We start from the raw sequence: 288358 nt of genomic DNA, 5'->3' as shown, positions 1-288358 counted from the left end.
GCTGAAAGCTAGAAAATTGTTGTGTTTATTTACTTTTTAGGGCAGAGACATTCTGGAGAACCTCATTTTTTTTGCTAGGAGTCTTCTATCTGTCCTTCTCTATCAGGTGAGTAAAATAATAAAAATAATAAAAATGTACTTTGCTTTATATCTCACAATACACATTGATTACACCAGTAAAGTTTACAATACAAAATAATCTTTTAGGGCAGTGGTGGGCAGTCTTATTCAGAAAGGGCTGCTGTTTATTCGGGTTTTGGCTGCAAATCCCTAATTATATTACTAATTAGACTGATTGACTGAAGAGTCCTCACACCTGAGTTTGAACAGCTGACCTAAAGGTTATCCTAAAATCCTGCATACACACTGGCCCTTTGCGGATAAGATTGCCCACCCCTGTTTTAGGGGGTCATTAAATCTCAGAAATAACAACAGTTACCTGTGACCTTAGATATTTTTCAGCAAATTCACCTACTGCCTCATCGTTGATCTGTGCCGCGACCTCCATGCAGTTGCAGTGAATACAGTGGCTTGCTTTACGATAAACACGATAAAGCGATGGGACCCTTTCCTTTAAAAAGTAGCGCCCCCTTCTGAGGGATTTAGAATGTGTGCATTTGTCTTATGTCGCACACTGACTTTGTCAGTTTAAATAATATGTTTATTTAAATAACACGTTTTCCAGTTCTGCGTTTCATTTGCAGTTTTTTTTATCCGGACATCCACTGTCTATCTCACGATCTAGATCAATCTGTTAGCTAACTGTTAACTAAGTATTCCACAGTGCCTTTTACTAACCACACAGATGAAACCGACACTGCAGTTATGCAAAGTACTCGGGTATAAGTCTCCATTCAAACTGTATAGGCACAAATCAGAGCTCCGGATCTTAACATGCAGTGAAACTCTAGGAGGTTTTGCCAGAAGTTCGACCCCCCCCCCCGCCCCCGCACGCGCGGTCGACTAGAATTTGTTCTATTTTATAAGCACCAGCCAGAACAGTAACATTTTTAGCAGCAACAAGCAAATTTGATTTTGCTAGTCCTTGATTATTCTTAATTAACATATATTAATGCCGTTTCCTCTTCAAAGTTGCCCAGCTAGCAACAAATTAAGACAAACAAAACGTGAGAGAGCTGAAAATGTTGCAAGAAAAAGAAAAGAAGGGTTTGTTTTTCCTGCAGTGGTGTCAGGAACTAGGTGCTGCCAAGCGCAATCCGTCTTCGCCCGCGGCCCCTGTTTATCATCTGCTTCCTGCTTCGAGCCCCTCTTTGGCGAAATAAACACAGGCGTCCCGACTCGGAGCTAAAGGGTCAAAGAAGTGCCTGCGGGGAGGAGGCCTCGCAGCTTCGGGGGGGGGGGGGGGGGGGACACATGGAACAAAGTTCAAGACGAATTACTGCCTCAGAAAAAAAAAAAAATCACACTTATTGTTTAACTGCTCATGACTTTAGAAGAAACATTTGTATTTATTTGAACTGCAAATATCACCAAAGGTATTAAAATCACAAAGACATTGTCACACCTCCCAGCAATTCTCAGTGAGTCCACCAGAGGGCACCTGTTGGGACACCTTAATTTACTATCTTTTGAGACGGTTCCAAACAGCTGTTTATGTTCTGTTTCCTGGCCCTCAGTGTCACACTGATTTTACCTGTGTCTGCTTCTGTTCCCTATGAATGCTGCCCTTGCCCTATATGGCAGTTTATATGAGCCTATGGACTCTCTTTGCATATTTAGTCACCTTTTTTATTATTGTGTATGTTTTGGTCTCTCCTATCAAGGCATGTTGTGTTTGAACTCTTTTCTAATATAGATTCTCAGTTTTAATGTAGTTTCTTTGGCTGACAGCACTTAAGCCAGAACACAGTTAACTTACCGACTTTCCTTTGTTACCAAAGGTCGTATTGGTGGCTGGCAGTGATGTCATCACTGGTTTAGCGGAAGTAATTAATTGTCATTGTTGACACACCACAGCACAACAACAAATGCATCCTCTGCATTTAACCCATATGTGACATAGCAGGTGGCAGATATTTCAGAACCTTGATCAGGGAACCTCAGTAGTACCTTGCAGATCAGGGATTCGAACCAACAACAATGCAATCACAAGTGTGCTTCCCTAACCATGAGTTGCTCCAAGGCTACAGTCATGTATATGCAGACCAGCTTTGATATGTACCGTACAATGAAAACTCTTAGCTGTTATACATTCAAGGTTCACCAATTGGCCTAAAACATCTTAAAGTGTCAGTCTACTATGACTTATTACTATGTTAGTCTGGACATTGTTTTATCTACAGTGAGATATTTGAAACACAAACCAAATAATCACGAAAATGGTGGGCGGCGACTGAACTTCCCTCTGAATCTCAGTCTGCTTCCGTCTATATTTAGCACACAAAGCCAAAAAGAAATCGGAAGGAGTTACAACAGCAGGAAAAGTACAAACCTGCTGCAATACAGAGACAAAGCCAGACAGAGCAGAAATATGTGACAGAAAGCTTCAGGTACTTCATGTGCAAAGGAATCGTGATTCACAGCTCGCTCCAGATCAGGCACGTCTGATGGGTGCTGCCGGAGAAGATGTGGGGTAGCGAGCGAGTCTCTTACCCAAGATGCTCCTTTGTTTGGCCAGAGTGTTATGTAAGGACACATCATCCAGGATAACTAGCATGGTAAGCCTCCTTTCCTGAACTGCCACTTCCTACAGAAGTCTGTTGGCCTCACCTGTAGTAATGCCACCACCCCAGCATACTGCAGAATAGAGGATTGCATCTGCTGCCTCAGACTGACAAATCTTCAACAGCAGAGTTTAGCACCGTCCTCAGTAGGGGCAGCTAGGTTACTAGTCCACTCTAGCCTGTTCTCCAAGAGCACTCTGGGATTCCTGTAGGTCTCCAGCATCTCCACAACCTCTCAAGCAACCGCGATAGAGGACAGCAGGACCTCAGACCTCCAGAAGTCCATCACATACCTCCTGATGTCGAGAAGCAGCTGCTTCAGTTTTCACCCCTCTATTTTGCCCCCTGTCCATTTCCAGGGACTTTCCACCATGGCGGCGTCATCTGAGAGCTTCTGCAGATTAGACTGCTCAGTTTTATGCTGTGAAAAACCACCAAAATACATTCAGATCGTGCCACAAGTAACAAACAATCCCCAGGACAATTGTCCTGATCACCTTCTCACTCGCGCTGTATTTGGGGCACAGGAATGAGGGCCAAGTGAACCTGGATACATTTCAAAAGGCAAACATTTAAAATATCGGGTTTTAGGTTAATGTGTTAAAGGTCTACCTTGGGACCGGCACGGCCCGCCAGTTAATACATTAAAGAGGATCCAGGATTGGACGTCGCCTACAATGTGCTCCTCTCGTGTTCATTTTTCAAGCGGCATCATTCTTTTATGAAGCCACCAGGTTCTCCATCCATCTTTCCGTCCCGGTGAGTGTTTAATCAGATCCGGAGGTTTCCGGAAGGCTCGGGAGGGCTGGCTGGGGGGTGTGTCATTACACTGGCAGTTTCAAGCAATGGCGAGAATGAAAACTCATTGCTTTTTTTTTTTTAATTCACCGTGTGCTTGAATAAGTCATTGACACCTCCAGAGATTGTCCAGGCTTCCAGGAACATTTGCCTTGTAGCAACGGGCCCTCAGCGGCCACATCCTCTTTTTCATGTTTACGTGAAATTTTACACCCTGGAAATGAGTTCATGTTATGAAATGCGATGTTTAATATTTCACAGTAAAGCAGAGAAGTGACCATGGAGATTAATTATTGTTTGCTCTGCGTCCAGCACGCCTGTTTGAATGCGTACCTTGCTGCTGTAGTGCAGAAAACACCTCTGACCACACAAAATTGCATCTGCTGCACACCTGCAACACCGTGACGATTCTGCAGGACGGCTGAGATTGAGACAGACGAGGCGACATTGCAAGGCGTGAGAGACTCTGAAATGTAATCCAGAAAAATGTTGCTTGTAGAGGGAAAAATTGTTAAGTAAGGGCAGATAAATGCCGCCATTTAAGCAAGTGACAAAATAGAAGTATTTTTTTTTTTTGGAATAAGTCCTTGCCAGGGGAATTACAGCTATTTGCTCCCCCTGACCTCCTCCTAATGAGACAGAGAGGTTCCTCAGGAAGGTCCTAAAGTCAGTGCCGCTCGCAGCTGAGATTACGATCCCTGGCTCAGCCCCCGAGGCCGGGAAAACGCGTCCACGAGCTCGTATAAACACAGAAGCACATGACAGATTTCAGCAACATGGCTGAATTCAGCCTTGCGTGTGGCAGTCTTATTCGTATATTTATAAATCCCGCGCAGAGTCTTTATAGACATCACTTAACGTAAAGTGTTGCCGTGTAATCACCTCAGCACCGGCGTGGAGATGTATACAGGAGCGTTAGACACGCACTGTCAGCAGTGGTCTGTAACGCGGCAACACAGCCCTCAGTCAGGGGAGTGATCCACTCTGTTGCTCCATCTTGTGAACACACCCAGAGCCAGAAACATGCACTTGTGAACACACCCAGAGCCAGTGGTGGGACTCGAACCCACAACCCTTGACTTATGCAATTAGCCAATCCACCACCCATGAGTGAAGCATTTTAACTCAGACTGGCTCAGTAAAGTAATCATTTTAAGCTCCTTCTGAGATGAAAGGGTCCATTAAGCATTTAAAATAATAATAAAATAATAATAAAAATATACATTTCCCCCCAATTAAACTGCGTATTAGATACAGGGGTTACAGGGAAGAGGAATGTCAGAGTTTGCAGTCTTCCATTGGCCCTGGATGATCCTTTCCGACTGAGATGATCCTTTTATTCTGGTGGCGGGGGGGGGGGGGGGGGGTGTGTGCTCTTGGCGGGGGGAGACATGTTATGAATTTGAATGTCTGAGGTCACAGAGCTGCCTGCTGACTGTAACAAACAAAATTAGCATCCTTACAATTAGCCCTTTAACCAGCTGAATGTTTCCCTGGGGCGATTCGGGTTACGGACCTTTGCCAGGCGGCAAATCAGTCACAAATCCATGGGCTTTCACCGTCACGCCACCTGCTGCCCATGTAGGTTAGTGGACGAGGAGGGCGAGGGGTGAAGAAGAAGAGGGAACCTCAGCAGACCAGAGAGAGCCAAGAAGACGGCGACAGACTTATCCATCTGTGAGCTGCCTGTCTGGTCCGGCTTGTTTTAATTTACCATCTTTATTTTCACTCGCTGAGCAAGATTGATGGTGTTCATTGATCGTCTCCCACTAAGTAGTGTTTCTTAATGTATACTATATGTTTCGGCATTTGTTCAATACGACACCCTCATTCTATGTTAATTACACATGCATGACTCCTGCACTTCACCTGAGCCTCATTAGCATTTCAAACTGGCTTCTGTATTTAAATGCCCCCCCCAACACCCACCACCCCTAAGGCCGACCCTGGAGCCCTTACCCCCAACGCAAATCTGTTTTCATGTGTGTCTCCCATTTTGTTCCCACTTTCTGGAAGCGTAAATGCCGGCTTTTGTTTTTGGCGTCCTTCCTGCCGACTTAAGCTCACCCCGGCACCTGTCAACCCCCCCCACCCACCCCCAGTCGGTCTTGGGTTTTGCTCACTGTCCCGCCCGGAGCCGGTCTTATGCACGAATCCTCAAATCCACAAAGTTAGGCTGTCTTGGGGTAACTGTTTACACCCTGAACATACCAATTACAGAAACTCCCACTCCGGGTTTAATGTGAACCAACAGTAAACGATGCTGAAACGAATGTGTCTGGCGAACACTGAGTCTGTGGGTGATTAAATATTATAAATACCCCGGGAATGAGTGAGGGCTGAGAGAAGGGTGAAAAAACGGGCCGATAGTGATTTACAAACAAATTGCAGATAAAAACCCACAAGCTTTTCACTTAGGTGGCAATAGAGATGGGCATCTGTACAGACGACGTCGCTCCGAGCCAACAGGGGCGAGAGCCTGGCGGGGGACGGTGTGATGGAAATGCAGGATGCCGTGACGGTGTTAGACGGTGATGAACGGTTACTCAGGACCAGAATCATCCTTAATTTAGGGGAGATTACCGGAGGTGCTTGCACGCTCCTTTAAACACCTTGACAGCACAGTAAACAAGATCAATAGAGGGCTTGGAAAAAAACTCAGAAAACGTGGCAGAAAATGAATCTTCAGGATGCCTACGAATCCGTCATCTACTGGGTATATTTCGGACGCTGGTGTTAATATAGGAATTCATGGAGATGCTGAGGGGATGTCTGATGCATCATTACTGCCAGTCACTTTCTGCGGTCCTGTGTTTTGCCAGTTTCCTTTTCGCCGGCTGATTCGTTCTGTTGCCCTCATGTCTTCCGCATTGCGTCCGCCGGTTAATGAACGACAGAAGTTTTCAATTAACTTCAGTCGCGAGATGTCTTTTGAGGTTTGTCGGCTAATGCCGCCCGTCTCGGGTCACGGCGCCGGACGCCGTTTCACACGGAATATGAGAGGCGGCTGTTGTTTCCGACGGGGGCATGAGCACAGCGCTGTCAAAAACAATCCCGCGTAAAACCCGGGGGGTTACCCGGCACAAACCTAGCTGCATTATTAACTTCTCTTGGCCTCAAGTACAGCCCTAAAGCACCACAAGGATCAGGAATGTCCAGCCTCTCTGTGTGTAGATACAGGACAAATTTACTCTGCTGCCAGTGGGAGCCAAAGGTCATAGAGGACATAAGTGAAGGATGATATAGAGGCGTCCAAATCCTCGCCTGTTTCCCCCTTATAAACATTTACTTGGAAAACAACCAGTCATCCTGTTCTGATTTTGCGCTCCACTGTACTGTCATTGACTTGTAAATCTCCCGGCAAAATCACCCCGAGACTGACTTCTGCAGACAGCATTTCCTCGGAATGATCCCGATGTTTTATTCAACAGACACTCAGTGTCTTTTAATCTGATTGACCCAGATGCCAGTGTGGCACGTGTGAGCCAATTGGGTTCCAGCCTTGTTACTTATTACCTGTCGAAAGGGAGAGATTTTATCAGGTCGGGGTGAAAGTCCGGTTTCAGTATGCAGTTTGGGAGACAAGGGAAGCGGTTTCTTAAGATTAGGCATCGTTTTTGTAAACTGCCAGTGGCAGTGAATGTGTGGTTGTGTTAAACTATCCTTCAGAGATGACCAGAATCCGGCTCTCACTAATGTCCTCAGCTAAATCAACAAGTTAATGAGCTAAATTAACGCTTTCAGCTAGCTGGACCTCAGAAGTGGGAATTTTGTTCGTATGACAACAAGAGGTTGACTCAATTGCCTAATTTGTTTTAAGTTATTAAAATTTCAAGCATAAAAATAACGGTAATTTTAAGAGCTGCCATACTTCACATAAAACATTATAAATGAAGTTATAGGAGTACTTCATCATAAGGCATTTATAATAGATGACGAGTGCAGATTAAGACGAAATGCTCAAGTAACTTCATAAATTGTCCTGCTAGTTAATAGTACAAGGCATACATTCCAAAACTGCTCCCTAAACCATAACTGAAGTGCAAATTTCCAAAACTCAGTCCATTTTTCTTGTGTTTTTTAGGTGAGACCACCAATGACCTAAAATCAATCTTTATATATGAATCATCATATGGCACAGTAATGGGAACCAAAACTCACTCAGTCCTCATGGAATACAATGAAGAATTTTCGTGTTGAATTTCCAAACAGTCCACAGTAATGGAATTTACTTACAAACTGGTTTGAGTGAGCTTTGGAACTTTGCTGTTCAATCAGTAGCATGAAAAAAGTATTGACTCTAAAAATGAATATGGAAAGTTAATATTAAAACACATAATAAACATCAATGGCCGAAAATTTTCAGTTTGAGGGTGGAACACACCATAATCATATTGGTTGGTCATGTAAACTTGGGCAGATATGTGTGTTTCTGCCAATGGATTTATTATAAATGGCGTCATGTGACCGCAGTGTTAGTCTTTGATAGGCTATCGGATGTTATCTTATCTCAGCAGACTCTTGCTGATGCTGCAGGGAGACCAGACGTCTAATTGAGAGGGATGACAGGGGACAGAAATGTTTCAGCATAAAAATGTAATAGGTCGCTTTTTCCCGTTAAAATTGTAGTTCGGGCACATGCTGGTAATATAAGGTAAGAAAAGATTAGAAAAGCCTTTTAGGAGACTGAATCTCGCATGGACGTGCAGCGGGTCGCTTGGCTGCCAAACTAAACAGTGGATTTAATAAGAACATGGGGCTGGCTGCTGGACTCGCTCTCACAATCGGGAGTTTTATAACAGGCCTGCGGCAGGATGAAACAGCTCGTTAGGATTCTGCTCGGATATCGGACGGAAGCGTGTGAGACAGGCCTCAGGATCTCTCCTCGAACTCCGCCCGTGACGTCCGTCACTTAAAGCGGAGTGGCAATGTTAGGGAAGCTCCCAGCTTTCATTTCCGACATCCCGAGGAAAGTGTTCTCAAAGTGATACTGTGTCCTCAGCGCCCGGACCTCTCCCACAGAGAGTGTGTCCTGCAGTACAAGGACTGACAAGGGCAAGCAAAAAACAAACAGCAGACCAAATATACTCACACAAAAAGCGCTCATCATTGCTACCCTCAGCAACAGACTAAGAGTACTAGCATCATACGTTATGTTTGAAGGTCTAAATTTACACAGGAATTTCACCATGAATGGACTTCAGGCTGCAAGTTTAAAGGGTATCCCCTGTTTCAGTGTGATTTGGGCAAAGTGATTTATTGATTGGTTATTAGCAATAATTACAGAAACACACATACATTCTAAAAAGGACTTAAAAGAGTGGGGGCGGGGCCTATGGTCATCTCAAGGGTCATATGACCACGGTCATCCTTACACTAGCAACAAGGGATAGGATCACACAGCAGTATGTATATACCAGTGTGCTGTGTTTCCGTGGTAACCTCAGAGCAGATCCCCCCCCCCCCTTTGGACACAGCAGGGATGCACACTTGCACCTCTCTTTGCTTGTTCCCGCCGAGACAGAAATTTTTCGGTTGCCAATCAGAAGGTTTTTTCGTTGTCCTGTTCCATCCCACATCCGCCCATCAGAAATCGGGAAGCTGGGCTTCGCGGTGCCGCTGTCACGCGCTTCTGTTCACTGACGTGAGAAAGGACGCTCCAGCGCATAGTAGACGACCCGCTTAGTGTTGGAGACGAGTCGCCGAGTCGCTCCGTCATCACCTGCTCCTCAGACAGACTCCTGCTCCTGCTAAAGTTTCTTGCACCTCCTCCGCTTCCTAAAAACCGGATGGAGATCCAGAGCTCCCATTTGGCTGTTCAGGTATCAGTTTAATTATCCAGATGGTTTTGTCTGTCTGCTAAAGGTTCTCATGCACAGGCATTAGGTGAGCTAATTCCGGATGTGGGGGTCGCTCCGCCCATTGCTCTCCGTGAGGTGCGGGAGACAGATGACAGAAGATCCTGTAAAATGATTTAAGGCCTGCGACCCAGGCCCGCGTCTTCCGAGCCGTTCCCCTCCATGGTCGGCGGCAGAGAGCAAATACGGACTTTAATCCACGCTTATTGAGACGCTCCGCCAGTCTGAAAGCGAAAGTTAATTACGGCTGAACATCTGCGTTTCCGACTCTGCCTGTTTACCCGAGTCATACCGTTTCTTTTTCGAATGCCGGTTGTGTCTCACGTTTTGATTATCCGGTCAGTCGTGGGCGAGCGAGTGAACGTTCGCATCAGCAAATACCAGTAATGGTTATAAGCATGTGTACGCTCAAAATATTTGGAAATAATTTGATGTCAGCTGGTGCCAGAGGCCTTCAGAGATGTACCTACAGTATGGGATTTTGCAGATGACACACATATTGTCCATAATTCGTTCTTTAACTAGGTGTGCTATATTTGGCCTACGGGTCTGATTAAATTAAGCGACGCTTCCGACTTTAGCCTTTATTACTTAGCCGTACTTTGAGTAACGGCGGTTTAATTGACCTGGGTCCTTTGGTGCTATAGTAATGGGTTTAGCGGGTCCCTGTACTGCTTGGGGGAACAGGTCGGATGTAAAGGGTGCTGTATCATTGGCGTCCTGTTGCCACAGGGCAGAATCGGCAAGGCCCAGGTTCCACTGTAGTGGAAAAGAACCACATGGTGCAGAATGTGACATATGTGACGTTGTTAATTGTTATTTACGATGATACCTATGTCCGATAGGTATCATCGTAAATAACAATTAACAACGTCACATATGTCACATTCTGCATCATGTGGTTCTTTTCCACTACAGTGGAACCTGGGCCTTCCAATTCTCATTGGAATTGCTTAAGAATACAATGCTGATAGGATGGTGGTAAAACACAATGCTAATCACACTCCGCACAAGTCGGGTCGCTGTTGATAACTGCGGACGTCGATTTCTGTCCGGGCACTCACTCCCGTCGAACGCTTCCAATTCATTCAGTTAATGGGGGGATAGGTTGAGGAATCCAGCTGAGGAGAGGGAAATATGCTTCGTCTCTTCAGGGCAGTTTGAGCTGCTAGGAACATGACCGGAAAGTCGCAGACTGGAATTTGACCCCTATCTGCCCAGAAAATGCCAGCACGCCACCGTCGGAGTATGAGGCTGGAGGTGCCTCACATCCGGACCGTACCACCTCCGTGGCCGCGGGGGTCCTCGCAGGCAGCATTCCAAGCTTGACTTTCCCCATATTTCTTTTTTTTGTTTTGTAAATTTCGCACTCCGTCACCTGCCAAGAAAATAGGAGCCGGGCGGTGTGTGACTCTGCTTCTCACGGTGTGTACACACCCTCTAAGACGGTGGAGGGCCGGCGTCACGTTAGGGGTCATTCGCAGCCTTAAAAGAAGCGGGGAGCTTACATCACCGGCATTTTCCGGGGGAGAACATATGGAGGAACCATCTTGCAGGCCAGCAGCCTGAGGTACCGGGAGCCTGGAAAGTCTCAGGTCCGTGTCTTGTGGGTCCTGACGGCGTAAATAGGTATTCACCTGCAGTCATTCATTACCGTTACATAAAGAGCAAGGTTGCCTTTTTATCAAGAACGAAATATATACCTTTTTCCAGCATAAAAAGGGTAGGCATGAGATAACCTGAATATGTATAACCCCTTATCTGCTCCCCCGCAGGCGTTTCAAATCGTATACATAGGCTCTGCACTTAGGCCCAACAGGACGGCTATCCAGGGAATTTGCCAGATGACAATTTTTTTTTCTCAGCTACACTTCTGGTGTCTCGCCGCTCTGCCGAAAATTAAAGGCGTGTAATGAGCTGTTTCGCTCCTTTTCATTTTTACGCTTTTTTTCCGGGTTCTGCTACTCGTGCCCATCGCCCTCCTCCACAACAATTTGCCGATATAAACGGAGTAGCTCTGATCGCTAACTTTGATTTAGCGAAAATGGAAACTTCTAAATTACATCCCCGGAAAAACAACAGTTCCCGCTTCGGCTCCAGTTCTGCCTCGACATCCAGGATGTGAAAAAAAAAATCAGAAATAATTGATAAACAGTTAGCTTTGGATTCTCGCTTTTCGGTGGATCTATGCAGGATATTGGCAATAGCACTATAACACCGTCAAATGGGACTTCATGTGCCCTTTGCAAATGATTTCCAAGAATAAATGTTGTATAGATTCTGTTTATTACAGTACAGCTGGGGGTTAAAGCAAGACGGTCGCAAAGACCCCCGCTTCCTCTCTGACTTGCCATAATAAGCATAATAAAAAGCCCCCTCCGCTGCTATTATACAGCACAAACCGTCGCCAACTGGGACCGGGGGCTCTTTGGTGGAGGGGAGCCTGAGGAAGATCCTAATAGCTTTGTAAGACACGGCAGAGCGTCCGGGAGCAAGATGGCAGCAGAGAAAGGAGGTATCCCGAGCGCGGCTTGTAGGGAATTGTCAGGGAAGTAATCCCACCGCGAGGGGTCTTTATGGTATCGTTAGCTGCCCGGACCCATGCTGGTGTGCAGCGCTAGGACATAATAACTCCGGAAAGCTTGTGTCCCACGGCACCGTCTCACCCCCCCCCCACGTGTGGAATCAGCTTTGGGGAAGTAAACAAAACGAACATTGTATTTGTGGACCCTCAACACGACGCAGGCGCCGGTCCCAGCGTGAGAGCTGGACGGTTCCTGGACCACGGGGGACAGGAAGGGTGGCAGCGCCGATTCCTCACCTGCGGCCTGGAATTTTGCCCCCTCGACTCCACACGTTAGCGATGTGGCTAGCAGAAGGCAAGGGGCGCGCTGGCAAAGCCTCCATGCCATGTTGTCATGACTGAGGCAGATCACACCTTATAAATAGTAATAATAATAAGTCTTAATTAGCTGTTTGTGTTATTTAATATTACCTTTTTAATGAGAGGCTGCCCCCAGTGACTGGCTGCTTGCTACAGCAGCTCCCACATCCTCTGTTTGTGGCTGTTTTTATGTATATATAGTACACAGATTCTGTAATGATTTATATACTTTGCTCGGGTCACTTTCCTGCTTTTTCTGGCCGTCAGATTTTTCAGGGACCGGTGAGATGGGGGGGAGAACATTCCGGACTCACATATTTTTCTCTCCCCATGTGCCAAATCTGGAGCTGATGGGGAATGAGCGGGAATGGGAGGGGAGAATGTGCAGTCCTCATCAGGGGCAACGTAAGGTGTCCAACAAATAAAACAGAGGAGCTCTCAGCCCTGACCAGAAGCCATGGCGAGTACAACCACCGTAGTGATGCACGGTGTGAGCCGACACACATCACCATTCCGTGACCCAAATGTGGAGCCGCCCTCTGGGACTGCGGATGTATTACACATCAGGCAAGATTTTCTGTGCCGCTGTTTCAACTGTGCATGCCCCCCCCCCCCACACCAGTAGACGCCGCAGTCACGACAGGCGATACATTCTATGGTGAGCAGATCATCCCCACGCTTTTATTTCTGGAGCCTTTAATCTTGCTTTGCCCTCCTGCCCCTTACCCATAAGGATGGGGTGGAGGTGAATGAAGGAGGCTCCACCAATACACTGGGCTGCCGGGGGGGGGGGGGGTTTGGACCCCTCACTGCCCCTGCCCCTCTCCACAACCTTCACACCTCTCTGTGACGCCCCCACCGAAGACACACTAGGTCTCCAACTTGACCCCACTTTGCAGGCTGTCTGTGTGAGCAGCCAGGTGAGGAGAAAGCTGTACACAGGAAAGCCTGCAGGGGGGGTGGGGGGTACTGTAGGGTTCAGCCCCAGGGTGTGAAGGACCTGCCACCCAGCTCTGTGGGGGCGACAGCACCTGCTCTCTCCCTGCTGGAGCCGGCAGCACTTTCTGTGTGGTCCCCGTGCTACAGAAAAGGGCTGATCCAGCACCCTCAAGATCTTCAGATCTTCAGCCACCTACGGAACTTCTCAGACTCCTCCATCACAGGGCGCCGTGGCAACGGGGACGATCTGAAACACAGGGGTCTAGCTTTCTTTTCTCGTGGTTGCTTTGAGAACAGCCTACAGGAGCTGCTGGTGGAAACGCTGTGTTTAAAGTCAGCAGCAACATTTTTTTCAGCCAATAAACTTATTATAATTATGCAGATTCTGGCTTTACACGGTTAGAAAGCAGCGTCCCTTGCGTGTAATTTTCAAACGCCAATGTTTATGTTATGTAATATCAAACAATGGGTGCGATGAGTCAGTATTTTATGTGTATGCTGAGTACTTCTAGTCCGTAGCTTGACGCTAATTGCGAGCTGAAAACGCCGTCTGTAGTTGCCATGTGGATGGGCACCGTGTGATTTTACAGACCTGCCCTAACAAGGTACGATTAATTTATGCAAATGCAGGCGCATTAAAGAGGCTGTTTTTTCCCAGCTTTAATCTGTCATTAAGGCGATAAGCCGCATGAATCGAAGTCTAGCGTGGGCGTCATTGTTCAGACACCAATCGTGAGGCAGCGTCAGACCCCCCAGCCCTGAAACGGCAGAGACTGGTCTGGCTGAGCTGCCCCCACCCCACGTATGATGTTTTTTCCCAGATGCTATGACCTGTTGGGCAGTCGGATGAGGCTGCCATGGTTACCTGCGGTGAGACTGTAGCTTAGACCCCGGCACCCCCAGGACTTGATCAATTCGCTCCCTGAGCCGGGCTCTTGGGTGCGTAACGGGCTGGTCCACTTACTGTATGCTGGCCGTGCCTATCCCCGGTCAGTGCCGACCAGGCTGTCTACATCGATCGTTTGCCGTTTCCCCCATTTTGTTGACTTCCACGCGCCCAGAAAGCATTCATCGGCAACCGAATGTCACGCTTGTCCTGTGACATCAGCATTCTGTCTCTCTTTGACCCTACTGTGCCGCAATTTGGAGGTTTTGTGAAGCATACTAACTTTATCCCCCCCCCCACCCCACCCCGATCTGTGACTGAGCACCTTTGGACACATCCCTGGATTCCATTAGCGGGATAATAGGGATGTAGCATAGAATTTGGAGCGGAAACGAACGGATTTATTTCTCTGCGACTTGTCTGACAGCGATATTCATCATGTGGCTTCCGGCACACTTCAGACTCTCTCTCGAATTCCTGATCAGCCCCGTCCTGCATCAATCATAAAAAAACGCCAGCAGAGGCACTCAGCTAACAGCACAAGGAAGGGACTCCTTTGATAGGCAGGCAGTATCGATACTGAATAGTATCTCTGCTGCATGAAAGTAATGCGGCGAAATAGATACAAGCAGATTAATCAACTAAATGTAAGAAGAAAAGCTGCTTTTTTTTACTTTTTGGAAACAAAACACAGGTTCGTTATACTTGTCTAATTAAAACAATATCCCCATGAAATGCATGACTGTCTGCAGTTTTGCAGGGAACTTCCCTATGAATGTGTTACAGTAATTCTAAACTGTCACGCCCTGCATTCCTACCCCTTTGTTCTTTCCCTTTGCTAATTTGTCTTACCTCTCATTTCAGCCCTCATATGCCTCACTCCAGCTGCCTCTCGTCCGCTCCCTCATCAGTGATGTATAAGAGTGTCTCCCAGTCCTGTGGTCCCCAGCCCGGTCGTTGACGTCACCCCCGTGCGCACACTCCTGTACTTTCCATTGTTAGCGGTGCCTTTTGTTAGTCCTGTTCAGTTTCCCTAAATAACCCCCTTATTGTTTGCCCTTACTCCTGCTCCTTCCTCCATTGTGTTTTGGAACGTGACACAAGTACTGGCAGCTGCAAGTACTCTGAATTGTACTTGCGTGCCATGAAGTATCTGTGCACACCAAAGCCTTTAAGGAGTTCAGAAGGGGCTCAGACACACATTACCCTACCTATCAGGTTATATGTGTTATTGTTTTCGTAGAGTGTGATATATGTGTACGTTATTGTTCTTGCATCCATCCCACGTAAATAATTTTATAACACATGATCAAAGGCGTGTTTTGAGGCACGGTTTCTGTTCCACGTGGATCTTCTATAAGGCTGCCTTGCACAGGACCAGTCCTGGCAACGGCATGTGGAATGAATGACATTATGTAACCGTGAGCTCTGGAGGACTTAAGACCCACAAGTGAGGAACTTGAAGCACATCATAGGGGTGTGAACATAAAGTTACATCAGCTGACCCATTAACATAAGAACATGAGAAATTCACAAACGAGAGGAGGCCCATCAAGCTAATTTGGGGAGAACTCAACTAATAGCTCAGAGTTGTTAAAATCTTATCTAGCTCTGATTTAAAGGAACCCAGGGTTTTAGCCTGAACTACACTGACAGGAAGACTATTCTATACTCTAACTACACGCTGTGTAAAGAAGTGCTTTCTCAAATCCATTTTAAAATGTTCTCCTGCTAATTTCCACTTATGGCCACAAGTTCTAGTATTTAATTAAACTAATATTGAAAATAGCCATTCGGCTGAACAGCATCCAGACCTATTAGAATCTTATATACCTGGATCATGTCACCCCTTAGTCTCCTCTTCTCGAGGCTAAACAGATTCAGCTCAGCTAACCTCTCCTCATAAGACATTCCTCTAAGACCAGGAATCATTCTTGTAGCCCTACGTTGAACTTTTTCTAAGGCAGCAATGTCCTTTTTTAGGTATGGTGACCAAACCTGCACACAATATTCTAGGTGGGGTCTTACCAAGGAATTATATAACTGTAGCATCACCTCCCTTGACTTAAACTCCACAAACCTAGAGATATAACCCAACATTCTATTGGCCTTTTTTATTGCCTCCCCACATTGGCGAGAGTGGGACATGGAAGCATCAACATACACATCGAGGTCTTTCTCATAATCAGCTACCTTTATTTCAGTGGAACCCATAAAATATCTGTACTTTCTATTTCTGAAAGGTATATAGGAAGCTGGAGGAAGACCTTTGTTTCCAGAATGGTGTAGATGGACCTTGGAGGAGGGCCTCCTTGCTGTGTTGGGTTTGGGCCACGTTTCTTGGCCCTGACAGCCTATAAGAACACGTGCGGAGAGCGCCCCCCACCTGTCAATCGCATCCTTGATCCTGAGGTGCGGGTGTATGGAACTGCGGACATGCCGACGGGGCCGCCCAGGGAGTGGGGGTCTGCATGATGAATATGCTGATGAAAACCTTCTCCCTCTTCCCTCATTTTGCCCCCTCCCTCGTTAGCCATGTGCCCCCCCCCCCCCCCCCAACACACTTGGCTAAACATATTAATTCCAATGTGTAGATTTTCTCACCATTACTTGATCCCCAAAACAAGTTCATTTAAAGTGATTTTATGAAAAATGCTAAGTGCTAGAACAACAGAATTAGCTTCACGTCATGCGAGTTCAGCATCCAGTCGACATCTCAATCAGGGCTGATTAATTAGCAGCTCAGCTGGAATGAAAACGGCTCCGCGGGACCGAGGCTGAACCTCCAACCCCAGGGAGTGTAACAAAACACGCAGCAGCGTCGAGACGGGGGCCTTCTCTCATCACCTCTCCCCAGAGCCTAACAACAGGGCTGCTGAGGCTAACCGAAAGGGTTCTGCTATCGCGGACTCCAGGGTTCTGAACATGGGCCTTTTTCCCGACGTAACCTGTCAGCACTGCTGTCCAACTCAAGCCTTTAGCCCCATGCATTCAAATAACTCTGTCAGAAGGATGCAGATGTCTGGAGTCACCCGACGACTCATTGGCTGGCATGTTTTCAGCACCGTTCTCGCACCTTCCTCTGGCCAGAACCGAAACCGGACCGAATAGTAACAGAACCCCCTTTATGCTGCGGTGGGAGTCCATCTGGAGAAGGTCATCCTTTATTTTTTTGTGGTTTTACACCCTGGGGAGCATCTCCAAACGTTCACGGAGCCCCCTAGGGAGAGAGAGCTCTGCGCCCAAGCAGCGGCACGATAAAATCATTATTGAGTATGAAGGAACGCAGACCGGAACCAGAACAACAGATGAAGGTGATGAGTAGGTCATTTCCAGTATACTTTTTAATGTGTGTACTGGGTTGGAAGTTTATGGGTTTGAGGGATTCACTCTCATCTAAACTCCTTGTGTGTCTCCTTCACATTCAGTTGACTTGGTGCTATGAGTGGTACCTTTAAACAGGCTCTTCCATCGACAAGGAGCATGATTTGACTCCATGGGGCGGAGAAGTGGCCTTCCTTCATTAGGAAGAGTATCTTCAGCTAGTGAAAAGAACTGCACTCTGGCCACATTGCTGAGCCCCTCCAGAGCCCCCAGACTATCCCACAGGTCGACTTTGGGTCCCCGCCGACATTTGATGAGAGAACCTGACCTTCACCGGTGAGTCGGATGACCGTATCCAAGCCCGGCTCTGGAGGTGCCATCTGGATCACTAATATGAGGCTAGATGTTCTGCATGCTTAATCTGAGTCTCAGATTCGCTCATCCTGAACGACTCCAGAGTCACCCCCTCGGCAGATCCCAGATTTTCGCTCCCGTGTTCCACTTTCCGAATACACCTCGTTGACAGCTGAGTCTGTAACATAACCAGGAGCACCAGAATTGGGATTAAATGTATGCCTCAAGGTATCATTATGTCTAATAAGTTTATCGTTAATTGCTACCTTTGGGGACATTTGTTCTTGAATTAATTACTTGGCAGCAGAAATACTTAAGCACTAGATAGGGCATAAATTAAATCACAACAATGAATTCCATGAGGTGGACAATTCAGTTCAGCGTTTAACAAAATAATATATGTCAAATCTATGAATTGTAGATAAGTCACTCATATCAGGCTACAGTATGCTGATTATGATGGGGACAGCTAAATAATAGGTTTATTACTGTAATATCAGGCACAAATGTTTTTCACAAACATGTTTGCCTGTGTTAATGAACAAAACACAAGGTTCATTGAACTCCCCGGCGCTATGACGATGTATCAGTTGTTGTGTCCTTGTACCCATAATTTTCAGACACCCTGGGGTTACCCAGATAGGCTGTTAAAGTCCCCCCCCTGGCGCCGTCTGACGTGACGCTTTTGTCTATATTAGAAATACAGCAAATGGAGACTTGGGGTCGGGGCGTCCATCCTGACTCGAGTCGTATCCTCGTCGGCGTGACTAATCCACGAGATGTTTCGCTCCTCAGTCGCTGGGAATCAGGGACAGCTCTGTAGGGCTGGGGAACTGCCTCCGTTTCCGTCCTTTAAAGCTACTGCTCATCAGGAGCAGTCCAGACGAATTTGTTGCCAAGGAGATGGAAGCTGACGACCTCGCGCACGCAGTAAATTCAAAGCTTTATTAAGATGTTATGATTGCCTGCTATTCTCCTGCCCGTCAGACATGTGGCTCTCACCAAATTACAAACATAATTTTTACTAACAGATACTCCTGACACGGGGAAGAAAACTGTATTACATTTTAAAGCCATTAAAGGTATAAATAAAGTGAACAAATATGCAGAAAAAAATGAGAATGGAGCTAAAAATACAGGGAGGCTGTAATGATAAAGTAACACGAAGTGATTTCTATTTCAGTCCCTGCTTGTGAGTACGGGGGGCACTCGGGGGGGATTCATACTCCAGTAGCTCGGCGTCCGCAGGCATGTCTGTCCTTCAAAGGGCTCGGCCGATGAAGCTATCAGCCACACTCTGGCGTGGTCTGGCGCTGGTGCCCGGCATGGCATCCACATCTCAGAACACCGTCGGACACAAACGTCTTTCGTACATGCAGTTACGTCAGGCGATATTGTCTCCTCAAACAGGCACATTTTAAAATGACTTAATCTATAACTGAATGTGAGTAATGTGTGATGCTTGCTGAAATGAACCAAAGGGCACAGGTTACAGACATGGATGGCAATGTGGTCTCACACCTGTAGGATTGGGGGTTCGAATCCCATCTCCGTCCTGTGAGTCTGGAGTTCACCCTGTGCCATGTGCCTTTCTTACTGTAGTCTGACAACAGATAGTTAGGCTAACTGGTGTATCCAAATGATGTTGCCCCCCAGCCCTAAGATAACTGGTAAAACAATGGATTATCTGTATGCATAGTTAGTTTCCAAAGTCTCATTACTTCATGTTAAAGTAATTACATTTAAATCTGGTGAATGCAACACCTCTCAAAAGACAAATGTATGGATGTATACACACATGCACACAAATATATATATACATGTACATACAATTGAGTGTGTGTGTGTGTGTATACTAGCTTGGCTGTAAGGTCTTTTATTTAATTTAATAAGAACATAATAAAAGAAGAAAAATCAATTCATGAAACCAAACCACTGGAACAAAGGAATTTTAAAAATGATACTAAACAGTGTTTCATTTCATCATTATCAGTATTACAATCCAGGTATAGACGTGTATCCATGGGCTGCAGAGCACCTGATACCAGGGCCGGTGAGTCCGATAGGCGACATCAGCAGCTGCCTGGGGCTCAGGCTTCCAGCGTCAAAGAGTGAAATTGGCCCCTAGATATCCCAGTGTCCTCTGCTGTGCTGGTGCTAAGCAGCCATGTGACGCGGGGAGAGGGGAACAGTGTCAAGGCTGCTGTTAGGTTAAGGGAATACCAGAGCCTGGTACTGAATAACAAGGGGAGTACTGTCACCTGGTACTGAATAACAAGGGGAGTACTGGCACCTGTTACTGAATAACAAAGGAGAGTACCGGTACTGGCACCTGGTACTGAATGGCAAGGGGTGTAAGGGCACCTGGTACTGAATAACAAGTGGAGTACTGGCACCTGGTCCTCAATAACAAAGGGGAGTACTGGCACCTGGTACTGAATAACAATTGGAGTACTGGCACCTGGTCCTCAATAACAAAGGGGAGTACTGGCACCTGGTACTGAATAACAAAGGGGAGTATTGGCACCTGGTACTGAATAACAAGGGGAGTACTGGCACCTGGTACTGAATAACAAGGGGAGTACTGGCACCTGGTACTGAATAACATGGGGAGTAACGGCACCTGGTCCTCAATAACAAAGGGGAGTACTGGCACCTGGTACTGAATAACAAGGGGAGTACTGGCACCTGGTACTGAATAACAAGGGGTGTACTGGCACCTGGTACTGAATAACAATTGGAGTACTGGCACCTGGTCCTCAATAACAAAGGGGAGTATTGGCACCTGGTACTGAATAACAAGGGGTGTACTGGCACCTGGTACTGAATAACATGGGGAGTAACGGCACCTGGTCCTCAATAACAAAGGGGAGTATTGGCACCTGGTACTGAATAACAAGGGGAGTACTGGCACCTGGTACTGAATAACATGGGGAGTAACGGCACCTGGTCCTCAATAACAAAGGGGAGTATTGGCACCTGGTACTGAATAACAATTGGAGTACTGGCACCTGGTCCTCAATAACAAAGGGGAGTATTGGCACCTGGTACTGAATAACAAGGGGAGTACTGGCACCTGGTACTGAATAACAAGGGGTGTACTGGCACCTGGTACTGAATAACAAGGGGAGTACTGGCACCTGGTACTGAATAACAAGGGGTGTACTGGCACCTGGTACTGAATAACAAGGGGAGTACTGGCACCTGGTACTGAATAACAAGGGGAGTACTGGCACCTGGTACTGAATAACATGGGGAGTAACGGCACCTGGTCCTCAATAACAAAGGGGAGTACTGGCACCTGGTACTGAATAACAAGGGGAGTACTGGCACCTGGTACTGAATAACAAGGGGTGTACTGGCACCTGGTACTGAATAACAATTGGAGTACTGGCACCTGGTCCTCAATAACAAAGGGGAGTATTGGCACCTGGTACTGAATAACAAGGGGTGTACTGGCACCTGGTACTGAATAACATGGGGAGTAACGGCACCTGGTCCTCAATAACAAAGGGGAGTATTGGCACCTGGTACTGAATAACAAGGGGAGTACTGGCACCTGGTACTGAATAACATGGGGAGTAACGGCACCTGGTCCTCAATAACAAAGGGGAGTATTGGCACCTGGTACTGAATAACAATTGGAGTACTGGCACCTGGTCCTCAATAACAAAGGGGAGTATTGGCACCTGGTACTGAATAACAAGGGGAGTACTGGCACCTGGTACTGAATAACATGGGGAGTAACGGCACCTGGTCCTCAATAACAAAGGGGAGTATTGGCACCTGGTACTGAATAACAAGGGGAGTACTGGCACCTGGTACTGAATAACATGGGGAGTAACGGCACCTGGTCCTCAATAACAAAGGGGAGTATTGGCACCTGGTACTGAATAACAAGGGGAGTACTGGCACCTGGTACTGAATAACATGGGGAGTAACGGCACCTGGTCCTCAATAACAAGGGGAGTAGTACTGAATAACATGGGGAGTATTGGCACCTGGTCCTCAATAACAAAGGGGAGTACTGGCACCTGGTACTGAATAACATGGGGAGTAACGGCACCTGGTCCTCAATAACATGGGGAGTAACGGCACCTGGTACTGAATAACAAGGGGAGTACTGGCACCTGGTACTGAATAACATGGGGAGTAACGGCACCTGGTACTGAATAACATGGGGAGTACTGGCACCTAGTACTGCATAAAAAGGGGAACACTGGCACTTGTCCCCACTTCAAGCACTGTGTATAGTCATGCTGCAATACCATCATAAGGAAAAAGATTTCATAGTCTATAAAATGCTGGGTTATTTTTCTAGCCTAGCACTGGGCCGAGCCTGTTGTGTAATTTTATTGGGTTATTTTCAGCACCCAGGCCTGACCCAGCATTTGGGTTACTGGTTTGACCCAACTGCAGGGTTATGTTTTTGACCCACTGCTTGGGTAATTCTACTCCTGTTGTCGTGGTAACCATCTTCTCCCGCACAACGCAAAAAATCTTTGCTGTAACCATTTTAGGTCAAGCACCAAACGTCCTTCAAACTGTTCATACAGCATAGATGTAACTGAATATTTTATTATAATATCTATAATACATAATTTTATTATTATTATTATTGTTATTATTATTATCCCTGACAGGATGACAATAAAGTCCAGTCAGTTTCATTGGTTCACTTGATATTCATATTTTGAGACTTAATTCTATCAACGCCAACAAATATTTAGAACAATAATTATTATTTGTCAAGTTATAATATTTTTAAAAATAATATTTTGTATATCCATCAAAGATGGTTTCGATATGTATTTAATAATAACAATTTTGTTTATTGTGTCAAGAATAACACAGCATCATGGTTAAGCTGCCAGTTTAAGCAGGTTTGGCGATTTTTAATCAAGCTTTCTTAAACTGTATATTCAGTAAAGAAATTTTATTTCCACACTGAATATACACTCTAAAAATTCTATTTAATTTCTACTTAAATTCTATTTAATTTCTACTTCTATTAAATTCGGCATAATTTCTATTCTCCCAAAATTTGCGCTGTATAGACCCTAAGTAAACAACGCCTGTTATTATTATTATTATTATTATTATTATTGTTGTTGTTGTTGTTCTTATTTTTTCTCATAAAATTTTACTTATTATTAAGTCTGTATTTTTTGCGTTATTATATAATATTGAACCACTAACAATCTTAATTTCTTTACTCACATCGTGGTGGCAGTCGGCGGGGCTGGGAGGCTCCGGCTTCGGCCGCCAAAAAGCTAAGTACGCTTAGCATTCAGCGTCAACCGTATTGCAATTCACTAGTGAATGGGAAACAAATTATTGCTCGTTTGTTTGTGTGTTTGTTTATGGCGATGACCGCTGGTAAAACAAGGGGAACTGAATCGCAACCATTCTCTTCTAGCCTTCTGGTCTTTGCGCTCTTTGCGATGGCGGGGCCGGTCCTGACGGACTTTCCGTGCCGAGGCTATGCACAGATGCACTCAGCCGCGCCCCGTTCCCCCAAACTGCGGCTGTCAGACCTGAAGCCCCGAACCGAAAGAAAGGCACCGGCCTGCGCCGCACTGCAAATGTGCTCCTTTCTAAGGACGATCGCAAGATTAAGATTAAAATACACCACATCCAGGGGGGCTATGCCGTTTGAAGGGGGAGGGGGCATTATATATCTATGTATGTGTGTGCGTTACATTATATGCAGCTGAGAGATCGTAGGCTATTTGGGATGCAACACTTGTCAGTAGTTTGCCATTGAAGAAGGTCAAGATTTATACCTATTACTATAGCTAACTGAATATATACTTAATATATACTGTGCAGCTATAGCATATATAACAACCCCATGCTTATCTTGGCTGGGGTTAATATTTGTTATATATTGAACAATGTAGATAGTAAGTACATAGATCAAAAATACTCTTTTTTTTAAAAAGCAGCACGCTAATCCTTGGGGGGCTGGGAAAGCACCCCAGGAACCATTTTCCACTTTACTACCCTTCAATACTTGTCTATTAATTCAGAAGAACAGTGGCTTAATTATATACTCAATTATCATGTCACTCACTTTGAAACAAGCAATCAAACAATATCAGGCAAGAGAATGTGGCTCTTAATTGTGGAAGCTTGACTGTAACTTGACACGTCTGTTCTTATTTATACCTTAAGTTGCAAAACCAGTATCAAATTAATTTGATTTGTTTTTTTGTTTAACGTGGAGGGAATGGAGGTAAATGTTTAAGAAGATCCTTCAGTTACACCTGGTGCACAGAGAATACACACTGTGTGACTGAATAGTTCCAGAATTTTTGTAGTATTGGATTGTACTTTTATGGGAATGTTTAATACAAAGAAAAACAATACAGTATAAAAAGATAATAAATAAGATTATAATAAAACAAAATAAAAAAGTTACAAATAATAAAAGTACTGCAAAATAGACAAAAAATGGACAAACCCATAATACACAAAAATAAACTACAAATATTTTACAAAAATTATTTGTGTTTCTACATAAACTTTTTATGCATAAAACCTGCAGGTTACAATAAATATAGAACAGAAGGTCTCTGATGTGTTTTACGTATAGAAGCTAAATCTGTAAATGTCATTAAGACTGAACTCATATTTCATGATTAAAAAATACTCAGACAGTACTAAGGAATTGATTACTGCAGCTTAAATCTGCCACCCTTTAGCCATTAATAACTGGGTGATCAGTTCATATATTGGCATTTTTTTTAAATATATGAATTTCAAATATAGAGGATGTTTAATAATCTCCATGAGCATGAAAATACATTTTTTTGCCATTGCACTAGTTATTTTGTTTGATAAAATTTGGAAAAGAAATTTAGAAGAAACTACATCAAAAAACATTACGTAGAACAATTTATCCTTAATGGTAAATCACCTCCAAACACAAGACCAATATATTCAGAAGGATACACAATATCTACCACAGTGAAACAACTATTAAGAATTTTCTCTAAAACTTTTATAAATCATACCTTTTATAAATGTAATATGAAACTATTATAATACAGATCAGTGGAATTAAACTAGATCCAATTGGGAAATAATCTTAAAGGGCTTATAGATAGGCAATATCTAAGCAAGGCGTATTTGACTCAGTCCAGAGTCCACGGTACATTTTAATGTGGCTATGAAGACTTGCTAGAATGTAAACAGTCGGACACTCAGGACCATCTCAGAAGTCATAACTCAGAACCAGGTCTTAGTGGATAAAGTCAAAATTCGCTGGATTACAGGTTGTTTTTAAAAGTTTCACACTACAGAGGATAGAGATTCTTTATTTAATGCCTTTTCATTGTTATTATTCAAAGACATCGCCTGGGTAGATTTTTATCCCACTTGTTCTAAGCCAGTTTCGTATCTTTGTTTTAAAATGGCAACAGTGCTGAAAACTGTTTTTAAAAAGGTTAATTAACTTGACCATTAGCAACACAAGTGAAATAAAATCTAGATCAGATCAACAGAGAAGTTGCAAAGTTTATGCAAAATCTTCATGTACCCAAACTATGTAGACCAGGAGCATTCAAAGTGAAGGACTTAAACAGTTTTTTTTTTTCTTTCTAAACGAATCACTTTATATCTTTGAGAGGGCTTGCCTCTGTGAAAAAAATACTGTAGATAAAACGTTTAGAAATGTAGTCTTATGGTTTATTTCCCAGGGGCTCCATTATTTGAATGTCACTGAGAACGACATGCAGAGACCTTCTCAAACTTTGTGCCTTTTAAAATACTTTTTTTGTACTGAAGCTGCACGGAGATGGAAGATGATTAATAATGAATCGTGGGGGGGCTGAGTTCATGCTGAGACGGCCTTAATTTTACACAGCCAATACTTATTGCTACATATCCCAACGGTAACCAGAAACTCTAGTGTTTTTTTTTTTTTGGTTTGGAAGCGATGTAATGAAGAACAGACCTTTCCCAGAACAATGAAAGTTTATCTATGCAGTATGTTACTGGGGTGTGACTCTTCAGGGAGTCTCTAGCACGTCTAGAAGTCAATGTCTGGAAAAGACTCAACTCACCTATAAAGACTGTAGCCATGCAAAGACCCCAGCCTTTCAAAGCACTGAGGTCTCCGTCAGAATCCGATCACCCAGCTCTACTTTAACTACACGTTGTTTAAAGCTGCCCGATGTCCTCAGAAGATTACCCCTCTAGGATTACGATGGTGTGAATATCGAGGTCTGAGGTCTAGCTTGCCGGCTTATGGGGCCTGAGGGAATCCTCCCGTGTTGGACTCACCGTGTCATAGACGAGGGCAACCCTGGCGACTTTTATTCTCCAGAATTAATGTGCACCTACTACCAGAGTGCATTACTTAACAAAAAAAAACAGAGAGTTTACACTTATTTTAAGCGTTATTTATTCTGTTCTGCATATTTTTGTCAGAGTAATTCAGTGTACTTAATCCCCTGAGCATTTAGTCTTGCTAGGAACGTAAGCGCTAAGCAGAATCTGGAAAGTCACTAGAGGAATGCTCGCAAACAGGTGGAGATACCTCCCATGGGATGAGGATGGAGTTGGGTGTTAGTGGTGGACATCATTCCAAGGGCAACAGCTCTGAGGAGAGATGCCCCCCCCAAAATTTTCAACCCTTGCTGAAAAATACTGACATTTTTCTTTCATTTTAAAATGTAATCTATCCATCCATCCATCCATCCATCCACTTATCTAGGACAGGTCTGCATGGGGGCCGGGAGCCCATCCCAGGAAACAAGGGTACAAAGCGGGCATCCACACTGGATGGGATGCCAGTCCATGGCAGGGCACGCACACACATGCCGCCTCACACTACAGGCAATTTAGTGACAGCAATTAGCTTATCTGCATGTCTTTGGACTGCGGGAGGACAGCGGAGTACCCGTAGGAAACCCACGCGGTACATCGAGAACATGCAAATCCCGCAGGATTCGAACCCCCAGCCCTGAAGGTGTGCGACACTGTGCCACCCCTCTTAACATAATAAAAAGTAAATTGCCTTCAGTGTGAAAAGTTGGTCTCTGTACACATTCTGATTGCTGTGCGAATAAAATGATGGACTATACATTTCTGAGGCGCTATATAATTTAAGAAAGAAATTATGACTCTCCACCAAAAGAACTCGATTAGGCAAACCCCAAGTGAACAGAACAGAAGCGCCGAATGAGTCCGACCTCGTGCCTACAGCAATAGCTAGAAAGGTATAGTTTTGTCCTTTAAATTTAATTAGGCCTGTGTTTCTGAAGTGCTTCTTGCTTTCGGACCTGTCTGTTTTCAGAGCAGAGAGGGCTAATTTGCATATTGGATCCCATTGGCTGTTCCATATGCTTAATTGGCTAGATAGTTTAATGTTTGAACAATGATGCTGTTGGCAGCTGCCAGTCATGTGACTCCTCATGCACGGAAAATGCCTGGTGCAGAATATGAATAAATCAGTAAACAAAGCTTTATAATTAAACACCTACCAGTATTTCATTTTATTCCTGTCTTTCTTGGGTAATTATATTAATTTACAACAATTGATGCTTTCCTCTGCAAAAAGCTGTTTTTTGATAGTGTTTACAGCTTAAACTTTCTGCTTTAAGACCAGAAACTTCTTCAAGACAAGGTTGCCAGTACAGTTTGAAAATTTTTCGTAAACTTTAATTGCATCAACGGGCCCGACTCGTAGCTAATTTTACTGCGGTCACCACTGATTTGGACACACCTCGTTTTCTCAGCATTTTCAAGCCAAGATGTTTGTCAGCACCTCGATCAGCCAAATACTGGCTTGAAAAGTCTTGTTTCTGTAAGATCTGGCGTAGAAAGTGAAAAATTGGGGGGAGGAAAAAGTTGTAGAAGCCATTTTGGGCATTGTGCTGTCAAGCCCCTCGCACATCACACTCAGACTTAACACAATGTTTAATATTAATAAGCCGTCGACGGAATTCTGTCTACAATTAAAACCTTCTCAAATGCAGAAACATGCCTCCAGAATTATTCAACAAATCTGCTATCTATTACAGTTCATACTTTTGTGGATATTTGGTTGCAGTCATTTTCTGTTCATTTTATAGACAAAACTATAATCTGAATCCCATGAAAAACATAGAAATTTGGATTAATTGCAGATTAATGGTCTCTCTGTGTGCTACTGAAAAGGTCACAGAACATAAATCTGCACTTATGGTCTTTTCAGCTCTGTGTTTTAATTAAATAATCAGGCCCTGAGTTTAGGGAAAGTCTCCCTCCGACAGCTCGCTGACGCCCTGCTGCCTGTGTGTATTCTCAAGTCATGTGTATCTCCTGTGCTTCCGTGTAACAGAATGAAGCCGTTGTATTTAAATGAGTTTCCACCATGCAAACAGCTTGCCCGCTAGATCCCGTATCAGTAGACAGTTAACAAAATCCCCTGCCTGAGTCAAACTGGTTGTACACCTTTACATTTTTTTTTGCATTCTGGTGGAAAAAAGCAGCAGATTGTCGATATGTTGTAGCTCAATGATCTGACTGACATTGAAAACTGGCGGCTTTGGACAGATGCAGAAAAAAAAACACAACTTTTGATTCCCTTGGACAGATTGGAACACCTGGCTGACTTCATTTTACTCTAACACTTACATTTCAACCATGAATCTCAATTTCTGAACGCTGAGAACATCTGCTGATCTATTTGAATGATCCACCTGATCTACCTGCTCATCTACTTGAATATGTACCCATGTCTCTCACTGAAATCTGAGGAATTGCCACCGATGTTGAGATTAGGAGCCATTCTGGTTGGTTTTGCCTTTGCAGATAAAGATATAATCATCGTGCTGGAGTCTGAAGCACTTTCGGAGGAGATGACTGGCTCCAAACCGGGCGATGAACTGCATAAGGGAGACCTTGTCGGGGGGAGGGGGGGGGGCTCCCGTTTCTGAGGAACGCGGGGGACTGTCGGAAAAAAACTCCACAGCTAACGCCAGTCCGGAATTGTAAATCACCAAAGTTCTTGCCCTAGACACATGACCCTCAATATGACGGGTTGGTCTGGCAGTGCCCTAATATGCAAGCAGCTCCGTGCCTGTCACCGCCACCGTCTGTTACCCCATGTGACCGCTGAGGCCGTGACCAGCTGCACTCCACCTCCAAAAGACTGTTTTAATCTTCAAGCGAATTAATATTCCACACCGCCGCTTCCTCTCGTGCATCGGGGGAGGGAAAGCTACTGTTCCAGGGTCACAGTTCGCGGGGGCCTCTCTCACTTCCGCCCTCCGGTGACGGATGTTGCCTCCGCATTGCCCGTAGCCGTCAGGGGAATCCCGGGGGGGTGGTCGTTACCCCCGTTCGGGGACGTGGTGCGTTCTTTAAAACACATTTATGCATCCTGTCAGGTGCCCGTCGGACCTGCCGCCCGGGTACCCCGAATCGAAGCTCGCCCTCGCTGTGAAGAGTAACAGCTTTGGAAGTACAACTACGCCATTGTTTGGGGTAAAGTAGCCCGGGGTCACCTGACTGCGTGGGTCAGCCTCTCAGCAGCCACGTGCCTCTCTGCCCCTTACGAACTCCCCCCGGAAAACCGGGATCTGTTTTTCAAATTGCTGCTAAAAAAATGTGCCTCGTTGACTCAAATGTGATTGATTGATTACCGCTTTTGGGACGGCTCGACGGTATAACGCTTTGAATAAATATGAGCGTTCATTTCAATAATTAAACAAGTGATTGAATGTATAACTCAAGTTCTCTGTTTCTGCATTACTTTTTATAATAAATAAACTAGAAACAGAAATACTTCTGCTCTGTATCCTTTTGACAATGCTGCAATGCATTTATTTCGTATTTGTATCAATTGTATAATCCCCAGCCCACCAACTAGCTACCAAACAGTCTGACTTTCTAAAACAAACTTAACGATATTTTAGACACAAACGGGAGTTATTTTCCCTCCCCTAATTTCACGCTTGTGGTAAAATCACCGCTGTCTGAATCTATTAAGAGACTCCGCACCGAGTATTACAAACCGTCGACAGAATGACGAACAGGCTTGTCAGGAAGTTGTCCATGGAAACAAACACGATATTCTTGCATGAAATTAATGAACTGAGTAGGTTATTTACATCCAGGCATAATAAGCGTGGAATATCCTGTCACTTTTTTTTTAGAAACCTGAGCATGAGGAATGTGCTCGGTTTGTAAGGCGGCTGTAATATCGATGTATCATACATTTCAGGATTTTCCCTAGTGTGTCTTTTCAATCCGTAGGATGGTTTGCAGGTTCATTGCTCCCATCCCAACATAAAATGCTCCGAGATTTTCCCTCCATTCCCTCTGCTCCGATAAGAGCTTGTGAAACATTTTCACCGCAGCCCGGAATTTTAAAATGATCCGTGTGGTGTTTTCATTGGCCCGGTATTCCGATCGCTCCGTGACCTCAGGAAGGCCGAGTCGTCTGTGGAATGTGCTCCGAAGCCGACAGGCTGGGCCGCCTTCCTCGCTGTCAGAGCCTGGACGGGGATTTGCCGCACCGTACGCGGCCCTTTATTCAGGAACGCACAATACAGATTCATTTCTGTATTAATCCCTTCTTATTACAGCAGTAAATAATACTTCGAAGTAGAAGTCCTCCAGTCATGGGGTTAATAAAGGTAAATAATATTTATATTTCTGTATAAACAGCTTTGCAGTGACATCCCATCCAGGGTGTCCATGCCCCGTGCCCTGTGATAGGCTGGCATCCCATCCAGGGTGTCCATGCCCCGTGCCCTGTGATAGGCTGGCATCCCATCCAGGGTGTCCATGCCCCGTGCCCTGTGATAGGCTGGCATCCCATCCAGGGTGTCCATGCCCCGTGCCCTGTGATAGGCTGGCATCCCATCCAGGGTGTCCCTGCCCCGTGCCCTGTGATAGGCTGGCATCCCGTCCAGAGTGTCCATGCCCCGTGCCCTGTGATAGGCTGGCATCCCATCCAGGGTGTCCATGCCCCGTGCCCTGTGATAGGCTGGCATCCTGTCCAGAGTGTCCCTGCCCCGTGCCCTGTGATAGGCTGGCATCCCGTCCAGAGTGTCCCTGCCCCGTGCCCTGTGATAGGCTGGCATCCCGTCCAGAGTGTCCCTGCCCCGTGCCCTGTGATAGGCTGGCATCCCGTCCAGAGTGTCCCTGCCCCGTGCCCTGTGATAGGCTGGCATCCTGTTCAGGGTGTCCCTGCCTTGTGCCCTGTGCATTCTGGGATAGGGTCCAAGCCCCCTGTAACCCCATACCGGATAAGTGTTTACAGTGAATGAATGAATGGTTTGAAAGCTGCTCTTCTTGCAGCCACAAACAGACCAGCTTCGCTCTCACTTACCCCTTGCTGTTTTCTCTAAGAAGCCAGCCTCACCTGTTGACCCCCCCCCACCCGGCTCTCAGTGCCAGATGCCCCCCGTACCCCACTGTGACACTGTGGGCTGAGGTCACTCAAACGCATGGCCTGAGATTTCCCCGCCCTTTTTTTGTATTACCGTTCCCCTCGCACTGATTCAATGGAGGCCTGGCATTTCACTTTGCCGTTATACTCACAGAGCCCTGCTGGGAATTACCGGTAAGCGTAAAGGCCGGTGAGGCCGCGCAGCAGTCGAAAAACCGCCAATCTCTGTGACACGGCTGGGGAGCGGCTAGAATAAATATGGAAAAACGTGGGATTCTCTCAGGGAATTGCAGACATGGGGCAGAAGCCGCATTTGTCCATGGAGCGCTGGGTCTATCCGCGGAGCGCTGTGTCTGTCCGTGAGCACTGTGTCTGTCCGTGGAGCGCTGGGTCTGTCCGCGGAGTGCTGGGTCTGTCCGTGAGCGCTGTGTCTGTCCGTGAGCGCTGTGTCTGTCCGCGGAGTGCTGTGTCTGTCCGTGAGCGCTGTGTCTGTCCGTGAAAGCTGTGTCTGTCCACGGAGCGCTGGGTCTGTCCGCGGAGCGCTGTGTCTGTCCGCGAGCGCTGTGTCTGTCCGCGGAGCGCTGGTTCTGTCCGCGGAGCGCTGGGTCTGTCCGCGAGCGCTGTGTCTGTCTGGCGAGCGCTGTGTCTGTCCGCGGAGCGCTGGGTCTGTCCGCGGAGCGCTGGGTCTGTCTGCGGAGCGCTGTGTCTGTCCGTGAGCGCTGTGTCTGTCCGCGGAGCGCTGGGTCTGTCCGCGAAGCGCTGTGTCTGTCCGCGGAGCGCTGGGTCTGTCCGCGGAGCGCGGTGTCCCTGGAACATTATGTGCATGGATTTGTTTGCTTTTTATTTTTTCCGTAAAAGCACTCAGCGCATTTTCTTTACTGAGGTTACAGCCTTTCTGAAGGCCCCATAATAAATGACACTTTTATTGAGTCGATAGAAACACCAGCGAAAAATGGTGTGTTTAAATAAAATGTAACACGGGTGGGAAAGAAAAAGAGAGAGAAAGGCGATTCCGAGAGCGTATGGCCCCCTTGGACAGTCATTTATCACTCAGATCCTTGTCACCTTGTGTGTTTTTCACTCTATGAAACTCAGGAGAGAGAACAGGGGGGTTTATTTTAGCTCACTGGAGTGTTGTTTTAGGGGCTGGGCAATGAGAGCGCCCCCCCGCACCCTACCTGGGGAAAGAGCCACTTTGTGCCTTTGGAAACCGTTCAGCCAGACTCCTCCGAGTCAAGTCAGACACGCAGTGCCATTCAGGCAGACTACCTGGGATATGCTATTTTTCCAAAGAGAAGAGGGAGACAATCGGACGATTCAGGTTTAATACTTTTAGGAGAAATCCCTTTGAAACCTGGAATAAAATATGTGTATATGTGTATATTTCAACTTTTTCTTAGAGTGATATTTAAAGGTAACCATTAACCTTTCATATTATATACATAGTATTTAAATTAAATAAAATCAAACTTAACTCTGTAAAAGCTTATATTCGCGAGTGGTGAAAAATTAAGAATTTAAATTCTCTCCTTAAAAGCAAAGTAAAATTTGGAGGATAAGGAGGCTGGTGTATTTTTTCTGCTGGTGCAATTTGTTTTATTTTTGCTTGGACTGAATTCTGCTACACAAACGATCCCCGACTGACATCCATGGTGTTAAACCACAATGCTTCATTTCTGCCAGCTTTATTTGTTTAAATTCGAAATGTGTGTTTTTTTTTTTTTGCTCTTAAAGCGGTAAAGGACCCTGTTCCCGCCTGATGAGTGTTATTCTCTCACAAAGAGCTGCTCTGTTTCCAGAGTGACTCTTTTCTTCAGACAATTTAAATGTTCTCGCTGTTTGCCGATCACCTTGACCTCTGCGCACGCCAGAGTTTCTTGGATAAAGAAGCCGGTTAGTGGAGGGATGGACTTGTGATGCGCTCCGCCGTGCTGTGGATTTGCAGACATTAATCTCCTCTGTCCTTCCCTATCTGCCTTCATAACATCTGCGGCTGTAAATAAATCGATAATCCACAGAGGTCTGAGATCTGAGATCAGGGACTCTCAAGTCTGGGCTGCGAACCAGCAACCATCCTCCTCGCTGCACTTTTTTCAGGGTGTTTCCGGGGAGGAACTCAGGCTTCTCAGTCCACCATTTGTGCCCATTACCGTGCTCCCGATTCCCTGAACCGTAACGCCTCCTGACAGGAAAACAAACCCTCTGAATCCAACAAACACATTTTCCCAAAATACTTTGTGGGGGGAAATCTCACTTCTGCAAGGGAATAACATTTTTCACGAAATATTTTATATATTATATCTGCAAACGAAAAATTGCACTGTGTCAAATTCTGAGCTGATAATGTAAGGCAGGGAGAGGCAGAAAAACCTTTATTGGCTGGTGGTTAGGGGTCCAGCCGCTACGAGTCCCCCCCCCGTCAGGTGACCAGGTTCACTGCACATATTTCCCAGGCCCAGTACAAAATTACTTCAACTATCCCCTCCACTCCCCCTGCCAATCCAGCGAACTCCCCCTGTACACAGAGCGGGCACACCGGCCCGCTGTCGCCCGGCGAACTCCCCCTGTACACAGAGCGGCACACCGGCCCGCTGTCGCCCAACGAGCTCCCCCTGTACACAGAGCGGGCACACTGGCCAGCGAGCTCCCACCCAGACTGCTGAAATCCTGCCTTAAATTACAAACCTTTACAAACCGTCTCCATAAAACCACCAAGTGACTCTGCAGGGAAACTCCACCGTTGCTGTTTTGGTATCCCCGTATAAAAACACCTAGAGTATTTTCTATGCCTAGAGTTCTGCCAGTCACAGTAAAAACAACAGCCACACGACCAGCACATACACAACCACTTGAGATATTCATGTACAAAACAAACACACGGTACAGAATTTTTTTCAAGCTGAGTGCTTTACCATAAGCCTTACGCAGAACTCTCTGGTAAACCTCGCAGTCTCATAACATGAGGTAAATGCCAAATGGACAATATTTATGGTGTGTAGTTTAACAATGTGCATTTTCTGTCATGGGGTCCCTATTAAGAAGTCAAGTTTCGAGGATGAAGAACTTTCAAAACAGCTGGGAGGATGGACTTCACTGGCTTTTTGTTTTGCAATGTCAAACAAAGCCTGGATTAACTACCTTCATGCATTTTTTTCTCTACAAAAGTAAAAATTATTACACGGAGAGCCTTTTTAAAAGCTCTGTTTCCTGTCTCCCTTTTTATTTCCAAAGTGAACAGAACAGTCTGCTTCTCCTCCCGGTTCCCCAACCACCCACGGCGTCACCGGAACCGCCGGAATGTGCCTGTGAACCCCAAACGTACGGGTGGCTGCGGATTTCGGCACGCGGTGGGTGGACCAAACACGAGTACGTCAGCCCCGCCCCGACTGGACAATGCGTATGGGCAGCAAAGCCGAGGCCGACATATTTCTAAAATCCAAAGATCCAGATTCAGACTAGTTCATTTTCCCGCATGCCATTTTAGCCATATAAGGAAGGCCGTTGTGGGAGAACACAGGACGTGAAAGAGTCCCTGTTGCCACGGCGATATCGCGGCCGACATGTCTGATTACCGAGGTTGTCTTGGCATCTCTCGCGCTTCACAAACCCAAATAGCCCTCAGTGACAGATTAATCAAGCTGATCTTGAGACACAGAGCTGCAATGAACTCGTAGCGCTCTCCAGCTGCTAACTAGAGGAGGAGACCATGTGCTTGGCCAATAAAAACTATTTCCTTTCCAACGGGTAACATTTAGAATCTGGAATTTCATACGAATTTCTGTAAGGGAGACTGAGAGTGTCGTGGTAAACGCACTCGCAAATAAAAGCAAAGTCTTACACAAAACCTCAAAACCGGAACCCTGTAAACAATAAATGATGGAAAAAAAACACACATTGCATTTTGTAATTTAAAAACTTGCTCTGAATAAAGAGCTTGTAGCCACCCACAAGAAACAACAACCTTTTTGTGAAGTTTCTCTAAATTTCAAGTCTGAGGGATGTTGTTAACATTCTGTGAGCTGAGTGCGACGTTTGCGTCGGGGTGCACTGTGGGCTGGGTGGGCGTGGACCCCGTCATGTTAATCCTTAGCCAAGGCCACTCATTGGCTGGACGCCGTGCGGAGATTACAGCATGAACACCTAAGGAGAAACGTGGGAGAAGGGACACGCCATCCGGTCACGGGGAGGTTTTGTGTTTCGGGGTTTGAGGGCACTTTCATAGACAATGCTGACATTATGGTGAAGCAGCTGCTGGTCATTATTATCCACCAGAATATTTAATATTGATATTTCCCCTAACCATGGTCATCGAAAGGTGCCTTTCATGCAAGTACAGAATCCAGCAAAACAGAGCAACAAAACAAGACAGATATCAGCAAAATAATCTATTTTCATCATATAATTATCATACGGATAGTATCTTGGAGACAAAGGAAGTCGGCGAGACTGCAGGACAAGACTCCTGATGATTCGTGATGGAAGAGGGGAGCAGACAGGATGCTGGTGGTTTGATGGCAGGAGATAACTCTGCCCCTGGTCCTTCTCAAAGCCTCAGAATAGCTATAAATACCCTTCAAGATGAATTTTGTCTCAGATGATACAAGAAACATATGAGCATTAAAATCCACACAATAGAAACAAGTTAAAATACGTGATAGAAATCTTCCTTATTACCATTTTGCCTGAGAGATTCCTTAAATACCCACAACCCCCGAGCAGGATATGCAGCTGCGAAATGGGTGTAGAATCGTCACGTGGTTTATAAGCAGAGACAGGAAGGGAGCTCTGGTCAGAGACGCAGTAACCTAGATGGTACTTTATTCAGGCAGCAGAGCAGTATTTTGGAGGTCGTGGCTTTTAAGCTGTATTTTTAGCTCCAGCGTATTATAAATAACCCGGTATTCCGAGATGTTTGCAGTTCATCGCCAGTGTGTCTTATCACCCCTGTGTTTACGTCACGCCCATTGATGGTTATATGAGGCCATCTGCTGTCACACAAATGAGGGCCGCGATTCCTCCAGCAGCCCCAGCTGCACAGCTTTGGGCCGGATTTGGACAGATTCGTCCTTTTTGCTTACGTGATATTTTTTTTGTTTGTTTTTTCGTTTTCCCCCTTGTCTCACGTGTACTCTGAGAAAACGAGAGAGCAAGGGAACAATGTTACGCCGAAAAAAGGCTGCGTGAAGTAGAGCTCATTGGCATGCGAGGGCCACTCAGAGGAGTTAAGCAGAAGGAGACCAGGCTGGACTCGATGGGAATGTTTTGTCTTTTCATAGGCCTCGCCTGACAGCCGAATTCATTTACACCTCACAAAGACGCACGGCGGTTCTGGAGTCTCCGCCACGCCGGGGGCTATGGTGCCGGCTGCGGTACCGCGCCGCGTCTGAAGTGTGGCTCCAGCGGACGGAGAGGACTTCCAGGGCAGGGAAAACGGCAATCCTGCGGAAGACTGACGGCTTAATAACCGCATCAACGGAGCGTCGCATCAGTCTCGCACAGGCCGAACACAAGCGCTGCAGCGAAAGATGATTTCAGTCATTTTCAGTTTTCTATCACTTTCCTGTCCTCCGTGACAGACCTCCTCCGAGTCTCGTCCTTGTCGCTGTTTTTTTTTTTCTGGACCACTTTACGGAAATGCTGATCTGTGATTGGATGGGCACTCAGCCAATTACAACCACCTGACAAATCAGAGGGGCCAGCATTTGCTGTTACCCTGACAGGATTAAATGGTGCTTCTTTTGGTGAAGCGATGGCAGATATTAAACTCTGCTGAATGTTAGTAACCAGCCCCAGCATTAGAAGGGTAAATGCAGAGGTTTGTTTGAGTGGAGCATTTTTAACAGGATTTGAACAGTAAATTGCATACAATATGCTCAAAATGAGCATGGAAAAGCGTGTCATTCACCTTAGTGGCCTTGAGAGTTTCGATTAGCATAGTCCATGGTGCCTTAGAAGTGTCAGTCCAAACAGGAGAGGTTGGAAAACTTGCACCACACGGGTCATTATTTATCGTTTTAGCAGGGAATTAAGACTTTAAGTGTAAATTAGTGCAATATCTCAGATGCTGCCCCATAGCCCCTCCTCTATGTCTGGTTATGTTAGACGGATATTCTGCAGCATGGGGGGGGGGGGCAAGATAAGCCAATTTACTGCTGGGTTGCTGCTGTGGCACTGTATCTCTGTCTGGACTGTGCGCCAAGTAATGGCCCGGTTCAGTAATGGGACAGAGTGCCTTTAGAGACTCGGCCCGGCGAATGAATCACGGAAAGTCTAGTTACTCGCCGAGATCACGGGCGGGGGGAGCCCCCCCTGGCTGGCTCAGCGTAATGGTCACCCAAACCGCCTGATTGACAATAAAAGCCCTTTCATCTCAGGCGTACCCTGATCCCCACAGTCCCTGTAAAAGTGAAATGAGTTCTCAGCTGACCTGCCACGCTAAATTGCCGCAATTGAAAATAAATTAATTTGTTGTTCTATCCGACGCTTCTGAAAGGTTCTTGCGTTTCCCGGCGCGGAGCTGGATCGGCAATCACCTGGATATGAACCCGAGCTTCCGATGACTGATTTATTGGCTTGTCGGCTCCGGGTTTGGAATCCTTTGGAATCCAGGAGCCACTGACACTCCGGTGCTCAGCTACCAGAATATTCTCACCGGAGAACCATCATCCATTGCACTAAACCTTGGCATGTGCATGGTCACCGCTACAGTATCACTGAACCGGCATGATCAGAATGTGTTAGAAAAGCAGTATATAGTATAATGCTTTTTTTTGGGGGGGGGGGGGAGAGTAAACACAACAATAATGAAACACTTAAATTGTGTTCTTTTGATGAAAGAGGGGGGGGGGGAATTATACTAGAACATTTACTAATTGGTATAATCAGTAACTGAATATTGCAAAATATTTTATGATCTGAATTTCACAACAGGAGTCTGTGAGTCTAATTGTATAATATTTCCTTATTGCGTGCTCACGTGCACGAGTATCTAAGAAACGCAGGACGACATGAGGAACTAAGCATGCTAAGAAGCAGTATGGATATCAGCCCACATCCTTTGTGCGTGTCGTTCTGGGAGCAAGAGGTTTTGGAAATGAATACCCTGCGTTACAGCACTAACTGGTGTGAAAACAATAACTATACCACACGGCGTTAAAGAAATATAGCTAGCCTTAGGAGTTTCCCTTGGGTGTTACAGTCAGAACAATTATTAAGCTATTTGTGCGTCGTCTGGCCGTAGTAATGTAGTTTAATCTGTCAGGAGGCTTTATTTGAGGTGCCGAAAAGCACAACTGGCTTTACGTCCTCGGCATGCAGGAATACACGCTTCCCGGGAGGAAACGTTTGCAGCCTGCATTTTCCAGCACGCCGGGACTTCTGCGCCCTAATGGGGCAAATTGCCCTCGGATCTCAGGGAAACAAAAGAGCTCTTCAGAGGTTTCGGTCCAAGGCTGGATAAATAATAGCCAAGGTGCATTCTGGTTGATCTGCAGAGCATCAGACGGCAGCTTGGCTGTGTAGCCGACGCTGGCTTCCACCGCTCACTAAACAAAAAGCAAAAAAAGAAAACCGAGGGCTTTGAAAAAAAGCAAAGGGTGATCTCTCATGCCTCTGTTAGGAACTTGTATGCTTGTACTGCTCATGTTAAACTGCAGTAGGAGTGAGGGCCTGTCATATAACAACATGGTGTTTTAACGAAGCAATATCAGTGTCCACCATGGAACTTGCTTTTTTAACCGCGGGAAGGCTGCCCTTTTAGTGCGATAATCGCCACACAGAGGTTTGAAGAAATTTCCCACAAGCCTTTGCGTCACAGAGAATGCCCCAGGCCCGCCTTGGGCTGCTCTCACGTGACCCATAACCCTTGGAGCAGAACTAGAAACATGTCATCTGCTCGTAGCTCATTTGTTTACCTAACTGCTCATGTAGCGGCGCCTAATAAAGGCCGTTCTGTCGTTGTTTATCGTATCAGCTGCAGTGCCTATGGTATCGCAGTTTGCACATCTGCTTACACGATTCCCCCAGTTGCCCTTGTATAATTACTCTTTACTAGGTTGCATCTGTTTCTTGGTGCCTCCTGATCTGTGGAATCATGGGATATTTATCCCCGATCTAACGACACACTTTTTCATTTCCTCCTTCCGACAACCTCGTAAATACATGCACGACATATGTTACACTTATACACCTAGATGATATGGTCACAGGATTTGAATTTTCCCAAATATTAATCTACCTTTATGCAGGGTAATATATACACATTTTAAATTATACACATATTTCAATTAGTATTAGCTTTCAACTCAAGTCACGTGGCTAACAGCGGGATATTTTAAATATATTCACAGGTTTAGTACCTTTTTTAATGTGCTGCGCTTATTTATGCATGAAATTATATATCATCACAGAAACTTCAGTTAGGCTTTTATTAAAATTTTACCCCGTGTGATTTAAAAAGAGCCCGGCAATGACAGGGAGCGCGATCGCGTCCCTGAAGGTCGTTCGTCCTCTGCGGCCCGTCGACCGAGTGTAGCGTGAAGCCGGGCGCTTTCGACGCGTTGCCGCTGTTGGCGCTGGATGCGAGGCGCACGATCGCGCTGCCGCTCCGCTATCCGCAGTTTCCAGAGTCCCTGTAATCAGCTCAATGGATAATCAGTTACAAGTAAGTAATCTGTAACCCGTTGTCTTTGTGTCCTAATATAATTGGACAGCAATCAGAAGTAATCTTAATAATTTAAAAACACGGGAATTAAATCTCTGACTATAAAAAGAAAAACATTATATTCTGTTCTAAATATTTGCGGTGCTGTACGTAAACAATAGTAGAATGATTCAGAAAAATGCTTTAAAATCTAATACATAATATTTAAATGCACAGATAAGATTTATGCATTTGACTAATGCAGCCTGCAAGATGGATAATGGTAGAAATATACATTATATAAAAGGATAGGTTTAGAAGTTCAAAACAGGGTGGTCCAATAAAGTAGTCTAACAGCACGAGCCTGAATCGGTTTAACTGTGCAGTCTGTGCTCTTAATATTGGGGTCTGATTGCAGGAGATTAACTACACCAATTTCCTTTCAGGAAAAAATAGAGCAGGTTTTTATTTTATATTTTTTATCAAGCAAAGTAATTTCTCTGTCGAAAGTCCCGCAGTAGCAGTTTCCGGAAGGGCAGCGGAGACGTGAAAGCGCTTGTGAGGTTCTGACCCGGCCCCTTATCGGCGGGATGTGATCAAGCTTACAGGTGTCAGTAGCCGGGGGGGGCGGGGGTGACTTCTGCCAAATGGGGAGAAGAACAAAATTCATAAGGCTGCGGGGCGCGTGAGGTCGCCGGGGAGTGCATGCGACGTGGCGCGAGGTGACCGTATTGCCGCGCCCTTATCACAGAGACACCTCTCCCTTCTGGTGCCATGGGACCGGAAAACCAACTTCGAACGGGGGGGATTATTTATAGAAACACGGTCCGGCGTAATCCATCAAACGGCCTGCCCTCAGGAGCAGCCCGGAACATTCCTCCTCACGTACCGATACGTCTCCCACCAGCGCCGGGACAAGAATCTGCGGACGATTTAAGAGTTTCAACTGGAAACAATCAGCCAGACGTCGGTGACGGCCGAGGTGAGGCCTTCCCACAAGGGAGGGGGATCGCGGCCCCCAGGCGTAGGCCCCACTACAATTAGTCATGTTGTTGACAAGCTGTGTAACGGAGAGCGCTTGTGAGGTCACGGCGCAGGGAGGTTGGGGACTGCAGGCCTCCCTCCCCACCTGGACCCTCACCCAACCACTTCCAGCCCTGCTTAAAGGAAACATATTTCACTTCTCGCGGGCTTGCCGCCAGCCATGTGATGACTAAATCTGCGGTCCGAGAGAGACGCCCTCCCTGCCTCTCCGAACCCCTTTCCAAGTCAAATAGTTCTCTACGATATATGGTCGTATACTAATTCATATCGTGATCTCACCTCGAAGAGCTGCTTCACCGCCCCGCACGCACATAAAGAACAGATCTATAAATGCTAATTTAAGAAAACAGCCCTGCCGATAACACAGGAAGTGGAGCTACACAAGCGATCCTTCATTTTCTCGTCTAGAGCCCCCGCCGAAGTAAAAACAGACCTTATCTTCAGCGTCTTCCTCAGGTCGGCCTTATCTGCCTCAGATTTACTCAACCTTGAAAGGGTTGATAAGCCTTATTAACGTACCCCTGTAATTCAATAAACACTCGTGGATCCCGCAACGGGACCGGGGAGCCGGATTTGAGTTGCGCGGATAATCAGACGCTTAACGTTATCGGAAAAGCGGGAGCGTGTCCTCGTTGTGGAGGGAAGCGATCTTTAACGCAAACACTCGCCGATATTTCAGGGAATATTAAAATACACCGCCGGGCTGGGAGACGGGGGCTTGCCGTCGGGGTGGGACAGAGGCAGCGGGTGCCAGAGTTTAATCAAACCTTTCAATCAAACTTTAATCAAACTTTATTGGAAAAAAAACTCCTGAACATAAAAACAATGTTCTGGCCAAAACTGTGTGAAAATAAAGGCTCCAAACTTTGCAAAAAAAGAGAAAGCAAAGCCCCTCAGGTGCGAGCCGGCCTGCCTTCATCCATCTCCCATTTCCCCCAGTGCCTTTCTCACATCCACCCAGTAGACCCATCAGAAACCCTAAAAAGACAATTAAGCCAATCATAGCTGGATGTGTTTCAATTACTGGAGACTCTGAGGGTGTGGGGCAGGAGGCTGATCGCCGGGGGGGCACAAGAGGTCACCTACAACGAGGCCCATGGCATTTCTGTGTCTCCCCCAGGCTCACGTTGCGATGAAATTAATTCTTTTCAGAAAGAAAGTGGGCGGCAGGTTTACAGTGCAGTTTAGATTAAAGAATGACGAATCCTGGACGCTTCTCAGCACAATGAAGGTTAAATTCACTGCCTGAAAATAAAACTCCATTTAAATAAAGCATGGTTCTTCCTCGGAACACAAACCTCGTCATGAAAACGAAACAGTCATTTCTTTTCAAGTGTGCCGGCTTTGAGCGGGATCTCAAGATCACAGACTTTTTTTGCTCGGAATTGTGACAACAACCCCCGCATTTGGAAGCACCTGAGATCGGCTTCTGAGCAGCGGCTAGGGACGGCCTGCTGCTTCGCCTCGATCCTGGTCAAGGGGTCACATCGGCTCCCCTTTGAAAGCAGCCGCCCTTCCCTGATGACGATAAGGACCTCTGACAGCCGGCACTGGCGAAAGATGATGGGACTGACCTCACAGCACTGAAGTACATTTTCAAAGATGACACCTACCCCAAGTCTCTCACTTCCAGCGGTCTAGGAGCTCAAATGTGTTTGTCAGGCCGTGGTGGGGGAGGGTTTCCTTAATGGCTTATCCAGGACGGGGATGTGATGAGCCTGGAGCCCATCCCAGGAAGCACATGGGAACCTAGACAGGATGCCAGAACGTTATAGGGTACACTCCCAGTCTTGCGTTAAGGACAAATTAATCTGGCCGTATACGTATTTTGGCAATATGAAGTTGTATGACATATAATCACCATGGCGCAGCGCCTGTGCATGATCCCCAAGGCAAACTTTTTCGTTTGTCCTGATCCCACCCACTGCCCATGATTGGTTGACATAAATGTGACGCCGTGGCCTTTTAAAAGAGCTGTCACTTTCTTTTATTAAAATGACTCACTCACACGCCACAATACTTTTATTGGCAATCCGTATGTGGGTCTGCCGCATCGGATACATTCTGCGCTCTCTCTAGGGCTGTGACGTGACACGGAACGAACGAGGTGGCAGCGTTGTTTCACGTGTGCGACAGACTGTCCTCCTCGACGTGTTCGATGTCGTTTTGCCCGGTTGTCATTTCAAGAGTACGGTCACCTTTAGACGCACCGAATCGCTTGACTAAGTAATCTATACAAACACGGGGAGACCATGCAATTTCACACACACAGAGCTCAGAGCGGGAATCGAGCATCAGCCCTGGAGGTACGAGGCTGCAGACCCACCGAGGCGTTGTGGTTCCAGAAGCTTGGATGATTGATGCCGAGAAGCCTAGCTGCTCCTGTCCCAGGACCCCGGTTTTCCCCTGCCTGCAATTTGCTAGCCAGGGCAGCCTCCCACGCTGGAGGACGTGACTGGGGATGTAGGCGGCTGTCTGGGTGATATAGGGTTCAGGAAATCGTGGCCTTCCTCGGCGTACAGCACTAGCGACGCAGCCTTTCCTGAAACGACGCTCAATGGACGCCCACTGAGAAGAGGGCTTCTACCTTTGAACGAAACAGCTGTTTCAAGACGGATCTCCGTCTCCAGACTCTCTGTCAAATCTCCAGGGGTTTAGCGACAGTGTGAAGACGAGTGTAATGGTGCGTTCGATTATTTCTCTCCAAGTCGGAACTCGGATGAAAACGTCACGATACCTCACGAAAAACATCACTTCCCGTCGGAAACACGCCCCTTTTATGACGTTGAAGTCGGATAAGATTTTGTTGCCCGAGTTGCCCTTGTGACGTAATTTCAACATGGCGACTTGGTTTGTTTGTAGTTTATTTACTGTTCGAAAAAAGAATATCGCTATGAATGTACTAAAATATTTTATAAAGCTTTTAATGTGGTTTGACTAGTTCGTGTTTCTTGTTTGTCTCTCGGAAAAATCTAAATTTCTCCATTTTCTTCATTTGGAAAACTCCAAATCTGCTAAAATATAAAGCAACAACACACAGTAACGTGTTCATGGAGGCAGCCATGTTTGTTCCGAGATGTGGGTAGCTCGAACGGGAGATTGTCGGACGTGATGTCACTCAACTCGGAATTTCCGAGTTCCGAGAGAAAAACGAACGCACCATAAATTTGCGGGCGACTCTCTGGGAGCGGCTAGGAACGTGAGGAGCGCGGCGTCATGTGACGTCTTCGGCGAAGGCGGCGCGCGGGCGGAGGGGGCGACGTCACTGCAGACGTCGGACTGCACTCGTGCATCGCTACACGTCCGTCTTCGATAACTGCCAATCAGCTGCAAGATCGCGGTGAGCCTGCAGCCCAAAACAGGAAACCTACAGAGCAAAGCTGGGGACACACTATTCTTATTATCTTTAAACAATGGACCTACTCATTCAAAAATAAAGCTTGATTCCAAATGTTATAAATTATTTGCAATATCCTGCAATAATGCAGACGTACAGAAACACTCACTGCCGTATAAGCGTCTTCAGACCCCAGGAACAGGGACCAGTCTGTTCTCAGAAATCAAAAAACTGCTGCGTGTGCATTTTTTAAGGATTTAATATTTATTCAGCACAAACGCTCAGGCTGAAGGCTTCCGAGGCCAAGATGAGACAATAAGTATCAAAAATATAAAGGTGGGGGGGGGGGAACTGAAGTATGTTAATTTGGGCTCAACGTTTGATGGATGCACGTTTGACAGCAATTACAGGCCTGTCTTCTCGGGTAAGCCTAGCAGCCTTGCACACACCGGCTTGCTGAGATTTCCTGCCTGTTATTCTTAGCAGAAATGCCTGAACTCTCTCAAGCTGCACGGGGAATCGCTCACGTACAGCACTCTTCAAGTCTTCCCCCGGATTCTCTGTAGGATTTTCCAGTCAGAACTTTGAGTGAACCGCTCAAGGACATTCCCTTCGTTATTCTTAAGCCACCGCGGAGCCGCTTACTCTTTGCGTCTCCAGTCTCCATCCTACTTAATGGTGAATCCTCTCACGAGTTTCCATCAACGCCGAATGGGCTTTTCTTGGAGAGTCCACTCGGCCCATTTGTTTTCCGGTTCTGGAAAGGCCACTCCGATTCCTGCTGAGAGCAGGCATAGCCGTCGCAGGACTTGGGCAGCAGCACGCCGGACCTCCAATACACGGTTGTCGGGGTGATGTGCTGAGCCAAACGTAACTTGGCACCTAGACCCCAGAAATCTTGACCGCCCGAAATACCACATTTCTTCCGGTTTCCCAGACAATGTGCTGCAGGCCACTTTGACACTGGCTCTCTTGGTCAAGTATTTTGGAACTTTCCGTCTGAGCGCCCTCTTGTCTCAGCCAACGAACATGGTCATTAGCTAATGTGGTCCAGCCAGGTGGTGGTGATCTGACAAAGGTTCTATCTGGGGGGCTCCTGAGGAGAACATGTTCAGTGGGATATTTAAAAGGTTAAACATTTTTTCCAAAGTGCTCTTTTGATCCGTAATTGTTGCGGTTTGCCTTGATTCGCTTTGCAAGCTCCTTACTTTTCTCTGTTCGGTCTTCTTGAAATTCACCACCTGTCCGAGGAACTCTACAAAAACACGATTTCACCTCGATAATAAACCATAACCACCCACAGACCAGGATATAAGATTTTTAATGGGGTCATTTTGTGCATATAGTTTAATTTCGGTCATGCACACTCACGCAGTCATTCATTTTCACTTTTTTTTTTACACGAGTGTCTCTCTTCTTGTTTGGTTTCTTCCTGTGAATGTGTTGTAGGCTGTGTATATAACAAACATTAATTTGTACTTCGAAGTGTCATGATTTCAAGCTGTAAAGCAGCAAAACAAAACTGTGACCAACTGTGACTTGTTAAGTTCTCGTGGCGTCTGAACGGAGCTGGCATCGGCCGGCTCTGGGGGGAGGTAGATTTAAGCCGAAAACATTTTATTTTATTTATTTATATATATATATTTTGCACTGCTGTTGCATAAGCGTTTCCCGGGGATGTGTCAGATGCCTGTGAGTCGCTGGTGGCCCACTCCGAGGAATGTTCAGCTGGTGACGGCACTCTCCTGTGTCGACATTGTGGCTCACGGTGCGGCAGACTGATGACTGACGGCCAGGTCGGAGATACGGCTTGTACACTTCCTGCTACGTGCGGCAGCCATGTGGACAGCGGAGAAGAAACTGGCAACTGCTGAATCGTTAGAGGCGTGAAACACAACAGACGCAAAAAACAAAGGAACAAGACATCCCCTAAGCGACCGTTCTGATGCCGTACGTGCAGGCAATTTGACTTAAGTTTCATTAAATGCATGGAAATGCAATTGCAGTGTAAACGTTGTGATTATTTGGATTAGTAAACAACCGGCCGTTTACGTTAATTGCGCTTTTACTGGCTGATTCGCGGGCGCTTGCACGTCACAGGAGCGAAGCGGCAGAGCGCAGAGATTGCACTGCTGTGGGTGATTAATGAATATGTAAATCGGGACGTTTAAACTAGATGCGGTGACTTGCGGTACGGGCTATAAATAATCTAAATGTAAAGTCTCAACCCAAATGTGTCTCACAAGTAAGAGCCATTATATATGTGTAACTTGGCAGGTTGCGGGGCAGAGGTCTACCACAAGGTGGGGGGCAGTGAGGATAAAACAAACAACTGCATCACCGAAACTGAAATCTAACGAGAAATCTGGGACCAGTGCCCTTTAAAGAAATGCAAACTCAAAATAGTACAAACTACCTGGGAACCCTCTAAGCACAAAGAGACCATTAATGCGAGAATCCTATCCCTGGGGATCATACCTACAACTCCCTGAGTGAGCCAGCCTCCGCCCAGCTGACTGTATTTAAACCCTAACGAGGTGCTCAATCCAATCAGGGTCAGCCGGGATTTATTACTGGAGGTTCTCATTGGCTTGGAGCTGGCCGTGAAGATGCGAGAGGTCACCCGAACCCCCGCCACCTCCTGCAGGCTCCAACGACATATATATTTATATATATATACAAAAAAAGCCTTCACAAACATTTGCATAGGCACACTTAAACAATCAATCAACTAGGGGTGAAACTGAACCTTTGTCCCAATTTAGTATAAGCTTTGTGCAAATTTTTAAAAAGCCGGAAGTTTTAACGTGACCAAAAATCTGCCGATAAACCCTTTAAAGTGTCCGTAAGTGGATTATTTCAGCGGAAGGAGCCTTACCAATAGCTGAGATTTGAGTTCTTCATTTAATATGAAAACCTGTCCAAAGCCATTGGTAAATTGCTGAAGTAGCTATTCCATATTGCATCACCTGAAGTCATCATACACTGGACTGGAAACAAAATGAATCATGAAAGGTGGTATTGAGACATTCAAATATGCAAATGACAGCCTTCTTAAATGAATGGATCCTCAATTAAATCATCTCTTCTGTGACATAATTACCTTGAGAGTATTGAATGCTAACATTGCTTCTGTTGATCTTGAATCTGTGTCCCCTTTGATCTGTTTATTAAATGCCATCCTTTTGTTTAGAGCGATTGCTCTTCATGCTATAGATTTTTCTGCCCTTAAAAGGGACGCCAGATTACAGCAGTCAACGGAGGGGCTTTCGAATCATAATCGGTGACTCTAAACGTCCGTCATACTGACCTTCTCCGGAGCAGCCTATGTGTGTTATTAATTAAAGGGTACATCAGACTGTTGGTGTCACGGGGCAGAATGTGGAGCCATTCAGAGCACGATCCAGCGAACGGGCCCCTAATTAGCCGTGTGCCTTCGTCCTCTGAAAGCAGTGACCATCTCCAAGGGTGACATACGCCAGGGATTGTCCCGGGGGCACGTTTTCTGTGTAAGCCTCTATATATTTCGTAGCATGTAGCTCTTCAGTTCCTAGTTTTACTCCTAGAGTGGGACGTTTGCTTCGGTTAACTGTCGCTAGCCGGAGCACATGGTTAAACTTACCTTCACAAGACTACAGACTGGCCTACTAATCGGCTTCACCGAGCTTCATCCTGTCATCGCCTGATACGACGAGGTCTCTGGTGCATCGGCTTGAACACAAGAAGCACGCTCGTGCGAGGGCCTGCCCGTGTTTGCTCCTGTGCGGAAAGTGTATTTTTCTGTGATGGCAAAACCTATAATAATGTAACAGATTGACAGCCATTGACCTGCTGCTCCTACAAAACTAGCTGTATGGTTGGATAACCTGTTATTGAACCTGGCAGATGGGTTTATATTTATTCTTTGGTTTTGAGTGTATAAAAGAATTTCAGATATGCAGTATGCGGCCTCTTTTCTGTCTGTTAATTGTTTTTAAAAGTTTACTAAACACTCACACTATACAATGGTGGAAGATGAAACCTATTCTGTGCACGTTCTCTCTCCAGTGCTTCATTCCGAGTTAAATATTTTGACTCGTGTTCTTCAGACCACGACTGCGAGTACCTTTGACCCAGATAATTCGCCACAAGCGCTGGAACAGAAGCTGACGGAGAACAGGAATGAATAAAATTATTACGGAGACGGCCAGAGCCCGGTAGCCTGTTTCCCAAGCAGAGGATTTAGTCCGACTGCAACACAGCTGAGAAAATCTCCAGGCCCAGACGAGGGCTGAATGAGATCTCAGCTGCGAGATGCCAGGGGCGGCAGGGCCTGTGGCAGACGGAGCCGTGGAGGTGACCGGCGTTCTGAGACTCCGTTCCAGCTGAAGCACTGCTTCTTTCGGTTTCCGTTATGTACTGTTCACTGTGGATTGGCCGGGGAGGAAGGCAGACTGACAGTAGTCCTGAGTACTGCTAAAGATCTCCGAGACGGTACTGACTGCATAAAGAGCAGGAATCCCTTGTGTATCGCACGCTGGCACTTCCGAGTCAAAATTTATTTCTGAAGTGCTTTTGCGAGGAGCCGATTCGAGACTAATGACTTTCCTTAGCTGATTCTGAAGGCAGCTAATGGACTGTGTGCTGGATATGAACTACGCAGCACTTAAGAGACTGAGGTTAAACACTACCTCAGACAGCTGGCTTGGTTTCACGTGCTGCAGTCATATCAGTACAGAGGATGCCATCCGGGGAATGAAGGTTATTACAGGTTGACGGCCAGGACACTGTGAAGATGCCCATCCCAACGTAGCATATGAAGTCTTAACAGAAGTTTTAGTAAACAAATGTTCACAAGGAAGTTGGACAGACAAGGAAAAATGCTGTCTTCTGCTCGTGAGCTCGAGACCTGTGACTCCCTGAAATGTTCTAGATTCAGTCCTATTGTGTTTTGGCCAAACTCTAAGTGCTGAGGACTTTGAGGATAGTATACAGCAGGAATGTTCCCATTTGGATCTGTATTTGAATCATTGTCCATCCAAAGCCCTTGACCACCGTATCTCAGGTTGAATAGATGTGGAGGGAGATGTTCAAGGCTACAAAACAGGTCAGCTGTTTTGAGGCAGGATCACACCAAGGCTCTTAGTATCCATTATTATGGGCTATGTTACATTACGTGCAGCGTTTATGAAATATGTCTGAGTACAGATCGGTTTTCAATGGGAATCCACAATCGTGTTCTGGAGGACAATGTGGGCTTTGTTCCAGCCGAGCAATTAAACTCAAATTATGTGTAATTTTGGCCAGGATGTGTTTTTCTGCAACAGTTCAAATATTTTTATTGTCAATAGTTTTAATCGTTTAATAACAGTGATTCATGTATAAGTAAATCTGTCTGAAAAGCTTAGCTGATTGTAATACCTAGTAGAGTAATTAAAAAAAACCATTAGCGGATAAGCGGGTATTGATGGCAGATGGATGGACTAATCAGTATTGTTTGATGGGAATAACCTGCTGCTTTCTCCCTTAATTTCTGGATTAGATTTTGTTTTATTTAAGTCTCAAAAAAAGAAAATACATCAGTAATCAGAAGACTACTGTGGTCCAGGATGACGAAATGATCACCTATAAATCGACATATATGACTATATGTGTTCAAAGGTCCAGGTGAGGTATCTAAGATATACCTCTGTGTTTGACACTTGGATTTTTTCCCCCAAATCTTACTAAATTGCAACCCTAACAAACCCTGGTGGACTAATGTCTCCAGAGAATGATGGGAGAGATGAAGTTGTAAGAAATAAGCTGTAATGAACTGAGTTGCTGTTTCATCAAGGGCTTCCACAGACCCGACCATGGCTGGCCTCGTCCCTCCAGGTGTGACAGCTGCTGTTATACTGGAGATTGACTGAGGGAAGGGGTCCTCCGGCAACAAATGATGGAAAGAGCATGACAACCTAGAATGTTCTGCCGATCCCTATCTCCACCTGAGAGGTCCGGCACGGCTGTTGGCAGGTTGTCAGGATTCTGCCTCCCCTTGGACACCTTCAGTAACCTGGGTCCAGAAGTTCAGAAGTGAGACCCATCATGATTCATCAGATGTGAATTTGGCCGACCCATGCAAGTGGTCAGAAAGGACGTTTCTTCTTTTCTTCAGCCAGTCACCCAGCAAGCCGAGGTTACCTGCTGTGTTTCAGCTCAACACCTAATTAAAGCCAATGGTATAGCACTGATTCTCAAACAGCTACATAACCAATATCTTCTTTGTACATGTTATTGGAAAGTACATGGGGCGTCTGACATGATGGCTCTAAAATGCATAAACATTTTCCAGGACAAACAAATCCTTTTCATGTTTACAAAGTAAAATTATCCATCCATCCATCCATCCATCCATATTCCAAATACTTCCCTCCATCCATATTCCAAATACTTCGAAGGCTTCCAAATACCAGAATAGTTTATAAAATTTACTGATTTTAAAAGAAAATTAGATGGAAAAAAAACATTGAAAATCAATTCTGGGCTGACACCTGTTCAGCTAGTTTTCAATGCAGTTTGAAAGCAGTTGAGAGTTTTGTTTTGAGAGAGCATCTGCCAAATCGTATTCTGCTTTGACGATTCGATCTGCGGGTGTGAAACCTCGGCCCATGCAGACTTGCTTTTCTTCACTTGAATTCTTCTGAGTGACTGGATGTCAGTGGAGAAGGGTTTCCATTGAATGTCCTCGTAAACATCTCCTCGAGCCTTTCCGGCATGCTGGAGGCTGGCCCGATTTGAGGTCTTACTGCTATTTTGAGTAATTTTATTGGCATAATATGTCAGCTTTATGGCTAATGGATCACAGTTCCTGGGTAGCGCTGTACAGCTGGCTCATGCGGGCACGTTTTCAGGCATATTTAGGGGTTATAAATCAAACCTACGCACTGGCAAAATATTCAGGCCCACTCACATCTTAATAAATCATGCGCTCGCATTTTTAGGAATCCATCACATGCGACTTCGTATGAATTCACAAAACATCTGAGCCACTGACTTGACTTTTAGAAAACACCTGTTTTTTTTTTTGCTTTTTTTACATTTGCATTAATCTAATGGAAGTTTTTGTTGAAAGCGACGAACACTTGAGTGAGTAGGTTCAGCCAGTCCCTGGAGCAGTTGGGGTTAAGGGCCTTGCTCAGAGGCTCAACAGCGAAGAGACGACCTTTTAATCAGTCTTACGAGCAGAGCCACACACTGGCCTCAAATCAAAGCCCTTTTTGCACAGAGATATCGTGGAGAAAAATCGATTATAGGGCAATCTGTCCTCAGAAATAAAATATCACTCAAAGAGGCCTTATAGGCAGGTGAGCCGATACACCGCCTTATTCACCAGCGGTATTACGCTTAGGCTTTCCGATGCGCCGATCTACCAGAAGTACGAAGCGTCCGACCTCCGCTTACGGAACGGGCGTGGCGTAATCCATGACGGCAGACTAGACCGTGCCTTTGCAAAAATCGATTTCGTCTGATAAGTATGAGAGGCAGGACTGTGTTCAGCTGATGGATCGCAGGCTGCGGTGGGCGGCGTCCTCACTGCGCTGGGATGGTAGGAGGACCTTCCAGTAGCGACGCGTCTCTGTCCCTCAGACCGTGTCCCCAGTCTGTGGGTCACCCGGAGAGGGAGGCACAGCAGAATGAGTGAATCCAGCCCTAAAGGCAGCTACAGTGCACCCCCCCCCCCCCCCCCATTGTATCTAATGCTCTCATATTATAATATAAATATTTTAAATGACTTTACCTCAGGCCTTTAAAAATGGAGCTTCATAAAAAGAAACGCAAGAAATAATGACAATAATAAAAAAGTCTCAGATATAAACTGTCCATTAAACACAAATATATATCTATATTAATTACACTCCTCAAAATAGTCAGTCTTCACATGAGTGTGGAGTTTGACACTTTAAAATACATTATATGGACAAAAGTACTGGGACACACCTTTTAATTGCTGAATTCAGGTCTTTCATTCAGGCCCATAGCCATAGGTGTATAAAATCAAGCACTTAGCCATGCAGTCAGGTTTACAAGCATTTGTGAAAGAATGACTCATTCTGAAGAGCTCAGTGAACTCAACAGTGGCACTGTCATAGAATTCCACCTTTGCAATAAGTGAAATTTCTTCTCTGCTAGATATTCCACAGTCAACTCTAAGTGGTTTTATTGGAAAGTGGCATTTAGGACCAACAGAAACTCAGCCATGAAGTGACAGACCATGTAAAGTGACAGAGCTGGGTCGCCGAGTGCTGAGGCTCGTACTCGGTAAGTCACCAAATGCGTTCGAGTTCCAAACTTCCTCTGGCATTAACACCAGCACAAAAACTGCGGCGGGAGCTTCATGGAATGGGCTTCCATGGCCGAGCAGCTGCATTCAAACCTCACTTCACCAAGTGCAGTGCCAAGCGTCAGATGGAATGCTGTAAAACACACCGCCACTGGACTCTGGAGCAGTGGAAATGTGTCCTGTAGAGTGATGAATCACGCTTCTCTGTCTGGCAGTCTGATGGACGAGTCTGGGTTTGGCAGATGCCAGGAGAACATTACATATCTGACTGCATTGTGCCAACTGTAAAGTTTGGTGGAGGAGGGATAATGGTGTGTGGTTGTTTTTTAAAGTTTACCTCCACTGCTTATGTATGAGCGCTGTATATGTTTGCCGAGACAATCATAATTATTTTCATCCTTGTTTAAATTCCTCATAGACGGGTTTGTGAGAAATTTATGTTTAAATCCTTTTTTGTTTTATAAATATCCCAATATTTATTACAACAAAACGCACTGCAATACTTGAAAATTTTCCAATACCGTGCTGTCCTAGTATATTATACAAAATTTCTTGTTGTACTAAGACATTTTGGACAATTCTAAGCTTCCAACTTTGTGGGAATCGTTTGGGGAAGGACCTTTTCTTTCACAGCATGACTGTGCCCCAGTGCACACAGCAAGGTCCATAAAGACACGGTTGTGTGAGTTTGGTGTGGAAGAACTTGACTGGCCTGCATGACCTCAACCTCATCAAACACCTTCGGAATGAGACTGTGAGCCAGGCCTTCACATCCAACATTTGTGCCTGACCTCACAAATGCTCTTCTGGATGAATGGACAAAAATTCCCACAGACACACTCCAAAATCTTGTGGAAATCCTTCCCAGAAGAGTGGCAGCTGTTATAGCTGCACAGGGGGGACCAGCTCCATCTTGGTACCTATGGATTTAGAATGAGACTTCATAAAAGTTCCTGTGGGTGTAATGGCCAGGTGTCCCAATACTTTTGTCCATATAGTGTAGCTTGCTCCAGAGTTAGCCATAGTCAGATCTGTTTTGTAATGGGTACCAAGAATAGCATTACTACTTTTTTCAGTTTAATTTGGGGGGGTGTAATCATTACTCTTGTACCTTACACCTTTAATTACTTGTTAAATACACCAGTGCATGTTAGACTGGTTGGACCCGGCACCTTGGCCCCTTCGCAGGCATGGCGACCTGCTGTTCAGGTCCAACACCCCCTGCAGAGGAAGAGAAACGTAGCCGATTCAGGTCACCTGACCCTGGCCTGTTTTTGGCACAGTTTGACTAACGAAATTCTTTTGTTGGGACAACATTAGTTATATGAAATTAAATTAACTACCTGCCAATTCTAGACAAAGATGAGGCAAATATCACAGAACTGAACTAAAGAGTATTTTAAACTAATATTTTAACATTCCGGTAATATTTAGGTATATAAAATGGAATAGAACATTGTTTCTTAATGAAACTTGACATCTCATTTTAGGTATAAAACTTATTCAATCAACGATTTCTTCTAACGTTGGGCGAGTCTGCAACCTTTGGGCTACAAGTCTGCATCCTTAACCACTATGCACCCTGCTGGCCATCGTGGGATATTATATTTTTAAGTCTGCAGGATAAGCGGCGGTCGGTTGTTACAGCACAGGCTGCGGTTGCACCAAAGAGCTTCATGTCTGCTTCATCTACTTCTCAGTCCCTCTCCACCACGCTCCACGATTCTGTCTACCACACGACGCCCACACAGTGCAGCAAAACGCAGTCGTATACTCCGTAGTTAAGTTCCCCAGACTGCAGCTTTCCTTGACAACACCGACATGGTTTGTCAACACATCTGGGACAGCGTGGAAAAAGTTAAAAACATATGTACACATGCACAGCAACCTTTCCATGTAGGTGCCAGCAAGCTTGAGCACTCACTAACATTTTGCTGGACAAATACCATCATCAGCAGGGAAATATCTGTTGATTGGAACGGAAAGAGGAGAACTGAACCTCGTTAACTCTCTCGCCATCATTCTCCAGCACCCGCGTCTCTGGACTCCAAGTGCAGCTTTTGGAGCCGGCACTGAGTCGACAGTCATCTCCGCATCTCTCAGTTCTCAGTCTCCGGTGGCAAACAAGCATCATCCCCATGTTCAGCTTTTATACTAATTTCACATCCAGCTTTCCTGCTGTTAACCAACCTGCTTAGCATCTGTCATCTCAGACTCATTCCTCCTCCCCTTTTAATTTGCGGATCCTTCAGCCCAGTTGTCTCAAAACAGTGAAAAATCAACTAATTATATCACGAGTGGATGGATCGTGCGAGGGATGTGCTCTTTACTTATTCATGAACACGAACCCGTGTGGAATTATCCCAAATGTCCCCGACTCTGTCTGACATGTAAATAATCGGTATCATCTAGTAATTACGCTGTCAGCCAATGTCTAATTAACTGTCCCCTTATTGTGCCACGCGTCCTGTTGTTGATAGTCGCGAGATGAATCGTGTCCGTACGTGTGGCAGTTCTGTGCCTGTGACACCCCGGCAGGTTCGACTCGAGGAACAAAAACATGCATATCAATCAACAGTGTTGTGACATTTTCAGTTGTGCAAAAAGAAAAGATGAACATCTCTTCAGGGAGAATTTAACCAACAGAGGACCGACGTGATGCCATTGCCCATCAGAAAATATTGCGTAAATAAGTCTGATATTACTTTGCTGTATATCTGCTCTCCTCGAGTACGGTGGTGCAGAAGACTTAAAATAACACATCCTGATTAGCATGTAATTGCTAACGCCCCAGGATTGGAGGCTCGCTATCTAAAATAATTACTTAAATACGGCAATTAACCAGCGAGTACTCCTACACCTCTCTCTTTTATCGATCAGGGCACGGCTTTCTTCTCTGCATTTTCTCTTAAAGCAGCTGACCTCTGCAGAGTGGCCCGTTTACCCGTCTGCACTGTAAAGGTCACCCGCAGAAACGTCACCACACCGTCATCCTACCCTACAGGCTCCCAGGCTACTCTTCCTACATACCGATGAGGACGCAAACAGATCCATCCCGTAATTGCTCACGTTCTGTCAACACAAATACCCGACAGTCTTCGCTGGAACCCTTCTGAGAAAAAGACATTAATAAGGGAAAACAAACACAAAATGTCAGGTTTTAAATAATAAACAAAGTCCATTGGATGTCATAGCTAAAGGGAAGGTCACAAGTCAAAAGGTAGAGGTTTGTGTTCAGTAACGAGTAGAACCCAACCCTGGGCACAGGTTACAGTGCTCAGTTACTGTTAAGTCACCCTGAAACACAATCTGGCTGTTCAATAAGTATATAAATGTCAAAAAAGGACCTACTTATATTGCTGAAAATTATTGTACTTATAGATTTTAAAAAAAAAATCAACATTACTTTGTTTACCAAGAGGCACAAATTAATCAGAATTAAACACAAATTAATCAAGGTTTTAGCCTGCTAAGATAAACTTTGATGTTGACTCTAAAATCCATAAAAGAAACAAACAATTCTTCGTTTGGCACATATCAGTGTACTTTGCTCAACTCACAGCAGGCCAAGCCACTCTTGGAGTTCTCCTTTGTCTGGAAAAGGAGTCCTCTGACCTGACTGGAATGCCAATGGAGCTCGGTGACACATGGCCTGCCCCTGTTAACAGAACTTTGAAGATCTCATCAGCGCCATGCAGGTTCCTCACCGCTCGGTCCCAAGGCTCTCGCTGTCACCGGCCGTCCTCCTCCGGAGCTCTCTCTCTCTCTCTCTCTGCCCGGATCCCCAGCAGCGGACACTGTACCTAATAACCGACAGATTCTCTCCGGCCTTCCGCTTCAGATGGCGCTCCAGCCCTCAGAGCTGCACTTCTCATGTTTCCGTACCTCTGGGCAGTCGGCCGCCGATTATAAATTCAGCCTCAGTCAATCTCTCAAGTGCTTCCTCCGGTCCTCGAAATCCACAAGGGGCACAGATGTTTTTGGGTAAACTTCCTTTGTGCTCGGACAACGAAACACAGCTTGTGGTGCTGATTAATTGTGTCACTTCTACAAAGTGCTTAGATTTCACAGGATCTGTTACTCATTACTTCATAACTGACCACCCCGAGTGTAATCTGGAAGAACAAACTAAAATATCTGAGGCATTTAATAAAGACACAAATTCAAAACATAGATACAAGCAAACTAGACTCCATCACCAATATCTTCACCAATATCTAGCCGTATCACAGCCCCACTTATTAGGCATGACGCCTCCCGCAACTACTATTGTATAAAAGTTGATGGACTGCTACTCAGTTCACAATCTCTATATCAAACATTTATTATAAATAATAGAAATTTCATACATCCCCCTGCATTTTTTATTCTGATAGTAGCCAAAACTTCACCCTGGTTTGGGAACTCACCAGCACATTTTTCTTTATAAATATTTTACATTTTCATAGTGCCCCTGGCCCGACATTTTTGTCGGGGGTGGGGGGGGGGGGGTCTCCCAATTACATTTTACATTATGATTGTGCGCCAGCTTTTCTCTGGCCTGCTAGCTGTGCTGTGCATACTCATATGAACATGTAAAATTTAACAATTTTAAATAATGAAGTGCAAATAGTATTTAAAAAATGAACGAACACAGTGCCAAATACAGTGTTTTTATTTGGCATGGGAACAATGTGGTTTTCATTGTAACTTCACTGCTATTTTATGAATGTGGGGGGATTTTCATTGCCATCAAACAATAGTTATTATGTGAACGTTGCAGAATATGGTTCATTTTTCATGTTTTTTTTTTTGGATATTCCTGCTCCCCCCCGCTAAACTTTTCCTTACTGCAGAAGATACCCCCTGTCCCCCATTAAACACAGAACCAGTCTGAATGTGTTTGGGAATGGTGAAGTGTACTGCACATAGATTTTAATGAAAATTTAACATTTTATACTAAGTGTGCTGTTTCTTTTTTTCTCAAGACAGAGGTTTTGGCCTCCCAGGAACTACAGGCCTGTAAAAGTTTGCTTAATATCGCCGCAGCAATTTTAAAATTATAGTTTTTCAGTCAGCTAAACCCTAAAAAAGGCCTGGAATAGCAGCCTTCCCCAACGATGCCCGAAGTAAAGCCCAGCTGGCTCAGCCAGTCATCTGCACTTTTATTGGTACTAAAGTTCTGCTTGCTTTGATTGGCTGGAATTTTCAAGTACCCTGCTGATTATTGGCTGGGAGACTTTATTCGGTTTCATTTAGGCTCTGTGTCCTCTGTGTGTACTTATGCCTTTCATGATATATTTCTTTTTATTAAAGGTATCCCCCAAAACAGGTGCAAATAGCCTGGAAATGACAAAAAAAAACCATAATCCCTGCCCTCATTGTTGTTACCAAAGTCATGGTAATGGCTTATTGCCTGTAAATCAGTGTCTATAATTTTAAAACATGCGGTGCCCCCCGCAGGGCTAAAACTGCCCCTCCTGTAATCCACTCTCTCCTTTACTTACACGTATTGCCATGTTTATGGTTTTCCTCAGGTCTGCAAAGTAATTACCTTTTTTTTCTGAGCTGATAAAGAGCTGAAATTAAATCATGCTATGCTCCTATGTACTTTTACGGAAAACGGTGCTTCACAGGTGACTAATTACGTGTGTTTACCAGGCCGCGATGCTGCGCGCCTGTGCTTTCCTCCCGTCAAACACGCCAAGCTTCGTAAACAGCGAACAAATGACCTGTTAGCGCCGCTGACCCGTCCAAAGGGCAGGCGCTCGCAACGCCGGGCAGCTCACTCGACGAGTGCGGTCTCTGTCGCTGAGCGTAAACACAGGTGGTGCAGGCCGTCAACACTGGATGCAGTGTAACGATGGGACAGTGTAAGTAACGGCTGCTTCTGCTTCACCCTGGATGGGATGCCAGTGCATCGCAGGGCCCAAACACTGCTAATGAAAAGGGACCTACGTATACAGCTCTGAGAAAAATTAAGAGACCACAGCAAAAATTTCAGTGTCATTCAATTTTCAGTTTATGGGTGTGTGTCTGTGTAAAATAAACATTTTTTTGTAAACTCCAACTTGGCTCTTCCCTGCTTCTTCAGTCCCGCTTAAAGGAGCCTGATACGAACTGTCCTAGCAGTGCACTTCACACCACTCAATGTTTCCCATTCTTTTTGAAGGTCGCTTGAGGTTATCCTCCGATTTATGAGGCACTGTCAGATAAGTTACCGGTCATCTCTGGTATTAGAAAGTCACTTCCGCTCCCTGTCTGGCTGGTTTCTGGTTGTTCCCAGCATTTCCTGCTTCACCTTGTTCTTGTGTACTGCTGTCTTAGAAACCTCTAGCCTAGAAGCAGTCTGTCTCACTTTGTAGCCTTCTGCCACCAGAACCAGCATTAAACCAGGATTTAACAACGCAGATTATTAAAAAAACACAGAGTGGTCTCAGTTTTTTCCAGAGCTGTATGTTCACACTGGCTACCCTTCAGTACACAGAATAAACTATGATGGATGCAGCAGTTTATGTAATTAGCTATTGAAAATGTTATAAATCGTCATTTTAATTTGTGACAAAACATGGTTTAACATATCACTTTGAACGACTTTAAATAAATAATACTAATGCTAATTTAAATATCACTTAACTTTTTATCTTAAATGTCATTATGGTTGGAAGCTGTAACATAAAATGGAGAATGGATGGATGGTGCCCTGAAGTAACTCGCCGTTAAGGAAATGTTCAAAAGGAATGACACATCATAAAGCATCCCTCGAAAATGCCTTTTTCAATGTCGTTACCTTTGTGTTTTACATCAGCTAAAACTTCATTATATTTTTGAGATCGCCCAGTATTTCCATGGTCAAGGTTGTATTCATTTGTTAAGATAGACTCCTGGCTCTTAATGACTCACAATAAAGATTCCATTAGGAGGTAAACGTCTAACTATAGAGGGACAGCTACAGTGTACCAGAACGGCGGAGGATTTTAATTATAATATAAAGGAAACGTAACATTCTCACAACGCTATTACGGAGTTATATTACTACTAACCTTGTTACTGTGACATTAAGTTGCCATCAAAATGAATGTTTTTCCGACATTTCCCTAACGGCTTTAGTTAACACTGTTATTTTTGTATTTTTTTACCTAATGATCACAATGGCATAATTATCATGCAGTAGTAACACGCACAACAAAATTAAACAATAAACAATAGGGATTGTTCTGATTTCTCACCTGGAAAATGGGATTAAAGCAATATTTGGCTTAGGGGTGAGGACTGTTTTAGGGAAACAGCTGGTCTCGTGGGCTTTCTCTTAAAGTATAATGAAAGCAATATTGGTTCTGTCGGTTTCTGTCTGATCGCCATGGACTCGGTTGCATTAAATTGGTGTCAGCGGTTGTGCGCGTCGGTTCCGTACCCTTGTGCGCGCTTGTCGCTGCACTGCGCGGCTCGCCCCGGTCCCTGAGTCCGCCAGTCCCCGGGGAGCCCGCGAAACCTCCGTGGGGATTATTTCGATGTATACAGAAAGGTGAAAAGTTCCTTTGGTACTGTATCTACTGAGAGCTCGTCTGATCGTCAGAATGGTAAGAGGACACGCATGGGCGCCTGCAGCTGTACGCCTGTACTCACCGTGCGTGTCCTTGGCATTTAGGACTTATTACAGGTTTTTTTTGTCTTCATTACTTTTGCAACAAAAACATAAAAAGAGGACATAGGCTGCATAATGGGAAAACATGAATCACGATTTTTTTTCCCATTCAGAATCAAGATCACGATTTTCTATCATGATTCTTGAGCAATACATTTCACTCTATTATTATTTTGCTTTATACATTGTCTTCATGAAGGTGGAACAAACAATATGTAGAAATGCATGACATACAGATATTGTCCGCCAATATTTAAACAATAATTTAAACAATATTCTAAGTCAGCAGTACCAGAGCTCAAGACGCAGCAACTGAATTAACGGAGGTGATTACATTGGACGATCAGCCATTTTCCATAATCCGGGAGGAGGCGTTTTGTCTGAAGAAATGATTAAACCTGGCCCATAGATCAATCGTTCATTTTCTGTAGAATAAAAAACTATGTAACGTCATTATTTTAATATGTACCGGCAAGCTTGGCAACTTGTACAACCTTCGGCGAAATTTGACAAAAATATATTGCTTATCGGTATCAGTAAAAATGTCTGGTGTGCCACTAACAATATGATCGTCACTTATACGGGACTGTACATCCACTTCGCAGAACAGAAAGGGCACACTCCTGCTTTTTCCACATTTCCAGTTGTAAGAAATGCTAAAATAAACATAATCTGCACTTTGCTGTAACACTTGTTTTTCTGCCCCCCCCCCTCCTGTCTCGTGGCGTAACGCAGTCCTGTCAGTGTATATGTTCTTGTGTGTAGCGGAGGGGGGGTCAGTGCCCTTTGATAAAATACTGCAGGTGCCCCTGAGGATATGGGCCTCACCAGCAAAGGGAAGTACCACCAAAAAAATGTCATATCTGATCTAATTCCCTATTTTCTGCACAGGTGGACATTTTTTGGCTGTTAGATCATTTAGAAACCAGCAGTATGTTTTTTTTTTTTTTTTTGTGAAATTCCTCGATCACCTGTCCTATCACAGAGGAATATCCCCTGTCTGGGATTCAGATGGAAAGCAGAGAACACCTCGCACCCAGCTGTACCGTCACGGTCGGAGAGGTGACGGTCAGCGGGAGTCTCGACTTCGATAAACTGGACATCGTACCGTGTTTGTGGTAATATATCTAAACCAGTGTTTCCCAATCTGGTCCTCGGGGACGACAGACAGTCCAAGTTTTTGCCCCACCGAACTCCCTACCAGACAGTCGACATTTTCACTCCCCGGGGAGCTGGGAGGGAGCAAAAACGTGCTGTGCACCCCCAAGGACCGAATTGAGAAACACTGTTCGAAACCAAAGAGGTTAGACATTCAGCATGCCAGTCACTTCAGAGTCTGGTAGGGCACAAACTCAGCAGATTATATAGGGAAACATGACCACAGGGCTGTGTCCTCGAGCAGGAAAAGGGGGGATTTTGAAACTGTTTGACCATAAGACATAGATATAAAGCCACAGAACTGACTTTTCGTGAATAGAATCCAAGATGCAGTACAGATGGAGAGGCATTCAGGTCTAGAGAAAGCACATAAATGCTCATTAATTAGCCGTTAGTCATGTCTCCGATTAAGCCATGACATTTAGCATCCGCCCCTCCACGTCACGGCACTCTTTCTCCGCTGAAGCCTTTCCAGCATGTCGCAGCTATAAGTAATGACCTCTGTCGCGTTGGAGAGAAGCGCTCTCAGTCAGGGAATTTCCTGAAAAAGGAGGGACACGAATCCCCAAGAGGCAAATTCCTGGGAACATTACACTCCGGCACTGGGTAATTCAGGCTAAGAGGTAACAATTAGCATTAGCGATGTTGCTAATGAAGTAAAAGGGGTTTAGTCGACAGTCTGCTTCAGAGGGTTGTATCCGCTATAAAACATATGGGTTTCGTCATTGTTTTGGCTACCAGGCAGCCAAATTCATATTTTCAGGCTGGTGCCTGAGAGCATTTCCACGGAGTACTTCCCTCAAAGCCGTCCACGATACGCTCAGAGCTTCTACATGTTTTCTAGCGTATTGATTTTCCGCTGGTGTTTCCTGCCTGACCTATAAATCAGGGATCAGAACCGCGGGGTACCGGCGGACCGAAGACGTGTGATATTTGGCGCTCGTGGAGCCCGCGGCAAGCGGAGGGGAGAGACAGAGACCGTCGAGGGCGACAATGAAAGGCCTATTACATTTCAGAAAACTCTCTTTTATACTCCAGAAAGAAAGTATTGCGCAAATTTAAACTGTACTCGGCCATTCTGTACACCGCAGACCGAATGGAACAAAATAAAACTTTTCGCACCGGGAGGTAACTTAAACTTAGTAAGTTCAGAGACCATGAGAGTAATATTACAGACAGCAGACTCCTAAATAACTAGCTGATTAGTTAGAAAACAATCTCAGGACACAGGGGTTAATGCAGCGCGGAGACGGGCGGGCGCAGCACGAGACACGCACGAGCTCAGACCTTCGCCTCGGTTCCAGTGCCATTTCAAACTTTTAAATTTAAAGCCGTAAATCAAACTTTAAAACGAAGAAAAAGTGATCTCAGAAAATGAAAAAAAAAAAAAGTAATCTCGCCAGCTGTTACATGGCTGAAAAAATGTTTGGTGTGGAGGAGGTGTGGTGGTGGGGGGGGGCTAATGAGAATGAAGAGATTGGACAGCGGGTGACCATAGGGAGAGGGGCAAGCAGCCACCCCGCATTAACGGAAAATTAGGCGGGCAATTCACAGGATGCCTGCGTCCGGCGAATGAAATTTCCGCATAGATTTTGCAATTACGTTTCACAACCGACTTGCTGTGTTATGTCCATTAGTGACCAAAGAGCACCCGGCTCAAACTAAGGCAAACAGACACGGGGTCAGACCTTATTACCCAGGTCATTCGTAAGCCTGTTGTCTTTGCACACATGCTTTGTTTGTGTGGGAATTAAGGTGAATACTAATATTTTGTTAAATTTGTCAAACAAAAAGGAGAGTGATTCACATACGCACACATCCCCCCCCCCACGCACACATACCTATTGTATTGTTACAGAGTGACGATATTACAAGAAAATGTACTGGTTTTTATTCCGCTCGCCAGTCGGAAAGCGATTGCGCTGACATTTATCGTCTTTGGTGCTTCGATTTAGAGGGGCCTTCGCACTCTCAGCTTGTGGGCAGAGAGATGGTGAAAGGAGAAGCTGCCCCCAGAAGTCTCCCCCCTTCCCCCCGGGGGTCGAGCACAATGGTTTGAAAAGACCGCCGATGCGAAGCCTTACAGGCGAGAATGCTGACAGCCATGTCCTGGGGTTAGGGTGACATTCAGCCGCTGGCGGGGGCTGGCTGCTCCCATAGAGCGCATGCAGGGGGGAGAACGTCACCGGGAATTACTTAATGGATGCCGGTGCAGTGTGCCTGAGCACAATTCAATTTATTAGGAAAAAGCTGCCCCTGGTTAAGGGATTAAATATTTACTCATTTTGGCGAGACGACTCGTGTAAAATCTCGATTTTCTGAAAAGGGCTCCCTGTTTAAAATTAAAATGTACTAGAAATATTAATTAACAAAACTTTCCTCAATCTCCCCTTATTTAGGGACGCTCATGGCATGAGCGCAAGTACACCCCCCCCCGATCAGGTGTGTGTGAGGTCATTCACCCACTCCTTTCCCTTCCTAGCCCTGTAGGCATCTGTCCCCCCTCCCCTGCCTGCAGGACGGAGGTCGATTCACCTTATCAGGTCCTGCTCGCCTCAGACAGCTAATGTGACACAGCCAGGATTACACCACGGCCTTCCGGGCCCGACACACCTTCCCGTCATGAGCGCGCCATCAGAGACGCATTCTTAACACCCCATAATCTGACCTCGACGCCGTGCCAACATTTTGAAGGCCATCTGCACTCCCTTGCTACTCCAACCCCTCCCACGGGTCAGACCGACCCGCCGTGCCACTGATGAAGAGGACAGGTCCCTAGCAGATGCAATATGCAATATCTAAAAACCCCTCATGCATTCTGCTCATTTATGCACATTAAAAGGCATGGTTACACTTCACTTGAGGGGGCACAAATAATATAGTATTACTATAGAATTACTTATATATTAATTAACCACAAACAAAGTCTTACTTACATTCTGATCTCATGTTTGTTCATCATTAATGAATTGTGATGCATCTTTTATCCCAAGTTGTTACTATATTTGTTACTATATCTAGTAATTCTGAAAACCTTTGTGAGCTACTGAAGGAACTACTGAAGGAACAAATCATGAATAACATGTTCAAATCTGACCTCATGTTTGTTCATCATTAATGAATCGTGATGCATCTTTTATCTCAAGTAATTACTATATTTGTTCATGATTTGCACTTCAGTGGTAACTGAGTTGCTACTAAGTATTTCTGCCCTCTCAAGTAAAGTGTTACCAAAAGCATTAATAACAAAACAAATGAAGAAGGTTCCACCCTCGTGGGCGGAATGCAAAGCCTCTTTTCTGTCCCGGTCCGTTACATCCATACTCCATAAACGATCCTGACGCAGAGTAATCAGTGTTTGTTCTGGTAATTTCCAGGCCGGGGCTCACTTAACATGCAGCATCGTGCCGGGATGAAGAGCCGAAAGCCGGAAGCTTCTACGCTAATCGGCGCGGCCTGGAGAACAAGCCGCTCTCCCGGGCTGCACATGCGGGCGGCTTGTTTATCGAAGCTTTGCAGTGCGCCGTCGCGTAAGCTGCGAACAGCTAGCACTGCAGATATCCGTACGGTCAACTCGTGATTCGTCACACCGCTACTACCGAAACAGACCAACACATCGCTCCATCATCACCTACTGCTGCAGCTTGCATTGTCTGAATTAAACGCAAAGAATGGTACATTTAAACATTTGAGCGTGATTAATTAGCAGTATAAATTACTCTACAGCCATTGGCTGAGGCAAACATGAAAATATTGATATAAATTCTGAACAAATTGGAATAACGATTGAACAGTTTGTGTCTTGGGATGCTGGCTCGGGAAAAATTATTTGTAAGGTCTATTTTCTTTCATTGCCTCTACAGGAAGCCAATTCTCTTTTGTATAAAAAGATTACCCTTAATCCTTAGCGTAGACTGCACATTTATCATTTGATTTTTTTATGGGTGATTTTAAATGTATATTGAGCCAATCTCTGACTTATTTAAATTGCAGGTTTCTTCATTAGATAATATTCCAGTTTTAATGATTTTTTTTTCCAATCCCGTCAGATCCCACATCCCGAGAGATTATTATGTTCCTCTATGAAAACTGTCATTTATATTCTATAATTGACTATTTTCATCTTGATGACGGTATTCTTCCTTCATTTATTCCTGAGTTATACCAGGTATTATTTCTGACATGCTTCTGCAATAACGAATCCATTTTCAACAGAATGTGCCATTTAAGTATACAAGAATCCCTTCTATTCGCCATCAGCTTGGTAATTGTCTTTGTGATATTGAAAACTTGTTATGAGTCTCTACATCCTTATTTTTTTTTGCTACGGCGAAAGGCTCCTGCATCTCAAACTCTTGGGAAGTGCAGAGGCCGTGTGCAGATGCCAGGTGTATTTCGCAGCAGCCGAGATAAGGTCTGCTTGTTTTTTGTACCAATAATCATTACTTGCCTGAGTCTACTTCAAATCAGAGACGACACATTTAGCCACAGACTCAAAGTGCTTTTACATTTTTTTGTGTTTGCACAACTGGATTTTCCATCGGATGGAATATGAAGATCTGGACCAAACCCTAGGACTCACCTGGGCTGTGATGCCTTCCTGGGTATTTTACCACTATGCAAGTCCCTTTGTAATAAGCACCAAGGGGCTTAGCTTACATTTGAAATGTTAATATAAATGCTCAGGCAAGAAAAACTTGTGATTGCATTTAATATGACATGTAATTACAATTTATCTACATAGCAGATGCTTTTATCCAAAGTGACATACAGTTAAAAGTAAATTCTTATCTCTGGTCTTTGGAGAAACTGGGGGTTAAGGGTCTTGCTGAAGGGCTCAATGGTGACATTACTCCTCCTATCCTGGGATTTGAACTAGTGACCTTCCGATTACAGGCACCTACCCGTTGAGTACCACACCGCTCCTGGTGTTGGTCATGCCTCTAGAGACTTGGTGTGATATTATTATTAACAAAATAATGCCCAGTAAAGTCCAGTTTTTTAATGAAGGACACTGATTTTGTGAAAAAACCATTCAGAAAATAACATCCGCAGTACTTAAAGGGCAAGAAAACCTGTGTACTTCAGAGCCTGGACAGTCCACGGGGCACGTCACACCAGTCACAGAACCCCACGCAGGCAAAATGAAGGGATGTCAAAACACATGTGTTAAAAAACCCCCACGTGGCATGAAAAGGCCCGTGATGGATGCATGCCTGGAAGGGAGGGGGGGGGGGCTATCACCTGACAGATATGGCCTTGCGCTCACTTGAAAGCGGCTGAAAGGTTTCCTGCCTGACAGATTTGGCAGAGAGCAGGTAAAAAAAAAATCGCTCACCGAGACGGGAATGTTGAACAGCTGTGAATGAAGCAGCTTGACGACTGTAACTCTTAACTATCGGACACTTTCTGCTGAAAGCTTTTCAAACGGAGGGGCATCTCAGGCCCCGGGGGTTGGGAGAGGCGTTTATATGGATACCGTACAGCACCGCAGGTACCTTTTAGGGGGGTGGAATGCGATCTCAGCTGCATGCTCTGTAGGGATGCAACGGCCATATGTGTGCCGGGGTTCTGTCTGCGTAACGAGGGCGTGATTGATCCCCAGGAACGACGCTGCAGAAGCGTAACCGGAACAGAGGCTCCTCAGCGGCCGAGCTCAGGGCAGAAGTCTATTGCCTGCGGCCTTTTTCAATATGATCAGCCAGGGGGTCGCGCTGATGATGCCTCATGGTGCCTTAGAGGAAGCGATTAAGCTCTTAACAGGCGGCTGTCTGATATCTGGAACGTTTTCAAAATATTATTTAAATTCCAGTGTTATGGATGTGACATTTAGACTCATATTGGCAAACAAAATGCCTCAGAGCATGGACAAGCTCGGTGTCAATGAGTCACTGCATATCTTGTCATGTAATCTCTTAGGTTGAATATAGACAAATCCCCAAAATTCATATATAAATTTACATGCTAGAAATATGTAGTGTTTTATCAGTGTTATGGATGTGACATCAAGCAGACCTTTGCATGGAAATGCCCAAACAGCACATGCCATTATTATCTGAGAATACTGAATATAAAGCAGTTGTGCATAGATATTTATAAAATGTGAATGATAAATATTTTATCATTTAGCAGAATATTTTATGAAAATACAACTTAAAAATCAGAATGTTTCCATTTTCATTATGAAAATATGAAAATTCAGTATGGGCTGTAGAATGGCGTTCCCAATCCGAATGGCGTTCCCAATCCGAATGGCGTTCCCAATCCGAATGGTATTGCCAATCCAAGGGATTCAAACTACATTCCTGCCATTTTTTTCAGTTTCCCGTGTTGCCTCTACGATCCGGCAGAGGGTTCCTTTGCCACACATCTGCCAGGAATGAGTGTGAATAAGCCAAATCCGTTATGGCAAAGAAGTGGGCACCAGGTGGGGGCGCTGTTGCTTGGGACAGCAGGAAGTTAGTGTCACAGAGAGGGAGAGATGACAGAGTAAAACCATCAGCTGTTAGGTGAGCTGGCGCCCTCCTCCTGAGGTTACTGGGAAATGTCTGCCCACGCCCCCCCTATGTTAGCGAGGCTACACGATGTCATCTGGACTGACTTGCTTGGAAACTACTTTTTTTTTTTTTTAACTACCCAAGCTGTCTTGCTGAGAGTTGGATCAGCAGACTTCAAGTCAGAAGTTCAAACCCCCTTTCCCAGAATCCCAACTGTGGTTGGGGCAGTGCACTGCCTCAGACGTGCTGGGATTCCGGTCCGACTCAAACTCTTTCCACGAACCGGGCCTCTTCTCATCTGCACCCACTCCAACGCAAGAACCAGAATGCTTAATGACATCCATCCCCCCCCCCTCCCCCATGCCTAAACAGCTAAATCAATCTATGCAAATGAAACGAATGCTAAGAGACAAGCCAGCCACCACTCGCTGTAATCAGGGAGCTTTTTTCTCGTTTTTTATGCCAAGAAACACCCTTCCCGATAATTCTCACATTCAGGATGCAGAGTAACCTTGCAGCCGGCAGAAATCCCCTCGTCGGAGCTGGATGTAAAACCTGCAGAAAGGTCTGGCTTAAATGAAAACCTCATCAAATCAGGCTGAATAACAGAAATCAGGTGTTGATATTTCCATCAAGAACGGTCTTTGTCTCTGGCTGAGATGCCCGTGAAAGGGAAAGACCTTTCATGGGGGAAACGTCGATATTACAGTACACAGAGGATAACCCTGAAACGAGCAGGCTGCCTTTCTCCCCACGTGAGAGATGTGATGGATTAGTACCCTGAGTGATCGGAAAAAGAGACCCGCGAAACAGGGGCAGGACGGCAATACGTGATTTATGGAGACGTCGGCCACGTGTAAACAGAGAGCATAAATGCTGACTAAATAAGTCACTTCCTGGGACGTTTGTGGACATCCTCAGCCCGACAGAATAAACTCGCTTCTCTGTAAATCTTCATATTGCACCCCCCAACGTACAAAATTCACAAAAAGGGTTCAAATTATTCTTTCAATCTACTATACAGATGGGATGGATAATTAGTTAATGCATCAATGTTATAATACATTTAACTGATATATTCAGAAAATATGTTTATATTTGTATTATAAAAACACTTATTAAAATATTCTCTTTATGAATGTATTACACGCTTTCTGGCTGTCTCTGCTCCCCCTGTTAAGATGTCATAAATTAGCACAATTCTTTCATAACTAACTGATTACTTATTCAGGGTGCTGGGGCAGAATCAGCCTTACGTTTATCTCCATGCATAATTATTACTTTTAGGCTTATTAAACCCTTAGTGAAAATCATAAATGTCCTGGATTTAATACTAAGCTGGCGATGTGTCTCAGTCCATTTCAGGGCCTGCTTTTTGGGAACGGCCCTGTTGAGCAGGGCCTCTGCCATAAATCTCCTTCGCACAAACCACTTGTTCCCCCAAAGGCCGTCTTTGTGAAACAGACGGCTAGAAATGCTGCCTCGGTCCACATTTGTTAGCCGTAAAGGAAGGAAGCAGATCAACTAACGACGCTAAACCAGTTAATCCATAAAACAATTCATACATACTAAAGGAATGAGGGCAATAATGTAACAACCTACAGATTGAAGGGGAAAAAATCTATTAATTGACAAAATGGCAGCTACGATTAATTTTGAAATCCATCTTGACCAGAAACTTAATGAGACCTTAAGATCATCTTCTATTACGATAAAATGCATGATAAAACTAAGACTGTTTGCAGTTATAGTACTCAGCTTTGGCTGTCTTGCTCAACACATTGTCTCTGGGCACAGTCTCTTCAGATAGGAGCATTTGGTTCCTGTTAAAACCATGTATCCGGACTCGTTAATCGCCAAAAATATCTGTTACATTAATGCGATATTCTGGAAAAAACAGAAACATGTTTAGTAGCCAAGGCTGTTTGTCATGCTATATTTGTCAGGCGTAGCCTTGTAGGTGTGGAGTTCATATTTTTTGTTTTATCAGGCAACCGTCAGAACTTAGAAAATGAGGGTAAGTAATCACTAAAAAAACATCCGCCATATATTATGTAGTGCAAGCTTTTTAGATGTTTGGTGAGCAGCTGGACAGGATTTTTACTTCCGTTGTGTGCGTGAACCAGCAGTATCAACCTGCACTAAATGGGGGCCACTCCAGAAAAAGAGAAAAAAAGTTATACAAATACTGTAATGTGCTAAACAACCGATGGTAAAATTTGTTGAACGGGGGGGGTGTTCCAGGAAGCAGGATTTCTTGCTTAGCTGGATATCTTGATCCGACAAGTTATCTGGCTAAGCAGGAAATCCTGCTTCCTGGAACACCCCCCTGGGCTGGGAGGGAGATGGTGGTGATGGTGAAATTTAACGGAGGGGTGGGTGGGGGGGTTGTCTATGGATAAATTTACCAACCTTAAAGCTTGCAAAATTTCACCGCCTCTGATTAACAGAAGAAAGTTTTTAATCGTTTTTAATTCTCTCTACGAAACATTCCATCAACAGGCCGGAATTAATGATAGTTAAAAACTAAAAACAAAAACAGGCCGGATAGAACGCAAGCCAGTAGTTTGACAGCCTAGTTCTAAACAGTCCCTTACGGAGTCCTTGGGTGAGATAGGCATCTGCTATGGTAGCTGTAGTGTCTCTGACTTCCCCATAGGTCAAGAACTTCAACCAGGGTGTCAGCATCCATGACACAAAATACACCCCCTGAAGAAATAAAATCCTTTGTGCTGGGGACAGAGGGATTGTCCCAAATTGTCATGCGAGTAGCTGAAATATGACGCAATATGATTCTGGTAAGGAAACTTATTGTGCAATTGCGTCTAATAGATAATATTTGGGTCTTGGTGTCTGTGTGATCAGAATGGTAGAGAAGTAAACACCTTATATAATTCACAAAACAGAATCAGAAATAAATCCAATTATCAAAATTTCCCCAGAGAATCAGTCAACGTGAAAGAAAAAAAACCACCCGTCCCTGAAGCCAATTCCACACAGAATCTGGCTAATCTTTTCCAAATGACTTCATATTTACCTCCTACAAGATGTTTCGCTCATTAATTTTGCCACAAATTTGTCTCGTGTAGGCTTTACCTGCTCACGCACGCGGCACGGGTGCAGAAATAAGCATTTCATTACCTGAATAATTAGGTCAATGAAAACCAGATGTTGTTCTTCCTCTCGTGGAAGCGTTCTTTTTTAATCTTCGCCGAACAGCACACATGAAAGTTTCTCTGGTATTAATTACATTAATGAATGCCATGCAAGATCTCCCTACGAAAGCCAGAAAAGGCAAGCCTAGTATGATAATTCGGGGAAAGCGTCCGGCTGTAACTGTCGATTGCATTGAATGTGTGTGTGTGTGTGTGTGTGTGTGTGTGTGTATATATATATATATATATATATATATATATATATATATAACGAAGAGACCACAAACCGCAGAGTCATTACCAGGAAAATTCAGCCTTGTCACCGGGGGTACAGGGGACCACACATCGTGCCGAAACGCAGCTTGAACTCCCATAATTTCATTCCCCTGATCTTACCACAAAATTCGTGTTCTGCTCTGGCAGGGGACCCGTAAATTAAAAACGATCTGACTCTGAAGTAGTTCACCCGGAATAACGCGGACTCGGGTCCGGCAAACACGGGGCGGAGCCTCTCGATCAGCTCCGAAGCCATTCACAAATTCAATCAGATGTTTTTATAATATTTTGGCTGCTGGGACATTATTCATTTTCTCCGTAATTAAGAGGAAATTAATGAAATAATGAGTCGTGGATGAGGAGGGTTTTATCCACCCCTGGAAGAGCCGCGAGTCAGCAAATCGGATAGAAGCGGTCCAAAAACCCGGAGGTTTTTTCCAGCTTTTTTCCTCCTCCTATCGTCGAAAGAGTGGAAGCAGTAACGTCTGTGCTTTCTCTCCCCAGTCTCTTCACAATCAATGAAAATGGGTTTAATTACGCCCCTCACCTACCACTCAGAATATCGTAAATACGATGATTATCAAGACGGACTTGGAGACGGGGCGTTTTCTTTAATTAGTGAGCCCCCTGACATGCCCAGTCACCAACGTCAGAAGGAAAAAAAAAAACACGTTTACATCGAAACTTCCCAGGGAGGGGGTAGCGACGTGCGATCGCGTATTATCCGTAATTTACCCAACGCCGGGGCGCCTCCAGAGCAGGAGGCCAGGACTGAGCTGACAGCTTTCCGAGTTAATGAAAAAGATTCAATACTAATCAAGTTTTTATTAATCTGCCTCGATACGACGGGAACTGGAAATCGGCTGACCCCGCAGAATATTCGGCGGCGCCGCACGCATGCCAGCATTTATTGGAAACTCGGGGCGGTGATATGAAGGCACGCCAGTCACCGGGAATCCACTCCTGTACGGGGACCCGGTTCCACCGGTTCCCTAGACACTGTCGACCATAACAGGCATGCCGACATCTAACGGGCATGACATTAGCAACGCGCTAATTAAACGCTTAATAGAAACCAATTATGAATCTGTCGACGAGCTAGCTATTCTGAGGTCAACTTCATTACCGGCAGTGCGCTTTAATGCAGGCTACATTGTCTGACGTGCACAGGGTAATATATGTATAAATTCTTTGTAACCTAATTTTTAAGCTCAGGTCGTTTGCGGGTCTACCTTCTGCATTTATTTAACCTGGAGCTTCTTTCCGTACCCTGTACTTGTACGGAGTTATTTGAGATTTCATATTAAAAGATGGAGGCCACATCAGCTATAGTCTCTAGGCACATCTGGCTACTTGATAACATGTTGCTTACCTCTTACATTCATCTCAATGAGCACACTTATATCTCGACTAGAGATCTGGACAAATATTAAATATGGAATTAAGCAGTGCAGAATTAGCCTCACACCAATCAGGCATGGACCTCTGGGGGAAGAAAGGCATTGGTTTCATCTCCCTTATTCCCACACAGTTTATTTTTTCCACCCAAACCTTTCAGAATTCTGCCGCTGTCATCCCCAGCTCTGAAATTGGTTTCCTTTACTATAAGTAAGATGTTTTCACAGAGCACCATGGAGCTGTGGGTAATATACAACGATCAGCCACAACATTAAAACTACCCGCCAGCTCTGACCTGTCGAGGCATGGACTCCATAAGACCTCTGAAGGTGCCCTGTGGTATCTGGCACCAAGACGTTAGCAGCAGATCCTTTAAGTCCTGTAAATTGCAAGGTGGGGTCTCCATGGATCGGACTTGTTTGTCCAGCACATCCCACAGATGCTTGCTTGGATCGAAACCTGGGGAATGTAGAGGTCAGATCAACACCTTGAACTGTTTTTCATGTTCCCCCCAACTATCCGCGAACAATTTTTGCAGTTTGGCAGAGCGCAGTATTCTGCTGAAAAAGCCACTGCCGTCGGGGAATGCCATTACCACGAAGGGGTATACTTGGTCTGCAACAATGTTTACGTAGGTGTTACGTCTCAAAGTAACCTCCACATGAATGCCAGGGCCCAAGGTTTCCCAGCAGAAGATTACCCACAGCATCACACTGCCTCTGTTGGCTTGCCTTCTTCTCATAGTACTTCCTGGTGCCATCTCTTACCCAGGTAAATGATGCACACTCACCTAGCTGTCCATATGATTTATGTAACAGAAAACAGAAACCTTCTTCCATTGCTCTGTGGTCCAGTTCTGATGCTCACCGGCCCAACGTCGGTACTTTCCATGGTCTACAGGGGTCAGCATGGGCACTCTGATCAGTCTGCAGCTATGTAGCCCCATACGCAGCAAGCTGCGATGCACTGTGTCTCCTGACACCTTTCTATCATAGCCAGCATTAACTTTTTCAGCAATTTGGCACAAGGCCTGCTGTTTTAAAGATGCCCTAACCTAGTCGTCTAGCCATCACAATTTAGCCCTTGTCAAAGTCACTCAGATCCTTACGCTTGCCCATTTTTCCTGCTTCCAACACATCAACTTCAAGAACTGACTGTTCACTTGCCTAATATATAATGGCACCCTTGACAGGTGCCATTGTAACAAGATAATCAATGTTATTTGCTTCACCTGTCGGGGGTTTTAATTTTACGGCTGATTGGTGTATATGGAAATGACCAGCCCATGTGAAATGACAAAAAGCAAAATTATGAGGAGTTAATAAACACCAAAATGAATACCAAGTGGAGGGTGGAAAAACATCTTTTCATGAGGGGCTCCTAATGCCCCCCAATCCCTTCTCATAAAGGACGCTGATTATGGCAAGACGTTCAGTGTGGCCAGCTCCAGACAGACATCACAACTCTGTACTGTGGTGCTGCATATTCAGGGACATAGATTCAATCACCACTCCAGTCCGGAGATAAGGGCCCCATCATGGCTAATAGTGGACCAGAGGTCAGTCCTCGGTCTCATGCAATTTAGCCAGAATTGTTGGTAACCCATTCTGGCTTCCTCCCTCCACCTGGATGATGCACTGGCGGCCATTCTGCATCAGTACACTCACCACACAGTAGCTAAGGTGGTGAAGGGGTAGGAGAGAATTCACAATTAGATATAGAGGATGATTAGGAGGTCAGATTTGATAGGGCCACAGTGGGCAATTGGGGTAGCACCCCTACTCTTTCAAAAGATGCCCAGGGATCTTTTATGACCTCAGAGAGTCAGAACCTCAGGTTTTACGTCTCATCTGAAGGACACCACCATCGTTACATCACTGCACTGGGGTATTGTGATCCACATAGACCACAGAATGGGTTTACTTGATGGCCACACCAGCACCTCTTCCAGCAGCAACCCAGCTGGTCTCCCATCCAAGTACTGGCCAGGCCCAAAGCAACTTCGCTTCAACAGGATTACCTAGTTTGAGCTGCAGGTGGTATGGCTGCTGGCTAGGCACATTGCTTCCAGGATATGCTCTGGACCCCCCATGATCCTGCATTGGACAAGTGGTATAGAAAATGGATGGATGGATGGATAACGAATGTATGTATTTATGTTCTAACTAGGCCCAGGCAAGCAGTCTTGGATGAAAATGGGAGAGGCATATGGAAGACCATGCACTGCAAAGCTGAGGCTGAAGACGAAGCATGATACCTCCCATGCTCTACAGTGCTGTCTGGCATTTCGCATTAAGACACTGAAGGAAGCCCAGCAAACACATGATCATGTCCAAGACCCGAAAGAAATGAATGAAGGATCTTCTGTCTCGTCGAACAAGAGTATACGTTCTTCAGCGCCCAGTAGGCCTCGTGTTTCATGCCACGTTTGCTTGCTGGAAATTTCTGTGGCTGTTTTACTTTCTCTGAGCGTTTTCCTCCCACATTATGCATGACCTCATGTCGCTGTCACATCCGGCAAGGAACAATGAGGAAAGCAAGACTGACAGCCTGACGGGAAACATATGCTGTTTTTTCGAACCCATGGCCTCTGAACATGTGAATCGACAACAGTGCCGCCGTAGTGAAGAAGAAGGCCAGCATCGACAGACTGTGCCCTGAACCTAACGCCCCCTACGCACCATCAGACTATGGTTCTCTCTGCGCCTTCATCCACAGTCAGTGTTCCTACGCTGGCAGCCGCTTCGCCGTCCATCATCGGGGCTCCGCACCATCCGGTGTGTTCCGTACGGGAACTCTCCTCTCCATTTGCTCCCTCCAAGCAGATATAAACTCCCCGGCCAGCCTCATGGCACAAAGACGAGAACTCGCTTAAACTCTGCCACGGTTTGAAGGGGCCAGAGATTAAATTTAATAAACTGCTTATTTCAGTCTAATTCCACTCAAAGAGCTGCAGCGATTTAAATTCATTACATGCTATTACTCCCTAAATAAATCTCTATTTGTAATAATACACTGTAATATAATGTGAAATTAGGAAATCTGATTCTATGTCATAAAATTATTATTAAGAAAGTCTGTTGGAGGCCCTTGCTGAATGTCGTCGTATTCTTGCTCGATTTATGATGAAAAGAAAGAACGTGGGAAAGGGAAAAGATCAAAAGAGTGGGGGAAGTAGAGAAGTCAGTGGGACGCTTGATGCTTTCCAATGTTGCCACTTACTGGCCAGCAGGGGGGTGTTTGAGGGTGGGGCCAGGTGGTGGGGTCAAAGGGCAAGGCAGGAGGGTGGAGTCAGGTATTGGGGTTATAAGGCAGGACTAGAGTTCGGGGCCAGGTGTTGGGGTCATAGGGCTACATTAGAGGGCAGAGCCAGGTAGTGGGTCATAGGGTGGGGCCAGGTGTTGGGGTCATAGGGCAACATTAGAGGGCAGAGCCAGGTAGTGGGTCATAGGGTGGGGCCAGGTGTTGGGGTCATAGGGCAACATTAGAGGGCAGAGCCAGGTAGTGGGTCATAGGGTGGGGCCAGGTGTTGGGGTCATAGGGCTACATTAGAGGGCAGAGCCAGGTAGTGGGTCATAGGGTGGGGCCAGGTGTTGGGGTCATAGGGCAACATTAGAGGGCAGAGCCAGGTAGTGGGTCATAGGGTGGGGCCAGGTGTTGGGGTCATTGGGAAGGGCTTGGGGGCGGGGCCAGAGAGACAGCCAAGTCAGGAAATGGGAGGGGGGGGGCGGCATGTACTGATGCAAAGTGATCTGGAGGTTTATTAATCGCATGTATGAACAGAGATCCCTGGGGTTTAAGGTATAACCATGGCCTGAACATGAAGATGAACGGTCCTGATGTGCCAGATACTTGGATTGTAGGTGAGCCGGTACGCCCCCCCTCAGCCATGGTGACACCTGTGACCATAACGGCCAGACCTCGGCAAACACGCTCAGCATATCACTGCATGTTTACACACAAAGACCCGTGTCCCAAGTCGGCCATGTCAGAGCACCTTCCCCGTGGCCCCTTTGGATGGTTTCTGGATGGTTGCTTCCATAGCTTAGGGTAAGTACACAAAAAATGATCACCGACCAGCTGACACACCTACACCAGCGACAAGCGCAGTGTAAAGCGGGCGCCACTCCAACTTACCTCCCTGTGGTGTTTGCTGCAGAACCAGCATGCAGATAAGATCGAAATGCTTACAGTCCACAATTCCTATGGGATTCTTCAGATTTCCCATGACAACAGGTGGCTGGCATTTAAGGCTACTTCCCGCCCGGGAAGACTGTAAAGAACATCTCACTCGATACGAGGCCACTCCAAGTAATACAGTTTTTTGTACTCCTGTATTTCATCTCACTATCAAACTTCTTCTAGGGCCATGTTACCTACGAAGCGTTGTGCTCAGGGAAGGCATGGTCATGACAACAACAGGGCCACAACAACGCCACTAACCGGCTGATTTGCCAGACTGATTCCTCACGAAAAACTTCCATATGCTTGATGCCAACACTCATCAAATCAAATGACATTTATGCGAAATAAACTTATAAATAAGCGTGCATTGGTGTTCTGGTTCGTTTGCAGGCACGCACGGCACGGGTGTCCTGTCACTCCTCGTTAAAGTTTACTGAACACTTCACTAAAATAATTAGACGTACATCCCCACAGAGGAAATTGCACTTTGACTGTTAACTGGAAACCTTGCATGGATGAAATACTGTCTTAATGGAAGTGGCATGAATTTTTTTCCCTGAAAGTTTTCAGTAAAATATTTGAACTGATAATTGTTTAACCCTGATATTTATTAAAAAAAATACATTAACACATGGAGATTATTAATAGCCACCACAACACGATTGCGCATTCCGCACAACAGAAGGCTGCCTGGCTGATTGATGCGTAAGTTTATCAAATTGGCTGTCAGTCAGCTGACCTTCTGAGACGTTTTCTCATATTTCTCCTTCGTCGCATTTTCTGCAGTGCAGCCACACCCGGAGAACCACACATCTTGATATACACCCCCCCCCCCCCCCAAAACGATGGAGCTGGCCCGTTAAACAGATCACGTACGCCCCATTCCCTAAATTCCCACACCTCTGTCATGTCTTCCGCTTTCTGTGGCACAGAGTATGAGCTATGTACGTATGAACTTGACCAGTCGAGAAGCAGGGTTTCGGTCCCCCCCTCGAACGCCCCCTCACCCCTGAGCTGTGGCTTCACGGGGGCCCAGAACATATGGTAGTGCTTCATCTCCGTCCTGAGCTATAAATGATATTGGAAGGGGGACGTTCCCAGCAGCGGGGTGAATCTTGCCCGCTTGCCAAGCGAAGTCAAATATTCCTTGAACACTTCCAAATTCCCACGACTCCTCCGACCTGCCAGCTGACTTTACGATCTAATTGTTTCTGTCTAATTTAATTATTATAATGCAGATCCGTCTTGGGCTTTAACAAGCCTTGGTGACACCGTGGGGCTCTTCATCCAAATCTTCTTGTCTGTTCACAGACGGGAGGCTTTGTTTGCTTTCGCTGGGTAAGATATTGGGTTAGGGACTCGTAATATTTGACGTAGCGAGTGCCCGTCGCCCTCTGTTACACGAGGAGGCCGTAAGGCGTTGGCTAACCTTGACATATCCCTCATACATAAACACTGAGAGAGTTGCCGGCTTCATCATCATAATCAGCATCGTTAAATATCTGTCAGGAACAGATGTGGTGAGTCTATTACTACCTTCAGGGTGCTGGAACATATAAAACGATAACATGTTCTCCAACACCAACAAGACAAGCAGCCCTGATGGCAGAGAGATATTATTGTTATTGTTATTATTATTATTGTTGTTATTGTTGTCATTAATAATAATAATAACACAAGGTTTGAGTGAAGGGTAATGTCTCAATGCAATAATAATAATGTAATAATAATGCAATAATAATAACACAATGTTTTGGAAAATGGTACTAAACATGAGTAATCCTTAGAATAAGCTTTTTAATTACACAGTCACTTTTCTACATAGTCATCAGATAACTTAATATTTTTGTGACGCTGTCACGTTACCCTGTTCTCAGCTTTGTCACTAGAAGTGTAGTAATCTTCTTTCAGCACATCATTATGCTCAAAGCTTTAAACCAAATACTGAGGAGGATTCGCAGGGGTAACGGAAATGTTGTGCAGCGATACAGCGTGTCTACGTCATGCAGCTCACATGCCGCTGTGGAAGCGGCTGAGAAGCTGCGATTCCCCACCCTGCCGCATCCCGCATGCAGTCCAGCCTCGACGCCCTGCGACTTGCATCTTTTTCCAAAATTATAAGCGGACCTTTTGTGGAAATCACTACATGCCCAATGAAGAAGTCGAGAATGCTGTCAGGACTTGGTTATGGAAACAGATATGACCTTCTATCATGACAGAGCGTGCTCTTCACAAAACCTGCTTATTGTTGGTAAAAATGGATGCAGTTGTCTGGTGACTATACAGAGTAAAGCAGGGATTACGCTGCATTCCAGTAACAGGAACAGTACTAATTGTAGCAGTAGTAATAGTTGTAGAGGTGGGGAGCTGGGAGGGAGCAAAAATGTGGACTGCTGGCAGTCCCTGAGGACTGGGTTCCGAAGCACATATATTTAGTGCAGGTGTTGAGAAAGAAGGACTGGCTCTCACAAGAGCAGCCCACTGGGAAAATTCCCGAACTTCCCACTAGGGAGCTGAGAGGGAACAAAAATGTGAACTGTCTGGCAGGAAGATAGGAGGGAGCAAAAATGTGGACTGTCTGGCAGGGGGCTGAGAGGGAGCTAAAATGTGGACTTGTCTGGCAGGAAGCTGGGGGGGAGCAAAAATGTGGACTGTCTGGCAGGAAGCTGGGAGGGAGCAAAAATGTGGACTGTCTGGCAGGGAGCAAAAATGTGGACTGTCTGGCAGGGAGCTGGGAGGGAGCAAAAATGTGGACTGTCTGGCAGGGGGCTGGGAGGGAGCAAAAGTGTGGACTGTCTGTGGTTCCCAAGGAGCCGGCTGGGAAACACTGGCATATGCCAAAAGGCGATCCCCGGGTCAGCCCCCCCCCCCCCCCAGTTGGCAGCAAGATATGAGATTTGGGTTGCTTGACTGCAAATTCCCAGGCTGATTTTTGCTGCCAGTCCGTCCCTGGATGGATGGATGGATGGATGGATGGATGGATGGATGGTTGGCAGGGATCCTGTAGTGCCGGAGGCCACATACTTCCACGATGTCACCCTTAACGTGAAAGCTAACACAAGCGACAGGGCTTCACAACTAGGAACAGGAAGTGGGGAACAATGCCGTTTCAAAGCTAATCTAGAACACGCCGGTTTGGTTTACAGCAAGGTGACCCAGCAGCCAGTCTTGTGGATTATTTTTCATAGATTCAAAGCGTACAAAGGTGCCTCAGAGGATAACATTGTAGCCTGACACCTCCAGTGCAGGGTAGCTGTGGAGTTCACATGTGCCCCCCGTGTCGGGTGGGTTTCCAAACATGTGCAATTAAGTTTTATTGCGCCATGTGCTGCTGGTGATCAGCCTCCCCCCCCCACCCGCCCATGACCTTGACTGTTTAAGCGGTTAAAAGATGGGTGGGGGAACGATGTGGTGATGTGTAATTCGAGCTTTGATTTTTCTTCTGAATCACAGCCAAAAAACTTTATGATGGAAAAAAAGCATCTGTACTTTACACACAGGGGGAGTCACTGTACATACTGTGCATAACAGCAGAATATGTAAGTTCAGGGAGCTGCATTTCCCCTAACAAACACCCAGTGAATGATGTAAACAGGCACACACCATCATACAGGTGTTAAGTTACCCGATGGGGCTGGCAAATTGCAGTGCGTCGCTACCACACCTGCGTCAGAATTCACATCAGTGTCACTGCTGATGTCCTGCCTCTCAAATACACGTGTCATTTGTTTAATATCATGGTACGCAATAAAATACTTCTTCACAGGTGAAGACAAAGGGCTGCGTTACGTTAAAAATATTCCGTACCATGTTATTAAAACTGTGAGTAGATTAACGTCAGTGACCTCTTAAGCCTGAATGAAATCATATCGTCGAAATGAATTAAAAGGTATCGATCACTAATTGTGCCTAACTATGGGAATTACCTTGATGTTTTTACTTTTACTGGAAAAAGGCAACGTTTAGTCTTAATTCGTTAATCAAAGTGGCTTTTCAAAGGGCTGAACAATTCAGCATGGATACTCCTTCCGTTTCAATGTAATCTGTTAAATGACAATATTTCCTTCAGAACATTATATTACATGAACCACTCATATGGTGATATTGTATTCCTATTGTTCCAACCTTCCGTTTAATCTCCTATGTCTCTGACAGCCTTCTTAGATTCAGCTTAATCATTAATTTACAATCGTAATTGTGGATTAATGACTTAATTATATCACATTTGTGGTCACTCGTAAATGATCATTTACATATGAAGAGCTCTGCACCTGGGGGGTCTCGAGATTCTAGAACGGTCTGCCGGTGCTTCTGTTTTCCTGGGGGAGGCTGGCTTTTTATACCTTATATGAACTGTTTAATATTAATGTCGGCACTCCGATGGCACAGTCGGGGGCCACGAGACCCACGCCACCCCAAAACGCAGGTAACTTAATCCCCAGGTGCTTCTCGCAGGAGACGAGTAAGTACAGTTTATTTTCGCCCCATGACAGCACAGCACAAATGAGTCTCGTCATCCCTCACATGCAGACCCCAGCTCCGATGCTGTGGCTTACAGGGGACACACACACACACACACACGCACGCACACACGCACGCACACACACACGCACACACACACGCATACACAAAGAATATTTCTCTCCCCCTAAGCTTAGCAATGAGAAAATGTGACAGGCACCCCTCCACTCCACAAACTCGGGGTGCAGACAACAAAGATGCAAGAAAAATAGGGCCAGTAGCTATCTAACGTTCCCCCAGTACCTCACTATAAAACAAAACAAAATAAAACAAAATAGCCAGAACAAAACTGTTAGGCCACTCCCAGCAGAAGCCAGGTTCCATCCACACTTTGGAACTGCTCCCTCTACTGCTGGGGCATCTACCCATAATCCTTGGTCAAAAAACTAGTGACCCCCTCCCTCTGTTCCCCTCAGCTGCCTCACTGCCAGATGCCACCTTGCCGATTGGTAGCACGTTAGATGTAATATTCCTTGCTTCGCAAACAAATCCAGAACCAAAACGATGGTGTAACAGTAGGTGTGGGGGATTGAGAGAGCGCGAGACGCTGCTGCTTGTTCCCCAAAAACGAAGCAGACTGCTGAAATAATTAAGTCAGGCCCTTATTAATCCCTGCACACCCATCCGCAGCCAGCGGCCTCAGCTCCTCCCCCCCCCTCGTGGTCCCCACCGAACGATTAGCGGGGAAAGAAATCGACCGCAACACGTTTCTTAATCAACAATTACTCCCGGCAGCCTGCTCCCTGCGTCGTGGCAAATAACCGGGAACGGCAGTTAAAAGGGGTGCAGGAGTCTGGCCAGGATTTTACCGGAGGGCGAGAGAGAGAGAAGGAGCGAATCTCTTCGTAGTAGATCTGTAATGATGAACGAGGGACAGCTGGAGAGAATCAACACAAACAACCACAGTCACCTGACTCCCCCTCCAGAGACCCCCCCACTTCTCACAGTAAGATAAAAAGTCTGAAAACCCTCTCCGTTTGGGGCCCCTGTAAAACAAGGTTGTAGATATATAAACCCTTGACCAATGGGTATATAAACTTTGCTAACACCACATTACTGTGGCGGGCACCATGGGAGAGAGGTTACTCTGAGGCTCGTTGACGTGCTTCCGGCTGACGAGAGGTGGCTGTAGGTCTGGCCCCAGGCCTTAAGCTGTGCGTTCGGCGCACCTCTGACGTGGGGAGACGAACCCAGCGTAACTCGTCTCTTACGCCGAGCCGCGTTACTCCGTTTGTGGTTTTAAAAGGTTCAGCTTCTCTCTGACACCCGAGTGAGGACAGGAACTCAAACTGCAGCGTTTCACCAGGCCTTTGCTTTCGTTTCGGCTGGGAGCCCTACACAGAACTGAAGCTTGGCTTGATTTCAGGGTTTTTTTTTTGTCTGTAACATATTTAATCCTCCCCCGTTTTAATAGAATTGAATGATGTCGACACTTGCTGGTGTCAGGTTCTTCTCTGAAGGCTTACAAATCCTGAAAAAGCATGAACAATAGTTTGATATAATCATCAGCGAGCTGTTCCATTCCACCTTTCATTTGGCAGATTTCCACAAACGCCTCGCATTTATTAAAAGCCCTTACAGGGACTAATCTCCTGCAGCGGACAGAATCCCCTTCAAAGGACTGATTTATGTTTCGGGAGACCACACCAAACATGTTTACAATGCAAATATTGTTTTGAAATCTCTGTTAAGAAAATATTAGCAAAAAGCTCTTTGAGTTGCTGAAACATTTTTTGTCTCCTCCAGTAGAATTGCGAATCCTGTTATTAGCCTGTAACAACATCTTCATACGATGTGAAGATCAACTTAATGTGAGTAATATCCAGAATATAATTATCATCCTCTACTTTCCTTATAATTATGAAGCGGTTTGGCAAGGACCCACGATGCCAGCGAGACGGGGGTGTCTCTCCCTGTGCGGTCGCTTTCGGAGTGTTAGCAAACCTCGTCCTTCCACACATTTCATGCAAATGAAGTCCTTTTGCACATTCCAGCTCGACAGCAAGAAACTGACTTATGTAAGCACATGTCAATATTTACGCCATTAGCCGTAACCTATAGGAGTACATCATTAGCGGGATATTTGCGTGTCTTCGAACTCGGTGCTACCTGTCATTTACGTAGCATGCCCCTGACCTAACAAAATGATTTTTGACAGGTTTTGGCTATTTGCTGCAAGCTATTAGTCAGTGTTTAGCCTGCTAGCGGGTAGGCATTCATCCGCGCACATCGCACTGCAACTGACGTGTGAAGAACTCCTCTGTCATGCCCACGTAGGTGAAATCGAGAAGTGTCTCACGGGCTTAAGGCGAAGGCTAATAAAAAGTCAGAGTGTGTCTCTCGGAGAGACGCCCACCTCGCTCGCCGCCAGCGATGCTGCTCTCAGCCCCACGGCTCCTGGCCTACTTCTAAGCCAACGGTGCGCGAAAAAAAAACAGGCCTCTCTCCTGCCGCTCAGACGGCAGCGGCCCTGGCTCGCCGACGCAGGGAAGGCAGGCCGCGTCCGGAAAGCGGAATCGGAGCACGTTGGCTCGGTGGCGATAGAAGCTTCCACAGTTTATCGAGAAAACAAACTGACCTTCAAATCCGGACCTCTGTGGGGGTGTCGGTGGTCTTCAGTATATAGAGAGCAGCGGGGGTGGAGGTGGAAGCCGAGTGAACATTCGTGAGGAAGAACATTTCTGACGGGGGCAAGGAAGAGATGGTAATCTTCAAATAGCTATTAGCCGTCTGTGTCCTCCTGGCTTCAACATGAATATCTCATCTCTATGAAATGTATTATATATCCTTTCCACGCTGAGGGGGAGCACACTGCAACAAATTATTTGTTTTGTGAAATCCATTAGCTTGCACCTTTTCCCTCCACTTTAATCCTCTGTGTAGTTGCACTTCACAGGTGTACACAGACACACACAGCACGCCTGCCTGTAATCGATGATTATAAACGCGATTTAGCCAGACTATACAGGTATATGTGTCCTATTCAACGATTGCATGAAAGTGATTTACAGTTGGTCCGATTACATAGAATAATGACTGTCATACGATGTTCCCTTTCCCAGTTCGGTAAATTCCCATTCAACATCTGACAATCTCCCCTCTGCAAAGGCAGGGGAGCCACGGTCAGTTGATATAAACAAACAACCCCCCCTCCCCCCCCCACCAGAGGGGACAATTCGTTCGGCTGAAACATCAAAAGATGTCGCTCCTTTCAAACATGCCGCAAAATGAAAGAACGCTTTTCCAGCACGGTTCGAGACGTTTTTTTTTTTTCCTTACGATTAAGCTGCCCGACTCTCAGCATCAGGCTGTTTTCACGTCTTTGCCCTCGTGATTTAAGACCGGCTTCCAGGGGAATTCCGGCTCATTCCATGTGGCTTGCCCCTCAAACCCACGCTCTCCCAGGGTCGACAAAAAGAAGCAGAACAGAGATGCAAATATTCTTTTAATTACGGCTATGACAGATAGAGGGTCTCCCGCATGGTGCCCGTCACAGGCAGGGCTGCTGGTTCCCCGTGACAGCCGTGTCCTGCCAGGAGACGGCAGAGGCTGATGATGGCGCGGTTTCCATGGCGGGTCCCTCAGCGGGAGGGCTGTCTCCCGTCATGCTATCAGGGGGCACAAGACACAGCCCCGCGATCTGAATACGCCCCATCCAGAGTGGGCCGAAGGCGAGGCTTTGCCATGACAGCGATCTCTCCAAGTCCCTGAGCAAACTGCTGTATGGTCAAGGGCTATTACAGGACCTGCCCTTAAGGATTATTATTATGACACGCTAAAAATACGCAGGGGAGCAGCCTTTGGGACTTGATGCGACGTAAACAAAGGATTGGGAAAGCTAGTTGCAAAGTAAGCAGGTGACAGTACCATTTGGTGCAGCGTCAGTAAATAAAGGAATCGCTCTGTGGTTCGGACAGAACAGACCACTGTGCAAAAAATGGCTCCAGCGCAATTTTTAGAGACTTAACCTAGTGGGAGTAACTGGTGAAATTGTTAAAATCAGCTAAACTTTGAGGCCCGTGCCCGAAACAGCCCTCGCTTACTGCACCACCGTGCTGAGATTTTCATAATTATGTATTTTCCTTATTATAACTATACCCTCACCCCCACCCCCCCCCTGCCGTATAGAATTTAAGGAAGACAGATAATAACAAGAACAAGAACATGAAAAAAAGAACCTCACATTTATTTAATATTAAACAATGTTGAATTTACATCATTTTCTAGTAATGGGCTCTTTAATTATACAAAAGAATAAAGTAAACATACAGTGCCGAAACAAGCCCCGCCTCCTTTCCCAACCTTCAAAGTCTATAAATAATTGCCGAACCCATGCAGCTGGATAAAAATCAAACGGATGTCAGTAACTGGCATTAAGTGCCTCGGTTTACATTTCTTCTATCAAGTACTTGTGGTAAAATAAATTACACAATTATCCAAGTGTGGAAGGCATGGTCTGTCAGATGAAAAGAGCTGCTTCCTTTCCATTAAACCATCATACAGTATGTACATTTTTTGGCAATGTGAAATACAAATATTTTTCTTTTTTTTTTGTTTTTGTTTCTTTTCTGGACAAAATTCATAATTTATGTGAGCGCAAAACACTGTTTCACAAGCGGGGAGATGGGTAATAAATGGCCTATACCTCTCTGCGGCATCTTTAATATATATTTCGTCAAACGTACTACAGTTACTGAATTGTAAGAAGAATAAAACACATTCTATAACATATGTGCAACCTTTACACAATAGTTTCTTCAAATTTTAAAATTTCAATGAAAATTACATTTACGGTTGTCACAAATTTCGATTGTACACTAGCGATACAACAAAATATATTTTTTTCCATCAGCCGTTACTTTTGACAACATTGAGAAAATATAAGGCTTGTGGCTCGATTGCTAGTGGTCATCATTCTTCACCGCGACAGGACTCTGGCGCCAGCCTTCCGAATCCGGCGTTCCCGATCGCATAACGTTCACAGGAACAGGGATGTCGGGAAACTCCCTCAGCCGTACCCTCGGCCGGACCCTGGTCCCGGAGCTCGACTCGTATTTAACACGAGACTTGACGTCACCACTGGCGTTTCCATACATTCTACGCGGAGGCCGGCAGCCATGGATACGCCAGTGCGTCTCTGTTGTGTCCTCGCTATGTTCAAACACGCGGTCAGATGGTCTTGGAAGAAGAAGGGAAAACGAATCACAAAACATCTATGGTCGGCATGGGAGATGGGGTCAACTCAACGAAATGGGAAGTCTCGCTCTATATACACGTCGTGCCTTCCAGGACTGGTGGGCCAGAGCGGATGTCAGATGTGAGGTCATTAGTGGAGATTCACTCATCTGTCAGTATTTAAAGACTCGTGACCAATTGCATTTGTCCTTCTTTAACCTCTCCTTCTGAGACGCAGCTTTCGTCGTTGATGGGGATGATGTACCCATTGCTATTACCACTGCTGATATGGTAATACACCTGAGGTTGTAGTTCGTCTCCTAGGTTGGGCATGCTCTTGTAATAAGCATCATCGTTCTCGCTCCCCTTGGCGGGGGAGACGTCGTCCTGTGTGTCAGGGCTGCCCTCAGGGTAGGGTGAGTCTCTGAGATTCGGGAGGCTGGCGTACAGGGAGTCTCTGTTCGGGGACTGGGGGACGTCCTCGGCCTTGGCCGGGAGCTGTGAGGCATAGGTGTCGGCACCCTCCGTCTTCACCGTTTTCTGCGGGTGGCATAGGAGCGAGTGAGTCCGCTGGGGGAGAAGCGGAGCCTCCAGCTCCTTGTGTAGCAGCTCCAGGCCGATCTTGTCCCCATGGACGAGGGACGAGCAGTCGTCGAGGATGCCGCCGGTGCCGTCGTCCCCGCCGGCACCCCCTATGGCCAGTTTGGGCGGGGTACTCTCTACATTCTGACTCTTGCCACAAGACCTGAGGTTGTTGTGCACCAACTTGGAGATGATCATCTTCTCAAAGGCGGCGTCGTCCAGGCCCAGGCCGCACTCCACAGCCTGCACGCCGTTACCATAGTCACCGTTGCGAAGCGAGTAGCTGTTGTTGAAATTGCCATTCAGGGGCAGCGTGTCCATCGTGCTCGTGTCCCTGGTGTTGTTCATCGAATGTCCTGCGAGGGGGGCACACAAGGGAAGCCCCCGTTAGATTGCACCTATCAAACAAGTAACAAAATAGATTTAATACTGTTCAGGACATAAGAGGGCCTTTGATTTCCTAATCCACAATGTCAGAATATGTCTGAATGAAGTGGTCAAAGGCTCATAGAACCAAAACAAATCATTATAGCGTTAAAATGAGCTAACATGCTCAACAAATGATCACAGCTATAAAAACACAACCTACCAAAATGATCTCAAAGCTACCGGGACTTTCAGCTGCACTCTCTGGAGCTTCGACATGCTTTTGTTTTGGTGACACCCTGTACGTTTCACACACTCCTGGGTAGCATCTCTCTACCCCCGAATTCATCCTTTGCTCACGTTCTTCTAAAAGAAATGTGGGTATTTGTCCTAAACAGTATTAAAATGCACAAAGATCTGTTTATCAAATACTCCACAACACAGATACAAAAAAAAAGGAGAAAGATACACATGAGGCACAAACTCGCAAGCTAGCATGGTTACGAGACTGAAATGAAAAAAACCTTCTGGAGAGGAGGTGGCGGTGAAGCAGGAAAGAACCGAAAAGTGGGAAGATATCAATGGTGATGGCAAAGAGAGCGATGTTTAACACGGACAGGCATCTCTCTCACGACAGGGGTCCACAAGGCGGCTGACAGCAAGACAGAGCAGGTGGGATGACTCACTTTGTACCAGTCACATCATGTCTGCCTGCCCTGGCTACCTACGGGTAGCTGATGTACAAAAAAAAGTGCAGCGATTTATTATAACGCGATGGATCATTGCCAAAAGGACAAGCAAATCTCAACATCTCCGTGGCGACAGTGAGCATTTGGGGCGCCGCGGAGGCCACGGGGGAGCAGCACAAACGGCCACGGCCCCACCCCCCGTGGCGGCCGCGACCTGGGACGACCGGTCGGGTTTCTGCGAGCATGCGTCATGAAAACTGGAAGCAGTGAAATTTTTAACATGATCGGGGGAGGGGGGGGTGGGGGAGGGGGGTGAAGAGGAGGGCAGATGAGCGAAGGAGTATCAGAGGTCTGACTCAGTCTGACGAAAAGAGAGCGATAAGTGAAATTCCTGCAAGAGATATGGGGCAGTGATAAAGTAACACGTATGGGGGCATTCTGTGCTCGAATATAGGGGCAGTTTATGTCGATATGCCGTTGTTTCCGATAAGGGATTTTAATCTCTATTGTCAGAAGACAAACTTGCTTCACAAAAGAAAGACAGACATGACAATATGAGGCGAAATGAATGGGAGCAGATTTCAAAAGAATAAATGATAAAAAAGACCCAACAATCGGTGCTGTGTGGGATGACGGCATTTTGTTTACAGTTTCCTGTAAAATCATCTTTATCTACAAAGGGGGGGGGGGGGAGGGGGAGCAAACACGCTGAAACTGAAGCTGCTGGTATGAGATTCACTCCTTGCCTCCAATTCTGTGGAGTTCAATACATGGCATATTAAATATACATTAAAGCACTAAAATAATTTAGAAAAAGCTGTCTAAACAGTCCCATATCTTGCTGTTTTGCAGGTTAGTATTTTTTACCCTCTGACCAACAGTTTTCTTCAAAACTGCAAGCATACACTAAAGGATTTTTGTTTATTTGCGGATTATTCTAATCAGCGCCTATCGGCCCCGTCTTAACGTGTTTTGCTAAAATTTGAGACACGACATTCCAAAGTCATGTAGAAGTCGCTCTGATCACCAGAGTCTCAATAAAAAAGGCTATGCTTTCCTTTCCAAACATTGTTGCATGTTGGGTTCTGAAAACAGTGTAAAGTTCAATTTAAAATTTGTGAAAACATGAAATAGTAACATTCTGTCATGTAGGAAAACAATTATTCTGGATTTCACCATGCAGGATTTAATCGATTTTTATTTAAATAGACAATTTTGCACAAACAATTTTAACTTAAAATCAGTTACATTTAATAGAAACATTCTGTTACATAGAAAATTAATTTGTATTTCATCATGAAGGATTTAATCTATTTTTATATAAATGGACAAGATGGAAATTTTGAACAAGAAACCAGTGATTCTGATGGCTGCGTATAGGCTTGCTTCCACACTGACTTCACCTCTCTCCATAAGTATTTTTCCAAAATAGTCTTCCAAAATACACAGAAGTCAGGTGAATTAACAGAAAGACTAAAAATAAATACTCAGGAACCTCCCGGATGGCTGACACTGATTTTGTGTGTATTTAACTTTTACGTCGTGCATAACGGTAAAACTTAGCCGTACAACTTATCTTCTCAGCGGCTCATTTTAAAACAAACCGACTCTATTAAAAATGCATTAAGTTTTGTTTGTGCTGGGATGTTGCTGTGGAAATGCCCCACGGAGCAAATAATGTCTGTCATTTATAATCTTTAGCATAAAAAGAAAACACGTTCAGGAATCTCAATACCCATTAACTCGCAAATAATATAAAAACTCGAAAACTCTTCAGAGTCATCAAGAGGAAAAAGTTTGCACATTCCCCTAAGCTTTAGGAAACTACTTCCACAGATATTACATTCTCTGCTAACAACAATAATAATAATAATAATAATAATAATAATAATAATAAATGTTTGCACAATGTAACGAGTACCGATATCTCATGCCAATGGGTCCATAGTCCCTGGGGGTTAGTCATTTGACCCAAGGAAAGGTAAACATGGCGATGGGATGTGATCTATCTGCTGCTGATGCGATGATGGACTGGGGGAGATGATGAAGAGGATTAGGGAGAGCAAGGCTGTAAAGGGGTAGATATGCACACCTGAGGAGGCAAAGCCGGCAGCCGGGGGGGTGTTACACACAGCCGTTTCAGCGAGCAGGGTGTTATACGGGTTGTTAGTGCCGTGGGGCCGCAGAAGGGGGTTAGTTAGTAGGTAATTGCTGGTCATCCCTGGAACAGTGGTACAGACAGAGAATTTTCACATCATCTGCAGTGGGCTCACATCACAGACCTTCTAGCGCATTAAATACAACCGACATCTCTGACCGGGGCCCGTCGATTTCAATCGGGTTCCGGCCAGTGCGACCCGACAGTATGCGAGCCGTTTAAGACGTGCAATTACGCGTGGATAAACACACGTGAGGCTGCCGAAGGGGAACACGGAGCCACATCCACCCTGTAACTCGGGACTCGAAGAAGGTCTGTGGCTACCTCTCCCAGTTGTGCCTTGTGGCCAAATGTATAGGATTCATAATTGCCTTCCACAAAGAAGACCCTCATTACTGCCTGATCACAAGGATCAGTTCTCCGCTGGTTCCAGTCATATTGGATCTCATTGTTTGGAATAAAATCTAAATATATCCATTTTAGGATATCAAAGCCAGAGGAGAAAGGGAGCGCTCCCTAAAGTCCTGTCCACACGCTTACAGTTTGAGTGCATTCTGGTATTAAGTGAGCAGTTTTTGTTTAACACCCCTACAAATGGGTCCTGTCAGCATTCTGTCATCCTCCCGCCAATCAAAGTGTATTTAATTTCATATAATGTTATTAAAATGGACTCTGCCTTGGGTTACCCAGTGTTTCCTAAAGGGCTGACCAATTAAATGAAATAAATATATTTTTTCCCCATTATTTTGACATAACTCCTTTGTCTTACTAGATCTCAAAATGTGAGATTCTTTTTAACAACATAATTATGGTTGAATTTCTACATCATCACAACATTATAATGTTTATTATTATTATTATTATTATTATTATTATTATTATTATTCAGCTGCAATCAAGTAATATTTCAGTCAGAAATAAAATAAAGAGTTTACCTTGGTTGAGAGTTGAGCTGCTGTTGATGTCACCTGACATGAACGAGGATTCTGATTGCTTCCTGACGGTGTCATTCCACATCCTCCTGATACGGCTCTGGCCAACAAGAGCAGAGAGAAGGCATTGGGTCTTCCCCGTTTTGACATTTCGGTGCCCATGCATCATTATGTATGGAGGCAGCTCTGGATGCCACATCTACTCATGCTTAGGGTGGTCACCTAATCCCAGTCGGGAGGGACACTATGAGCCACAACAGGGTTTGTAAACTACCATTTCAACCATATCAATTAAAAGGACCCAGATTTCACGTAGGCATTGCATTCTTGCTGCATGCTGACTGGTCAGTCTCCTATAATCATGCATGTGTCACTAATGTTACTGTGAAACAACTTTCAATCAAGGAAGCAAACCAGTCAAAGCATGAAATGAACCAACCAATTTAGCCAAGCACAGGAGCATTTCAAATTTAAAGTAGTTTGTAAAACCCGTGTCCCTCCTGACCTGGATTATGTGGTCACCCTACTCGTGCCTCAGCTTGCCGGCCTTTGAGACCCCACAGGATGGAGAGTGGGAACCCGTAGCAGAAATGTCACCATAACACAGACAGGGCTTTGTAATTAACTGTAAGTCTGACTGGTGCGATCCAGCTTAAGTGAGCTAAATGTTTGTAGACTCAAGTATTCTGTTACATCTTGGTGAAACACACCGTGCACAACATGGATTCTATCTCCTGCATCATAGAAAAATGCCGGCAAATAACCCTAATAGTCCAGGATCAGCCTATCAGCTCACCCCTCCTTTATCTAACTTAATGGCGGTATCACTGAGCAAATGGCGATACCACAGACCATAGGCAATAGCGCGGAGCAGACAGGACGCGCACTGCAGACACGAGACGTGGCTAGCCGTCTCCGTGCAGGACTCGTCGTTTGATCCAGTTACCTGCGTCGCAGAGGAGTAACGCGTGCTGGCCCTCGTGGTGGACGTCTTCGCCGAGCTGTGCGAGCTCTCGGCCGGCAGGCCCCCACAGCAGTACGACTGACGCAGACACTTGCTGTACTCCTTACGCACCTGCACAGGCAGACAATCTGGGTTACCGTGGCATGAGGTTAACCGTGGCTTATGCTACGCACTGAAAACAAGTCGACGGAAAACATCGGCGCGCTCAGGAAACAATTGCTAACATGTATTTAATTCTGTTGCTTTTCACCCTCCGTAAAACCAAAACAACCCTTGGAAGCACCAGTGAGGTCCATCTCCTACTCACCTTCTTCTGGAGAAGACAGTGGAAGATGAAGATGAACATTCCTTGTAAAGTGTTGAATATCGTGAAGAGATACGCCATGACGATGGAAGACTCATTCATGAAGAAGAGACCAAAGGACCAGGTCAATCCCAGCAGGCAAAGCAAAGCGAAGGCCCCCAGCACCCAGGATCTGAAGACGAGAGACAAACGAATCCGTCACAAAACAGCCACATGTTCCAGGGCAGAGATGACTGACATGTCTAGGAAACCACTAAAAGTGCTAATTAGCTAATCCCTTAGCCACGCAACACGACGATGGCTCCGACTCGAACTGGGGGCCGACGGCAGGTCAGCCTGGGGACCCTGAGAAGTTACAAGACCTTTGCCGGCTATAAAGGACATTTTGTCTGTTTCTCTAAGTGACGAGGACAAGATGGAGCACGTAACTGCATGCAACGCCAAAATACAAACACACATATAGAAAGAACAGGTGGACACAGATGCTAAACGAATTGCCTCTAATTAATTATTCCCACCAATCAAATGAAGTCCAAAGACATTCGAGGTGCCCAGTGGATGTCACTGTATGCAGGGATCGAAATGAAATGAGGGAATAATGTTGAAAGATGAGGATTAAAACGAAAGAGTGAAAAACTCAGTCCCTCGGTAATGTTCTAACTTGATAAATGACTTATTATCTACATAGCGAGAAAGCAGGAGAAGCAGGAGAGGAAACACAAATTAGATAAAGAAGAACAAATGGTACGTTAGACGTTGGGATAAAATGAAAAACAATGTCGGAAAATGAGTAATGAACGTAATTAAGATTCCAAAGCAAATCAAATGGAACTTATAATTTCCCATCGATTTAATGACACGAATAATTTTTGCTCATTAATTTAATTACAGATCTGTTTAATGGTTAGGTTCTTTTCGAAAACTTTAGTGTGAGGGGTGAGTAAAATTCAGTCACGCTTGTAGAACAGAAAATTAAATTATTCTGGGATTCCCAAACAAAAAGATGTCACATTGATACAAGGCAGCGCTTACCCGGGCAAATCTGCATTATAGTAGCCGTCACAAACACGGTAATTACTGGTGCGGGTGAAAAAACAAAAAGGCAGAAGGGAGGGAGGAAGGGAGGGAAGGAGGGAGAAAGATGCTGGAGATTAGCCCCCGCCTGTGTCCACAGCATGCAACTTGTTACACCCCCCAAACCCCCCCCCCCTCACCACAACCAGGGAGTTTAAGACCTCGACGCTTGAGTAAATCCCACCGATAGCTTCCGCTTTTAAATCACCACCAAGCAGGACAGTTACTCGGAGTACAGCAGATGGTTCTCATCCCTAGTGGGAGGGGGGCGGCACACCCATTCAGGGTAACCGGGGGGGGGGAAACGCGCCCCCTCTGACTCTTTCGAGACAGTGCGGGAAATTGCATGTTTAAATGAATAGCTCATTTATTCCAAATTGCTCGTTCTCTTGTTTGTTTGTTTTCGTTGTCCGTAACGAGTAAGGAAGATGTCTTCGCCGTCCCTAAAAGGGATTGGGTGTCACTTAGTGCCAGCTCCACCAATAAACACCCCCGTCGCTCCCGGTTGTTTGCTACATTTCAGCAGATGGGCTCAAACTACTTTAAGAACTTTATTTTCAATATAAATAAAGCTGAGAGGCGGCTAAAAGCCTGATGGCACTGTTGGGTAGCTATGGCTGCGTGACTAATGAAGCACATAATCAGTAACAAATAGATTCAAAGGAAACAGTTTGAGTTTATCGATAATCAATAAGCATCAATGTTATTAGTGTGACTGATAAGCTTCTCAATGGTTATTACACCATTTTGTATTTAGCTAATGCAGCTGTATAATTAGCTTTGGCAATTGAGGCACAACCGTAAACGGTTATTTGACACCAGATGCCACTTGCCCATTAACTAATATGTGGATATAAGTTAAGGTACATTGTTCAAAAGTACAACAGCAAGTTCGTTCACGGAATGGCCTTTAATCCATTTGATCCACATGTCAATTGAAGAAACTCTGTGCTTTCTGCATTTAAAATGTCTCCTCGGATGGACTGTGTTTCGCTAATATAAACCTGTTCACTGCTAACTGAGAATTAATATTAATTGTGCATATATTTTTAAAGTGCAAGCACTATACAGACATGACATCATGATATAGAAATGGAGGTGATCACATAACACTGTAAACAGAGATTAAAACAGTAAAATGTGGATGTCCAAAGATATCGGTCTACTGTCCCTAATAATCCAGCCAGTGTAGTAAGAACACCAGTAGTCACGGCATTGGGGGTGTGTATCTGTGCACAACTGGTCTGCAATACTGTTTAAATGCAGCAGATTAAAACACACACCATACTGAAACCCCCAGATATGTTTATATAAGTAATCGATACCGTTTTTAGAAAAAAGTAATCAATGAACAGCAGTAGAAAGAATACTAGACATTGTATTGAAGAAAAAACATTCTTCCAAATTCTCACACTAGACGTCCAGAGAAGATTTTAGTAATAGACCCAGGATGTGTAAGATGAAATGATCAATAAAAGGACTTTTCAAATTGTGCTGATTTTACAGGGGGTATGAGGTATGGGACTGTGTGCAGAGCCATCGGCTCCCAGGATACAGCAAGGAAATATGCCCCTGCTGTTATTCCATTTACCTTTGTTATTAAAACTTAAACAAAACTTAATTCTGGGCGTCCGGCTGGGAGTGCAGTGACGTCGAGACGGCCAGGCGGTTAGCGGCAGATAGACGTTATAATCTCGTTAAAGATGACTTCATGTCATGGAAAGCCAGTAACTTCACTTACTTGATGTTCTCCAACCGGCTGGAGTCGGGTTTCAGTGAAGACGCATGCTTCACCATTTTGTACATGGTTATAATCAGGAAGATGAGGTTTAGCTGTCAAAACAGAATGACGCCAATGTTAATATGTCATCGTTAATGCACGAATTAAATCGGGGAGTTGTTAATTGTCTAGTCGTTATTGATTCGGAAAGGGTCTGCCTTCAAAGCTGATTAGTCTAAAGGGCTAATGTAAGACACGACATCCGCCCCCCCCATGAGAAGCCTGGCGCCAGATTTAACGTCATCAAATATCAACGGGAACATGAAAATGCTAATCCCGGACTAATAAATTAAAAGCATAGCTCTCAAAAAAAGGAGGCAAAATCCCAGATCATAATGTCACAGACAAACAGTCTGTGACCCGAATGGATGAGAGAAAGTAAAGTAGATCTTCTGGCTCCGACTTCGGAGGGAGCGGAGATCGGCCTTCACCTCCAGGACACCTCAGGGATTGTCATGGTTTTGCCCCGGTGGCAGCTCAGCATCGCTTGGTACAGATGCAGATGGTCCAGCCAGTGTTGGTGGCCCCAGGAAAACGGGCGGTATACTTGCCCCGTCAGAGTCCTCATGAAAAGCCACATGAGCAGATATAGGAAAATGGGCACTGAAGTTTTGCTTTACTTCAATATACACGCTGCAGAAAGGGACCCCTCAATCGAAGAGGCGGTGGTTCCGTAATTAAACACAAAGCGACACACAGGATATAAAGTCTGCCGGCCACATGAAAACAACGCGTCTCCTAAACCAAATGCCCGCCCGCACACAGACGACCGCGGAGACAGACGCCGGGGAAATATCGACTGATCTGACGGCATTTCTTATCTGCCATCTGAAAGCTGAAGACAAACAAGCTGATCGGAGCAAAACAGACGGATGAGGTAGATGTGCGGAGAGCTCCGCTGTGCCTCCCTGTGACTTGTTTGGGTCTCTCTGCCTTTCGCCAATGCTGTCGTCAAAAACCCAGCTTCTGTGTTGCCCTGAAATCAATCAGCCGGCAATATGGACCGGAGCGATCTCGGGAATATGGGAGGGGAGGGGGCATGGTGGTAGGGGCGGGGAGGGGGGGGCATGGGGGTGGGGGGCTTTTAGATCACGTATTACACTGGTGTTACATTTGCTCAACCGTCACCTGATCGGGCCTGCATGCGCCCGGAGGTTCAGAATGCATCTCACAGAGCCCGCAGCATAGACACAGATCTGATGAGACAGTGGAACTGAAATGGGAGCCACAAACACCCCCCTCCCTCCCCCCCCCATGCACTTGCTACCCCAGCAGCCTTCCCTAGGGCTCCTCCTCGCCTGCAAAACAGCTCCTTGCAGCATGGCGACAGCGCAGGGGGAGATGCGGCCGGCGGGCCAGTGGTAAAAGCTTCCAGTCGAGCGCGCGCAGTGAACTCGGCGTGACCTGGGCGCGATATTAAAGGCCGGGCTGGAGACTCACAGACGGTGCCGGTGGCACTGGGGCCTCAGGCCGGTGAATGGCTTTTCCATATAAATTATTCTTACAGACCGGGCGCAGGGCAGAAAAGCCGCCCTAGTCTTCATGCGCCGCCGTTTTTGCTGACAGCACATTTAATAAACATCCGATAAACAAACCACTCCTCGCCGAAAATTAAAGTCACTTTATAAAAATGGAAGGTCAGGAGTTCCAGGGTACAGGACCTTACACCTTCATCTCAGTAAATCCCACTTTGATACCTGACCTATCCATGGAACGATTTAAATTCCATGGATTCAAAACCTAAGCATTTCATAATAAAAGTATGAACGCTGAATCCAGAGAAATGGACCACTGATACAGTTTACATTCGGTATGCTGTATAATCGACGCAAGTCTGAAACACTGACTTCGATCCCCAGCAGATCTTTTCAATATTTCCAGCCTGATTCTACTTTCGACGGTATGAATTTGCAGTAGTATCAAATTTTTAAAAATACGCAACAACAATAATAAAACGAATCAATACATGACTCGTATATTTGAATACACAATAAAAAAGTCTCTTTATATTAAAAACCCTATAGCAAATATACCTCTCTTTCCAATAAGACACAGTTCATTTAACATGTCACCCTTGTGTGCATTAGTCTTTGTGAATAAATTGAACGTCAGACTTAAAAGGTGTCAATGTGCAGATTTACTTAAATTTTGAGATAATGTGCTGTGGAACATTTTTCTCATCTGTCTAACACAGAGCTGTGTATTACAGCATAAGCCCACACATACAGGGAACCCTGCAGAAATCCTCTTACGGTTAAGCAGAGGTGGCTGACCCAATCGCACAGGGTATGTTTCCTAAGGTCCAGAAGGTGTGAACCTGACCTACTGCCCACCAGCTGACCGGTAAGTCCCAGCCGACTCTGAAATCACGCGGCTCTGATCTGATTACGTTTCTCAATGGCTGCACTGGAATGCTGTAATGGGGATTAGCGTGTACTAAAGGGTCAGGCTCCGCCCCCTGCCAAAGGTCCATTCACAGAAACACAAGACTCCGCTTACCATGATTATGAAGGTTACAGGTCCAATGAAGCTCCAGATGAAGTGATTGTCAGCTCTCAACCAGCAACTAGAGGGGATAGCAAAAGTCAAACGTGGTTAGCCAACCAACGCAGATCTTTCGATGATCTGTTAATGTCCATCCGTCCATCGATCTTACAACTGCTGTCCAGTACAGATTTCTGGCATCTATTCATGTGTTACACATACTGAAGAATTAACCAACAAGACATTATTAATAAATATAACTGAGCGATATCTTTGGCTGGACATTTAATGACACAGCAGTCTGTCACCTCTTACTGATAATGACCAAGGTCAGGAAACATTGTGTTAGGGGATGATTGTGTGATTGATAAGCTTTGTCATTATCAGTTGTATTTATTAGTAATGTCTAGTTGTTTATTCCTTGAATACATTCATGTAGCACATGAACAGCTCCCACAAGCTCATACTGGACAAGAGTTGTAAGATAGAGTAGGGATACGCTGCACCTAACGAGTATCATTTCAATCTTTTAAGGCCAACAAACGCCGACACCTACGCGTTTTTGGTCCCATAGCTTCTGTAGTCCACGGCCGCCGAGATGCCGACCACGATGGCGGGAACCAGGTACCCCGAGATGTAGTAGTACTTCTTGCGCGAGTACTCGCTCTCGAAGACGTCGACCAGCATCAGGTAGAGCTGGACGCCCTCCAGACACATCCAAGCGAAGGAGGCCAGGAAGAAGAAGTGCAGGATCCCAGCGATGATGGAGCAGCCGACCTGGGAGCAGCCGACGGGAACGGAGAAGTTGGCTTTCGTGGATTGGCGAGATCGCGGCCTGATTCCGGATAACAGATTAGAGCTGCACGGAAGAGGCCCAGAAGTGCTCCCTGCTTATCCCAGAGCCCCAGGGGCATGCCGCAAGCCCGACGGCCTCCCCAAGTCTCTCACGCCTCATTAGAGCCACCCAAGGCGTCGGAGTGGGCCCGCGGTTAAGGACGTGCTCTCCCGACCCGAAAGCGGCCAGCATGTGTCCCGGGGGAGGGGGGGGCCTTCTGTGTGTAGCGAATGGCTACATGGCCTGAACTGCTCCAAGTGCAAAAAACAAGGACAAAAGCAGTGCCATTTTGGATAGGAGCTTCAGCCCCTGATCTAAATATATAAAAGGGAGGGGGGCACCTGTGGCGGGGGGGGGCGGGGGGGGGAGTACACTTAGCAGTCAGTCGAGATTCCCTGGCACTTAAACCTGACATCAAAAGCAGATATTTTAGGCAATAAAATGTCAAACTGACAGCAGACTTGGAGATGGCCGGGGGGAAGCAAGCCACGCTGCCATGAAGCAGGGGCTGTTTAAGGTGTTAAAGGCTGATTTACAAAAACTGGTAAATGAAAATGAAAGCCCTTCTTGTAAAATACTTGATTTAGTGAGGCGCTAATTGTTCTTGGGAAAGGCCTTGGTTTTTACGGACAATCGAGAGTCCCTGGAGTTTACGAGCGTAAAGGACGAGGCGTACCTTCAGCTCGGTCATGTCGATGCCGATTAAGAAGACGAGCTCGGCAAGGAAGAGGTTGATGCAGAGGTTCTTATGGATGGTGTTGCGGTCACTCTGCAGACCGCGGAAGAAGCAGAAGGTGATCGTGCTGATGGCCAGGCAGAGCAGGGAAACGGCGATGCCCACACGCGTCATGATGGTCAGGAGGAGCTCGTGCATCCCGTCCCGGTCCTGCGGGGAGGGGAGATTAAGGTTTGGAGGGATGGGCCATCAGTCAGGCGGCAAGGCCGTTAGGAGAGAGGAATTAATGCGGGATGAAAGTGACAGCCACGCGGAGTCGGTCTCCAGGCTGGAGTAATATCATACCACCATCTCCACTCTCACCCCCAGGGGATTCAATAACCCCCCCACCCCCTTTGCTGTTCTGCTGTTCTTCTTGGTGTTTAAATAAGTCAGCCACATAATGAAACCCACTGTGTGGGGGGGGGGGGCTTATACTCACCGTGATTTCACGGTGGGCCATGAGGATGGCGAAGTTGCTGAGGTGGTTGCAGGAACATGTAGTGTGAGTCTTATTGGTGGCAAGGAGCTTACAGCCTTGGGTGGACCAGTATCCCATCATGCTCCTCTCCGAATAGTTCCAGAAAGAGCAGTTGGAGTTGAAGTAATTTTCCGTCTGAGAAGCAAAAGATTTCCCATACATTCATGAGTCGGTTTATTAAAAGAGAATGACAAAATTAAGGATGGGGGTGGTCAGTGACATGGAAAATTAATTAATGTGAACCACGTCGATATTATTGCACAATTTTTCTTTCAATGTAGCTAATTTCGTATGTGTCCTGCTTGGTTTGCTCATGGACTGCCACATCCTGCCACTAGAACCCCATGCTTCGGAACCGACCGGCTTGCTGGAGTTCAAATGAGGCCACACAGGGCAAATTGGTGGATGTTCTACAACATTATGCAAACCCGTACGCTTTTAATTTGAATATAACACTTGCCATGCTATTGGAGAGCTGTCTCTGCAATAATACCATTGATTATAGGAGCCTCTCTCAACCCTGCATAATTGTTGCATGGCAACCCTTCAAAACTGCACAATTTCCGTTGATAAAGAACGAGTTGAATGGCATGCCAATGGGATTCCTCTCAATGGCTTTAAAAGACGAACCATAGCTGATGCCCGACTGATTTCCCTCCAGCAGTGTGTAGCTAATCTCAAAGGTAATTTTCTGCTATACAACAAAATGGCATCGTTTACATTTTAATGTTGATTGCAGAATTTCTATTAGAAGTTCTATTAGCTGCTCTTGTAGACTTATTTAATTTTTAGCTTGTCAGCTCAATGTAGCTCATCTGTGACCTAAATCTAGTAAGAAGAATTGGTTGCATCGTCCAAGTGTTTTCCAGACCCAGTGCTGATTGGCAGAAACTCACGTCAATGTGCTCCAGCGTAAAGATCACAGGATCTGTGACGAACACCCGACTGGACTCCTTGTTGACGGAAGCAGAGATAATGTGCGAGTTCACGGCGATGGGGTGGCTCCGCCCACCAGCCTCGGGGCCGAGTTTGATGGTGGCGTTTTCTGTGCTCAGAAATCGGCCTAGGCGCTTGTAGAGGACGAACACAAGCTTGGCGACACCTACAGAATGCAGAAACAGACAGGTGATGACAACTGAAGTAGCTACGAGTCAGTGGTTAGCGGGATGCTAACAGAAATGACGACTCACCGTTTTTACTGTTGAGCTTGACGGTGTTGGCGGACAACTGGATAGTAATGCTGTTACTGGTCTGTGGGAACCTGAAGTCCTGAACCTGGCTGTCTGTGCTGAGGACGTAAACCTCCAGAGCTGCCCCAGTGGCAGCATGCAAGGAAGAAAGGAAATTTTGGACGTTACTGAGGATTCGAGTTCACGAGAGATATCAGAAGGAGAAATGACTGCTCTGGGAATATCTAACTGCTCTGGCAACACAAGAAAAGAAAAATCTTTTCTTGTGCATGCTTGAATGTCGACTACAAGTAATTAAAAAAACACACAAAAATGATCAACAGCTTCTAGTGGATAACAGTGATGTCCAGAAAGAAAAATAATGGCACAATGAAAATAAAAAATAGCAAAAAAACATACTGTTCGATTCCAAACTAGCTTTTATAATGTTAAACAAATACAGAGAGTGGGTGAATGTTGCCATCTGTACATAAAGCATATTCCTTTAACTGTTATACAGAAGTAAACAAGCAGCACAGTCCTACTTCCTGTGTGGGACGCTGAGTCGGCACTGGAAATCATGGTGTGAACATTGATAATGGAGACTGATCCCGAGCCAGCGTGACCTTTGCTGCAGTTGGTGTGGATTAATTTGTGATTTTATTGACAAGACTGTCTGTTTTTACCAACATGCGACATTTTCTACTGACACCCAATTTCTACTTTTTTTTTAGGTGTTACAGATAGTCGAATTTAATTACAGATTTAAGGTGAATTTAATATGCAGTGTCCGTAAATTTACAAACAGTCGGCAACCCACGGAGCCAGCTGGGTTTCTGAGTCTCTAATGACCTTTGCTTGTATTTCAGCGAATCTCTAATGACCTTCAACGTAACTAACCGTCATTTGGTGAGTCAGTCACCTATCCAATGCATCTGATATTCCTCTAATACCATGTTTGACCAGTAAATGGGTATGGAACGATTTAGTCCAAATTTACTCTCTTAACTCAATGAATGCAGAGGTAGATGAAGGTCTTGCCTTCCTCACAGCCAAGATTAACATACATTTCCTTGCTTTCTTAGTTCTTGTTGTGGCTTCAACGTCCAAAAATAGAAGACAGGTGATTGGAATCTAATAAACAAAACAGCTTCACTTAGCGACAGACGGAGCAGGTGGCCGGTTAAGATTTTCGACGAGAAATGCAGTGAAAGCGTGAGGGGGACTTGGCGGTAGAGTCCGGCCTCTTCGGGGTTTGAACTCCCGTCTGGCATTGCGCGGAATCGGAGCACAGAGCAGCGAAACACTTAAGGCTGTCCCATAAACCCGTTTTTATGTCCCGAGACTGATGGAGCACAGGAGCTGGGGAAAACAAACATCCGGAGGCAAAAAGCCATAAATAGACACGATTCCGCGGAATGACTCTACACCAGCCCGTTGCCAGTTAACCAGACCATATTTAAGATCCGAGCGGCAGATGAAGCCTGAGGGCGAAAACCATTGTTCCGCCATTTAGCGAGACACTTTCTCAAAATGACTTGTCGCTTATAGGAGTGCTAAAGCTCCCCAGAGTATTAGATTGAGTCCTCCGTAAGCTGCTTTGGAAATGGCCTCTGCCAAGCGAATGCATTTAAAAACAGCAATAATGCATGCACATCCCTGTTATCTTGATACACAAATAAAAGTAAATAAAACTAATCCACCAAGCTCGAACTGATGATATCAACCTGCTCATTTTGTTACTTCTAGCAAGTCCTTCGTTTTTCTTAAATCTGGATTTTTAAATTTATTTTTATTTCCACAAAATGAGATTATGAGGCAGTCTAGCTACTGAATGGGGGTCGGGGGAGGGGGGGTGCACTAATGTGGAAATTTTGACCAATAACGATAACCTCTGTCATGGGAAACAAAACTATAATTATTGTTCCTTATCAAGATTATCTAGTATATGTTTCAAAAATAAGTTAAAGTTCACCACTGTTGCTTTTGCAGGAGCTCCATTTCAAACATTCATAGATGCTTTTGTGATAAATTTAACAAAATGAAAGGGGAGGAGAAAAGCTACAAACAACTGATCACTAAAAGCCTTTTGCTTTGAGTAAAAGCAAGTGATTTGTCAGCACAACTCGGGACAAAATCACCAAGTTGTTTGACGAAATCTACTGGTATATAATAACAAGGTATAACCTATAGTTTATTTTGGACAAATTCCTTTTTGGTTTATAAATATCCCAGTATTTAACACAAAAATCTGAAGTGAATTTTTTTCCAAATATTGTGCAGCCCTAGTATATTATAGCAAATACTTTATTTCTCGCCATGTCATCCACATCTTGTTGAATCTGCCCTTCCAACCAAATCGCAATTAAAGCTTGGGTCTCTTCATTTGTTGACACTGTATTATTTTTTTACTTCGTTTATTGTTGTTTTCTGAGTTTTTCCACTACACTTTTTCAAGATGGAGGTTCTATTTTGTGTTTGTGATGCAGATTATTTACATAACCTATGGACAATAAACGTTTGCAAGTCCCACACCAAAGTAGCGAAGTACCAAACGAGTACCACAGCTGGTACTGGTACTGATACCCAACCAGAAGTCGATGGAAGCAGTACCAGTCTTTTAGTACCAAAAGTAGGGTACCTGCTGCCATGTAAAATTTGGGTGTAAATGTCAGGCAGCAATATTCACTAAGACTGACACATTGGACCAAAGACGATGTCGTGAATATTAATGGCCAATACTTATATGTTAACCAATGTATCATGCATCTGTAACTGAATGCGAATAAAGATGAAGAAAATTCACCTATATTCTCTGCAGGGACTTTCACGACGGCTGGTTCCATGAGATTGTCGGCCAAGACGAAGGCTCCCTCCTCCAGCGTGTCAAGCAGCATAGTCGCGGCGTGCGTCTGCTCCGTGGAATTCATATCTGCCCAGGATTTCAGGGCCTCTGGCCTCAGCAGGTTGTCCACTGTATCCACGATAGCCTGTGTCCACCGGAACAACACAGATGTCACCATTAAGGCCTCTTCAAGATCTCAGGGGCAAGCAATTGGCGGAAAACAAGAAGCGAAAGGAGGACGGGGGGACTAAACGGAACAGGTCATGCAGAAATTCCATACAGAAACGGGACGAGTCGCGTTTCTGACAAAACACCCTAAACATTCAATGAATGCTACAAGGAGAGGCGACAAATCGCGCACATAATGCCGGGCGACTTCCTAACCGAACTTTTCCGAGCCGTCTTTCCGAGTGCCGTTATTAGCGTGCAAATTAATTACTCAAGCGCCATCGGTTTGCCTGCCACGTTGGGGATGTTGCCCGCAAATTTGCAATTTGTAAATTTCTAATCAGAATCATTTCATCTGCTCAGTCGGGCGAGTTAATGAAAAATTCAATTAAGCATGACCGGAATTTTGTTATGAAATAATCGAGCCCATCGCGCTAAACACAGAAAACAATGGGGGCCTCGCCGCTCGACAAATCGCATCAAATCACAGGAGATATCGCCCTATAATTTCCCTGCTCTCCAAACGCTCTCCATTGTTCATTGTGCAACATAGAAAAATGCAACTCGGCACGTTTGTATTCAAGATTCAGCGAGGCACGGGGGGGAATCAATAATAAACAAGCCAGCAGACATCAAACGGAGGGGTGACTACCCCACCGGGCCAGACATCGAGCTCGATTGCATGGGGAGGCTTCCTTACAGCCCATGACTTCGCCAAAAGGCTCCAGAATGAGTGAGGGATCATAAATGCAAATTTCTGTTGGTCACAAGGTGGGGAACAGAGACAGAGAGGCCAGCATGCATTGTGCAGGTGAGCGGCGATGTTGCCACAAATTATCCAGACAGGTCGAGCTCCAGATTCAGACTTAAATGGTAATGTGATCGATCCTGTGTGTTGCCGGGTTAGGTGGGACCTCCCCCTTTTTTATGGGGATTGGAGCACAAGGCTGGAAAGACGGGAAAGAAAGAGAACAAGTAGGGCATCGTGGGAAGACGGACAGGGAGGAGAGCCGCTGCGGGGGCCGAGACGCAACGGCACCCAGCAATGAGCCGCATTGAGCCCCCCCCCGAACAACCCACCCGAGTTTATAAAAGCAAAGTAAACATGGCGAGCTGCAGCGCTGAGAGAGAGAGGGTCATGTGGGGAGGGCGCAAGCCACTGGAGGGGTAAAAATAAAAGGACGGAGGGGGGGAGAATGTGCACACGACTGAAAAAGCAGAGCGACGAGCACAGAAAAGGCAAGCGAGGTGCAAATCACAGCGAGGGGCGTGTCCACCCGCAGAAGCTGCCGTTTCTGCTTTGTTTTTACACTGGGGGGGCGGGGAGGGGGGGGTTCCCATAAAGTAAACAAAGCACGAGGGGTGGGGTGGCAGGCACGACATTGTAAGACAGGAGACACATGCTAGGGAAAGGGTTTGGGGGGGGGGGGGGGGGGGGGTTAGCATGACCGGGACATGGCAGCGTAGTCGACACACCTTCATGTAGGCCCTGCAAGTCCGCTCTCGCTTTTGTAGCTTTTTTCATTCGACGCGGGGAGAGGAGGGAGGGGGGAGGTGGGGTGGGAGGGGGAAGAGAACATTAAACACAAAAACACAGAATTAGCACCTGCAGGACCTTAAGGATTAAGGACAGGCTGGTAAGATGTACAAGCTGGGCTCGAATCCACACAATTCTAATATATATGTGTGTGTGTGTGTGTGTGTGTATATGCGTGTGAAATTTCATAATGTCCCACCGTCCTTCTGAGGAGTGCTAAGATAACGCGGCGAAAGCGAGGAGCGGGGGCTCCGATCCGGCCGGCGGCGACACCGCAGATGGTTACGTAAACAAAGCGGGAGACGGGCACTTAAATAATTCCTCGCATGTGGCGTGTGAGTCATATTATGTCTTGTTGGTGATAATCACCCAAGGAAAAATGTACTTCTGGCACATATCAGATAATCACAAATTATGTGCTGGCCTCCTGAATCATTTTTTCAATTAACAAATCCTCTTTGTCAAAACACTGCGTTTTGCTGCCATGCCCTCGTTTCCATTGTACATGTTAAATTAAATCGCCAGCCATTAGCCAGTAGCTAGGGCTAACCAAACAGTAAGAACGGATATTTCAATTAAATATTCATGGAAAACAATTCTATCCGAAGCCGGCCATCTGCCTCTCAACAAAAGAATGTCATCTCCGTACTTCATGAGCTCCGTCAGAAAATATTTGAGCTTGAAATGTCTGAGACTTTGGCCTTTAAAAGTTGGGCAGACATCTGGGAATTAGCCTACAATAATCACCGACAATTTCAGTCAAGGACAATTTCATTCAACTGCCAAGGGGGAAGAGAGAGAGGGAGAAAAAAAGAAGGTTTTGTCTCGGTTGCTGGTGGGCTCTGGCCGTAAAGTGCGCTTTTAAAACGGCACGCGTGCGAGATTCCACCCCTTTGACGCCGTGCGGCAGCGTCATGCTCAGATCTCCGGCGGCATTGAGCCGGGTGGGACATCCTTCATCGTTGCAGTGGTGCTACAACTTCTGACTCATTCGCGGGATTCTGAAAAAGTAAAGCCGGCAAGGACGACAGAGGCCCAGCTGAAAGACAGAGGGAGGGCAGAGGGTAAGCACCTTGTTGAAGCTCCGGCCGGCTGAGTCCTTCTCGCTGGGCAGGAACTCCTGCAGTTGGGCGTCCAAGATGTCTACGAGCTGCTCCATCAGTCTCACGGACGAGCTGACGTCGCCGGCGAAGACCGTGCCCTTGGTGTGCCTGGCCAGCTCGTTGGCGAGGTTGGCGGCATTCTCGCCGCTCCGGATCTGGAATGAGGACGGAGCGTCTCAGCGCGGCCCTGAGCTACCACCCCCTGTAGCGCGCGGCTCGCTCATTAAAGGCCAGCAGCAGAGAGAGAGGAGCCATTTAGCTCACGGCTCGCGGAAAAAATCAAAACAAAACATTTACTTATTGTGACTGAGACTCACAAAGAAAACCTGACAAACCAAAACACAAAACATTATTAACTCCTTTCATGAATAATGGTGGAACAGGCTGGTGGTGACACTTCGAAATCCATAAAAAAACAATCCCAGGTGCTTTTAAGTGCTACACGTTTGCATGATTTTAGGGTCCGGCTGGTATAAATGAATTTGTGATGAGTGGCTACTACCCCAATGTGACACCCATCACCCACGAGAAATGGTGAACATTATAAAATATACATTTTAAATTATACACAACGATACTAAAACAAACAAATAAACTAATAAATTATACCCAGAACAGGAGGCAGACATTTCCTCCTACAAAGATGAGTGAGCAAATGAAAACAGAACAATGCGGGGGGGGGGGGGGGGGGCGGGGGCTGACAGGGCCGGGGCACACGGACCTTCTGAGCCACCTGATTGACCCAATGGGACGTGCAGTTGCTCAGATCGGGTCCTTTTGGGTTCCAGAGCCCGGTGGCCAGTACACAGAGGTAGGAAGCAGTGCCTGGGAAAGACAAAGGACAAAAAAAGCTGAAACAAACAAAAATGGTCGATAAAAGTGTATCCACCGGGGCTCAGGCGGTAAACGCATTTTACTCTCTCCGCAGAGATTACTTCACCTTCTTTTTTTTAATAAAAGAAAAAAAAAAACAGGAGACACCTTATCTTATCTTGCAGTCTTGCCGTAGACATAACTCTGCCACCATTAAGAATGGGAGAGAAAACATCAAACATAACTGTGGATTAGTATATCTCTACAGTTATTCAGGCGACACCTTAAACACCAAGGAGGTTAAAAGACGGGGCAGGTTGTAAATGCCACAGGAAAGATGGAGCCTCACACGCCTCACGGAATGCAAAGCGATAAAAAGAAAAAGTTTTCTCAATTCGCACATGCCGCCAGAGGGTTCCTTCATTCAGCATCCGGAAAACGCGACGGGGCGACCGTTCTGATTACCTCTGGTTCCCTTGGGGCAAGGCCTCTCCAGTAAGATGCCCCTCTGAGTCCTGGGCCAGGCGATGCCCCTCTTCACCGTGCCCTCGCAGAACCTCTCGGGAAGCGGGAAAGAGTCTGGGGAGGGGGGAGCCGTGGTCTCCGGAATGGCCGGGGGCAGCTTAGGAGCCCTGTTGCCCTCCACTGGGCTCGCTGCGCTGGTCGAGTTCCCCCCCGCCTTCAGGTGGGTGGTGGGCGCCGGGGTGCTGCTCGTTTTCGCGGGTTCGGGCGTCGCAAACGTCTCCAAGATGGTCGGGCCTTGGATGGAACCGAGAGAGGAGAGATTTCCTCAGTCAAAATGATGCGCTTTTAAAGGAGATCCCCGCCAATGGTGAGGAATGAAACGAGTACAGGGGCGCCCATATCCAGCATCTCTGTGTGCCTACAATGTAGGGATGTGAATAGAGTCACCCGTGTGGAAGGGAAGATGAAACCCTCACTCTGAGCTCAGCAGACACCACAAGGAAGTCGCTTAAAACCTACAAGGTGTGTCAGACTTCACTGAAACATTTTTTATTTGTCTACCATCGAGCTCTACGCCGTCAGCGTTGCACGCGAAAATTGTTACTGTGACATATTCCTACTCCACCGTCATTCCAGTGTCTGAGATTTTGTTTCATGCCTGATTAAATCTCTATAAAGGAGGGCATAGCCAGTTTCTGTTCTGCTGTTTCGGCCCCCGATCTTTTACCACTCCCCAACCCCCCAACCCCCCCCCCCCACCCACCACCCGAGTAAAATGGAGCAGGTGAGGCTGCTAAAAACACAGAAAACGGTGTCGCAAGCAGGGACCCGCGCGGCTGCCTCGCTCCGGCGGCTTTCGGTGACTGAAGCGACCCGCCAGCTGTAATTGGGTGAAAAACGCGGATTGTGCGTGCGGCAGGGTGGCGAGGATGTGCGGGAGCATAAACTACGCCGCCGTTTCCCTTTTGTTTGCCGGTCTGCCAGCTCGCGTTTGATATCGGCTTTCCGGAGCTCTGCATTCCAGTCAGGCGAACCACGAGGCTGGCCGTTTTTCATTACCGCCTCTGTTACCTCCTTGTAGGTATTCTTACAAGGGTTTTTCAAGCATGTTTATCCTTCTGCATAGCGAGACATGCTGCCTTACATCAAAAGGACCACAGCCAAGACGGGCGTGGGCTCGCCCTACGGCCCCGTGACTCGTGACAGGCAAACTGCCCGGACGCCCTTCATGTCGTCCTCTGTGCCGACATGCTAATCAGTCTGGTGGGGACATCGCTGCGGAATAAGCTATACACTCTGCAACCCAGGCTGAGACCCCACACCAATATCAGGCACAATCCATCTTGCGAGGGCGTCCGCTCCTTTTGCCTGAAGTGACAATACAATTTTGTGTCTTTGTTTACCAGTCACAGCGAAGGCATGACGCGAAGCGTTGGGGAGAACTGCAGACTCTGCGACGTTCCCGTTGCTGCTAACCAGATTAATGTGTCCAAATGACTATACCGTCTCTAAGGGATGTGATTTTTAGAACACACACACAAAAAAAACATGCACACAAAACTGAGAGCTGAGAGATGATTAAAGTCGGTAGGTCAGGACTCGAGGGCTGGCAAAGCATTTCCAAAATGCTTGCTTCCGTCAACGGGTAATGTGAGTAGCTGACAGAAATAGTTTGAGCTGGGCAGCCCCCCCCCCCTCAACCCCCCGTAATACCCCCACTGTGTTGATGCAACATTTCAACACAGAGAGAATGAGGAGGCAAGTCTCCGAATCAGCTCGTTGTCTGCTGAGAATTAGTCTCAACTGACGTCTGTTGACATCTCGTTCTGCCTCAAGTGGGGGCATGGGCTGCACCAGACATTTCATAGGGGGACAATCTTACTGACTGTTAAAAAATGGGGACCTTCCACCCTTCACATCGATGCTATGACAAGTCTGACGCCCAATTGGTAAAGTCCAGCTACTGAACACGTGGCCTGTCAGCCATGCTGTTGGACGTACGATTTGCGCTACTGTTAGCATGTCGCGTTACTTGTTCCGAGCAGATTGGCCCTAACCTTTACCGGGTGGCTTCACTGCCTTACATATCATCCATTTCGATTAAGAAGAAATTTTGGATGGTGGATTTCATTAGCGTGCCACATACACGTGACTCGCGAGGCACCTCCTCTTTGTAGAATGTGTCCAATTGCAGTAAAGAGGGACGCATTCTGACGGCTCTCTCGGGAGTCAAGAATCATATGGGTAGTCGGTACGGCTTCAGAAGAAGAAATGCAGCAACAAAGCAAAATGAAAGGATACCAGACATCAAAACAAGCGATGTCCTTAGCCACGCGGTTTACAGTCTTCGGTGTTTGGCCAGATGAATCTAACATTATAATAGACGTATATAAACGTATCTAAATAAGGTGATCATGTAGCAGAAAGTGGTACAGGCATGATGCTGCCACAAATCAAAGGATTGGGAAGAAGATTAAATATTTGGAGCGTTGTTTTCGCCGTGGTGCCCTTGAGTAAAAAGACCATTTCAAAGTGATCTTCAAATTTACAGTATAAACTTTTTAATGCATGTAGCTTGGAAAATGAGTGTCTGTCCAGATATAGAAAGCAAATAAACAATAATAAAGAGGGATTTCGACTGGCGGCCGTGGTTTAGACAGGCCCTAAAGTACACCGGCTTTGAAGTCGAGAATCTGTTTTACAGGCTATACTGGTTCAGTCCCACCAGTATCTTCTTAATCTCAACACCCTCGGAACTGAAAACTGCCATGAGGGTTAAGCATCGTTTCAATATTTTGAAAGTGTTATTTACTGCTTTGTGTGTGTGAATGGGGGGATGATTTGTGCATACTCCTTAAGCTGCATTTTCTAAGGCCTATTCATACAGGAAGTACAGAATATATCAAAGGTACATGACTTCTCTGTTGTTCGAAAACAAATATTCCTCTCTCTCCAAACAAAGGAGCGTGCGACACCCTCACGTCCCACGCTGCCTTACAATTTGGAAACGACCTCTGCATGTGGAAGGACCCACGCTAAGATAATTTCCCGAACAGGTTTGCTAAAATAGGTCAGATTTGGGATAAAAAGGCACAATTACGATATAAAGTGGAATTCGCTGCGGAGATGGTAAAAGATCTAGCGCTTGCGTAATGAAGCCTTGCTTATTCGCGGTCCTTAATTATTCCTCGAAACCTCCTCGGGCCTGGAGTTGTTGTAGATTTCCACAGAGTCCCTGCCAAAGATTCACGCTTGTCTCCGTGTGTTCTGGGCAGCTCGAGTCTGCCGGACACGCACACCTAGCAGACCAGTGCCTCGTGTCTAATACTGAAGCCGTCGTTACAGGCCCTCGGGTTTTCCTATTCACCGATGAATAATTTAGATTTAAGGTTCTGCTTTAAAATGACACAAAACTGCAGCGACGACAAAATTAGTGTCAGCAGCTGCCATCTTGCGCCATCCGTAGGTGGCCTGAACGTGAGCAATGGTGCTGGGATCTGAATTCCAACCGGCACCTTTACCTCACACGTCCCTCCCAGGAGAGTGTAGTCATTCAGCACCAGTGGCAAAAAGCAGCCTTAATCCTACATGTAATTTTCAATGTTTAAGTAACAAACAACAAAAGACCCGATTCAATCTACGGCTGTCAGAACTAGGGTGCCATAGTAACAAGGGACCGAGAGCTACAGTGGGCCACGCTTTAGCGCCCCCTGGCACAAAACCCCAGAATGCTTTTCTCATCAAAATGCAGGAGCAGAGCAAACAGAGGTCCTAGCTAATCACGCTAAATATTCCTGCCCCTGGGCAGCTTCTCCTCACCAGAGGCCAGCCAGTGTTGTTGTTTACTCTTCCTAATTCTGCAGTAATGCTCATCCACCCATCAAACTGACAACAGAAAGCTGAATGTCTGAGGAGAGTCTACACGCTGGGTCATGTGATCACACGCCCTTAGGACAAACCGCAATTAAGACCGACAAATGTCACAGTTACTATTCACTGCTCTTTGTTGCTGAAAGCTGTTTCAAACCTCAGGGCTAGAAGTTAGAGGTCAGAGGTTAAAGGTCATAGGGTTAAAGCTTCTGTCTGATTGGCTGACCAGATAAAAGTCAAAGTTAACCTCAACAAATGTTTCTGGCTTTCTTCAAATAGATAATTTTACACAATATCCCTAAAATGTGAATAGAGCCAGAATGTTGCTAAACTGCAGCCAAATTCATTTCCCAAAAAACATTTTTAAAAGGTGTTCATATTTTTCAATATAACTTTTTATATTATCGGAATTATGTGCTAATTTTACAGATATTTCTGTTCTAATCATTTCATTTCCCACCAACCATTATCAAGCAAAGACGAACAAAATAGAACTATATTATTACGTTTTCTGTATTATAACATTATATCATTGTTTTAAGAGCTTCGTCTTGGGTAAAAACATGACATGTACATTAAAAGGTCTTTTTAAATCAGTTAACAGTGAAAGGTCTTTTTATGTCGTTTTTAGTGTAGTGTAGTTTTTTTTCTTCTTCTCCCAAATTCAAATCACTGCTTTTCCTGGACATACATCAGCCATTACTCTCATCAGTCATCTTATAACACATGTTTTCTTAGGATTGTCCTCCTTGAGGCTGACTGCTATGTGTCACCTGATCTCTGCAGCCTGTCAGAAATCAGAGGGGCCATAAGGGCTGGCTGTCCTGTGCCTTAACCCCCCCCCCCCCCCCCAAACCAGCACCATAAATTACTCCAGATTTAAACCGGTTCTCAGCTCCTTCAGTTTGTCATTTTACAGCAGCGAATCCACATCACATATATTAATAAATTAATTAACCAGACTCCTCATTGTCCCGCTTACATATCAGTGTTATTTAAATAGGTTTATTATTCATTAATTGTACCCTCAGCTGTTACTGAAAATACGGAGCACCATGTAGATCTACTGTAAGGAATAAGCAGGTTGGGTTGCTAGTTGTAAGTGACACAAAGTTCCTAAGAGTACTGATCAATAAATTCATATTAACTGAAGCCACGTTCCAGGACACTTAATTATCCGGCTTCTTCCTCTGTTATTTGTGGATTTCAAAACATTTATGTGTGTGGGGCTCATGTATATATTACATTGTGGGAACCAAATATTATTTTGACGCTGTAGGACCATTTTTCCGTCACCACAATGGAAGACTCAATCTTCCAAAAAAACTAAAAATCCCAAAAGTCGTGTATTTTGTTACTTGTGGTTAAGGGGTTAAGGTTAGGGCTGGGTAGGGGTTAAGTTAAGTTTGTCATGGTTGGGATTAGTGTTATGCCCATATAAATGAATGGAGAGTCCCCACAAAGATATAATTACAAACCTGTGTGTGTGTGTGTGTGTGTGTATGTATTTATTTATTTGTTTGGATGATAAAGGGGAAGCATTAACACATTCTAATTCTCATTTAATAAGACCCTCCACGTTTTTTAAGCAGCGCGTTGTCTGTAAGTGACCAAGCTGAGGGCAAGCGGCACTCCTACCAGCGTTAAGCTCAGCGTTCCGGAAATGGCAGGGTAAAAAAGGAGGTTTCTGTGTTCAGCCACACCGTTACATCCATGCTGGAGTGCATGACCGTACATTTATATTCTAAGTGCGATGAAGGATGCACTTTTTTTTAACTTCAACCAAAGCCAAAGGGAAGGAAAAAAAACAAGATTTCTCTGCATGAGAAAACTAAAATTTCAGATCTGCAGAACCATCAGAAAAGAAAATTGGTAAAAGAAAAATCACAATTTGTGTAAATGTGAGCAAAAAACGCAAAACAAAATTTTAAAATCCCTACAGGTCGACAATCCAACCAAGCTATCACCCTCAATCAAAACCCGGTTTGATAACAGCAGTGCCACATACCTTATGACCGATTAGGGGCTAACAGCGTCTACTGACTACTCTATGCAAGTCGGAGAAGCCCCAGACTCAGTCAAGGCATTTGTAATTCTGCCAAGGACATTTACATGTGTCCGCATGACAGTCTGTGTCTTTCAGTGACGAGGGACCTTTTCGGGGGGAGAGAGGGCCCTGCTGGAGCCTATTCGCAGTCCCTCCCCCCCCCCACCTTGTCTTGCAGAAGAGACTTCCAGAACATCTGCCGCATGCATCATGATGAGGAGAGCTGATATGAGTAGTGGTTGACTCGGACTACTCACTTCTGATTAGCGAAAGGCTAATCCCTATAATTATTATTATTATTATTATTATTAACAATACTACTACTACTAATAATAATAATACCCATTACCTTGACCAGGATAAGCGATTAGAAAATGGATAGCTACTCCTACTGAAAATAATAATAGGCACAGAGACCAGAGTATAGTCAGGCCCGGTCACAGCAAGCTCGCCTTCTCCTGGCAGGACACAGCACTTTGAGCAGGACTGGACTTGGGGTAGGTTTCAGAAAGGCCTTTGATAACAAGGGTCCCTACAATACAAACACAAAGCATGTCCTCAGGACCAGTCTGCTCCATTTCACCTCGCAAAAGCAATGTTTGGAGCTAAGAGCACATCTGCCCACTACTGATCTCTCGGGTCTTTGTAGTCGGCGGATCCTTCCCTAGGACACCCTACCACAAACGGGTGGAGGATGGACGAAAGCGTTGGCCGCTTGACCGGGGCAGATCGGGGGGAGGACGTAGGAGTTAGCGCTACTCAGAAACCTGTGAATGCTCAGGTCTGGCCTACACCCACTGTGGATCAACCACCGAGTCTCTGATGGGCCACTTTCAAGTTTTACTGGACCGCTTCCCACTCTAGGTGAACTTCCTAGATGCCTCCATGTCATATCCTGCGCTCCTTGGTTACCCAAACAAAGAGCTAAATCTTCTCTCTGGCTTCTCGCAAAGACAGGGGTGGATTCCATGGTTTGGCTTACCTTGAGCTGGATCTGGTGGTCCAAACTCCAGGTTGTACCTCAGCATGAAGAAGTTATTCCACACGTACAGCTGGTTGTCCCTGGGGTTATAATCCACCGCTGCTATGTACTGGTACCGATTGGGAAAGGGGATATCCACAAACTCGCCCTGGTTTTGCTTGGTGTTGTACATGTAATCGATCAGACCCTTGCTGGAGTCGCTCTCGCCGTCTTCGTACGTGGACCTCACAACAAAAAGGATGCCGCAGACCATGAAGGCGTTGGAGGCTGAGCGTTTGTCGTAGGTCGTCTCCCAGGTACCATCAAAGCGGAGGGTGTAAGGGTTCAGTTGGCTGAGCACGATCATTCCATTGTTCTGCTCTGTGGCGTAAATAACCCACAGGCCATTCTCATCCACAGCAAGGTCAATGTCCGTCTTTCCGCCCCATTTGTAGGGCGATGTGTCATGGTAGTTGGCATTGTTGATGATGGCCTCGCCGCTTTTGATCCTAGTTCTCAGGTCGAACTTGACGATGTTGCGGGTCCGCTCCTTGTTGAAAAAAACAGCACCGTCGTATACCACGAACCCCGTGCCATCCACCCGGTGAGGGAGCTTGTACGCGGTGGTCTGCCGTGCGTTCTGGAAGTCCTCCAGCGAGGCGTACTCCAGCAGCATGTCCGTGCGGTAAGGGGTCCACGGCATAAAGTAGACTTTGTCACCCGCCTGCAGAGGGTCTCTGCACCAAGCCCCGGCCTGCTGCTCCGTTTCAAACAGAAAAGAAGCATCTCCCACTGCTTTCAGGGTTCCTGGGCAGAGAAAGACTAGCGATGGGAGAAGAATGAAACACAAGGCTCATTAAGCAGGATGGACACACCACGCCAACCTTTAAACAAGACATTCTGAGATGTTCTCTATGAAAAACATAATTTAAGGGGGAAAAATATGAAAAATAATAAATGTTTCATAAGTCAGTGTCCTACAGATGCCTAATGTGTATATACAGCGAAATCTGTTTACACATTAAACAAAACAATGACAATGGTGTTAAGTTCTATGGCCGTCAAATATTGTAATATTTTAGGCAAAGTGACCTGCAAATGAATGTGGCATAAGAAAGAAATTCTGCAGAGAAGAAGCAGGATTCAATGTGTTTTTAAAGCGCGCATTTTCACCTACAGCCAACTTCCGCCCGCTGCCTGCGAGGCTCGTCGCAGTTTGGGGGAAATGACGTTTTTAAAAAGAGGTAAGGCAAAAGAAACAAGAAATACATAAATGATAAATATTTTTTAAAAATCAGCTACAAACCAAAAACCTGAGTAGGATGTGTCGGTTTATTTCCATAACACAAAAAGAGAAAAAAACGGATTGGAAATAGCGGGAATTATTAAGCTGTGGAACAAGGGTGGTACGTGGACAACGGCGGGTAGAGAAATACAGTACAGGAGAGATGCCCTTTTTAGCAAGACATGATATGGACAGAGAAAGCCAGGCAAAGAGAGACTTTAAAAGAGAATATATGCCCGGGGGAATGGAAGACGAATCGCCCCGAAGGTCAGTGACTACAGTCCACTTACTGCTTTAAGCTGCCCGGCCTGATTTTTAATAATAATAATTTGACTTGCGCTGGTGCACTAAAGATACTTAGTTTTTTTCCCCCTCTACTGCCTACAAGGAGTGGGGAGACGGGAGGCTTCATAACCGCGTGTCACAAAAACAAGGAGCTACAGTTTGGGGGTTCTTGGTCTGTTATTTACCTTTTTGCTCCACTTCTATTTTGGGCATTGGGAGAGAGAATGAAACGGATGCAGGGAGAAAAGAGATTAACATGAATTAACATTCATCTCTATAAGCATCAGCACAGCACAACAGAAAACGCGAGACAGAAACATTTTAAGGCAGACCTGTTCTGGAGAGAGGGAGAGAGAGAAAAACAGAGAGAATAAACGGTCATGTACAGTTGGCAATCCTGACGTGAAGAAATAAACGTCGAGTTAGGAGGAGCAGAGAAGGTCAAACGGATATCGCTTGGGAGGACCGCAGAGAATAATGTCACCAAAGGCATATGCCTCCACATGTTTGGTATTTTGAATGTTTTTTTAAACCTCTCCAGAAGGGTTGGTCAGTGTTAGTTCTACGTGGCGAACAAGTTTCCAATTCTGATGGCTTAAGTTTAGACATCAGGATCAGGGTTTGGCGGTCCGCTCTGCACCGACGCCTTCAAAACATCGCGGTCGCGTCACGGTGGCAGAGCAGATTATGTCGGGAACCACAGTGGCAAGCCGTGGTCATGAAATGTCAGAGATATAATGCGGGGAGCTGTAACGGGACTATTCATATCTCAGGTAGTACAGCAATGGCTGGAGAACTCCCATAACTGCACATAACATTGTGTCACGGTGAGACGTATTCAAAGAGTGTCCAGCGGTCAAAGCGACGTGTCCTAGTTCTGCACGTACACTGCAGTGGAAAGTACACCTACTAACAGTTTGCTATACAAAAAAAAAAAAAAAAAGGTTTCTTGTTTTTTTCTTTGACCTTGTGTTTTTTAGCACAGATGATGAAAACCTTGAAAATATTCTCCCTCTCTGCTATAAGTTCTTGCGTCAATCATAATCAGATTTCACTTTACTGGCCAGATAAACCTACATGTATACTAGGAATTTGTCTTGGTTGTATTTGTGCTTACATTAACAGAAAATATTACACCTAAATTTAAAAATGAGAATAAAATATAGTTAAAATATAAGCAACAGCACAAGTTAGTGCAGGCTACAGTCAGTAACTCAAATGTGCTAAAATAAAATTGCAAATGTCATGAGTTCAGCTAGATAAATAGGCCTACTGCTTAGAACCAAATTCACACATGTATACAAATAAATATTATGCATTAACTACAGATGTGCATGTTTATGTACAAAATATCCATCCTCTAAGGGCTTGTTGGTAAACGGTTTCGTGCAGTTGTTTATCACCAAACTTACCTATCACATGCTCTCAGAAAAAAGGGTACAAATTTGAACCTTTGCTTGTCTCTGGGTCTGTACCCTCAAGGGTCTGCCAATTGTACCCTTAGGTGTAGGTAATCCTGCCTTTTAAGTTACAGAAAGGAACATTTCTGTACCATTGATGGTACATTAATACTGTTTGTACCTTTAGGATGTTCCTCAGAGTCCATTTCTGTACCTTAAAATGTACCATTACAAGGGTCAAGCAGTGACAAGCAAAGGTACACATTTTTACCCTTTTTTTCTGAGAGTGCATATCAACGTCGATCTCAGATAAGCCCGTTAGTGTAAGAGTCAATGACTAAGAGAAGTCTGCTTCCTTCCCTGTTTTTGTTAAAGCGAAAAGCATTACAGAATCTTAAAATGCCTTCTGAGTCCTTTTCTATGTTAAATGTTTGCATGTTGTGTGAAACTGGTGGACCGTGCAAGTTAAATCATTTTATTTTCATACAGTTCCTGAGAACTTACTCTAAACACGTAGCGTGTTTAGGCGTGCTATTATTGTTATGCGAAACTGCGCCAAGGTCTCAGGACTGAAAGATAGTATGGTCATACAGAAGGCAGCTCCGTCACTTTGCTTTGTGTATGAGAAACGCAGCACCATAAGTGCAGACCAGGTTAATACACCATTGTATGTGCAGCAAGAGAGAGCAAGAGCTGATATAACATATACCAGCAGGTACTCCATGAAAACCATCACTCACATGACAAAGAGCAGGTTACGGAAGCCAAGAAGAAGAAACGCCACTGTAATGAAGGATTAAATGATTTCTGGGCCTTTGCAGGATGAAAATGTTTTTTCCGTAATGTGTAAATATTGCTCTGGTTAGGCCATCATGTCACATTTGAACTTGTTAAAAATCATGAATATTTATTAGATTATATTTGACTTGGTCTAATAGAGATGACAAAGACTAATTGCGGTGTAGCGAGAGGTAATGCTCAGTGGGATGTGTGATTATTAGCTGTATCTGCCAAAGGAGTCCAACAGCAAGCGGCGAAAAAGTGAGAACCGCAAATGTGGCCCATTAACGCTGTGAGGGATCCCTGCAAAAGGAAGAGAGATGGGGGGGGGGGGGGGTAGCTGGCGTCAGTAAACACGCCTGCGATCATCGCTCATCAGGTCTAGACTCGGATCGCTAGCTATCCGGAGGTCTGGAAAAGCAAAGGGGGGGAAGAGTAAAACATGTATATGACATTAAAATAACGAGACTGAGCGACACACATCGATCTATACCGCGGCCCAGAGATCGAAAACCTGAATAAAATACGGAAAAATATATCATGTTTGTAGAACATGAGAGGGGGGGTTAAAATGATTTTTTTAAAACACACATATAGGCTACTATATATAGTTATATTAATATTTCTTGCCCCTCAAATGAATTTGAAATTCATGTATCGAAATGGAATGACATAAAATAGAAACTGAGCCGAAAGCTTTGCGTGTTGAACACACACACACACACACACACAAAACACCTTGAAAATTATTTCGCCCTGGTTTCCCTTCTGGGGCGCTTTGCCCGACGCAGATAAATACATTGACTTGCGTGATTAAACACACATGCCTACAGGTTTGTCTTCCAGAGAAGCGTTTTCACACGGACAAGCCGCGTAGCTACGTAATAAAGCGCAACACAACTGCTTGGGTTTATGAGTAATGAGGCGCCGTCCTGCAATATAGCGGCCGCCTGGACAGCCAGGCCCGCCTCATTATGCTGGGGTAGCGGGATCTTAGCGGCCCTCCAATACGTGGTTTGCCTGTGGGGGCTGGGGAGGAAGCTGCGCGGTGCACCCCGTCCCAAATTCTAAACATATGATTTTTTTAAAGATAAATCTACATAGCGGATGGAATCTGATGTACTACATTTTACCGTCTTTCCTTTAATAATCAGAACCGAATTTTGATTAATCAGACAACGGGAAATGGTAAAACCTTATTTGTCCCTTCGTTTTACAGTGAAATGTGGCACTGCGGCAGTGCCTTCCCCCAAGCCTCTGGAGGAGCGGGAACTGCCATGGGCGCTCTTCAGTTTGATTCAATCACAAAGCGTCCGGTTATAATCATTTAAATGCTGCCGCAGTCTTGGCCAATAAACATACCCAAAAGGGAGCAGAAGAGGCGTCGCTTTTATTAAAAAACAGCAGTAGTCCTCAAAAAATTCTGGTGGTATGTGCTTATTACATTCTTTCTTAATTATTTTTTTTTATCTGACAGTCTCAGCGTGAAAATCGACAATGAGCAACAGACCGCGCCCTACAGTTGAGCCGTTGGCGAAACAAAAAACTAACATTAAACCTGAAAACTTATTATTATTATTTTTATTATTGTTATTATTGGAAAAGGGGCAGCGGCTCCGTCACGTGACTGCACTCAGTTAGAGTGGTTTAATTTTTAATATTTGTAATATGATTCCCCTCCTGGAAAAAATTGTACTGTACATGCTTGACTGCATTACTACTATAATCAAATAGCCGATTCTCCATTTAATAGATTTTAAAAACAGGAACAGAACTTAGTGTGACGTTTAAATCCAAGGCAATGCCGCCTTCATAAATCATATAGGATAACAATAAAAAAAAAATTCTTGATTTATCTGTAGATATTGACACTTAAATTGTAATTATATTGGTAATTGTAATTGTTAAATATTCGAAATTGTGCACTATGCTTCCAAGATACATTTAGTGCTGTTTCTATCAAATACAATCATTTTACCTTTTCAAGTAAACAGCAATTAATATTTTCCCGATCTCTAGCTATTCATGACAAGCGGCTAAACACAAACCCGAGTGTTATGTCAGAAAGTTAATCCACTTGGACCGCATAACAATCCGATGTTCTCGTAAATCGTATTACCATGAAAAATGTCATGCTGGATTGACATTAAGCTACCCTAGAAAGTGAACATACCTGTCATTCCAGTGATATTGAATTTGATTATTGCCCATTGTGCTTCAAAATATATTTTGTGTGTACTTATCTCTTCGTTTATGACTGTTCGTATTTGTTTTTGTGTTGTTTTTATCATACTTTGATTAAATGAAAAGTTCTTGGGAGACGGGAAGCCTGTCACACAGAATATGTTCATTTAAATCTCACTTATAGTCGCAGTTTGGCAAACTGTTCGCACTTTCTAGCCATGATATCCACTTATATAAAGGAACGGATTTTGCCCATACAGCGGGCATGTTTAACTTTGGGCATTTGAGTACACAAGTAAACTCTGAAAGTCCTCTGCTATATTTGCAGAATTACGTAATGTTATTCGGTAATGCAACAAAAATCATTGCATACGTAAGTTTTTGGTGATTTGGGTGTTTTTTTATCCGTGTCTTTAAAAAAAACATACAAAAAAAACAAAGTTTACAGGTTAAAACCTTAACAAAAGACACAGACAATGATAATAGCTGCAATCTCCAGATGAGGTGTGGATGCGATTTTCAGATCCAGAAAAACCGCAGGAATTCGCTCCCCTTGACTCGACTTACGCCTAAGTGACAAAACGCGCACGTGCACAGCGGAGCTTTGATTTACGGCTCGTCGCTTAGGAGCCAAATCTCTCCCAGTTTCATCTTCAGTGTTTAAGTGCTCAGTAGAGAAGAGGTGATTCAGAGATTGGCAAGAAAAAGTAATTAAAAAAGTAATTGCTCATATACCATTACAAGCTAACATCTTGGCACACACTAATACTGATGTGCCCAGTGGAAGCAAATCTTATTACCCTCCTAACTACTTACCAACACGCAGTGCCAGGAGATATGTAGTAACTGTATCCCTGACTATCCTAGCTGATACACAAGTACAATAAAGTCACCAAGCAGGCGGCCATGTCGGAGACACTCAAGTGATCCAAATTTGGGATAGTCAAAGGTAGATGTTCTAGAGGACCAGGACAAACCCATCCAACGTTCCCAGCATTTGGTGTAAACAGCACTTTAATATGACCATCACAGTAAACAGATTTTTTTCTTCCCAGGCATGAAAACAGAGTTAGATAAATTTAATTTGCTGGTGTAAACGCAACAGCGGAGACACTCCTATGAAATCGTATACTTACTGTAAGGAACACATTGATACTGGACCTCTAAGTACTTGTAAGTCCCCGGACAGGGATCAGGGAAGACGTCCGATCCAGTAATCACAACACACTGGGTTCGATTGTTGCACCTGACAGGAAGAAAGAAAGGGGGATAGGATTAAGACCGATTCCAAACTTACTTTAGAAGTTGCCGTGGCTTTGGAATAGTACGTGCTATTCTTTTGTCCATACTTGACTTGCAGCGATCGATAACTCAACTTGGTTAATTGATATCACATCTGTCAATATCCGCAAAGAAAGCATCTTGGAAAAAAGCAGGAATCGTTGTCTTTCCAAGACTAATGTCGAGCGAAAGAATGAGACGTTAAGGATTTTAAAGAGCCAGGGACAATTGTAGTGCAGTTTTACTATCTTGAGCCTTCTGTTCAGTCTCATTTCAGGGGAACTTTGGCGGGTATACACCCAGTTTGAGAATAACTATCGTCAAGATTAGCAGTAAAAAGCTCGTTTGTGCTTTGAATAGTGCTTTGAGAATAATGTGCGTATTTATTTGTACTACACGTGACCTTGGCTCCTGCAGGAATGAATGTAAATCAAAATATGTTTACCTGTAATTTTGGTTATGTTTTCCTCCCTTGCGAGAAAAAGGTTAATTTTTTTGCTCACGTCTGTCTTTCTCTAATACGGGAAACTGATTAGACACAAAGACAGACAGACCTCGTTCAGATATAAAAACAGAAAAAAATACGACGAAAGATGAATACGCCTATCTCAGTAAATTAAAGAATTGCCTGGCAAGTCATAATAACCAACATAACATGACAATTAGCCCTCCATCTGTATTTAATGATCACACGTGAAAATAAGTAATTATCACTAAGGACATGTCTGGGTAAATTATTAGACTGTCTTGTATGTGTGAATGCAGCATCTGCCCCGAAAAAATATTTGCAAGGCTATCTTGCTATTTTGAAGGGGAAATCCCCACTAAAATATCCTCATTAAAAGAAATAGAACAACTCCAATAATTTTTTTCATCATATCTGTCCAATGATAACTTTGATTTAGGTGTCGAAATAAGCGGAGAAACATTATTATCACTAGACAAATTTTACCAGCCAAATCACACGACCGGTTACCACCGCGCCAATGACCGTGCTGCTATTTCAGTGATCGTTGTCATAGCTGGCGGTCATGCGTTGTTGGTGTCATGCTCCTCACTGACACAGAAGTCGCTTAAAATGGTCTCATTTCTATCGTTTTCGGTACCGCTATTGTCCCAAGCTATAAAAGCACTTATTCCGATGGGTGTTGAAACATTTTTATCAGAGACGGTGCGCCATTCTGTTCAGGAGGATGGATCGAAAGGCATTCTGCAGGGAGAGGATGCCTGAGTATAGAGGAATCGGAGTCCCCGGGCTTTCAGATACTGAACTAATTCCTTTGGTCCTGCCAGGGTCAGCAGGAGAAATCAATGTTCAATGTTCTGTACTGCACTGTGAGAAGAATCGGATGTACCATAACAGACTAGCGGGGGGGGGCATGTTTTAATGTTTTAACACCAGTAACCCTAACCCTATCACAGTCATGGTATGTGTAGTCATTACAATAAACAAAACAGTGTTACTGGACTGCCTCCATGACCCCCAGTACACTCGTTTATGGAGGGCAGAATTGGAAGGTCCTACCCCCAAAGTGTGCCTTGTTGGCTTTGCCCAAATCCCATCCAATTCTTAGGGTAAAGATATAAGATAAAATATCGGTTCATCTTCTCATCACATCTGTCTCCTTACAGACATGGCGTCTTGTTATATTTGGTGAGATACTATAGGAAGCCTTACTATTCTATATTAAGGAATTATGTATACTTTCCACAAAAAAAAATGTAATGAATTATATAATAGTCATATTAAATGAAATCAGACCTTTCCACCCAAACTTGAAAGAAATAGAGAGAGCAGAAGACATCCGGAGGGAGGTATGAGGGATCATTCTACATTATAAACTGGGTGAGGGACACAAGATATCATAGACAGGAAGGCTGTGTGTAATGAGGCAGTGTGGACGACCACACAGATCTGCTTTATGGGTCTATAGTTTTGAATATCTATTCGATTTGTGTCTGTTAAACTCGGTCTGACCCCTTCAACTTGATTTAGTAGGAAATACCAGCTTGGTCTGGGCTCAGTTATGAAGTTCACCTGGTACCAGTGGTTGTGGGTTAGGGGAAGTAAATTCCGCAAATGACTTTATGCTGATTCATTGTCAGATTTTAACCCAAACGAGCAGACATATATTTTTTATATCAATCATAAATAATGCATTTATATGACCATCCAGACAAGAAAAGAGCAGCCCATGACCGCTGGATAACACACTATATGAAGAAATGTACTGACAGCATCGTTCATGGAAGTCGCACGGGATTCTGGGAAAATGTAACACCTAGTGCCACCATGAGCGTCGTGTGTGTGACAAACAGAGGGGAAGGTTGGGTCTCTCTTTCTCTCTCTCCCACACACACACAGAGGCAAACATTTGTGGGATGCTAGTGGAGTCCTCGCTCTAGAACCTGAACTAATCATGGCTCACAAAATGTGAACGTCTCCCTGTTTTCCTGTCACACCAGCACCATACGGAAGCACAGCACAGAGCTCCATCAGGCACAAACATAGACATCCTCAATCCACCGGGGGGGCCTTCTGCCCCCGAAGAAACCATTATTCAATAGGTAAGATACGGGACACTGCACCTTTTCCAGGATCTGCCTTTTTCCCTCTTCCTGGAAACAATTACGACCGCAGCCAATGGGGATTCACATGCATACTGTACAAAGCCGCTCCCACCAGTGAAAATAAATCCCAGCCTCTGCTTATTCTACGCTAATGCAGAGCTTTCTTTTCTTAAAGTCACCTCTTCATGGGTACCGCAAGCACAAGTCATGCCTCCTCAACGGTTCATAAGACCAAAAAAAAATCATATTTATATGGCATTTATGTTGCGTTTATAGACAGACTATAAATATGCTAAGATTGTTAGGGGGGGTAGGGATAGCATTGTAGGCATCCAGTACTTAGCTTTTAGACTCCTTTCACTTCAGATGGGCCCTGATCCCTGTAATGATGAGGCTGTGGGCCCAGGCTGTGACCCCCATTCCCCCATCTCCTCCCAAAACCCCTCACCCACTTAGCCTCCACGTGTCCTTCAGTCCCTCCCTGCTCCTGAAGCCAAATAAAGCCACCCCCCCCCCCCCCCCCCCCATCTCTGGGTCCCATAATCCATGTTACTGCCCTGCTCACGGCTGCTCTTACAGCTAGATGGATGGACAGATGAGTACAGCTGCACAGAGACGCACTACAGTCACTAAGCACACGCCACTGCAGCTCCGCCTTGATAACCACGGTAACGGAAGGGCGGGAAACAGGGGCGGAGGGAGCGCGGGAGCGGTCCCGAATCTGCCCGCCCATCCTCACCGCCATGAGCCCCCCCCCCCCCCCCCCTGGCCATCCAGCCACAATCCGTACGCACAAGCAGGGCTCTTTATTTAATTAGTGGTGCCGATTTACATTTATAAATGTCAGCGCCTTCCCAAAAATTATGTATATATTATATAGATTATTACATATGCAAGCATCTCTGGGATCTGTGCAATAATCCCAATTATCGATACTGATGCATTACGCTTTGTCAGAACAGAAAAATACAGCCTTGGGCACCTTATTTAAAATCAGGCTCATTCATCAAGAGCTGACTGATCAGATTCACCAGGGGGTGCAGAGGAGGCTTTTATTATTTATTTGGCGTTGAGACGACGCAGCCGGAAATGCTGGATCTCTACTCCAGTGGCGTCGGCGTAGCGGTGCGTTATGTTAATCAGATAAAAGGGGGGGGGGGGGGGATCAAGCAGCTGACATACAATATTATTACAACTCAGGAATTGCCTTCCTGCGTTCAGCCGGGAACCTAAACCACACATTTACCTCGCATCGCCTTGAAATGCAGGTATTGGCGTTTGGTTTACCGAATGGTTGGGTGTATATAGGGGAAAAAATGTTAGAGGCATGTATGTGTGGAGAGCGTTACAGCACCCAGAATTCAAAGCAAAGATTCCTAGAATCTTGGAATCTTATATCATTTTTGGGAAGCTGACTATCGGCTCTCTGACTATAGCAATTTGCGCCGCGCTCATGCAGATGACGTTCTGTAGTATCTGCGGCTTCTTCTTATCCCAAATAAGTTGGAAGGAAAATGGGGGGGGGGGGGGGGTTTGTGTTCTCCGGGAGTCACCCTGATTTCTGTGACTGTAAGGGCGTAACAGACTGGTATTATTTTCTCCACCCTGTTACTTTTATTGATTCAGTCTGCAGATGGAGATGCACATAAAGCCCAGTGACTTACCCACTGTCGCTACTTACTCAAAGACCCTAAAAATGCCACAACTCACTGTAACCATACAGTGGGTGTGTTTATGTAATGCGACGCGTTATCTACAGCTTAGCGCTCACACAAACAAACCACAGCTCTGCATATTTGTTCAGCGGTTGTTGGTATGAATGTACATTTTAGTTGTTAATTCCAAGGACTATCAACAAAGAAGTCGTTTGATGTGATACTTGTTAATTGAGGCAACAAACATCTTTTGGTGTCTGCCTTTGATAGGGGAACGTTTCTGTGGCATGATAAAAGAGGTTTATATCTCAGGTGGATGGATTTAGAGGAGGGACGAGGCCTACCTTTGAGAAATTATTTTGTAGGCATCCGGAAGATAGCAGTTGGTGTTTTCCATCTGGAAGGGGTCGGCATCACAAATCTTGTTGTCCGTCCTGCCGTAGTTGGCTGTCTCAATCATTATGACATCACTTCCTGGACAACGCAGGTCAATGGGATAACCTTCACAGGACAGCTCCCTCCGCACCAGGCCGAACGGCAGGGCAGCACGGCTGAATCCTGAAAGGACGGAAAGTCATATTTTCAAGAAAAAAATACTTCCTGTATATTTTTTATTTCTCACTCATCCCTGCTCTATATAGCTCAGATCGGCAAGGAAATCATTTGAAGCACCGTCGACATGTCGACACATTAAAAGTTAATGTTGAGGCAGCAGCTCCGAAATGTTTACACCTATTTCCGTGTGATGCGTTGAATGCGAGGATCTGCCATGCATTACGTGGTGTTGTGAACCGCAGTAAACACAAATGAAAGATAAACATGTATTAAGAATAAGATAATCAGCCATCCACTCTGTAACAACAATGGAGACGGAATCCAATTAGGCAGACCTTTCTCATCTCTGGATATACATCACTTGAAATATTTACGATCTGTGATTCCTGCTTCATTCACCCAACCTGGGCTTGGTAATCTGTCTGCTTGCATAGTGTTAGGCCTCGCCCTATGGCCAGCAACAATTTCCCTGTCACACATGCCTGTAGTACTTTTTGCCAATGGTGTCCATTTTTGCCAATCAGTACGACTGGATGGTTGACATCATTCTGGAGTCATGTGACCACAAGAGACCATTCAGGAGTCATGTGACTCTAAGAGTATTGTTTTTTTCATCTTCTCTGCATCTTGCTGTCCAACTGTGTGTACGGGTGTGTGTTTGTTTCTCCCCTGCCTATAAACACACCCACTGCTTAATGCCCGATCCAGACTTTACCCATATCCCTCTTGTTGCCCAAAACCCCCCATCCCCCGTCTTCTGAGTGGGCTCCTCACTGCCCCCCACTCTTGTCTGACGAAACCCCAGCTCCCCCCCCTCCAATCGCCATGTCATGCCGCCTTGCTCGCCATCTCACCTGGAGTCAGCCGTAAGCAGACAGACTTCCAAGGTGGCCGTATACTTCAGACAAAATCAATGGAAGTGACGTAGTTTTGGCAATACTACTTCATATGATGCGTAATCACCACGAATATCATCGTTTCGGCGCACCGCCTGTGAAGAGCCCCAGAGACAAACTTTTCTGTTCTGATCCCACCCACTGTCCACAATTGGCTGACGAATAATGTGACTCTGCAGGGTTGGTCAGCAGGACTAATTATACCCTTACCAGCATGCTTTGCACCACACTTTAAATACTGTAAATAAATATGTTTATTTGTGCATCTACGTCGTAAATAGTGAATGTTGTAACTGTGTAATGCATGCCATGGAATGCGAGGGTTTCGTTAGCGCATAACCATGAGTGTTGTGTAAATTGCTGCCTTCCCTGTCTGTGCCGCTGCTAGTATTAAACTGATAGTGCCTGTTACTTCCTCTTTAAAAAGGATGTCATCTCCTTTATTAAAATGACTCACGCACTCGCCACAATACATTTATTTGCACTCTGTATGTGTCTGTCACATCAAAAACATTCTGCGCCCTCTAGGGTTGTGATGTGACACAGAACGAACACGGTGGCAGCGTCGCTTTAAGTACGTGACAGATTGTTCTCGCAGACGTGCTCAATTTCGTTTTTGTCCGGGTGTCGTATGAAGTATATGGCCACCATTGGACCATGATGACTGTGTTTTCTGCCATGGCTGGTCACCCATCCCACCCTGTGCCAACATTTGCCCCAGTAGTTGAAATAGTCCCATTTCTCCATTTTACACAACTGTATTTTCTACCCGCATCCTCTTTGTACAATGCAGCCTGGATTATATATGACTGTTGGTGATGTCACTCAAGAACATCTTTTTTGTAGCTGTTCACTTCTTCAAGTACTTCAACCTCATCAGATGCCCTTAAACTTTCTGCAAAGCAGGAACCTCTGAATCTCCGTACCGAGTGCGCGTCCATCACTACAGTACATGTCATCCGTACAGCTGTGAAGATCGCTTCCAAGGTCCAAAGACGACTAGGGTAGCCCAGACAGTATCATGTAATAGTTCTGCAGCTGTAGCTAAATTAAGGATCGTGCTAGCGGTTACGATATTCTCGTAAATGCTGCACTAGGGCGTCCCCTCAGATCCTGATGGCCGGTGACAGCTGTCAGCGAGAGAGTTATGCCGATAGCCACCATAGTTTAGGAAGAGGGGAGGGTACGGCCGCGTACGGGAATCTGACGTTTCGCCGGCTTGCCCTTGAAAAGCGGTTGTGGCAGCTGTCATAAATTAGCTCAAATAAGGAGGACTGTGCCTGGTAGCGCTCGATATTTGGCCCCACTCCGAAACCACGGGCCAGGAAGCCAGGGTCTTCGTTACCTGTCATGTCTGAGACAAATCCGCAGGCTCACCACCGCTAGCTTAAGCATAACGGGCCAGTTCCCAAATCGAGTTCGACGTCTTCCAGTTGAACTTCTTGAAAAGCTACCATAAGTGATTATATTTTTTTAAATAATATTTTTGGGTTCTGAAAATTCACGTTGTTGTTTTCAGTTATCATTCATACCAACCTTACGCAATTTATTTGCTAGAAATAAATAAAACCCAGGAAATTGTCAATTTATACACAAATCTGTGATAATGCCTTAGGTCTCAAATTTCCCATTTGTAGAAGGCATTTGAAAATACATGTCGGGCTTACAGGCAGCTCTGCAATAGTGTACTTGCTCTGAAATCTGCTCCAAATTATGTAGGCCTCATCCGGAGACCTCTCTGACAGGTCTTTAATGAACACTGTGAGGTGTGTGGCAAGCTCTCAAAACCCCAAAAATCTCCAAATCACTTAAAGATTTCTTAAAATGTTATCAGAGGATTTAAAATCAATGAAATGTGTTCTTTAAAAAATCCACAATTCACTTCGACATATTATCTTGTAACGCTGAGCTAAGCCGAGACGGAGATCTGAGTTATTTCACAGTCTTAAATACTTTAATACATGCCATACTGCTAATTTCCTCATTGTAACACTGTTAAACCACTTAACTAATTACTGATATTGCAAATATTTAAAATATACATTTAAAATGCTGACATCTGCAAGTCATTTCCAAGTGTCTAAAAACAACATGAAATCCAGCTTTCAAGTCGGCAGTATCATTTTTAAATAGCTGTAATACAGATATATGCTCAGCATGTATTTGCGAACAGAGTAACCCTTTAAACCGTATTTCTCTGAATGACAAATTGCCATAATGAGTAACATGCTTATATAAACACAACGGTTTCCCCCATTACCAGAAACATTCAGCTGTACAATATGAGATGCGATTTCCCCAAATTTACAGTCCTATCAGCAAACACAGACTAGCAACAGCCGGACTGATTCTGCTAAATCTGTTACCTAAGTCTAGATATTGCCAAGGTAGAAATGATCTGGCCTGAACTGGTCTGTTTCTACCATTTAATCTTAGAAAAAATGAAGTCAGAAGGGCAACAGAGAGGAACAAGGAGCTGTAAAAATGTTCTTTGTGTTAATGTGGTTGTGTCATCTTCCACATACAGACATGAAGATCCTTTACTTAGAGCAAACACACCAATCCCTGACTCCGTAAAATGATTTTGTTTTGAAATATCGCCTTTTCACCAGTCATATTGCTGTTTTTTCCAGTTTAATGAAACAAATATTAATGTCTGTGTATACCTTTTCAATGGAAAATACAAGGCAGCTGTCTGACACAAAGACAAAAGGTGAGAAGGAGCATCGATGTGATCCGCAGGGTATCAGGGGGCGAAACCGGAACTTTCCACAGCCTTCTGTGTATTCTCCAGCTACTAATCTATTCGTACATCTAAGAAGAGTGACTCATCCGTAAGGCTGAGTGATTGATTGAGCCTGGGGGTGGAACTGGTGATTCGGACCGGTGCTGTCCGATTTGGGTGGGGGGCATGAATGATGAAAGGAAATCGATACCTCTTTGGGGGGGGGGTCTCAACAACGGACTGTTTGTATTCTTTCTCCCTGTCCTGTACCTGCCGAAAACGACAGCGCAACATCATGCCCGTCCTGAGTCTGACCCAGATAGACCTCAGACGTGTTTGACCCCAAAACACACACACACACACACACACAGACCTGTACTCATATCTTTGTCAGAACTCTCCATACATATCTATGGGCAAAACCCTAATCCCTACCATTTTTAAAAATTGTCCCCACACTGTCAAAATAACAGGCTTTTATCACAGTTGGTCCTCATAATGTAAGGTAAATCTGCCCCACCTCCCCACACACACACAGACACACACACACACACATGTAGGGTAAACATATCCTTATGGGGACCGCTCATTCATTTCAATGGGAAAAATGCTAACGCTAACTATGACAACCTTAACCCCCACCCAGCCCTAACCATAACCATAACCATAAGTAACCTAACAAAATACAAGAGTTTTTGCATTTTTAGTTTTTTCATAGCAGTCACTGATTTTTATAAAATAGAGTTTTCCCTTATGGGGACCAGGAAACCGGTCCCCATAAGGGAAAAAAAAAAACAGATATTTATCACGTTATGGGGACATTATGTCTCCATAAGGATAGGTAAACCCGCTCACACACACACACATACACACCAGAAGTTTGGATCCCGGATCCCTGTTGCAGACGGCCGACTGACGAGCATGTAAGCGTATAAATGAGTACGAGAGGGGGTTTAATTTACACTGGAGACACTCAGAAAATAGGAGAGCCGCTTGGACTCTCTCCAGGAGCAGACTGCTCTGTCAGCAGATTGTCCCTGCAGCCCCCCCCCCCCCCAGGCTCCCTGTATATGTATCACTGCTCTCCACCACCCCAGGACACGGCTCCCCCCATAACCCCGAGTGGAGTCTCCTCCCCACCTCAGTTGGACTCGTTAGAGAAAGCACTGGCAAGTGAATTTGGAGAATAAAGTAACGTCTGTCATGATAACGATGATGATGTTTTAGAGCTAGACTGGGTGTGTGTGTTTGCGTGACCCCCAGGGGGAGCCCTTCGTGTATTTCAGTCAGTCAGCCTACCCCCCCCATTCTCTCGACCTGCATCAGGACCCATCCGCGGCCCCTCCAATGGGACACATCTGTTGGCGCTTTGGGGGGGGGGGCGGGGGGGTAGGCCTTCCAGCAGGATGAATGGCATTAACAGATGCTTGGAGGCGCATAGAGATGAAGTCAGAGTGTCTTTCATGTTCCTGATGGGATGTTGACTGGAATGCCTATGTTAATATACCAGAAGAAGAAAATTTTTATGGGTGCGTGTGCGTGTGTGTGTACAGACAGACATGTATAAAAAGAAAGATGGCATTCATTTAGAGCACAAGAGTACGTGGCCACAGAGATGCATCCTCCAGTATTTAAATTATGATATAAGGATCGGTGTATGGATTAAGAGGGATTCTCATTCCAGTCGCCATGGAAACCGGCACAGCAGCTCCATAATTTGTTAGATCTCTGTCCCGGCCTTGTTGACACCGCGCCTTATCAGGTATTCCGGCTAGTGCCCGAAAATGTAGTTTCTCCATTAATCTCGGCTAAGACGGCGGCATTAAGCGGCGACGAACGGACCCACGTCGGACTGATTTGCACAGGGACCGCCTTCCTCGCTCTTCAGACGGTGATTAACTAGCCGTTCGGTGCAGATGTGCAGAAATTCCCCCGGCGACAGACTTCCGCCGAGACCCGGGAAGCCGAAGCAATCGGCGTGCTTTGCTATAGGTGCGACAGGAGTTCCGGCGCGGTTAAGCCCCGGTCCTGAGGCGTACAGGCTTCTGCCGAACTGAATTAGCAGCTATGCCTACTTAATATTACAATTAACAACACCCTTAATTACCCAAGTCCCCCGTGGCCACCATTTAGTGACTGTTTTTTTTTTACATAATAATTTTGTATTAATCAGATATCTTCCCGTTCAGCGTGACCTTGCAGCACGGCCCTGCAGCGCGCTGACTTTCCGTGTCACAATCTGCAGCCGTGCATCCCTGTGGTTTAGTCACCCCCCCCCCTTGTTTATCCAGGCCCCCCCCCTGGATATTCTGGCTTCCTCCCATAGTCCAGAAGCACGCGGGTCAGGTGAATCGATCACCCTGAGCTGCTAATGTGTGTACGGGTTGCCCAGAGACACAGTGTGTGTGTGTGTGTGTGTGTGTGTGTGTGTCCGTCCCTGCCTCATTTGCGATACACCAGGATGGATCACTTTGACCCTAAATAGCTAGGAAGGAAGGAGCAGATGAGCCTCACTGTTCACACAGAGAAGGCAGTGGCTTTCCTTCCACGGCCTGGCCCCATCAAGTCAACATGAAATTACGATGTGTGTTTTCCTCACTCATCACCCGCTGTTCGGTGGCTGGGACACAGCTCTCCAGTCAGGCCAAGGACGGTGTCCCGTGCAGAAAAGTGACGCGATACTCATGATACCCACAACCCCTCATGAAAACATGGCGCATGCGCCAGTGATTAAACTTCACGTCGGCCGACAGAGTCCCACGACAGTCTCCCCTGTGAAATAGCTTTCCTAACCACATACGTCATGATCAAATAATGCCTGCGTTGTGGCAGACCAGCATCTGTCCCAATAAGGGCAATTTTCTAGCTAACCAAGTGCCGTACTTTAGATACAGTACTTTCGGTTGAGTACTTTTGGTTGAGTACTTTTGGTTGACTTCTCGTCTAATACCAGTACCAACAGTTCCAGTATCTAAATTACCAAACTAGCAGGGGTACTTTTTTGGTACTTTGGGGAATATGAACAAATCCTTTCTTTGTCGATTGGTTATGCAAGTAGCCTGCCTCTGAAACACAGTACAACTGCCACCTTGAAAAAAGTTGCAACTCAAAACCAACAAAAATGAAGTAAAAAAAAATTATAAAAGTAATAATAATGAATGCATGGACAAATGAAAGATCCAAGCTTACAGATATCACAAGATCAGGACAGCATGACAAGAAAGGACAGGCAAGGACAGCATGGCATTATTTTGTTGTAATAAATATTGGGATATTCATAAAGCAAAAAAGGAATTCAAAATATATTTTTCACTCCGTCTAGGAGTGATTTAAACAGCAAGGATGAAAATGATTATGATTATTTGGGATCGTGCATTCAGTGCTCACGCAAAAGCAGTGGAGGTAAACTTTAAACTGATTTTTAAACAGATATGACAGAGTAAAAATGTTTCAGCAAAACTTTAACTCCCTGCGCTATAACGTCCTAACAGAATTGAAGGTAAGAAAAAGCCTGATCCTAATCTACCTGACTAGCGGTGTAAGAATTGCATGTGCATAACATGTGATGTTGGTATTACTATCAAACATCATCCAGCCCTATAATATACCAGAGCCATTTTTCAAAATCAGTAAATTATCCCCCTCCTCGTGCTGTGATGTCATTCAGCACTGGTACCTGGTACCGGTTTTTTACGGCAGTGGAAAACCAACACCTTGAAGTACTGTACTTTTGGTACTTTTTTGAAGTACCAAATTGTACGGTACCTGGGATGGTGGAAAAGCATCCTAAATTTCACTGTACGTTGTTTCTGAATTTCTGTGCCTTACAAATTGACAAGTGTGACAAACATTAGATTTACCAGCTATTCCATATGCCATTGTTTTACTACCTTTACATATTATGCATTTTTGTAGATAGTTTGCTTGTCTTGTATACTGTTCATTTCATATTTGTCATTGCATTGAAAGTCGCTCATGTAATCTCACTATGTGTAATGTAATGAAAGAAATCCAGTTTGTATTCTTTGTCCCATTGTGAGCTTTTCTCGTATCTCCATCCCGTTTCACTTTAGCTAGCTGCGCTGTATTCGTATTCCTTGTCCCATTCAATTTTAGCTAGCCCTGCTATGCTCATATTCTCCCTCCTGTTCCACTTTAGCGGGACCGACTTTGCTCATATTTTACGTCCCATTCCACTTTAGCTAGCTGCACTTTCCTCGTATTCCCCGATCCAACTAGTCCTGCCTCCAATCCTCAGTGGACTTTCCCCTAGCTGCCAGTCAAAATGAACAGCTTGGATGGTACACATTTCATCTGAGCACCCCCATGACGACCAGTTGGTAGTTTTTCCGGGTGCCATGGTCTCGACGGCATTCTTCCTTTATCTTCACACCCTCCTTTTATGAGCACGGATTAAATAAGATAAACCCCCTTTTCAATCTGATAACGAGGCTACATACAAATTAAAGAATATATAATTACTTACTATACATATGCTCGCTGCTTGCATGCTGAGAATAGTTTTTATTTATTTATTTTGTAAAACTTTTTAGGTAATTTTATCATACCAGAACAATAAATATTAAAAGTGATTTGTGGCCCCCAGAGGTTTCTGGGAAATGAAGGGATTGCGTATCGCCCACGTTTTGGCTACAAATGCTACACTGTAATGTAAGGACAGAGGGACATTTTAATGACCAAATACATTTGAAATACACGACCCCTATGCCCGTCATGACGTAAATACGGCCGATCCATGGCATTTCTTCCGGGCGTCGAGCATGATTTAGGCAAACTCCCAGCTGGCACAGTTAAGCGAAGGTGTCCTGCTTGCGAACGGGCTGCGTCCCAAGGCCCAGGAGGCAGCTTCCGACGCCATAATGGGTTCATTTTCTGAGTCCGGGCTCCGTCATTAGCTCAGTGACCCACAGCGTTTAAAAGAGCCATAGGCTGGTTTGGTGGAACGAACCGAGGCGGGGGGTGGACGGGGCGGGGTGGCTTCGCCGGCAGAAAAAAACTAAATTGGCACAGAAAAAGGCAAAAAAAAAGGGGGACAGAAAGCATCCATAAATAATTTCCATGAAAGGAAACTCTGGGTTTTTATATGAATTAGAGCATTTCACATAAAAGCGCCTTTCCGTAGCATGAATAACTGGCCGATACAACAGCCAGTTCAGCTTGATCAGTCATTTAAAGGCAATAAAAAGGCCAGTTTGCCTGCATAAGTCCAGTCCACAGAGACTGCGGCGCAGATGTGCCTTGGGATGAGGCGTCTGAAAGCAGCCCATTTGGCGGCGAAGGGACTGCGGCCGCGGGAACTCGGGACGCCTGTCGCCTCGCGTTATTACTCCGTCCGTGAGCCTTTGTTCCAACGCGGGGCGAGCGGCTGTCCGTGCGCGGCCCAGCATCCCTGGGTCGGCCCCCATTATTTTACCGCTTTGTGTCGACACGGACGCTTGCTGTGGTGGGAGGGTGGGCTTTACGGTTCATGAATGGAAGTGTGTGGCCCATCGAAGAAGGCCAAGTCTTCAGGAGAAGCAGCTCGAGCTGTTCGGGAGGGTGTTTTACACAGTCATGGGGCGCATGTAGCGGACGTTTCGGGGGGGGGGCCCTCGGCTCGGGAGTCCTCCCACCGCGTCGATGCTATAATCCGATGATATTATCAAAGAGCTCGTTGTTTTCAGAAGTTAGATCCTCTTACTGAGGCCGAGTGGAGTGTACAAGGTACTTCCCGTCTGCCACTTGAAATCCGTCGACTTTCATAACTCAAGGCGTAATTCACGGGGCCTGTATAATTAATCGAACGCTTTTATTCCTTTCAGCCGAAAGGAGTCAAACAAAATGCTTAGGAGAGGCCTCGATTTTATCATGTCGAAGCTGCACTGTAAATTTAATTTGCCATTTTCCCCCATTTCCTCATGTGAGGATCTTTGCAGACTCGTATAAAACTGAGCAATTAGCACACTTGTCTAATTTTAAAGGTCCTTCAGCATATAGAGTCAAAACCTCAATGACGAGTCTGAGTATGTGCAGAAGACTAATTATTCTTCATTTTTACTGTAACTATATTTCAGCAGAATGGGGAGAAAATATAACAAAGACACTAAAAGTAAAACTGTGTTGAATATCCCCCGTTTAGGTTCAGACTATTTAACTTAACAGCCTCGAAATCCTGTAGTTTCACTTATTTTTGTACAGGGCAGACATTTTATTTCATTCGACTCACAGAGCAAGGAATGAATAAAATTGGTTAGTTACCAAAACTGATAGGCTCCGAAGAGGGAAAACAGACACACACAAGCTTCTCGGCTGAGCTACGCGATGCACGGCCGCTTTCAATTGGGGATTTTCAAAGTGTTATTTCAAACCATCAGGCAGATGGAAAACATTTGTTCCAAGTTTTTTTCCTGCTCTCCAGATATTGCCCGATTGCTTATTTGAAGATTAAAAAAAACACACTAGCATGGGATCTGCTGCTGTAGCCGTGTACTGAAAAAATAAAACAAAGTGAACCTTTTTTATATGTTCTCTTAGCTCACTAAACGTGATTTTCCCCCTCGTCTGAAATTAAATATACCTAGGTTTTAAAAATCCAACGCACATGGATTACTGTGATTGAAGTATCATATAGTCCTCCTATATTTTTAAATTGTATAACAGGCTCCCTCTGTAGAAAACGGTTACTGGTTTTCGCTGTTACTAAGCACCTGGACGTTTAACACCATGAGAGATTCACACGCTAATTTGGGAATAAACGGAGAGACACGGGGGTGTGGAGACCGCGGTCTCCGATACGCCGCGGATTAAAGCGCCCGCTCCGCGCTGCGGTCATCCTCTGCTATCCGTCTGCAACCTGGGGCTCGCAAAATCCGCGCCAATAGGGATTTTTGTATCCCCACGGGCGGCCGGCACAATAAGGAGAGTTTCCCAGGAATGCATGTAAAATCGTCCCTCCCACCCGCTGCGTTTTACAGTATTTGGAGTTCTTGGAGGGAGGGGGGGGGGGGGGTGGGTAGCAAGCGGTAACTAAAGAAAGAAGAGAAGTTTCCATATTTAATTTTCCAGTTTCGCAAGCATGGGATATTTTTTTCACACAAATGACTTTTGGTTAACGTTATAAATGTTACAATGTTGGGAGAGTTATATTTAAATCACAATCCCTTAGTGAAAACTTACATCATTGTCAAATGTTATATTTCCATGTAATTTTGCCTGACTGACATAGGGTCTAGGCACAAGCATTTTTAAAGCAACCTTTAGAGTGTATATTTGATGGAGACTTTTACATATCAGAGGAACGATTCTCCAAGCTGACCATAGACAAATCCTGCTACAAAGGCCTTAGTCGCCTGTTTGACGTTTAGCAGCACAGAGCGATTTTTCCAAACCTCAGGAGGCATCCCAGCTGCCTGGATACTGACTAACAACCATACACAAGTCCCAGTTCATTTCAGGTGTGATCTGGGGAGCACCCCCACCCCCATGACATCACCCCGTTCCGCGCTCAGTACTGTGGAATTAGCCCCGTGATACACAGTGTACCTTCAATTTAACACACCAACGAGTAACAGAGTGCTTCTGGGGAAAAGATTACATCTTCTCAGGATAATGAAGTTGAAATTAAAAGATGTCTAACTGGTGTATGAGCAGAAAGACATAATGTAAACATAAAAACATGAATATTAAAATACTAAAAGTAAGTCCTACTAAGATGCAACAATAGCTATGATGTCAGAAAATTCCAGAAATGTTACAGAAGTATTATTACATTCCAGACCTTAGTAATTTACCGGAATGTAAGACCTCGCTTTGCCATGGAAAGCTGGACTTTTTTTTCTTAAATTATTATGAATGTGAGAGATTCCAAAATCCACTCTATGTTGAATTACCTGCCTATGCAACTGCCAAAGTGCTGAAGCTGGGAGACCAGCCCACTTAGGAGGGAAACTGTGCCCAGCTGGTTCTTATGGAACAGTGACAGCCAGCTGGGCCGAAGGAGAGCTTCATGCTTTCCTCATTTTCAGGGCTGAGTTTGTGGATGCAAAAAAATACTACAAAGTAAATAAAAAGAACAAAAGAAATGTTTGGGGTTTCTACTTTGACATCAAATCCTAATTTCTAAGAATAATAATAATATGTGTGTGGAGTTTGCATGTAGTCGTGGGGTTTCCCCCCACAGTCCAAAGACATGCTGAGGCTGATTGGAGTAACTAAATTGCCTATAGGTGTGCATGTGTGAGTGAATGGTGTGTGAGTGTGTGAGTGAATGGTGTGTGAGTGTGTAAGTGAATGGTGTGTGAGTGAATGGTGTGTGAGTGTGAGTGAATGGTGTGTGAGTGTGTAAGTGAATGGTGTGTGAGTGAATGAGGTGTGAGTGAATGGTGTGTGAGTGTGTGAGTGAATGGATGTGAGTGTGGCCTGCGATGGGCTGGCCCCCCATCCTGGGTTGTTACCCGCCTCATGCCCGTAGCTTCCAGGAAAGGCTCTGGACCCCCCGCAACCCAAAAAAGGATAAGCAGTTTGGAAAATGGATGGATGGATTTGTTGCTCTTTGTTTGTCGCTAGGTGGAGAACAAACGTTTTACCCAAACACAAAAACTTATAAGAAGTATTTTATTAAATATACTGTTCTTAGTGTGTTCTGACCTTCTGCGGGGGAGGGCAGCAATTACTGATTTATTGACCTTCTGGTTATGCGTTATTTCTGCTCAAAAAATGAGTGACCCTCAAAGAAAAGTCATATTATCTTATCAGTTGTAGTCGGGTTGCTGTGTGCAGCCGTGTGGCCCGATTTGAAAACAAAACACCAAGCAGGACCAGGATTTGGGACCAAGGGTGAGTGTGTAATTATGCAATAAACTTTAATGTAATTTAACTCAAGTAACAAAGCTTTTTTTCCTTCATAATTTGAATACTTGGACAGTAAACAATCTCCATAATAACTATGTCTCTTCTGTAGATGGATCAACAGATTTATAATATATTTTGTCAGTCACAAATTTTGTCGGACCACAGAAGAGGGAAAAGTTTTACTGCACATTTTATTAGCTGGCTCTTGGAATAAATGCACAAATATCAATGTTTCCAAAGAGAAATCAAGCAAAAGCACATTAGTAATTTCTATTCCATCTCAATAAACTGAAGACTGCATCTTCGCAGAGGCCTGTACGTAATACTTTTTATTATTTCTTTTAGTGCGGTTTTCTTTATTCCACTTTAAAGCGTGTCAAGTATGTCACTTAATTGAAACGGAAAACAATAAGTAAGATCTTCAGATGGGTGATAAGTTTCCCACAAAGCATTCCTATGCTATGACGACCTCCATTAACTCACAAGCTGAGACAAACGGGGTTTCCCACAATGCACTTGGTGTTGGCCGCGTTCAATATGTGCTGCAGTTGGACGACAGTTCACCTTAGCTTTTCTTTTTTCTGAAAGTCTCTAATGTTATTGTGCAATAAGAAACTCTTTTCGACTAGCAGCTAAATTAGCATTAGTCACACCCATGGGATTGCATCACACACAAAAACTAAAAAATTAAATATGGAGGACAAACCTTTTATGCAGAACATAAAAAATCTCTTTTCTGTTAGCAACAGAAATTATTCAGTCTTAGTAATTAAAATTAAGTCATACTGGTTTAATGACAGACAAGCATAGTTCATATGTTCAGCGTCTGCTCCACTCACCCTAACTATACAAAGGCAGGGGCTGAAGATTAAGCAGAAGAAAGTGATTAATTCCCCTCCTGCAACAGCACTGCATCACAAGTCACGCTGCTCTTTGAATTATATAATACATACTCGGAGGTCTGCATTAGCTATGTGATGCAAAAAGTCACAGGTCGGGCAGCCTCGGTGTAAGAGAGGTGATAATATCAGTAATTAAGCAGAGAGACGCTTTCCTGGCATGTATGTAAGGGGCAGGGAGGGCTGGCGTCAGGCGCCAGGGAGCGAGCGGCATATGGGAGTTAGCGTAACGCTACCGCAGGCCTGGCCTGCTTTCGTTATCAAGATCCTACACAAACTCCTCATTTTTCCTGTAAAAGGTAGAACGACCCCCCCCACCCCCACCCCCCCCCCCACACCCCCACCCCGCAATAACGCAGCCCCAGCTGTTCTTCTCAACTCGTCTGGCATATGGAGAGGACGGACAAAGAACGAAACAACACGGGAACGGTGAAGCGATTCGGCGGAGAGGCATTTATCTCCCTGAGCCACGCGGCCTCCCCTGGCCGGGCCTGCGTGTTGACCTTGCCGTTCCTCTGCGCCTCGGTCGACGTGGGGAACAAGGTCACCGAAAAAATGGGGTCCTGCCCACAACTCTGGAGTCGCACGCGTGCCTGCGCACCCTCTCAGTAAAGCAGTGTTCAGCTCAGCGAATGCGAAATCCTGCACAATGGGCCAACGAGAGCGGCTCAAGCAAGCAAATATCCTTTCTGTACAACATATATGCTTACAGCTTCCTGGAGACGGTTGTCACGCCAGTTTTTTTCTGGACTAGAGTGCTTTGCTTTCCGTGTGGGTGGATTTCTAAGAGGCAGTCAGTCTTTTTCTTGCGCTGGACTTGAATTCCCAAAAAGAAGCGAACGTGTTCGGCGGACCTGAACACACGCCCCCGTTCCCGTTCCCCCCCTCCCCCAACATAAAAGAACACAACCTACAAATCGAGGCAGACGATGATTATGATAACAATTGTGTGATGGGCTGCTGTGAATTCGCCTGCCAGGACTCCTGGTGGAGGGGGGCAGGTATCATCTTGGGGGTGTTTTTTTGGGTGGAACGTGTTGTGTTTATCAACTGACTAAACACACAGGATGTAATCTGATTCATGTCAGGGCCCAAAACTGCCAGCACTGTGTTAATTTACTCTGATTACTTAAAAGCAATTAAGGATGTCAACAGGTTAAACTTATGTCTCCATTCCAGGGACACACCACTGCACAGTTTGTACTGAGTATTTTCTTTGATGTGACAGCACAGTCACTTACACGCTAATAAAATAAATGTTCATATGTTTGGTTCTTGCTTACTTAAGTGACGCAGATTCCGGTTGCTGCCTCAGGTCGCAGTCTTGAACCCGTAACCTTCCAGTCATAAGTCTGGTTCCCCTTAACGAGCCTACCATCTGTTGCCCCCTAGCTTGGTCTGGAAAGCATCCGCTCTCCACCTGTGTGAACGCGAGTGATAACAGGCAAACCGGGCTGTCTTCCTGCCATTCGCCCACAACTGGCAAGCCTTGCCAAGGGGCTCGGGGTCACGCGTGCCATGCGGCAGAGTCTGCCGTCGCCGCCGTCCACGTGAGACGCCGCTACCAGGCTTCCAGGACCTGTCCGGCCACCTGGGCCAACCTCAATGTGCGCTCTGCTCTCCTGCTCCTCTGCCTTACCTGAGGAGATGTCGATTTTCTTTTCGTTTTCAATAGTCAGTTTGACCATGGCTAACATTTGCGGATTTTCACAGATGGAACAATCACAGATCAACACGGATGCTGCCAATGACAGTCGGACCACGGCGTTTCCGTTCTAGGGCCTGGCCGCTTGGAATATTATGCATATATAAGGTAATTACTGTTTGCTTAGAAAACTTCTGGAGATCTGATGTGTCACAGAAAGGTCAGCTGTTCAGTTGGATGAGATTTTTTTTTTTTATGACTCACAGATTACCTACCAGAGTACACTCCAAACCCATATCCAGCCCACATAAAAAAGGAGGGAAAGAAAGAACAGATCGGAGCAGAGGAAGAAGCAGCTCTTGGCCACTTTGGGCCCCTGTCTCCCTGATCAAAAGGGTAGGTAAAGCTGGAATTTTGTTTTCCAGCCAAAGAACAAAGTTTAGGCAAGCATGCTAAATCAAATCACACTGACACAGTCACAGCCCCAGAGCGCTTTACCAGCGCTGAACGCACAGAAGGAGCTCGGCGGCGCACGCCGGTACATCAGCGGCAAGTATAACGCCAGGCACCGCGGGCTTGGAAGACAGAAACAAAATTAATCAGCAGGCCCGGGGAATCGCTCGGCCGGCCGCCTGACATCCTCCGCATTTCGCAGGGACGGTCCTTTTGTTTTATCCCGCATGCATTTTTTTCTGGAAATCGGGCAGAGAAGGGAGAGGAAACAGAGCTGGGGATGGCTCCTATTACACCGCCGGCGTTTTCTCGCAGCGAAAACTCGATCCTTAAAAACGGCACCGCCCCTCGCTCCGGTTCCGCAGCCGAGCTCATCTTTGTGTAATATATAGTGTATTATTCTACCTCCCCCCCCCCATCGTTTTAACTGAAGACCTCCACAAGATGCCCATTAATGAAACTACACTCATACTCACGTCTCATGTTTTTATTCACTTTAAAATGATTAAATCCCTCGCCCGGCTCTCTGGATATTGAAATCTCTTTTAAATCAAATAAATGTTTGAACATATATTAAAGCTTGCGCGGTATCACTTTTATAGTCCACCTTGTGAGTTGCAGCCAAACATGCAGTGATTAAAAAGCTAGTTTTAGCGTCACTACATCTTGACAAGATTACAGATCCTGCATCTTTGTGAATTACCTTCATAATTATAGAGCCACATACTAATAATCGTTTTAATCTAATTAATTGTTCGTTTTGGTTAATAAAAAGTAATTTATTAAGTACACAAACCCATAGCTGAGTTTTCTATTTATTTCTAGCCTATATATTCAGAAGTCAGTGGTGGCTGGTGGCTAAAAAATGAGGGGGAAGGAAGGGAATACATGTTATAATATTACAATAGTGAATTTTCCAAAGAAGAGAGAATTTTAGTAATGAGTTATTTCAAGTTATTTAATCTCAAAAACAGAGAAGGAACTATCTCCTCCACTATGTAGCCTACGAGGAATGTTTGTACCCATAATGCACCACGCAAGGGAACACCCCGCGCCCGCCAGCGCCGGGGGTGGTCTTGGAGGAATGCCGGCGTGACGTGTCGCCCGTACTTTCGGCGATGACTTTCCCCGGTGATACGAGGTGCCGGACGTCTCAGTGCGGGATACGTTTAATTAGTATTTGCCGCTTTTGGCTCGATGGAATCCAAAAAGATAATGACCCATGATCAGAAGAAACATGTACTGCGTCATAGTAACCCGCATTTCAAACAGCATTTCGACATTTAAAGCAGAGGCTTTGAAATCGTGATGTAAGTAAATAAGTGGAGTTTTGATATGGTCTTCCTCCTCCACAAGCCTGAGTTTGACATCTTTCTTTAAATAATAAAAGGCAACATTTTAACTACAGAGGCGGCGCGCTGTGTTGGAGCTTCAGAGGCGGACGCATTCTTGCTTTAATCTCGGAAGCCCTTTTTAAAGCAGGTCTGATTCCCGTTTTAATGCCAGGTCTAGGCGCTGTCGCCAGCCATGGCCACACTATGCTGCTTTAATTACTCCCCCTTTTCAATGGACGCAGTTGCAATTTCATGATTACGGCTCGCTAGAGCTCCTGATATTGACAAACCGCTAACTGCCTCTTGAAAGACCTCAGGTGTGTCAAAAAGCAAGGAGCAGCGGGACAGTCTAACCCTGAATAAAAACTACGGATTACAATAATATTTCCGTTACGTCTCATCGGTCCAGGCTAACGGGTGGCCTAAGCATTACTGGCACACAAAAACAGGCACCTGTACGTTTCTGCGCTCACAAAAACACACTGGGAACTGCATTTAAATTGGACTTATTCTTGTTTTGTTTTTTTAACACAAAGATCGTCCAGGCCCAATCAAACATTACCCAGAAAAAACAGATGAAAAATCTCTCAGGAGAAATGTCAACAGCCTCCTACAGAGGAAGCATTAGTCTAGTGGATAATTATGCTTGTGTTGACAACAAGGTCTATTTTTTGCAATAACGGGGAGAACAGGGCCCTTCTAATTCAGCCAGACTTTATAAATATATATTTTCATGAGGTCAAGGACCTCTCGCTACAGAAGGCAACCGATACAATTTATTCTGTTGTGAGGTCAAGCCCACCGGTGGTGCTCCTCTGAAAGGGCACGCCAAACTGCCAGCTGCATGAAATCAACGCCGCTCACTGCGAGCCCCTGACCGGCGTCGGATCCCGACAGATTGCCGCAGTGAGTGGGAGGCGTGTCCGAGGGTGACCTTTGACCCCTACGTGGAAGTGTCCCCGAGTCCCCCCCTGCTGACGTCACAAATAACCACAGACACCACGTCAGATGCGCTTCTCGCTTCCGAGGCGCGTCAGACCTGGCGCGTACCCTCCACCCCAGCAGAGGTAGGGCGTGCAGACAAGGAGTAGTCCTTCACGCTCCGGGTGCGTGATTATTCCGCTCGGCAATAACCTTGATGTTCTCCTCTTTTCCTGAACCCCGGCAACATTACGCTAAGAACCGAGCGCGCAGACTGTCAACAGCGACACCGGCGCCTCTGTAAAATAAGCGCCGCTGAGATCCAGGAGCCCGAAATAAGAGTTTGCGCGCATCATATGTAACGGCTCGGGAAAGCTGATATGTTTTGTGTGTGTGTGTGTGTGTGTGTGTGTGTGTGTGTGTGTGTGTGTGTGTGTGTGCGCGCGCGCAGAAGCGGTACGAGACGGGAAACAGATTCCTTTTTTCTTTCCAGTAAATCTCCGGCTCTTGTCTGCCTCGCTGCAGGTGCTATAAATGTCACACATGATTATTATCTGCAGTTTTGTATGTATCTGAAGTAGCTCCAGAGTACACGGTCCTGCATGAGCTCCGTTCAGACAGCGCGTAACTGTTAAGTGCACTCTTACATATGAGAGACAATAAATTAAATATTCTAAGAGGGGAAAAGCTACAAAAAAAATCACGAAATGTATACCTCTAAAAACTGTAAAGCAAAAGAGAAGACAAGAGCCCCGACACTTGAGAACGTAACTATTTAATTACTCATTGATCTAATTGTACCTAGTAGTAAAAATCAATATTTCTGTAGTGGCGCACACTGGGAGAATGGAACTCGCAGAAACGTGGGTGGATCAGCTTACTCAATTAATCCACGTGTTATAACATCGTTAATATTAGTTTTAAAATATTTTTTTAAATCATCACAAAAGGATAACTTTAAATTATACCTTCTGGTGTTAATCAGGGTTAGCAGAATATACAGAACAGCAACTTGGACAAATATATATTTTAATTCAACGCTGCTTGAAGAAGAAAGCAGCAATTTCAGCAGTAAACATCGTATAAAGAACCTCGATCACATATGAGTCCGGCACCGAAAACCCATCAGCTTTCAAAGTAACATTCTTCTTATTTATAAAAACATGATAATACGTTTAGTGCTTCTTTTACCCAACGGGATTATATTGAAATGCCCGGATGTTTTAACGCGCTGTTTTAAACAGGACCGTTTATTTTTAATATTTGCGTTGAGTCACGCGACAAATTCTGCCTATCTTTAATCCTCCTAGATCCATGTTTTAAAAATATTTTTAACTTTATTCCCCTGATCGTGATGATTAGAGGAACAGCAGTACCGCGAGCGGGGCTGGAGTCACACTTTCCCGCTGTGGGTTTTCAGTTTATTACCGCCTTATGCTACGTTCACACTGCGAGCGGCGAGAGCGTCAAAGCGACCGGAAGTCATTCATTCTCTATGGGAGGGAGCGTCGGGAGGCGTCGAGGAGCGGCGCGGCGCGGCGCGTCGCGATCTTAGCGGCGGGAGAGTCAGACAGAAGTTGAATCCAGTCAACTTTATGGTAATGAGCTGTGACGCGGTTGGGCGGCAACCAATGGGAATGTAGAGATGCTCCGCTAAAGAGAGCGCCGCAGAACATAAGCGTGTAAACTTTTGTTCCGACCCAACTGTTCCTAGGCACAATGGAGGAGAGACTTATTGCTGTGGCCGGGTACCCAGTTATATATGATGTGTCTGTTTGCATACAGGGACATAAATAAAAAAAAAATGAGGCATGGACCAGAGTGTCCGAAACAATCGGTGTTCCAGGTGAGATGGTGAAGTGCATAATATATTTTTTTGTGAAAAAGGAAGGAGATCAGTAGTAATTTTGGCGCCATAGCAGAGAAAACAGTGCAAATTGTCGGTAATGTTAACCCTATTTATAGCATTAGTGTTTGTCAAAACATAATTATGTGTTTTAGTAGAACTGTCGTGAAACATTTTAAGTACTATTTATGTTAACTAAAGAAACATAAAGCACAAGCAACTACTTGGCGATCATCCATTGTGATCCAAGGTAAATTTGAAAAGAAGCGCTACACTATTTATAGGTAACATTTTCCCTCCAGAACGCTTGATTTTAAGTGGGAATGCAAATAACTGGCTCACAACAATATTTATTTGACAAATTATGTCCTATCAGGAGTTGGTGCAAAGATATAAGCTACACGTTTGTTTGTTTTGCGACCCCTTTAAAAAGTTCTCAGAGCCTGGCATTCTGAGCGGCCTTGTCCCCGCCCACTCTATGACGTCAGAGAGCGTCTCCGGCGTTGGCTAGCGTCGCGTTCAGGGCGGCGGGAGCGACGGCTGGCGTCTTTGACGCTCGCGGTGTGAACGTAGCATTACTCCTGATCTCCCAGGGACGGCACGCGCTGAGAGATCCAAGTGGCACTCAGATACCCAACCAGCCACCAACCCCCTCCCGACACGATAATCTCCAAGTAAATTCAAATTTCAGTCTTCCACAAATTGTCTTTCCCCCAAAAGACAACCCAATGAATTACAAACAGTCAAAAAAATATATATAAAAAACCAAAATATTGTTGCCGAGTTACCCTGGTACAGCTCGTATTATTTAAATGTTAATGCCAATGGGTGACACCAGCCTATAAACTGTAACTATTTTATGCCGGGGTGTCTGAAATGTGATTTGCTATTAGGTAATTGGTCAGAATGCTGGTATATTAGTTTAGGGACAGTGAATGCTAGCAAACTGCTCATTTCCTGAATCTGGAGGACCTTGTAGCTTAGAGGGAGTTGGTGGCTAACACCGAACACACCATGAAATATTCCCAATAAGGACACAGCCTCACACCCTGGTCTGTGCACTACTGCTATGATAAAGACGCAGTAAACACAATGAGCTGCCATAGCTGATGTATATGGCTTAGGTGTTGACTATGGTTGATGTGTTTTACATAAATAAAAGACGACACACTGAAATATTCACAGATTACATGCAGATGGCACAATTTCCCTACTGGTTCAGAAGACGAGGTCTTGCTAGTCTGGAGAATCACATTTAAAACTGAGAAATCCTCCTCAGCTTTAAGCCTGGAGAACGCACTTTAGATCTGAGACAAAAGAGTATTAATCCTCAGAAAGGCCACAATAAAATTCGTACGATTAGCTAGAGATATGGCAGCTCGTGCTACGAAGATGAGTTTCGCAACCTAAATAAAACATCGTAGCCGGATTACAGCGAAGTAGCGGAAGTGCAGCAGAGGGAGAGGAACATCTGCCAGAGAGTACTGTTTGCAAACAAGGACGGCTGGTGGACCACATAAGCAGGACCTCACGGATGACAGTCATCAAACAGATGCCCAGCACATCTGTTCAAGCGTGGTGTATGGTAACAGGGGGAGTCCATACTATCATGGGGAGTAATGAAATGAATTAACTTAAACTTCCTTATTTTTCCTTACTGTACACACACCATTCACATCAGCTCAAGCAAACACGCATTCGCATCAAGGTGCACATCGGGCCAGGCTGTTTGGGACCAGATGCCTCCCACTACTCACTGTCTGAAACCTCAATTCACCATCTAATGAAACCCACTCAAGATTAGTATGTTCCTCAGAGGCAGCCGTGTTTAAAGCAACTCGCCCTTCTCTTAGAAACTGCCATGCCGGCGAGGGACGAAGGCTGTTTTGGCAGACCCAGCGCTCCTCCGAGAGAGAGGCCCCGGAGAAAACACCCTTGTTTACTCCTTGGAAAATGCTATGGACGGATACAATAACGACATCAAAGGCCTGGCTTGTATGTTGCGTGTTCTTCCAGACAAACGAGAAGCACAGCAAGGGTATAATTCAGCTCTCCCACAATGCAACTTCACACATGTGGAGTAATCAGGCTGATGTTTTGGAGACAAAATGAAATCTTTTTTAGTATCGGGCTCGCCGAGGAGCTAGCCGAGGAGCTAGCCCACCAACTTATAAACGGAAAGTAGCTGGCCACGGCCTTAACGACCTCATAAAAGCCCTCGCTTCAAAGCAGAAAGGGGCGACCACATCGTGTCGTCAAAAACGCCAGAGAAAGGCAGAGATTCAGTGCAAACAGCAGCAAATACAATATTAGTGGTAGCTCAGAGATTTTAAATGGTGCGATTATCGAAACAATTCATTAAAACGCCTGTCTTCACTCTTTCTTTTACCCTAATGGGAGAAATCGATGGTGGGTGGGATTAGTGCCCGCTGTCAATCATTGCCTGGTTTAACCCAATGGGAGCCAATAAGCTACTCAATGGGAGGTGGGGCAAACCAATAGGTGATCAAGAACAAACTATAATTCCACCCACATCCTTATTGATGGCTCATTTTCCCTCATCGCTACTCAGCAGTGTTACCATGAAATTATTTATTACTTCATCATGGTTTGTCAGATGATTTCATTCAAAGTGACTTAAACCCATTTATATGGGGTGGACATTTTAAACTTGAGTTAATTCAGTCTAAGCTCTGAGGAGGTGAATGGTGTCCTTAATGGCCATGCCCCCTACTGCCCAATTGAGGAAAAATGTACAGACATAGCCATCTCAGCCAGGGGTTGACAGTTCCATGCGGTGTGATGATTGAACTAATGTGAAGACATCCGTGGATGTTTAGATAATTATGAATGTGCAGCCCATAATACTTATTAGGAAGTTGATACCAAAATGCTGTTGCCTGTCAGTGCATTATTGTTATTTGTCGCACTCAGATCTTAACAAGCTTGTGTCGCTGCCATTTTTTCCAGGGTTTGAATGAAACGCTAATGAAGAGTCCAAAGATAATTTCCTGACTAGCGGTTTTTAAGAAGCTTGGCTCTGATTGTACATTCGAGCATTCTTAAAGCAGAGACAAAAAGCTAGGCTTGCATTTTACATCTCAGAATCTAATTTTACCGCTTCTAATGTTCTCACATTTCCATCACAAATCTATCCAGCTGTTTGTCATCTCCAAACTATGTGAAGGACTGAGTTTAATTGTCGTTTCATAAAGAACCGAATCGAGAAGCCTTTAGATCTTTTTATCTGTAATATAAGATGACATTCAAGTCTGGAATGAGCTGTAACTGACACATACAACAACGACTAAATAATTACACAATTAACAGCTTGGCTGTAGGCCTGAACCAACTCCTGAATCATGAAATGACCGTGAACCCACTCTGGACGTGATATCTTCAACTCAATAAGCATTTCTCTTCAAAGACCTGGCAAAAATGCCCCTTCAGACCCGCAGTGGCACAGAGAGACATGCAGCACCACTACTCTAATGGTAACAGAAAAGCATTTTGGCAAAATTAGGTAGTAACATTGTGACCGTAGGCCCTACGAGTTTAAGTGATCTTAACTTCCCTCCACTTCGAAGTCAAAATGGCAGAGGGTACTACAAAAAAGGGGTTACTCTTGAGTATTCAAGATTCAGATCGGTGATGGCAAACTTATCAGAGCTAAGGGGAAAAAAATCTGGGTCATTCCATGGTAGAAGATAACAGGGTGTGTGTGCGTGTGCATATATATATATATATATATATATATATATATATATATATATAATATACAGTGTTGTGCAAAAGTCTTCGGAAGTCAAAGGAAATGTTTAAAGCTATTTATCTCTATTTATCTAGGAAGTAGATGTATATTTGCTCAGAACAAAAACACTACCATTACAGTATATTCAAATTAAGAGTAACACAATAAGAACTAGTAAGAATTTTGACTGTTGCCCAAAAACTTACTGAGATCTTCCTGGACGGTTAGATGAACACCGCTTTAGCTCCCAAACCCCTCCTCAGGAACACCCCAGTTATTCCTTATATTGATTAAATTTCACCAGCAGCTCATGTAATTAATTAAATTAGTTTAAAAAAAAAAACAGTTGGTCAGGTGTTGATTAGCCAGAAATGGTATGATAGTGATAGAGTCAAAAATCCATCAATGTACTGGATGGTCGCTGCAAGAACTGGGGTCATTTTAACAAATGTTCTGAAACGGCTAAGCTGACAGACTTTGACAGGCATAATGTTACACCAACATAAAGATCATTTAAACATTATTTTCTTTGACTACCTAAGACTTTTGCATAGTATATATTTATACACACACACACTTGCATACATGATGTAATGTGTATGACACTGTCCCAGTTTCCTGTGCTTAGCATTTTGAAAATACACAAACAGCACTGAGGTCAGGTGAGGTTTACAAAATGTTGATTAAGTGCTCCTGTGAAAAGCTAAGTTTTTGGTTATGCACAATTTGGGACGGATTTCGGAGGTTTGGGGACGCCATGGATGCAGGATTTATTTTTTATGGAACGAATTGTGTTGGCTTAGCAAAAAGACTGTACCTGTTAGGGTTCCATAAAACAACAGCAGGGGCAGCACGGTGGCTCGGGATTGGGTTCAAATCCCACCTGGATTTTACAGACTCTCCTCATGTTATACGGGATTCCCCTGATTTCCTTTCACAGTCCAAGCACAGGCAGTTAGGCTGACCAGCCTCCCTCAATTGCCTAGAGTATGATTGTGTATGTGAGGGTATCTGCAGTGCAACACTCTGACACCTTGTGCATTCTGGGATAGGCACCAGGGTCCCCACCACCCTGACCAGGATAAGTGGTTAAAAGATGGATGTTTGGATAAAAAGAGCAGATGAGAATGTGAGGCTTACCTTCTGAGCACTGTAACACAGTCAGCATCAACCACAATAACGGGCCGCGCTTCCTGCAGGAGCCTCCCATCCTGCTCTGCTTGGGGGCCTCCGACATTTGGGGTGAAGTTGGTCCGCGAGACGCAGGCCGCTGGTCACTGAGTCATCATCCGCAGCGGTGCTTTGTCATGCTCCTTATCGCCTGGAAGGGGACAGGGACGGTGTCAGGGACAGCTCGCCGGGGTCCTGCTCGCGTAAGACCTGCCCTGCTGTTCATATGCAGCTTCTTGACCTATTTAGACGGTAAGTTTCCCACATGGGAGCTGCATGACACCGAAGCGCGAGACGGGATCACTTTAGGGAGGGTGTAAGGGAAGATGGAGGAGATGCCAGCCAGAGATAAACACGCAAACACACACACACACACACACCTCCCCTACTGTCCACCAGCCCCATCATGACCTGCTGAAGCTGCGCTGTGTGAGTGAGCCCACCTGGCCTCCCCTCCGTGCTCCCTGCCTTCCTCACCTGGCTTCCTCTCCGTGCTCCCTGCCTGCCTTCCTCACCTGGCCTCCTCTCCGTGCTCCCTGCCTTCCTCACCTGGCCTCCCCTCCGTGCTCCCTGCCTTCCTCACCTGGCCTCCCCTCCGTGCTCCCTGCCTTCCTCACCTGGCCTCCCCTCCGTGCTCCCTGCCTTCCTCACCTGGCTTCCTCTCCGTGCTCCCTGCCTGCCTTCCTCACCTGGCCTCCTCTCCGTGCTCCTTGCCTGCTTTCCTCACCTGGCCTCCGTGCTCCCTGCCTTCCTCACCTGGCCTCCTCTCCGTGCTCCCTGCCTGCCTTCCTCACCTGGCCTCCTCTCCGTGCTCCTTGCCTGCCTTCCTCACCTGGCCTCCTCTCCGTGCTCCTTGCCTGCCTGCCTCACCTGGCCTCCCCTCCGTGCTCCCTGCCTTCCTCACCTGGCTTCCTCTCCGTGCTCCCTGCCTGCCTTCCTCACCTGGCCTCCTCTCCGTGCTCCTTGCCTGCCTTCCTCACCTGGCCTCCTCTCCGTGCTCCTTGCCTGCCTTCCTCACCTGGCCTCCTCTCCGTGCTCCCTGCCTTTCTCACCTGGCCTCCTCCCTACAGTTCCCCGTTTGCCCTGACGCAGCACCCATGCCTCCGCCCCTGTGTGTCACTACCAGTTCCATGTGGGAAAACACAATTACTCCAGCAACGAGTCACACAGGACGCCATTAAACACATTCCTGTTCCTTCTTAAAGTGTGTATGTTGGGGGGGGGGGGGGGGGATAACTGTAGCTGATTCATCAGCTTGCCATCAGAAGCAACACCTGCAAACATCCTATCCACAAATCCAGAGTGGAGATTTATTAGCATGAACTCCTCAGCCTGGGGGGGTCCACCTTACCCTCCCTTTACCTAAGACCCCCAACATGCTCTGTCTGTCTGTAGGTCCAACCTTAATGGCTTCCCCGCACCAATAAAGCCTCCATATTCCATACACCAGCATGTCACTTCAAGGGTGTTATTGACGAATGGTTCGGACCCATCCCCACCCTGAACCCCCTCCCCCAGGCTGTAAATGAAATACAACAATCAGAAACGATATTTCCCGATAAGTAGGGGCCTCTGTCAGATTCCGCAGTAAAATGTCACTGCCGTGGCCACTGTCTCTCGGATTGGTATAAAAACACCATCATTTAACCAGCTGTAATAAAAGAAGCTCGAGACGAGCAGGGGATGCATTTTATAGAAAGCGGGATAACGGGAATATCGTAAAACGAGATGGGATATTGACCTAAGGGTGTCCGTCTCTATAAAGAAATGCAAGGCTTCACTTGTGAAAAGGCAGAGAAATGCGTTCACCATCCGTCTCTCCTTTTTTGCCTTAAAAACTGCCTGGTTAACTCATTCCTTAATGTAAATTGTTCCAGAACATGCACGAGAAAGGCAGCCACGCTAAAAATAAAACATGCTTTAAAAAAAAAAAAAAAGCAGTGCCCGCGGTCTCTGGGGCGGGAAGGGGAGTCGATGGGGGGCGGAGCGGGGTCGGGATCGGACGTGATATTTGTATTCACCTCGTGTCCTGTCAGAAGCTCTCCCCTAAAACCTTTATCGCCGTATCTGCATTTGATAAGGGCTACAAACGCAGAGGGAGCAGGGAGCTGCCAGCAAGGCCTCAGCTCCCTCTGAGGAACCAAGGAAGGGAACCGAAGCGACAGAAGGAGGGAACCGAAGAGCAGAATCAGAAAAGCCCCCCTCCCCCACCCCCGCTCTCGGGAGCCTTTGTTTTTGCTTTATTTTCTTCCTCTCTCCTTATCGGGCTGGTGAATCCAACACGCCCATTACCCGTGGTCCCCTTCCGGGACGCTCCGCACCTGGCTCCGAAGCTTGGTTCAGCTCCGCGGTCGTTACGGCACACGTAGACGAGGACTGGAGCGCTCTCAGACGTGCCGACGCCACAGTTTAGCCGGGCGGGTGGAAGGGCGCGAGGGACGGGGGAATTAAAAACCCTAAAATCCTCAGCATGTCGATATGGGTGCTCTGCTAACAGTTAAGCGTTACTATACACTGTGTCATGCTGGGAGTGTTAACGGGCCGATCGTTTAAGACACCAGAGGCGAACACTTAGGCAATTTGCGGTGCACTGCCATCCCCCTCATTAAAAACCACGAGCTCTCCTTCCCTGCTGGAGTCTTTTCTTCTCTTACTGGTAAGGCGGCTGCCGGCGATCATCTCCAAATTGTTTCCTTTAATGGATCTGGACTTTGGGTCGAGTCGATTAAGTTAAAGAGGCTACCCTCGGTCCTGACAGACGCGCCGCCATCGAACATCTGGCCCCGTCGCTCCCCGGACTGCGATCGTGCGAGAGCAGCGAGAACAGCCAGGCCACCCGCTCTGCAGAGAGCCGCCCCCCCCCCCAACTTTTACTTAAACCCTCACACTCACGGCAGTGAGGTCTCCACACGGTGCCGCTTTAAAGCTGAGTGATAAGAGAGCATGCGGCTCATTTTTAAACCTACCACCGCTGCTTCGGATGTGTTACACTCATCAAATGAACCCGACACAGAAACTCTAATTTTTTTCCAGCAGAGAAGCCAGCTGCATATTGGTACGATCCACACAGAACTCCTTATAGGGGGCCAAACAACAGAACTTGCAGTGGTCTCACCTTTATAGGGAAATTAACCCCCCCACCACCACAGAGCTGTCACCTGCTCCGAACCTCTATCAGCTTAAGCAAACCATTTACCCAAAGTAAATATTGAGTTTCAATTAGATGATCTGGCAGACCGCAGAGATTCGGCGCACGTGATCCGGAGCGCTGACAGCCTGAGATCTCGCTCCTTTTTCACGTGGACAGGTTTGAATGACCCGCCGCACCCGTCTGCCAGTTACCCCCTGACGTCCCATATCTGACCACCGGGTACGAGGCTTCATTTGTGCCGCTAGACACTGGGGGCTGTGTTTCATTACAAATTCACATCATGGCCCCCTTACTGCAGAGAGAATTTTGCAGCATTGATCTACGGTACGGCGCCTTACCTCTGCTGCTGGATGTCATGTTTGCACGTGCATCATGTTAACATGCGCGAGAGACACTGAGTTTTAAATCCAACCCCACCCGCTAAAAAGTCAACATAGGGGCACTGAGAGCCCAGGTCTTTCACCATGCGAGTCCTTCTTCCCGCAACAGGAACGGGCCGGCAGTGCATTCATTGTTCAGCGTACGTCTATGGCAATAACTTCGGTGCAAGCCGCTCATTCTGCAATTGCGATGCAATCGTAACTTGGTATGACAAAAAAAAAAAAAAAAAACCTCAAACAGAAAAGAAAAACCTCAACGTTGAGCGGATGGTGGCGTTACCAAGGCAACGCAATGCCCGTTGCCATGGCAACAGGCTTTCATATACAGAAAAACCATAGATATCTACACGACCGTATCAGACGTGAAATGTGACGCTAAACTGCTGTATTTTCAGTTCCATCTGAATGGGGGAACAGTTTAACGCATGCAGCAAAATGAGCAGGAGACCAGGCGTCTAATCGGAAGCTCATGCCCCCCTTTAAGCTGCAAATCATAGCCAGTTCAGAGTTTTTTATATTCAGCATCTTACAACTATGTCGCATTAATACTTTACAAGATTATGTAATTTTTTAACAGTTACAACAAGTCCACTGTGAAGTGAAACTTAATAATATCATTGCTTCAGTCCCAAGACTGCTGACACTTATTAAAAAATTGCATAGAATTTTGTTGATCTCTGACGACTTTTGCAGACTTAACTTGTGTGTTAGGGTGCAAAATGGAAGCAGATGCTTGTGCGTTTCTGTACAGACTGCAGCAAATATTAGAGAGATTAACTTGTATGTTTTTGTGCAAGTGCCAAAAAAGTACCAGCAAATAACCCGAATATTAGCTTTTTCTAAGTGCCAAAGTGTGAAGAAGTGAGTGCTGGATGAGGATTGAGTTTGGCTTCTCAAGATGGTGGGGCGCCCACCCAGCCGCTTGGCCGTACACCCGCCCTCCAAAAAACACGTACTCGGGGTCCTACTAAAGAAGGACTAAATGAAGTAAAAGATGGGGGAGAAGGAGTTGGAAGCCTGATGCAGGGGGGGGCGGTAGTTGTTTGTTTTTGAATCAAAGAAACGAAGCAAAACAGATAATTAGCTAGTTAGAAAATAAATTCGAGAAGCCACTTCACAGAATGAGGCTCGGAAATGAAACAAACGTTGACATGGAGACTATTTGCTTTTTTAAAATCATAATCGCTCTTCAGACTTCTGGTATGTGAATATACTCCAGAGCCTGAATCGCCGGGACGCGAGAACCAGAAGAAACAGGGAAAAGGATTCATTTAACATGCTTATAAGGCTAACAGTTTGAACAGACTCACTCAGCCTTTTGCATTAATTGGCGACGCGGTGTAAACCCCCCACCCCTGGACCGAGCTCCGCTCATGACAGAACCTGAAAAAGGGAAAGTCTCCGGGAACCTTTAATTCTGCAAATTTGCTTCCCTGCCTGCCGCCCCCACTGGAGGTGTAAAATTAGCCCCCACCAAGGGATGAAACAGTTACCGATCGAGTGAGACAAGCGTCACACGAGGCAATCAGACGATGCCGGTCCGGCGGGACTGACACGGTACACGCAAGGACAGCCCCTGGCTGACTTCCCCGCAGTCTCACCACCGATATTTTTCATGACCTTCAGCGGGCGGACGTGAGGGAAGGAGAGCGAGAGGCAACGGGAGGCAGGGTGGCGTTCCCGCCCGGTAAAGCGAGACGACTGCCACCCTCCACATTACTCAATACTCAAAGGCGGCCCAGTGCAGGGCGAGGCCAGCCACTACCACCGTCTATAAGGCTAGTGATTAATTATCAGCCATCCAGTCGTCATTAATCAGCCTCCCAGCCAATGGGACAGGGTAGGCCAGCCCCGGTTCAAACGATCTACTTTATTTACTCCTCTGACGATCGATCCTGCAGCAGCAGCTGGAAATCAGACGTCTTCATGACGCTCCGAAGCGTCAAACGAGCAGACGGGGTCGCCTTTTAGTCCTGCAGGAGGGGGGAATGTTCCCGCTGGCACCTCGAGTGGCTTGCCATCGCCAAAAAACATACTGTGATTTGTTAATTACCCACACACTGGATATTTTCACACCACACAACTCAAAAATAATTCCGTTCTCCGGTAGATTTCTGTCTCAGTCCTCCCGGGGGTGTCAGAACAAAACTGGGGCCACTGCCACATTTCTCCGGGTATCGATCCGAGTGTGGGAGACTGCCAGGATCACCAGAGTCTGGGGTGTCGGTGAGAAAAGAACCTCGGGGCCCCAGGTAATTTCAGTCCGTTGGGGCTTGTACTTAAGACGGCCGGAGAGCAAATGAAACGCTGCAGATTTTAGGGTCATCGGCCGACACGGGCTGAGAACATCAAAGAAATCGCTGAAAGGAATCTGCTCTGAGCAGCATTCTCAGCCTCATTCTGAAAGGCAAATAGCGAAGCCTTAAATAATTAACATGAGCTGTGGCCCCAAGTTTACCGGCGCGCTAAACTCTCAGCTCTGTCATCACGTGCGTTATTATTATGCGGCAGAACTCAAATTCACCGCCTAATCAAATCATGCGATTTAACTGATAAATTGGTCTATACGGAGGTAAAAAGTCACTTTTTATATGGGAAGAATATCTTGACATTTTCAAGAGGATTCACTCAAATTAATAGCTACCTCACAATCGATCTGGGGGGAAACTAAGGAATCGTAATAATATTTCTCAAAAGAGAGCATATTTAATAGCACTTAAATTGAACGTGATACATATGTCATTGCAATACTGATGTTTGCTGATGTGAATTCCCACAGAAAGCTGACTATTGTAAATGCCATCATCATTCAGCAATGACGCTAAATTAATTACTGTGGGATCCTGGGGATTGGAACCATGATAGGCTGCACATGCCAATATTTCTCATCCTAGAAATAAATATTTAATACGTGTATTAATTTCATTAAGTTTTGCCACCATGAAAAAAAAAATCACGATTAAAAAAAAAATCAAGCATAAACTATTAAACAGCTATCGAAAAATAAATGCACTTTTGAATTTAAACTCAAACTCCCATTACTGAGAAGTAGAATAGAATAGAATATATCTTTATTGTCATTGTACAATGAAATCTGAATGCCCAACTTCCAGTGCAAAAAAAAAATTACTTCATATTGCACAAAGTTAACGTTTTTGCCATTTTAAGTGCTATTATGGCTTTGGGATAGAAACTGTTCTTCAGTCTGTTGGTCCTTGTTTTCATCATTCTGAACTGTCTGATGACAGTAGCAGATGAAATTATAAATTAAAAATAAAAATGCCAACCTAATTGAAAGCCTGTATTTGATTATAATATCATGTACAAAATATAGCACATTATTAGCAACAGTATTATTTATAATTGTTAAAATTTTCAGTAGAAAATTGGTAAATAAAATGTACTATTACATTTTTGAAAAACCCATTAAATCAAAAACATTATCATACAGATCCATATTTTTTTTTCCTTTGTAAAAACGTCATAAATCCCATTAGACTAGAATAAATTAAATTTAAATAAATTAAAACAATACAGATTTATCTAACAAGCTATTATTATTATTATTATTATTATTATTAATTTAGCAGATACATAACCTCCCATCAAATTCTGCCAGCACAGATCAAAAGGCCAAAACTCCTCCTTTCAATTGGAAAAGCTTCACTCCCTCAGCCAGACCTTGTGTGTCTGTCTATTCCCCACCTGCCCATCTCTCCTTCCCCTAAAAAAATCTGCAGCGATATACACTACAGTCAGCCAGGTCTGCAGCATTTTCTCCAAAACCATCTGGCTGAGCCAAAAAAAAAAAAAAAAAAAAAAGCAATCCCATTATTAATTATAATTCCCATAGTTCCCGGAATACTTAACAGGAAAGGTTAGGAAACATTGACCTATCAGTCTTCATGTTTAAAATGTCCCCACAAATGAGCATTAACTGGTAGCGTGAGGCCTGGTTTGTGCTCCTCTGGAAGGCTGCACTCTAGCATTTCCTCTTACCGAAGAAATACCTCAGGAACTCTGCATTCATTTAGCATAATTCCACCCAGAGTAACCCCCCCCCCCCCCATCTAAAAAGCCAGTAACACTGAAGCTCCAATATGAGATGGAGGAAACCTATACTGAGGAATGCTGGATCTAAAACATAAGGCGCGAGGACGTGTTTATGGGGACACAAAATCGTGCAACAAACATTAGAAGGAGCCCATCTTCAGTAAGGGTAACCGTGGGCAACTGGTACGGCAAAAACCATCCTACACTTGGAACAATTTAAAAAACAAAATCTTTTCTTTTTTATTTCATCAAACTCTGCTGTGGACATGCAGGACTGTCACGTACAGGAGTTTATTTCCAAATTTTATTTATTTATTCCTTTTTTTTTACGTATTCCAGGCTGTTTGGAGACTCGTGTTTTTGTCTGCACCAAACTCCACAAACCGTGTTAATTATTTATTGAAGATAAACAGCATTGAGTTTCCAACGCTTGCGACCGACTGTAGCCAGCTGGCTGCTTCGTGGCCGCATCAGTTAGCTACATACCTTTGTAATCGCGCGACTATAACAAGGAACAAAATGTAAACACGTCTTGCCGCCTCGTTTTTTTTCCCCCAGCACTACAAATGTTGATTTTGACACCAACACAAGACAATTCCTGGAAATAATCATTAGGAGGACATATCCAGCTATGTAATTTAAGTGAATGAAATCGCAAAGTACTTTGGATAAAACCATCGCATAAACATCAGGGAAATAACCAACAACTACTAGTTACGCGTTTCCTCCAAAGCTGGAGCAAAACAGAGCGCAGAGCCGTCAGATTAACGTCTGAACTAGAGACAGCTGGACGGGAAATTATCTCGCCATGCAGGTTCAGAAGTCTCTTGTGAGTCAATACTCAACCAAAATGTCTTGTGTTCTTAGGTGTTGCATGAAAATTCATAGTCTACTATCATTTCATTCTTTCTGTCAGGTAATTACCCGCCGCTGACCCTGGCCGACGCCAAGCATCTTTAGAGAAATACATATTAAAACAACACACGCCTAGTAATTCATTTTGAGCCTAGAAAAGAAATTAAATCAGTCTGATCCGAGCCACAACAATCCGGGCCCCGGCGACGCTGAACCTAGGGCCAGACGAGGAGCGGGAAGTTAGCAGTGAAGCCTGGAGGAGATAACGTCACAGAGGAGGGCAAATGAGATCTCTTCCTGTTCAAATCCCAGCTCAGGACTCCTGCGGCTAAGGTCAGCGTCATAACCTAGATCAGGTGTGACACCCCATCTGTCTTCGTTTCTTGGTAATCCACTGGAATGCGATTACTTCCCATAATACCCAAGTTATATAAAACCCACAGATTAAAAAAAGGCTCTGCGAATGCATAAATACCAGCATCTCCTGATAGCAGAGGTTTTTTTTTTTTTTTCTTTTTACGTACTACCCTGTTAAACGTGACACGTGACGTTACTGCAAAAGCGGTGTCTTGTGATGTGTTTTGTTTCCCCCCCCCCCCCACAAAGACCAGAGGCAAGAAAGCAAGTTGGTGCATTTTATTCCGAATTATAGGAATGACAATCAAGGTCACAGGGACAAAGGATTTGTCGGAAGGCCTCCTTTCGCACGATGGCGAGCAGTGAGGGTGACGAGCACCCTGGCCATTGGAGGACATATTCAGGGTATCCTGAACGACAAAGTGCACGCTTAGCCAATCAGGAGACTGCAGAGTTCCTCCACGCACCGCCCCCCCCCCCCCCCACCACACACACTTTTCCGCTTCTTAACCACAGTACGCTATTTCACGATAACCTACATACATGCAAATGCATGTCAAAAATGCCCAAAGCAACCATAAAGAGTGATTTCATGAATGATGAGTGTGATCTGCCTCATCACGCTTTTGGGATTTATTTTGTTCCCCCAGACACTTGGCTTACATTTACCCTTTGACTGGAAATTATAACTGCAATGTGGGTGTTTAATTTTTACTTAATCATGAACATTTTCCTGGTCAGCATCCACAATGGAAGTTTCCTCGAAATGTAAGGATTCCGCACAAGACATTTCCATTTTCCACCTATACGGGTGTGAAAGGAATTTAAACAGAAAAATCTCATGGCCTGACACCATGTAATAGCGAACGATCAGATTTCATTTCAGACTGTACCTTTCAGGTGGTGCAGGAGGCCAGGATGAAGGAAAGTGCCAATTCCTCCCACCCCATCTAAAAAAATCTGAGCTGGGTCTGCTTGACTTAATATACTCACTACATCCAGCGGAGACACAACAGAGAAATGCAGAGGAGATCAGATAAATACATGCTAACTTCGAAGGGTACGAGACCAGAGGTGGTCAGTTATTAATGCAATTATGTATATAAGAGGCACATGCTGATCTGTAATTATTAAAGCTGCCTCCCTTCCAACAAGACAAGCCAAAGACAGCATTATTTATCATCTACTGAAGCATGTTGGTACTTGACGGTATGGCAGATTTACCACAGCACTTAGCAGCAAACAAACAAGAAAATGTGTGTGGAAAATATTATAATGCTATAAAACAGATTCGTTGGTCATGTAATTTAGGGGGAAACATTAACACATGGCAGGGTAATCAGCCCGATTCTCCTGACACGCGGATGAAAATGTGGCTGACAGGTAGCCAAAAATTTCTGCCTTTCGTACACGCCGCCCCAGAAGCAATACGTGATGATTCACGAATGGTGTGCACTTAAAGGCATGCAGGCGAGAAACACGTAAAAACCGCAGCCAATGGCCAACAGGCTTACTGTGGTTACTCGGCAGGGCAGAGTGTTAAGAGAGAACTGATTGGGTGACATTTATCACGCTTTCTACAAATGTGCACCCCCATACTTCAGTGATATGCAGATTCACAGTAAAAAAGCAAGAAATAAATGAACTGAATGTAGTCTTATTTCAGAATTTTAAAATGTGTGCAAAGGTGCTAGAGACAAAATTCCACATATATTTACTCTGCTGGGAGCTAAAAAAAAACATCAACTGCTAAAAGAAATTACAAAAATATCATTGTCTGCCAATACTAATATCATCTACCTATATGTACTTTGTGCCACTTTGCATTTGTAAAAATTTCAAGGGCTTGTTGTAAAACTGTAGAAGATTGCTTGTTTACTTGTTTAGTACTGCAATCTGCACAATATGATTAATTAAGTAAGGTAGTCCGACTGCACGTTTTAGCACCTTGCAGTGGTTCTTAATTGCAGTTATCCATTCAGCGGTTTTTCATTTTTCTTTCAATTTCAGTTTGACAGTTTTTTTGTGTATGTACTTTGGAACAGTATGTGGAAAATTTTACAACAAGTGTCTGTACAAGGCTTTACAATAAGACTTGGCTGGCGCGCCAGAAATGCAGCGGGATTGGGTTTCACTGCCGTGGCACTTTGGTTTTTAGGAAGATCACTGATGTTTCTGAGAGGGGAAAAATAATAATGAAAAAGGTTAATAAAAAGAATCAGGCACCTGCAGAATAAAACGTGGAGCACCTCCAGCTGTTCAGATGGTAATATTACATGACGCCTGTGAAAGAGACGCACCTTGCTGGCATATCCAGCGCGCCAGGTGCAGTCCTGCGATAGCCCTGATCCATTATGAGCGAGGGACACAGTTCACACTTCGCTCGGGGCAACGTACGACGCAGTGCCGCACTCGCTCGGAACATCCAGGGCTGCATTGCCCGTATTTTAATTAACGACCGGCTGTCCATCTGGACAAAGTGGAAGCAGAGACCCATCGGGCTCAAACGGGCCGACCGTCTTAGGCCCCTCTGCAAAACCAATGGGGGCAAGAAGGGAAAAAACAGCAGCTTTGTAGCACGCGATCTTACACATTTAACTCTAATTACATTTAAGATTTTTTTAATTAACCAAAAAAAATAAATCACTAGTGATGCTTACTAGCACTATCTGTAGGACGATTATTATTCACTTGCCGAGAAACTCCATCACCCAGAATCCTTTTTTAGCCAGAAAAAAACACCAATGTGGCCCTTGGCTAAATGTCAAAATTGAAAAAGTATATTATTCATACAATTGTTTCTCCGGTGCACAGAGACGGATATGCACTTCTAAGGGAAAAAAAAGATTTTCTCCTTAAATTAAATCAAGCTTTGTGTCTGGTGTCACTGTATGCTTTCAGATAGTCCCAAAGGCTTCGATGGCGTAAAGTACGACCGTAAGAGACGATTCTAGCTGTCAGGACCTCCTCAGCATACAATATTTCCTAACACAGCCAACATATAAATTTCTCATAATAATTAATTACGTTCCCATCGGCAGGCAAGATTAATATCCAGAAAATGCATAAAATGCCTTCTCTAATCATAAATGACAGCAACGTAATAATTTTCAAGTCTAAACCCGAATACAGAAGGTTTATTATGATTTAAACACCTTTCATGTTAATTGCATTTCAGTTTTACTGTGATACAGGTCGAATTTCCTTGTTACACAGCATAAGATCTCCACCATCAAGTGATCTCTAAGTGGGGTGAGGGGGGGGGCTGGACACCGGGACATGGTACAAGATGAAGGCATGAACTTTTGTGTTTTGATATTTTCACTCACAGTGTTATTTTTTATGTCAGTCTCTAAAACCCTGATATGGCCGGATGTAGTTCTGTAAGTACACTGCTGTTGACTGTCTCTATGTGCTTAATCTCGCAGATCTGCACATCACTCGCAGTCAGAAGGTCACCTGGGACGTCATGACATTCATTTGATTATGTGTAGCCTTCTGATCCATGTTTGTTTCAACGGATAACCCAACATTACATTTGGGTCCGAGTTCGGGGGGAGGGGGTGTTTGGACAAGGGCAGGGATTGCACTTTAATATCTCTGTTTGGAGTGACATTTGTCCAAGCAATTTCCAGAGGCATTTCCGGCAAGCTCTCAGCGTGACCTGGGCTCGGCGGTTCGGCACTGCACTCCCGCCGAGAAGCGCCTCATCCTATTGGCTGCCACTGAGGCAGGAATCACAGATGTACTAGTCCGTGGAGCCAGTTTGCGGGAATGTTGTCGGGAATACGCCCCGGGGCGGGCACTGCAGTTCCCGCAACGGCAGCCAAATGTGTAGAAGTCGGCAGGGGGAAGCGGCCCAGCACACAGCAGCACGCTCATCCAATAACGAACTCACCGAGCACTGCACACTGCACACTGCAAAGAGGCAAGGGGACCGGAATAAAATCACTACAAAGAATGACTCAACCCACCTTTCCAGAAGTTTCAATAACAGTTTAAACACTGTAGCTAAACTTCAGGTATTTTGTCACAAAACATGCTACATCGTAACAAAAGAGAAACCTTTTCATGCACCTATCTCTGACCCCAAAATCCATCTCTTCGCTATTTCAGGATTTTGGTGTGTGGGGTGGGGGGGCACGCCCATTCGCTCATGAATATTCATACGTACACTGGAGCGAAAATCACCCGGCAACCAACGCGACGCAGCCTAGTTTCTACACACCAGCTAAACGCCGCTCTCGAGACTAAAAATGAAAAGTGGATCAAACAGAAGACGAGCGGGAAGGGGGGATGCCGCTTGGTGTCCCGCGCTGGGATGATGGCCGTCAGCTAGCTGCATAATCAGCCGCTGGACGAATGAATAGCGAGGCTCAGATTAATGCTTCGCTGCGATATCGTGGACGTCACATAGTTCTGAAACGGTCAGAGAAACAAAGCTTGTTTTGTGGAGGCCTTGAGCCAGATGCCACTGTCCCTCTTCGGTTCCCCGGCAGCTCGGGCCCCCGGCAGAAGTGAGTGTTCTCTATCCATCAGCCATACCAGTGCACCACTTCATATGTAGGATAGGGGTTCCGAAAACACGCACAAGGAGCGGGCATGGTACCTGAAGTGCTGTCAGGCGCGGCCCCCCAACGGCAGAGCCTGACTGCCTCGGACCATCTCCTCATGTTCTCCTGGAGGGTCGACCTCCCAGGACTTCAGACGTGCAGAAGTTCCAGGTTCACCCAACGCGCAGTTGGAGCCCCCACTGTCCGGCACACTCGTGCCCCCCCCCCCCCCCAAGGCTCATTCACGGGGATGAAACCGCAACCTACTAAAACACGAGCTCCACAGCTGGTCACACCCCGCAGCAGCGTAATAAAACACCTCTCCGTGCCCTTAATTCCCAAATTCCTTCCCAGCTCCTACCCTCGACGCGTGTCGCCACCTACGTGGTCAGCTGTACCGCGTCCAAGATTGATGCCGCGCCCCCCCCCCACTGTACAGCCCCTCAAGAGGCTTCTACCTGCCAAGGACTCCCCCTCTGGCTACTACAGCCTTCAACTTGGCAGCACAGAGGGTCCTTCCCAGAAAAGGATACATCCAGGAGCTGTCTGGAGCCATTACACGTGTGCGTACACTGGAAAACATCTAAACACATCTGATAGTGTTCTTAAGTAATTACATTAGTGCTCCTGACATACAGGGACTCCCGCTCATGTACATGCCGTGCCTCATTGCACAAACAGCGTAGAGACGCCCATTTCATCTTGTTATTGTAGCATCTTTGTAGACTTATTTCCCGGCCGCACTCTGATCGGACACGCGGTCCCACTGTGGGGAAGATCGCGCACTACGCTTCGGGTGCTGGGTGCCGTATCCGATGGCCTTTTATGGATCCCGGCACTTGCGCGCCCCGCATCCTGGGCTATACGTTTCAAAACAAAACAGAACCGATTGCGAGCCGTAATACTGCATGGAGGAGCGCGGCCGGGAATAAAAAATGCATGGCTTTTACAACAGAGCGCTCCATTAACGTTCGGCTTCTCGTATGAAGTTTGACATCCACACCGGGACCGCAGGGGGGAGCGGGGCAGTACAAGCAACCTCTGAAACGTCCACATCTCCCTGGCCTTGGCGGCTCAAAAGGCTCTTTATGGATTTTCTTTTTCTTTTTTTTGGAGCCTTACAAGAGAGCTACAATGTAGGGGCCCTAATTTACTGCATTAGGTGTTGGTTTATGCAAAGAATATGAAGAAGCAAATAAGAAATGTCTACCCACCAAACAAGTAGCGAACAAAGCAGTCAAGCCAGCCACAAATATAGGAAATGAGCCTGTCTTTCTCCTAACCATATATATCCCTCTGACCTTTGAAAATACAGCCTATCCTAAATCCTAAAGCAGGGTTCCATGATATTTTAAGTAATTTCCCAAAATCTATCTGATTTAAACTGGTGGGGGGGGGGGGTAAAAAATTTTGGCGTCGAGGGGGTTAACACATCTGCTTTTTAACATTTTAAAAGGATCGGAATGAAAATATCAGAGGAAACGGTATCTCGCAGGAAGATGGCCGCGGTCGGGATGCACGCCTCCCGGCACACGCTCCCTCAGCATCGCCTCCAACGCGGTTCTCGGCATGCGACCGGGCGCGACCCCGGGCCAGCCGACAAGGACGACATTCAAACCCTGCGCGTCGATGAGCAGGAGGGGCGCGCGTCAGCAGCCATTATCCGCGGGGGCTGTTCCTGGCAGCGATGAAATCCGAATCACCTGTTTGCGGGATCGCGAGTGAGCGATATGGGGAAACGCGGAGCGCTGCTCACGTCGTCCGACAGACGAGGTCAAGCCTTACGGGCCAATCAATCAACTAATGAGCACAAAAAGTAAAGTTTAATATGTCCTCCTTCAGTATTATTTGTTAAATATATGTAATAATTTGAACATTTCAGGAGACGATAAAGCCTTTTTTGTACTTTGTGCACCCATTTCAGTTTGTTTTATTATATATTTTATATCTGTATAGTTTTACACACACATAAACACACTATGAAGAAACCTGATGGTCACTTTTAATTGAACCATTCTCACTCCAGGCGGGTCTGAAATGACCCCTCAGCAGGTGCTGACAGGTTTCACCTCGTCTCCCACCGCGCAGCCTCCCAGCCCAGGGCAATGATGCGCCATCCGGGGTTTTAATCCTCTCACCCCCCCTCCGCATTTCTGCTAAATTTAAGGCCCGTCTTGTTAAAACGGCAGAGTGCGTCTAACAGCTCTCCCTCCGCCTGCGTTTAGATCTAAGTCGAGCCAGGCCTCTCCCTCTCCCGTCCCCTCCCACTCCGCGGCAATGGCTGGCATGCAATAACTTGTGTTTATTTTGAGCCTTGCCTCAAAGGCTTACTTCTGCCACGCTCAAATCAAGCATTTTTTTCCCAAACGCAAGCTCCGCATAGGTGGACAAGTCGTGTCCCGCTATCATGGCGGGCGATCGGAACCGCAGGAATACGTCTGAAAGCGAGGCTTCTTTTCATCCCTTGTATTTGATTAAATATTCTGAGTTGCATATTAAAATAAAATCACACTCAAATACACTCAGCCCAGCAACCATGCATGTTAATGACATGCTGGACGTCCGAAACTTTGAATAAAACCCAGCGCGTCGAAGAGGGTCACAAAAGACGCGTCCCGGCTTTAAACAAAGAGGATCGGGGGCAGCGACTCAAAGCGGGTAAACGATCGCGCTAATGGGGCCGTCATGGGATGGGATGTCGGCGTGAGGCAAAGGGCTACCCAATAATCATTACCAGAGAGTCCCTAAACGTGTTGCAAATTTCGGCCTCCCAGACAATGGGGGGAAAATGAAAATTCTTTTTAAAATACAGCTATACCACAAAAAAAAATTTGGGAGAAACATTTGTTGAAAGCACCTTGAACTAATTACTATTATAAATTAATATGGAATTAATATCTGAATTATGAAATCCAGCAACATTTTAAAAACATTGAGTTTAAATGTATTATTTAAATTACCGGCTAAATGTGATTTCATCTGTTCATATTTTTTACCTTTCTGACATTCTAAACAATAATATTCATTATTTGCAGCTCATCACATAGAAGAATCACTAATGGACGAACTGCAACTCGGCTTTGCTGGAGTGAAAAGCTCGTCGCTGACGAGAAGCAGCCGTGGTGCCGTGAGATGACAGGTATCTGCCGCGAACGTGCTTCGGGAGCGCGCATTTCACAAGGTGAAGTGCCAGCCGTCCCGGACGTGTCACCCGGAGCCCTCAGCTGCGCATCAGAGAGTTGCGTCGCTTTTATTTAACTGGTCGTGCATCTGCATATTACCCCGTGGTGCCGTTTGTCTGGATTTTCACCCGACCTCATTGTAGTTCTATTAATAATGTCGTACCCTACAGCGAAAGGAACTGAGGTTTACACCAAGGTAATACAATAATAATACTAATAATAATAATAATAATAATAATGGTTCTCGCAAATGTGTACTTGCTTCAAAAGATAAAGTGTCCAGCAACGCCAGTCATTCATATTTCATCCGGTCAATTAAGGTCACTAGGACAAAAATGTATTAAAACACACACACACACACACACACACACACACACACACACACACACACAAAGAAAAGAAACATATAACATAAAACCTTAAAATATACGAATGTTTATGAAGAGGCATACATAATCACACAGATATATATATATATCCCGGACATCCAGATTTTCACTATTAGTGCAACTGCTCATTGGTCTGTTTTAGGCCTATTCGGCAAATAGTGCGCGCTTGGCGCAGTAAAGTTAGCAGGTTCGCGCGTCTCATCGTTCCCTGACACTTATTGGCGTAGTCTCGTAACGGCGAGGCGGGGACCAGCCCGGACACATCAGCGCGGGCAGACCCCGTTGGAGCCAGAATTTCATTTAAACTCCGCCGTCCGTATCCAGCCTATGTTTGCAGCGGCCATGCCGTCTTCCCATCGTCTCCCACTCTCTCTTTCAAGGGAGCCGAAAAAAATAACACGGCCATGACTAAACGTGCTGAAACGATTCCCCGCTCTTGCACCGTTCACCGAGGCTCAGTTTCTCAACGCGCATGTTTACAATAAGGCGCACATCAACCGAGAAGCGGGCGGCTAATTCCCCCGCCCCCCTCCCGTTTTGCCGGCGCCAGCCTTGTCAACAACAAACTAAAAAAGTGTGACAATTGCAATTAGTCTCTCTTTGAACCCGCTACACAATGCAGCGGCTGGAATGCACCGTCTAGCCAATTTCCCCTGCAGCTAAAAGCCACCGCACTTAAGAGAAATAAAGTATGAACCTACTATCCAGAACTATTAAGATGACTAATAAAAAGAGACTCGCTTTGTTCATGTCGTTTTTTTATAGTTCACGGGAAAATACTTTAAACCCCCCCACCCCGGCCGCGCAGTATTTCATACTTCATTACTGTCTCCTAAAAATATTTACAATGCATACCGCAAATGAGCGAAATCGACCCTGATAAGCATCTTTCCCGGAGTATAAAACCACTTTTATCGGCAGCCTGAAAAGAAATCCACGCTTTCCGGGATGCAGCTAACGAACCGTGGGTGGAAATTAAAAGGCAGACAGATATAGCCCTTCATAGCACACCGTTGCCCAACATTCACAGAGGGTACGTCTGGTAGCGAAGTTTCTCACGCTGAAGAATTTCACACAAAACATATATCACCCCAATTTAAAACAGTGTTCATCTTTCATGTGGCAAACCGTTTTTGTGAGATAGAACTACGATATACCACAATAGAGACTCGGCATTCTACAGAAGGACGGGCAAAAAGTGCAGGCACATACTCAAGGCCTTCAAGTAACACATTACGCAGATAGTAAGATCGTTCTTCAGACAGAAAGCAAAAAAGTCCATTTTATCGTAATGCAGAAACATTTAAAACGACAATGTTTTTAAGGGGGCTCATGTTTATAGATGCTCATGAAATGTGGGTTCTCCCCAAAAAAACAGTTTTTTTTCTCTCCATATGCCCGGTCTTTTCCGCTGCAAAACAAATGGAGGTTACGATTTAAGTTCTCAATAGAACTGCCCTTACTTTGATATGCTAATCGCTCCCTTCAAACAGGGTGAATTCAAACTCGCATTAATTCAAATAATTTGTGCGGAATTTTGTGAAATGGCACCTCTTTCTGAGGGTGGCGGAACAAAAGGAGGGAGCGATTGAGTGACCAGAGAAATCCCACAACAGAGCACTTGTCACTTTCCCCGCTCGATTCGGCCCCTTCACAGTACAGGATGTTTCTGTTTACCGCGCAGCAAAAATAAAACGGTTTAATGGCATGGGGATAAATCAAGGAGTACTGTGTAATTAGGGGCAAACATGTTCATTATCGTGCCGCGTGTTGTTTCATTATGTCGCTTTTTACATTCTCAAATAATAGATATAGGCCTTTGTGGGAAAATTTAGATTTGGTTAATCCCCACTGCCAAAAATGCCAAAAGTGTCAACACTTTTCTGTTAATGCGAAAACAAAGAGAGCAAGCAAATTATTAATAATAATCAAACTGACAATACTGCTCCATTATTTACACATTCTATTGAAATTTGGCTTGGTTGTTCGTTTTACCTTGTTCACTTCGACACAGCGGCAAATTCTGAGGCCCATTGGCCTCTCACTCTTAGTGCCATAATTTTCTGTATGCAGACCCCCCCCTCCGGAGCAACACTCCTGTGGAAATGCACTCAGAGTACAATCGAGGTAAACATTATCTGATATCTACCTCAGACTCTCACACTTGAATGACAGAGAAGCTATCGGCTGATTTAAATCACCCACTGCTTCTATTTTCAGCAGATTTGCTGGATTTTATTGGGGGGGGGGGGGAGTTATGAAGTTAAAAGGAGACACTCTTTGATAAAAGCACAGTCCTCTGCCTTAGTGTGTAAAAGAAAAAAAAAGAATCTCAAGTTTTAATTAATTCAGCTTAATTTAATGACAAATTCAATAATTCAAAACCTCGGGAAGCTGGATTTTTAGTCTAGACTGGCGGAATTTTGGCCCATATATTACAAAATGCATTTATAAATATGCGCCGACGAAATATGAAACAGAATTTCTCTTATAATCGATTACGTACGGTCAATACTGCATCGAACGAGGCAACAGATTTAGTAAAACTTTGCGATTACTGTGTTCTTAACTTTGAAAAGGAAAATTTTTCAAAGGCCTCAATATCTATACGCGATCACACACGCAAGAATTGCAAAATAAGCGACATGCAGCTGTGTGCATACTCGCACAATGCAATTACGGAGCAGCCAAGGTCAACAGCTAAACGGGAAACGTCTTAGTTCGCCGTCCATCACACATGGACTCTCATAAACAAGAGACAGAAACGGCCAGGCGCAAATGTCACGCGCTTTCCCGTCCATAAGTTCATTTTTGAAAAAGGCCATGGCGTCAGGGGGCGAGCCCTGGCGTTAACTGCGGACGACGGGACTCGGACCACGGCTTTCACCTCTTTCACATAATCGACTTGGCGGATCAATCCGGAGTCTGCACCCTGTTTCTCCGCATCAGCCGCCGTGCCACTCAGCCGGCGAAGGCAGCGGCTGGCGTGGCCCCTGCTCCCGTGCCGATCTGACAGGGCTGAGCGCGGGGGAGCCGAGGCGACATGCAGATTTGTAAATAATACATGCAAGCTTTATGATCTAAGTCTCCTGCCAAGGAACAGTCCATTAAAAAAGCTCACAGTTATTTTTGGACAGCCATTTCATTATTATTATTATTATTATTAGATCCAGAAATCAAGTATTTACTCATATTAAAAGTTATGATTTTTTTATGATTGTCATTATAACCGACAGTATTTCTGGAAGCCTGCCGCACACTTACCGAAACAGGAAAGAAAAAAAAACAACTTTCAACCTCAAATATATATACATTCCACACATGAGATATCTACACATAGATCCTTGAATCACAACGTTTTACAAACATTTATCTTCTCGCTGCACGCCAGTATTAGCAAAGCTAACAATTGTTCCTGCGGAACACACCGTGTCACGGTTTAAAACCCCAGCTAAAGGGAGCCCGGCCGTTTGAGGCTCATTCCAAAGCCATACCAATCATTCTAATTGTTTCCATTCATTCAAACTCCTAGAAACAGGGGCCTCACATATCAGTCCACATCTGTGCTCTGTCTTTTTTAACTTTCTTTCCCCCCCCCCAATTATTTATAGCACCAAATTAATCATTTTTATTGCACAGGCTACGTCCTTTAAAGGTGCGATCTACGTTTAAGCCTGCACGAATTTCCCTTTATCAGATGGATTTTTCCTGAAGTTCAGCAGCTCTGAAACACCGTTTCCAAGATGTGCGACACACACTGATAGATCCCTCTTTTCCAGCGCGATTGTAATAGTTTCACTGCGCTTGTTTACGTGCAAAAGGGAAAGTCCGACTTAATCGAGGGATTTCAGCAAAACAGCACTAACAAGTTGCAGGGACTCCCTGCCAAACTTGCGACGAGATTTTAAAGCAGTGTAATATAATTCAGCTAACACAAATGCAAATAGGTGTAAGAGGGGGAGGGGGCGAGGATGTTCTTTGCTAGGACACTCACCCCTTTGAGAAAGCCGACCCGTGAAGTGTTTCGACGACCACGGGAAAAAAATCAGACAATGAGTGTAAAGCGGGGAGCAAGCAAGTCTGTAATGGGAAGTCCTCTACAGTTCGGGTCGCAGCGGGCGGCACAAAGGGGGGAGCTTGCAGCTTGCAACGTGCGCTCCGCTACCGGGAAAAGCGACACGCTTTTTTATTAATCAAACAATGCTGTCTGCCTGCACCGCGGACCGGACGCGGTTCTCCATGGCCAAGCGCGACTCAGCCTACAGCGATCGACACAGTCCTCCTGCACTCTCAAATGCGTTCCTCTCTTCTTTCCCGCATGTTTTTTTTTTCCAAAGGAGTCTAAATGTGAAAAAAGGAAAAAAATGAATCAAGCCAAAAAGAGACGAGAGGAGGGGAAGAGAAACGGGATAGATTTGGCCAGCTAAAAAATCTGAAAGAAAAAAAATGTCTTGAATAAGAAAGCACGTCTCCAGTGTTGTTGTCAATCCAGTGCGTCTTCAGTGAATGCTCTTGAAGCCTCCGCTATGACCGCGCAGGTGCGAGCGCTCTCAGTCTGGAGAAGGTCTTGCCCACAGAATTAGGAAATCGGCTTGAAACGGAGGAACAGCCTCCCATCAAACGGAGCCAGTGCTGCTACTTGTGCGCTGCCTGCTTCTGCATGAGGTGGCTTTGAATGGGCTGTCACCAAAACCTGGCATAGAGTCCCCCCCTAACGCGCGGACCTGGAAGCTCCATTTCCTCCCGTTCCCAAAGCAAGAAATCACACAAAACGTCGTCGGCAGCGGCGCGGTGAAAATCTTCACCGCTTTTTTAGCATGCGGCAGTCGTAAGAAAGGGACCAAGCATGAATGCAAAGTAGATTATCTAGGAGATCATTTTTGAACGGCTGCACACCCTGCTTTTGGGATTTGAAAGTTGAGCCCCGTAACAGTAGGCAGTCCTGTCCGCTCGACCAATGACTGAGGCCCTATTCTTCCAGTAACACAAGAGAGTCTGAGAAAACAAGGGGGGAAAAGTATAGACCCCATTTCTCTCCAGCTGGACTCAATAAATAATGATAGGAGGAAGAGCGGGACGTGAAGGAGGCGCCGGGCAAGGATAATCATGGGTGGATGAGCCGTCATCACGAGATAAAGATGCTGAATATGATTCAGCCCCAGACATATATGTGTCGGTGGCTAACGGGGGTTTCCCAACAGAAGTAAATGCTGAAATTAAAAATAAGCACAAGGACACAGCCGCATTCCTGAAATAGATAGTGTGAAATGAATCCATTTTTTAATCCATAAATTTCAATTTAAATGAATGAATAAAACACAAATATATAGACAGACAGACTACTTAGGCCTATATTTAGGAAGTATATCACATTTAGAACGAAGCAGTATTTTAAAAGCTGTGCACATGGATACAGTGACATTTCACTCGAAAGACTGAGTTTGATGTAACTTCTCCAGGTGAGAGTGAGAAGACCTGGGAACTCGTCGGAAGCACTTTAACACGTACGACGTACTCAAATAGACACGGCACCAGAACGGCCGCCCGATCACATGACGAAGCCTCACAGATTTACAGTCTGAGTCCCAGGCACGTCGCTCGGCTTTCGCTGACGCTACACGTGGAACCCAGAATTACCGAAATCCATGCAACCAGCGAGGATTTCTCAATAATAAAGCTCTTCATTTTCTTTCATGACTTACTGACTATTACAAATCCACGTTATTTTGAAAAATAACTTGTCTCTTTTTTTTCTCTGATATAAGTAGTAAGCTTTGGAACTCATGTGGTATGGAGAAGAATTTCTGCGCATCTTGACAAGTAGCACGTGCAAAACACAATGGACAAACATTTCCCTCAAATACTGAATTCTGCAGGAAACGCACGATTCTCTTGAGTTGACCCTAACAATTCACATGCGTGTGTTTACCTTAAATACACGAGGAACTGCTTTCCCCTCTGATATTTGCTTAACACACTCCAGAATATCGAAATGACAATACACCATAATATATACAACTATGCCATATGTTTATATGGATTCCAGCATTCGATAAATTACAATGAATGAATATTATGTTTGAAACATAACTGCAGCCTTGATACCAGCCATTTCACAATATTAATACTGTCATAATGTCATAAAAATGCCAGCGAGTTCAAAGAAAGTTAACATTTAAAATCTATGTTTGGTCATCAATGCGTTACGTGCTGAATTAAATCTCTCTGAAATGCCAAATTTCTGTCGCTGTGACTAATTCGTTCAACAGCAACAAAAATGACCCCACAGTTTAGTTTTTTTTCCCCCCCTGTAAATATTAAATTCCATAAGGTTATGAGAAAGTAACCAGTCTTGTGGTATTTCTTTATTGTTGGTGGTTTTGGATCTAGTTAATACGGTCTACAGAAAAACCACAAAGGATGGCTTTTTTGACTTGATTATTTCAATTTAGGATTTTATACATTTCAATATTTTACTGCTTCTGAGTGTAATGTTTCTTGCAGTGAAGGCCTGCGTGCCATCCATTCCATTGATGTGCATAATTCTTATAGGGACTCCGTCACGTGAGATATTTATTCCCGTTTATTCTCAGATATTTATCCTGCGACGGGTTTGCACGACGTTCCTTAGACCACTAAACATCATTTAAAACGGATTCAGTTTGTTATACATTTTATTAGCTTTGTCCAGTCCAGTTATAACTTCAGCCCCATGCAGTAAGACTGTGACGGACTCGCATATTTAATCCTTTTCACACATGCTCCATAAATTCGCATTAAAATATAACGAGCTGCGCGACGTTCAGTATCTCCCACCTCCTGAACCTTGTTGTAGACTAGAGGCACACGCGGCTTTCGTTGCAGGGTTGTGATGTATCTGATTTATAGAGTCTCCGGCTGTTAATTACCTAATACAATCAATTGGTTGCTTAATTAGGTGACGATTACCTTAAGAGACCTATAAATCTTGCTGGACAACGTTGCAGTGTTGATATTGATATTGACATGCCATTGAATTGGGGAGAGGAGAAAACAATAATTCGTTTCCTCCCCACGAAGGTTTATTAGGCAAAGCCCAGGAATTATTCAGTTGTTAAATCTAAACGCGATTGTTACAAAAGAGTTAATGACTTATGGCTAGTTGGTCATTGATTCAGGCGTAAACACGTGCATGAGTTTGCCAGGATTTACCACAGCAAAGGAGAACATCTATAATTTTTTGCAGACATAATGGCTGCATCCAGAAAAGTGAGATATTTTGACAAACTTCAGTCGTTGACCCTGAGTTGAAGTCCTCCTGTTCCAAACATCTTCGGTCTCCCACCGCTAACAGGATTACAATACCTCCAACTGACTGTCAGCCTCCCCGCTAACTTTGAGCTCCCCAGTGACGGACAATTCAGCGAAAACTACTTCATCTCATTCTTCTCCTTCCGTTTTCACCCGACTTGAAGGTCAAATGACCATTTGCTTGCAATCCTGACAACTTTCAAACTTTAACTAAGGCAACAGTCAGCTAATGACTGTCCTTCATCGAGCTCAGTTATAGAGTGAATAACAGGCGTAAATAAACCATTCTCCCATAACACAGTTGCTTATTAATTCCCCTGAAAAATGTTATCGGATGTATTAATCGTATTTAACGTAAGGTGAGTGTATGCTCGAATACAGGAACACATATATTTTTCTTAACAGGGGTACGATAATAAAGACACGTGGCGGTGACCACTTAAATGGTTTTATTTAGGGCCATAAAGCTCTTAAAGTCATAACCTCCGGGAAACCAGAGAGCTGCCGCGTTGCGTGCGACCTAAAGCTATCCTTTAAGAGTAATAACCTGTAGCTAAATCTGGAAGCGTGCCGCGGAGTTTAAGCATACCACCCACAGCAAGCAGAGCCCGGATCCTCTCCCCTCTCCCCCTTTTCACTTGAATACATTTCAATCGTCCATCGTAAACGGAGTCGTTATTTGAAAACCACCTGTCCCGCATTCATCTCGGTGAATCATTAAATTACTGCCTATACTAGGCTACCTAAATATATTAGGCGCCTGTGAAGACACGAGTACGTTTATGCGCAGAAAACCTGAAATTCACAATGTGGATATAGGCCTACTACAATTTAAAAAGAAGTTGGAAAAAATTATAATTGAACGGGCGCAACACATAATTGTACCACATATCTTTTTAAATCGGGGCGAAATTTTTTCATTCTGTGATTCACGCGAGCTGGGAAAGGTAAAAGATCATGGAAGATAAATATTTTAACATCGTTTTGTATTAACGCCATACTGTAATAAGGTTAATAAGCATATATCTGTAACCTCACATCTGTCAGGCTTCTGGCGACCAGGAACAAAACGGATATGTATTTAAAACGCAAATGGTAATTTCATTTTTTCCCCTTCTTTTTCTTAACCGGGTGTCCTACGACCGACTTCTACAAATGGATGACCGTAGCTGGCCGATCGCCTCGGTGTTGCGCCCGGCCTGTATTCCCACCAGTCACCCTAACCGCGCCTTACGAGGCAGCAGCGGTCATTCATTAAACCGAGGGCTCGCAAAAGCCGTGAAATGATGAGCCTGACCTTGCGGCGAGAAAGACTGCGCTTGAAATGCAGGGAGAAGCCGCACTGGGGCGGTGGCGCAGTCACATATATATTTGCATATATAAAAAATCCAGGGCGACGCTGGTGATGCATTTTCCATTGTATGGGCACAATTTGGGCGTCTTGTGCGTCTTTTCACTGACTGGCCGTGCTTTTGTACTTGAGAAGCATCTCAAAATCGAGGAAATTATTAAATAATGCCACACTATAGTGTGGCGATATTGTAAAATATTTAGTATAATTATTAGGTGTAGAATACGTGGCGAAATACCCGCGTTTCTAGAAGCACTGTTGGTGTCCCTGTTTAAAATAATAATTTAAGCAATCATGTTCACGTTTTCTGCATATAGGCCCATATAGGCTATATTTTCTTGTAATACAACATTTTGTTTGTGTACGGGGGCATAGGATGACCCAACTATCCGCGATTCCTCTATCTTGAGAGTGAGTTCTTTATCTCTCATTAAACTGTTATGAGTTTTGAAAAATCAGCGTTCTGTAGAACAGGGTCAACGACAGCATCACATTGAACACAACTGCCGAAATGCAACTGCACAGCTTTTCTGGTCACATGGTCAGCGGGAAATAAATAAATAAAAATATATCAGTCAACATAAAAAGTAGCCACACCCGAGCGGCTATAGTTCATACTATTGACAGTTTCATAAACCAAAAGACCTTTCTCGGAGATAAATTGGATGGGGTCCGATCCAGAGTACAGTATAGTTTATTTTATTGAAGCGATTCTGGGGGTGTCGCCTACAGGGACTAATGAGGTGATGTGTTAGCAGGATGTGACAGCTCTGGCTGTTTGAAAACATCAGAACCGCCGTCTTCGCTGGTGACAACAGCATGAACACCGCGCTGATTTTTTAACCCCTGTGAGTCATTTAAAAATAGGCCTTTGCTTTCCTGATGGTCAGCCACGCCGGTGGTACCGTAATTACCCCCATTGAAAACGTCTTCATATTATATATTTGATGTTGTAATGGAATTAATTTAGATGTATTAAATTTATGTTAAATCATTGATTCATATATTTAATATAAACTATATTCCTGTTGCATTAATTGGATTATACTTGTGATTATTGATTTTGTGTTCAATTTATTTGCATATATTAAGTTGATTGTAGTACACCGCAAGTAACATCTCATTGACTGGTATTTAAATATTCAAAGATAGCTAAAAAATATTAATTAAATATGCTTAAATAATGCTAAAGTAAAATAGATAGGTCACCTGCATTTCAGAGATGTACTGAGTAGCTTTGTTTAAGTGGGCAACACCTTCGGCTTGCCTGTATGGTTCTTCAGGCTTGAGCAGGGCCCTAATTTCATTAATTCATATTACTGCTGTCTGGCATTATTTCTTACTTTAGATTTTTAATAGCATGGGGAGTCACAGGTGAGGGTTTAGTTCAAAGTAAGCTGAGCCACGCAGACCTGGACCGTGCCTCCCTTGTGTGAGGTACACCCCGGTAACAGGGCCATGCTGGGGCTCACGCTGCACCTGGGGGGGGGTGACAGAGGCTTTGCGGCCAGCACTGAGGAGAGCCGATGGCCGGCTCCGAGGGGGGGTAGAGCTTTCAGGAAAGGCAGTGGGGAGTGATGCAGGATTGCTCAGGGTGTATTTGTAACCCCATCAAAATTTGTGTGCATACTGCCCCCCCCCCCTTTGATGTCTATGAGCTGCAGTCCCAGTAATGGCCATAATTTCAGATATTCTCCAATTATAGATCTTTTTTTTCTTCTTCTTTATCACGTTTCCTTTCCCAAATACGGAGCGGAGCTGCAGCCGTGATGTAAGACTGATGCAAGCTGCCATGGCGCAGCGAGCGGCAGGACGTCGGGGGGTGTGAGGCCTGCGCTGTCTGACTTACAGTCAGCCCCTCCACAACCCCTCCTCCTCCCTTCCCCTCCCCCCAAAACAAAAATCCAGAGTCTGGGGCTAGACGGCTCCCTGCATTTTCATATTTAAAACAGCACATTTCTCGAGTGTGTGTGTGTGTGTGTAGATTATGTTTATATTAAAAACCTATTATTCTGACATTGTGGGGACCATTTTTCAGGTCTCCACAAAGATCTGTGAATGTGGTCAAAAAACTGAAAATGCCAAAAGTCTCATATTGTGTTTGGTTACTTATGGTTAAGGTTAAGGCTGAGTAAGGGTTTAGGTCATCATGTTGGGATTAGAGTTTTCCCCATAGAAATTAATGTAGAGTCCCCACAAAGATAGAATTATAAACCTGTGTGTGTGTGTGTGTGTGTGTTACTTGTCACACTTCAGCTGGTGTTATTTACCATAAAGCTATTATTGTCATATTTAGAATCATTAACATTTAAAAAACAAATATAAACATAAAACATCCCAAACCAGTACACTTTCAGCTGAAATGTAAAATGTGTAGAAATAGACCTTCTGATTATGCATAATATAACCAGCCTAGTGAAAAATGACCCGTCACAAGATCTGCCTTCACTGGGCGGCTGTATCCTTCCAACATCCCATCTGATACCAGTTAAAAACTCTACTGAAAAACACTGGGTCCCAGTTATGCAGGGAAAAAATGTTACTAGGAACAACACAATTGCAGTGACTGGGCACCACACTGCCTGAACATGATAATGGAGATGCAAGCCCCCCAAACACCACTCTAGGATTAAGAAAGCAAAAAGATAACTTCACTTTGCTTAAGGAGACTGAATACCAGATGCAGGCGCGGCTACGGTGCTCAGGTGTTGTAACACGGACCGATCTTGGCTGCCCTTGTCAGTGCTGTCAATGATAGGCTGGCGCTTGTCCTCAGTTCACAAACCGGAGTACAGGGGCCGTCGGGAAACAAGCTGTCTCCGGCGTGTTTTCGTGTAAGGTCGGGCGGACACCCGGCTCGGCTTCGGGGCTTGCGCGGTGTGCAAACAGCAGCGGAGAGCACACAGGCTAACACAGCATCACAAAAGTACTCCGTGGCGGCGGGTTAAGCCTCACCGGCATGCCTACAATTTAAAGACACCTCTGTTAACACCCCTCCGCTCCACGTGGAAGGAAAACATTATTCAAAGCCAGGCAAGGTTTGAAAATCATGATAAGGAGGGCCAAGGGTTAAACTGACTGCTTGAATTATTAATCATTTAATCAATCAGCTATTTTATCGTCATTTTTGCAGCAGAGTGATTTGTTGGCCAACAAAAAACTGTTTGCCAGTTGCCCACTTCCTGTCATTACTCAATGTGCTATCAATTATGTATAATATAATGCGGTACAAAAGAATGCCGTATAGTATGTACATGTCTTGTAATGTAACATGTGGATTTATGTACGAAACTCAACAGTGTAAGTACTGGCCGCTAAGCTTAGACATGTTATAATATGGACATGTAGTATTTATATGGTATATAAAAATTATGCTATAATTCATATAATGTTTATATTTCCCCTTTAAGTCCTCTTATAAAATCACTTACATGTTCGTGGCAAGCACTGACCTGCCCCCCATAACTGCACCCATTTTGTCCGTCCCGAACACCGTTATTTTACCGCACACATGTTGTCAATATGGGTAAACAGGAAAAAAGAAGCATTACTTTGCATATGACGATAAAAACAGGCCTGGGCAAGCATTCAATAGATTATCAGATACAAATTTTACCACAGGATATATCAAGAAATTGGGACGCACGAACCAAGCTATGCAGCTGGCAAGGTAAACGTTTCATTGTAATAGTTTATTGCCAGTCCAAATATTTTGCTCAGTAATACTGTTTAATACAACGTGAAAGCACTTATAAATTCTCATATAAATTTGCTATAGTGCATTGAGTGTTTAAATGTTTTACGTTACATCCGACGGCTTTTAATTATCATTAAAAGGCTTACACGATGAATCCAACATCAGGACGAGCATAATAAGGGGGGTAAATGGACATATATATATATCTGTGTGTGTGTGTGTCTACGCACACACACTATAACTGTGTTAGTTGTAGATATACAAACTGAACGCTAATTCACAACCTCACAAGCAAACTTATATTACATCTTTTGAGTGGCCGGTTTTTATAGTGAATAATATTGACAGCGACCTCTACAGTTCAGTGCGATATCCTGGCTGATTATTCACGTGTGTCTTTGCATTGAGAAACATAGATGACTGCAGCCTAAAAATCAAACTGTCTCCTTTTTCGCTCTCCGGAGGCAGAGAAGTAAATGGCTCTTTTGTCGCAGTTTCTCAAGAGATATCCCGCAATTGTCCATAATCATTTTAGCATGTGAAAAGCGGCAAGGATGGACACCAGGAATTATGCGTTCATGCCCTCGAAGACTGAGTTTCACAAAAGAAAGTCGTTGCTAGACCACTGAGCTTATCTCGCTTCCTAAACTCATATTAAACTATCGACATTTCTCTGTCTGATTCCCCAGTCTTGGGGAGAACCGCTTTGTTTAGTGATCATGTGGAACATTGGCACGGCTGCATTAATCTGCCAATTTGATATCATAATCGGTCATGATGCTGCACAAGAAATCTTCCGTTGAAAGATTTTATTGAGTTACAATTTAAATTATAGGTGCTTTAATGGAAAAAAAACTTTATAGAAACTGGTTGTGCTCTTAGAATAATACAATCAGTCTTATATAGTGTTTCCAAAGAAATTCAGCTGTTTAATAACTAAATAGTACTTTTTATAGTTCGCTTTTGATTTCGAGGTTTTTTGGTATAATTAGCATGAGCGAAATCAATACATACAGTATTACTAAAATATAGCTACTGTGCTGCAGTACACATTCACGTTCATTGCATATCGCGTTGGACTTTTAATAAAATTCTTCGTATCTTACACTCAGCTCTGCTCTGATGTAAGATTAAGTAGCCATCTTCTGTGACGTGAGACTTGAAAGAATCAGCTCGAGTTAGCGTGCATCTTGTGACACTCATCGGAACGCATTTGATGTGATGCATTGTGGGTATTTGACAAACTAATCTCTGTGGAGAAAAATTAATAAATACATGTAGGAGAGTAGATGCAGAGGCTTTCTCGGTGTATGCACTAGGTACCACATTGCATTAGCATCATCTTCTCTGAACATACATGTGATAGCAACAATGATTGGGGGCAGCTCAAGGCAAAACTCATACCCTGGTCTCCTTAACTGCTTATTGCCAATAAAGCAAGTCCCCTGAGTGAGGCCTATAGGGTGACCAAACTGCACCACCATACTACATTACCATACTGCACTACCATACTACATTACCATACTGCACTACCATACTACATCACCATACTACATCACTATACTAGTAATACTGCTTGAGTAATCACATACCTTAAAATTGTTCACAGCTTCAATTACTGTAAAAAAAAGAACATATAGGAGGTGTCTTTACACCCCAATGACAAATGTAGCATCTCTGCTGTTGTCATCTGCTTGACCGAACATCAAGCATGTACAGTAATATTGGTGCCTGCTTCATAAGATTAGGCATGTTGTGTTTTGTACAGGCATCCTGTAAGTCTCTTAAATATTCATTAAAGCATCAAAGATAGAGTGGGATGTGTTTTTACATATTTGTGCCAAGAGTGAGAGCCCTAAAGACTCGGACCAACCGCCATGACCGCAGCGTCTTTCCTCAGGCCATCATCTGTTTGGACCAGGACCCTTCTGACCTCCCTTTGTTTTAACTGCTGCACACACACTTTACTACACACACTGCTTGCACACTTACACTGCCAATCAAAGTGCTCTTCCATAATCCTTCTGAGTAAGAACCTTCCCCAGTTTCCACTATTACAGTCAGAGCACATATGCACTTCAACTTGTTACATTGTTGCATTACACATCCTTTTATTTTCAGTTGTTTGTGTATAGTTTATTCATGTTTTTATCTTTTTCTATAGAATACATACCTTTTAATTAGATTGTTATTATGTTGACGCCGGTGCCAAGAGAGCAATTCCTTGTACACCTGGTACTTGGCAAATAATAAAGATTCTGATTCTGATTCAGTGCCCATGAGCCTGATCAGGATAGGCCTATGGATGGATGGAACCACTGTACTTCACAAGCAGTGGGATCCTTTTCAGGGACCCATCGTACAGTTAGACACGTAGAGTACATGTTTAGTACTTATAGACAAGAATAAATTTCCAGAAGTACACACAAGGCATTGTTCTGTATAAACATGTAATACGTCGGTAGAACCAACCTACTATTCAGCAGAAGCATAAGTGTAAGTTTTTAATGAAGTGAAACTAAAACGATCAGCTAATTAATACCATCCATCTACTTCTGCATCTTCCAACCGCGTATGTGGTACAGGGTCGTAGGCAGCCTGAAGGCTTTCCCTCCAAGCACAGGGCGCGAGGCATGGCTACGCCCCAGATGGGACGAAATGATGAATACCTTTTTTTTTACTTTTTTTTTTAAAAGTACTTAATATTAATTTTAGCCCACACATGGCAATGATACAGAACAAAGGACAAAAATACAAAAGCTGAAAATGTGCCCCAGATGAACATTTTGGACAGGAATATATTTAAATATATTTCTTATTTTATTATCTTTTCAAATCAGTTTAGTTTGCAATGGATGTTAAAACTAAGCGACTGCCGTTTTCCATGTTCTGTCCACAAGGCTGATGTGACACAACGGTACCGGAGAAGAAGAAAAAAGATTCATGAACGAAACAGCAGAAAAGAAAACGCAAAGTTTTCTGTTGCACTTCCAGGATTTAGCCGAGCTCACACGAACAAAGGCGGGCGCAGAAAAGAAAATGCGATTCCCCACTTCTGCTTCACATTTGACAGAAATATGTATGTTTGTTGTGGTAAATGCTATTTTTATGTTGTGCCGCTAGACAAAAATGTTTGTCAGTCGTCTTTGCGGGGGTATCCGAATGTGCGACTTCTGGGGAGAAAAAAACAAAAGCCAAATGAATTAGCTCATTAGTATATAAAAAATAAAATAAACAAAGACATTGCAGATGTTCAAGGTGCCAGATCATGATTAAAAATCTCGCTTTTATTGTTTTGCGGACTGTCCCGGGAAATCGATTGGCTTTGTTTCAAAATAGCACCTAAGAGAAATGTATTTTTCCATATAAATATAATTTGCCGGAGCTACATACTATTATGGGTATATCAGTCAAAGATGGGAAAGAGACCCCTTGCTATGCTTGTAATTTTCATCATCGATGGGGGTTCCGATAAGCTTTGGCAAGATTAGGTAGAAAGTTGACCTCCCACTGAGGACGGAAATTCAGAGCGCCGTGAACCGGCTTTCTGGGGATTCCGGGGTACGCCTGACTCCAGCAGCCATATTTGCAAATCATATTTATGTGGGAAAAGATAAGTGATTCTGTTAAGCAGAAATGCTGGAGGAGAGAGGAGCCGGGACCTGTCTGTCTATTAGGAACCCCAAGAGCACAGAATGATCGACCAGCTTTATTATATGCAAAAACCGGCAGTCTTCTCCGGGTCACGAAAGGAAATGGTGATTTGGCAGATGAATTGTAATTGCCTAATAGTATACTGTATTTATGCGGCTCACTGAATTCCGTCTGTTCTACAGGGCAGAATTTGATTCATAATGAATGCGTACAATTTACATTCGGAAAGATGATTAATGTCAAAGGTAAAGCGGTTGCACTATCCGGGAACAACTGCAGACATTATGTACGCATTTTAGTTAATATTTGGCTTCGAACTGCCACATATTTCTCAGGAACTTTCTTAAAGCGTTCATATTAAAAGGCAACATTTAAACACTAAGTTATAAGCATACCTGCGGACTTGATAAATGAACCTGTTTTCCCCCCATTCTGTAAGGAAGAGAAGGTAATGATAATTAACAGATGGGGATTTAATGATACTACCATTATGGAGTAATTTTATTGACCCATTCCCACTCCCGACTAACTAATTAATATTTCAAGTACGGTTTTTAAAGGACAGATGAATCAGTCTGCGGCGTGCCAGATTATTACACATTCAGCTTCACATATAGACTATCTCACAGCGGCTGTCCTCAAACACGACGTGCAGGAACATGTGCTGGTCGCAAGCGACGGTGTGCCCGGTCATTCACATCAGTGGTTCTTGTGGCTTCGGGGATTTAGCTGAGAAATGGATATATCGGAGGAAATCTTTCTCTGGGTGACGTTTACGGTGTACGATGAAAAGCACAATATCACGGCTGTAAGTGTGTGACGAATGGTGTTAAAGGAAAGGATGGTAAAGGAACAAAAAAAACATTAAACATTTTGACACACCCGACATACGCTGATACGCACCACAGTATCATACAGGAAACCCTTCCATAATAAGCCATAATAAACTTCCATAATAACTTTATTTTTGATGAATTTCTCCATTATAATTACGTTTTCCATTCTTTCCCCTCTGTAAGTTCTTTTAAAAGCAATAATAGTTGGACCTGCATTTTGAATTTCAGGACAGGTTCATAATAAAGTTGGCTACGTAATCCGTGTAAACTGGGATACAGATCAAGTCAGGCACTTAAAAGCGCTATGCAGCCCAAAATCGTAAAGATGATGCCTCTCACCATAAAGTTACTCCAGCTGTATAAGCGCACGAAACGCCATGACATGACAGACTGAGAATATTGCGAATATAGAGACTTCAAACGACAATATGCAGTGCTGCTCCACCCCTCTCAATTTAAGCAAATTCAAATACAGCTCATAATTACTGACGAAAAATAATAAAGCACATAAGGGTTTTACTTATGTTACGTTATCTCCAATGAACGAGGAGACTCAGGAAGCGATGGAGGAGAGTCAGTCTTTCTTCCACGGTATCAAAATCTGGTACGGCTGTGGTCACCCTTCACATGTGCTGCTCGGAAATAAAATTATAAGCTGGAAAATCAAACAGTAACAGTCGAGTTTCATTGGAATTTGAATTCCTCAACTCAGAAACTTTGCAAATCAATGTTAAATGGAATTAAATGGAAGTAAAGTTTTAAGGGAAATGACCTTATTGTTATTGTTTATTATTGCCTAAAGAAACAAACATTCAAAGTCAGAGTAGTAGCAACAGTACAGGTCGAAGCCCATGTGATGCCCTCGGCAGGCTTCACCGCAGGTGCAAGCCCCCCGACCGAGACGCCTCATGGGTTGAAATGCCTGTAAATATGACTCTTTGCGACATGGAGCTAATTACCAGAAAGTTGAAGGTTTCGAAAACAAAATCGTATAGGTTTGACAGTCACTGTAGCAATAACAAGAGCTGTCCCCAGCACGACTTTCGGAATTCTGTAGGCCTGAAGTTGAAATTAAAAATTTTCTTAAATATGATTATAGTGTGACTGTTGCAATTGAGCGTTTCCAATTTGTGTACTTGGATGTTCGCTTGGAAGTAGATCAGTACAAGATGCCGGATCATTTACTTATACAATTCAGCTGTTTTATAATTAGGTCAACCCAAAGAATAATGCCCGTATGATTCAGTACTCATGAATGTGACCAGCAGATTCTCCAGATTCCCTCTTTAGCATAAATCTCATGTACTGAGGTTCCTCAGGAATTAGTGCTGGGTCCACTCATATTTTTGTTATATATCAGACCCCTTGATTCTGTCATCCCTTGCTGCTGGTATGCGGTGAAGTTTAACCCATCCCTGCCCAGTTGTTACTGCCTGTGCTCTCATAGGTTCCCGCGACGTTGACATCTCTGGTTATGCGACCGTGTTCTGAAACCCAACGCGTCCCGACATGTCCGATTCCTACTCTGCACCCCTTGCCCGTGCAGCACCTATAACAACACTCGCCGTCACCCCCAGACAACACAACTGACGTGTCATCAAAAACGCCGGCTTCACCTCCGATGACACGCTCAGCCGCTCCCGGCACGGAGCTTCCCGCCAATCCTGCTGGAATACCGTCGCCTCGCGGCCCTGTCTACCTGCAACTGTGATCATTTCTCAGCTTGACTCAGGCAGGCAGGATGTGGAAGAATTCATTGGGAGAACATCAAATGCGTGGCGGACTGGAGCCAATTAAATAATCGTTGTTTGCATGACCAAATTCACGCTGCCATTTTCCCAAGAGAATATAAAATAACGGCTCACCGGACAGCCCAAAAAGCCCATTAGGTAAAGGCCATCATAGCTATGCAAATTCAGTTTATTATGCATCAATGATAGGTGATTGTGAAATCTATTGGTCTGCAAAGATAAAAAAAAGCCCTCAGTGGGTGTCTTATTACCAGTTTGTGTTTAAATAGTACACTTTTAACGTAGACAAATGTTGTATCGCTTTGTCGCCTGGCATCATTAAAAAGCAGCACGATGCACGTGTTTGTTGTTGTGCCGGGAAAACGCCAAGAACTTTTCCCTTGGAAATCCCTTCCAGATCACGGAACTGTAAAAGGAGATTATTTTCAAACAGTTTCATATCAGCGCCTGCCATGTGCAGCAGTGGAAGGTGAAAGGTTCATCTCTCACCTGCTGACACGGGGGCCTCCTGACAGGGAACGTGGCACGGCCAGATGATAGGAATCTCAAAGGTGTCCGCTGCCTCAGCCAGACGGCTCAAGCCTCAATTTATGTGAGGAAAGGAGGGGGGGGGGGGGGGGGAAGGGGAAAAAAGCCCACTTCATATGAGCTCACTGGCCAATCTCGGCATCCACTGGGGCTGCAGCCCCCAGCCAGAAAATTCCCAGACCCCCGCAAGCTGCGAAGCAGAGCTGTTTGGCTCACATAAACCCCCGCATAAACAACCTGACTAGAACGATGGTGTATACATATACGCCAAATTATGAGGGGAAAATTCGATCTAGAATGTAAACTTTCTAACATAAACAATGACAAATGTAGTTTGTCGCCGGTACTGTAGCTGATCGGATTTAGCGTGTAACAAACTGCAAATCTGGAGCCATTACAGAGTTCGGGATCCTAATTTGTTTCCCTCTGCTCTGTACGGACACCGCCGGGGCGACCTCTACGGCTGGGTGTCCTGCCGCTCTTTGGGGATGTTGGCCTGCTTCCTCCTGAACAGAAGCCCGCATCTATGACCTGCTGAATCTCCTGCTAGGCATTATGACAGCCCAGCCCCTCCCCCCAGCCTTGCCAATGACAATAAGGGCCTTCCTTTCGCCGTGTGGCAAACAGCGTCTCAGAAAGGTCACGGCGGCTGTAAGAATGAGCTGGCGCCCGTCCGTACCTGTGTCCCTCTACAGCAGATAAGGGAGATTTTCTTCTCCTAGATGCAGGCCCACATGTCCCAAAACATTATGCATATTTATAGTAATTAGCTGTCGTATATTTATACATTCGACCCCCGCCTTACTTCCATCTATTAACATGAGACGAGGGCAGGGGTCAGTCTCAACACTTCCGCTGCCTTTAATATATTCACCAAGACACCACTAATTGTACCAATTAACACTCGTCCCGCGCATGACCTCGTTCCTTTCGTTATCATTTAAGAAATGAATGCGTGCTCTGTTGTATGCAAATTTAATTAAGCGTCGCCATGGGTACACGGCACTCTGCCACAGATCCTCGTCCCGGATGTGAAAGTGCGTCGATTCAGGGAAAGTCAGGCTGACGCCTGGCGTAGCTACGGCGTGCCAAAAGCGCGAAGGCGCGGGTCACACCCCCGCCCTGTGCACCCCGCCCCCCCGTGTCGTGTGAATTAAAATCGGTTATTCATGCCCTCCGCTGCTTCCCATTCATACAGATTGTTTACTCTGCTGCCCTCGGAAAATTGTCCTCGGTTCACATCAGCTCTCTGCTTCCCTTTGGATGGGGGCGTTCCGGAAAAAAATCTGCACGCGAACTCACACCCGGGATTCTGGGAGTCGCGTAAAGGCTCATATCTATTTATTTTAGCATCTATTTGAATTTAGCAGCAGGAGAAGGCGGGGAAAATGGAGAATATTATAAAAATGGAAGATGAATGCTGCTTGCCGGATGCAAGACGTAACACTGAGCTTTGCAGGATGATTAGAAAATCAGGAAGTTGTTTTCTGTCACGGTTATGAGTCGAGCCATGGAAATTCCTGCAGCGTCGGGAGTTTCGGCGTGTCAGGGAGGACGTGTGCCGCTGGGTCCAGGACGCTGGAGATCTCCAGCTCCATCTTTGCTTTGCCAAAGCTGCATATTCTCCATATTTGGGATATTCAATTAGCGTAGCTATTAAATTAGGGATTCTTTCGGCCGCCCCTCGCTGGTGCTCAGCTCCTAGGGCTGGCTGTGGGTTAATGACCCCAACTTGTCTCAGCTCGTAGTCACTACCCTGGCCCCATATGAAGCTGGTTAGCTGTGTAATGAAGGGGGCACAGGGCCGTACAATATCTCATTCAGTAGGAGAGTCTGCTGCGCATTACGTCTTATCTTTGGCCAGGCCTGCTCTTCATTTCATGCTTTTATTCTTTTAGAAGAACAGAGTTGCTATTTTCTGAATAGTCTGCGTTCAAGGTAGTGCATAGACGCCTCCAAATAAAAACACCCCATTACCTGTCTCACAAGACAATAGAAAGAGCAGAATAGTTTTAGTGCAGGACTTTTATTCTGAAGCCTAGGTGAGGTCCTTCAAGTAAACCTTAACACCCATTCAATCAGAAAACTTGTACGCCAGATACTCCAAACCCAAAACACCCCCCCCCCACCCCATGTGATGCTGATCTGAATACTGGAACATGGTCCTGCACCAAAAAATAACTGCAAACCCCTTGCTGTACAGATTTAACCATATCACACAGCTCCCTGTCAATCAAAACTGATCTGTGGCATGGGGGGCCAGGTAATCGGGTGGTGGTTAATCGATGGGAAAATATAGAGCATGTACAGTACAGCTAAATGCTGTCAAACACAAAAAGCACATCAGAGACAAGGACAGAAGAAGCTGAGAGCGGGGAGTGACGGTGCAAGCATTTCAGGAAGAAGCAGGGAAAACCGGGAAGCAGTAAATAAAACCAGGAAGCAGTAGGGAAAACTAGGAAGCAGTAAGGAAAAAGCGGGAAACAGTAAGGAAAACCAGGAAGCAGTAAATAAAACCAGGAAGCAGTAGGGAAAACTAGGAAGCAGTAAGGAAAAAGCGGGAAACAGTAAGGAAAACCAGGAAGCAGTAGGGAAAAGTGGGAAACAGTAAGGAAAACTGGGAAGCAGTAGGGAAAACCGGGAAGCAGTAGGGAAAACCGGGAAGCAGTAAGGAAAAGCAGGAAACAGTAAGGAAAACTGGGAAGCAGTAGGGAAAACCGGGAGGCAGTAAGGAAAAGTGGGAAACAGTAGGGAAAACCCAGAAAGTGGAAGGGAAAACAAAGAAGCAGTAAGGAAAACCAGGAAGCAGTAGGGAATAAACCAGGAAGCAGTAGGGAATAGCGGAAAACAGTAGGGAAAACTGGGAAGCAGTAGGGAAAACTGGGAAACAGTAGGGAAAACCAGGAAGCAGTAGGGAAAAGCGGGAAACAGTAAGGAAAATTGGGAAGCAGTAGGGAAAACCGGGAAGCAGTAAGGAAAAGCAGGAAACAGTAAGGAAAACTGGGAAGCAGTAGAGAAAACTGTGAAGCAGTAAGGAAAAGCGGGAAACAGTAGGGAAAACTGGGAAACAGTAAGGAAAACTGGGAAGCAGTAGGGGAAACTGGGAAGCAGTAAGGAAAAGCGGGAAACAGTAGGGAAAACCCAGAAAGTGGAAAGGAAAGCAAGGAAGCAGTAAGGAAAACCGGGAAGCAGTAGGGAATACCAGGGAAGTGGTAGGGAAAACCAGGAAGCGGTACTTCCCATTTCCAGCCTTTGGAGATTGCTGTGCTTAGCCGACAGATGCATCATAACGCAAACAATGTGATATGCATACCTCGACAAGGCTGGGGGAACAAGCAAGTGCTGACTGAAAGGCAGTTATAACAGCGCTCTGAACACGTGTCTGTCAGGACCCAAAGGTCATGCCAGTGAGACGGCAGCTTCAAGAAGACCAAAGACCCATCAGCAGGCAGCCCGTGGAATCCCAGTAATGCAATGGCTGATCGACGTGGAGCGCGGCCGAGAGCAGGTACACGCGGAGATGCACAGGCCCACCGGACCCATGAATCCAAGGGCACTCAGCATCCAAGCTCAAATCCAGGCTTCAGATTCCAGCGATCCGCTGTCGTCCATCTGCCCGCGATGTCCAGCTAGCATGCCCATTGCCTGAAGACGATGATTTACTCTGTTTACCCGGAATAAAGCAGGATCCGCTTAAAGGAAGAACGCTTTCTAGAATTGTTTTTTTTTTCAAGGGCCCTGCTATTATTTTCAAGGACTTGAAGTTTGAAATGTTATGAATATTTAATATAATGATAAGAACATGTAGCCCATTAAAATTTTAATTTAAATTTTAAATTGTGGGGCAAGTGTATGAAATCATGTTTAAATATGTAGCAGAATCCGGGGAACACAGTGGTGTTTATTTGAGATTTGCATAGTCATCGGCCACATGGGTGACAGAAGCCCGTTTCTGTATCTCAAACAGGCGCCAGAGGGGGAGTCGTGCGATTTAATAACATGTTTGCGCCGCGCTCCCAGTTATTCAGTTATTCTTCCGAATTAAAAAAAAAAAAAAACTGACAGATGCCATCCTTCAATTTGCCTGTCACTGCTAACCAGCTTTCTGGAACTCACATGTCATATGTCATTTTCATTTACGGTGTCAGGGCTCTTTCCATGAGTGATATATTTTAAAAAAAAGGTTAAAAGTGTCGATCACGGCCGCTGCCTTCCTCCCGCTGCGCGGCGGCTTGCTTCTTCCCAGAGATGAAATATTTCTTTAAGCCTCGTTTTATATTGAAATCCAAGCATCTGATAAAGTCTATTTCAAGCGACAATACATTAAGGCGTTTCTTTGGTATAGGAATATGTCATTATTATATTATTATAACATTGCATGATCTATGATTTAGAGTATAATCTCAGGCTTTGTTCTTCCTGTGTGGCACCAAAAAGCTACCCTTTGCCAATATTTAAAAATGTAACACTGTGTAGACCAGTGTTTCCATGGGCAGCTTTTGTGTTTTTAACGAAAGGTGATAATATACTGGCATCCTCTCCAGGGTATCCCCTCCCTCGTGCCCGGTGCATTCTGGGATAGACTGCAGGCTCACCGCGACCATGTACTGGATGAGCACTATGAAAGATATATGGATAGAGAATCATGAAAATCATTGGAGTCTCTGAAAAGCTGAATCTTTACCTTGAATTGCAAATATGCTTCATACTATGTGAAGAATCCTGGCTGTATTGTTAATCTGGAGTGCGGAACCTGTCGGACACCGACTCTTTGGCCCTCTTAGGGATGCACTCCACACCGGCTCTGCAAACTCAGCGTGACTCCTGCTCCATGCTGTCAATAAACTGGTAGCTTTTGACAATCTCGGCAGAGAGGTAAGAAAAAAAAATTGTAGCATAAAATGTTCAGGATTGCTTAATGGCCTCTGCGGCCAGCATGCAGGATCTGCCCCAGAACTGTGACCTATCGCCCCGACAGACTGACGAGCATTTCCTGAGAACGGGGGTATCGCCCAGGAGAATATCGATATTCAAATGAGATGCAATAAACATGGTCAGTGGTACCCGTGCATGCAACGGTCTGTTTCTAATTTTTATCGGGATCGCAGGAATAATGGTACCTTTATAGAGTCGCAGAAAAATGCGAGTGTGTGGCTTTTATTCTTCCTGCTCGGGTTAGCCATGAATGTTTTTAACTAAACTGCTAAATCTGTTTGCAATTTTCAGCCAAACAATGCATTTATTGTGGTTTGGTTTTGAAAGTACCTCCTAAAGACACAAATACATATTTTCTAGATTAAAAGCATCAGAAATACAAATGAAAGACGGTACAGACATGACTTATTTCATGAAATATAAAAATGACAAAAAGCAGTTAAAGTAAAAGCTAGTAAGAGAGTTGATTTTGTATCTCTTTTGGCCATCTCTGTGAAGGGAAAATTTTACGAGGCAGGGTAAACAGGTTTTCGCATGTGTCTCTCATAACCCGGAAAACACATCAAGGGGAATTCATGATTACGAGCGCACAAAATAAAATAAAAAAAATTAGCGATAAATCACTCCTGTTGGTAAAGTTGACATAATCTGGAGCATTCCGGTTTTCAAAAGACGAGATCCCTGTCCACGCGGCCGGCGTCCCCCTGCAAGGATTCCGCGGGGAGATGTCTGTCTGAGTGCCGCGGCACAGACTCCAGACCGTGTTCCTTAATTGAGGCCAAACGAATCTTATATAAGTGCAGCCAGAACCTTTTAAGTGTAGAGCGCATATAGATTTATTCATGAAAGGAATCTGGGCTGTTCGTCTTCACTAAAGGTCAAACTAAATATACATCATGACATCTTCACATAATCGGATTGTGGTAGATAATAATGTCGACTATGGCCATGATTAATTTCCCACAAGAGGATAAAAAAATATGATACATAATTATTAATTATTAAGTGTCTATGCGTCAGATTCCGAGGTTTAACGAGGATCAGTGCCGGACAGGTACATAATGTTCTTCGCATTCGCAAAAATCCATCAGAATGTACGGATCTCGTTTTTCTGACAGCTGTGAAACACAACACGCTTAGACTCCTGTGTTTCCCTGATACGTTCAAATTTTAATTTTAATACCGTTGCACAACCGCATAGCTAGTTTGTACATAAAGTGGATTCCAAGGCCGGACTTTGGCGTAGCGGTTCCGCACGATGATACCAAATGAAAAACGTGAAAAAATTGGGAGCATATTTGCCAGAGTCCTATACTGTCACGCTGTCATGTCTCTGTGTAAAAATGTACAAATTCACTAGTCTGACTTCACCTTGAAAAGTCTTATGTGTTGTGTGGCTGTGCTACATTGTGGCAGGGAAGTCCAGGGGAGGGGGCAGCATCCCTCCACGTTTTGGAGAGCAAGCAAGACTGGCCATTAAAAAAATAATCCACATTTCCCAGGGGCCACTGTTCCTTGCAGGCAAAAAATCCTGACCAAAAAAAAGTCTTCCAAACTTCTGAGGCCTGTACTTGTCGTAATGCACCCAGGCCTTTCTTTCAGTTTACTTTATTTTTGTTTCACAATCTTTCGCTCCAGACTCGAAAATTGACGTTATAGCATTTCAAGCTGTCGCAAAAATGATTTAATACTGGGGCTCATTGAAATCAAGGGATACTGGAGTGTAAGTTAAACCCGTTCTTATGTAGTTATTGTTTATTGTATTTCAACGAGACCGTATCAGCCTCGTGTTTCGACATGGAAGATAAATCAATTTCTCATCCCATGAAAGTTTCGATGGTTCCAACCCAGAGAGTCAGCAATGATATTTTGTCGCCTTTTTTGGGGACCAGATGGACGCTGAGAGCACATCGACCAGTGAATATCAATCTAAACCTGATTTAGATTTAGTTTTCATTTTAGATTTTCGTGAGTATATAGCTAGCTAAATGCAAGCAGATTACCATAATGAAATGCCTGCCTGTTTCTGTCGAACGGATTCTGCCTGGTTTCTAATCAACCCAGTCGTTTCACATTGGCCTCGTGTGGCATCATTTCCTGTGTAGGCACCATGCTCGCCACAGCTTCAAAAATTTTGACTTAGACATTCACAGGATAAAACGATCTTCCTTAAAGGACATGCTGTGCACCAGGAAGTCGCACGCGGGTGTACCCGGGGTTAGCCGTGCGGAATGGGACACCGACCCCAGTCCCTCAGCCGTGAGCTCCCTCATGCAGAGGGCTTGTAAATGTGGGACAGACACTGTTAGAATAATTCAAATCCTCAGGATTGACATGGACCCCTAGAGATAAATGTATCTTATTTTAAAGTATCGAGCTGAAACGGCACGCTCCGAGTTCCAGGCGTCTGCGCGAGGCTTAAGCTCACCGTTAAGCAGAATACAGGACTGACTAAAATATTTGTGTTGAGCAGGTCTGTTATCTAGAGTTCCATGATGTCCAGAGCCCCCAGGCTCTCTTTCTGTCACTCGCCACAACACTATTCGCCGCATTTTTTGTCGCCGGGGGCGATGCCGCCGCAGCCTGCGCACATGCCGCTGTTTCGCTGCGGCACGGTCGGAGTGTTCCAGCAATAATGCACTAATTTCCACCGGGACTTGTTTTCATTGTCCTCACGGGTTTATTTATTTATTCTGTAAGCATGATGCATCTGGATCGTTCTGTAGTGACCCAGTAGAACCTCAGAGAACCTATGCTGAGGACGGGTGAGGCTGCTGTGCGTAAGGACGGCATATCTAGATCACGACCGAATGCTAGGCCTATCATTTTCGAGCAGGACATTCAGCCCCAAAAAGCCTTGCTCCCAAGGCACCTTTATCTCTTGTCTCGGCCTACGGCGCCCCCTGTCTTTGGGTTACGTGCCATTCCCCAGTCCTCACGTGGCCATTAAACCAGTCCTAAGCTTGCGTGGTAAGATCCTTGTCTTTTTATTGCCCTGGTGAGACGGTTTAAGCTTCGGAAAGTCGTCTGTGTCCTGTAGAAGCGCTCCGGATGTGCGGCGCTCACTCTGGAGCCGCCCGGCTGAGGTAACGCGTGGCTTCATACCCTCACACGGAGCCCCACTCCGTCCTCGATTAGGCATGACTCAGACGCTGTACACCCGCACGCAGAGGTCTACACACTGCAGCTTGGAGTTTAAATTTCCAGCCCCTTACCTTGACTGTATATATTTAGATTTACGACGCATGTTTGCATGTATGCGTTTAAGGAAGAGAAACGGAGGGAGGTGGATTTTTCCGGAAAGGCTTTCTGAGCATTCCAGAAGGTGTCTTATGGAAACAGTGGCCCACACAGGGGAGGTTTGTTCCGAAAGGAGCACTGAGATCGCAACATGCCGCAGGCATGACGACACGGACGGAAGCCTTGGTCTCCTTCCCTCCAAAACGCTGCCGGCGTGTCTCTTTCTCACCCTGTGAGGTTTCGTCTGAGCTTCAGGACCTAAGCGTCTACAGCGGAGGCACGATCCTGAAGCATGGGGTGGGGGGGGACCAGTTTGGGTGCTGCTGTTTACATTTAACCAGTTCTGCGCTGGAAACAAGCATGCTAACCAAACGAGTAACATGTGAGGGAACCCTGCAGAAAGCAGGTCAACGTAACGCTCTGCTTTCCCACCGCAGCCGGGTCATGTCAGGTACTTTAACCCTGGAGGTAACTAGGGTAGAGGATATCGGTAGCTGAAGAGGGTCATCGTGTCAAACACCTGACAAGTAGCCTCGACACTCAGTTTGAGATCACTATCACAAGTTATCTGCCATCTTTGACCTGCATGTAAGAAAGCGGATACAGTAGATCTCTCCTTCCCCAAATCCTGTTCAAAGGCCACGGGGTACAGCTCGTGTTTCCAGTGGCAGGATAGCCCTCAGGAATTCGGATAATACAATGCGGGGCCCTGCCAACCGTCCAATGAAAAGCCCAGAGCCTTTCCTTGCAGCAGCGGATTTCCGTTTACATTCCGGTGCGACTCTGGCTGCAGGTCAGTTTTACTGTCACACTTGGAGACTGTCATCAAGTAGCCAACGGGACTGAGATCACATGGTCAAGGGAAAGATACGAAGGACATAATATGCATGTGAGATTGCTGGCAGGTGATTTCAGAGGTGCAGTAAGCGAAACCAAAAAATGTCCTAAAACAAAGCATGAATCACGGTGGTCAAGACAGCTAAGGTGTTAAAGGACCAAACTCGACACAGAGCTTCAGTAAACATTCCCTCGATCTGACTCTGTGATCAAAACATATAGTCCTCTTTTTCCGCACTGGTGCATGACTGGCGCTGGCATTGTACAGCATCCTGGGAAATATGTTCTTTACATCAGCTCTGAGCTCCTTAGAGCTGATGTACGCGTTCGCTGTAAGTCGCGTTTAATGGAGGGAGTCAGCGACCCCGGCCAAGCTTTGGATTCTGGGCCACAGGTATTACCCTGCCTGCCTGCACCCACACACCCTGTGCTGCATACTGTATATAAAACTGGCTTGTTTTAGGAGAGATGCATCTCAAAGGAAAATCCACTGTTTATCATACCTACACAGCAAAGCTAGGTCCTGTTTTTTCTTTATATAAAATTATGCAGAAATACGACTCTAAACAAATTGAGGAAAGAAACCATTCCATTAAAGCCTTATTACTTTACAAACACTACTGGGAATATTGGGAAATATTTTTGAGAAGGTTGCTGAAGCAAGACTGCACAATTTGCATAAAGAAATACGTACTACATATATTAATAAAGATTAAAAATGGAGCACGGAAGAAATGAAGGAGGTCTTTAAAAACACACGGCCCGTCAGATGTCAGGCATGCCTGTCTCTCTTTTCCTACGGCATCTGCATTATTGGCCCGTGAAAATGTCCCAGCCCCCAGACCGGGTAAGAAGACGAACGCTCATGTTCCCCTTCTCTCTCTTTTCCATGGGAACTGACCGCTTTAGTTTTCTAAAGTCTTTAACAAGCTGCGAGGGGTCCCAGGCCACACAGGAGATGCGTATTCCAGATTAGCCATCATAGACGCCACATAAATATGCACTAAGGACCCTGATAGGAAGCATCGTCTTGGACGGACTTAAAGTACAAACCCGCGGGTTCTGTTTTCTTTGAATCCCTTATTGGCAGAATTGCCGGCGACGGCCTCGGGAATCGCTCAAACTCAAAAGCAAATTCTCTACCTACTGGTTATTTATTGTATGAGGGCTGGGCGGTGGGGGGCGGTGGGGGATCGTTAGAGCTATTGAGAGACGGTATATCTTGCTTCGGCCCAGTCAGCTCCAGTTCAAGCAAAGGCAAAGCAACAACTGGTGTCCGGCTAGGTAATTAGGTCTGTCTGGTCATTAGGATATTTGACTAGTTCTGCAGCAGATGATCGATGTTACGAAGCCCAGTGACATTAGGCGTCGCACAGAAGAGGCCAGAGAACAGATGGTTGTTGTTTTCAACAAAAAAAAAGCCCACAAAGGCTGAGGTCACCACATTAACCTCTGTTTGGGTGTCAGGATTGCGTTTTTTTTTTCCCTTCAACTATGGGGTGTCCCTCAGGATCGCAATTACTTATGAGCTTACCCTGCCCCCCCCCCCCCCCCCCCTTCATGGGAGGAGTCTCCGCCACGCTCAGGTTGGCTTTTCTTAGATACGACAGCGACGTGTGATTTATTCTTCTTGCTCGGGCGTTATGCGAAATCCAGACAGAAGCCAACTGACCTCCTTAGCACAAAAACAAACTTCTCCATCTTCAGCATACAGGCGAGACCTTCGTCTGGACCGGAGTATTTTGCTCGTTCTTTTTTTTTTTTGGCAAGCTAACATAACTACATGTAAGTCATGACTGCAACCCCAAAGTAATCATCTTCTCATTTTCAAATGGATGTTTCCTCTAAGTGGGGGGGGGGGGATCACAAATCGGTGGTTTAGATCTGGATTTTTGTGTCTGTGTCAGACTCAGGCCCACGAAAACATAATTCAACCTGTGCCAAGAGGAACAAAACATGTCATAAACATAAAAGTATGACTATTCTTGGGTCTTTCCTAGACTACAGTTGTTATTTGCGGATCCGTATGAACACAAGAAAATTCGTTAAGTTTTCCATTTCTCTTTTGCATGTTGCATGGGAGTCTAGAGATCTTTCATACTGGGTATTGCATCACTAAAAATAAAACAGATGTATTTCTGGTTGTTTTTATTTATTGTATTTATTTAGGATGGTTCATTTGGCCATTTCAGAGATCAAAGTTCTTGGTTTCAGTAGCCCGGAAATCCGCAGAAAGTTGCCGGCCGCTCCAGGACTGCCCCCGACGAACGGCTCGTACGTCACCGGGTACAAAGGCAGGAAGCGGGGGTCTTCTGGCGCGAAACCGGTTTTGTGCAAGTCCTTTTAGAGGCGCAGGGGCGGCGCAGAACAGACCTCCGCGGAGGTAGGAGTAGCAGCCAGACGCGAGCCTCCGTCGTGAGGCTTCCTGTCACAGGAGCTCGGACTGCGTCTTCCTTTGTGTCCTTCTCAGTGGACAGGAAACAGAAAATCTATACTGACGTCTGCACAATAGCATGTTTTCAGGCCCGTTCGGTTCCCCAAACCATTATGAAAAACGATGGATTAGAGCCAGTGGCTGAAAGCCCATCCTCGGAGCTGGCCTCTCTGTATGGGTCGCTCTTATCCAAAGTTACAAAACAGGATATACTGGAAGAACGTATTAACTCAGCATTATATCGCTCATAATTAACACTGAGCTCATAAATAAGATTTTATGTTTACACCAGTTGCCCTGAATACCCCCCCCCCCCCCTCCATTTCTTGGAGGCAGCATTTATTATCTTGACGTTTAGTCTATGAATTTGTCGCTCTCCACAAGGTGCCGGTGGGGGCGTTTGGGTCCAGCTGGAGATCTGAACGTAAAGGGAGACATTTGCTTGTCCTTTTATAGCGCAGGATCGTGTTTACGATGTGTCCAGAGCCACTCGTAAAGACGTCACGCTACGCTGGATGGCAGAGTACTACACACTGGGAGCAAAGTGACATTGATCGTTATGAACTCGCTTAACAAAAGCAGAATAATACTAGAAGTATTATAAATACATTTTATATGTATACTGTGTAACTTTTTTGTGATTTATTTACTATCTGCTTTATTTTTTCCTAAATTACAGTTTAAGCGTTAAGGATTTATTTATTTTTGCATTTCTGTGTTTACTGAAGGAACACAGCACATTTATAAAAGGAAGATCATTTAAAAATAGAATTCGATCCCCAGCCAAAATCCGCCACGTGTTCACAGGCATGACTATGCAGATGGAAGCTAAGAATTTCTTTTTTTTTTTAAAAAAAAAGAAAGAAAAGAATAACTAATTTTGTTCTTGTCTGCAGAATCAAAGCCAAATGTACAAAAAAATCATAAAAACAATCAGTAATAATAAATCGAAATATTTTACCTTAAACACCCATATGCACCAAAAATAATCCATCAAATAATTACTGAATGTAGTATAACCGGCACAATCTCATAAGGTCTTTGAGAATTAACAGTACAATAGTGCAGGAACAGTAATGAAGAAGTTACTGGATAAAGTCTGCAAGTCTGTGCACACCTGTGCCGACAAAGGCCAGCCTGACAGCCCTGCCATAGATGGATTACAGACCCGCGGCCTGACAAATGCTTTTCTGTTTCCTCACACCAGAAGACCCACAAGGAAGCAGCTGGGTGTAATAAAAGCTCCCCCCCCCGAATGGGGACGGCGTCACATCTATCATCTCCTCCCAAGGTGCGTTGCCGCGCGCAGGACGCAAGGCATTGACAAAAAGAAAAACGGGGCCCCCGCAGATAGTGGGAGCGGGATCACGCAGGCCGGACTCATTCGGCTTCGGCGTAAACGCTTCTGTGCTCCATACCGCTCTGGGGGAAAGACTTTCTTTTGGTCGCCACGGAGACTTACATTTAGCGTTAGTGAGTGCTGGCACTTAGCTTGTGTGAGGAGAGGGGAGATGAAGCTTGGGGAGGGGGGGCAGCTGGCAGGCCCCTCTGAAGTGGGGGGGGGGGGTTTATTGAGTTTGGAGGGGGGAGTGGAATCTGCACCACCCACACTACGGACACGCGGCCGGCTGGGCTCTGTCCGGGGGTTGTTTCTGACGTTGGCGGCAAGTTACCATCTCTGCCTGCAAAGAGCTTAAGAGAGAAACACGCGACTGAGCTTCTACTGAGCCGTTTAAAACAGCAAAAATGTATAAAGGGCTTTTTAAAAGGTACAGTTACACGTATCATAGAGCTAAGCGGCTCTACGCGGACTGCACAGAGGATGTACTGCTGCAGAGTGACCATTGATTCATCTTCATTTAAACATCATATATATGATCCATAAACATTGTTTTCACGTTCGGCTTTGCTGCATTTCTCCATATCAGAGTGGCATTCTCCGTACCAGGGCGTTCTGCAACTCTGGTTCTGTGCCTCTCCCGCTTTACACAACATCACATGCTCTTCTGACTGACATACACACGTCTGAAGCATGCCGGCGATCCCCCAACAAACATATCTGCTGTGGATCGGCGCTGCAGGACAGTACAGCTCTCTTGGATCTCGGGGGCCTACGATCATCCATGCTCTCCCCCGAATCTGCCTTCAGGGAGGAGTATTCATGGCGGGAGTAATTGAAGCACTGTGGACAAGCAGACGAGGTGTCAGCGAGGACCTAAATGTGTTTCTTGTTGTGAAGTGGAAATAACTAGAAAAATTGTATTAAATGACCAAGAGCCACGGTGACACTTAGGTGTGATGGCTCTGGCCGGTTGCTATGGCTGCCATGGTAGCTTTCGCTGGCTGTCCGCTGTCTTCGTTGCCTTCGATTTTAAGTTTCCTCCTCTTGGTGGTCTTGTCTTGGGTCGGCGCGAATCGTCGACTTCCCGTAGGCATGGAAGAAGAGTGTCAAAACCTAATGATCCATAATAACGCATCACATGGCAAACGTGTCATGTGAGCCCATGAAAACGTCGCCTGCCGCCGGCCCTCATGGTTTCTGTCCCGGAGACAAGGGGCAGATCGCAGAAGCCACTCTAACATTTATCTGGCCGCCCAGGCTTGTTTCAGGGGACCCGCTGGTGACTCGTCACCTGGGACCTGAGAGCTGCGCTTTCTAGTGTCGGCAGCAGTTAAATTATCTCGGGTGGAGGGGTGAGATAAAGACGTCTGTGAGGAGAAGCGGGGGTGGGGGGGTGCTGTCCACAGGGCGTCAGCGGAGAACATCGCCTCTCTGAGCGTCAGTGAGGGTGGGCCGTTCAGTCGAATCGTTACTTCACTTTGCCAAACGTTTTCTGGGTAAATTACGACCAGCGGGGATGACGGCCGTGCATTAGCTCTATGTTCGATATCATGTGACACCTTGGGCCTGACAGGAAATCAAATCCACGTCCGAGGACACCGGTCAAACGAACAAAAACAGAACTCAGAGTGGATAAGTCACTCCTTGCCTCGACGGCCTTCCTTTCTTACACTTTCGCTCTTAAAGGTCACGCCCTTTCAATCGTACTGCTCCTCTACGCTCAACAGCCTCATTTTCAGGCAGAGCCTTACTGGCCCTCACTGGGGAGTTTTAGCTACAAGCCTGGCTTCTTATCCGCTGTGTGCCCCGCTGCCTGACGGCCCCCTGAAATCCCAGCTGTCTTTGCACTAATCTGCCCCGTGGCCTGTCACTGGCGTCCGCTCCTCCATTATCCCGGCAGCCTTCCAGGTCACGGTCACCCCTCTCAGCCCGGATGGCATCTTTTGGGCCACACAAACTCCCGTCCTGAAGTTTTCCCGCCCCCTGGGGGCCTCTCACCGCAAAGCGAGAAGGGGTAACCTGGGTGGGGGCATCGCGTTCGGCTTTGGGGGGTGGCATGTCTAGCGTCACGTGATGTGGAATAACTCCCGCAGGTTTGACCCCCCCAGAAATTAGGTTCATTCCCTCGGCTCATGTTTGGGTGCCATCCCTGCACTCTACTATAAATGCTGCATACATTCCCGGCAACGCGATACGGCATAACACTCAGACGTTACCAAACATGCTAAAAAAAAGCCGGCTGGCATCTTTGACACAGTCAGTGTTTAAACTACGATATCATCTACTCCCTCACCTTTTCTTCATGACCAAGGGCTGTTTGTTTTACCTTCAATCACTGAACCTCTGGTAATAATTTTCCTTCCGTCACTGAGTGTGTGGAAAATGTTCCTGTCATCTTGATTTGAATAAAAACAATTCAGCAGAAGCAATTTTCCTTTAGTACAGTGGACTCGGTTCCAAAATAAATACATTAAAACTGCGCTCCTCTGTTTTTTTATTATTCATATTCGAATTCTACATTTAATAGTTTTTGAATGGTGCACTTTCATTTGAAAAGCTGTCTGCTTCTGGTGAGCCTCTGACACATCCACTGTCGAACATCAACTGTCAATCACCTCTTGCAATTAATAGCTAACCCCACAGTGCTCGTATTTTGCATTGGTGGAGGCTCCGTCCCCTGCTACCGACATCTAAACAATCGCGTCAGATTATACTGACTCAGGACCAAAAGTAACGAGACCAGACAACATTAAAAGTACGCCGTTCACCAGACTCGTCACCTGTATTGGATCGGTATCTGATTCTTTACCTTATGCGTATTTACATTTTTTATCGTTTTGCATTTCATTGACTATCCCCCGGCAGGATCTAAAAACAAATGCAGGCGAAGAGAAACTTTTTTTAAATGCACGTTATGGGTACAATTCCGACTTTCTTTATGGGGCTGATTTGTGGACTGTATCATTGACTAGCCGCTCGCTAATTCACTCCCCGCTCAGCTTGCCTAATTGAGGGTTGCAGTCAAGGTGTTAATGTTGCATGAAAATGTTTTATCAATTAAAAAGTAACATGCATGCTGTTATTCCTTAGAGTATACAAATTAATGAATCAGCTGAATAGGGGGAAGAGTGATTCTCAAATAAAATAACAGGGCAATATATGTGTGTGCGTGTCCCTAAATTAGCATGGTAATTTGCAGGAATTTAATTAATTCCTCTTCAATAAATTGACACTCGTGCAAAGAACGTGGGTCAGATAATGTTTCAGTCCATTCCAGCATGAGAGCAAATGCTGGCCGACAGAAAATGGCAGAAAAAACTGTTTTACTGCGGCATGTTCCATATACATTTGCTGCTCAAAGATCAGCAGCATCCTTTAGAAGGGAGACTGAATCACGGAGCCTTTCTTGTCATGGTTTGTCCTTCTTCTGAATTGTTTGGGGAATTTAATTCCAACGTGACGCCACAGGGCTCTGCCACCAAGATCTGCCGTGTTCTGTTTAAGTCGAGGGGGAGATTCCTACGTTGCTGGGCAGCAGCTGATGAAACTAAAGCTGATCCATGTTAGCCGAATTAAGGTTCGCAGAATTGCATTATGGGCTAGGGTTAGCTTGACGGAGCAGGCCACTCACCGCGTACCTGACGGCGGCAGTCGACAGAGAGCTTCGGGACTCATGACCTGAGGGTTGATGGTCTGAGTGGTGACAGAGGCCCAGCTGACTTCTTTTTTCGGTGCTTTGCCCTTGCTAGTGTGTTAACCTTTAAGAAAGGTACTTTCCCCGACTTTATTCCCAATAGTGCCAGTGGCTGAAGGATAAGCTAATAAACTCGCTTTAGATAGCAGTGTGCGCTAGGCTAATTAATCAACAACACAAGTAATGACGTGAATAATTACAAAAAAAACAAAAAAAACAACATAAGTGAAACCAGCAGAGCAAAAGGCCATAGATATCAGCCCTTGGGGCTTTGGGTTTGAACTCAGGCACCTACTGCTGGCCCACAAACCCGTGGCCAAACCTCGCAGCCCATAGGGAAAACAGGGTGGCAGAGGCTCATCCCGACGAGCAGATTAATGAGGCGACCCGTGTGTGAAATTGCGTTAAGATGGAGAGGTGAGGCAAATATTCAGCTGTTCGTTTCTGACTCTCCAGAGGCCCAAAATAGGGCCCTGAATCCTCCTCAAAGCAGCAAAAACCGTTAGCGGCATTGTCCCAGCGTGCCCTCCGAGCACAGCTGTGAAAGGGGCCCCGCTCGCTCCCCAGGAAGATCAATACAGGCGGGAAAAGGAAACCATCTCTGGGCAGCGATTGCCAGAGCCACTGACACGCCAGCCGCATGCCGCAGATCTCAGCGGCTGATAGGCAGGGCACGCGAGCGGAAAGCCCGCCGGCCAATCACCTATCGTTAGCCGCTTGCAGACAGAGCCCCATTTTTTCAGCCCTCGGTCGTGATCCCTGCTGTTTTGAGTAGGGCTAAGGAGCAGACTTCAAAATCCATGACCTCGTCCCACGACTGGTCATCACCCCGAGACTTGCACTCTGGAATGGCCAGACGAGAGGTTTTGCATAGTCGAAGCTGAGATAAATTATATGGCAGCCCGATACTGGGTCAGATCTGGCTGGGAGGACAGTGACTCCTTCATAGAAAGATGAAGAAACTTTGCCTCTTCACCTCTTCATCCGCCACCTTCAGCACAGATGCGCTACCTCACCGCGTCAGACCTGTAATGCGCCTGTCCTGCTTATCCCATGTTTTACGGCGTGTTTGACGAGCCGCCGGACCGTAAGTGGATGTTTGCAGACACGTGTAAATTCCACACCGAACTTCACAAACAAAGGGGTTTATTACCTTCCCAAACATAGGCACAGTGAAAGGATGAAGGCTATTTCAGCCCCAACAGCACCGCAAGGCGTCCAGAATTCCTTAAAGGCGGTTTCAACATCGTATTTCTTGCGTAATTTCACTTTACTTCAGGTTCAAAGCGCATTTAATTAACTGCGGGAAGTATTATGTTTAACTCGGGGCTAAAGGTTTTCGGTTGAATTATTACAGTGAATCAGACGCGTTCAGACCTCAATGCATATTTGTTTACAGTGAAGGAAATAAGCCGTTCTTTTAATTCTGTTCAATTACTGTCCTGCCTGCCTCTCACTTCCACATCCACACCATGTTTCCTGTCCAAAAACATTAGACTGCCCTGTGTGAGGCAGCAGAAAAGGAAAAAAAAAAACAGCAAAATAAATTGGTTCCACAAGTAAGACGTACATAAAGCGCCTCGGAGACGAAATGTTTCTTATTATCAGTTCGCAAACGGCTTGGTTTCGGCACAGAAAAGGTGCTGATACGATTAGCTGCCGACTTGTGAGGAGTCTGTCTTATATTTCAAAGAGAGCAGAAACACAATCTCCTTTCAATTCTCAGAAAAACTGAAGTCGATTTAAATTCTCTTTCAACTGCCATCTGTCTCGCTGCTTTTCAGGGCGAAATCATTACCAATAAATACTGTCGTATTTCTAATGCGTTACGTTTTATATCTGAGGGTCTGGGTTATATTTATAATAAAAAAATATTCATCAGCATTCGTATGACTTGGGCGTTTCTAGTGTTCCCTGCGACAAATCCAGGCCCCAAGTTGGGAGGGGGCCACGTGTCCGGTCTCCGGCCAAGCTCGGTGTAATCCTCACGGGGACACAAAGCACCAACCCTTATTCTACTGCCCCCCAGAGGAAACTACCAACCATTTCAGATTAAAATAAACTGTCCAGCTTCTGTTTACTCGCCGAGAATCATCATCTTCCTGCAGTTCGATCACAAATCATACACAGCCGTTTTCAAACCGGCCAAATGTTGCGATTGTTTTGATATATGCATTTTATTCAGGATCTTGCTGAAGCATTAGAGAGGTATTTGCTTTCCCAGAGTGTATGAAATCCCCTCTCCCCTGTGCTATGCGAGTGACCCCACGCTGCGCACAAATCAAGCTCTCCATCTCCAAGCTGATCTGTCAGATATCTGCCGCAGACCCTGAATCACGCTAATCCACCACGCTAACACGCAACAGCTCGGGCGCGAGACGCAGCGCGCCGGCCGCAGGGGGGAATTCGCCGGTCTAGTATTCCCATTAGCGGGGCCCCCACCTGGACCGGAACGGGGCTGAGGGGGGGGGGGGTTAAAATCAGTCCGGCGTGTTAAGACTCACATGTGGGTTTGCGGGTTTGGAGCTGAAGCTACGACTTGTGCTAACAGCCCTAACTAGAGTAAGGTACCGGGCTAGCAGAACACGTCAGGTCTGAGAAGCTTTTCTGAAACTCCAAAAGTGCTCATATTCAAGATGACAAATGATTAACTTCAAAAACTTAAACACAACAGGGATAATTACCAGCACTGGCAAGAAAAATGAGCAATTACTGTACACAATGCGCTCATTGAGCTACACTGGATTTTAAGCAGGAACCGATGGTATAAATCAGGCCAAACACACTGTGTCAGGGAAAAAATTAAAGTCAGGCCCAAATTACAGTCCCACCACAAGATTTATGTCTATATCTTCGCTCTAGCAAAAACGGAATAGTTGCCGGTTTTCCATGATGATCTCATGTAAAGACACAGTCTGCTCCCACCCAAAAAGACAAAACTATGTCCCGCTACCCAAGAATATTTAGAGAATGTCTGCTTGTTGACACAAATGAATATCTGGACCTTCTATTTTCACGTACAACCTTTCAAACTTGATTTTACATACATATATGCAATAAAAACCACAGAATCTTGTGAGCGAAGTGACAGGCTTACAGTAAGAATATTTATTTTCTAGTAATAATTCTTCCTCGAGTCGAGTTGGGCGGATGGCTTCCAGCCACATGTGAAGATTTTCTTCTTTTTTTTTTGGTTCTGCGATTTTTTTTTCCCCGGCCCAGCTGAGGCGCTTGGTATGCACCAGCCGTGCAGAGCCCAGCGTACGAGGCAACGACGGCAACGCCTCACTGTAAGCCACCGTCACGAAACACACTCACGCACGCAGGCATTTCCAGCCGATTCTCCGCAGCATTAAATATAACAAACCTTCTTATCCTATATATATAAACGTACATCAAGGTACCAAGGCTACAGAAGTTAATTACTTTGATTGCACCTTTAATCTAGCTAATGTAATGTTCATATAACTGCACAGTATAATAACAGAACCTCCAGTAATTAAATATCCCGGCTAATTTAACCTCACTTCACCTTAAATCCCCTGCTTAAAAGAACAGGACATCCCACGTATTATTTTTTTTTTTAAGTGGCACACTTTCCGAGACGAATATCACGTGGGCATAATTGTTTTAACGAGGGGAGCGGCCGGTTGCCGTGGCTCCCCGTCAAGAATGGATGGGCCGTTCCCGGCATGAGGCGGGGGCCTCCTTCGGAAGCAGCCCTAGGACACATCTCCCCCGTCGTGCGGTGGCCTCAGAACTCATAAAAGCACCGGGCTTACTGTAAACAGCCCTCACAACTCCCGGAGACAGATCTGCGACTACCTGGTTGCTATGGCAGCCAGAAGAATCTGTTGGACCACCGAAAGCATGTTTTTTGTTGTTGTCTTTTTTCCCTCAGTTTTACAAGCAGCCATTCTGAGGTGATTCCTCCTCCAAAATGTGGTTTAGTAGAGACTCCTGACAGTAAACGCCGAATCCTGTGTGCAATTACGCAACATTGTGACATTGTGACGTCGTGTTCTACGCCAGCCTTGCCGACAATGAGCAGCGATCGTCCCTTTTTCAACGGGAAAAACAAGCGGGCAGCTTTTGGCAGATGAGGGCAGCCTGTCCGTCTCGGGGCCACGATCATTAGCTCATCTCGCAGCCTGCCATAAGTGGCGATACGCTTCCAATTCGCACGGAAGAGGGGAGTAATGAGGGCCGGACAAATTAGGCTGGAAATCGGCACCATTAACATAACGTGGGGATGTTCGTTAAGAGCCGTTTCCATTATTCATGCTCTCATTGCAGAGGTTACAGGCACCAATCCAGCTGTGTGCTGTGTCCATTGTTTTTTAAACGAACGACAGAACCCCGGCAAGGAGAACCTCTCACCTACTCAACCGGGGTGGGGGGAGGGGAGCGATAAACAAACACATGCCGTTCCTTTCTGAGCCCCTCTGCTTCCAGCCACCTCCCCCCAGCCTAAATACCTCCATTAATTGCCCCTAAATGATTCCTATTTATGGTCAGTCCTCGCAAAATAAACATCTCAAGATGAATGGCCCCCAAACGGCCGGATTCAGGGCGCGCAAATCCAGAGGAGACTCGCTTCCCGCAGCTCTGTGCGGGAACGCGGCGAATCTGCCCCGAGCAAGTCTGTCGCAATGAAGAGCTTTCAGCCATCTTGTGCTTTTGAGGCTGTTGGCTGTGCAAACACGTAAAGGCGGGACAATGGACGCAGATGCTTCATTAGCATCTAAAAGGTGTGCCGTGGTTTTTATACACCTGATGTGTTTACCTTCAGCTCAGTTCCTTGGATGCTAGCGACAGTTTTCCACGATACGTCCAGACATGCGGCGTTATGACATTTCATTTCCTGTGGTTCGTGGCTTCACAGTCTGAAGATCTTCACGGAAGGCTGGTCTACATGCCCCGAGACAGCATTCTCACGCCCCCCCCCCATACCTGTCGGGGTTGTCCGGCAGTTACAGCCACGCAGGGCGCAGAGGGGGCAGCGGGCACTCTTGGCATTGGTGTCCGTGTTGACATCTGCGCGGGGAGGGGGGGGGGGTCAGAAGTTTAGAAGCGTAACTACAGCCAGATCTGAAGGGAGTCTGTTTTATTACTACGTGAGAAAGACCAGTGAGTGAGTGGTAAAAACATGTCCATCTTGGGGAGACGGGGGGGGGGGGCAGGGAGTAGGGGGCTGAGGTAATGTGAAGATGCATGGGCCCCCACTCTGGATTTACCCTCCCTTAGCCCCCCAGTCCATGTGATTATCCAAAGGCCCCACATACCCATGTATCCGTCTTTCACATCAATTAAAGTGTAACTGGGGAAACTTCAAACTTAACACTGCTTAAGCCTTCACTGTGCGGCTGTCTTTCAGATGCTGAGGTGCCCAATGAGAACAGGCCCTTCTGATGCCCCTGCCGGACCGAGCCGGACCGAGCCGGACCTGGCGCAGGTTCTCACGCACGCAGCTCATGCTGCATGATGTTCATGGCCTCTCGCCGAGTCCAGCCGGTGTATTCAACACAGACCCTTGTATTTGAAAGCTGTGCGTATTTATAAAGTAGCTTTTTTGTTGCCGGGATTTCCGCCCTGCGGCGCCGGCACTCCATCCCATAATCCGCGCATTAATCTCACTCCACCCAGACCGGCTTTCGTAAATGTCTGCTCTCTGTGGCCTTGGGGGGAGGGGGTGGGGGGGTCCGCCGGCGAGCTTGGGAACGGCACACCTCAGTGCTGGAAATTTAGAATTACCAATTTAAATGTCCTGTTTCCCATTGGTGAGAACAAAGCAGGAATGGAGTTGGTTTGTGTTTAATGAAAAATAAGAATCTGAGGTCACTGTCTTTATTTCCAGCTGCATAAATACTATCTGCCTTTACTGTAGAATCAGATCTATACGACACACTTGTGTTTCTCCCCTGTTTTGCAAACCAGCCTCTGCGGCACGCCAGACACCGGCGTGCCGGACGCCATCCTGCCCCCGGCACCCGCCATCGCATTTCACACGCCGGCTGACCAAAAAAGGGAGCGCTTTCAGAGAGCCGAAATCACCACACGGAGACGGGAGAGCGTTGAAGGGGCGCCTTAACATCCGTGCTGGGGACATCTCAGAGCCACCCTGTCACAAAAATAAAGACAAAACTATGCAATAACCTGGAAAATGCCCACATGTCTTCCAGAGCAATCATGGCCTAATTAGCAAAGGTTGATAATACAACTATAGCCAGCAGGGGAGCGAGGCAGGAATTACGAAGCCACACAGTGGAGGTAGAATCAGGTCATTGGGAGCTGCCGTGCTGCATCACCGATTGGTCGGGTGCCGAACGCCACCCCTCGAAGTGATCCTTCAGTTAAATGACGAGTCCTGATTATAGCGCCCCCTACTGAGTGAACACAGGGCAGCGCGATCGACCTCCTGGGTACAGGTCACCTTGGTCTGAGGTGGGGGACGTCGCGTTCAGCAATCATGCATCCGGCCTGGGGGGTGGGGGGTTATCGTGGGGGGCTGTTCTGTCTGATCGCACACGTGGCCCGCTGAGACATGGCAGGACCCCTCCCGCATAACGAGCGGCGCTGGTTCATTTCAGCATGCTGACAGAGAGATCCATGTGGCCTTTAAGATCTCACTTTTAAACATTTTAGATTTTTCTGTTTAGTTTTTCTTATGTGGTACCGGTACATATGTAACTGACTGAAAAAAAAACACAAGCTGGCTTTGTAATTAAAAAAATAAATCAAAAAGCCACAGATTGTTTTATGCTGTTTAGTTTTACTTTTGATAGGCACATATTTAAATTAATTTTAAAAGGCACGCAAAATTTTGTTTTAATTTGGACAAAAACCTCGTCCTTGTGGCCACCGTCTTGCTGTCACTAATCAGCAGACGGCGGATGCAGCTCTATCACGCATCTGTCCCGGCCTCTGAAGCTGCGTCTGTCCCGGCCTCTGAAGCTGCGTCTGTCCTGGCCTCTGAAGCTGAGACTGTCTCTGCCTCTCCATAGTCGGATCGCCTTCCACAGCCTGAAATGCTAAGGACACGCCCATCTTCCACCTTAGCATCAGGCCGAGCGATTGTGCCTGTCACCTGTCCCCAACATTTCAAGGGGCGACCTCTGAAAGAGGCGACACCACATGTTTAGTGCCACCAGACAAGTGGAAGTCAAGCAGCGGGTTCAAGGGGCTGAGATCTGCCGTCCTCTGTGCAGGACCCCGGTCCGCTGCAGCCGCAGGCCGGTATCTCCGACTTCCCTGGTGACGATGCGCATTGATCTTCCTGTCGCTCACCCCCCCGCCGAGGATCCTGACAGGTTTTAACTCGCCCATTAGATGTCTCCTCTCAAATATATTATCGCTCCCTCTCACTTTTCCACATCTTTCCACAGACTAGGAGTTAACGCAGTTCCTCATCCAGTCTACTGACATCTCCATTTCTCTGGAGCTGGTCGCTCTCAGCCTCCATATCTCTCTGAACAGTGCACACAACTCTCATACAGTTAAAAACAAGCACGTAGGTTTGGTTTTAATATCGGTAGGGACCAAATCAGCCCCGAACCCCCCATCCCCCTAAACACACACAGTGCTCCTGCAGTATTGGCAGGGACACGTCCTTACCGTCCATACCCAAATTTACGTCCTTGGTTAAAGGACACAGAATTCACAATTTCTATCATTGCTATGGCAACTAATTACCCAACAGTGACTTTGTATTAATAATAAGTACAATAAGAAATTATTTTTGCAAAAAATAAAATGTTTGCAAAAAAAGGAAAATGTTACTGCTTAAAGCTGGCTCTTCTGCAGCTTGGGGGTGCAAAATTGTGATTCATATTTCAGTGTCAATTTAGTTTGTATTTTGTCTCTTTCTCCTGAAATTCACTAGAAGAAATAAAGTAGACATAGTGAGCCAGAGAACGGGAGTCATATTTAAGAAAATGCGATATCTTGCCAAACTTGACTGGAGCCAAAAGGCACACACACACACACACACAGGTATGTAATTATATCTTTGTGAGGACTTTCCATTCATTTCAATGGCGAAAACTCTAATCCCAACATGACAACCTTAACCCCTACCCAGCATATCCTTAACTATAAGTAACCAAACCATTCACAGATCCCCACAATGTAATATAAACATAATCCACACACACAGAACCAAGACAGAGATTCAAACCCTGGTCTTTGTGGTTGCTAAGCACTGTTCCCCCCTGTTGTCTCTGTAAGGCCATGGGGCAGCATGGAATATGCAGGGGTCCAAGCACTAAATATTTTCTTGAATTTGAGGAAAATACAAAACAGGCAAACAAGAAAAGGATAAACTTTAATAATAAGTTGCAGTGGCATGTATAGCATCGTTGAAGCTGTACTTGAAACGGCTGAATCAATCTCGTCCCCTAACTCCTAAAACAGTAGGCCTATTGCACAAACCTTTATTTTTGCTGCACAAACCAGCACAAGTGAAGAGAAGTCATTTTATTATTTTCTGATCGTATGGGTGCCAGCCTCACGCAGGTATTTGAAACTGCTGGGGATGAGAATAGACTGAGTTCATAAAGAGAGCTCTCTAATTTCTCCACCGTAGATCAAAATGCGACACAAAAGCTGAGACAATCTGAGAATTATTTTAGAGCTTGATGAGATCTCTTTTGAAATTTAAAAGGAGGCTGATATGAGATTTTGTGTTTTTTTTTTTTTTGATGGACAAACAATTGAGAGACAGGAGAAATAAGCTTTAGACTCATTTTAGTTTCACACAGATCTGAGTTGTCTAGGAAAAATACATGAAACAGTTTTAAGATTTATTTTCTGATTATCCTGCGTTACCAAAAGCTAATAACCATTTTAAATAAACTAGTTTATTCGGAACCCCAATAATTATCAGGTTCCTATTCATACCTTTGGAACAAACCAAATCTAATTAACTACAAATAAAACCCAACATTCAGGATGTCCTTAGCATAGATCTTTTAGTGTAGGAGACATTTTCTGACGTTTTATTTATTTTCTTTTTTGTACCCAAAGGGTTAAAAAGACTAATGTTCTACCTATGGAAAAACATCTATCTATCTAATAATAATAACAATAATAATAACTATTATTATTATTATTATTATTATTATTATTATTATTATTATTAGTTTGTGCATAGTTGAGCTCTCTGAAGTCGCGGCGGTGCCGAAGCTGAGATCCTTCCCGACAGTCCCTCTCCGCGTGCCCCGTCCCGCTCTTCTCCGAGGGCTGTATCACTTCCAAATGTCCCAGCTTCTTCAAAAAGCCATTGTTACAAATCTCCATACACGGTGCAAACAAACGGGTGGTTGCCGCTTTTCCAGCATCCCGTAGGATGAAAGAGTTCCTGCACAAATGCCGCAAGAAAAAAGCCACTTTTTTGCCTTTCTGAGTTGCTCAGAAGTGCCCTGTTTGTTTACATGGGGATGAAGAGCTGTAGACGAAGGATTAACCGGAAAAGCAATTTCGGAGCATGCATCCTCCGATCTTTGAGCAGTTTTACGGTCAGATTAAGCTTTTTGATAGAGCTAAAAGGAAGTTTCTTACATACGGATTTCCTTTAAAAAAAAAGTATTAAACGCTTTGAGCTGCTGCAGTCATGAAACGGCTCAGGACCGAACAATGTCACCGCGGAACGAGGTCCAGGTCTGGAGTCTTCTCTCCTTGCGCTGGCCTTTGCGCTGCCGCTGGTTGGGGTTAAAACGGAGGGGGGGCATCTAACTTATGTTCCTGATCTTCCAGCGGTGACAATTTTCCTGGCTTTCTGAAGAAGATGCATGAACTCTCATGTACTCTGACTGTATAATATGGCCTATATATTGGATGTTATTTATGTATTCCGTTTTTTAATTTTATTATTTATGTTCACAGTTTTATTTATTCGCGTCTAAGGAATACATAAATGTTTGTTAAATCAAATAAGAAGAATGCTTAATATGTAGGCTATGTAAGATGTAATCATTATCTTAAGTCCGTGCTGCCTGGAGTCTATCAATAGGCCTAATATCTGTATATTAGCTTTCAGTTACCACAGAGCTTCAGAATAATGTAAATATGAATATGATTATTATACACACCTGATTTATAAAATATAGTATTCTGAAACTTACCTTAATGACTGCTTAGAGTGGGAAAATAACTGGCAAAATACTAATGCATTTGGCGAAATCCTTTAGGATTCTTTTTTTGGGGGGGACGAATGAAATAAACAGGGTCTACCTCGGGAAATTTGCATGGAAATTAATTATTTATGACCCATCAGGAGACCTTTAATGCGGTTAAATTGGGAGGCAAACATATGTGCGCACGTGAGGCTGAAGAGCCGCGCGCCCGCCGCATGAATCCGGTGACGTGCGGAAAACACGCGCGCGGGACGGGCAGCACTCGGTCGGTCGGTCTGTCTGTCTGTCTGTCTCCGAGTGTTTTAAAGGAATTAATAATGACGCTGTTAAAAAGCAACACTGCGCCCATCTGGTAAAAGAAACCTACATGGGTGAATATTACAGCGCTCCATTTCTATATGAAATATTTCCGAGGTATAGGTTTAGCTATCAGCGAAGCTAGCGGTGAAAATATGCAGTTAGGAATAATTTATAGATGCTATTGTATAAGAGGTTTGTCTCCCTGGGAAGCCTGTAGGCAGGACCTGAGGGACGTTCTCAACACGCTGGCGTCCAGTAAAACAACCTTTTTAGCGCAGGGTAATAAAATATTTAGAGTACCAGGCACTCCAAAGCGGTCGGGACTCACAGCTGAGTGACCTGCACGGGGCACGTTGATGCGTGGGGCGGTTTTGGCCCCTGAAAATGGAGGTGTCCCCCTGAGACTGTCGGAGATCACTCAGCGCGAACCTGCGTCGATTTAGAGGTAATTTCCTGATATTTCCCACATCCCCTGGATCCATCGCCATTCAAAGAAGTGGCTGTGTGATGCATTTTAAATAAAGTGGGTTTGTAGACACTTGACAGTCTTTTTGGGAGGGGCTTCACATTTTAATACCCTCTCTGTCTTAGTGTGAAGTGCCAATCTTGAGCCTAACTTAGGCTTACTCATAATACTGCAGCCAAGCTGCACACCAAGAGGTCTGCACGTCCTCCACCTGCATCTCACCCTTCTGAGGATAATTAACTGCCACGTGTCGCCGTCATCAGCACAGCACGCTGACACGGGCATAAATAAACTCCCTAAAAATACCGCCGTTAATACGAATTCCGTTTGCGTAAATGGGCTGCCGTTACTTAAAACCGGCTCCTCTAAATAAACTCCATTTATGAGAACTGTGTGGTCGATCGCTGAAAGGGATCCAACGTGTAATCCCACCAGTCAGCCCCAAGTAATAATAAAAAAAAACTCTAATAAAATGTCTTGACTGTATTAAATAGCTGATCTAAAAGCTGTAAGTAGAATTATACTGAAAGCATTTGGCTGCTGTTTAGTTACTGTGTCACACGGGGTGAGAGTCAGCACCGGCAGCTCTTAATAACTGGCCATAGAGCGTAGAAGAGACGTCTGACATGAATCCCCTTCAGGAATTTTTCCCCAGATATGAAATAAGCGGCAGCGGTTTTTTTTGTGAAGTGGTGTGGAGGGTTCGGGGGAGGGGAGAGGTTGGGGACGAGCCCCCCGACTCACCTGTAATAAATGCTTTAATGTATGTTTGTCCTGGGTGCTTCGAGGCAGAGTTCAGTAGCAGCAGTCTGGATCTCCGGGGTTTTACAACCTGCTCGGTTAAGTTGGGGGGCAAAGCCTGTCTTTGTTTAATGTCCTGCCTGCCCACCAGTCAGGCCAATGAAGATGACCACGCGAAATCCCCTCTATTCCATCCTCCAAATCGCCATTTACTGTGAATCCATCTGGTGCCACAAAGAATCTTATTTATTTTTTTTTAAATCATGCTAGACCTGCGTTGGAGAGCTGAAGCAGGAGCTGATTGTTTCTGTCGCTTAGGATTCCTGCATCTGCCCAACAAAAGCTGAACTTTATGAGGAACTATTTCACTTTGGGGATCCATGAGTTTAATACATGCCCTTCGAGCCACCTGGTGCGGGTATCATGCACGGTTTAAGCTGGCTAGGGCCAGATGCAGCCTAATTCTCAGTCAGCTCGACGGGGGTACGCTCAGTGATAATGCGGTCTCCATGGCAAGGTCAATGTACTTATGAAATATAATTGACGAGAACAGCCCAAGATATCTCTCCAGTATAGCCACTGTCTAAGACTCACAGAGAAACTAGCCAACAAATTCATGCTTCCAAAAAGCAGCAGTGATGTGCTTCCTTAAAAGCAAATTTATGATGGCCAGAGACAAGACTCACAGAATGTCATTAGAGCTGTATTGACATCTCCACCACTGGGCCTTGCCAACTCCGGATGCTTCTGCTAGAAATATAAATTAATTGACAAAAGAAAAAAAATCCATATTCATGTTAATTGATTGAATTAGCTACTAGACATAAATCATTAAACTGTGCACTTAATCCTATACCATATAACCAACATAAATTATAGACTCATAATAATTGATTCTTGATGTTATCCCAACTCAGCTGAGATAGATGTAATCAAGTACAGGCTCAGAGGGTGTTATAAAGACGCAGATGATTCTCGTTGTAGGGCAGTCTTAACCCTTGAATGAAAATCTTCAGAGACCAGCCCGGTAGTTCTCTGCCTTTACATTCACCACCTACGGAACGTGTCAGTCTGAGGATTGCACTGAAACCGCCTTCATCAAAGTGATGAATCACATACAGACACAGCTGGTGGGAGGATGTAGCCCAGCTTGCGTCCTTTTTGATTTAAATGCTGCCTTTTGGCCGTGAAGGTCAGCGTGTTCTCGTGAAAAAGCACAAAGGCCTGGTGCTTTCAAGGCAGGCCTTACAACCATCAGGGAAGGCACTTGGGGTTCCTCAGGGCCCAGTACCGGGCCGTTCATCCTTTCCTTACCTTGGACCTTTCTCTTAACATGACTATTACTTTGGCGGTACATAAACCTGAAAGCAAGTTGTCTATGACTCATATTAGGTAGGGCATGAATGACAGATGTAAGTGACATTTTGTTTGGAAGCTAAACTCATTCTTTGACTTCGGATGCTATTGATTCTTATTCGTTGTGTTTTGCTATGATTGTATGAGCTTTTTTTCTTTGGAAAAAAAAGAAGAAAATATGACCCAGTGGACTAGAATCATTTGATTCTTATCATATGACCCCATCATATGACTGCTAACGTTGGATAAAAATTATAGATGTGGAGTGTCCTTCAGTCATTTGTGGGATTTCACCGAAAAAATGTTAAGCACTGTATCTAAACGTCCTGCCTCACGGGGCTAGCCAACCAGACGATCACAAAGGAAGCATTGGTGACCAGCTAGGAGGGTTAATTCATGAGTTTCTGACATACATAAATGTAAAAAGGCAGTATTACTCAATTACATTTTTTTCAGACTATCAGAGAACAATTTTCATTTTTTTGCTGCATTGATAAATTAAAGCAATGCACTGACTTCAGACTTGACCAATCAAAAAAAAAAAAAAAAGGGTGCAGAGTCCTAGGTTTTTTGCTGATGTAGTGGTGATATTTACAAATATTTTAAAGTTATATACATATATTCTCATCTTGGAGCCAGAGCTAAGTGGGCAGTTATTTTGAAGTGCGTTTATCATGGAGAGTGGCTGGGTAAAGTGAAGCGCTCGTTTGAAAGTTATCTGTAGTATTGTAGCAGCTCAGAGCACAGCTGTGACCTCCTGAGATGAGGGTTTTACTCCTCCTGCCCCGCCTCTGCACCCCCCCAGGTTTCCTCCCACAGTCCAAGGACACGCAGTTCGGCTGGACTGCTGTTTCTGAGCCGCCCGTGTCTTTGCCCCGTGCCGGGCTGGATGCCTTCCAGGCCTGCACGGGATTATCCGAGAGCGATGGATATATTTAGTGCGTTTGTTCATTTGTAAAAAGAAAAATGAAATTCTATTTCTCCATACAAAAGTCATCCATGTGGCAATTATATCATCTAAAATAAAATCATTATTCTGCTAATATATAAAACATTAGATATATATAAAACCAATATATCCTGAGATCCCACCACTGAAAAAATTAGAAATATGATCTATACGTCAATGCAACAAAGAGGCAAAGTTGCGTGATTCTGTCTGTGGGAAATGATAAATCAGGAAGCAGAAGATGTGAGATAAGAATGAAAATTATTATTGGTAACCAGCGCCATCTGTTCCAGTCTGCTGGCATGAGATCAATGGGCTGCCAGATATATAAGTATAATGAAAACATATTGAATACAATTATGGAAAGCATTTGTAATTTGGCTGCTTAGTTCATACTTCTATATGAAGTGAGCCGACGCTTAACAGCTTCATCGGCCGAGAACCAGTCCTCAAGGGTGCAGTGCCATGGCTCATGGAAGACTCGAACCAGCAACATTCAGGTGTCAAGTGTGTGTCCATAACCACAAGTATCACAAAGTAAAAACTAATTTAAACTTCTGCTGAATGAGCCTTTGAACTCTCATATTAAGAAAGAGGCTTTACGAAGTTTAATTTCATCCATCCATCTTCTAACCACTTACCCCGGTCAGGGTCGTGGGGGGGGGGAGCTGAAGCGTGGGGGGGAGCTGAAGCATATCCCAGAACGCACAGGGCACAGGGCACAGGGCTGGGGTACACCCTGGATGGGATGGAGTTTAATTCAAAGAATTTAATTTTAAGACCGTGGGGAAAATGTACAGTGCAAGACTTTGAGTAACTGCTCAGTGTCTCTGTCTTTCCCCGGGAATGTATGGAGTGAGATGTCAGACACAGCGCGTGACTGAGCCCCGCCTTCGCCTAAACCGGAAGTCGTGTTCTTGGCCCAGCTGCCGGTCATCCGTCAGGAATTCCCCATCCGCCTGTATTAAGATTAGCATGTCCAAATGTTAAAGCGCAGTCTGACCCAAAGGACTTCAAGGGATAAAATAAATAAAAACTGAGCCCAGCTCCAGCTGGGTCGCTAAAAATATGGATTTAATTTTTCCCCATTAGTACTGCGGCTTTCTCACGCTCACGGATAACAGAGTATGACACATCTGTGCACCTGTTTCATTCAGGTTATGCTGAATGTCACAAGGTTGCTCTCATTTAAATACCAAATTGCCTGCAGTCCTTCTGTTAAGTTATATAACACTAAGCTTTATTTTCAAGATTATTGATAACTATTTCTGCCCGTTAAACATCGATTTGGATGTTAAGTTTGAAATTTATTTCTTAAAGTTGTAGATGCAATCCTTCGAATAAGTTGTATGACATTAGAAGCTTTATTCTCCAGATGAAACAATAAAAAGATATCGATAAATCTATTGCCGCCTTTTAAACACCGACTTACATGTTCTTACTGAAGCTGTAGGTGCGATCCTTACTGTATGTCAAGTTATAGGCTATAACACAATAAGCTTTATTTTCAATATTATTCATGAAACTGTTGCTGCCTTTTAAACATCGTCTAGCCTGTTCTCTGTTTGATTTTTATTCCCTAAAGTTGTAGATGCAATCTCTGTATGGCATCATATTTAACATTATAAGCACTTTAAGCAGCATTTTACAGTTTATCCTTGAAACCTCTGCTGCCGACTTGAATTATACGTTTGAAATTTATCTTGGAGATGCAATCCTTCTGTTAAGTTATATAACATTGTGCGTTGTTTTTCCATTGTCCAGATTACCATGCAATAACAGATGCATTTCCTCCCATATGCCCCGTTTTATGGCATCTATAATTTATCGCGCGTTCGTTTCTATTTAGTCTCGCCGTAATCGTTGCGCTTTTATACCGGCCGTGATTTTTTTCATTACAATACCACCGGGCAGTGGGAATAAAATTTGGTGAATGGACCTTTGCCAGCTCAGGAACAAGGCGAATGAAGATTTATTATCTCTTCCATTTTAATCGTATCGTGTTTTGTCAGCTGGTAGACAAAATCAAAGTCACACCTCGGGAAATAAAGAAAAAGATTTTTTCTTCTTGCGATGGTAAACACCGAATCAAATTGACCACTTTGTAGCATTTGTCTGCCAGTGACAGTGGTGTGCCGCGAATCAGTGTCCGATAAAACGTTACGAGGGGACAAAACTGAGATTATATATCCTTCACACTTCGTTTGCTGGTGGCCGGGCTGTACTCTCCGCATTGTCTTGCACGGCTGATCGCACTTAGGATGACAGTCGTTTTTTATGGCTCGCTTAAAATCTTTGTATCCCATCACCCCTTAAAATTAATCGCTTAATTATTTTGCTGTTTGCTGTTTTTGGGTGCCAGAAGCAGGGATGTTAGAATGATTTAAACCTGCATTTTCTTTTCGGTCAGCTCATGTGAGACTCCACCAGGGGAATGGGGCTTCAGCCAGGCGTTCATATCGTCCTGTCAAGCTGTGCTTCCCCCCAGACGAGACAAGCAGTTATTCGAAAAATGGACGCAAGAACACTTGTATGAGAAATGTTGCCGTGCAAAGTTCCTGGGAGACAGGAAAGAACCCTCTGTGTTGTACGCTAAGCTCAGTCCCCTGAGCAGATCCAGATTTTACAGCCCCCGTTATCTCGAAAGGGGGGAGATCCTACATCTGCATTTACACTTATGGCCCACATGGTGTTAACCTCACAGCAGTCCATCTAGCAATTACTGCGGGCAACAGGCAGTTAGTTAAACCCTAATGCTCACCTAGCAGAAGCCATGTGATTTGTGTGAATTGGTGTTTATGAATGTCCCTTACTGTGTTCATGAGTGTGTGTCCTGCTATTGGCTGATGTCCTGCCCAGGGTGTCCCCTGCCTCGTACCCTGCGATAGGCTGACGTCCTGCCCAGGGTGTCCCCTGCCTCGTGCCCGGGGATAGGCTGACGTCCTGCCCAGGGTGTCCCTACCTCGTGTCCTGTGATAGGCTGACGTCCTACCCAGGGTGTCCCCTGCCTCGTGCCCTGCGATAGGCTGACGTCCTGCCCAGGGTGTCCCTACCTCGTGCCCTGGGATAGGCTGACGTCCTGCCCAGGGTGTCCCCTGCCTCGTGCCCTGCGATAGGCTGACGTCCTGCCCAGGGTGTCCCTACCTCGTGTCCTGTGATAGGCTGACGTCCTACCCAGGGTGTCCCCTGCCTCGTGCCCTGCGATAGGCTGACGTCCTGCCCAGGGTGTCCCTACCTCGTGCCCTGGGATAGGCTGACGTCCTACCCAGGGTGTCCCCTGCCTCATGCCCTGCCTTATGCCCCAGCATTCCTGGAATAGACTTCAGACTCACTATGACCCTGAATTGGATAAATGATGATGGCTGAAAAGTAGAGGTCATATTGGTTAGGAGTCAACCTGTCCACTAGACGGCGACACCTCTGAGTTCTAAATACTCCGGATTCTCTCTCTTCTGGGATCCAGCCTCTCAGCTGAACCCTAGTGGTCCCAGAATGTCAGTGGGCTCTTCCTGTCTGTCAGCACAACTCGCACGCCACTGTGTGCTGACCTTGTTGTGGGTTGTTTTAACAAATGAACTTCACATAATTCCACAGGAATTCTTAATACGTGCTGCTAAAATTGCAAAAAGCAAGTGAGCCAATATCCCATCCACATATTTCAGCTATTTTATATAGACTGAGCTGTGCCCTTGAATTGGGATGTAAAATCGTCCTTGGATTCTGGGTTAAATGTTTTGACAACCGGTGAGCAGGTGTGGGGGGGTCCCCGACATATCCATCAACCCATCCAGAAAATGGCCCGTTTGGCCAGTTCTGCCCTGCCTGTAGGGGGCGCCATGTTTAATGAACTCATCCAACAGCTCTTTCTAGTTTGCACTCTGCATTCAGGACACAGGTGTAAAAGTCTGCAGAAACGACTGCCCCCCAAGACTGAATTAAAATGCATATGGCCATTTCCATACAAGAAATACTAAAAGTCAAGGGCATTTCAATCCCAAAATCTGCAGTAAATTATTGTATAAAATACAGTAAATACATGTTTTTCCTTTTAATTCCCATCTTTACAGAATGAACTACATTTACTGAAATACACTTCTTGAGAAAATTTATTATGGGGGTGGGGCAGATATGACACACAATGGTTTGTTATGAGGAAAATATATATTTTTTGTCCTTTTTGTTTAAGGTATAAAATGTTAAGGTATTAATAAGTAAAAGAATAGATTCCAAATGTGGCTATCACCCTGTAATAAATGTGCATAACAATGTGAAATGTTCACAGCTTAATATTACAGTAAATACGGTAAATACTTGTGCGGCCTCATGGAAATGTGCTTACGAGCTGCGTTTCCAGGACGCTCGTTTGGCTGAAATCCGGTGGCCGTCATCTGTCTCGGGGCAGCCTTGCTTCTCTCCGTTTTAATCGGCTGGACCACTTCAAAGGCACAGATTCTCGGCCTTCCACCGCAAATAAGCAGCACCAAAGCCCTTCATCCAGGCCCACAGTCAATAACAGCAAAAATAACCCCTGATTACAACAAGATTCTCCAGCTGAAGGAGATCCCTGTTGTGCTTTTGTGAAGGGGGGGGGGGGGGGGGCGTTCTTCATACAAAGATGAAATCTACAGAAGATTGAATGTGTTTTATTTCAGCGTGTCGACCCCCCTCATGCCCTCCTGTTTGCTGGCATGTGTGTGTGTGTGTGTGTGTTCGCTATGTTATTGTGTGGTTAAGCATAACACGGTCATAACGCGTTTCCTTCTCAGGATCATCATGCTTCTGCAGTCACAGTCAGAGCCCCTGCAGTTGTGCTAAGGAACAGACCCCGGCTGAATTTGCGGTTTCCCAAACGTACAAGCCTCCAGTGTTGGGGCCCGGCACGGTACCCACTGCCCCACAGCCCGTTTCTGTCCCACAGAGAGACCACCCAAGCCACTGCCCCCTCAGATCCCCCCGACGAAAACCATCAATAAGTGCGTGGAAATGACCTCAGAGTCGCCTGCTCGATAAAATGCCACGTCGATGGAAGGTGTGGAATGTGACCGGGTGTTTCTTCTGCAGGTTTCCGTCACACCTCGCGAGCGGCCGGGTGTCACCGGCACACAGAGGGAGAGAGGGGTGCTAACCCATGACGAACTTCGCAAGGACTGTCCTCTGCCACACTCACGCAGCGATTAACTTAATTTTTTATGCTCCATACCCTGCAGTACATTCAGGATTTAAAATATAAATCGGATTCCGGTTTAGGGCATATGAATTCCATAAATTAAACACATTATTTATGATTGTCAAATGCATAAAAAATGATGATGGATGGAAATATTCTACAAACTAAGTGAGTGAATGTAAAAGCGTCTTGATCCATGTCTGCGAAGAGGCTCCCCGTGTCTCAGTAATGTTACGGGACATTCTGCGCCCCCTCATTCCACGTCCGCGCGAGAAGTGCGGCGTCTCCTCATGTCCGCCTCCGCCTCACACCTTTCCCTCCTTTTCTTGCCCTGCCGTTCCCGTCATTCTGTTCTTCCCTTTACATTAATGGTTTTATTCCAAGATCCCCAGAGACAATTTCATTTTCATTCCGGTCCCCTAAGTCTCAGGATTTAGGGAGCGCTCTGTGGAGCGTAGTGAGTTTCCTGGTGGTTCTGGTGGGAAAATGCACACCATTCAGCATATCTGAATATTTCACGGCTCCTTTCGGCCGCGAGTGTTAAGTGGAGCTACATTCATTTTCCCAGAACGGCTTATCCAAAGCAGGACTGCAGGCAGCCTGAAGCCAATCGTCAGACACACAGGGCAGGAGGCAGGGTGCACACACACGCACACACGTACATACACACACATACACACATATTCTCCATTCATTTCTATGGGAAAAACTTTAATCCCAATCACGACACCCTTAACTCATACCCAGCCTTAATCTTAACCATAAGTAACCAAACAAAATACAAGACTTTTGGCATTCTCAAGTTTTTTGCATTCACACATTTTTATAATGTATGTATATATTTTAATACACACACACACACACACACACAGGGCAATTCTGAGACACAAATCGACTTACAAATGCATTGTCTTAGGACTGCAGGAGGAATCCAGCATACCCAGAGGGAATCCCACAGAACCAAGAGAGGATCCGAACCCACATCCCATGTGTCAGGTCACCATGCTGCCCACAATGCCGCTGCCGCCGCACTGAGGGTGACGCTCTGAAGGATAATCCCTCGGCTGCTTATCCGCAAACTGCCTTTCTGATACAGAGGAGCGGGTGCCACGTGGCTGATGAAGAGGGTTCACCATTCCGCACCATCATGTTTACGGCAGACCGTTCACCGTAAATATGAACCAGAAGGAACCCAGTGTGCACAGCAACCAGCCGTCACAGACTCGGGCCGGACGTCTCCCGGCACTTTGAGCTAAAGTAAGGATGTCGTTTAGTGTGTTTTAACAAGGAGCCGGGGCTGGCTGCAGAACGAAACGGCGAAATTACCGGCCTCCAGTTTTACGTGATCTAGCCATCCAGCGATACATCCTCGAGTTACAAGGCAGGGTAACGTTTATGAGATCCAGACCACGGTAGGTTATAGTGACAGGAAGGACATGTAACAAGCTGAACATTAACTGAGGTCGCTCCCTTAATTCCCGTCTCCGCAGCATACCTGTAAAACTATCCTCAAACGTTTATGAAACCTCCCGCAGTAATGATGTTGCTGTTACGATGGTCTGGGGCCCGGTGTCCCGTATCGATCCGCATATTACCACTTAGCATGCGATAGCTTCCACGCTGGATATTATTCCGCATCTGTAGCGAGCTATGCCCTATATTTCCACGATTGCGGCGCAGTTAACCTTCATTAAACTAGCTTAAACCGGCTTACAGCTAACTCCTTACAGATTTTACTTTAGATATTGATTTCGGCACAAGAAAAACATGGATGCCAGGGGGATCAGGCAGTGTGGATTTAGCGACGGGTTTGGTTGCGAGTACCTCATTTTGAGGACACAGCCACCCGGCAACAGAGACACAAGGTCACTGCGTGAGCGACTGGCGGGAACGATTCACCCGCAGATCCGGAGCAGAACAACTCAGCTGGTGGAATATTCCCGAGCCTCTCAATTGTATTTTTAACTCCTACAAACCCCATTGATTAAATGACACAGAAGGCCCCGTGAATTAACCGAAGATCTGCAAATGAACAATGAAAGGGGCATGGAATCAAAACGAGCCAGCCAATTGGTGCAAAGGGCGGGGCTGGCACGGATTTCTGCGCTAAGAGTGACAAGCTGTCTTACATCTTCTCCGTGGGACATCGAGGCATCAGAAGGCATGTCAAATGACAAGGGACTTGATAGCCGTCACAAAATTCAGCTCTAGACAATATGGAGTTTCACTGTTACATTATAGCTATTCGTAGTCATACACATCCTATTAGGTTTGGAAACATTGATGTTCTTCACAAACTTGAAGGGCTTATTTTATCTTATCAGCCTTGTTTACCATGTGGGTTTTTGAAAGTTTGAACATTATCACATTTTTGAAATTTTACCTCTCTAGGTCATGCATGAAAACTCCTTTCTGATCCGCGCTTATTTTTGTGACATGAAACAGTTGAATTCTCAAAAAAGGAAATAAAACGTGTTTGAATAATTAACATTCATTAACGAGCTCCTCTCAGACAAGCCATTTCTAAAAATCAGAAAAGGCCGTTTAACAGCGGCAATACTTAAATACACAAAAGAAGCCTGCTGCAGATTAATGCATTTCAGAACAAATCTGATGTGCTTTCAGGAAATTTCATTGATCAACAGACTACCTCATCACACAGTTATCTGATTAAAGGCAGCAAGACCTGAGACCACGATAACAAAAAAAACTCAGTATAATGTAATATCATCTCGCAAACAGGGACCCACTCATGCAGAAGGCACTTAGCACAGTTAATTATAACAACTAAGTGACTGCTTTCTGTTGAGATTATTTTAATGACTTGGTTTATCTGGGAGGTTCACAATAGGATCAGAGGCTCCGGATTGCGAACTCTTGGCATCTGGCTCCTCCACTGTACAAACACACATCCTCATTTATTTCAGATTAAAAGGCAAACAATCAAATCTGGTGAAGCTACTTTACATAGTACTGCTGATTAATAACTGCAAGTGGTGCACAGCCTCTGTAAACATGCCCTCCCCGGAGTACACAAGGTCAGGCCTCCTTATTAAGCAGAAGCGCACGATATTATATCCGTGTAAAAGAGTCGCACCTTCGAGTTCCTTTGCTGGGGCTGCGCTTATCGTATTGAAAAAGCCTTTTAGTCATCCTTTTAACCCTTAAAAAGCTTCTATCAAGTATAATCAGCAAAGACATTCAGCAGAGATATTATAATGTTCCTGCCACTTGAAGAGCGCTGGTAAATCACTGCTTGTGGACGTTTTGAATGTTTCTCCTGCTCCAGACGGACTCGTTACGGCTGTATCTGTGTATGGCTCTATAGATCACAGGATTTGTCATCATGTAAACAATTAGCCACCTCTCTTCCCGCTAATGAAACTTTATCTCATCATTACACGGAAAGCTAGGATTTTCAACGAGCTGTACAGGGACGTGGGGACAAATCGTTACGTGTCGGAAATAGCAGAGGGTGTCCGGGCGCATGGTTGAGAGAAGGACGAGCCTCCGTGTCTCTCCCACGTGTCAGGCTTTCTGGCGGGTGTCCGGAAACATTCTCCGATCGGCGGATCTCGACAACGTCAACAAGGGCTGGACGTAGCCGGCGACGAAGTGCCCTTCGCAAATGCGACATTAATATTACGTATTTTGCCACTAAAAACTAAAACATAAAAACAAAAAAAAAATTACCACAGAAGCATTGTAGTCCTTATATTTTTAACAGTTTCATATGTTCATTTGCATGCCTGGCCTGGATTTACAGCCCTCTCTACATAATCTTATGCCGTTGACAGGCTTTTAAAAATTCATAATTTATTAACTACCTATTGAATACGGGCTTCATTTGTTTGAGAGCTGTTGCCCTCATAAGATAGGGAGAGTTCACCTCGGCGTTTCACGTGGACTCCTCGGCTAGTCTCACCCGCAGATACCCCCGCGAGGCGTTAAATCCGCTAGCCACGCACTCCCCACGCCAGGATCACTCCTGCGGACTCCCCGGCCTCGTCCGGAACCTCGTTAGCCTAATTCCACGCGGCAGCTGGCTTCCAGAGCGGCCTTTAAGGGCTGCGAGGCTCCGGCCCGGTTGCCATGTCACCGGCTGGGTAAATAACTCACTCTCCCCAAGTATCAGACGCCTCATTTTCGACAGGTCTAATAGCTGCACGCACGTAGTGAGGCGAATCACTGTAATTTTTGCCAGTGAATGTTTGTGTTTGTTTGTGTCTGATATTTCCCTGGCAGGTCCAAACACGCAACTCATGTCAGTCAATTGGATTTTTCCTTGACATTTTCTGGCCATTATCGTTTCTGTGCTTGTCGCTGAGTATTTCCACATCTCTTGGCAATTGGTCCTGTTAGCACACGCTTGCTAACCCTAATTGCTCTATTGACAACAGCATTTGCATAAGTCCGCGCCCGCGGTGTAGATCCAAACGCAGAGCGATGGCAGAGCGGCGGCGAAGGCCTATTGACAAACAGGACGTGTCACTTTATGCATGATAAATGCGACGTAACAGGCATGCGGGGCAGGTGAGCCACCCCATACGGTCGCATTTTAAGCGGGGCTGGGCGAAGAAAGAGCACACAAATATGGACGCCCGAAATATGTGTGTCAGAAAGGATTTTATTCACAATTACCTTTCAGCCACCTCCCAGCACACATATGTATGTTTACTACTGTTTAGAGGGCCTTGGACCGGACTTGTAATATCCACTGCTGTACACTACTGCGAGTGTAAATATGTATCATACGCCTTTTTAAACATGTAAACCTATATTAGACCTGCCTTGAATTAAACCATACATCCATCTTCCCACTGCTTATCCTGGTTATGGTCACCTGGAGCCTGTCCCAGGTAGGGCAGGGTTACACCCTGGATGGCATGTCAGTCCATGGCAGGGCACATTCATGCACATGCAGGGACCAACTTGGGAATGGCAATTTCGAGACACCAATCAGAAGTGCAGATCTGCAGAAGGTACAGCGAGGGACAAGGGAAGAACAGGCAAAGTCCAGTCACACGGAGCGAGGCGCGAATCAGACCCCAAACCCTGAGCCTCGTTGCCCCCCTGCCGCAAATTAAATCCTCAGCTTCTGAAATATTTTATGCTCCCCCCTCGACACAGCTAAAGGAGAACTTCCGCTGCAAATGTCCCAGATGCACTTTATCGACTTGATTGGGTGGTTTAAATCCTCTTATCTAAAATTTGTAACGGATGGATGTTTGGCTGTGGGGTAAAAGGTCGAATCTGACAACGGAGGCCTTGCCCGGCCGCTCCGTTCGAATTGCCCGCTCTGCTCCGCCCCCTCAGTATCACGGGTCTGGCGTCACCAGCCTATAAATACCGGCAGCCCGTTACCAATCCTTTCGTGACACGTTAGGAAAATGTGAAATTACATTTATTGCTTGGTACCTCTGCTAAACGAGCTAATTATCGATGATTTCCCTGGGAAAACACAGAATATGTAAATGGCTTTGCAGACGAGCAGAGCTGATCCTTAGTTCCGTTTCCCTGCCTCCGCCGGAAGCCGCCTCCATCACAGCAGAGACCCTCTCCACTGCCTTGGCCTCTGCCTGCAGGAGCAGGCCGTCCTCCCGCTCCCCTCTGCCGCGCGGCCCGGCACTAGCGACAGGCTAATCTCGTTAATCTGCTGACCCCACGTCTGGCCGCCGCGCTGCCCTCTCCCCGGCCGCCTCCCCACCTCCTACGGCCTTCTCGGTAATTGGTCTTTTCTTTCAGCTGGGCTCGGCGTGCGGCCCGCGGACGCGGCTGCTCACTGACCCGTTAGCTACATTAGCGACCTTCACCCTGTTCTTGCCACTTTCATTAGCTCCCTTTTCATCCGGCAGGTGACCTTTATTTCCATAGACGCCCCCATTTATTTTTTCTTGAAAAGTCGTATCAATTAATAAGAATTAATTCGGACAAGGTTCGAGTTATCTTCAGCCAATTATAAATAACCGTCCTATCGAGCTTAAAGCTCGACAGGAGGTGAATGCAGACAGCTCCTCTCGCATTCGAGGCGTGTTAAAAACCCTAAAATTTTGACAGTCTCGTAACTCCTGTTTAAATATTTGCTGGGCAAATGTTCCCGGTTCGGTTATAAAAGCCGCTCCGCATCGTCGCCTCCTGCAGCTGTGGTTTGGGAGGCTGCCTGGTTCTCTGCAGAGCTCCGGAAAGAAAAATCGGCATGGAGCAGGGACGCGGTTAAACACGCCGCTCGCGCCGCACGACTTCCTGTCACCTACCCGACACGTCATCGCTTCATTACGGGGCCTCCTCTGACCTGCTCCTGCCGCCGTGTACCGGGTCGGGGACTCGACCCACGATTTGCGTGTCGGAACAGCAGTTCTGAACGTGGCCGCACCGATACAGGGACGGACAAACCCACCACAGCTGGGCCCATTTTAAAGGCGACGCCAGGACTGGAGCTGGATCCAGAGTCACCTCGGAGGGCACTGCCGGTCTGACGGCGGGTCGCAGAACTGTCGGGACCTCTGTGCGTTTCCGCGGAAACTCATCTAGGAGTACTTAACGGCTGAAAAACAGCACCAGAGGCAGAACCTGCAGTAGCGCTCAGGGCTACACCTGCAGCGAATAGTGTCACCGCTTATTAGCCCAGCAAACGTGCGTCATCTCCTGTATTTAACGTAATCATTTCACAGGTGTTAAGTACCACAGTTTATTGCTTCTTCCCGGCCGATTAATAATTAGTTTTCTCCACTCGTCATGCTAAGGTGTCTCATTCCCCTAGCGCTCATTGTCTGGCTTAGGCGATGTGCCCTTTCTAAAAATGCTGTTTTGGCTCCTAATTGAGTCTAATAGCCTGTAACCTAAGGCCAGGCTGACCATGAAGGTAAACACTATTTAAATGCAGTTTTAGCTGGGCGCTAGCCTCACGCCTCCCATACAAATGAGTCCATACCTCTTCATCGTATTAATATCTCCGCTGGCCATTGTTTATTAAAAGGCCAACACACCTGTGAGGTGATGTGAACATGATGTGAACTGATCACAAGCCAGATCCCCATGAAGAGACCAGGCTGCTCAGGCATGCTGTGAGGAACCAGGAAATTAGGCCTTCATTTTACCCTCAATTCCCTGATTTGTCCATGTTACCGTCAATTCCCAGTGTTGATTCCAGAAATAAGAACGCAACGACCACTGTTATTCTTAAAAGTTTACATGAAAACCGTCTGCAGTGTCCCTGAGTTTTTGTTCCCCTTCTTCAGGAAAGTTCTTTGTACGTTTTTCAATGCCGATGCTGACTCTGATGGGGGGAGGGGGGGGTTCGGCTGAGGAAGGGCTCGCGTAGGTGATGCGCTTTTGTGAAGTGCCCCCCACGCTATCGCCATCTTCTTCCTGCAGCTTTTCCAAAAACTCCACTTCATATGTCCACCAAAATCACAGTAACACTCTGAATTACTCTCTGTTCCAAAAAGTAAATACACCTCCCCTGCTAAAGTTCCCCGCCCCCACTGTAGTATTATTTTACACGATTCTGCGCGGGGGCGGGGGGGGGGGCTAGCAGACAGACGCTCCTGCTCAGGTCCCGAAAAACGAGCAGAGGGCAAACAAAGGTCCCGTTTCACAAAGCAGGTGTACGAGCCTCAATACAGGCCGTATTTTCGCAGCCCGCTCGACTGTGACTGGGCTCAATTCCCCTTTGTCGCCAGGTCCCCTCGCAGAGTCCAGCACATTCCTGTGGCATTTCCGAGTTTAGGAGTCTGCCTTTGATGCTGGTGCGGGACAGAGAGAGATGGGATGGTGATATCCGAAACCAGAAGAGGAATGTTAAAACGCATCGGGCCCGGAAAAATGCCGCGGTTCTGGAGAATAAAATTTGATTACAGACTTATAAATTAAAAGCAGGGTGTCTGAGTTTCATAATGAACATTTGAAACATTAACTGTTTTACTCCATTACAATCGTTAAGAAATGTATGAAATTAATTATCCAACATATTAGAGGGAATTCCTAATTTATATTATGCAGTTTGTGTGTGTGCGTGTGTGTGTGTGTGTGTGTTTGTTTTATTCAGTCCATTAGAGTTGTAACTATGTACAAACAATCCATTGCAGGAAATTTGGGGGCAGATCATATTAGGATATTTTGAGGGTTACTGATTGCTATTTCAATGGAATTAATATTCCAGCCATCCACTGTAAAATAAAATCCCTGCTGATAAGTGGGAATTTACTTATTAAAACATCAGCAAGTTCTAATTTGAATTAATTTAAAATAAAACATTACATGAAACAAATAAATACAAATATTACTATTCTTGTAGCCTTATAGTCTGAACTGCATGAATAATAAATATCAATAGTTATGAGTATGATAATGTTTAAGTCATTTTAACTGGTTTTGCTACTGACAGAATCAGACATTTTTGCAGAAACCAGTTACTGGTTTTTCACTGGAATCGTCCCGTGTGGGTCTGGGCAGGATGCGTCTCGGTGATTATGAGGCATGTATGGCTGGGAAGGCGGGGGCCACTGCGGGCTGTGGGACAGGTAAATTAGGAGTGTAAAGAGGGGTAAGAAAGGCCAGGGCTCTCGTTATACATCAGGCCTACATTTACAGGACGGAGAGCGGGGCTCACGGCCGGGCGGAATATTTTACAGAAACGTAAGCAGAGTGGGCGGGGGGGGGGGGGATTAATGAGCAGCTTTGACTGGGGGCTTTGTGCTCAAAATGCAACCAGGCGACTCAGAAACATCGGCCCTTTGTCACTCAGCGGCTGCCATGTTTGTCACCGGGTGCCACTCGGGGTGACAATGAAGTCCAGCGAACCGACTCTTCGCAGCAGAACTTTGTCTTCCTGGTCAGTTTATTCTCTTACCATCACCTTCCTTATTTTCGGGGATTACAGGGGCGGGGATGTCGCCTGGTGACATCCGGCCTTTTAGGTCATGGCGCGGACAGAACGTCATGCTCGTCGTCGCTTACGATCAAGCGTCTCTCGGACCGGGGCTGCCAGTATCGGCATCCTGGCAGAAGTTTGTCTGAGCGCGGTCATGAACGGTCCAAAATCCCTCACGGAGGACCCAAGGCTGGCACACTCAACATTTCACTTGGTGAAGACGGAGGAAGCCTTCGGCGGACCGTAAAGGAAAGACAACGGTGCCCTCCGTTCCTGTAATGGCCACGCAACGCCTTTATCTGAGTGCGGCCCAGAGACGGGAGCGGCGCGGGCGACGGTCAGGACTGCGGGTCGCGGAGACGTTATATTCTGCTCGGCTGTTTTTGTGGCGGGACAAAAGGACAGAGCGTTTAGCATGACATTGAAAAGGCAGCCCCTCTCATGCCATTGTATGACAATGGGCGGCGATACCCTGGGTACCCCCCCCCCCCCACACCCACCGCCCAGCAAGGTCAGGACAGACACGCTCGCTTTTTCACGTCGCACAAGACGGAATCAGCGCTGACGGCTCGGGGCTGTTTGGTTATACACCAGTGACCTCGCACAGAGAGCCAACTCGGAAATGCTCCGTCCACAAGGAGCAGGCGAGCGAGCAGCCGAGGGAGTGGGCGAGGCGGGGAGGCAGAGAGGGAACCCATTCTAACCGCTCAAGCACAAAGACTGCATCTGAATTTACAATGTATCAAAGAGCCGCGCCAATACGGCCGCTTAATTGTTTGAGGAATTATTCTCTCTCTCCGCGGCACTCGACGGAAACACCGGCTGACCCACTCCTTCGAGCCGGAGTACGCTATAACCTCACGTTCCTAACGGTTTATTAAAAACCGATGAAAATTTTACAAAGTTGCGGACAGACTTCAGATGTGTGGGAGATGTGTGGAAAAAAAATCACGACGCGTAAAACGATAATAGGCAGATTTATAAAGTGGGACCATAACAATATCCTGTTTTCCGGTGAGCGAGGGGTTTTCAAAGAAACACATGAAATAAAAATTTATGATAAGGAAAGGTTATGATTTATCGGCGAGGGTTCGGCGTTTCTGCTAGCTTTAAAGCTCTGCATCAGTGTGTGATTTATTTTAGATGAGACACTGTGCACCTCTGAACCAGCCCCTGTGATTCTTTTCCTTTTTTTTTCTTTATGAAGAAACTTTATTGTGTTATTGCAGGCTTGAGGCGCGGGTGCACGACCGTAGCGCCATGTCGCAACTTTATCCGCAGTGACTTTGACACACTTTGGGCTCACCGTGTCGGAAAGATCGCTATGTAATAATTACGCAGAGATGCGTCTGTATTTCGGAGGTTCTTGCCCCCCCGCCCCACAGGTCACGCAGCGCGGTGCGGGAGGGCACACGCCCGCCCGAGGACAGGCGTATATGCTAAGCGGCTCCAGCCCGCAGGCTCCTGACAGATCAGCAGGAGGCGCTGGTGCTGCGGACGGCCGAGATGTCACGGCCGTCTTAATCTCTCCCCACCACTGCAGCGGCGGCACAACAATGCGCGGGAACTCACGGCCGCAGCGCACCACGTACGGGGGCCTGGAGATGCTGGGCCACTGGGGGGGCCCGGCCTTTAGAGTCCCGCGTCAGGGGGGCCGGACAGAGCGGTGTGAGGTCGCCTCTGTCTGCGCATGATTCGGACGTGATGAAAGGCGCCATGATGCAAGAGTCAGTCAGTCAGTCTCACAAAGTTTTCACAGCCTGCAGCTCTGTCAGCTCTCCTTCATCCTTCCGTCCATCTTGCAGCTGCTCAGCCAGAGCAGGGCTGCACCAAAGTTACTTTCAAAGTAACATAAAAACAGGCAGATAGTTGCCAATAAATAAAATGCTAGTTATACCAACAAACACTCTGTTAAACGGACAGAAAGCCTCATTCTCTAATGTGTAATACCTAGTGTCCTATTCTAATTTCTACTATTTCCAATATTCACCCACATTTATTATAAACATGATTGGGATTGACTGGCTAAACTGGGAATTTAAAAAGACGAGCATAACATTACAGTCGTTTGCGTCAGGCGGACATGTTCATTCTCACTATATAAAACATCTATTGCTTTTGCATTCATCTTTTGACAAATAATTAAATGAAACAATAAGAATATGCAATTCATAATAAAAAAAATTGTCTCACACTAATCACTGCAAAAATGTCATTTTGAGTAAATGTCATAATGTATGTTATAGCATTTTTTGCTTTTCAGCATTTTTCATTGTGGCTTGTAGCACGTTTTTAGCACACAATGTAAAATAGTCCCACGTTTTTAACAATAATAATAATTTCTATTATTGTCACATTGAATTTCAGTTTTGCACCCCAAAATAAAATTACCTACTTTTATTAGACGACCAGTAGCCAGTAACTGTGTACAATCTCAATAAAACCTATAGCAATATTACTGTAAACTGTTAGTTATAGAGAATAAGTAACTGAATAAGTAATAAAATAAAAGACAGTATATAAATAAATATTTTTCTCATTTAAATATATTTGACATGGAAATTCCCTACGAAATACATTTCAGTCAGTATTGTTATAATGATTTTTAAATTATTACTCATAGTTTTTATTTATGAACTAAATATGTAATATAAAAATGTAGTTTTAGGAAAAACAAAACATTTCAAATCTTTTTTTATGCATTTAACATAACAAATATTTTATTTAACTTAGGCTTAAATCCTATTCAGGATCTAATTAAGTCAGAAAACAGGTAATTTAGACAGCGACCATATGTAATATAGTGCGTTACATATGTAATATAGTGCGTTACATATGTAATATAGTGCGTTACATATGTAATATAGTGCGTTATTTACAGCTCTATGAGAGAAAGGTCACACAAAATAAAGCAGCTTTAATTTAATTTCTCCCACAATTTTGTGTAAATGTTCATAATTCTAAAAAGTTGTGCAAATGTTCACAATTCTAGCACTAAAATGTTTTTATTTTATTTTTATTTTTTATACATTTCTTTTGTCACATTTCACTTTGTCCTGGAGAAGTACGGTAAAATTTGACTTTTTTGGTGGGATAATATGGTCATTGTGCGGACATCATGCAGCACCTACATGGACAGACTGCATCACCCCATCGAACGTGGGCCTGCGCCGCCCCCCCGCGCTCCAAAACATTCTGGCCCCCTTCATCGGGGTGGCCCTGGAACGAGGGGGTGGCCCTGGAACGAGAGGGTGGCTACCAGCGAGACTCTGAGCTATTAGTTAAGTTCTCCCCAAGCAAGCTCGATGGGCCGAATGGCCTCCTCTCGTTTCTATAGTTCTTCTTATGAGACATGGCGGGGGCTTTGGAACAGTGACACGTCCCCCACCGAAGGGGCCCTTTAACTGGAGGCCCCCACCGACCTGCCATGGTGGAACAGCGTGGATTTGGGCATCCTGACAGCCCCCCCCCCACAGAAACAGACCCGGCAAAGTCCACAGCCAGTCAAAATACAAAAGACCCCCTGGACAAGCTAACACTGCCACTAATACATAGCTGGGCACCCCCCCCCCCCACCCCAGCACGGTCAACCGGTCCATGCCATGCAAACAACCTACACTGTATTAACAAGCGGAAGCACGCAAAGCTGCAGCAACATCAACATAAACTGCTAATTTGGAGAATTTTTCTGAGCTTACTGAAGAACTAAATCCCATTCAGGACGGAATTAAGTTAGATTAAAACAGATCATTTAGCGCGACCCTATGCAATGTAAGGAGTTATTTGACAAATAATTAAATGAAACAATGAAAATGTACAGAAATGTATTTCTTGGACACATCAAAGATGGCGACTCAATACACAACAATGGCAGAGAAATTGACAGGCAATGACAAAAATAGAATGGATACGCAGAGGAATCAAAGAGCATTCCGGGTGCGAGTAGGAATAACAAAAGTATCCATTGACAATAAAAAACATTAGCTATAGCTAAAGGAGGGCGTACACAGACACAGTTCAAAGCCGGCTCTGTCACCTTTCCAGCCCTCCCAAGAATGTATTTTTTATGTGTTTCAAATATTAGCAAAATATATAAAATACATCCTATCCGGCTTCGTGGTAGAAAGAGGAAAATTAATTCCTTAACTTTTCTTATTTCTTTAATTTCTTTGTCTTTCCTTTTCCTTGTTTTTGTATTCTTCTCTCTTAATAATGGTAATAATAATGTGTCACAACACACCCATTTAAAGCACCTTGGCGTGAAAGGCGCTATATATATATAAATAAATTGAATTGAAATTGTTTATAATATTATGTCAGAAACAGCTAAAAGCCCACAGAGTCAACCATGATAAATCAAAAACAGTTATAATAATAACGTCTTATTCAACAAAGATAAATATATTTCTCAGTGCAGGGAGTGTGTGCAGAAGATGTGGACTATTTTATTTCTGTATTATTTAAATAAGAAGTTTAATTTTTAATAGGTACTGTTGTTATTACAGTAGTTCATATTTCAGAAAAATAAATTGTAAAGTATTTAAAATAAATATCTCAATAATAAAGACAGTTAGACACCAAGGTTACTTAAGACTGTGATATTTTGAATTATTATATTGAATTATTAGCTGGCAGCCAATGCAGCTTGCTGATTCTGGATATGTGCTTACAAATATTAGTGCCACGTTCCAAGTCAACCTGATTGAAATTTTTTATTTCTACAAATTTCATTTTTACGCAACCGTGCTCAATTTAAAGACCAGCCTCGCCGGAGGGCCACATAAGGCGCAAACATTTTAAAAAGCCCTTGGAAGAGGCTTGTAACGTTTGTGATTAGGTAAACACTGACGGGCAAACCTTTGAGCTCAAAGGCCCCTTTTAAAACATGGTTTTGGATTATGCACAGTTCTGACACACTTCAGCTATCAAATCGCATATCTCTGTTTGTATTTATTCCTGAACATGATGGCGAGAGACACCTTTTGTTTCTTTGGATTGCGGCATTGCATTTTTCGGGCGCGTATGTGTATGTACATGCGTGCGAGAAATGCATACATTTCGCTGCGCCCTGCATGATTTCGCATTCTCTTTGTAACACTGTCCCCTGACGCTACTGAACAGGCAGAAGCAGGAATTAACTGTAACGAGGGGGCCGGATCAAGCGTCAGCACCAAACATCCGCCAGCAAATTTCGTACATTTTGGAAAGCAGCCTCTGCAGGGTGACGCGTAAAGGACAGTAAAGACATTGCTGTTTATAACTATTTAAATCTCGCTCTCCTGTATGGAGAATACCTGACAGGGGTCCATCTTGCTGAGATACAGCCTTATGTGCCTCAAACTCATGCAAACGAGATTGGATCAAAATTAGCGAGAGGCTAAAGAACTAGCTTACCCAGGCATCGCTAAACGATGTGGATGAATTAGGTGCCGCCGTAATCTGCCACAAAACGCAATTAAGAGCTTAACATCTGGAGAATCACTTTTCCCTGTCGCGTACAAAAAAAAAAATTCCAGTGTTCAGAAAATTTTTTAGCCAGGATGCAAAAAAGACTTGTTTTAAAACAAATTCAGTCCACCGAGGCCAGAGGGGCTCAGTGGATCTGAACGGAGGGAAACTAGGGGAGGGTGCAGGGGGATGGTGAGGGGGGTGGGGGGAGCAGATTCGACCTACACCTTAGCGGGGTATTTAACATGCAGGCCTTCAGAGACCATTTAGGAGCAGCCCAGCTAGCAGGAGCGCGTCCTCGGCGGCGGGGCCCTGAAAATGGGCCAGCAGATAGAGAGGGGGGGGCGGCCGTAGCCCGGAGCTGCCGCGGGTCCCAGGAGCTGCCGCCGCCACGGCCAGCCATACAAATGGCCAGCAGAGTATGTAAAGTGTACATTACGGCAGTGCCGGCTGCCGCCGGGGCCCCCCGCGCCGCCCGGGACTGCTTAACAGCCCATTTAGCACGGCCGCGTCCATCACGGCCACCACCGAGGGCGAGGACTCCTGTCCTTCCAGGAGTCAGGCAGCCCTGATGCTTTAATTAAGACAAAGTTGCCTGTGTGCATTCATTAGTCTCCCGGAAATTGTGCACAATTAGGACAACATCTCTTTATACTAATTTCCATCCACCCATCCATGTTCAAACCACCCCTCCCAGTCAGGGTGATAATAATAATAATAATAATAATAATAATAATAATAATAATAATAATAATAATATACATGATTATTACCCACATTTGCTTAACCCAAGTTGGGTCATTGTATTTTTTATCATCATCATCATCATCATTATTAATAATAAATAATAATAATAATAATAATAATAATAATGTGTAGAAAAAGAGGGTGGAAAGACTTCAATTAAACTGGAAGATCTCTGCGTTTTATTTTTTCCAGACAGTGTACTGCAGGAATTTTAACTTATTTTTAGATGCTATGAAATTAAACAGATATAAATGCCTAGAAAATGTAAATCTATTAAAAATTTTAAATGCTGGGTGAGGCTTAATTCAATTAATTCAAAAAGGTACTGTAAACAAGTTTACCATGAAACTAGTACTGTCCACTTTTGCAAAAAAAATTATGTTTTTCGTTGTTTGTGTATAAGGTTTTATTTGAGTTTGAGGTTAACCACTATGTTTATAAACCTGTTGTCTTCAATTGCTCCCAAAAATGTATATTACTACAATTTGAGGGTTGGTGAAAGGCCGCGGTGGGCAATCTCATCCAGAAAGGGCCGCCGTGTATGCGGGTTTTCACTGCAAATCCCTCATTAAATTACTAATTAGAGGACTGATTGACCTGGGTCCTCATACCTGGGTTTGAACAGCTGACCTAAAGGTCACCCCTAAAACCTGCACACACACCGGCCCTTTGCGGATAAGATTGCCCTCCCCTGGTGTAAGGTGTTAAACACCGGGGGGCGGGGGGGCCCTGACAGAAACTTAAAAATTCTAAACTACAGTGCACCGTTGGCATGACACCAGGAGGTCACTCTGATGGTCAGAGGCAGCAGCAGACATTTGCACTGATGAGTCCTAACTCTTCTTGACAGTAGTGGCTTGTTTTTTCACGCTGTTGAGGGGGCACTCAGGCGACTCAAGCCTCACTATGGCTGCAGTGTAAGTACCAAATTACAATTTCACACACAGATGTTTCTACACATCTGCCATTCTGATTTTTCGCCATTCAGATCTCCTCTGGGCTGAATTTCCTCGTAAATATGTGCCTTTTTTTTTTTTTTTGCTCTCATCGCCCTCTTCCAGCACCGACGGCTGCTGACGCGTGTAAAGCATTCTGAAATAAAACGTTCATCCTTTTATCGGCCTGGACTGACAGACGACAAATGCACCTGAAATTGCTCCGCAAAAGATGGGGGATTGGTCGCGTGGGGGGGAGACGGCAGAGATAACGGCGGCCGTCGATGCTTAATCCGGCACATACCACTCACACGTCGTAACCGCGAGTCAGCCTATCACACGCATTCTCTCACTGCATCTCCCTCGATCGTTTTCCCCATTTAGTTTAATTACTACATGATTAATAATATGATTAATAATATTATGACATGTGTGAAGGAAACCAAATTATCTGTGCAGCACAACAGAGGAAAACACTGTAATTAACAGTGTAAAAAGCACGGCAGAGCAGATCAAAATGTAATCCTTTAAATTACTGCATATTATTGTATATTATTCTGCCTGTATCCCATGACCCTGACTAAGATATGTGGCTGATTGTGATTGGTTGGATTTTGGCAGCAGCCACGCCATCAATGATGGACTGACGCTTTAGCTGCTTATTTCCGTCCGGTGTTGCCGTGGCGCTGAGGCATGGCTATGCCCACAAAGTGCAAAGCGGGATGGTACTGACGCTCCCCTCCAGACCGGGAGGACGTGGGCGGAGTCACGCGGACCTGGATCTGGATAAGTGGCCAGCTTCCCGCAGGACGCCGCTTAAACTCCTTTCTACCTCAAAAGGATATTTAATTTCGTGGATGCAGAATGTTAATGTAATTTTACCACCCTGACAGTGTATCATCGGCGCGGCAGCGAATATGGCGGCCTCAGCGTGGGGACAGCCTGACCCGGCTCGCTTATAAAGTGCCTCATTTCAATTCCCAGTGTCACACCTCCCAAAACTAATAAGGCCGAGGCGACCGGCCGCGCTCTCCTAATTGGCGGCGCCCGCGTTCGGGATGTTATTCTGGGACTCTTCATACATTTCGGGGGCAGGGGACCCAGGTGGGCGTCCCACTAATTCACTAAAATTGGCACATGCCACGAACAAACTCACCTAAGTGGGCGTAAGCTGTGGGATTATGGGATCTCGGCAGCGGAACGGGACCAAGCTTATTACTCGAGAGCCACGCGTCCGGCCGTCCCAGGTCCCTGCGGTAAATTAGCACCGCGCTATTCTGATAGGCGTAAATGGCTAATAGGTAAAGGAACACCAAATAAAGGCAACTCCAAAGAAGGTCACCTGTAAGTAATTATGAGGGCATTAATCCAGGCGGGCAGCGCCGGTGTGTGCTGGGCTCGCATTTCACGCCGGCCTGGCTGCATGGCACGTGAACACGCCGCTCATGGCAGACACCCGTGGGGGGGGGGGGGGGGCATCTGAATCCCATGACAAAAAAATAAAACAACTTTTCGCTGTCATGCCATGACTTCCGAATGAGCTGTGGCAGCAGGTTGGCACCCCCCGCCCACCCCCCCGTCGTCACGGAGACGTGACACAGATGAGCCTAAGTGGGGGCTGCGACCCTGCCGGTGCAGCCTCTCTCTCCCTTGCTCGCTCTCTCTCTCCCCCTCGCTCGCTCGCTCGCTCCCATCGTGCGAATGCCACACCCACTTTGATCTTCACCCGAGTCACGCCGGGCTTGCCGGCCACGCTGGGACCCGCGAATCTGAAATGCATTGAAGCCCAGCAGCAATCGCCGCAAAAGATGAAATTCAGACGGGTGGTGATGTGGGGGGGGGGGGGGTTGCGCCATTCACAGATAGCCAGCTCCCGGCATGCGATAAGGTATTTCTGATATTCTTCAAGGACTAATAAAGCCCAAGTCGAGTGCAAACAAAGGCTCCATTTTCCTGGGGAAATATGATCCGATCGTTTGCGGCCACCGAATACGGAGGGCTATAAAGGCCGGCATTGAGGGGGTCGCGCTAACCTGGGCTATCCGACGGAGCCCAGGTAACCTTAGCTTCCAATTAAACGCCATTTCCTGCAATGGACAATGTGGGACAAGCACAACACGAGAAAGGCGGGCCTCGTGCACCACAATAGTGCACGCGAGGAGCCACTCCGCGCCCGGGGACCTCAAAGGGCTCAATCTTCAGGTCGGATAAATTAATATTCACATGGAGCCAAGGTAATGAGATTTAAGCATCGAGAAGGACAATCCACGTTTCAACAGTTAATAATTTTACATTATCCGTCATGATTGCATACACCCCTCTCCCCCTCCGACAAATTACGCTGAGAGGCCTTAACTATATGTGACGAAAAATAATTACAAAAAATACGAATAGTGCAGGATGCATGAGAATTCACATGGGTGTCCGCTCCAAATTCCCACTCCTGTTGTGGTACTGGTCTGCGTGATGTTTCTGTTATCCTCCCTTGGTTTCCCGGATAGTTGTAAAGTTACCTGGGAATAAGGAAGTAACTGACTGCAGCTATGACATGTCGGTATGCCCTTGTTATTACACAGCACTGTGATGACGTGCTAACATACCTTAATCCAATAAAGTACTTAATACCATAAGTAGCAAAGCAGCATGGTCGTACAATAAGATTCATAAACTAGGAAAAAAAAATCAAATGAAATCCTGAAACTTGTGTAATTCGGCTTATAAAGTAATATTACTTAGCACAACCGAGCCACATTCATACTGGTACAAAGTCAGTTGATTCTGGTTCTGCCGAAATGGTGAAAAGAAGCTTAATTCTGTTGATCTCTCATTTGGGGATGTGTTCAAAGAGCATGAACTGGAAGTAATGAGATACTTCGAATGAAATTCTCCCCTCATGAAAAGACGGCTGATTTCTCTATATCTAATATACATAATGATGACTTTAGAGAGCACTGTGGGTGAAAGGGAGAAATCAGGGAAATGTATAGTAGCCATACTTACTGATTTTGTATATATGGTCAGAATCCACAGGCGCTCATTCAGGTAAGAATTGTGACCGAGTATTTGGTGACTTTCAGTTGACTGAGAACAGCTCCTTGACTCATAATAATGGCGAAATGTGTATTTAGGAGTGAACCCAGGACCCTTAGCTGAGACACTGCCGAAGGCTGAGCAGTTGAAACGTTTAGCATCGTGGCGCAAACAGCCGCAGAGTTGGAGCGTGAGCCTGGTAAGGTCAGGCGCGGGTCACTCAGGCGAACGCGGCACTTCGCGAGCGGGAGAAGCCTACGCAGATCCTGCGCTAGCGGCTCGGGCTTTCCGGCGCTAAGCTCTGCGCGAGCCGACACCAGGTCTGTGAAGAGCTGCGGCGCTTCCTGGGCTGTACATTGTGTGATCACATCTTTGGGAGTCAAGTCAAGCGACCTTACCGAAGGAAAATGAGCAGACTTCACAAAGCCCCCTCCCCCTGAATGAAAAGCCTAAAAGAAAACAACCCCCTCCCATTCAGAGGAGTGGGAACCTAACTTGAGTATTCATTTATTTGGCTCAACCCCCGGAACAAAGACATTCAGTACTGTAACGTATTTCCATTTCCCATTCTGATCCGTGTTATTTTAATGGGTAAAGCATCCTTGGCTCGTACACAGACCTTATTATTCAAAGAGGGACCTGATTACTGACTTCCACATCAGCTGACTGAACATTAAAGCTCTCACGCAAACAGCTCAGGTGCTCAGGTAGAGTGCGTGTTTATTCTTTAACCTCACGACCTGAGCAGAGCAGCCCGGGAGTCTGTCGGCAGCGTGTGGCTCAGGCCCCTGTGTGACGCTCGCTGTTAGAGACGCATGTATTAGCTTAGCTTATTAGCTTAGTGCTAATACTGCGCAAGAGCGAACAAGCAGTGAGCGACCTGGACTCGAATCGCAAGGCCTGCTAAAAACACACAGAGGTCTGGTGGACGAGCAGACAGACGTGCCAAATATATGGCTTTTGTTTGTCCATTTCCCTCTAAATCCAAAGTGAGACCTACGGAGGAGTCCGACCGCTGAAACACCAGCCAGGTGGCAGAGTCTCTGCGAGCAGAATCTTGGCCTCATCTGCGATTAATCACGCGATAAGAAGAGAGCCGCTGTCTGAAAAAAGTGCTCCGCTATCGCGCTAGCTGGACAGAGATAACGGGGAGCCGATGTTTAGCCTGGGCTGGCAAAGCGCACCCTACCCACACTGGTGCTCAGGCCTACCATCTGGTTCTTATCAGCGCTGCCTGCGTGTGCGTGCGTGTGTGTGTGTGTGAGTGTGTTTGCGGTCTCGACCAAGTTGACCCTTGTGCAGCGGGAACCCCGCCCACCTCTAGGTCCAGCAGGATGAGAGGCCCCAGTCATCCCTGTTCCGTTTGCTGATGTAAACGACGATAAGGACTGCAAAGCATCCTGGGTAACCGCGTGCTGGAATGTGACAGCTGAGTGTGCTGGACACAGTCAGACAGACTTATTCCATTTTGTAACGTCATATTATAGCTAAACTTAATTTCACTTTGTCTAAATTCTTCATGCACGTTAGCGCTCACTGAAGTTATACGCTGTATACATGCAATGGATACTATTTCCTGTGTACTTTATTTAGCACAATTACAAACTTTTTTTTTTATTTTATATTTTATTTTTATGCGAGGCAGTATTTTATTCATTCAGGCATCTGCCGCCCATTTCCCCTGAGGGGGGGCACTACTTCAAACTATTTTTATTATTTGGCTTTTTTATTCCACAAAGAAAAAATACAAGACATAGAATTATAATTTTTTTGTTTTCTAAAATTAATGATATGCATTTTTTAATCCATTATATTTAAGAGATGCATCTTGCATTTGGTGACTGGCAGCATTTAAGTTGTCTGAGAGGAATATTTTAATTATGGGGATAAGACTGGCTGATTATGTGACCCTAATGCAGTGAGTGCATTTCCTTCATTTAAATGGAAAATCAGACGCTGGGTTCTAGTGGCCTTCAGGTCACAAGACAAAACCCAGACCTAAGTTCCAGAACAGATAAGAATTAACCCCCGACGGAAGAGAAGTTTTAAGAAAAGTACGAAAATGGCTGATGGGATTAGACAGGGATCGATACCTCCTGCCGAGAATCATGTACAGTATCACGCTGGGATGAGCACAGAGCACCAACAAGCACACTGCGCCGGATGGGGGGGGCAGGATGCAGGGCAGGGGTGGCAGGTTTACCCCCAATGCTTTATTTGGATATGAGCCCCCCATACACATCGTCTGGCAAACAAAACCACTCATTTCCTGGGTGCCCCCCTCATTTAATTCCTCTCCAGTGGCTGTTCAGGGACAAGGAGGATGAGGATCCTGGCGGAGAGTGACTCAGGGACTCTGTGTTAGAGGAGGATGAGGATCCTGGCGGAGAGTGACTCAGGGACTCTGTGTTAGAGGAGGATGAGGATCCTGGCGGAGAGTGACTCAGGGACTCTGTGTTAGAGGAGGATGAGGATCCTGGCGGAGAGTGACTCAGGGACACTTGTGTTAGAAGAGGGTGAGGATCCTGGCGGAGAGTGACTCAGGGACTCTGTGTTAGAGGAGGATGAGGATCCTGGCGGAGAGTGACTCAGGGACTCTGTGTTAGAGGAGGATGAGGATCCTGGCGGAGAGTGACTCAGGGACTCTGTGTTAGAGGAGGATGAGGATCCTGGCGGAGAGTGACTCAGGGACTCTGTGTTAGAGGAGGGTGAGGATCCTGGCGGAGAGTGACTCAGGGACTCTGTGTTAGAGGAGGGTGAGGATCCTGGCAGAGAGTGACTCAGGGAGTCCATATAAGAGGATGACATTGCTGTCTGAGACGAGACTCCCCAGCTGGGGAAATTTTTTATATATATTATATTATATAAATATATATATATATTTTTTATTTTTATTTTTTATTTTTCCTCCCTTTTTAATCTATAAGTTATTTGAGTAATGGGAAAAGAACATTTCAAGCTATTGTAAGCCTCTTTACTGATTCAGGAACTCCTACACACTGTAAAACACGAAGACATGTCCCAGAAAAATATGACTTCTGGTGCTTTTAAGTACATACCCGATGGAAATTAGCATGCCGCCACATTCAATGGCTGGTGATTGTAATGCCCGGCAGCAGAGAACGAAATGAACCACTCTAAATAAATAATGCTTTGATTATAACGTATATTAGCGTATTATAAATTCATATCCTCTCTCACACATGCAGAATCAGTTTAAAAGTGTAGACGTATACGAGATTGGATGCCGTGTAATCGATACACACTGTGTTTACTATTGTTTTATGCTCTGTGATATTAAGTTAACTTCATATATCTATACATAAAGTCAAACTGCAGGTCAAATGTGTTTATCTTAAACAATAGTGACACAAACACGCTGTGTCTGGGGAATAATTTTCACCAAAAAATTGAGGTTTTTTTAGTTCCTCAAGAAATATGGAGGTTGGTGTCAATTTCCAAACACTTTTTAACGGATTATTCATCAGCAAATTTTCAAGCCAAATTCTGCCCCCCCACTAAAAATAATTCCTTACGGCACTATTCGGCATGACACGGGAAAGGAGAGGATCCTGACACGAGTGCTGACGATGCACAGAACACCACTGCTGCTTACCTTATTACTCAAATTTCCCCCGGAACGTTCCCAGTGGCTCGGGACGACCGGGCCAGACAGCACCAGGCTGTGCTCCGAATTGTCTCAGGGGAAAGCCACGGTGGGCGAACGGTTTTTTAAATATTTGCAATTTTTTTTGGAGATATACACAAACTTTTTTAAATATTTGCCACCAGCACCAGTGCCGGATACTTCTCGGGCTTCCCGACTACCATATGCCCGCGTGATCTGATTATAACTGGGTGCAGCATTCTTCCAGGGACATGCCTACAAGATAATTTGCTGTCAAAACGACAGGCTGGGTTTTGTCAAAAGCAGTACCATTCATTTCTCCTTGCCAAATTTTGCATGGCTCTCTCCGGAAAAAAAAAGGCTTTTGTTAGGCTCGGTGCTCTCCGTGGCATGACAATCCTTCAACTACCACCACCCCCCTGCCACCCCCCCTGAGACACCGCTACCCCAATACGCAGATTAGCAACAGTAGCAGGTGCTGAGTGCATCTCAACGAATTTGTCTCCAAACACATGATCCACCTCCTGACTCCCAAGCCCTGACAGCCCTTGGGCTTTCGCGAAACTGACTCTCGGTCGAGAGGAGTAGCCTTCATGTAGCATATTCCCCCCACCCCGCCGATACCCTGCATTTCCAAACAACGGCCAGGTCTAACACCTCCCCCCCTCTCGTTTGAAGTTTTCCCAGGTCTCTGACCCCCAAGCCAGCTCATCACGGGTCTGTAATGTTCGGCGTCAGTAGGCCACTTGAGTCACTCCGTTATTCCGACGCCTACAACCGCTGATGAGCTCTGACGATGCGTAAACAGTTTCGATTGAGGTAAACACCAATTACTGGTGATAGTTATTTTTGTTCTAAACGCCTTTGTAGCAAATGGGCACTTCTGTCAAGCGGGAATGTCAAAGGACTTTTGCTCTAGCGTGCCGTCTTTCCTCACCAGTGTAGGCACGCACGCAGTGCCCTGGCCCAGTAACAGCGATTAAAAACCTGCTTTCTGTCCCTGCCCCCTACTGAGATCCAGAACCTTCACTTCCCTTCTCAGATTATCAGGGGACATGTCTGTAATATTTCACAAGAAGGCAGTGCGCTGCGTGGGCAATATTATCCCAGCCTGGTGATTTTTCCTAGGGAATCCACTCTCCAGATTCGTCTGTCTGGCTATCAGTGGAATTTTGTTCGCCATTTTCACCTCCAAACCTATAGAGGGCTCTGCGTTTTTTTCCCCTTGCCTCTTCCTGCCTTGACGTCACGTCACTGCGAACATGAGAACGTACCGCGAAAGTGATTCCCGGAGACCTTTTGTTTTTTCGGCCGCCGGGCGAAAGATCAAAGGTAATCATCCTCCCGGCTGTTTCGGTAATTAGCTTCGCCGTGGAGAGGCAGGCTGCTCGTGTTGATCGAGTATTAAAACCAGGAGCCGGGGGGGTTTCCGTCAGCCTCGTGGAAGGCTTGTCAGAATCGGCTGAGAGAACAGCTGGCTGTGGGGGTGTGACAGCATGTCAGAGGGCTGCTACTTACCCCGGTGAGTTTTGAGGGCGAATAGGGGGGGTATCATCCCAAACAGGTTGTCGGTGCTGCGTGGGAACAGCGACCGCTGGGTGGCTTTCGTTCCCCCCTCCCTGCGTGACATACCGTTTGCCGAACCTCACCCTCACACCACCGGACACCCAGCTTTGATATTTTGAAATTTATTTTATTTTTTAGTCATCATGACTGAAAGCTCTTTGGGTGACACTTTGGTGGTCGCCTCAGAAACAGGCAGACTGCACACTACACTACGGGGTCGTGAGAGGCAGGGTGGCGCCCCCTGGTGTTCGGGGCCTGTTTGCCTCACCACACAGCACTGGTTTCAGCCTCCCTGTTATATCAATTATTTTGTAATCTGAGCGAGATCTCAACTCAGGATGAACAAATCATAATTAGCGCTTTCTGGGTAAACATTTTGTTCAAATGAGCAAGATTCAGAATGAAAGTGCTGTCATTACATATTTATTCATTTAGTGGGCAAAAATAAAATATTGGAGTAACAAATTTGTATTTAAAAAATGTTTTGCAGATGTTATCTTCCTGGACACAGATATTTCGGCTTTTTGCGTGTACCGTCGTCGTTGTCAGAGACAGTTAAGATATCCTCCCTTATGCAAAGCAAGCCCGCAAAGAAAAGGTACCAGGATTGGACACCGGGTTCAGCGCCACCATTTTCCTGGTAATTGGCGTGCAAAAATACACCATAAAAGGAAAGCGGAGGATTCCTCGGAGCGCATGGCTGCTGGCGCATCCCAGAGACCGCATGGCTGGAAACAAAGGCAGCCGCTTATCAGCCACGTTGCTCGCTTCGTCCGAAGAGCTCAGAGGCGTCGCTGGGATCGATGCTAATGGAGGCGAGTGATAAACAAACACGGGAGCTGAGAGGCAGGCCGTGTTGGGTGGCAGGCCGTGTTGGGTGGCAGGCCGCAATGCGTGAGAGTGTAAAGCAAGGACCCCACCTTTCCGTTTTTGGAGGGAACAAAGAAGAGTCATCGCCGCTCGTTTGCGATCATTTCAGCCTCTTCTACACGTGGCTTTCCTTATTTCCGAGGCTGACGTCTCATCCCCCTCTGCGGCAGCTTTATGATGCCAACTGCACCTCCCCCCCCCCCCGCCCCCGAAATGATTCCTGGGTTCCCACCATGTAGACGCGCCTGCGCTCTCTATCAACTGACAACGCTCTGCGCTGAAAAAGCCCAATGATGACCCATTTGACAACAAAAAAAGCCACATTAATTAAAATGTTTTCTGAGCCTGTGCAATTATAGAGGGGTTAGCAGGAAATTGCTGGTTGGCTGGTTTCTAGGCGATGGTTAAGACAACTGATAACAGTAATTTTTTTTTCTGGGGAAAACACAGACTGCACCTGATGGTTCAGATCTGATGGAACGAAAAGGCGGACGGTGCTTTACAGCCGGACTGATCCGTGCGGGCCGATTCCCGTTTACGGTCCGCTGTAAATTACCTTCTAAGCAATGGTGCTTTTTACCTGCAGACTGTACAGTTTCGCTCACTAGAGGTGGGGGAAGGGGGGGCGTGGGAGCTCACATACGGTCACAGAATCTTAAGTCGGGCCTGATATCTCCGTCTCCAAAGCAGAGGGGTCCTCTGTGGTCAGGGGGCCTGCAGGACATATCAGAATGAATTTCCATATGGGGGAATATTTGTTATTCTGCACAGGACAAAAGGTGTAATAATTAGTTGTATGATTCACTGAACGGCATGGACATATAAGGCAGGGAAGGAGAACATATTTGAAATGCCCTGTTTTTTTTTTTTGTTTTTTTAGGTGTTTTGGAAAAATCCTCACCAAAAAAAACTCACATCGCCAAACCAGTTATTCAAATCATTTAGATTAATCACTTAGCTGTCCCGTATTTCATCCTAATTAAGATATTTAAATTATTTTGCACGGCAAAACTGATTTACTGGTTTAATTTGCCTTATATTTACACAATATTTGTAATAATAATTCATTTAAAATATATATATTTTTTGTCTGTCTTTTTTTTTTTTTTTTTAAGCCTTAAGGAAGCTGCTTCCAACAGCGGGGGGCTACGGAGTCTGGAATCTGCCACGAAGCTGATTCGCAGGGACGTTTCCACGGCATCGGCGTTTGAAAACATCTGAAAATAAAACCAAAAAAAATACTTCTCATCACAGGGTTAAGGCTCATTAGGGCCCAAGTGTTTTAACGCCATCCTAAAGTTATTTCCGAAGAGAGAAAATTAAATTCCCCGCTAGGTTTCATGGCATTCCCCTGAAAATGAACGAGAGCTTTTATTAGAGAGGACACTTCATTGTTAGCAATTTCATAACCAAGCCGCATAATGTCTACAGTCCCATTTAGCCGATCCCTCGCCTTGTTTATGCACTGCCTCCCTCCGTTCCAGAGGACGCCTCAAACCTGAAGACCTTGCGCGCTAAAGGTTAACAGAAAGTGACTTATTAAAGGTCCGTTGTTAATTAAGCCCCACGCTGGCCGGCCGGTCCTGCTCTCCTCGTCTCCGGTGCATGTGGATCAGGCAGGAGTCTCCGTGTATCCCGGACTCGGCCGTAAAGCGAAAGGCCTTCCAAACACTGCCCTAATAAGGGCTCCGTCTTTACTATGCAGACACCGTGAGCTCACAACATGGCCTCGGCCCCCATATTTCAACATCTTAAAACGAGCGACTCCAGTGGATGGGGTTAACTGTCAGCACGGAGCCCTTAAACTGAATTCCATGTGCGTGCCGGTGACTGCCAAATTAGGTCGCAATATAAAGTTGACGGTCACTGTATAAATCAGCCATTTGGCAGGGAGGACTCTTAGATAGACCACTGTGATAAAACTCCTCAACAAATATATATTTTAAAAAATATACAGCTAAATTAAAAAAAAAAAAAGCCATTTTGAATGGGAATGGAATCAAATCCAAAGCTGGTTGTAGAGTCCATCGCAGACCCAAGACGGTACCAGTCCCAGAAGAAATTAAATTCAAACCCATTATTGTTGCCTGAAAGTCTGTAACTGTCCCGAAACGATGACATCATCTTTCCAGCAGTGGCCCATAATCCTCCTCTATTATTTTCAGCTGTTCCACGCTGCCCTCAGATCAGTTTTAGCTGACCCATTTCGCCGTTTCCTTTTGTTTTTGTCAATCGCTCTCTCTCACACAAACTTTTTTGGCCTTTGGTATCAGAAGCCTTGGGCTATACGTCCTATTTCAACAAGGTGTTTCTCTTGAAATTGGTAAAACAAGGTTTATAAATTTATAAAGCGCAAATCATTTCTGAGTGAAATTTAAATTATGCATTGTTATCCATCTCGCTAATCTTCATATAACCTATTCGGCCCGGGTCCTGCAATCAAACAATGATTCGCACATTTAATAACTGGCACGGTGCAAAATTCCCGCGTAATAACCACGGCCTCACCTTTTTAAAATATTCATTTATTTTAGTCAGACGCCATAAATGGCGAGATAAAAACCGAGGCGGGTGTGAGGAAGCAAAAAAAAAAAAAAAACAATAGAATAGAATAAAATAAAATAAAATAAAAATGCACTGTAGGATTCTGATAAATTTAAGCCTTTCTAAACCAAAACATCTGTAGGCCTATGGGCTGTCAAGCCAGATCTTCAAGCTGAGGAAGATGGTTTACACTCCCAATGCAGAGCGAGGGGTCTGGCCCATTTAATGCCAGGCCTGAGTGTTCCTCCTTTTGTGGTGGTTTAATCAAGTTCCCCTGCTTGTCAGCGTTTGCACGCTAATCCAGCAACGCACGACGAATGCGGCGCGGACCTGTAACCTGCCTTTGTGTGTCGGGCTCACATGAGAATGCACCCAAACGCCACTGGACAGCCCCCGAAGATTAAGACTGAACAGAGTGGCAGCCATCGCCGCCAAGGCTAATGCCCTTCAGCATTGTCTTGTGCCCGAGCCGCAGATACGACGGTTGAAGCTCCTCTCTTCTCTGTCCCTGACAAATGATCGTATTTTAAGGTAAAAAATGTCCTTATTCGTTACCGGGCTGACGAATCCTCGGAGCTACGCCATTCTGAACCACATTATGGCGCTTAGTGTTCATTTCACAATGTGTATTTTTCTTTTCTTTACCATCACAGAGCATCTCCTGGGCTCCGTTGACATTGTAAATATGTTCGGCGCTGTCCGAACTAATTTCTGCTACATATCCAGTCTGGCAGCGGCTTTTATGCTACAGGGGACCCCTTCTCCAGTCTGGGCTCGACCTGAAGAGCGGAACGGCCTGTTTATGCCTGTTTATGCATGACCCGGGCTTGTTTGTTCATCTGTCGCTTTTGCATATCCGTGCCGAACATGAAAGACCATCGTCTCCGTGACGATTCTCGGATCCACGCGGCCCAGAACCTGACGGATACAGGGCATCGTTCTCTTCTTTTGCGGCCGACACAAATGGCCTGAGTTTTTTTCCAAATGGCTACCTAATGAAGAAGTGACTCGCAAAAAGGAAAGATGATTCAGTCCCTGCTGTTTAGTGGGATTTTTATACGTTATTTTATATTACATTAAATGCTTTTCAACATATTTCAATTGTGTTATAATAATATATTCAAAACTGCATTATTTAATTTAATTTTTACTCTGTAGGTAATTCACAATCCTGAAACAAATTCAAGATAACACAGGCTGGAAGATATTTTTATATAAATTGCACATTCCCCCTTCTGTATTGTCTAAGGAAATTGAATAACAGCACATCGGACACCATAATTGGCAAGTCACATAAAGCCATTTCATTCTGGTGAAATATTTCTGTTATATTATTTTCGGTTACATTTCTGTGTGTTGGCCTCAACAAGGTATCAGAGAAATCCGCAAAAATAAATCTAAAGTCAATAATTTTAATTCTAGCTCTGGTCCTAAAGTCAATAATTTCTTGTTTAATATAATCGTCGACACAATTATCTTTTGGAGGGTGGGGGGGGGGGGGGGGCATTTTGAAGGAATAAAGGCACTTCGTGCATCTGAAGGTTTCCTCGGGACGGCCGTATCAGCAGAAGGGAGCCCCGGCTCACGTTTAACCACTGTGGCATTTCTGTTAAACGTTTATTCAGAAGAAAATCGTGGAGAAAAGGCAGAGATTTAACTGGCTGAAGGTTGGGACCTTCGGCTTTTCCATAGCAACACAGGGACACACAGGAAGGATTATGCGGGAATGCAATTCATGACCTCGCCAACTTCAGCACTGCCGAGGTTGACGGCACGACGTGGCATATCCTGATGAATGATAAGTGAGGTCATTTATTGCCTCTCAGTCTGTATCTGCGGGTGACTAAGAACACAGGAGCACTTCAGGTACATCCATTACTAATTTACTCATAGTGTACAGAAATTAGGTAGCTGGGATTATCAGCACAGCATCAACACGGCTACCACTTCTATAATAAATACACTCCATGCGTGTGCATGCCTGCGAGTGTGTGCACTGCAGTGTAAATGTCATTATAACTTATATTGTATCAATAGAACAAATTAAGAGGTCTAAGAGAAGCTAATTCAATTAAAATATTAAACATTTTTAATTTTTCTGCACAAATTGCTTACTGTATGCTGCAATTTTACTTCATTAGTAATGATTTCTCAGATGAAAAGTCCACCTTGTGATGAATTCATTGGTTATTTATGGCAGCATGTCTTGCACCCCCCCCCCCCCACCCAAAAGGCACAAGTAAAATGGCTCAACCCAATAATATAGCAACATTGCCCCCTGTTGGTTGCCCGAGCATTGTCCAAAAGGCAGAACCTAGAAGTATTTTTCTCAAACACACAAAAAAAATCAAACATCACTTCAAAATGTAATTATTGTGATCATTGAGAATTTGTGATTCCAAAATAAAAGTAATTGCATTGGTCATTGTGCAGAATTTGGCAACAAAGATGCATTCAGTCATTATCGCTGAGAGGTTCTCTTCTGGTTCCTAGTCCTAAGAATATAAGAATACATAATACGAAGATATAAAGCAATGAATCAACGGGCATTAGCAGGGCTGTGGATTTTACAAAAATCCAGAACTGGGACTCTGGGACTATTTAATTATTCTAATACTTAGTTCTTTGGTACTTTAATACTCAGTCCATAAATTCTTCATAAAATAGTGATATATTTTATTTTTTCTTCAAAGGTTAAACTTTCAAAATTAATTGCATTTTGTACATATCCAGCTATTACACCACAATTTCAGTTATCCTAAATACCTGACTCATAATTAGATTTGTGTGTGTGTGTGTGTGTGTGTGTGTGTAATTTTAGGGCTGGATTACTTAGATATATTTATGCTGGAGTTCAAAAATGTAAATAAATTGCCAGCTCAAAATGGAATTTAAATTAGAAAATAATGATAATTCACTACAGATAAATATCACTATTGATGTACTAGTTTTTATCAGTTCACTTGTTTTAGACTCCTTTACTTGGCTCCTCCTGGACCAAAGAATCAGTTAATTTAGTGCTTTATATACTCAAAAAACGATACTCAACATCTTACAAAAACTTATTCTTACAAATCAATGTGGAAAATTTACATCTTCGGTTCAATTAATTAGATTTAACAGACATGACCCAAGATATAACACAGCTAACAGAATGGAGCCCATCGGAAATGTCTTCATCGTCACTATGAAAACCAAACAGGGTATTTTAAAGTACAATAACTGCTCCGTACTCGATTGTAACACAATGCCATAAGTTAAAACCCATGGACAAAGGCATATAGCGCGAAGAGGAGCATCAGCGCCACATTGTGGCAGCTCTTGTAGTTTCCTCTGAGACCTGTTGGTCTGTTAAAAGCTGAACATTTATTTAAATATAAGGCAGATGATAGATAGATTAGATAGATAGAACAATAATAGTAATAATAGTTATTGTTTTTGCGTTTAAACTACAGCGGCAATCAATTATGATAAGCACACATCCCAATTAGGTTAACGACGAGTGTAGTTCACCTCAGGACACATACACAGGACACCTATAATGGTGATTATACAGAAAATTCAAAATTTTACTCACCTGCCTTTCAGTAGCAGCTCTGCTTCATTGTCAGAATACTTTCGACCAAAAAAGAAGCAGTATTGTGAAAGTCTATTGTGTGCTATCTTTGATAACGAGTTTTAAACTAAAATGACAGTTGTTGCAGTAAGAAAAATATCGACAATATTATTTAAAATTCTCATACATTTCATGTTTTGTAAAAACAGAATTTAAAACGTTGATCAATCGGCAATCATCATATTGTTCTGTTTGCTAATAATACACAACGGGGTTCCACGTAAAATCGGCGTCTTCGCTTTGGTGAACTTGGCGTTTGAAATAAAAGTGGATAAATAACTCCGGATCTCTCACACACTCTTTGAAAGTGTTGAAAGAGTTGCGCCAGTGCGCCGGGCGATGCTGCTCCGGATAGGGATGCGCTGCAGGCGCACTGGGAACACCGAGCGCTCGGCTCCCCTCAGCCCCGCTCTCTGCTGCTTCACGTACTGTTAAAGCCCGAAGCGTTGGCCAATGGCGGCGCGACTTATAGGCGGTAACCCGCCAATCAGGAGGCGCCTTATTGGCAGTTGGGCCTGTCAGCTGGTCAGGAAACACCACTGTATGTCGGCATCTCGTATATCGGCGTTAAATTCTGTCCAAAATTCGCCCCGTAAGTAGTATTTGGTAATAATATGTTTTAAAAATAGACATATGGTTTGAAATGTGGAGTTGAGAGGTAAGTTTTGAGATTTTTTGGGTAGGTATCGATCCCCTTCCCCACTATCATTAAGTCATAGACAGGAAAATCGCTGCACCACCAGCAAAACATGCGTGATAAGGTGTAAAAAAAAAAAAAACGGGAAGTGAAAGGTGAGACGAGGTTGATTTCGGGAGAGCTGCGGTGCAGCCGGCCCGCCCCACCCCGCCCACGTTAGGTGCGAAGCCTAGATCCGCGCAGAGGCGACAAAACTGGACAAGACGTCGGACATCGTCGGATACAAGCCGGGCTCGGCCGGGGCTCTGACCCCGCAGAAAAAGATGAAGAAACGAAAGGAGCTGAACGCCTTGATTGGTCTTGGTGGCGACGGCAAGCGCAAGAAGACCAAGAAGTGCTCCGGCCACCGGCTGCTGCGCACCGAGCCACCCGGGTCGGACTCTGAGTCCAGCTCGGACGACGATGAATTCAACAGCACCGGCGGCGTTTCGGCTTTCGGCAAGTGAGTAACCGGACAGGAGCATCCACAGCAGCATCCAACACTTTTGCGTCCGTTTAACATTGGCTCTGGTTCAGCCTGCCCCATGGGAAACACACTAGAGCTGTTAAGCGATGATGATTAAATGCATTCGGGCCAGATCACCCTGAAAATCGCAGTTCGCTTCAGGTGTCGCGGTGGGTTAAAATCTCATTCTCTGTTTGTGTGTGTCTGCGTGTATGCTCGCCATCAGAAGAAGCTACACACAGTGCTGCAGCATCTGCTTCCCGCTGTGCGCTTTCATCGTCCTTGTGGCCTGCGTGATGGCCTGCGCCGGCTTGATCTGGATGCAGATCGCCCTGAAGGAGGACTTGGACACACTGAAGGAGAAGCTGCACGCTAGTAGGTGCCACACGTCGATCCCGCAGGGCGGGGGGAGCGATCATTAGAATTGAGTCGTTTTTCTGCTTTGGCATGTGTGGCGCTCAGATACGCGGTTGGAAACGTGATGCACAGCTTAAATGGGTTTACATACAGCCCAGGTGGGAGGGGAGGGGATGCGGACATGCATTTTGCTAGCTAGTTCAGTAAAAAGTCAACATGCAATTTTTTAAAAATTAATTATTTTAAAACTAGCTTGTGTTCACTTTGTACTCGTCTTTGTCTGAGTTCACTTGCTTTGGATGCATTGGGGCCAAAGAGCCAGATATATGTTGTTTATGCATAACCATTTTATAACAGTAATTATTGGTGACTGTAGCTTTCTGATGTTAAGTAGCACAATTGGGTAGTTATTGGGCAAAGACAGTAGAACTGAACCATATGAGATGTATAATATACCATAAGTATGTAGATATTAAAACCAAGAGTATTAGGATGAAGATGGTTGGCACCTTGGAACATTGGATATCGAAACATTGCTGGAGGGATTTGCTGCCATTCAGGTTGGGTATTGATGTGAGGTTATCAGGTCCCATTCTGTCAGTGTGTGATGCACCACTCTGCAGCTAAATTTGCTCCCAGGCGTTTTGACTTTATCCAATCACATCACTTGCAGTTGACCAATACAGATAAGCAGGGCGGAAATACGGCAAACTGACTTGTTAAGATGGTGTCCTATGGTGGTGCCAAATGTGAAGTCACTAAGCTCTCCTGTATAAAAAAACCCATTCTGCTGTTAATGTTTGTGGTACTGTGCGCTTAGTTATACACCTGTGCATGCAATGTTTGTAGCTTAATCAGGCGGCTCCTCTAATTGGTGAGGGTCCCACACACTTTTGCCCATATAGTTTATAAATGAATGTAAAAAAGGTTGGTGGAGATTATAGTGTAAGCATTGTGTAATATAGCATAAAGGTCTACCTGGGATCCTTTTCTAAAAGTGCAAATGCAATTTTCACTTTTGACTTTTTTTGTCTTTATTTTCACCATAAGAAGCTGTAAGTATATCTCAGGCAGGTGCCTGCATCATTGTGAGGCCTCTGTGATGGCAGTGATACCCGTCTGAAAGGTGAACAGGATGGACAGGTTCTTATTTTTGTTTTGTTCCGCAGTGGAAGCCAGCCAGTCTGCATCATCACATGAAATACCGAAACTGAGCGACGATCTAAAAGAGGAATTAAAAAAACTCGAGCTGCTAGAAAACGGCGATCGGGGCCTCAACAAGCTGTGGTCGAATCTGACAGAAATAAATCGAAAGGTTTGTTGAAAGGATGTCTCTCTTCAAATCCCCCTGTTCCCTGGCTGTGTGGTACTGGGTGTCAGGGATTATGTCTGATGTCCTGAGTCTCTTTGTCATGAAACTGATGTCAGATCAGTGAAAGACGTGTGTCAGTGAGTCGCAAAGTCAGGATTATCGATTGTCTCATTTTAGATCAGTCTGCTGGACTCCGCAGTCAACCACCTGAAAACCAACATTAAATCTGCCTCAGATTTAATCAGCCTCCCGACTACGGTGGAAGAACTTCAGAAGGTGAATTTCATAATGATCCTCTTGCTGTATATTAAAATTATGAATATTCTCAGATTCCCCCCTCCCCTCCACTTGATCGATGTATAAGATTCAGGTGTGCTTTGGTTATCCTACAGTGACATCTAGTGTCCACTGAGTGTAACAGATGGCTCTGGGTATAACAGAGAATGAAATGCTTGGTTGTGTTCCATTTCACTGCAGAGTGTGGCTACGATTGGGAGCACACTGACAAGCGTGCAGCATGACGTGAGGACCGTTCAGACTGCAGTGGAGGATCATCGCAAAGCGGTGGACGATCTGAAGAATGCCATGGTAAAGCCCACACAGCTCTTTCAGATGCAGTGTGGATTTCTGTAGAGGCCTGCCGTGTCGCGCAGTGTGTTGTGTGTCGGTAATGCAGGCTGCATTTGCAGTGCTGTTGCGTACACCATTAAATCGCATGAGAAATGGCCACCACCGTGCTTATTATTAATGCAATAAACACAGCAGCGCTTAATGGCTGGTGTTGTTTGGCAGTAATAATAATATGAAACGCTGATGGCGTTTAACCTGTAATATAATCTCAGTCTTCTAGCCCAAAGCAGTTAAATAAATCCATGTATTGCCGCTGACCTTTCAGGCCTTGCATAACCCTCTGTGAATTACCCCTAAGTGCCCTCTCCTTTCCTCCAGTTGGTTAAATGATGATCACTGAGGCAATGTGGGAAATCCCTCAGCAGTGTGTTGTTAAGTATGACACGGAGTTCACCCAGGGTGGGCCTGTAACTGTAACCACTCGGCACTGATAGAAACGCAAGCGACCTGAATGAAACGGCCCTCACGCAGCACTTTGCAGAGACCTCGCACTGAAGAATCGGGAAAGGCCTGAGCACTCGGAAACCATTTGCAAAGAGAAAATTGCATGCATGCAGAAAGTTCCTCCAGTCTGTTTTATTATTTTTCCCTTTCCCCGCCTCCATGTCTTTTCTCCCCTGCAAGGTGTGAATGAATCGGCTCACTAGTCAGCGTCTTTGCCTGCTCTAGCTGTCGCATTCAAGTGCACATAATCCCAGTATCATTTTTTGTTGGGTTATCGGACATATGAAATGCCACAGGTTCATCTACACCAGGGGTGGCCAATCTTATCCGCAAAGGGCCGGTGTGTATGCAGGTTTTTGGGATAACCTGTAGGTCAGCTGTTCAAACCCAGGTGTGAAGACTCTTCAGCCAATCAGTCCTCTAATTAGTAATCTAATTAGGGAGTTGCAGCGAAAACCCGCATACACACCGGCCCTTTGCGGATAAGATTGGCCACCCCTGATCTACACCCTTCAAAATGGAGGCGTGGCGTACACACCATCCTGCCCCCTGATGATCCCTGATTGGCTGCATTCTTGCATCTCAAAGCCTTATTAGGGCTCAACATCAGTCATAAGGGAATTATTTATAAGGCACCTTGTCCACGGTAAAAGGATTCTTGTTATATCTAGTTTCTTGTTGCCTCTGTTTTCAGACCCTTGAGTGAGTGGAAAAAGTCTTTCTTACATCTAGATTTAATGCACAGGCTTGTATCTGAAGAGATTCTGCTGTTTTCAGTTCTGATTCAACAAATCGAGCTGTGCAAATTTCATCGTCGCTGTCATTTTTTTGCAGACCATGTCCATGTTTGTGGGTTATAGGTCCAGTCCAGATCCAGTCATTTTTTTTTTTTGACATGGTTATTTGGTTTGAAGCCAGTCATTGATGTCCTTTCTTTCCCTCCAACAGCAGTAAACCTCTGAGGCATGTCGTAGATAAATATTGGTTTGTTTAGTCGACCAGATTAAAACCTACGGCCCTCTGGCTTTTGCCGGTCTCCGTCGTTTTCGGAACAAATGCAGAACTCTCGTCTCGTTTACAAGGTTGAAAACCGGCATACAGAAGATGCCAAATCCTCGTCGTCCTCCACAGAAAAGGTGAATGGCAGCTGTACGCCCTGTGTACCTCTGAATCAGGTACGGTTACAAAGCAGTGTAAATGAACTGACCGTCTGAAAGCACCGGTAGATTAATGTCAACACCACATCGAGTTCTTTAGGCGTTCGATTTGTGCAATTTTGATGCATTGCTAATAAATGCAAGTACGAAAGAATATGGGTGGCGGAGAAATCTGGAGATAAGGGAAATGGCGCTGTGGTGTGTCGCCGATTGGTTTAAGGAGGTGGTATCTTTACAGGATGCCTTGAGTGAGTCTAACGGCACGCTGATCATCTCGCACGGCGACGAGCGGATCCGAAATCTGAGCGCAGCCATCAGCAGCCTCACCCAGAAAGTCTCCTTCCTGGAGAGCAGCTTCCTCCTCCTCAACGTCACGCCGCCATCCCGCCGGACTGTGAGTACCGCCACACAAACACCGCTTCTCTGCTTCCGGAAGAGTTTCTCTTTCTTTGTTTTGTCAACAGCCCGGTGGCTCGCAGGCCGGTGTTGGGGACTTGCTTCCCCGATCGTCCCGCTTTCACTTTGTGTCGCAGATGGTTGGAAGATTTCACTGCATTTTCCTTTGGGCCCCCCAGCAATGCAGGGCAAAATGATATAAGAACGATAAAATTTACTGAGTCGGGGGTCAAGAAATATGGGGCAAATTATAGTTCAATACAGGACACAGTATTTTATTTTTCAAAACGGGCAATCCTGTAAAAAGTGGGACAGCTGGCAGCTTTTCCAGCAGCATCAAACTGGATCCAGTTAGAGCCAGTTAGAGGAGAACACTCATCAACAAACCATACTGTCGGTATCTTCTAGCATTAGAACCTACTACCACAAAAGTATTTTGATTTCCATCCTTCCATGGGGACTGCAGTCTGATCAGAGGCGCCCAGAGCTCCCTCTCCCCAGCCGCCTCCTCCAGCTGCTCTGGGGGCATATTCGGGCCCCCCCAAGCCAGCCAAGAGATATAATCTCTCCTGGGTTTGCCCTGGAGTCTCCTTCCAGTTGGACATGCCCGAAGCACCTCACCAGGGAGGTGTGTGTGAGGCATCTTATACAGATGCCTGAATCGCCTCAGCTGACTCCTTGCAATGCGGAGGAGCAGCGGCTCTATTTTGAGCCCCTCCAGGATGCCTGAGTCTATCTCTAAGGCTGAACTGAGACACTCTGCAATGATGAACACTTCCTCCGCTTGTATCTGCGATCTCATTTTTTCAGTCCGGTTCAGCTGTCTTGTCACTAAGACAGACGGGTATAACGTCTACATAACTGCTGACGCTGCACTGATCCGTCTGTCAATCTGCTGCTCCATTCTTCCCTCACTTGTAATCAAGACCCCAAGCTGCTATTCTGCTTGAGGCAGTAACTCGACCCCAACCTGGACAGGGCTTTCTACCCTTTTTTCCCGGTCGAGAACCATGGCTTCTCACGTGGAGTTGCTGATGAGTCAGAAGGGTGAAACCGCCTCCCAGCTGCTTCACGCTTGGCTGAAACCCGCCCCATTACATGCTCGATGAAGCCAACAGACTGGCTCTTAGCAGAAGGGCTGTAGCCACATACTCTGGACCAATAGACAAACCCTCCTCTCCAGTACCCTGGCGTAGACCTTCCCAGGGAGGCTAAGGAGTGTTATGCCCTTGAAGTTGGAACACGTCCTCCAGTCCCCTTTTCTAAAGACTAGGACCATCGCACCAGTCTGCCAATCCAAAGGCAGCGTCCCCAACCTCCACGCGATGTTGAAGAGGTGTGTCAGACAAAACAGCCCAACAAGAGCTTTCAGGAGCTCAAGGCGAATCTCATCCACTCATGGGGCCTTACCAAAGAAGAATGTGATGGGCAAGTCCTCCTCTAAGCTTCCCGACTCCACTTCCTCTTAGGACAGCACATCAGTGAAATTCAGGTGACCACCACCTGACTATATCCCCAGCTGAAGTCAACAGCACTCCATCCCTGCAGTAAACAGCATGGGCAAAGCCCTGTGTCCCCCTCCTTAGTCATCTGACGATTTGCCAAGCATAATGGTATTCATAAGCGCATCATTGTTGACCAACTGTAATTAGCACATAAGTCCAGTAACAGAGTACTGCTGGGGTTCAGATCAGGCAGACCGTTCATGTTTACATTTATTAGCCCCTTGTTCAGTGGGGCAGAGGTGAGCGGCTGGGAGTTGAGTGGGGATAGGTGTCCATACTGGGGCAACTAGGCAGCACTCGGATGGTCCAGTGCCCGGCTAATTCCTTATGCACTGGTCGGGGTCTCTACAGATGATGCCTGAACCGCAGCCTCAGAATGGAAGTAAAATGGGTTTGGGCAGCGAAGACAATGGTGAAGTTGCTGGGGCGCCCCCTGCAGGACGGTTGAAGGCCGAAATGGTGGTCACTGATGCCACTGAAGGTAAGATGATCGTTTTAAAAGTGTTTGTGGGGATTTATATACCCTCATGATATCTTCAGATGTTTACAGCCATGCACATCACTGAAATGTATTCATCCTAAATTCTGCTCCCATCTTCTCCTAAAGGACCTTTTCAGCCCACCAGGAGACCTAGATTTCTGTCTCAGAGAATCTCTAAAAAAGAGCTGTCAAGCAACGAACCCATGCTAGCCCCCTTGCCCGGGATAACATCTTTAAAAGGTATTCTCTCCCCCCGCCCCCACCCCAGAATTTACAGGTACGGCGCCTTTTTGTAACACGTGAAGCGTTAAGCTATACCGAAAGCGGTTTGTCAGGCTTCGTCCACATCCCGTCAGCCATCCCTCTGTTGACTCACCTTCTTCATCTATGTGCAGATCTTGAAGACCTCTTCCGCAGCTCTGCTGACACCTCTCAAGGTCTGTCGTTCAGCGACCTGAAGAACATCCTCGGGGATGCAGTTCTGGACTCCCGCCTCTGGGGGCGCTGTGACAAAGACGGTAATGAGAGGCTAATGCTGTCGGAGCTGCGGTGTATGACTGGGCTGTAAGCCAACGTGCTGTCCTCCAGTGACAGTATTACTTACGAGGTGCAGCCTTCCCCCAGGCTGGGCCTTGATATTGCACTTTTTTTGTAGCTGACTTGTGGAGTATTCGACGAGAAGCAGGTGGGCTTGCACATTAAGTTATTTACAGTAAGCGTCCACCAACCCAGTATCAGCTCAATTATGAAGGTTGTTCCTTTATTCCCCCATTCAGTCTCTAATTAGGTTCTTATGTAACTTTACTCACAGGAGAACTAATAACTTTAGCAAAGTTATGACTTTCAAGATGTTTTTAACAGATTTTCCCTTGAATTAAAAAATATCTGGTTTTGTAATCTTGGATGGTATTACATTTTAATGAGTGTCAGCAGTCAAAATAATTTTTTTTTGATGGAAATGTATTTAAAAATATCTTGCATACTATATAGAATTTATTATTTTTTTGGTTTGAATGTGAATAATCGATCTTTTTAATTAGTGATTACTCAAACTTTGTGTAATCTGTAATTTATTAGAGCGGGACTGTAAAATATTACTGCCGCCTTCAGAAACCTGAAGTCCTTTTTTTGTAATTCCCTTGTTTACATGCCAATTTAGCTTTTTAAGGGCTATACATAAAAGCTTTTACATGGTTAGGGTGCACCGAGCATTTTAAGCATACAAACAGTAGCAATAACTGGCAGAACACAGTTGTATGTCGCTTAATCATTCTGAGACTGAACACCGGAGTAATGAAGCATCCGGCGCCGAGGCTGGCGAAAGCCGTGTGTGATTTGGTGGCCGTGGCCGGTGTTCTAGTGATGTCATAGGTTGGGGACCACTCAATCATCTAGTACTGTCTTTTGTAAATAAGGTTGTTCCTGTTTGTGTGACTGCGGGGTTGGGGGGGATTCTCTGTATAGGCTTAGTTTGTCATTGTATATTCTAAAAACCAATGATTTTATGAGGTGGTGGTATGCATGTTGGACAGTGTAACAATAAATGTGTAAATTATGGAACGAATGGCCTTTGTGACACTCTGGTGTAGAGATGTTATGGGTTCTGTTAGCCCCGTTTTTCATAGTTATACTAGATGGTGACACCCAGTCTTCAGGTTGTAGCCGTTTGTCTTGCCTGTATTTTTGTATTCACATCTACAGCCACTAGAGGCCACTGCTGCATCATTTTTGAGCTTGGGGCTCGCAGGAGGTAACACCCCTGGAGGCAGCTTTGAAAGTGCGGCTTCTGTGTTTTCGCCAAAGCTGCTTTCACATCTTCAGCAGCCCCTCAAATCCTAGAGCTGAGATCTGTACATGCTCCTTCAAGCGATTCTTCCAGCTTATCCCTGCGTGCAATCCTTCTGTATTCAGTACCGGTTATCCTGTAAAACTGTGGCAAGTCACCATGGCGACCAATTCGGCTTCTCCCCATCCCCCCCATAAGCCAGGCACACACAGCTGGTTTGACTGAGCAGATGTTCAGCTAGTTTAAGGAATCTTGGCAACCTGGAAACGCCCTTCACCTAGATGGCATCTGAGGGTGGAAAGTTCTCCTCTGAATTGCTCAGCCTATGGACCAGGCTGTCCTTCCTAACATTTTATGATCGTCAAGGTCTGTAAGTGCTGGTTAAAAGCGTTCACTTACCATGGTATGTGGTAAGTAAAATCCAGTCCTCTGCTGAATAGTCACATCTCCTTGAGAAGAGGCCCTTAACCCACTGAAATGCTTTACCTGTGCTCTGACCCCAAACTCCGCTTACGTTCGTATATTTTCTTGCCTATATCTCAGAGGACAGCATGGTGGGATGTGTCGAAACTAAAGAATTCCAATGTACCTGCTCATGGCAAATAAAGCATCGTTTCATTTCGAATGCTGTGCAGAATATCTGGGTGAACGGCGGGAACATCAGTGTGTACAGCAGGACCAGGAAGGCCATCCTACCATGGTGATCGCCGTCTCCAGACGGGCTGTAAGCTGTCGGTGGCTGCGTTCCTCAAGTGCGGTCTTCAGCAGTTGTGTAAACATGAGCGTTAAGTCGTGTTGAGTGCGTTTGAATAACCAGCCTTCGATAGTTATGGCCAAGGCCAATGATTTGTCACCATCGCTGGTTTCTTTTTTCCCCAGCGATACCCAGCTTGTGAATGATTTGTAAGGCATTACACTCGCCAGCCACCGAACTCCCCCCCCCCCTTGGTTTAGACTGCTGCTGATCTCATGCTGCCATGGATGCAGGGTGGCCAGTCTGGTCCCAGGGTAGTGGGAATGTCCAAAAAAGAAAGGTGGGTTTTTGGTGAATACGAGGAAGATCAGTAACGCCAGGTAAGAGTCTATGTCGTCCTTTCACACGGTGATCAAGAACTTTGGGAGGAACATGGTTGGACGCACTTGACCACGAAACCCATCCAGATTCTCTGTGATTTTCCACTTTGTGATTTTCTCCGCGAACCTCCACATAAAGTGATCACATAACCGGTAATCAGCTGGAGTTTCGCCTAAATTGGCGAGAAGATGAAAATGCGGTTCTCCGTCTCCCCGGAGATTCACATCTTCATTTGTTAAACAAATCTTTGCTCAAGTTTTCCTTCATACCAACTGTTAAACGCAAAGGATGTTCAAGGATGTTCAGTAGATGACAAACCCAAAAAATGTTTAACTTCATTTCTGGGGTGACTTCTAGACTGTTTTTACTTCGTTAGATAATTACAATGGGGGGGAGGTAATCAAATCCTCGGCGTTCCCTTGACGCACAGCCTTACAGATAAACCCCTTAGAGTTGCACAAATAAATAAAACATAATTTTGCCCTTAGTTTTCCTTGATATTGCAGGACTCTAAGGCATTTGTGTCTCTTGACTGTTTTCTTTGCTTAGTTTACAGCCCCATGCTCCAACTCACCATGTTTAACACGCTGATCCCACGTTACTTCATGACTGTGCTTATAAAACATTTAGAGTTGTATGATGTTAATGTTTGTGGATGTGGCTTGTGAGGGTGGGGAAGTATGGAGTATGATAATATCAGAATCCATCTGGTAAGAGAACTGACCAGTCGAAAGTTTGGACATGCCAAGCCTACAAAGGAGAGTGATTGGGTCACATGACATCACCTGGCCACCTGACCTAAAAACAGCAGAAACAGGTGTGGAGGAGTTTAACCAGAAAGTGAAAGGAATGTGGGCAAGGAGAGCTCAGCATATGTGGGACCTCCTTCAGGACAGCTGGAAAAGCATCCCAGGAGGTGACCTCATGGAACACGGAGGAGAACGCAGGGTCAGCCAGTCCCTGGAGCAATTGGGGTTAAGGGCCTTGGTCAGGCGCCCAATGGTAGGATCACTCTGCCGAACCAACTAAACCCGCAACCTTCTGAGACCCAACCTACAGAACGCCCCCCCCCCCCCAAAAAACAAATAAAGAATTTAAGTACTTTATTTTGGAATAGTGCGGGTGGAATTCGGCGCCGTCAGGCACAGCCTTTACAAGATGCATCACTTTGAGCTGAGCTATATTTTATATTATAAATTGCCCTTAGTGTATAAAAGTTTATGCCCTGCAAGAGACTGGCATCTCAACCAGGATGTACCCTTATGCCTTATGCCCTGAACTGCCTGGGACAAGCGCCACCCCCCCCACCCACCCCCCATAATCCTGCTCAGGATATATAGCTGAAACATGGATGTATATTAGATACCTCTAAGATAGTCCTTCACAAATTCAGATCTGGGTCATAGTGTTGGTCGTGTTTGCAGTTTTATCTCTGATATCTTCTGTGTTTTGCATAAAATGTGTATTTGACTTTAAAAGTGACTGTATAGTACCGTGTTGGTTAACCACAACTGGGAGGGGACCATGTAAGTGGTGTTGCCATAGAAACCCAAATTTGGTGGGAGTCTGGCATGTGCGTTTACATGCATCCTGGCAGCAATATGGCATTTCGCGATGAAAAATAGTGCCTGCATTCAAAACAAAAACAGAGAGAGATTACAGGTTTTTTCCTCATTTTTAATTTATATATTTTTTGTCTGAAACCATCCAGCTATGAAATGAGTCCCTGCAGGTCTTTTCTCTCTCTCATCCCTTGGCGAGTCCTCATAGAGCTCTGGAGTGCCTCTTAACACCGTGCCGCTCCTTCTACAGTGTTCCTCACACGAGCCGCTTGGTCAAAGAACAGCCGCTCCTGCCCCCTCCCCCCCCCCTCCTGCCTGGTGTCCTGGCAGGGCTGCCTGCTCTCAGATACCCGCCACTCTGAGGTGGGGCTTAATGGTGCAGGGCTTGATTTGCCCAGACGGCCCAGTAGCCGGAGCACAAGGCTCATGTAGTACAGCGCCTACCCCTGCTATGGGGGAACCAGGCGCATCGAGATTTTCGTTGGACCCCTTGATCGATGGGACCTTAAATATCCTGTGGTGTTTGTGATGCAGTGTGTGCAGTTAAGGCCAGTCCTACGGTCCTGCTTTTCTCTGTAGGGCCTCTGGCCTGGTTCTGGGTTTATCTCGTGTACCTTCCCTCCAAACTCTGGCCCTGAGGTACGCCTCTCCATTTGCGGCCTCTCCCGTCTCGATACGTGGCGTGCGTGCGAAGCGGCGAGCAGGATCAGGACGGAACAGAAGGCGGCTTATCTAAATGTATATCGCTGTGATATATTTCTTGCTCTCTGCCTTGTTTCGTTTTGTTTGTTTTTCGTTTACATGCTTTGCTTTGTTTTTTCTCCTTGAGATATGAGCTCATCATTGAGGCTGTAATAACTTTTGCCTTTTGTTTTGAGAAGGTACAAGGGCGAGAGATGTTTTGGGAAAGGCCAAGGGCTGGTGCTCCCCCAAATAGGATGTGATGTGTCTGCGGAAGAGCCTCTCCCTCCTCCCCAACCTGGTACGTGACTGACATGTGCCGTGGGGTCTCTGCTGGAAAAGGTTTGCTGGACGAATCCAATTTTGAGGAGCTCCATCTTGGTAGCGAGGTCCTCAGCTGTAGGCAGTGGACGCTTGTCAGGGGGTAATAGCTTGGCTGATATCCTGCAGGCCCCCATGTAGATTTAGGTCACCGAGTCATACAGCCCATCTCCCCGCGGCCCAATGTCACCGTTCAAAAAGAATTCGACAGGTTCTGCGAAATGAGATGCTGGGGGGAGGCGGAACAAAACATGTGGGCCGCAGGGAACGGCCGGTAGCTTTGTCAACTGTGAGCTGGCCTGGAATGTCATTTAGTCTGTTCCCTTCTGTTTGGCGCCCCCTGTGGCTAAATTAGCATATAGCAGCACAACCAGGTTTTGGTGTTAAGCAGACAGTTTGTTTATACAATGTCTGTCAATGGAGAGTATGTGCATTTAGAACACTAGTCATGGCTTTTTACTACTATTTTATATATTATAAATTTGATAAATTCAGTGTACAGTCCCAGAACGCTGTCATCGTGAGCTGACACTAGAAACAAGACAATGACTGCAGATCCCTTGGCTTTGATGTTATGTGATTCTGAGAAAATTAGCCGGCACCTTAAAGCCTGTGTTAAACAAGGGTTGTACCTGAATTTGCTTGACCTTTAGCTCCCAGACGAAATGTTCAAAACTCTTACAGTCTCCAGGTTATGAATGAGAGCCAGTCCTAAGTCTGTCTTTAAGTCAAATTTCTCGGTAAGTCATAATATAAATAATAATAAAAAAGAACTACATATGGTACTGTACTGTACCTTGAGTCAACAAACCCCTGAAGCCGCTCAATGTTTTCACAAGCATCACAAATTAGTGTGTACCTTTGCTGTTAGTACCCATTGTGTTTAACCCCAATTGTCAGTATAATAGACTTTATGCCTGTCCGTTCATAAATATGATTTGTCTGTAAGTCAGGCATTCTTAACACAGGGGCTGCCTATTCCAGCAGCAGGGGGCGTACCAGTTAAAACACAGACCCCTGATTTGCACTACAGCAGTGTTTCTCAACCCAGTCCTCAGCGAACCCCAGCCAGTACACGTTTTTGCTCCCTCCCAGCTCCCAGCCAATCAGGAACACCGAATAGCTGGTATAGGTGCGCTGGGAGGGAGCAAAAACATGGACTGGGGTTCACTGAGGACTGGGTTGAGAAACACTGCACTACAGCATCTGTAGTGAGGTATGAGACAGCTCTGGGTAATGCTGTCAAAGTCAACTAAATATTAATTTGCCAACCAAAATAGTCAGACTGGAGTCACACGACACTTTCAGTGTTAGTCTGGTTTAGAGACTGACTTCAGACAGAATGTTCAGGAAATCATTTTCCAGCACTTATTAAAAGTGTGGCTGAATAAAAGCTCTTCAGAAGATTAACTGAACACTATTGTGAAGGTATGCAATTATAAATTCAATGGCTCTGTGAAATAAGATGACTGCTTCATTCATCCATTGTGTCCTCAGCCTTATCTATTCATTGCAATCCCTTAAAAAAAAAAAAAAACTAGTCATCTTCATTCTTGAAGTAAAAATAATAATAATAATGTCAAGTGACATGTTAAAGAAAGGTGTGTGAATGTCAACATTGGTGCTTGGAGTGGATTGGGTATTCACAGTCAGTCGGAGAAGATTTCGGGGCTGGCCACGTTTAAGTAAAAACAATGACCAGCCAGCATTAAGCTGCTCTTTCAAGGGTATATGGGCAAACCGGGGCTGTGTGTCTGCTGAATGGTGAAGATATTGTGCGAACGAAACATGCCGCTTGCATGTTTAGATCATGGTAATTAGAGAACTACCTGAAGAACTTGGTAGTTTCACTTCTGTTTTTAAATATTGTGAAAATGTAAAATCGAAAATTCTAAACCTGTTGGTGCTATTCAGCATTATGGGGGTCCGGAGTCTGTCCTGGAAGCTACAGACACAAGGGAGGGAGCAGCGCAGGACGGGGCGCCAAACCATCACCGGGCACACGCACCGCTCATACCTACTGACGGTTTGGTAACTCCAATTCACCTTAGTACCTTCTTGGACTGGGGGGGGGGGGGGGGTGTGCAGAAACCCAAAACCCAGTCCCAGAGGGATGAGGAATTACTGCTTGCCACTGTACCACCGTGCTTTTCCCCCCAAGTGAAATATTTAGGGGGATTGTGTGTCTGTTCCAGTTAGATTGTATACTTATCTGCATAAGAACGTTTTATAAAATATGCCTTATAAATTAGCGGAGGGCAAACTAGTGCAGAAACTGAATCAGAGTGTGTGGTAACCGCATTGCCCTTTCCCACGGTTAAATTGCCTTACATGGTATAGCTCACTGCACAATTGACTTTTCTTTGTAAATTACATTTTAAAAAAAAATCATTGAACTCAGCCTCGTCGTAGTTCCTTACACGCAGTGAAATTTAAGTGAGGAGAAATGAGCACTCTCACCTTAAAATGCATTTGCTCACTTTCCAGATTAACGCGCCAGTGCGATACCAGAAGTGTGCAATTAAAGACTGATGTCTGAATACAATTTCAGCTTGTTTTTGCTTTACAAGTAAAACTTCACCTTTTTTCAGGAAATGTGTTACATTTGGTGTAAATGAATCCCAGGAAACCAAAGCCTACAGCTGAAATATCAGGAAATCAAGTTTTTTTTTCGAACCACGCTGAGAAAAGACCTGTATTTCACAAATTGTGATGTGAAACTACTGCCAGTGTGCTAGTCCAGTTTAATAATGTTTGTTTGAGTGTCATTTATGGCTTCCAATATAGAGAAATAACATTATATTGGTTTGGTTTATTAGGGTCAACACTATATAAAGTGTGTGTGTGTGTGTGCGCGCGCGTGTGTTTCAGTAGGCCTACTTCCAGAGATCTCCAATATACAAGAAATGACTAATCTTGCACAGAATGCCAATTTCTTTATTAATGATGGCATTTTATGGGCAGATTAGGCCTATCTGAAAGTGACCGCCCATGAAAGCACTTTAAAAAAAGACGAAAGCGTTTAAATAACTCTCTCTTAAGGTCAGATTAATTCCTCCTCAGGTTTTAGAGATGGCCTACGGGGCGGTTTTAAACGGGGGGGGGGGGGGGGGGAATTAAATTCACGGCCGTATCACATCTTCATTTGAAGTAGCCTAAATTCAATCTTCAATTTTATTAAATAAAATATGCTTTCGGTCTTTAAGTTAATTCCTCTTAATCAAAGGAAAAGGCTAAATAAGGTGTGTCGTTAATCTTTATATAGGTATTGTGTTTACATGTGGGATTAAAAAGTGTACGGAAAATAAATACCTGAGTTAAAATGGGACTAGATCCCGCTACAATGATAGATGAATATGCATAAATTCTATCGTATGTTGTCATTCTCTTTAGTTTTCTCCCTGCTATGAATTATTCATCCGCGAGATACATTAACGATCTTATAAGTGAGATCGCAGGGAGCGGCCAATGCTACTGCTTTCACAGACAGAAATGGCAAAACAAAAGCTTTTCTTCGTAAGGCAGTGATTCACATATAGATAATTATACGCTTATATACGCCTTGCGTCCGCCTTTAAAAAGTGCCGTTTTCATTATATTTTTCCCAACTACAGTTCTAAAGGGGCGCAGGAATCCAAATATTTATAAAATCTGAAGACTATTTCTTTGCCCAGTGTACGAAATTTAGTTTCGATAGGTCCGGTCACTTTTCCTTTAAATTGCTTTAGTTACATAACCAGTACTGGCAATATAATAAATGTATAGTTCGGTTTGTGTCCATGTGTGTACATGTAGGCTACTAGGCAATATAATAAGCCTGTGCTATTTTTCAGGAGATGCATGTTATTTAAATGGATAAAATATTCCGAAATTTCCATCACACTGCGTTACTGATAGCTGAAGCTCATCCTTCAGTCGAAACCTTTATCTGCCCGTGGGTTCGCCGTACCAATAAAACTCCAGCTTCAGCTGCTCCATCACCGACTACAGAAAAAGGGGGTTGCCTGGGAAACGGCCGCATGGCAACAGGATCAGAGCCTGGGGGTCTCTGCCGCTCGTGCTGCTCTCATTTTACATCACATCTCCTCACTAGGTGGTGTGCAAGCCACTGGAGAATAGGCTTAATCACACCATAGTGTGAAGCTCTGACAAAACAAGCCAGGACCCCCCCGCCCCCCCTCCCCCAAACAGGGGCGCTGCGTTCTGGCATTTCAAGCGTAGGATCGAGCATAAATAATACCGTTCAATCAATCTTGGGCAAATAGGAGAACATCTTAGATGCGTGCGATGGTTGCGGTGCAGTACTTGTGTTCTTTTGCCCGGTGGCTCGGCGCTTTGATTTTCAGCGTCTGCTGCGTCCTGTCCTCTGGCTTGTCTTACGGAAAAACTGTGGACAATGCATGGATCGGGATGGAGAACGTCGTCAGCAGGCAAGGGGACACGGCTCTCTTAAGGTAGGAAAAGTGATACAGTCGCCAACTGCCCAGCTCTTTTTTTATTGTTCTTAGCGTATTAGCAAGTGACAGTGGTACGCGGCAGCGAATCTCGGCGCTCTCAGTCCGAGACTGCGTATGCTGCGAAGAGCCGGTGTCAGCCACAATTTTGGGTACTTTTCCCTTCTTACACCTGTTCCCCCTCTAAACTGGGTCATCTTGTGACGTGACAGAGCTAGGAGAGGTCCGGCTTTCACTGTGATCGCTTCCAATTCGACTTTGTAACCTTCCTCCCTCAACTCGGAGGACCGACGATGAGAATTTATTGAGATGTCTTTTAGCGCTCAGACACGCTGGTTTTATATAGATGGACGTAAAATGCCTCGGGATACGTAGCTCTTCGGTTCGATATTGTTTGGCATGTTTGTCAAATGAGGAATTGGGGTTAGTTGAAATGGGACACAATGTACCGTGCTCGACTGCTGTAGTTTTAAAAAGCCCGAAAGCAGCCCAGTCTTCCAGGTCCCTCATACATACACAACGTCGCATTCAATTCCATGGAAAGAAAATGCTGTATGGACGATTGTTTCAAGGAAAGCGAACTGCGCAGAAACACCATCTTTCACACCGTGCATGTGGGGACGGCTTTTCTTTTCTGCCAAGCCTTTCTTCGCGCACCTACAACTCGGTTACCTCGTTCCTCGTTAGTTACGAAGCCGGATAATTATCCGAAACTAGTTAGTGTAACATCCTTAACTTTTTGAGCTATAGATTTTTTTCTACAGTCTACAAGCCTCGTTGCCACTTGATTCTATGTCTTGTGTCTCACGATCTAATAAAATTAGAAAAAGGAACTCCTAAAATCTGCAAGATCATTAAAAGGAAGACCCAGAGTTGCGAACATGCATTAGTGTCATAAGTGCTGTAAACTGGTAACGAGTTCTCATCGCAATCCATAGAAATACACCATGAACTTGAATACAAGCCTTGATTATACGGGGCGAGTGCGTTGCTTTACTTTTGGCTGTACTTATGCAAAACTTACGTGTCCACGAAAGGGCTGCAATAACTTTGGGTCCTGTATGTGTCTTTTTGTGTCATTCTGATCATTACATTTTGAGCGTCATGTTGATTTGCCTACATATGATGTAGGCTACTTAAGCAGCAGTAGTAATAGTAGCAATATATCTTAAGTATTATCTTCTGCCGGATTGCTCATTTTAGAAAGCTGCCAGGCAGTTACCAGTTCGCTAGTGCAGTGCAAATCAACACCCCCCCCCCCCATCTGCCGTTTTAACTGCCAGAGGCGAGTGAGTGTAACGTATACTAACGTTTAGCAGAAACGATCGAAATAATCTACGACTATCCGACTATCCTATTCAGCTTCGCCTAATAGTTTACTAATCTTGTGGTATACTCGTGTTTCCGCAGGAATAATATTACGCTGCAAATAATAATAATTTTTTTAAATTAATCCAGTTTTTGGTTTATACTGTAGCTAGCACGTATGTTGATTCATATACGTATTAGCCATGTTTTAGGCATTTATGAGACAATGTCCAGATTGGTGACTAATTCCGTTAAAATAGCCGCTTGCTCGTTTACTGACGGCTGTAACAAGTTAGCCACTCAAAAGAAGGACATCATATTTAAGTGTATTAAGAAAGGGTGCTTTTAAAACGCTGAGAAATATGTGAGTACTAAGAGCTCCGCGGAATCCTCTTCAGTGAACGTGTCTTGGAAAATCTGGCAACCACAATCCACAAAAGTATAGCATAGGTGTGGTCCATGCATATTCATACTTCCCTAAATGAATGATGAAAAAGAATTCATTTCAGTCAAACTGTGCGTTTTGGGTCCGTTTATGCTGTGTGATGCTTGTGCATATGCTAATTTCAGCGTTTTCACAGAACATCTGCTCTTTTTTAGTCGTATTTTTAGCTTTGTGGAAAAAGTAACCCCGGCTTCTCAGGTGATCTGAAGCGCCGATCGGATCGCCTCTACTTGCCGAACGGTCAGATCGTTACATTTTATATAAAGAGCTATTCTGAGAATGACGGGTCATTTGTGTTTGATCCGTACATGTAGGCTATTCACACCCCCCGTTCCTTGTGGTTTAAAGTTTAAAACCTCTAGGAGCTGCAATAAGCAACAAATTGCCCAGGGGTCGAGTCCTCCTCCGTCCATCCCCCGGGCTCCTCCGTCCATCCCCCCGGCTCCTGGTGGAGATGTCAGCACCCCGCATCCTTACGAAGTCAGTCACAATGGGGACACGATGTGCTGAGTCACGTCTTGAGGTCCGCTGCTGTCCAAATCGGCACACTCTGCCCCAGTAACATAGTTCACTGCTGATCCTGTCTCTCAGCCACGAGTGAGTCACCCCGATAAAAGCAACAGCTGCATAAATAAAATATGAAATGTCCTCTGCGTTCCCCTTTGAAGTATAGTCCTTCGACTAGCGAACTTTGGGAATATCTTTAATTAGTAAAAACACTATGCGGAACTGCACTTTTTAATTATTTCAAGATTTTAATTAAAGTAAATAAAACTGAAAAGTGAATGTATAGGTGAACATTGATCTGAAAAACTTCGATTTAATGACTTATTCTAGCGTACAGGTTAACTTGGAATCCTACACTCGGTCGTTTGCTGCCTGAATCCCGAGGCATGATTAAACACGGGTTTAGGCCTATGAAGTGTATGTAAACAGGTTATAGTCATGAAGAACACGTCTTCTTAAGGCAGTAGGATATCCTAAGAAAGTGCATATACGTACAGTTTGATATTAGGCTGGAGGACATGTGTTCCGAAAAGACTTTAATGAGCTCAGCATCATCCAAAATGCATGAATTTGCCCTAATTGCTACTCTACCTTGTTCAAAATAAACAGGATCCTGATCTAAGGACAAAATCTTAACGATCAGCATGAATGGCAAAATGCTTCAGGAAGCCCTCGTACAGTCAGGGCAAAATAAATCTGTACGTCTGTCTCCCTTAAGCCATCGTGCTGTGTTCTACGCCCTCGCAGGAAAGCGTCAAATGATTGTGGATCGTAAGAAGTCTTTATGGGAATAGGGATGGAATCCATATTTTTATCTGTTCTCATAAGCCTTGCTTCTAATGCCTGCACACCGGCCACTCTGTCAGCATTTGACCATCAGTCGGTATACAGAAGGGTCTTGAGATTTATGTCGACATTCTTTTAGTGGCGTAGCAGTCAAAGAACAAAATGATGTGTTCAAATCCTGAAAGGACATTGATCTTGCAACCCCGAGAAAAGATGCTAAATGCTTAGTTACTTGATGAAGTAGCTACATTTAAAATGTTTTTAATCATTTCCGTGGGATAACGCTGTCTGCAAATTGTTTATTAGCACTTAAGGAGTTGTGTTAAATGAGACGTACGCTTAGTTTATTTACGCTGCAGTGGACCAGAATCGCATTCAGGGTGTATCCCAGCCTTGTGGCCTGTGCTGCTTGGGATAGACTCCAGGCCCATTGTGACCCTGAACAGCATAAGGGGTTAGAGGATGGTTGGATAGTTGGGTGGGTGGGTAATCCATTTACAGGAAGGCCAGGCAGACAGATGTACCGCTCGCTCCTCGGTCAAAACGGCAACATCTGCGTCTTAAAGGCAATCATATAAAGATCAAATTTCTGCCACAAAGGCAAAATGATAGTCAATGAAAAATTACATATTCTTGCTCATGGCCAATGACATATTAAATCTATTTTTTATTTGTTGCAACCTTATGCATTTTAGCAATACCAGGCTAAACGAAAGCTAAACATAAAATGTAATAGGGATGTAATTTTGAACATATCAGCCCAGCGAATTCAGTTTTAGGGGGCGACAAGCCAGTTTTTTAGTGTTTGAATTAATAGAGTGATTGTATACTGACTTTTTAGTTTCCGCAGACATCCTTCTCCTGACAATCTGGGGGCGGGGGTCTCAAATGGTTAAATAATACTAAAAAGTGGTGTTCGCGAAAAGAAGAAGAAGAAGCGGTGAGGCATGTGAAGTTACTTAGCCGTGTTAGGAGCGACATACTGCTCCAACCTGACAGATTGGGCTGAGAACAGGTGGCCTGTCCCTGATAGCACGCTTGCCAGAACTTGGATCCAGTCGGTTGGGTAGGCAGTCTGTGAGAACCCGAAGACTTCCAGAGTAGCCAGGGTGTGGATGGGTGCCAGCCTCCCCTTTAAAAGCACGCGCTGTGTCTCTCACCCTGACAATGCATCTCTGCCCCCGTCACATCCCAGGTTATGACTCATGAGGCTCCTGACTTACGTCCCCACAGTCGGTTTCCGTGAGCCCTGGCAGGCGGTAACAGAGCCATCGTTCACTGGGAGCATGGCAATCCATGTGCTTTCCTGTCTTGACAACGACACGCAGAAAGCAAGCTGAAAAATGCTTTTCAGGGCGGTGACATGAAGTCTCATTACACCGTGGCATTAGTGCGTTCTTATACTAGCAAATGCCGCCGACAAATTTCACATCTGAGATTCCCCTTTTCGGCGCGATCGCGGGGATGCAGATGGTTTAACACTAATCTGATTGTTTGTGGATTATTACCACTTTGTTTTGCTAGTGAATAGATGCACGGTGTTTCGTGCTTATCCAAGGCGGGGCGGGGGGTGAATCAGATTATATTGTGTTCGCAGTGATCGTTTTGTCATTTTGATGTGAGAGAAACATGAACGGCGTTTTATGGTTATGCTTTGGGTTGGTGCAGAGCAGCAGGCATATATGCCTCTGTAGTATTACATCATTCTTGCATCATCCTTATGTTATAAGAGCATTAATTTGGAAATACTGTAACAAATCTGGATGGACTGTATGCTAAATTTCTCAGAATTTTGCCCCTGTATTACCACCCGAACTAGTAAAATTCAACTGAACTGTACCGTTATTGGCAGGTGACGTAAAACAAAAGATCAACTTTACCATAAATGTTTTTCTTATTTATAATAACGTTCGATTAAAATGGCTACATGATTTTAATAAAACTAAAATTGATTCACGGGCTCACCTCGTAGAATGTCATACGCTCGCCTCATGTAAAACTGATTCGTTTATTCTTCAGAGCAGCGCGGGTGCTTGGGTCGTGATTTCGCGCGTCACCGCGCCGCTCGCCCACGTGCACGCGAGGTCATTCCGTTGTCGGCCACAGACTGGATCACCTCCATCACATGGTGGTACTTCCCCGATCAGACGTTTTGAAGAATGACAGAGGCTAACGGCGTCAGCTGCCCCTACCCGCATATGTCCATCAAGTCATCACGTGACCCATGCAAGTGCCATTCCCGATCATTATGATGGCAAAATGATGACATTAGCACTGCCCCAGGAAAGCTGAGAGGAGCATTATGTTACGTAACTATAATAAAAATACGAGTGCGGGAACGCTTTGTTTTGCAATCTGTGGTATGAGACTGGGGGTTGCTTAAATGGACAGGCATAATTTCAAGGCAATGACCACCAAGGGGATTTGGACAATAGAGAGACAGGCGTTCGGATCCCCCACTGGCACACAGAATGAATGGCCAGCCTGGAGAGGTGCGGGGTACTTATTAGCTGGTGTTTACTGCCTGGTTTTAGGAGGAATCAAAACGACTCTTTAATAGGAAATAGCATTTGTTAGATCATTAACGATTGCGTGCTTCTGGGCTTATCTCCTAAGGACGATGGAGGACCGCCAGACCGCACATATGTGTTTTCTGTGAGTAGGCGATGTCACGGCTACCGGTGTGCGTGTGACCGTGGTGAAGATGGCTCGCCGTGCTGCCCGACTCGGTGCGTGCTGGTTATACCGCCGCGTGCGTTTCCGGGAGACTGTGCGTCGGCCAATCGTCCCCCCCTCCCAAACCGGGTTCCTCGGACCTGGAAGTCGCTGCGTGAATCCGGTCTCGAGTTTCGGCTTTGTATATCCACACATACGTGTTGGCCATCGCCCCAGCGCGCATTCAGAGTAATACACGCTTCACCTACTGCAAGCATCGTTTATTGGCCACATTCACAAGAAATAAAGCGTAATATCATCTAGGAAACGTGATCGTGACTTTCTCGTAGCTTGAGGGATTTGCACTTCTTGTACGGTCCGCAATATTTGACGACTTTTGAAGGATCTTATCCACCTGAAGGAAAAAAATAGCACACGTATGATGTCCCTGCTGGTACACTCAGAGCAGAAGATCCAGCCTGCTACAGCGTTCTAAAATCTCCATCCTTGACTCTGGATGGTGATGAATAGTATGGCGATGTCGCGAGTCATGCTGTCAGAATGTGTTAGCCTCTTCACCAGTTTAATTAGCACGTCGCCCGGGCTAGCATTGCAACAGTGGTGCAGATCTGAGTCACTCTTGCTAGCTAAGTACTAGGCTGTTGGAAGCAGCTTGTGTTTGCCACGCGGATAAGGCGAGCCACACCTCTTTGTTTCCTGTCGGGGTTGAGAATCTCACCCTTCAGGAGCGTTTTTTCCCCCCCCTCTCTGTCTCGCCTAGGAACGTTCACAAAGGTTCGGCCTGGTTTCAGCCGGGGCCGCGATCGAATATTCCCTTTGAGCGCCCGCTCAGGCAGGCCACGTAAGCTTGACTTTGGCAAGACATTTGAGAGGCATCCAAGTCATTTGAGAATGCAAGGCCAGGGCCGCCTCGTTTGCAGGCTGGAAGGACGGCGGGGGGGGGGGCGGTAGCGGAGGGCAAACGGCCGGATCGATATCCCCGAGCAGAGACTTCGGGGGGTGAGGCCAGAAGGCGCGTTCCAGCCTGCCTGCAAGGCCGGCTTTGCACACTTAAACACAGTAAATAAAGACGGCTGGACAATTTGTCAGAGATTTCCCTTAGAGGTGCTGCCCCGGAGTAATCTCTGAGGTTGCGTTGAGAGCTTTATGTCCTGTTGCGTAGCATGGAAGGCCACAAGGTGGTTTAGCAAACAGACTTCTCATCTGAAGTTTGTGGATGAGCCTGATATTGTAAACATTTAGAAAGGGATTTGCTTGAATATTTACCTGAACAACCTTTCTGTGGTATCATAGCCCAGAACACAAGGCCGAGGACATCATGCCAGACACAGAATAACAACATGGCCGTTCCTACTACATAATGACAAATAATATTAATAATGGTGGCAAAACTAATTTAACATTTTGGCACTGCTTTGTGTCTGTTGATGCAGCAGGTAACAACCCCACTAACTTATTTGACACACTATTGGTAGATAATAAGTTCTGTTTGACTGCAGTTTATTTTGGGTAATTTCATCTCCTGTTATGTTTTGTAAACATAAATATAAAATTACTTGCAGAAATTTCTCATGTCGTGATGTGATATCCTGCAGCCCTACCTCCAGGGACTTCGGCTGGGATATTTACCTGACGGTGATGTGGTGACTTCATTCACCTTTGACCCCTGGACACCTGCAGTATCACGATTCTGTAATAAATAGCTGCAAGGAACGGCAGGTTAAAAACATCAACCTTCATTTCAGTGCCTTTTATATGTGGCTTCAAGAGCCATGTGTCGATAGGATGAAATCAAACACGTCGTTTCACTCAGGCACTAATTAGGACGAGGCATGTCGGCATTTAACGATGAACCTGTGAAGTCAAACACCTGTGTTTCCTGTTTGAGCCACCTGGCCGTTTGCCAAATGGTCTAGCTGACTAACTTGCCCACGGATAACAAGCTTGATGCTCACTTCGGTGGGGGGGTATGAATTCCATGGCATTTTTCCAGACTGAACCCTGCTTTCTTCGGGAAGCCTGATGAGTTTTAAATGATGTTCCCTGATATCTGGTTTGCTCAGATATCTACAAAACTGAGGGGAAAACTTTAAGCACAAAGCATTGATTGTTTTTTTTTCAGAATGAGAGCTTCAGACATCTCAATGTAGATACTGTAATATCCATGGAAGTCTACGGGAAAAAGCTGGTTTGTTCTCCCCGGTCGTCAGGGGGGGTTGCAATGTGCTCTAGAGTACCCCCCCGCCCCCCCCTGCCGCTTTGCTCCTTCTGATGTTGTGACAGTGCTGAGAGGTGCTATAGGCTACGAATCTGTTTCCTTTACTGAGGCTTTGACAGTCGCTACAGGAAGCCCCTCTGTTTACGCGACAAGATGATTGCATGTGCAGGGGAGGGGCTGCAGCAGAGCGTGGCAGGAGGCTGCTTTACCCGCTCCAGCAAGATGGAGACTCGAGACAGAGAGCGGAGAGTCTTCTCCCATGGAGAGTCAAGTAAGTTCATCTGGTGACAGTTAGTGACTCATAAACTCTAGTGGAGTCTGACTCAAGTGGAGTTTTGTCTAGAGACGTGATAATTCTCATAATGCTTCTGGAGTTTGACATAAAGTCACACAATCAAGTGCGCCCTGATGTTGCTCAAGAGTGGAAGCTGACGTTGCCTCTAATCGGGGCCCACTCTACCTGTTCAGGGGCCTCCCTACCATGGAAACTCATGATCGGGTCACTAACTCTGAAACGCAGGTAATTCGGGGGCCTTAGGCAGCTGCCGATTTCGCCTGATCCAGGATCCGGCCCTCGGCCTTCTTTCATAAGACATATGCTCTTGGCTTATTCATCATGATATGTATTTGTGTGCGGATTTTGTTCTTCCTATGTCACTCGGGTATCCTGCAGGTACTCCAGTGTCCTGCAGTCTAAATACTTGCAGTTTGGCTGGTCGCCCTAAGTGTATGATGCTGTGCATGCATGTCGTTTGTGATTGACCAACATCATATCTGGGGTATGCTCCTGCTTTGTGCAGGAGTGCAGGATGGATAGATGGATGGATGGATGAAGTAACATGTAGCAGTGTATTATGCATCTTTGCCAAAGTGTAGAAGGTCATAGGTTTAAATTCCGTGGCCGGCAAAGTAATAATACCATCACTGGGTCCTTGAGCAAGGCCCTTAATTCCAACTCCTCCAAGGCCTGGCTGACTCTGCTCTCTGATCCTCACCTCGACGTCACGTTGGATGAACGAAAGTACTAATTAAATGTCAATAAACAGCTACTCATCTGCTTGAGTAAATAATTATTGTTTCTCTGTTTGATCAACTTAAAGCTGCATCATCCATCCATATAAACGAATCCACATGGTCTGTTTGGATATTCGTTTCAAACAAACATCTGAAGTCGACAGCGTTCTTAGCTATGTTATATGTCACAGTGTGTTTCTTAGTGCCTGATTTTTGTATGTAAAGATGGTGGCATAAAGGGTGATTGACTGTCCCAGCGATTATTCTACCCTCGAATGTATTTGCTGCTCTTCAGCTGACTCCTGGTGGGACTGGATTCCCATTCAAACATGACAGCGGTTTCTTGACTTCTCCGCTGATGAAGATGCCACTTGGTTTTACTTTAACTAGCATGTGCACCTGAGATGTCCAGTAAGATGCCAGTACGTTTAGCTAAATCCTTCTACAAACCAAAAGTCGAGCAAGATCTACACAAGTTGTGATCTTGAAGGCACAATTTCGAGACCTCTACACACTTCTAAATTAATCTTAACTGGGTCGGCACCTGTGTGTTTCTGAGCTCGCTGCAATACATGTAGCAATATCACAGAAGCATCGCTAACGTTACCAATTGTAACTGTACGCCCAGAGCACTCAGATCTATTAATTAATCTAACTTCCTAGGAAATTTGATCTCTCTTTTTTAAGCAATGGGGCTGTTTTGTCAGCTAATTGTGAAATTGTAATTTTTCCTCACAGATTTCCTGATATTCCCATTACCTCTGGGTTTTTATTATATCCAGAAACAAACGACAATGGGCAGAAAAGGGAAGGAAAGTTTGAGGAAAACTGGAAATAAAAAAATATAGTTTAAAGACAACTGTGAATATCTCCATAGACATTTTGAATGGACTGGATTAAAATTGTATTAAACAAGAGGCGATGTTTGATAGTATCAACGACATTGTAATTATGAAAGTCTTTAGGCCTACCTTAGAATACTGAAAATTGGTTAAATCTTTCCAGAAAATATAACCAGATTCATTATCTGGATAAATTTTTTGCCTGTTTACAAAAATCCAGGAAACGTTTTGAAGAGCCGCCTAATTACGCTTGCTGCAGGTCTCTTGGCATGCAGGCCAAGGCTGTTTCATTACAGTGTGCACGTCCTTTATATCAAAGCATCCTTTAAATATTTGAGTGTACGTGTTTCAATATTGTCTCAATGTTTAGCTAAAAAGTAAACCAATTAAACTCACTTCCCTATTTCTAATTCTCTCTAATTCTCTGCTATTTTGTTTATTTATTATTTTATTTGATGTTAAAAGGAGCTGACTTGATAGCTCTCCTTCATGTGTCTATTGTTAATTGTAAGAGCTGATATGCTCTATAGATTATTTTTCTGAACTAAAGAATAGCTGTTTTTCTTTTCATCTGGGCTCTGGGAAGCTTAAATACCGTTACCACTGCAATTCAAGGAATATTGATCAATTCTTAATTAAAGCTAGTTTACACTCTCCATTTTTTGGGGAGTGCAGTTCGCTCGATATCTTATAATTCTAATTAATTTCAGCCTTATTAAGTTTGCCCTGTTTCTTGCCAAGGTTTTTGCAGTGAATTTAAGATGCTATTTTAGAGTTTTACAAGTTTTACTGGCTGGAAGAAAAAAAAAAAAAATTTACAAAACATATTGTTTCCCCCCTGTAATTCCACTTAGTTATATAAGTTGAATATTAGTTGAAAAGGATGATTACTGCTGGAATTTTGAAGAATTACTTAATAGCAGAAATACTGTTTTTGATTTATAGGATAGTTCATGAATGTATGAGCATATATGTTACTAAAATATGTTTGGAATTTGCCAGCATGGTGTAAAACTGGAATTCTCATGTCCATAAGTCCTGGTTATGTGACGTTGGATTCCTTTTTAGAACAAAATTCCATATAGGGGTAAGATATGAAATACAAAAGAAGTATGTAAGTTTGATAACCTCCTGGGAAATGGGGAAATTCTTGGAATAAGTGCTTTACAACAATAGCAGTTCTATGGTAATAGTACCTCTGATTGTCTGTGAAAGCCCTTACACCCATTATCCGTAACAACGTATGCAGTACAGGGTCACGGTGAGCTGTTCCAGGGAGGCTGGGGTTACCCTGGAAGGGATTTTCACGTCCAGTGCAGGCGGTAGTTTGTTAACATGCCCTCTATATTTTAGTACTTTGTTTCTTAATGTCTCACGTTATTGGATGTTTAGTTCCTCTTAATAACGTCCCTCTGAGTTCTTTAAGATCAAACCACTCCTTAAAGCAGGGCAGTGAGATGGACAAACATACACTGCAGTTTGTGTCCCTCCCTCTAGGGGGCACTGTCATCATTCTTCATTAAATCAATAATAAAACGAGCTGGTGACCTTTAACCGGAATGTCTACACTGCTATTTAAAAAAGCCTGAGAACAGGCGCTCCTCCGTATGGCGGGGGTATTCCCGGGGCGGCTGGGAGCCCTCATGCCAGCAGGTTGAGTCCCTGTCATTACACAGACCCAGCGTGGTGTCTCCCGGTGGCCGAGAAGGGCTTTCCATGCCTAATAGCAATTAGATCAGCTCGACATTTGTAGAGCAATCTGGCGCCCCCCGCAGGGTGGGCTGTGCCTCCGCAGATGCCTACCAGGGTGGCGCTTGCAGCTGAAAATCAAGGCGAGCAGCAATGTCTGCTTGAGAAACCAGGGAAACCCTCTATATGATGTTATTTCGAGGGACAGGGAAATTTAGAATAGCCACTAGAGGTAGTAATTATCCCTGAATGCTAATGGCAGTAATGCAGAAGCAGCCCACAGTTAGCATGCTAGCATGTTAGCAGCAGGCGCCCAGCGCCTTTCAGCGGCACGGGGCTGTCCTCGTGCAGCGAGTGCCTTTATCTCACACTCACGCGCTCGGCTGTTCTTGTTCGCCGTCTCACTTCAGCTTCCCGCCTGATCGCTTCATTCTCCTGCAACCCCATCTTTACTGGCGTGGCTCTGCTAGTCGGAGGTGGTGGGGGGGGGGGGGGGGTTTCTTGAAGTCCCTCTGGGGTCCTGCTTCATATCAAAAATACCCAGTGAGCTGGATGGCCGGCGGGTACTTCCACGGCCTACTCCGTCCCTCCCCCGGCCTCACTGGGTCTCGCTATGTGCGCGGTGCGTCCACCCGTCGGCCCCGGCGCTAAGCCCCACTTTCACGAGGCTAATGTTTGGTTGCCTGTCTGCCTGGCCATAAGAATTGCCCCAGGAGGATGTAACGGAGATGGTCTTGATGACAGGGTGCGAGGACTGAAGCAGCCGCTTCAGCTTCAGGGTAAAGGACAAAGCACGGGAGGGCAAAACGGGGCACAGCTGAGTGTGGGCCCCCCCAGGCCTGGGCGTGTCTACTGGTTGCTGTGGGAAAAAGTGGATGTTAGCTAATTGTGAAATGAGACACAGGTGAGGCGGGCTAACCATGTGACCTTAACCCTGACTCCACCCTGCTGCCATTCGTCTTCATAGTTTAGTGGCTGATTCTCCCAAGCATTTGCTACACGTGTCACTTCCTGTTGACGTGACGGCACCAGATCGGATATCCCTTCCAGCACCTTCCTGTCTGCTTGCTCCCATCTGTGCTCTTCCACTTGGCTTATATAGGGCTGCAAGCCTCCTAGTTTCCTCAAAAAGCACAGAACTTGTTTCTGTCTTTTTGTTAAAAATAAAGCGGACCCATCCGTCTTCCGTGAGCTTGGCTCTAGTTCGTGGTTGAGATGAACCTGGAGCTTGTCCCAGGAGCAACAGATATAGCAGATTTAGTCTTATAATAGTAACTGACAAATACTTATTAATTATGTATAATCCCATTAACAATGTTTTTTCTTCAGATTTGTTGTGTAGAGGGTCGTAAGATGCATCAAACAATGATATATAAATCTACCTTTTGTTTGGTGAAAGGTTGTTTATAAATATTAAAACTTCAACATCAACAGTTTTATTGGCGTAATGTGTAATTAAACCAAATTTTATGTTTTTAGATTTTTGGTGCAAAGGTGGTCATGTGTTACTGATTATGAAGTCATTCTTATGCTTTTATACTGTTAAAGTGTAGGACTTTTGTGTCTGGACCAATATTGGCTGGTTCTGATCATGCAGATGTTTGGGCTGGTGTGAGTTTGGTCAAGATTTTTTTTAAATAGATTTTATTATTGTATGACACAAATGTACACTGAAGGTATTTAGTACTTGTCAAGAAAGGACCTCACTAACGTGCTTTCACACGACGTCTTGGCTAAATTGGCAATTAATCCCTCACGTCCGCAAGGTTAATTCACACTTTAAGTGTGAAGAGCTGCTCTAACACCGCGTTGAAATGTAATATCAGCCAGGAGAGGGGAGCAAGCTTGAGCGGCCCAGGTGGGGTGCGTGTGACGCTGGTGCGTGTGACGCTGGCGCGGTGTCCCCACAGCTGCTGCTCCAGTTATTCCGGGCAGGCGAGCGTCCAGATGGGAAACCCGCCGGGGTTTGCGGCCGGCAGGCCACTGCCGCTTCTGCCTTTCAAAAGGCGGCCTGTTGGCACTTTTGTTGACGAGTACTTTCCGGAATCGCTGAGAAGATCACTCTGTGAGGAGAGGATGAAGCCATATCAGACAATGTCTGCCTGGCACTATAATAATAATAATAATAATAATTAATAATAATATTCTCTTTTAATGATGTTGTAATGTATCACAACACACCCATTGACTCTATTGTGAAAGGCGCTATATACAAATACACTGAATTGACTAATAATAACAATAATAATGAATAAGTGCTTTGAGGGTGTCCTTCTGCTTTGTGGCCTGTGCTGCTGGGAAAGGCTCCCAGCTCCCTGTGACCCTGACTGGGATAAGGGCTTAGAAGATGGATGAATGGATGGATGGATGATGATGATGATGATGATGATGCTGTGAGGAAGCGCCATTTATCTTGGGAGGGCCGGCAAGTAACCCGGACAGTGCATGTCTATGTGTCCCAGCAGTCCTTCATTCTCAGCTGACTTTTTTGCAAATTGGCCCCAGTAATCCAGACCAGAGAAGGCCACAGCAGAGTGTGTGGGGGGTGGCATGTGGCTCAGAGGGCTTAGACCCCACACCTGTGATCAGCATTTCACTGGTTCAAATCCCCTGCTTGACAAACTGATGTCGTCATTGAGCTTTTGAGCCAGATGTTCCCGGGGTCTGACTGATCCTGATTTCTAAAAAAAAACACACATCACTGTGGATACAAGGCTGGTAAATAAATGCCATGTATAATGTGCGGTGAAACCTTAACTAAACCGCCAGTGCCGTGATTCCACTCAGGTTTCCTCAGAGTGAATGGAAACTTCACAAGGCAGCAAGCTAAGGTTTCCATCCATTCAGCGGTCTTCTAACCTGTATCCTGGTCAGGGTTACAGAGGGGGCCAGGAGCCTATCCAGGCAGCACCGGGACACCCACATGATACAGAAGACATTACCACCGTCTGTGGGACACTCCTCTGCTTCTGATCTGCTTTAGGGTCATTGTGTTGACTAGCTTGTTACCTCCACCTAACATCTAGCACCTATTATCCATCCATCCATCTTCCAAACAATTTCTCCCGATCGGGGTCACAGTACCAGGAAGACAGATGCAATTTCTTTTTACTTTCATAAATAATACAATGTTTTTGCTGTTGTTGATTTTCCCGGTGTGTGGATTTCCCCAAAATCTACTTTTTATCTCGGACGATTTCACAGGATTAACTGGGGATTAACCCCCAGACTGAGGCCAGAGACTGGAGTTCATGGGGTCCGCCTCTAAATGTACATACCAGGTTATAAAAGGGCTCCATTACAGAGTGGGACTCTTTGAGAGGTAGAAGGCTGCCTGGATGAGGAATTCCGGTGTGGATGTGAAGGGGACGTTACTGGAGCTGAGATCTCATTACCGATTTGTAAAGCACGTAAACTTTTGTGTCCGTGGGTTTCAAAATTGCAAAATAAATGTGTTTTTTCTGCACACGGGAGGGGAGCGGTTTACTGATAATGTGTGACTGAAATTGCTGATAGTGCCAGAAAGAGATCCGCTGTTTTCAGATGGAAGATTCATTCACACAACCTGAGGCAAAATAACAAAGAAAATAAAAACGGTCTGTGTCGTAAAAAGAAAAAAAAAATGTTTAGAATTTGAAAGAGTCACAGTCAGGAAGATTCCAAGTGGCTCCTTCAGCCCTGAGCGAACATTATGACATGATGCGTCATCGTTAGTGATTCCTGCGTGCCCCAAGGACAATCCTGAAATTTCAACAGGGATTCTTCTTGGGGCTGATGTGGAAACGGGGCTGGTGTGCGGCTCATTGGGTTACAATGCTGTATCAGAAGGTCCACACCTCAAATCCCAGGGTCAGTAGAGAGATTTTACTGTTGGACCCCTGATCAAGGCCCTTAGCCCAAACTCCCAACTGCTCCAGGGGCTGGTTGCAAATTGTACAGTGCTTTCTATAAAAGAGTCTTCGAAACATGTTATATTTAGGAAAGTTTTAGAGAAATAGCCTCAACAAACCGTCCCGTGAGTCTCTCGGTGTCTGAGGTGTGCGACACTATTGACGGTGATCTGTCTTTTGAGTTAGCTGGAGGCGCCCTTGTCATTAGGAAATGGGAGGCTTCAATGAGGACACCAGCAGTGTGAAACGAAAAAGAGGCGAGATCTAAAATCCAAACCGCGTCGCTCTCCTGCAAAAGGCTACAGCTAATTCCAAACTCAAAGCGCATGACTGAGGACTGGCTCTTAAACAGCCTGATATTTGCAGACTCCTGATGCCAGTCTTGCAGAGAGGCCAGACGTGCCGCTAGGTATGTCAGCAGATCCTCTCTAGGAGCTTGTCAGAAACAGGCAGGCTGTACGATACCCCGATGGGTCCCGCCCGCTGCTCCGGGCCTCGAGGACCTCGCTAATTGGCCCGCGTCTGACTAAGGAAATCACACCGTCAAGCGTTTAGAGTACAAGGGAACTGAGCAGCTGACGTCAGGTCTCCGGTCTTTCGTTCTGCCATGGGCGGATCCATCGCGTTCTCTTATTGACAGTCAGCAGCTCTGAATGGGGGGGGGGGGGCGGCTGCAGAAAGCAGGACAGCAGAAGCAGAACAGCCTTTTATGGTGCTTTGGCTGCTGTTCCCCCTGAAAGGATATGCGGGTCCCTATCCTTGGGGTCTTTCAGAACAACGTCATGAATCCTCTCTTGAGAGAGAGCTCTGCTTTATTGTTGTACCAGGAAAAATGTACGTCCAATTATCTGTTTATTATTTATCATTCCTATCTCACTTTTTCTCCATATTTTCTCAACACATTTCAATTAAACATCACCTTATGGTCTGTGATTTTTTTTGTGTGTGTTAACATTGATGTAGAGTATTTTACAATGCAGACCAGAAGCATAAAGCACAGTTGGGGTCCGTTCTTCTAACACCATCTGAAAAATGACTCACAGCTCCTCAGAGGTTCTTGTCCCGTGGCTCGGAATTAGCGACAGAACGCTAACGGCAATGTGACTCCCTGGGGGAGGCCTGTCCGCTTCTGGAGGCCAGCGGCTCCGTTTGCCTCTCGGAGAATGAATCCGTTATATCCGTACTAAGGACACGGAAAGATCTTCAGATTCAACAGAAACGTCACTCACACCGATTCTCTTTTAACCATAGTGGTGTGTGTGTGTGTGTGTGTGTGTGTGTGTGTGTGTGTGTGTGTGTGTGTGTGTGTGCGCGCGCGCGCGTGTGTCTGTGGATTATGTTTATATTATATTGTGTGGACCAAACCTTCCCCACGATGTAATAAAAACCTGTTATTTTGACATTGTGGGAACCATTTTTCAGGTCCCCACAAGGATCTGAGAATGCAGTCAAAAAAATAAAAATGCCAGAAGTCTCATATTGTGTTTGGTTAAGGTTAAGGCTGGGTAGGGGTTAAGGTCGTCATGTTAGGATTAGAGTTTTCCC

The 288358-nt window shown here is 45.3% G+C and overlaps 3 protein-coding genes and 5 long non-coding RNA genes across 25 annotated transcripts in view; 4 read left to right on the top strand and 4 right to left on the bottom strand.

The window, feature by feature from the left end:
- Nucleotides 1-3011: 3011 nt before the first annotated feature.
- LOC140581505 (uncharacterized) lies at nucleotides 3012-43487 on the bottom strand. The gene is made up of 3 exons (XR_011984593.1): nucleotides 43129-43487; nucleotides 42416-42551; nucleotides 3012-3105 (listed from the first exon to the last, which is right to left on the bottom strand). It is a non-coding gene; the product is annotated as an uncharacterized lncRNA (long non-coding RNA).
- A 7299-nt stretch (nucleotides 43488-50786) lies between these two features.
- Nucleotides 50787-56244, bottom strand: LOC111847668 (uncharacterized). The gene is made up of 3 exons (XR_002839147.2): nucleotides 56149-56244; nucleotides 53553-53662; nucleotides 50787-51761 (listed from the first exon to the last, which is right to left on the bottom strand). It is a non-coding gene; the product is annotated as an uncharacterized lncRNA (long non-coding RNA).
- Nucleotides 56245-85420: 29176 nt separating this feature from the next.
- On the bottom strand, nucleotides 85421-254571 carry LOC111847663 (adhesion G protein-coupled receptor L2-like). Of its 15 annotated transcripts, XM_072704396.1 has the most exons (24): nucleotides 172173-173192; nucleotides 151229-151409; nucleotides 126558-126771; nucleotides 121843-121952; nucleotides 116528-116542; nucleotides 114794-115594; nucleotides 107895-108188; nucleotides 107338-107441; nucleotides 106586-106771; nucleotides 105453-105491; nucleotides 103770-103953; nucleotides 100985-101104; nucleotides 100691-100896; nucleotides 99756-99929; nucleotides 99275-99484; nucleotides 98320-98540; nucleotides 97779-97845; nucleotides 95241-95332; nucleotides 92429-92597; nucleotides 92104-92232; nucleotides 91161-91257; nucleotides 90160-90288; nucleotides 88065-88112; nucleotides 87345-87368 (listed from the first exon to the last, which is right to left on the bottom strand). In XM_072704396.1, exons 2-23 carry the CDS (start codon nucleotides 151323-151325, stop codon nucleotides 88099-88101), a joined length of 3672 nt encoding a protein of 1223 aa, XP_072560497.1. In that variant the 5' UTR covers nucleotides 151326-151409; nucleotides 172173-173192; the 3' UTR covers nucleotides 87345-87368; nucleotides 88065-88098. The 15 variants fall into 15 exon arrangements, with proteins under 15 accessions (XP_072560490.1, XP_072560491.1, XP_072560487.1 ...); XM_072704389.1 differs by lacking the exons at nucleotides 88065-88112; nucleotides 172173-173192 and adding an exon at nucleotides 254097-254571 and having other exon boundaries at nucleotides 85421-87368; XM_072704390.1 differs by lacking the exons at nucleotides 88065-88112; nucleotides 172173-173192 and adding an exon at nucleotides 208721-208769 and having other exon boundaries at nucleotides 85421-87368.
- Nucleotides 141852-209931, top strand: LOC111847667 (uncharacterized). Its single transcript, XR_002839146.2, has 5 exons — nucleotides 141852-141951; nucleotides 142050-142179; nucleotides 167643-167746; nucleotides 209145-209222; nucleotides 209705-209931. It is a non-coding gene; the product is annotated as an uncharacterized lncRNA (long non-coding RNA).
- Nucleotides 246715-251614, top strand: LOC111847666 (uncharacterized). Of its 3 annotated transcripts, none has more exons than XR_011984592.1 (3): nucleotides 246715-246871; nucleotides 247596-247920; nucleotides 249091-251614. It is a non-coding gene; the product is annotated as an uncharacterized lncRNA (long non-coding RNA). The 3 variants fall into 3 exon arrangements; XR_011984591.1 differs by having other exon boundaries at nucleotides 246715-247061; XR_002839144.2 differs by lacking the exon at nucleotides 247596-247920.
- A 55-nt stretch (nucleotides 254572-254626) lies between the features above and the next one.
- On the top strand, nucleotides 254627-263119 carry efcab14 (EF-hand calcium binding domain 14). Of its 2 annotated transcripts, none has more exons than XM_023819075.2 (10): nucleotides 254627-255274; nucleotides 255507-255652; nucleotides 256804-256949; nucleotides 257124-257222; nucleotides 257424-257534; nucleotides 259103-259195; nucleotides 259416-259571; nucleotides 261430-261559; nucleotides 261686-261799; nucleotides 261955-263119. In XM_023819075.2, exons 1-10 carry the CDS (start codon nucleotides 255096-255098, stop codon nucleotides 262125-262127), a joined length of 1347 nt encoding a protein of 448 aa, XP_023674843.2. In that variant the 5' UTR covers nucleotides 254627-255095; the 3' UTR covers nucleotides 262128-263119. The 2 variants fall into 2 exon arrangements, with proteins under 2 accessions (XP_023674843.2, XP_023674841.2); XM_023819073.2 differs by having other exon boundaries at nucleotides 255504-255652.
- A 7957-nt stretch (nucleotides 263120-271076) lies between these two features.
- The window catches only part of LOC111847677 (neuronal growth regulator 1-like), an 81022-nt gene continuing 63740 nt past the window's right edge, over nucleotides 271077-288358 (top strand). Inside the window, exon 1 of the mRNA XM_023819090.2 lies at nucleotides 271077-271438. Coding sequence (XP_023674858.1) covers nucleotides 271263-271438 — 176 coding nt within the window. The 5' untranslated portion in view covers nucleotides 271077-271262. The remainder of the gene's footprint in view (nucleotides 271439-288358) is intronic.
- Nucleotides 277406-278951, bottom strand: LOC111847678 (uncharacterized). Its single transcript, XR_002839149.2, has 2 exons — nucleotides 278790-278951; nucleotides 277406-277554 (listed from the first exon to the last, which is right to left on the bottom strand). It is a non-coding gene; the product is annotated as an uncharacterized lncRNA (long non-coding RNA).

This window comes from Paramormyrops kingsleyae, chromosome 21, assembly GCF_048594095.1.
Source record: "Paramormyrops kingsleyae isolate MSU_618 chromosome 21, PKINGS_0.4, whole genome shotgun sequence".
NCBI lineage: Eukaryota > Metazoa > Chordata > Actinopteri > Osteoglossiformes > Mormyridae > Paramormyrops > Paramormyrops kingsleyae.
The sequence above is the reverse complement of the archived record's forward strand: the minus strand, read 5'-3'. Positions and strand labels throughout refer to the sequence as shown.

What these genes read in the sequence shown, in the direction of transcription:
- efcab14 (XM_023819073.2), top strand. Translation starts at nt 255,096, where the DNA reads ATGAAGAAACGAAAGGAGCTGAACGCCTTGATTGGTCTTGGTGGCGAC. An exon ending in TGACAGAAATAAATCGAAAG is followed by an intron (nt 256,950 to 257,123) that starts GTTTGTTGAAAG and finishes GTCTCATTTTAG; the next exon opens with ATCAGTCTGCTGGACTCCGC. An exon ending in CGCCGCCATCCCGCCGGACT is followed by an intron (nt 259,572 to 261,429) that starts GTGAGTACCGCC and finishes GGGTCTCTACAG; the next exon opens with ATGATGCCTGAACCGCAGCC.
- LOC111847663 (XM_072704389.1), bottom strand. Translation starts at nt 151,325, where the DNA reads ATGTCGGAGGCCCCCAAGCAGAGCAGGATGGGAGGCTCCTGCAGGAAG. An exon ending in TTACGCTGGAGCACATTGAC is followed by an intron (nt 99,930 to 100,690) that starts GTGAGTTTCTGC and finishes TTTGCTTCTCAG; the next exon opens with ACGGAAAATTACTTCAACTC. An exon ending in TGGCCCACCGTGAAATCACG is followed by an intron (nt 99,485 to 99,755) that starts GTGAGTATAAGC and finishes CCCTCCCCGCAG; the next exon opens with GACCGGGACGGGATGCACGA.